Source organism: Melanaphis sacchari, unplaced genomic scaffold (assembly GCF_002803265.2).
Source record: "Melanaphis sacchari strain LSU unplaced genomic scaffold, SCAv2.0 Contig73_pilon_pilon, whole genome shotgun sequence".
NCBI classification, from domain to species: domain Eukaryota; kingdom Metazoa; phylum Arthropoda; class Insecta; order Hemiptera; family Aphididae; genus Melanaphis; species Melanaphis sacchari.
The window spans coordinates 1,104,589-1,392,946 of NW_020271525.1; the positions used below are offsets into that span (position 1 = coordinate 1,104,589).

The following is a 288,358-nucleotide window of genomic DNA, read 5'->3' on the forward strand; positions in this document are numbered from 1 at the left end:
ATACTGATAGTTGACTTAGTGGGGTGATAAACTGACATTGCCTGACCATCACTTAAATTAATTGATTACTGTACAGTGTACAGTATTGTTCTTTTATTGGATGGAGTATGTTTGCTTCTATAATGTTAAGTATCAATAACTGAATAGTACACATTTTCCATTGTTTTATTATTTTCATAATTGTAATACTACTATTTAAAATTTTACCTAAACAGTAACAGACAATATACACTTTTAAAATCTTAATATACTTTAATTAAAAAAAAATTAATTTTCAGCTATTGAAAAAATCTCCTAAGTCAAGACTTGGTTGTCATTATGGTCGTTATGGTGCAAGGGAAGTAAAACAACATGATTTTTTTAAGACCATTAACTGGAAAAGACTTGAAGTTGGTGTTGAAGATCCTCCATTTCTTCCAGATGTATGGTTTATTAAATTATATTTTTACTAACTCAATAACTCCTATTAACAATAATATATGTTCTGTTATAGCCCCATGCTGTATATGCCAAGGATGTATTAGATATAGAGCAGTTTTCCACTGTAAAAGGAGTGAATTTAGATGCCACAGATGATACATTTTATTCAAAATTTAATACAGGCTCAGTGTCTATACCATGGCAAAATGAAGTATGTTTTTGATTATCTAACATCTAAACTTAATATAATTGTTGAAAATGTATTTTATATTTAATCAAATTTCATAATTCTGATACTAAATTAAATTAATTAATTTTACTGCACATTCCAACTCCTATTTTTTTCTTCACTTTTCTCTCTAACAAAAACTATTAATTAAAGTTATTATTATTTTTTTTTTAAAGTTTTCTTGAAAAAAAAAAATATACAACATGTTAGTCAATTGTAATACTAAACTACTAAGTTATGTTTTAAGTATGATTTTGTTATCTTACTTGAATGTTAAATAAAGATTAATGATTTCAAATTCATTTTAGTTACAATAAATATTAGTTACAGTAAATATTAGTTTAAATTTATATTTATTATATTTTTAATCTAATTTATAATTATTTGTATTATATTAGATGATTGAAACTGGTTGCTTTAAAGAACTTAATGTATTTGGGCCAAATAAAACGAGATCGCCCGATTTAATTTTAGATTTAAAGCCAGAGCCCGAAAAGACTGGTTGTTTTCCATTTAGTAGAAGAGTAAGTTTACTATAATTAAATATATTATTATTTACATTTTAGAAATAAAGATTTTTATTCTTTTGATTTTATCAAAAAATAACCATTAAGCATACAATATTTGCATTTATTTTGTTTTAGAAAACACAATCAGCTAGATCAAAGCCAGTTCCTATTAAGGATCAATGTTTTCTTAATAAACAAAATAAAATTGCCGACGAAATCTCAAGTTGATGGAATATCACATCTATAGAGTTTAGAGTCTAGGTGATTTAATACATTACCACTGATCCTATAATCTTTTAATTTTTTTTCATCCCTGAAATCTTTAAATTGACAAAATTTGTTTAAATATATTTGTAATAATTCATTTTTATTTTCTTACAAAAACTTTAAATTAAAAAATAATTTATCAAAGATATATGACAAAAGAAAAGAAAAACAATGAATCATGAATATTTGCAATAATAAACAAGGTTAAAAATTTTTTTGTACCCTTTTAATCTAGTATATTCAATTTTCATTGTTTTTTTTTTCTTTAACGATGTCTACAAAAAAATATCTATTCTAATGTTTTAGTCAGTAAGCAAAATCTCATTGCGATTTGTCATACACAAAATTTTCATGTTGGAATTTGTTTAATGAGTTTTTTTTTTTTACATATCTTATGTTTCATATATATATATATATATTATTTTTTTTTGCGTGGCAATTTGTAATTTTGATGGACTTGCTGACTAGTACATTAATGATAAAATTATTATTTTGAAAATGTATAACATAATTACTTAGGCTGTTGATAAAGTGATATTGTTAATTGATTTTATTTTTAAATTTTTATTAACTATAATTTTAAACATTGTTTAATCAGACTAAAACACGCATAAATATGGCTGTAATGTGGCCACTCATATTTTAACCTACTTAAAATGCTACAAAATGTCGATTTCTTTGTCTTCCCATTTGGTTTTAAATTTTATTATTACTAAATTTTAAACCATAATACTTTTACTGTTAACAATCGATATTTAAAGTACAAATTGGAAGAAAACATTTTTTTAGCTACCATGTATAAAATTTACTTAACATTAAGGTTTTCTTTGAATGGTAAAATAATAAGTTAATGTTCACATATTTCATTATTCTGTATAGTTACTTTTTTTAGTCTTCCATAAATAATTGATTACAACTTAAAAATAAAATTAATTTGTTTTAAATCTAAATTTGAATATTATAACAATTATAAAACTTTTAATTATTATGTGTTTAAGATTAAAAAATCGCGTGTAGCAACAAAAACAATCGCAATAAATATAAAGACGAAATACCTCTAACAGGCAGCTGATTTAGTTAATGTTTTGCTGACTCTTGCCACTTTATATATATATATATATATATATAATATTGAAACAAAAAACTTGCCCAAACATAGGTAATAACTATTACCTAACCTTTTAAATTTACTTAGTTAATTTTTAATATTTAAATAATAGATGTCTAAGTAATATAATATTATAAACATAAATACTAAATAGTATCTATAGATTCTATAGAAATTATATATATATTCTAATAAGGTAGCTTAAAAAATGGTTTGCATTATTTTTTTCGTGCAAATATATTAATTATTATTAAATTATCTATATGTAGGTACACATTATATATATATATATACATATATTTATATACGTCATGTATGTATACAAAAATCAATTTTGAATGACTGAAGTAGTTACTGCTTATATAGTGTTTATATAACATTTTATACAATTTATTTTCTACATAAAAGAAAAAAAAATTTATAAAAATAAAGGTCCTAGTCCTCATAACAATTACTATATAATATTTTTTTTTTCATGACTATAAAGCTGTGATGCAAAAACTATTAATAACAAACTGTATTAGTTTATTATTATTTATTAATTGTATTTATTTGTTGTCTACATAATTTTAATTGTAAAATATATAATATTATTAAAAATAGTACATTGTTTGTTAAAATTATTTTCCAGTTTAAATTCTAGTACTTTATAAAATTCAACAGTATATTCGCTTAAAATTTGTAATTTTTTTTTTCAATATATACATGTATAAAAGAATTAATGTGAGTATTTATTATTAATTTTTTTTAGTATTTGAACAAATATAGTATGACAGTAGAAATATTTAAACTATTATTGAAATATGTTTCTTATAAAATGATTTGAGTAATTTAAAACAACTTAAATTAAATTGATGTATCTATTATATTCAAGTATAAAAACTTGTGAAATTTTCATCAATCATAATATAAGTATTTAATGAGATGAGCTCCAATTGTTTTATTTTTTTCATATGATTGGTCCAGCTTTCATAATAATGATTCACTAATAACTGTCCTTTAGCAAAGTAATTCATATTCTTACATTTCCTGTCATCATAATTTATTGGTAAATTTTCAAAATTATATTTGTACTTACCTATTTGACTAACATTTATACACAGGTATCCTTTTGAACCACTATTTTGAAGTACTGAAATATTAACTCTTGACAACTTAATGACCAATCAAAGGTTTAGGTTCTAAAGTTATAGTTGACCATCATCTCATACCGAATGATAAATTATAATATTGGATTTATAATAAAATATTATTAATTTATATTTTACAGAGACTAGTGAATGTCAGTCTATTTATTCGATACAAAAATACAATTATCAAAAATTCTTACATGTAGTTATAATAATAATACTCAACCTTATAGGTGTGATTTTAGGGCTGAAGCTTATCATCCACTGATTTTGAACTTAAACACCCTTATAATTTATGCTATGTATGATTAACTATTATTCTGCTTTTATATCAATAAATAAATTAATACAACCCATATGTTCAGTAAAAAACCATTATTATAAATGTAAACGATTATTTTTGGAATGCTTTTAATAGAAGGCTTCACTCAACCATTAACATCCCAACATTCCCAACATCTACAAACCTAGCTAATGAGCTTATTGTAAAAAAAAATTTAGGTTGTGTTTTCATTGAAATTGTGTCCCTTTAATAAATATACCAAAAATTAAAATTAAAACCACTGTTCAAATAAACGTCAATAAAAGTGCCTAGGTATTAATAATATTAATAATAACTCCATACAATCATCTATTATTCTGTTGTCATGTATTATTACGGACAATAACTATTATATAAACTGTATTATGTGTTTTTAAATAAGTTTAGCACAGTCGCACAGGTTTATACTTCAAAAAGGAAATAGATCGATGCTTGGGTAAGTATTAGGTAAATGTATAATTTAATAATTTAGATAATAGTAATACGTATATAGATAATAACCTAGAATATATTGACTTTGGTAAAATTTGTACGCACATTAAATCAAAGGTATAAATCGGCAAAAAGTAAAATACACTTAAAAAAAAAATAATAATAATAGTAGGTAATTACAAACAATGGATATTAAAAAAAAGCATGAATGCAGCATTATAGGTACTTCTTATTACTAAAAAATAAAAAAATAAATTATAAAATGTACATAAAACAAAACTTAGATGAAAGAATATAATTTAATAATATCATGTTTTTTCGGTTGTCACTTTTTATATACCCAATATCCAGTGACTAATATTTATATTATAGTGTATTGGTGTATACTGTTTTTATAAATTATTTAGCAAACGATTTGTTGTATCACATATCCGTTTGGTATTATATACAAGTCATACAGTATTAAAGTATGCTTCCATCACCATTTTTCATTTAATAATGAATTTATTCAAATTCTGATTCATAAAATTTTTAAATAAGCTTAACAACCATATTTTAAAATTTTTAGGATTTTGTTTACTAGGTATCTAAGAATGAGGGTCATGTGATATGAACTTCTGTCTTTCGTATTAATTGATAAACCTAATTCAAAATTAAAATGTGCAGTTTTTAGTTATTAAAATATTTATATGAAGAATAATAGCCTTTAAAAATTGTTTTACAAAATAAATATTAAATAGTTGAATCTATAGTGTCAATATACTTAGAACATTTTTCAAATTATAATTGCTAGGTATTTTGCTAATAGAGTTATTATTGTTATTAATCTTGATTACTTGAATTTTAAACTCACCATATGTCTTCATCGCGCATTATTTTAGGCTTATTATCCTTAGTGCATAAACTTAAATATTTCAAAAACTACTCGTCAATGTTTTGATTTTGATATGACGAAATTTTCAAAAAATTGTTCTTTAAATTATTAAAGTATAATAAAAAAATAGAAGTTGGTATCTCCACAAGAAACTTCTTAAATAGTCAAAAATAATTTTAGTATTACGATTTATGAAAATACGAGTATTTATATGGTCTAAATATTTGTTTAAAAATCAGATTTTGAGTAGGTAGGTACCCTACTGCATTATTAAAGAAAAATAGGAGCAAGCATTTTTGGTGAATCATTCTGTATACATAATATACAGTATACATAAACTCATACAAATATGATATTTGTCGGTGTGCGGATAAAAAGAAATAGTATCTTTAAGTATGTTTTGTTTGTTGACAGCTTGTTTTTATTTTTCACTGCGCTAATTACCACACCGCTGTGTTCAAATAAGAAATGTTCGTTCAAAAACCCTGATTTCACGGTGTAACATTACGGACAAATTAAATTGTCTCTAATCGTAATTTTGTTCGTCGCTCTTAAGATATTCTTCATGTGTAAGTTTTTAATTTTTTTTAAAGTTTTTGTACAAAATATAATTATTTTTAAGTTATAAATACAAATAAATTATAATGTTAATAGGTACCTACATAATAATAGGGATATTTTAAAATATTATTCACATTAATAAGTAGTGTATCCAACTCACGCTATTTATAATAAACTATTAATTAAACAATGAAAATAAAATTAGAAGCATCTCAAACATAATATAAAATGCACGAAAATGATGTCTATTATATTTTTTGTTTGAATAGGTATTACGATTTTATCGTTAGAATATATTTTATTTTATCCGTAATGTTACATGGTATAATTGTTGAGAGGAGCATTGCTAGCGTAGCATAATATGATTATCGCGATGAAAAATAAAAATATGCTTTGAACACGAACAAATACATATACTCTTAGCACTATTAAAGAGAATGAGTCAAAAATTGCTATTTTTCAGAAAACGACAAAATGTCTTGTTTCTTGTTTGATATTATTTTAATAGAAAAATGAACTTAGTATTGTTTATGGCTAACTAAATACTAGAAATAATATAAAAAAACATTAGTTAACATTTAGTGATAAGAACTAATGTAATAAATTTTAGGTAGGTAAGTATAAGTAGGTGTCTAAAATAGAATTTTCTACAGTGTAAAAAAATAAAATTGACTTATTCTCACTATAGAAATCTGCACACCGATCACATAATATGGCGTGTACATATAAATATAATAGGTATACATATTATAATAAAATAGGTAATATAAATTATGTTAATTAATTATAACACACACACACAAACACACAAACATACACACAAAGGAACTATAAAAACGTAATGATAATATTACATATTATGTAGTTAGGTTTTGGTATAGGTAAGTACTACAGTCTACAATATATATGGTATTTAGGATGACATTATATTAAAATTATACATGTTTTATATATAGATTAACACGCGTATAGGTACTTAATATTAAAATATTATACAATATTAGCTAGCTATTTTTAAAAAGCACTGGAGGTCACACCTACACACACACACTCACATAAGCACGTGTACGCGATCATTATTATGGGATAATCTTTACAAATATAATGTACCCATGAGGATTTATATTCTGAAGAAAACCTGATGAAACTGAGAGTTTTCCAGGAAATTCGATTGTTTAAAATTTTTTGAAAAATTCCTCCAATTTTCCGTAGCTTTTGAGCTAAGGAAAAAATCGTTTTTAATAATAATGGACGTGATATTTTAATTATATAGGTATTATTTATATATATATTATATAAGTAATGTTGGACAAAAATAGTTGGTGATTAAGTTTTAAAATGATTAAATCTATATTTTAAAAATAATAGATTGCAATAAATAAATGCATTCGAATTTCGAATATCTACCCGGTGAATCCGACAGTGCTGAATGATGAATAAGATGGTACATTGTGTATCAATATATTTATGTTAAGACAAAGTAAAAATACGATTTGACAATAAAAAAAAAAAAATAAATAAATATTTAATGCACTAAATCGATCACTCTACGATTAAAAAAACATTTAATGATTCACGAATTTCTGGCATTGTTGTGGTCGAATTTTTGTTAGTTAATTTTTGGAATTATAGCTACGATGAAAAAAAATATAGGTAACACATCATCTGCAGGCTATTTTGAAAAACACATTCATTTATCAAATTATTCAATCAATAGGTTTTTATACATAGCGTGATGAGTGTTTTAAGAAAAAATAAATTATAATGTTATTTAAATTTTAAACATGATCGTCTTACACCTTGTCCTTATTATTAAATTTTTCATCAGCATAAAATATCCGCGGTCAGATATTCGACGGTCTTTGTAATAATTATATGTCTATAAAAAAAAAAAAAAAAAAATTGTGGAAAATTCATTGCATATTATTGTAAATAATTCTTGTACAATTTAATCACAGAATAGGTAATTGCGTACTCTCGGCGTGCTTTAACCATGTAGTGGTTTCCGGCCAACGGTTAAGGGATAATGATTATATAAACGAACTTATAGTGTGCGCGTGTGTATAAAACATATGTACCAAATACGAGTATATTTTAGGTAGATAATCCGCCGATTAATCGACTTAGATACGTTCAGGCCAAGTGAACTCAGTAAAAAACGCAAACAATTTTTTTTTTTTTTTTATTGTTACTGATATAAACATACAAAATAATCCGTTTAAATATAATTAACCGTCGTAAATAAAAGCGTCCGTACACCGTACAACGATATACTAATGCATTACTGTACATATTATACACAGACTCGAGGAAAATTCAGACTTTTACAAAATATAATATGTATTATATTTCACACCGCACAACAGTTAATTGTTTTTCAAGTTTTTCTAGTGTGAAACTTATTATCTTTGGTTGGTATTAGAACGTTATCTATCACGGTGTACCTATCAACGATTTTTGCGTATTTTTCATTCGTACCAAAATATTCGTATTACAATATATATTTCATCAATCATAGAAATAAAATACGTAGAAAGTCGAAAAAAAATATACAAAAAATTAAACTATTTTTTTATTTTTTTTTTTATGGTTTTTGTGTATAAACTTTGCAAAACGATCATTGGCCACAAAAAAATCGGATCACTTCAAAATTTTTTGAAAAACTGCTTGTGTACGCATAAAAATATTTCGTTTGATAATAATTTATTAAATAGTGTTGGTACTCTCTTTGGACCGTTCGAGTAAATATACATATTAAACACGAATGTTATGGTGGTGTTTGAAAACTATTCGAATGGCATAAGGTAGATATAATATGTGTGTTCCGACCGTTCTGTAGAATCACGAGTAAACACTATAAGTCATTTATAATGTAATGAGTAATAATAAATATCATAAAAAAAGAATCGATTAAAAACTAATCAATCAATGTATACGAAATGCTTCTTATAATATGCATAATATTATATAATTAATATGAAATATCTATGTATAATATTGTGCATTGTGGTGTAAAAAACGGAAACAGAAAATTATTGCCTATATTATGGTCGGGAAATAATCTTTATATCACAATGTTTTATATTACACAGTATAATATCATGTACCTAGATACCAATGTATCATCGATATATCTACATATTATTAATTTATATTTACTGTACATTCGGAAAGGATACACATTATGTTTAATGCATAACACCTCGGACATATTTTGTTCGGTATATTTGTTTATACATACACCCATGTACATTATATCGAGCACGCATGTATATAGAAACAATTAACAAACTTTTGAAAAGACTGTTATTGAGGAAAAAAATTAAGTATTATTATCTTTAATATTTTAATAAACAAAATATTGTAAATGTATTGTTATGACATAATTATAATAGTGTTTGACGTCGGTCATCAAAAAAATCTTAATGGTCTATGTGGATATAATGTATAAATAAAATTTTCTTAAAAAACTTTCCGGGGAGAGAGATCGAATTTCGACCCTCTATGTACGTGTTTCTATTATATACTTATGGCAGTATTATTAAATGTTGTAAGGTTGATAGGTACGCATGACCCGTGTGGACGAAGGTCCGGGGAAGTTCGTGTATTACATTATATTATGTGTTATAAATACACGTGAATTATTTTTATATATTAGGTAATATATATATATAGATGCAAATCGATAAAAATTGATAAAAATCATTAAATGAAAAAATCGACTGGAGATATGTAACTGCGTGATATGTGGCGTAAAATTTGAAGGAAACGATACTCTTAAGGACACGGGTGGGGAGAGCAATAACGAACAATGTGATGGCTTGTGGGGTTTACAGTGTAATAGGTTGATACCTATATTATGTTATATACATATAAATATCTACATTTATGTTATATAATTCAAGTCGTATATATAGGTTTTGTAAGGTTTATGTCAACACATTTGTCGTGTGACCGCGACAGGAGCCGATGTAACTGCGACAACCTTAGTTAAATTGATTATAGGTAATGGTATTGGTTTACGTGCCGACAAATGATCAATGTGTTTTACATTATTAGAGTAGGTAATATTGTTGATATCATATACAACAACGAATAGCAGTTATGCACGGTTTACCTATTATACGTATAATTATTACGTCAATCGCTAATCGCGCATAGATATATACTAAATATATTGTAATGATTTTAAGTAGGTTTATTTCTGGATGAGTACAGTTACTACCTATACAATATCCGTAAGAGAGTCTTTCATATCGAATTCGATTATAATATTCCGTGGACTGTGGTCGTCATAAATCAATTTAAATATAGATGTGAACACGCATAAAACCTGTGAAACGAATTATGGAAACCAACAGACCTATTTTTTGTACCATATTATCGATTAATATTGATCTAACACAAACATTGTAAATTGTAATAATTAAAAATAATTATAATTTATCATTTATAGTTGACCAATCGAATTGTAATTCTATTTAGAATCTATGGTTTAGTACATTATTATTAATTTTGAGATTACCTTATTTTTAACTTGAACTATTCATTTCCTATACTGAATAATAAAGATAGAACTTAAAGCATGGATTTCATATAGAGATGCTAGATCGGCAGTCCAGGAATAGTCGTTTCATATGCTTACACTGAATACCGTTAAAACATTACAAAAAATACGATTTCGATCGATAAGCGGAAATCGTGGTTGGTTAAGTGTTTTAAAACTCTAAAATAATTTCTTGGCCCCCTTAAAAACGATTGCAAAAATAGTTTTGATATTTTAGATTTACGAATCTCTCGTTCATGGACAATGATAGAAAATAAGTAGACTTATAATAAAAATAATAAAAATGTGATTGAGTATTTAAATATTTAAATAATTGTATCAACAGAAAAAATATTTTTCATTTTCTACGAATACTTCGTGGTAGGAAATTGTACCGTTAATCATCAAAAGGGTTGCGATCGTACTATCCTATCAAAGTGTTTGAACTTTAACAACGTAGAAATTGTTTATAGGTAGTTACTTAAAAATAAGTATCTTAGGTATTTACATTAAACGACTTAATGAATTTTCAAGTATAAAATAATTTCCAGTCCTTGTGATTTTAAATGCCCATTAATTAAAATAATAATAATAATAATAATAATAATAAATAATAAAAAAAAAACATAAAACATAAAACAAAAGTAGAAAAATCAAAAACATTTTGTACATCCCCTTTACTCCCATAACAATTTTACCAGACTTCCGCTTATGCTTTGATGGCAACAACGGTATATGACACACACACACACACACACACACACACACTATTTACATATTCATCACAACAGATATTCGACAAACAGTCGGTCTATCTGTTTACGACGACCACTATGCTGGGCTGTGAACTCATCAGACGTAACTCTCGTGCGGCAACGGCTGATGGAGTTTCAGCATGCTCGCCGTGGTGATGTTGTTCAACCGCTTGATGATCCGCCGGCCGCCGGCGCCGGACGTCCGGTCGCTCCGATCGACCGCCGACACGACGGTGACGCCGTTGCGCTTCATCCGGGCGTACATGTTGGCCGTGGCCGCGGCGGTCGCCCGGTCGTTGCCGGCCCCGTCGCTCTTCACGCTCGACGTGGCGGTGGTGGTGGTGGTGGTGGTGCCGCCGGTGGCCGAGCCGCCCGCGTGCGCCGAGGTCGTGGTCACCGTGCCCTTGCGGCCCAGGTGTCGGTTGGCCCACGGGCCGCGGCGCAGGCCGCACAGCCGCCGGAACCCGTCCCGGAACTTGGACGACATGAGGTTGTACAGGATGGGGTTGAGCGCCGAGTTGATGTACAGCATGATGCGGCTGAAGAACAGCAGCAGGTAGAAGTTCTTGACGCCCAGCAGCTCCATGATGTTGTAGTCGGGCGGCGCCAGGATGATCCACAGGATGAGCGCCCGGAACGGCAACAGGCACATGAAGAAGGACACGACCACGGTGCCCAGCATGAGCACCACCTGCCGGCGGTACCGGAGCGCCGCCCGGTTGGTGTTGGGCGCCACCGTTCCCGGGTTGGCCATCAGGTGCCGGGCGATGATCACGTACAGCACGGACAGCACGAACAGCGGCACCACGAAGAACACGGATATGGTGCCGATGAAGAACAGCACCGGCCACACGGTGAACGCCTCGGTGCGGCACACCGGCACCAGTGTACCGTCCACGTACTCTTCCCAGTGATATTCGGGCAGCTTGAGCATCGGGCTGCGGACACAAAGAAGAAACACGCGTGCGCGCGCGCGCGACCGACAAAAGGCACGCGCGCGTGCGCGTCGACGATTAGTACACTGTGTCGTATAAAATAACGGCATAATATAGCTGCACCAGTGCGCGAGATCATAAATATTGTCTCGTCGTAATGTCAAAACGTTTGGTCGTCACCGATCGACACTATAATATTATTATATCGTCCGAAACGTTATTCGGTGCAGCATCAGATGATATAACACATAATTATATTATTATCGTACACCGAGAAACCTCTAAATACCGGACACTCGCGGTCGCCCATATATTTTCCACCAATTGCAAGTTTCCGTCGGCAGACACTTGACTACATTATATTCGAACATTTTCGTAGACAATGTAATACCTATATTTTAAAACTATTTTTTATAAAATGTAAGTCGAACAGTGTGATTGTTTTAACGCACTACACTATTATTTTGGTTAGATTTCAAGTGTTACCAGTCTAAATATTTCAACAAAAAAAAAACCGTTGAATAGGCATTTGAACGTAATAGTGATTGATATAATGGCGTTTCGAACTAGAAATTGTGGGCAAGTCTAAATATACCACCAATTTTATTGAAAACCCGATAAAGGCATTCACTTTCATATTGTTAACTACCCTCGTTAAAGTTAATTTAGTATTTACTGAATTATTAGCCATTGTTTTTACCCCGTAAAACTCAAAAGCAGCCGTATCGGTTCTCGATTACCTCTTGGTTACGCTACAGTAACTGATTGAAAGTAGGTATATAACTTTTTAATTTAATAGAAAACAGGCACTGTGGGAAGTATTTTATATTATTAATATACACTTTCAATATATTATTATGTTACGTTATGTATCAATTTAATTGTCTTAGATTTTATCACAAAAATATAAGTTAGAATATAGTTTGTCGGGAAAACAAGTACCGAAAACAGACCTAAAAAAATAGGTCAATATAACGCTAATTATAATGAAAATTTGAATAATACTCACGATTATTAAACGTTCGTGAGGTATTTGGGAAAGATCTATAAAATCTAAAATTATAAAACTGTGGTTTTTCAAATTTTAATCATATTACTATTCTTGTGTTTTTAAAACTAATTTAAATTTTTAACATTATGAATTTATGTATTTTTTCTATTTTTTATCCTGTGTTATATTACTTTCATGAGATATTTTTTTGGAATTAATTTGACATTTGATTTTTTTTCAGAGATATTTTGACCGATCACCGTACATATGATATAATATAACATATTTCTATGTATAAATATTGAATATATGGAACTAATACTTGGTTTTCGTAAACTTTCTAAGTTTAGAAATGAAGAATATTGTAAATTGCAGTGGCTCTATTCGTTGATCATTTCTCGCATTCACTATACAATGTATAGTATACATATATTCCATTCTAATTTAATATGAAGTAAATTCTAAAGCGAATGCTTGTAAATTGAAAACTATTGATCTATTGGTCAATGTTTATACACACGAGTGGGTTTTTGGAAAAATATTTTGCTCTTTACAGTGTGTTATCATATGTATGGAAAGAGTAAAATTCAGTATTAATTGGTGATTTGGTGAGATTACAGTGTACCCATAAACAATTACATATTATTTAGATTTGAAAATTATAAACAAATATAGCAGATTGAAAAAATTAGAGTTGTAGTGCGTTAAATGAATCATTCGACGTAGTGTATTATGTGTTTCCTTTTAAAATGAACACTAAAAATGTATATTCAATAACATAGAATTTAAGTAAGGTTTTCTGAGGGATATAGAGCAAATAAAGAATACTGGAATATACATTTTTTTTTTCTATTTTAAAATGTTTAGACCTTTCATGTGCCAATGCACAATACAACTTGCATTTATTTTAACAAAAACTGTATTTACGATATAAAATTTGGATAAAGTTTCTTGGGTCTTAAACTAAAATTGACTGAACGACTTAAGGTTGATGAGACTAGGTTAAAAATGTGAAATTTTGAAAAACCAAGAAAAATTGTTGAAAATTTTAATAATTTAATCATATAAATTGAAACTTTTTATCAGTTTTGAATTAAAATTATAGTTGAAACGACAAAACGACTTAAATTATTAATTTATCCAAATATAGTGTTGAAAACACACGCTGACGTTTAAATAAAATGCAAATTATATTACTCATGAATGTAACAAAAAGGCTAAAAATGTGTACTTCAAAAATATTTATTTTTTTTAATAGGAAGCATCTCTTTAATGTATAAAAGTATTTAAGAACGAGAGTATGGACCGGTTGTGTACAATATAATAAATATTTATGTATTATATATCTGGAACTGCAGATAACAATAATACATACCAATCTCGCTAGCGTTAAACCTAATAATATTTGGCGGGGTCAATATTACATATAATATTATAAAGCAACGTATGCGCTGCAAGTTGTGTTTTATCGTCACCATGGGCTCAATTTTGTACAAGCAACAATCTTCACGGTCAGATGATCAGCTCTTGATTTATGTAATTTGAAGCCTGGAGCGATATAAAAACGTATAGGCTTCTCCCTACTTTATATATATAATATTTTGACGGAACTACGAAATATAGAAATATAAATAGTAATAATATATATTATATCAAATTTGTGTCTGAAGTAGAAAATTTTTATCTTTTAAATGCGAAAAAAAATCATAGAAATCAATACATTGATACCATTACTGTGTATTTGTATACACGTTTTTTTTCTTTTGAAATGGTAAGCATTCTATTGAAATGTGTTTAAAGTCCATAAACATACATATGGATTGCGTTAAACACAAAAATAACCTAGTTGCAATTATTGCTTGATAAAGTAAATAGATATATAGAATTATGTAGCATGTTCGGCAGGCATAAGAATGAATAATATTAATATGTGTTTGTACATGTCCATACATGACACCTTTTTAAGTCTCACGAGTTGATCATGTAATCTTTTTTTCGGTGCTTTTATTTGAAACATTACAGGCACATCATGTAATCTTAAGAGAGTTAATTTATTTTTAGAATTTGTTATCTAACGATTAAGGACTACTTTCTTACATATAGGGACTAAGTACCTACACTATTAACGAGCACGACTATTGGTATGTATTATGTTAATTAAAATAATAATATTGTTGCAGAAAATTTATAAGCTCCGAGTGACGGCCGCCGCCGTACGATAATAATTTATTATTTTATATTGTATCTCATATGTTGAAACAAGCTGATTGAGAGATGTCGAAGTATTTGAAGTACCTGCAGCGGCAGTTTCCCGGAGCTTCTTTGTAAAACACAACAAAAATGTATTAATATTATACATGTTTATATATAATATATGGAAATATTAAAATCATATAACAAAAGTAGATTGTTTTAATGATACAATATTATAACGACAACAAGCGATAAGAACCCAAAACCATTTGATCGCATATGAAAGGCAGTTTTAGCAAAATAAGTATACGACAGTTATTCTATTTATATATATATATATTTATAAATATATGACACGGTCATGAACTTACCATAGTTCATACTCAAAGTTTCGACTTTGATATACATAAACTGAGGGCACAGGTTTGGACTGAATCTTTGGGATATCGATAAAATGTTTTGGTGAGCCAATATTTATTGTACATAATCACTAGCCATGAGAGTCATAGAAATAAATTTTAATATGTAATAATAAAATGGTTATTAAAAAAGTTAGAAAAAGGTTTGTTGGTTTGTTTAATCTAATCCAATCTAATGTATGTTAACTAATCATTTCGAAAAGTAAAAACTGCTTAATTTCCTAATTTCCCACTCACACATACAAGTATATACTCTATAAAAATGACACCTGTAGAAACCACTCTCAATTGCATTTAATGTACGTATACATTCAACTACAAAAGGTGTAAATTAAACAGCTTTAAGTTTTAATGAATTTTTGTAACATTATTTTTTTGTATCAGTTCACCCGTGGTAATACCAAATACCACATATCTGATTATTAATCTATTAAGTCAAAATGATAACGCGAGTACAAGACCGTGTCATACATATATATAATTTATATATTATGTACATTCATAAATAGGAATACATATTTTTTATACGTAAAAAGTATTTTTATTTAAAATGGTAATTGTGTCATTATACACATTTTAATTGTGAAACTATTGTCGTATAAACATCTGAAACGATACGGACGTCACGAAAAATGTACAAAAGACGAATACACATCACTAATCACTATATTATACTAAACATGAGCTGCACTTATATTAATGACAGCGTTTTATGCGAAAATGAAAACAATACCGATGTACATAGCGCTCGCAAATTTAGCAATACCTAGATATTTTTCCGCATTTTATACGATATTATCATAATAAAAATTATGTATAAAGATTTATATACTCGTTACGTATAGGTATTTATTATGTATTCGTAATAATACATGGAAAACGCCATCGATTAGATAAATATTATTATTATTATTATCATACTAATGCCGTGAATCATGATGTGTTATATTTTAATATATTGCAAAAATAATTATATCATTTTTTAAAGTCATATTATGATAATAAACGCAAAGCTCGTACTCATAAAAAAATTCGAGAACCGCAACAGCGCAATATGCGATTGCCTCCAAAAACCGATGAGTCGTTTTACGTTTACAAGAAAAAAAAAAAAAATTATAAATAACATTTACAAAAGCATCTATATTCATATACAGGCTACGAAAAAATCATAACGCAATTTAAGCGCTTATTGTAATGATAGTAAATAATTGTTTTAATAATAATAATAATAATAATAATAACAACAATATGATTCTTAATCGTGTAGCTTTTGTAGTATTTCATTCGCTCACAATTATGACGCACTATATAGTAACAATAATAATAATAATAATAATAATAATAATAATAATAATTAAAGCTTGCCCAAGCCGCAATAGTATGATAGTATCAGCTGCCATAAAATATAATAATACATCAACTTATAAACGAACACATGTTATTATAATAAATAGGTATAGCTTTTAATATTATAGACTTGAAATAAGAGATATTTGCAACCTTAAGACGCGGAAGAAAGAAATAGAGAAGAGCGTGTTTCAGTGATGATAGAACACAAAGTATAATAATTGTAAATACAACAGACTGTCAATAGACGAGGCGCGTGCGACTCTCGTACCGATTTTTTCGACCGTAGACTAATGCTATAATTTTACGGGTAGGTAAATTTGTTTCTGCTCGTAACACAACACGACGTAAATTGTACATTTATTTAAACAGCTATTGTCGTTTAAAAATCGATACGGTTCACTCGTGTTGTATTGGATATATGTTATTAAAATGATAGCTGGCGTTAAACGTGTATATTATAATCGGTGATATTAATTAATTCCATTGTGGATATTTTTGTGATATTGAATTTATACGTAATAATAATAATAAAAACGATGACATGCACGTCAAAATATTATTAGTTTGGCGTAACGCATACAATACATTCACGTAGGCTAAGTATAATGATTGTTTGATAGTCAAAATATATGATAAGCTTAGAAAACAGTGACGGATCTATGGAAAGGTTTTGATGGTGGTGGAGGGAGGGGGTATTGTTATACGAGATCTAAAAAAATATTGCGGGCACGTCAAGGAAATTAAACTACTGTAGAACTCCGATTATCCGGACTAATTAATGTCAAGGGTGGTCCGGATAAGCAAATATCCGGATGATTGACGTATGATATATCAAAAGTTATATAATTGTATGAATATATTGTATGTATTTATTGTATTTATTATTAATATATATATAATATAATTTAAAATTCGTAACCATAAACAAATAATTTTATTATATATTTAACTGAAAAAAAATAAGCCTTAATTATAATATGTGACATATTTTAAACGATTATGAGACACGTGTATGAATAACGGCATGTGCCGTTTTTTTTTTCTCGTCCGGTTAATTGGACGTCCGGATGATTGGCGTTCGGATAATCGGAGTTCTACTGTATGTGTTTTGTCAACATTTTTAATAACATATAATATTATATGTTCATAGAAAAATTGTACCTCCTCTTTTGCTCACGAGAAAATCCTAAATCCGCCACTGTTAAAAAATCTATAAATTATGATATGTAATAATATGACAATAACACAGATCGCATGGCTAAAGCGCCGCAGAATATATATATATATAGGTATATAGATATACAAGTTATATTCTAGCCAAAGCAGCTAGTTATTTTATTCGGATAACAAAAAAAGCCTATATGTTATGACAGTGCTAATATAAAAAGTAAAAAAATAATTATTAATAAAAAAAATTAAAAAAAATTAAATACTACCGTTATATATTTATATATATTTTAGATTCCTCCGTCGGCCTTAGACTCTTCGGTGCGTTGAGCTATATAATATTATAATATAATAAAGTGCATGTATTTATTCTCATTTTCTATTCCAGTTTATTATGATATTATATTGCATAAACAAAACAAATTAATATGCTGTGTGTAAAACGTAGGTACGTATGAAATGTGGGTAAATGCGTATTACTACAAAACACTACATATATATGAAGTGCAAAACGATTGTACCTAAATAGTATTAAAAAAATGTTATAAATAGGCGTGCAGGCCTTTAACCGTGGTTCGCATGATCGTGTATCATATCTATAGTATGCGTGTTTAATGGTCTTCGTTAACGAATTGATAATCTCGATGTTGATATGAGTGATGTGCTGTACGGCATGTAAGTTAGGCTATGACCCTCAGTCTTATAGTTTAGAAATTATAAGATGAAGAGAGAAGTATGTAATCTTGGAAAAAAACGTACGCAAAAAAAAGTTTCGGGAGAAATTTTTTATTTTTGAATATCTGCAGTTATTGAAATGTATAGCTTCTTTGTTTTTAATTAACATAATTAAATACTAAGATCCATTAATTACAACTGGTATTTTTTTATTACAATAAAGACAACATGGGTAGAATAAAACATTAAAATCATAGAATTTAATCTATTATACCAACTGTAGATATATATTTATATCTACTATTTGTAATTATTGATAACTGAAAAATAACCAAAAATATCGGTGAAGGGGGTCGTTGAACTTTTTAAACATAAAACATCTTTATGTGTGTCTGACCCACGTATACGTATTTGAGTATACGATCGGCTTCACGATTTACAAAATGATTATACACCATGCGAGACCTCATCCCATTGGTCACGTCGCAGTCGTATCCATTACAAAAAGCAAATAATATAAAATTATTTCTTAATCAAAAATTTAGTTTATCTTATAAACGCTGTAACTGTCTGTCATCGTATTAATATTAAAAAGGTTTCGGTAGAACTCAGGTAGATATTTACATATACAGCACTATCCACATAAGTCACTGAAGTCGTATTAGACGTTTTATAAGTTTTCCTATACATATATAAGTACGTCCTATACATTGAAATCGTTTGCAAATCGATCTATATACATAATATATAAATATCCAATTCTTCCGTCATAAAAAAAAATGTCCGTTAGATTTCGCACACGGACAAAGCATACTCTATTATACTCTATACATGCATATTAAATAACCAGTTTTACCGAATACGAAATATTACGATAACATAATAATACATAATAAATACAAGGTGGATATGCAACGTACCAAATAATAATAATTATTATAAACTGCATATCATTATAATGACCGAAAATCGTTCTTAAAACACAATATAGCCGATTCTAGTAGATTAATTAAACCTCAAACACGATAGATTGAATATAAACAATTTTCCTTCAAATGCTATGACCTTTAATATGGTTGATGGTTAACTACATTTTTTTGTTTTTTCCTCTAACTTCGAGTATCTAATAGTAGTGTAGTAGATTATGTATCATCTTTAATGTGGTATCAGTAACAATTGCGTAATCAAGGTTCATTTTCAGGAAGAGGGTTACTTTAAATCTCAATCCTTCGATATAATTACACCACTGATTATTACCTAGTATGCATTATTTTAATGACGTGTATAGTTATTACCATTTAGTGTAGAAGAAAGTTATGCACTTGTTGATTTGTGATTTAGGCTAATATATAATATATATTACGTATTAATTAATAAACGTGAAAATAAAAGGAAGGTATAATTTTTTTTTTAGATATTTTGTTTGTATATATATATATATAGATCATATGTATAATGATAAAATAATTTTGATTTATTTTAATCTCAGCTTCGGTAAACGTGTGGCACGGATATAGTATAATATAGGCACTTGTATAATATATAGTAATAATAATAATGACGTATAAATAATGTGAACATTCACAATAATATAATAGTAATTTATGATAGAATCAAACACAACTTTTATACTTTTTGTCAATTTGTATATAATAAATTATACGTAATGGTCTAGTATCGTATAAATAATTTAAAACAATAAACCTAATAGTATAATTATTAAATGTAATAAGTACAATATATTATTATGCCATGTTGTGCATACAAATCGTAAAAAAAAAAATAAATAGTCGTTCTTATACAACTAATATATAATATAATAATACAATAAATTTATAATATTAAGTATTTAAAATAATAGTATTTTAACAGTGTGTATAGGTAAACAATAAGAATAAATATTATAGTTATATAAATAATAATTTTATCAGAGTAAACGGTGGGTGACGGCGGTAAATGCACAATAGGTAATCAGTAACATCGAAATGTGTGTATTATTACATACTAAATCATATAATTAAGTAAAGTAAATAATAATAAATAAATACATTTATAAATAATAAAAGACTTGCTTAGTGACTAGTCGAGTTAATATAGCGATTTTCGATGAATCAATAATGTATAATATATTTTAATAACAATAATACCTATTTCATCGATTACGTACGTTTGTATGATGATATTATAAAATAATATTTGATACGATGGTGCGATTGTAGCTTTAAATTAAAATTAAACCAGGAACTACGTGATAGCACAATTTATAATATTTGAAAAACAAAATTCTCAATCTGACTCGGCCGTCGTTGGTTTAAATTGGACTCCACAGTCGATACCAAAGAAATCGAAAAACCCCGCTACTCATCATTGATTCGCTTACAAAACGTATATACTTTGGATTCATCAATCTTCTCGTCTACCACAGCTAAATATCTTCTAAACGCGATTCGTGTTTTTTTTTTTTCATAAAGTATTTATTGAAAATGTCAACTGGTAATTTATTTATTTATTTTTATAACGTCGTACACGATATTATACTGCGAGTTTATTTCTCAAACGTCCTGTATTTCTTAAGCTTACGATTTATAATAATATAATATACCGCGATTTTGGTGTAAATAAACATGTTGGGTTTTATAATTAGATAGTCTCCCTGCTTGTGTTACTCTAGTGAAAAAAAAATTGTGTACTCGTCTCATTTATTTATTGTAAAAAATGAAGTATAGGTAATAAAATATTAAATAATAGATAAAATAAAAAAATTTTTGATTGAAAGACATCGCGAAAAAACAATACCTAATACTTGTTTAAATGGGTGGGTTTATACATACCTACCTATGTAATTTCAACGTCAAAATGTCGTATCGAAAAAAATAAGGCTCAGATTTCTATGTAAAGTGAATTACATTTTATATGTTCTAGGAATATTTATTTTAAGCACAAAATTTGTTTCATCCAATAGATAAAGTGAATTTTTTAATCTGAATTTTTCGATGTTTTTACAATTTAAGAGTACTTTTTTTTTTAAATTATTAATTTATTAATTTTTAGTATATTTATTAAAATATATTTTTTTTTTTTTTTTTATAATTTATGGTTTATTTCTTTTAAGGAATTAATAAACCGTGCCAAGTGTAATCGTTCTTTATATAAATGCGATAACATCTTTATCTATCTCCAGCGATTATCGGATATGGTTTCTTATACAGGCCTAAACAAATTGTAACTTATTAAAATAAACAGTGAAAAAATGTATTTTTAATATAGGTAGTGTTTATTTATTGTGTGTGTCTAGGTTCGGTTGTTTTGTCGTATTTTCGTTAGTTTATTGTACGCTTAAGATTGTTAAAAATGATAAAAATTAAACCGTCGTTTTTGTAGTTTCAGATTTATAAAAAAATATTGGTAATTTTTTGTATATTTTTGATAGTTTTTAGGGAAATTAAATCCAAGTTTTAATAATAATCTTATCGTTGATTTATTGTTATTCCAGGAACCGCACATCGAGAACAAATAAAATAAATATTATAAAATCAACAAACGTACGTCTTATAATCATATAACATGTGTATAGAGGACCAGTCGTCGTGCACTTATTTCATAAATATATTAAATTTACATAATTTATTATTTAGCTGTATAGGAATGTCAAGTGAGCCAACGAAATGTGACCGTCGCATAATATTCCCATTTCGGTGATTGGCAAGAAAACGTTACTGGGTGGCAAAATTACGAACACGATAAAATAATAATTAATCGTGTATTATGATATTACATACTATCTATTGGATAAAAATACATATTTTGTGGCTTAATACATTTAAGGTACACTTTTCAATCGAATATTTGAAAGTTTATGGTGCAGTTTTATATCACGAGTTTAGTTTTATAATATTATAATACTATTTTTTGAGTGTAGTGCATTATGTTTTGCAAACGGGTTGGGCATTTTTTCGACTACTTTTGCGGGTAAGTAAAAACCATGCAATAAGTGAAACAAATAATTAAAAAGCGTGAAAACATAACAGAATCACGTATTGTTTCATTATGATTAAATAGTTTACATGTTTTTGACGCTAGTAAACAACAAATAACAACGCTTATAGTACATTTAGTTTATATACATATTGCTGCTACATAAAATAATATACGAATTTTTAATTAAATTGTAAAAATGTGACTAAAGCTGATGAAACAAAATTATTGTAACCTTTTAAGACGGAAGTCAATCGAGATTAAAGTTCTATACTGACATTAATTTTGTGTTGAGTTAGCAACGGTTGTAACAATAAGCGGATCAATATTCTATCAATATTATTTAGATAGACAGGATGATTCATCTAGGCATGCTCACCCCTTTCACAATTTTCCTCTAATAATGCATTTATATAAATATAGATTTTTGTAATTTTTATGTATTTTTATTTTCCAAAACTCGGTTTTTAATATCATTTAAAGTGTCCATTAACGTTAAAAAAATTTTTTCCAAACGAGAAACATTTTTTCACTGTAATTTTTAAACAGATATTTTTTTTTACATTTTATATGTACCTAAAACAAAACTTAACCGTATAATTTTTTATTTATTAAAATTTGTGTAGGATAATATTTCACAATAGAAGAATTAGATGATGGGAATTTCAGTGAATTGAAAACTACTGTAACTGATCGAAATTTGGTAGTTTTATAATTTAATAACTAAATAAGTACTAAATTAAATATTAAATAGTATGTAGTATATTATAATTTATATTTTATGTAAAAATATTGATAAGAACTGTTGTTTATTTTTTGCAAATTAAGTTTAAGAAGCTAGTTACTACTTACTTAAATTTCAATTAAAACGCATAAAAAAAAAAAAATAAGTAGATAAAATAAATATTTGAGTAACAATTTACGACGAAAAGGAAGGATACATAGTTCTCATTTAGTAAATATGTTTATATCACAACAAGATTTTCTTTAAATTTTGTAAAAAAATTTAAGTAGGCTATTAAAAATCTATAATCTGTAAGTATAATTAATATTAAAAATATTAGAACTTGAATAAATGTATAAAGTATTTAAGTATACAGAAAAGAATGAGTATGCTTAATGAATCACTCTATAATTTATGTATATATGAGTATTACAAAAAAAAGAAAGAGAGTAATTTACAGAACAATTTTTCTGGTTTACTTAAATTTGTCGAAGTCGCATTGTACATTTGAACATTTATGACTCAAATGACATGACAACATTAGTGTATGTTTAAATGGCCAAATCTAACTATATCGTTTTTAGTCGTTATCGAAAACGCAAAAAAGTATAAAATATTGTAGCAACTATCAATGAACGTCGTACGCATTCACAGACCTAATATGGTTAAACAGAATAGTAATTAGAGTAATTATAATACAGTAGATAAGTACCGAAATGATTTGAACGTGTTCTTGTAATAACAATATTATAATTATTAATGTTGTGACGAGAGATGAACGAAAAATAAAAAAATGTAGATAGGTGCCTCTATTATATTTAAACGAAAAAATTTGTTTAAAATTCGATAGAAATATATTTATGCATGCAATACTGTTAAAATAAAATTAAAATCAAACAAGGTGAACAGACCCTTTTCTTAAAGCTACTTGATTTTCGAAAGCACCTACTAAAATATGGTTGTTAGAATATTTTAAGGATTTTAGATTTATTCGAACGATCAAAATAAAAAAAATAAATGAAGATAACTATAATCGATGTAAATATTTTGAAATTAACATTATTAAACTTTCCATTTTCTGTTTAATTTATTCTAGTGGTATAAATATTTAAGTTTTAGGCAGGATCACAACGAGGCGAAACATTTTATCTTGTATCATTGCTGTATGCCGTTTCGATAAGCGAATGAGCACCACAATCGAATCTTTGTACTTTTATTATCTTTTATTATTTTGTCGTCAGATATAAGTTTGAAAGAACGACGAGCACCGCAAATATGCTGTTTTACGTGTTTATTTATGACCTATAATCATAAATTTGCAATGGTTTCGACTATATCGCATATTTGCACACTTGCACGTAACTCATTTTGAAATTTGGAAAAACGATTTAATGTCCACGAAAACGACAAACCACATGCTACAATATATTATGTTGGTATCTGAAGAAATCTGCAACGGTCCATTGAATCTTTTAGGGTCATAAACTTTTTAAAATTAAATTAAAGCAAATGAGTAAAAATCAAAAAGACTCATATTCAATAACAGGTAATAATAATAATAATAAAAAAAAAAAAAAATAATAATTATAATAATAATAATAATAATATTACGATAACGACAATTCGACTAGAGATGCGACTCGATGTCGGAACGAGAGACAATCGTGCGGCTTGGCCAAAACGATAATAACATATTATTATAAGTACGAGTACATACATTCAAAACAAAACAAAATAAATAATTAAAGATAGTTTGGTTACCCATCAACTGATGACGATAACAATTAATGTCCTGCGTACTGAAAAACTTAATTCGTAGCGCTCCGCGTGGATAGAATCTCATAGCGTTTCTCAATCTCTTTAAACACCGCGGTCCAAGTTTACTCGGAAATACTTTAACAACGAATATCTTATCTATTCATAACCGGTATGGTTGTACAAATTAATTTTTCAAAATAAGGTAGGTACCTCTCTACTCATCGACCTACCAGTTTTACAAATCGAAAAACACCTGTTTTTGCGGCCGTCGAATTCGACTGACGGTGTTCACGGCTGTTATCATCACGGGTCGATGGGCCACCACACAATATACTACCGTTAAATCGCGGTACAATCGCTTATCGTCTACTCGCGGTGCACTCACCGCATTTATCGTTTACATTATTATTTTAAAACGCGCGACAGGGTTGAACAACATAGGTATCACACGTATAGGCGTAGGTGTTCTATCTGGACGTAACGTTTTCGAACCGATGCGAATCATTAAATCGTAGTCTGCAGAAAACGATCGGCGGCGGCGGTCATACAAAACTCTCTTTGAGCCGATCGTCGTCGACCTGCAGACGCGTCTTCACGCCGCGACGACGACCGAGCAAGGCGGTGACGACTGCCGCGGCCGCGCCGGTGACGTCCATTGGCCGGCGCTGTGCCGAACCGTTGCCCGTGCCGTTTCTGCATTCGGCGACGGTGCCGTCGGTGGTTCGCGTCTGCGGTCCGCTGCACGACCTCGACAACGTAGTGGTGAGCGTGCCGGTGTGCCGGAGCCGGAACACGTCCCGACGGCGTCTGCGGCGCCTGCGCCTCCGCCCGCCACATCCGATGACGCCGCAACCGTCGCCCGCGCCGGCGTCGTAGCTGTCGTAGCCGTCGTCCACGCCGTCGGCGCCGCCACCGCACTGGGACCGGCAGAGCTTGCAGAAGCCGCGCCGGAACTTCGACGACATCAGGTTGTACAGGATGGGGTTGACGGCCGAGTTCAGGTAGACCATGACCCGGGACGCGTACAGTATGATGTAGTAGTGCTTGAGGCCCAGGTCCAGGAACGTGTGCTCGGGCACCAGTATGATCCACATGGTGAACACGCGGAACGGGAGCAGGCACACGAAGAACGATAGGACGACGGTGGCCAGCATGAGCACCACCTGCCGGCGGGCGCGCTGGTTACAGGCGCTGTCCGTGCAGCTGGTGCCCGGGTCGGCCATCAGGTGCGCCGCGATCACCGTGTACAGGACGACCAGCACGAAAAGCGGTACCACGAAGAACGCGCCGATGATGGCCACGAAGAACGCTATCGGCCAGAACGTGTTGGCCTTGGTCAGGCACACCGGCACCTTGGTACCGTCGATGTAGTCCATTTGCGTGTATTCCGAGATCATCGTGATCGGACTGCGAACAGAAGAACAAAAACAAAAACAAAAAACAAAAATATGCGATTGTGCGTACTTTGATGATCGAACGACCATAGCGTAATAATGAACAAAATATACAAACGCAACAACAACAAAAATAACAAAATATGACATGATGTAAGCGTGTGAGTAGTATTCTTTACATATTATTATCATTATTATTAAATAGGTAATACAATAGTCGCATAAGTATAAATAATAGTATAATATACGGCCGTCGACGTCCCGTACAAAACGGGGCTGTTACGTTTTTAAGAACCCTGACCCTCTGTCGGGATACATTTCAAATGAGGCATTTTCGTCCTTGTTTTTTATAAAAAAAACATCCCATTTCAATCTCGTTATATCCATATTATTAAATCATCTTAGTATGTTCTACGTGCGCGAAAGAAAATCCCTGAACATGAAACAAATACGAATCAATACAGTTTACACTTTTATAATATTGAATTATTGAAACCATAGTTTAGAATTGCAATCCACATTTATTTTCACAACTATCGTCAGATTTCGGCAAATAATAAATTTTGAGCAATAACCACGTGTAAAAATATGAAACGTGTTGTATTGGTGTATTCCATAGCGTAATCTATGAACAAGCACAACTGCAGTGTTGGAAATAGATAATTAATAATTGCATTAACATTTTGCAAATATTCAGTGATATAGATACAAGTATCAGGTAAAAAAATAAATCATTTAAATCATTTTAAAATATAAACATAAAATAAAATAGTTTATTCATTAGAACACATGAAAAGTTATTCTCTGACTTAACTATACTAAAAAGCTTAAATTTGAAAAAATAAAAAAATAAATTTTTGAATAAACTTTATTAGAAGATGACAAGTCAATCTCTGAGTTAATAAAACAAAACAAAAAATAAATAATATTTGAAAAAAAATGATGTTTTTAATTTTAATTTTTCTTTTTTTAGCCCATAACAATAAATTATCTAGGTACTTATAGATAACTAGAATTTTAACTAAATGAAGATTAAAATAAATGAGTTGAAAATTATCTAGATAAGATAATAGATAAATTTATCTAGATCTTTTCTAACACTGTACGACTGTCACCCTTTATCATTCTCTATTCTTTGACATGCAAACACAAACAAAAATTAAATCGTTAAAAATTTAAACGATTTTTGGAGGTGTTTTTTTATAAAGTATAATCAAAATAGTTTGTCTCTAATTTTTTTTTTTTTTATACATAAAATATTATCATCTGAATATAATATTGGTACGCGCAGTCAGTCCCTACTTTTATTAGCATCCTAATATTAAATATTTATTGAATACATCGTGTTTGACCTATAATAATATTACGAGTATAGTAGTAAGGTATGTTATCGTTATTTTTTCTTGAATTTGAAAATATTACGTTGAAAAATTCTAAAATATGGCTGAGAGAAATGTGATTCACGAGCTATTTATTATAATTTTAATGTTATGCTTCAAATGCTTTACAAACTTTTATACAAAACACAAATATTTACAAAATATATTATATTAGTTATTATTAACAGTCAAATCGAAATTTGATTAAACTTGGCATATTCAATTGAGCAGCAATGATGCATTACGTACATACGATCCGCAGAAATAAAACATATAAATACTTATGTTCGAATTTTAAGAGAAGGTTCACCTGTTGAAAAATACAAGCACTTCAAGCGTATATTTGAATAAGACAATGTTATACAAAAAAAAAAAAAAAACTGATGAAATCGTTGACAACAATTTTTGGTTTTACTTTATTTTTTGTGAAATACGTACGAAAGTTGCAAAATACGATATAATTCTATTTGGCGTTTTAAAAACAAAATGTCATACATACACACACACACACACACATATATATATTGCGTATAACAATCGTGATTGTAATAAATAATAGTAAAACTATTTATACTTTATCGAATGACGTCAAATTATTGGCGGTAGTATTTTTATATTATGTTCAACTTTTACAAGTGATATGTCCGGAATATAATGAAAACCGTTGTTTAGTTTTATTTTTTTGTAAAAAATTGACATTAAATTTATTATATTCTAAGTTACAATAATATTTATAATGTATAGATTTATCATATTATAATATAGAAATTTTTGTCATTTAATATATATTTTTATTTCCAAATTTCAATAAATCTCAAAAAATTAATATATACAATAAATGTATATATATTATATATATTTAATTGATGAGATTAAATTATAGTAGGGATTTTTATATTTCCTTAAAATACGTGTATTTATTTATATTTATTTTTAAACGTAATATGAAATACTTTTTTAGGACAATAAATGTAAGTGAGAAAAAAAAGAACAACACTATAAGCATTAAAGAAGAAGCTATATATTAATGATATTTTTTAAAATTGTTTAATTATTGAACGTACCTACAGATTTTTACGAAATCATTATAAAAGATTTCTCTACATATAATTTTTAATATATTTTCAGGCATGTACTTAGTTTATTTAATTTTGAAAATAATGATCCGATAGTTTTAAATTGTATTTGGATTGAAATTATTACAACTAAATCAGGTATTATGCATATTCTAGAGGTATGATTTTGATTTTTTTTTTTTATTAGGTAAATTAAATAGTTATAGAACTTACAGATATATTTTAAATAAACTGTTATTGACGGATTTAGTTATTATCTTTGTTTCAGTTTGATCAATGTTTGGATATGCTAATAGTTATAAACAAATTAAATTAAAATATTGTATGTTTTTGACATCGTTTCAAACTTTTTTTGGTTCAGGCGTTTTATCAATTTAGATATTTATCTCCTTCATTTAATTAATATGTTAATTAAGGTAACACGGCGGCCGGGTTAGGCAATTCAGCTACATCACTTTCAAGTGGTTTCATTTTTTGGTATCCACATGATACTAATTAATTATTGTTGAAGTTTTAATATTTTCATTGCGAATTTTAATATAGGTTTATTTTTAAAGTTATTTATTTATATATTTTTAATTAGGTACCATTCTGGTGAGAATTATTTAAAAATAAAATGTTATCAATCGTGATGGACTCATATCGACAATAAAAATGTGTACTTTAATATTATTTCTATTTTCTCTGTTCGGCATTTACTGCACTTTTGGTTGTCGACCGCTATAATAAATAATAGTACACACAGAATTACGATTTTTCATAGATAATCAAAATATTGTGTTTTCACATATCGTTTTTTATTTTATTACTATATAGTTGTGGTCAGAGAACGAGTCGAGCATTACCAGCCCTACCTAAAGGCCGATAAACATCGCCCAGATCGTATGTGTTTCTTATCTGTACAAACCAGACACATGAAAACCTCGCGATATACTTTCAAAGTAATAATAATAGCTATATTATGTGTAGTATACACGCAGTGTTCCATTAATATGCCAGTCCAACACTCCAACCACGATCGTGCGAAATCCAACTGCAGCTGTATAATAATAATAATAAAAAAAAAAGAAACGGCATTTACCACCACACACACTGTTACTGAGGATATCGAGATTTCATATAAGGAATAAACGTATTGTTATTGGACTGAGTGGTGGCAGAAGAAGACTAAAAATATAATACAAGGCTTCTTCTTTAGAGAAATACGAATCAAAGATAATTGATTTTTCAACGATAATTTTTGTTTTGATTTTTTTATTAAGAATCTACAAATTAATCCATATTTTCCATGACATTAATTGACTATGTATTCTGATTCAAAAAAAAAAAAACACTTCAAAATATCTAAATTTCAATAATTCATGTTTTTTTTTTTTTATTACACTCATATGGTTATTTTTATATCAGCTTACATAATGTAAATAAATTAAAATTATTTGCTTGTATGTATGCAATTGATAAAACATTATTGATTTTAAATATTTATAGGTTTAGCAACTTAAAGTTGCATTGAGAAACCGGTCTACCTTGACTAAAAATTCTAATTTTTAATAGTTTTTATGATAAAAAAAAATTTGAGTGGTTCACTCATAATATATATAAATAAACCATTGATAATTTATATATTACATAATATTATTGAAGTTATTTAAAAAATATCAAAAAATGTTTATAGTTTTACCTACATTAAATAATAATTAAAAATATTATAATATAAATATTAAATGCAATTACGTAAATTATTGTGTATAACTAATTGGCCTTTTTTTTTTTAACAAAGTTGATTTTTAATAATTTTAAAGAAAGCTAGCTAATATAATGTGTTTTATTTACTCCATTGCAGAGAACTGTTATTATGTTTGGAGTAATTTCCTGTCATTTTAACCTAATGCTGACTGCAAATTAATTTAAATCGAAAAATAATGGCGATAACTCTACTGCAGCCGATCAATAGGAATTCTCACACAGTCGATCGAAGCATCATAAAAAATAAATTTATAAAATAATTAATAGGTCAAAAAACAATTAACATGATTTACTACCAATTTATTCTTTATTCAAATATGAAATAATTGAACTTATGGATTTACAAAAAAATTTGTAGGATGAGAAATAAATGTGAAATTAAATAAAAAAAAATAGTTAACTTTATATGTTTTTTTAGTTCTTTGCGATAAATGTAAAGTTTAAAATTTATAATTTTAATTGGTTATTGATACGTTTTCTAAGAAATCTAAACCTATTTTGATTTTTGACAATACGTTGATTGATTTATGAGTCTTTTAATCCTAAACATGATAACATTTTTCTTCTTTATTATTATTTTGTAGATAGATATTGTATATAAACATATATTTTAGTATGTGATAACTCAGTATCGGCGAAGACGGTGCGATGTGTGCACTTTTGGAACGGTTCCTCCGGGAAAAACTGGAGACGCAGAGACCAAACAGTAATTTCCGTCGATTGGTGACGGTGGTGGCGACAAGACGAAGGCTCTGGCCGAAAACCGGGCCCCATCGTAATTATTACGGTCGTGAGAGGTTTGTAAAAACAGCACGATCTTTGCTGCCGCCTGAGGGCTCGGAGCTTATTAAAAATCCCCGCAGGATTTAATTGGAAATATCGCAATAATATACACGTGCATACCGCACCCCGTGTGCAGTGTTTGCCCGCCGCCGGACCGATCGAAATTGTTTTATATCCGTAAGAGCCTATATAGATATACATACATATATTTATATATGCCTATACTTGTTATATATATAGTGTACTATATCGTTGGGGTTGCAAAGAACAACAACTATTATACTGCAACCCTATGTGTTTGGGTACAGGGTGTTTGAGTGTTTTTCGCACACAGCTTTTGAGAACTATCTCGTAATAATGAAGTCAGTATGTAAGTGGAATCGAAATTAAACTATATGTATACTCTATACTCTGTGTGCAGTTAAATGTACGTGTATATATACATAAATACCTTTTAAAAGCGTTGTGTCGGCAAAACGTAAAAGAGATTTTCGATTTTACTTATTTATAAATAAATAATAATATAATACTTGCTGTATTACCCGATTTTTTTTCAAGAAAAAATGAACAACTATAAAATACGTGGCATTTATTATTATACATGTTAGTGTCTACTCTATAGTAGCTTGTATATAGCGCATGTAATTAACAAAAATATTTAAAATAAAAATAATTTTATGCAATGTCACCTTATCCTACATGTGTACTTCATATTATATCGTTACAGCTGTACGATCTAAGCTAATTTGAGTGTGGGATGAATCTGTGTCAAATTGGTCGAAGCACTCAATATATTTTTTAAATTTGTTTGAACTATACATAAACTCTGAGTATACATATGTACAGGTATTTTTTTTTAAATGAATAGATCATATAAATATCTCCTCTCTACCTGGTTGACATTGATTATATAATAACTATTTAATTTTTTGTAATTAATGGTATCCTTATATGTATGTATATAAACAAATATTCGATTTTTGAGAAACCAAAATGATATATGTATGTGGCTACCCTGTGGAAGCTTATAAAGATTGAAAAACGGAACTATGAACACTCCTCGAGTTTAAATGAATATTGTTATCAATTCAGACATTATTGAAAATGACTAGTTAAATAATAATATACTGCCTGTTGGTACGTTAATCAGTAACATATGATATTTATGACTTTGACTTGATAAATCAGATTATGTAATGATTCTCTTATAAATTATTTACATTGACTAGTCGTTTTAGCATTTCTACCATTGTGCTATCTGACTATTACAGTCAATAAGAGTAGCTACTTGTTAATCACAAATATTTATATATTAATTCTTAGTGTTGTGACATTATCTGTTTTATTAACAAACGTTTAATAAAAAACTACTATTCAATCACATCATCAATACGTTCGAAAAACAGTCAAAGTCAAAATAACCACTTTTAATATTTCTTGAATTAACGGAGACAATCTTAAATCTCAAAGCTTTTGATGAAAACGTGGAAGCACCTTGTACAGTTGTACGTATAAACACGATAATATTATTATAACGGTGTGCGTAGATTTTGGTTCACGTGAAATGATTTTTTTTTTTTCTTTTGTCGTACTCTTATAGTAACAGTACCAATCACACACGCTTCTGGGATTGATGTTTTTTTTTGCGTGTTTGTTGGAAATCTTTTTGTTGACAATTTTTATTTTTTTCAAACTCAAAACGTTTAACACGACAATGTTGGGTATCGTATAGTCATACCAAATGTAAGTACAAGTATTACGTGTCGAAACTCTTAAGCAATCTGCAATATATTACTATTATTATATATCGCTTGCGCGTATACATTTACATAATATTAATAAATATATGACTGTATAACACACATAAATGTATAAAATAATAATAATAACCTCAAATCGACGTGCGGTAGTTGACGTGTTTAGGAAGAGTTTGATACTGAAAAAATAAAATATTCTAGAAACTTTTAAAGTTTAGTATCTATTAAAATAATATATAAAATTCAAGAAAATTACAAAATCAATATAAAAATTTTTTTAAAAAATACGGTGAAATGGATTTTTTATAGTTTTTTTTTTTTTTATAATAAATAGAATTTTTATAATATAATATAACTGAATGCTATAACTTTGAATAATATTATAGTACTATTCGCACATCGAAAAAAATGATAACTAATTTGATATAAATTTACTAATGATAATATTTTTGCTTAGATATAGGAAGCATATAAACACTTTTATCACGACAGTAACCAATACTATACAGTAAATATATATTATAGAATGTATTTTTATTTTAAACAGGGAAAACTTTTATATTTATTTCTTCAATAACTTAAGTGCTTATGTTAATAAATAGGAGCTTGTCAAATGGTAATTTAAAATAATATATTTAAGTAATACATTGTTAAAAAAAAATACTTCTAACAAACAAATAATAACGTTTTACTATACATAATATTATATCATTATGATATGATATTCATTAATTTTTCATTCTATTTTATATTAAATGATAATATATTGTACTTTTGTCAGTGCATTATATAATTGAAAATAGCGGACGATGTCATCAATATAAATCGGAGAAAATCCTAAATATATCATTTATATATTAAGAGTTAAGGCTATACAATTGAATGCATCACGCGTATACTAGCTATAAATATTATTGATAAATAATAATGTACTATATATACAATTTGAGTGTTTTCACTGACGTATTATGACTTGACTAAATCTCAAACAAAAATACTTTTTTAACAATATGTTATGTGTATTTAATAGGATATACAAATGTTTCATAAATGTTGATTCAGAAATTCGTGTATTTCTTGTAAGCCTTACACTTTACAATATTTTTGTCCCCGTAATAATAATACAACGCAATTTCGTATAAAAATTCGATTATAATAAAAAAGATAAAAAACGTGTTAGGTTTTTATAATTAATTTATAATTAGGATTTTCCATTTTTTTTTCGAAATCGTAGAAATGTTTATAATAAATTTGAATAAATTTGAAAAAATAAAAACTGTTGATTAATTATAATTTACTTCAAACTTAAAACTTGAATAACTACAAGGAGCTGACAAACAGGAAATTGTTCAGTCAAGTTTAATATGTCTCCCACTTAAAACCCAAGTAAATAATTATCTGTCATTTTTTTAACTATAAAATACTAAAAATTAACTAAAATAATAGTTAATATTTACTACCTACTACTCTTAAAAAGAACTCAGGCTATATCACCTCACTAACTAAGTACAACAAATAACGACAAAAATAGTTATCAAAGATTTTTTACACGAATCAATGTAAATTTTTCATCTTTGATTATGTATTCTTGTACAAATTATGACGTGTAGTGTCCTATTTCAAAAAAACTATTACGTCATTGTTACATATACCGGACATTTTTTCGGAAACACAGTCGGTAAAATGTTTGCGTAAAAACAGTCGTGGTGAAATATTCTGTATCCAAGCAATTTGTCGTAACTTCGAAACGGGATAACGGATTTTTTTCTGAATAAAACATTAAGTTCACTGCGTGAGAGGCTAAGTCAATATTATTAGATTCTACGTGTCGAAAATGTACGAAAACGAGTATTGAGTACAAAATAACAAGAACACATTTTAGTTTTTATGACACAAAATATTTTTTACAACGGATGTACTTTGATTAACGTTTTTACTCTTTTAGGCTATTTTACAACATATAATAGATGAAAATGATCATTAATTATAATCTAATTAGAAAAATATATTACTCTGTAAAAACATCTATAATGTTTATCTCGCAATCGTTAAAAGCTACAAACTGAGTGAATTATCAAAATATAATTGTTATGCAATATATTGATAGATATAACGATTTATCGATAGCAAAAACAAAAATACAATTTAATAACCATCATATTCCTATTATCTGCGGGTGTGCATGTTTTAGCATTTGACATACGCGTACTAAATATTTTAAACGTTTCTCAAAATTTCATATTCCGAAATATAATGTTTAGTTGAAATAAACGTAATATTTTATAAAATATAAAATATTTTATATTTTCATACAAAATGTAGATATTATTTTACTATGTCTTTTCTAATCTCCCAATTCATAATCATGTATTGTTTTTTTTCATTGAATTATACAATTAAAATTCATATAATGTATAATGAAATATGAATGTAAAAAATTATTAACTTTTAAAACACCGCGGATAACCGTAGTAAACTTTTTAAGTTTTTTTTTCCTATTCAGTATGAATATACATTTTTGAAAGACTCATTATATTTCATGTCTCCGTCACTTAATTTAATTGCAAATCCCGGAGACTTTTTAAAGTGTCGTAGGAAATAATAAATTATGAATACTTGTATGTAATATGATCGCTGTCCATTGAAATTACTTCTTGTACAGCTTAATGCACACTATAAATATCAAAAAATATGATATGATAATTTTTATATGTTTAAAAAAAAAAAAACGCCTATGTTTTAAATATTTTTTAGATTTTGTAGATAAAATTATACAAACAAGTTTAATGTAGCCAGTTCTAATGATAAATACCTAGCTCAACCGAGGTCTGAGGTTGCCGATATTTATCATTCTTACTATAATAAAATTGTACGAATTGTTAGAGAACAGTATTATATATTAAATATATAGTATATACATTTAATACACTATATTATTATATTCTATTTTGTATCCAAACAATAGACATTTTTCGAGCAACTAGTTAAACTTATAGTGTATACTGTATACGTGTATTTTGTATTTTCGTTTCTGTTAAAATCGAAATATTATTTAATATTTTTTTAATCATAAGAAAGTTTAATATCCAACGACTTCCTCAGTCTCCCACCGGCTTTGGAGTCGGGGTGATTTCATCGATAGTGATATCTTTTTTAGTTGCCAAAACTGACTTGCAAACATACAATTCGGCCACACGCTATATTGTTAATTTTTTTGATACGAAAACTTAATAAAATCAAATATCAGTATATTATTATATAGAATGTAGGTTATATATAAACTTTGTTATTGTATTTATTTTTTATTGCGATTATATATATATAATATATAATCATCACACACTTCATATTAAAAAAGTTATATTTATTATTCGTGCAGCACATTTTATTAACATCTGGTCAACTTGAAAAAACGTATTATTACGCTGGACAAATAATAATATAATGCAATATATCATCTTTCTGTGATCAAAAAAAAAAAAAAACAAAGCAAAGGAACCAAATAATATTTTAGCAGAATACGTATTGAATTTCGGTCATCATTTTTTTTTTTAGGGTCAAAAATACTAAACTGTGCTAGTAAGCCGTTTTCGGTTTTTAGTTTTCAACCAATTCATCGTGAACGATGCGAAAATGTGCAATAATATAATAATATTCATACCAAACGCTTGTGTCAAAAACTAGGTTTCTAAATATTATTAGTTATTATTTTTATTATTTTATTGTTATTATTATTATCATCGCCGCAATTACGTACGTCGAAATCGTTTGTTTTTACTATACTGATGGAAAAAAAAAATTGGGACAAAGCTGTTTTTACAAAATCAATGGACGCTTATCAAGCGGCCATATATATTATTATGACAGATGTTGGCGATTACGGCAGCTATTCATCAGCGTGGCAACAACAACGATGACAACGACCGAATTCTGTTCGACAGAACACGACAGTTGATATACGCAGTTCGCGGGTTACAAATCGTGTAGTACCAGCTTTAAATAAAGAACGCTATGAACGACAAAACTTAAGAAAATAATAATAATTCAAGTACTAAAAGATAAACAAATCGCCATCATTTTTTCTAGGCGTAATATTTTTCCTTAAGAATTTATGAAAATAAAAATCCCGCTGATCGAAGACACCCACGGTATGGTTGTATTATAACGTCGCCAAAACAATAAATTAAAATATTATGATTGATCTTTAAAATATTTTTCGAGTAATTAAATTATATTATAATACTCTATTTTATTTAAAACTTTACTAAATCAAGATTATTATTATTTTTATTATCGGGAAAATTCTCAAGGTGTTTAATTATATGAAAAAATTCTTCTCTGACCACTACATAGCGCCTGAAGTAAACGTAAAAATAAAGGACAAATGACACGTCACACATACACAGTATATTACATTAACCCGCGATTATTTGCCGACCTAGATACTTTGAATTGTATTATTACAATAAAGTTTTATCCTATCACTCATATATTCGAAAAATGTTGATATTAATCTATAACTTCACATTATTCACTCAACCAATCCAAATTAGTTAAATAAGTATTATGTGTTACAGTAAAGTTCTACTACCAATAAGTTGTAAAACGTATATAATGTAATTTACAAAGCATGTTAACCCCATTTTCTCTCAATAATGTAGTTATTCAAAATATGATTTTAGGAATTAATAAACATACTTAAAGACTATATTATATTAAAATTCTGGAGTTGTTTTATACTACTTAATAAGAAAAATCCTGTAGAGATACAAATTTTTATTTTCTAGATATGAATTTCCTTTTCTTATTAAAAAATATTTAACGGATACATGTTTTGAATCTTTCAATGCATCTAATTCAAAACTGGAACAAAAAGTTTTTAAGTAATTTAACTTTCTATACAAAAAATAATAGGTTTATAATAATGGATTTAAAAGATATAGGGGCTATTTTAAGTTGAACATTTAAGGAATTAATATTTATAATTTATTATAAATATTCAAAGTACAATAAATATTTGATCCAATAATATAAAAATGTTATATTTTGTAAAACCATATTTAAGGATTATTCATCAAGTATAAACATTTTTATGATGGAGAAACTACTCGTTTGAATTTTGATTTAGGTATAAAATGAAATTTTTAGAAAAATTATTAGCTCAATAATTTATAGCAAAACGAGGGGTTCATATTTGAAAAACAGAAGTGTATCTCTGCAGAACATTTTTTGAATAAGTTAAAAAAATCCCTAATATTTGAATACATGGTCTTTAATATAAGTAAAAATTTCAAAATTCAGAATTTGAATTAATTAATTATTTAAGAGAGTTTGTATAATTGGTAGATCAATCCGTAAAATATGTCAGTGTAAACCCAATTGCAGTGATGTTAAATTCGGTCAGAGATCACCGTTTATTTGTCTATCGGTGGGTGTTTAAATTCTTAAAATATAATGCTGTGTGTGCATTATATTATTGTCTATATTTAACATCACTTCAAATGTCGGTGTCGATTTTAAATTAATGTGCCACGTATACATGTGAACTTGATTTATTATATTGTTCCATAGTGTTTTTCTAGTGGAAGTAGTATTATCTATATAAATTATGGTCTAAAAGTCTAATGTATATAAAATTCGATGAAACGTTTGTTATAATAATAACTGCGTCATATGCAATCGTTAATGTTCAATGGACTAATTAAATTTAGAAGAAAGTTGAGTGCATATAAAAATGTTACAAATATGATATCAAAATAAAAATTATTATAATTATTATTTTCACACAAAAATTTATTTTTTATTTTTTTATAAGTTTTCTGTAATGTTTTATTGTTTTCCATATAAAATAAAAGATATATATTGGTAACTTTTTTAAGGTGAAATCTGCAAGCTTTTAATCATAAAATTTTCATAGAAAAAATAAACTTTTTCTAAAATTAATATTTGTCTATATTTTAGTTCTACGAGTCAGAATGCTACATAGTAATTAACGGGAATTAAAAAAAATTATGGAAACCTATAAAGTTAGTTTTATATTTATTTTAGGAAAAACCTTAAATTTAACTCATATCGTTTTTGATTAAAAAAAAAATATAAAAATTATATAATTCATTCTTGTATTAAAAAGTATGCAATTTATATTTTATACATTTATATCCATTAATTGTCTATAATAGAGTTTAGTTTTACAATAGTGTATTATAACTGTAACCGATGAATATAAAATATTGGTAGATAAATCTGTCATAACTGTTTGACAAGAAAGCATGAGTTTTCATTTTTATTTTTTGATAATATCATGAATTTTTAAAGAAAAATAATACATTTTTTCTGTATGAACGCTTTGTCCATAAACAGTAGTTTTACAATACTTTATTGTTATCCACGATAATTAAAAGACATATATTGGTTAAACCAGTTGCCATATAATATATATATATTATATATGCTATCGTACACGCGCGGGAAACGAATGTGAAATATTTATACTGCATATACCATATACAACGCATATACTATGACGTTATGTGTTTATCCGACGGCATCGTAATAAAGTCGTCAGTTTATCGTGGTCGTCGTTATTATACTTGTGTATATCTACGTAGGTTCAATGTAGTGTTCTTTATACACTAACACGCGAATAAGCCGTTTGCAATCCGTTTTTTTTTTTATCGTTATTATTTTACGTCCCGAGAAGTGATTACACGGACCGTTTGAAACTATATATTATAATGCATCACTATCGTCTTGATGTTAACATCGTGCGACTTCCGGACTAAAGCCGTATACCAACATGTCATAGGTACTAGGTATATGATATGACAACTTAACTGTTAATGGGGGAGGGGATACTCCGTATACATTCATGGTAGGTTAGGTTAGTGTTGCAAGTACAATGTAATGAAATATACTTATTACCTATGTATCTATACTATACACAAATCGCGTGGACGAGTGGGTGAAGATAGGTATAAACACTATGCGATTTAATTTATACTCCACGAATATAAATATTTGCCAGAGACCATTCACGTATATTTTACAAATTTCTTTGGGTACACGTACGATAATGATCATTAATGTTAGAGACGAATATAATATAGCAAAAATGTAGCGTTTACATCATATTTATAGTCACAATACGTTATAATACCTACTTAAAAAGTATAATCATTTATGTAACTTTGTAAAATATACTTTAAATACTTCACATAACACACTTCATTACTTCATATTTTAAATCTCTCTTTTTTAGCATACCATCATCGTCTCTATCGTAATAGCTCCTCTCTTTAAAAACCTTTTTCTCGACTCTCCAAACTCAAGCTCTCGATTTAAAACACCTACAATAATTATTGTTTTGATATTCTCCAATACTTAAAAATTTCTTTGAAAAATAAGCCATGAGACACGCTAATTAAAACCTACGGCCATTCTTCCTCTAGATTAATTTTTAAAACACTTTAATATGTTAGATTTAGAAACATTTGGTATAATTATATATTATAAACAAGATGTGTTTAACTTTTTTTTTATTTTTTGTAACATTTTAAAATACTATACAAAGGCCTGTAGCCGAATACATTAAAACGAAGTTAAATACTATTTTAATATATTTTGTATAGTATATTATTAAAGACTTTGTATTAAGTACTAGTTACTTTCCACAGCTTTACTCGCGTAGGCACAATTAGTTTTGTTATGACGGGTGATGATGAATAAGACAAATCAAGAAAAATCTGTATGTCAAATAACTACTCATATTAAGAGAAATTCTAAAAATTAAAAAAAAAAAAAATAGCTTTGCTTAATTAACTTATTATTAGTAACTTAAATAAAATAGTAAAAAATATTCATAGCCAAAATTATAACTGAAAAATAAGACTTCCAAATTTTTTCAACCTCCATTGAAGTTTAATTTTTTAAAAAACGTCAAAATACGTGTTTCACGAATTACGTCAAAGATCATTAATACAAAAAATTTCAAATTTAATCATAAAAATATTATTTCTCGTACAAACTTTGCCACCTTTGTCAAACGCTTAAGGGATTTAACTTCTTAAAAAAATCGTTTTTAGACGGTTCTTATGATATACAATCAACACTCTTTCTAAATGTCTATCCATGTAGTTGACTTTCAATCGAGTAATCAATCAATATAATAATAATTTAAATTTACTTCATAGAGCGTTGATTATTTAAAAAAAAAAAGTTTATTATATCTTTTTTTTTTAAATCCAAGATATCCTTATCAAATTTCGTTAAAATCGATTCAAAAGTTTAAACGTTAAAACGTAACAGGCAGACAGAGTTACTTTTTAGTATTTATAATATTATGTAATATAATATTATACATGGATATGTTAACAATAATAGCGCGCAACGATTCGTGAAATTGGTCCAATATCGTAAAAAACTGTAACTTTTAAAAACTGGCACCTATAAAAAAACTCATTTGTTGGAAAAAGTATTAGTTTCAAAACATGGGTAATAAAATTTAAATTATTATACGTATTCAGTGTAATAACTTAGTGTATAATTATTATTATACTATAATATTATTCACTAAAATATATGATATTAGTATGATCTTTTGATTAAATAAGTACCTAGTGAACAGTGCGGCCAGTCCCCAGGCTAGCAGACAGATGATCATTGCTCTGGTCTTGGTGCACACGTAACCGGCGCGCAGCGGTTCGCAAATAGCGTAATATCGTTCGAAGCTGATGGCCAGTATTGTCAGTACGGAAGCATGGGCTACCGTGAGCTCAACGAAAGGCACTGCCTTACCTGAAATCATAATCAAAATTCACATGTGGTTAAAAAAATAAATAACGTACTTCAAAAATAGCGTGATATTTAATATTATGTATAATATGTATTATTGTCCAGGAATATAATATATAATATAAATCGTATTATGATATACTATTTAATATTTATGTACAATATAATATAATACGAGACGAAGGTGTATATCCGTTATACGAGTCTGGCATATTATGAACGAACATGTCCGAGTTGATTAATTTAAAACGGAGTGTATATTATATCGGCAGTAGGTATTATTGCGTGCTGGAATACTCGTATTTTAACGAAAACCCACAACATTTGACAAATACACATTTCATCTGTACACATAGCTACCGCGTGTCAAACGCAACACAGACGTAAGCACGGAAAGTTTACTAATATACATAAATACAACTACTATAAATATTATTTTGTAAAAAAAAATTTTCAAATGACACATTTTACACTTAAATAACAATAGCTATGCTTTGATTGATGTTGGTCTTGTACCAAATTGTTTTTTTTTTTTTCCTAACTCTTCTATTACAGACTAGTATATATTATAGTCTGTGTATTGTAATATAGTTGCGAACGTTGATCGACGTGATGATATTATTTTTACTATTAAACGTACTGCTTCTGGTGACTCTGAGATAGTATATATTAAAATTTCTTATGGCTACAGTGACTTACAAATGACTTACAGCGATTTCTCAATTTTGTAATTTTATAATGTTAATCATTTGACTATAATTAATTATCAAGTCCTTTTTCTGCTCCGACGGCGTGTATACATACATATAGTCGATCCATTGTGTAAACTAATAAAACATTTTTATAGCTGTTATTATAAACATTGTCTTAGAAAATAAAGTTTTTATACCAAAACCCGTGACGGAATAAAAATTTGACAAATTGAGATAAATTGACGAAAACTCCAATAAATATACGTAATAAAATATAAAATGTCTTATTAAAAAACTAAAAAAATTCTAATAAAAATTTTAAAAACTCATTTAAAAGACACTATAATACTACCGCACTAGTCGGTACGTAATGCATTATAACTGGTAATTTGTATAAAAATAAATACTGAATCAAAATGAATGCGATTATATACATTTTTATAGTACTAAAACTTTTGTCCCAAAGCTCACGCCTTTTCAATTGTAATACAGGGTGCATTATAGTTCAGTTTATTCTTATTTTTATATCAAAAGAAATGTATTCATTTTTCACACAAACCACTTATACGATGTCATTATCACAATCTGATTGTAATCATTAATATATATACATTATACATACGTCATACATGCACCCATATACATATAAAATATATATATTGTAGACCCTGTTTTAAATAATATACATAATGTACTTACGGGGGTATGAACTCTCAATAATATAGTATGTGTATATTTAAATTATGTACAATATTGTGATTAAAAGATAAATAAAACTATTACAGTAGTTAGACAATCCATAACATCCAAATAAGTTTATATTCAATTTTTTTCCTTGAAAACAATCTTGCTGGTTTTTTGTAACACTGTTAAAAACAGTATATTTTCTGATATGGCTAGAGGACTAAAAAGATAAACCCTTCTAAAACCTGAAACTCAATAACATTCGACCATGATAATATTACGACGGCCCGACGGAGACGTTGACTACAAACAATGATGATTAAAAAAAAAAAAAACAAATTTGGCTTGTTACTTTTTGCACAATAATATTATTATAATTTTTTTTGTTCCTGTCGACATATTTTAACGCGCATGTCGTGGTTTAACGTTTTCGTCGAATGCCACGAGCAAAAATAAATTTATAATCACATTACAATACATTATTATTATCATTTGTTTCACCGTCGACGCAGTATTATCACATGGCGCCTACAGCACATCGATCGTGCCAAATAAATGCGTTTCCCATTAAACAAACCAGAAAAAAAACCGCGGATACAGTTGCCAATTCGAACGCCGTGTTCAAATATTTGGTGTCCAGCGGCGGCAGTCACGTCAATTTTATTATCATCGGTCAATATATTATATGCAAAATGGTCGAAATGCGAGTTTTACTACAAGTGGATAAATTCAATTACGATTACCACAAAAATGAGTATTAACTAGTTAAAAAATTACAATTTTTCAAAAAACTTTTTAACCGGTTTTAAATAATCCATTCTTGTAATAACAGCTTTTTCTAGTTAATTTCAACAAAAAAAGTAATACGATAACTTTATACATTTCTATAATTGTAATAAACTATTTAATTTTTTTTTTTATATATATTGCTGTGCATATACACAATGACTTAAAATACTATTAAACAAAGAAATATTCCTTAATTTAATAATTTAATCAACAAAAACATACAATTTGTTGAACTAGTCTATAGCTATGCTACGCAACACACAACACACAAAAATAGTACCTATAATGTATTTTAAGTTTTAAGCAAAGCAATGAATTCATTGATTTACAATCACGTGTGATTTTTTTTTTCATGTTTGCATGTGTACTTGATAAGTATTTGATAAAATAATTCATTTATCGACTTTGAAGGTGGTTTTAAATAGGTAGTAAATTTGACCTAGTTTGTGCTATAAAAAGGTCTAAATATTTTGTAGTTAGTAACTCATAAGATTTTTTTTTTATATCTAAATCTTGAAAATTTAACACGAAATTTATCAGAAGTAATTATTACACTAAAACTATACAATCTAAAAAATATACAAAGACAATTATTTTTATAGATATTTTAAGTTGAAATTCAGACAAAATTACTAATTTAAACTATAAATAATGATATCAATTTATTATTTTAAAATAATTTAAAAGTATTATTCGTGGAAACTAAATGCGTTAACGAATATCATATTATTATGATTTATACTATACTCAATGACATTTTTGATTTATTTTAAAATGTTATCTATTTATAGTATGAATATATTTTAACTGTATTTACAAAAAAATATTACATTTTGAAAAATATAAATTTATGTAAAGTGATTAAAATATATATTATTATTATTATTATTATAAAGCACTAATAATAAAATAGATGCAAAATTTAAAAAAAAATTATATCAACCTACCGTATCATTAAAAATAAAGTAAATTACTATATAATACCTATGTAATACATGGTATGTATATCAAAACAACATATTATGAAATATAGTTTTTAATATAAGCTGACAGGCCTTCTCATCTTCATTTAGAATCGTTTTTCATATGGATACAGTGATTTATCATATAATTCAAATTTAATATACCCATTATTGTTATCCTCTCGATATATAATGAGTAGCAAAGTGGTATTCAAGTGCCTACCTTTTTAGATAATACTTAGTAATTATTTAAAATAATAAAAATGTTTGAATCATTTAATTTAAAAAAATGGTTTAATGTTATATTTTTCTCTGTGTTAACTTTTAGAGTTAAATAAATCGTTTGTTAACTAATAACTTATAACTTAATGTTCTTAACTAATTCAATTTCATACTTGTAATAATTTTCCAAAGTTTTGTATAATTATACTAACTATTTTATTACCCATACAATATTTATTAATTTATATATGACGTGCACTGTAAATAGTATATTTAATAATATTGATGTTCAATAGACCGATATAAAATTATGTAAATGCTTCTAATAAATTATTCAACTAAATGGTTCACGGATAAGATTTAGTGTGCTTTTCTCACGTACTTACGTATCAAGAATATAATATTAATACGATTATAATATTATGGTTTATACTACATGATGTCTTAAATATTGATTATTTTTTTTTTTTTAACTCAAAGCGTATGTACTTATATTCAATTTAAAAAATAACAAATACATTTACAGATAAAACGTAAAAATTATTTAACGTAATGATGTAATTTATTTCCTGTAAAATTACATCGTATTTATTTAAAATAATTCCGCAGAAACTCGAGGTGAAATATGATATCAGCCATCAGGTTTTAGATAATAAATAATATTATACTATATTAAATTGTAAGTACTTGGTTTTTAAATGACGTATAAAATATATTAAGTTTAAACGTAGTTTAATTGCAGTTTTAAAAAACTAAAATCAAATACTGTGAAGCATTAAGAGATTTAAATTTTAAATTATCTGGGTAAAAACGTATTAATCAGAATTTTATATATAACAGTATTATAATATTTAAATTATCTTTTATTTATCACGATTTACCTACTTTTTTGATCAAACATGTATATTATAATTTTTGTAAAAATATTATGCTATTATTTACTGATGATACTAATGTTTTTTAAAAAATTCTGACGATTTTTACATTGAAAAATATAATTTGTCTTGAGGTGATTTTTTTTAACAATTTTAAAAGTTTGATAAATACTATAATTTGTATTACAATTACTATATTCTATATTAGTTTAATAATAATATATCAATTAATATTGATTTCTAAAATCTATATAGTTTAAAATTATTTAAAAAGTATCTATCATAAGGACATTCAAATAATAATAGTATCTTTTAATGAGATGCTTGTAATAAATTTTAATACTGACGTTATATAATACAGTAACAAAAACCCAGAAAAAATGATTTATTGTAAAACGATACAAACAAAGTTATCTAACTTAACCCCAATAGAATATACATACGTATTAAAAATAAAAATAAAATAAAACATTCAGCAAAGTAAACAGTTTAAATGCAGTAAATCGCTCGTGACAAATCTACACAACCTTATCGACACAATACATTCTAGTGAACTGCTGGAAAGTATTTTTATAGATAAAAATGAATAATTTTTCTTTAATGATAATGTATTAAGCGAATCGAGAAAACTAATATCTTAAGTATCAATTTTCTTCGGTAACTTTTTTATATTACTGTTTTATTAATTAAAAAATCATTTTATTGTATCAATATATTAAATCTTAACATTTAACGATAATGGATTTTTAAATTAAGTTTCAAAGAATTAAAAAATAACTAACATTGTAACATTTTAAATTTTATGTTAGGTAGTTTTATTTTAAGTCAGACAGTTGATATGAAATCAGACAGTCACAACAAAACTTAAAATAAACGTACCTAACGAGTAATATTCATAATATATGTATGTCTATTCGCTGTAAATTCAGTTACTATTTTATTTTTTCTGAATAATAAAGTTTTTTTAGGGGGGTGGAGGGGGGATATTGACAAGCTTAAAAAAATTTACATTATAAATTCAATTTTCAATTTTCAATTTATTAATTTATATAACAGCTAAATTAAGTTTATGACCCTAAACAATATAAAAAATATAAGTACATAATATTATACAATTTACAATTCTTCCTTATTCCTTTCCAAATTTAAAAGTATCTTTAAGAAATATATTATAATATAATAAGTGCATTTAGATCTTCATTTTTCAACAGTCTATTACAAATGATATAATTTTATGTACATTGTTAAATATGCGTTTTAATGTCACATATTTTTCACTAGAAATAATAGATAATCATGTTTTTATGTTGTCATGTTTTCTCATTGAAAACAAATAGAAGTACAATAAATATCATAGTTAATGTGACAGTTAGTTTTGCTTTTACAATAATTGACCAAATATGGATTTTTATGTTTTTTATTTTTATTGTTCCCGAAATGTAAGCCATATTGAGGTTATTTTCAGACACCAAACTAAGCGTAGGTTACGTTATTATAAATTTTAATAGTATTTACATTTTTGGTTGTATTACTAGGTTTTGTCTGCACTTATCATTGATTTAAATGAGAAACACAATAATTCAAATAAATACGACTTAACATAGTCGCACTTAAAAAATAACGGCCTATTCCATAAACGCAATTTTGTACTTAGGGAATGACATTATAATATGTAAACGAGAACCACACTAAACATTTTCTTAGTCATTCCATCAATATAATACTTTATTAGAGCTAGCTTATTTTATTTTTTTTTTTAAATAAATATGAGTTAATAAATAATTCTACATTTTTATAAATACAATTAAATGTTTACAGCGATTTTCATGACTAGATAATTGAAAAAATTGAAAAATTCATTTCAAATTTTGATACTTTTATATTTTAATACAAGTTATTTACAGTGCGTATTATATTTAAAAATGGGCAAATCTTACGCAATAAAATATTTAGAAAATAATTCTGGTTCTTGAAATATTAAAAATAGGTGTCCAGCCGTTAAAAAAACAAAGCATATAGTAATATCATTTCATAGTAAATAAATTGCTTTAAATATTAAATATATCATATTAAAAGAAATTAAAAATATGCTATAAATAATATAATACTGAACAACCAAGGAAATATAATACATTATAATATAATATAATATATTATCTATAATGTGGATAGCATAGACATGTTCAAACATTTTTCACAAGTCGTGCACAATTTATAAATACATAGACGTGAAAATTGATAAGACCAGGTGGGGATGAGGAGTATGGCACTCAAATTTTAAAACAATTTATGTTTATTTTCAGTTATACCCTGTCATTTAATAGGTGCTATAATGGATGTATTAAATTTAAATTCAATAATAAATTATTTTACATGATGAAAAACGATTTTGAGTGAGGAAAGTCAAACTTTTTAGTAATTTAAGTTACAAATAATTATATTTGCAATAATATTAAAATATTGACAAAGTTTTATACTTTTTTTTTATGTTGTTTTTAATTGTACTAAAAATTTCTAATTTTTATCTCCCAAAAAGATCTTATTTTCTGCCAAAAACAAAAATTTAATTTGATAATCAGAAAATATTTTTCGATTAGAAAAAGTTTCTTTAGAGTTTAGACATAAAAAAACAAATCATTGTAAAACCTATATATTCATCCCTCCGCTTAGAATTCAAAACAATAAAAATGGAAGAAAAATGTATTAACATTTAAAAGGAACCGCAATTATTATTATTAATGATATCACATTTACACGTAATTCGTTGAGTTAGTGCATGATGGGCACACCACAAACAGCGAATGGTGTAGCGCTTGTTATATACGGTTAAATGGATCACACACAACTCTATGTATATAATACCGGGCAATATAGCTTCTGAATAATTCGTTGCCGAAAAAAAGACATACGTGCTGACAACGATATTGAATTTACACATACAGTATATAGGTTTACATAATAAATGCAGGTATATAGGTATATATTAGGTTATACGTCACAAAAAAAAAAAAATAAAAATAAAAATACGACGAAATATTTAAACTGTAAGGAAATGTCGTCGTCAGCTTCTGCAGTATTTAGACAAAATTAAGAGAGAGAGAAACAATAATGCCAGAGGAGTTTGGAAAAACAGAAGTCCGGTATAGGTATAGAGGACGAATAATACGATACGTTTATCTTCGAGAGAGGAAAAAGTGTCGCGAAGATTTTGAACACTAACTTTGTGCTCTTCTTATAGTCACTACATTGTATAGTGTATACCGAGTGATTCTTTAAGATAAGTGAAGTGGAATGGCACATGGGACCTTTTTGTCTATTACCCAGTTTTCCGCTCATAGATTTTAAATATTTATAATATGCTAATCAATCGGATAATATTCTGCTTAGGAGTATAAAATTAAAAATTTACGTTTTCATTCAAAAAAGTAAAAACAGCAAAAATGATGACAATAGAAATTAATAAAGATATATAAAACATAAAAAAATATAATTAATCAATTAATTTTTAAAGACATCATTTTCAAACAACTTTAATTGCCTTTAAAATAACGAGTGATGTACAATAAAAGAATCGCCCTGTATACGTATTATATTATGTACGTATACGAATACGCACAATCGTTTTTCGTCTCTCCGACAACACACGCGTCCGCGAGGCGCCGCCGCCAGACGGCCCGTTTGATGTGTGCCTTTATTGTACACATACACCGCTGCACCCGTCAAACGGAAAACAATGGCATGCCCGTCAACGAACCTCGTCAAGTTCCTGGATCCCATCCAGCCTCAAAGATGTATATTCATTTACAGATAAACTATAGGTAGGGTTAACCTACAAACGATGTGATTTGCTTGTTTTTAAAGTGATCACGTGTAGGTCAAGTCCGAAAATTCGTTTGTTCTGTTCCCCCAGAAAAAAATAATAATAATATGCCAAAACGTCAAAATTTTGAACTAAAATCAAATATTCATTAGACAACACGTATACAGTAATAATAGCGTCTGTGTGTATAATACCTTTATTGAAGACAATGAAACTTTTAAAATACAAGCTATTATATTTTGTACACCGATGGTTAAATTTATAAGGAACATCGAACAACATTTTTTATTGAATAATGCAATCGAGCGTACTGATATATTATACAAAGAGTTTTTACTTAATTTTGATTTCACAAGTTAACAAAATTGATAATAACTATAATTTTATATTTTATATATCAAAGTAGGACATAAAGTTTTTAGTCAGATAGTTCCTATAAATAGTTCATAACAGTATTTGGTGTACTTTCCCGAAGAAGTTTCCTTGTCTTTTAATTGCAAAAATTCTGCAGCGACATGGTTTTTAGTGTGACATACTCAAACACTGACATACTGTACATTTTATAATATAATATTAACCGCATATTATAAAACAATAGTTATCTTGACTCCCGACGAAAAAAAAGCTGTTACAAAAAGTTAACGTATTATTTAAACTCAAGTATTTAAGATATTATATCCTGTGTTCAAAATGAAATTGATAAAATATAATACGGTGATATCTAATATATATACTAGATATAAATGAGATTTTGATAAAATTGTATCTATTATTACAAGCAACAATATAATAACATATACATAAATATTGAATTTAGTGTTGTGAATAGTAATTTTTTTTTTTTTTATATTAATTTAATAATTATATTCATCAAGTATTTTATACACAAATCAAAGCTTAAAAATGTATTATTTGAAATTTAAAATTTTACTATACTTATTATAACTACAGTATTTGAAAGCAGAAAGATTCGATCAAGACTTATTGGACATTTTTTATGTTCGTGTAACGAATAAATTAATAAAATTAACGCTTAATACATTACTGATTACTTGATTTTAAATATAACGAGTAGTAATTATTTAATTATATTGAATCAAAAACCATGTTTAAATGATTATTTTTGAGTTTAATTACACGTGAATCATAGTAAGTAAACGGTTACACGACTGCCGCGGATATGAGAATTATACGATCAAACTCTCTCCATTTGAAGATGTTCGTATATTACGCATTTATTTATATATAAAATACATGGCATATAAAGATGTATAAAATTATATTTATATTTTTTTATGACAATAAAAATAAAACCTTCTCTTCATTTCAGATTTCTAGACCCACGCCTGTTCACTTCTATAAAAATAAACCGGGGTTTTAATAAAAAACAAATAAAAATAAAATTAACGACAACTGAAATGTATATTATGAACAAAAATGATTTGCTTGACCACCACCCTTGAAGCGGAATTTCGACCGAATTTTTTAAAATGATATGAATAAATACATTATGTATTATTGTTATTGTATACACTCCGTTTTCGTTTATTGTTTGGCGTAACGGAAAAAACGCGTGTTTGTATTAAAATGATGGTTTTTAATAACACGTTGTAGTTTTAAGTATGTACTCTAACTACTTCAATTTGGCCATGTAAAATAAAAAATCTTATTATCACCATTTAATAATAATAAAAAAAAAGGAGTGTTGAAAAAAGTTATTTTGATGTCTATAAAAGTCAAAACGTTACAATAACTACGATTTTGTGGACCGTCTCATTGTTTTCTTGTAATAATTGAGTCCGTGAGTGTTTGTCATATTTAGTGCGTTGTTTTCACAAAACACTAAATTACAATAGTCATCGTATGCTCGCAGGAGTGTAGTTAATTAATTACCTACTTATTATTGCGAACAATACATGAATATGCGACTATTGTAGACCATGTGACGTCGATCTTTGATTTATCCACGAAACCTCTACGAAAAAATGTTAATAGTAGCAGCAGAGACACACGCCGCTATTATACTAATGATGATGGAAAAGCTTAAAATTGAACCGAGGTTATAGTATTATTCCTTTTCGTTTTTCTTTTCTAAATTTATAGTCTCTTTGTTTTATCAAAATGTAATCATAACAATTCTCCAAGATCTAAATATTATGTTAGATACAGGTACATAATAAATTATCATACGTAATCACAATAAATCGTTACACCAATAATAATAATAATAATAATTAATATTATTACACGTCGAGATTGTGGTATTATACTGTTATATACATACGATTTATATGAATAATACGAAATTATTTAAACGAAGAAATCTTAACATAAGTACGTGCAGTGGATATAATATATTATGTACACGATCGATTACACCGAATAATAATTCATCCGATCAATAATTACAATTTTATATTATTATCGTACAGTGAGATATTAAATTAACTGTTTAAATAGAATGATACAAATACAAAGTTTTGATCAAACGACGCGTATATACCATAATATGATATTATAACTATATAATATGTGTACGTCCAATATGTTTATATGATTACCCTGAATACCAAAACATCGCGTGTTTAAGTGTAATACATTTTTGAATTATATGATACTTTAGACAGGTTGTATTTTCGCGATAATGTGTCAAATAAAATTATTAACGATCAGCGGGCGCCGTACCCATGTAATACATATATACACATATAAAGTAATCCACCATTTTTTCCTTCAATAATGAATTTATTCAAATCCTGATTCTTAGAATTTTTAAGTATACTTAAGGACCATATATTCAACTATTTTATATTGTATGAAAAGAATGCCCTATGGTGATACAAATAATTATTATTTATTTCAACTAAAAACTCACTTTTTTACTATATTTATTTTATTGATTTATCGTTGATATTTTACTTATTAATTGTTAATGTTACTAAAAAAATTGTTGTGTACAAATTAAAATTCGAACTAGTAGCTTAAGAGCAATTAAAATATATAACAATTCTTAAAAATTGAAAAATTTGTAATATTTAATTTAATTCTTATTACACTTGAACAATTTTTATAAATCGTAAGATACTTATAGATCAAAATGATTATAAAATATATATCAGGGATGGCCAACATGCATATTTTCGCTAACTATATAGATAAATATAACGATATAAAAAACTTAAATATATTTTATAAATACATTTTATATAATTTGATAAAATTTGGAAATTAATACCAGAATAACTAACATTATTTTCTCCTCTTTTGAACAAAAAATTATTGTGAAGCAGTCTTCCTCGACATTTCCCAGACATTTAGCTGGGTATGGACAGAGGGATTTCTACACAAATTCCGCTTTCTCTCGTCCCCTTTATTACTTACACTAAAATCCTTCCTGACCAGTCGTACTTTTGTGACCCACTGCGTAAATGACATATCATATACCTTGCCGTAGGGTAAGTATTCCCCAAGGTAGCATATTAGCTCCTACACTCTACAACATATTTACCTCAGATGATATTTACATTGCTACCTTTAGCGATGACACTGCTTTTATCTCTTCTCATACTGACTTCGAACAGTCCTTAAAATAACATCAGGACTATCTACTAAAGCTTCAAAGCTGGTTCTGCCTTTGGATAATTAAAATAAACGAAACCGAATCTAGTCATATAACCTTAGCTCTATACTCATTTAATAGCCATTCCCTATTCATAGATTATAACATAATCCCTCAACAAGACAATATCAAATAAAAAACTCTATTGAGCATACCATATAAAAACTAAATGCGAATCTCAAAACTTACGTTTGCATACTTTAAGAAACTTGTTACGCTCTAAACTTTTACTAAGAACTAAAATATTAATATATAAACAAATTATAAGACAACTATGGCTTACGGCATCCAAATGTGAGGTGCCGCTAAAATTCAAACATTATTGACTTCAATCTTTTCAATCTATAAGCTTACGTATGCATGGTTCGTCAGCAATCAGTCTCTACATAACAACCTAAATTCAATCACTTTCCGAACTAGCCGTTCAATATTACAAATTTGTATCCAACCTACAAACTTTATCCAACCCAATAAGTCTAATACGTTGCTTGAAACGTCATTGGCCTAGAGATTTATTAAGTAATTATAATTAACCAATTCGAGGCACAAGAATTGAAGTAATGTCACTGGACACCACCTTCTATCAAGCTTACATATCAATACCTTAGAGTTATAAAATATTTTATTATTGTATTAATAATAATTATACATATTGTAAATATTCTTTTATAAAATAATAGTAAAAAAAAAAAAAAAAAAATGTATATAAAAAAAATAAAATATAATAATAATAATAATAATAAGTACATTTTATAAAAGAAGCGTGAAGCCAAAAATTAGCCATCTCCTAATATTTAGTAATTTGGTACTATAATTATTTTAAGTATGTACTCACGAGTACACAAACATTAATCCAAAAACTATTTGTTTAAACTTCAAATTAGATACATTCACATTTCTGAAACATTCATCTGTTCAATAATTTGCTGAAAAAAAAAAATGATAAAATTGAAAATATTTGAAAATATGGCTTTTACGTAGACTAAAATATTTCTCTAAGTCAGAACTTAAATAAATTTATTTAAAAACATTTGAGTGGATCACTCTGTATATTATATATAAATGAGGAAGGATATATACTATGGTAATAGGTACAAATGAATAAAAATATTTCCTTCCAAATCGATTTGAAATTATATTTACTAATGCGTGTATAGACTGTATAGTGTATATTATCATAATATTCTAATTTTATTGTATTTTTGTTGTAAAAGTATACATAATACATTTAAAACGAAATCATAATTATTTATAACGATATTGTTACGACATAAACGTGTAATCGTAGGCAAAACGAAATAACAACAAACAACGAGTAGTATACCGTATGTTAAGCATTCGGTGAACAAATAATTTATATGTCATAAGAACGATTCACGGGATCAAAAACCACCAAATATCATAAATATACATAATATAATCTATAAGTGCTAAAACAAAAATACTGCTCTAATGTTCAAGATTTTATGCTATTTCACACGCCCATTAACTATAACTACATCGTATTTTTTCAGAATTTTATCTATTGTACAGTTGTATACGATTCATAATCCAAAGTTAACTCCGTTTTTTCATCGTTTGACACATTTTTTTATCAAATTTAATTGAACTTTATTAATATATTAAGGTTCAACTAAATTTTTATAAACCTTAGAAATAATATTGAGCACTTTGGGCTACAACTCATTTGCGCACATTTACCTTTTTTACGACTCATTTGCACAAAATTTGTAAACAATAGAAACCTTTTTTTAAAGAAATTTACCCACGTATAAAGTATACATAATCTGCGTGCATACCTATAAATTTTCGAATTGTTCATAAGCAATTCTGTGCATTTAATACACTAAAAAGTGTTAAATGTATGTATGTATTTATGCACTAAAAATAGGCAAAATATACACTAAAAAATTTTTAAAAAAACATGCAAATGCATTAAATTCACAGCACTGGTCATTAGTGATGGTGGAAAACTATTATACTCTAAAATATTTTGCTTCACCCTTTATAAAATTCAAGACTTACTGTGTAATCATATTCTAGTATTATAGACCAGTGGATTTAAAAATGCTGTTTGAGTTATTTTATTTAGCATAGCTTCCTATTGGTCTATAAACAATCATTATTTACAATTTTGTTGATTAAAAAATAAATAATTTTAATTATAATCATAATAATTTTTTTATAATTAATTTTTTTAAATAATACATATTAAAAATAAGTTTAAAACAATAAATTTTTATTATATATTATACATTGGTTGGCGTTTGCATTAAATATATTAAAATTTCAATTTTTTTAGATTTATAATTAGAGAATATTTTTTCATGTAATTTTGTTTTTTCATATTTCGTTTTTACGGGTATTTTCTTTATTTCTTTTTTTTTTTATTGAATTAATTTTTAAATCAGTATCGACTTGAATTTTAAATAATATTAGAAGTTTTAGATTATAAATAAAGCAATAAAGATTAAAGCTTGGTTCACACGACTCATGTACTTGGTGCACAGTAATCGCGATTATTATAACGTATTATTACTGTTAGATGATAACTGATGAGAAACCACGATTGAAAATAATCGTTATACTTTAAGATACCGTGTACACCCAAAACTGTACCTACAAAAAGGATTCCATTGTTCAAAATTGTGTGCATAAACCAGCTATCGTAAATTTATAAAATCTATTGGTATGTACGCAAACGCATCTTAACCTGCAATTTGATAAAGCAAAACATGCCGTGAATTTTATTTTAATTAAATTTTAGAAACAAAATTTTAAAAGATTAAATCAGACAAAAAAAGCCAACAACTCTGGCTGTTTTTATTATTATTTTTCATTCAATTGCAAAAAATATTTGTTTTTAATCGACTTGTCAAATCACAACAAAACACAATTATTTCTAATTGATTTCCATTTATAGTTAATTTGCAATTTAAATGTCGCTAATATAAAAAAGTAATGGGTTTGTGAAAGAGTACATAAAAATGATGTATTTTATATCATTTTGAATTAAATAACTTATAAGCATTATAAACCAAAATTTTAAAAACATCTAATATACTGTTTTCACTCTTCAGTTCTTTTACACTCAATACTGTATATAAAGATTTAGTGTTGTGTGTCTTATAATATATATAACTGTAAGTCAACAAAAAAAAAAATTGTTAAAATTGATTGTTGTAAACAACTTAATACTTTGTTTTATATAGTTACTTTGTTAAAATTAGGGATCTAATCCTTTTGTCTTCTATGTCTTTTTTAAAATCTATTCTTTCTCCATCCGGGATACGTTCATGGATAAAAACTTCGTTGGAGTATTACGCGATTACACGGATATACTATGGAAGAATAAATGTGTATAATATGTTAAAACATACACTAACCCAATAAAATAGAATCAGATATTATAGGTACGTCTCAATTCATATTATTATTATTTTACCATTAAAACGTAACGGTCAGAAAAAGATTAAAATGAAAATTATGAGAACAACATTTTAGGTTGGTTAGGTTTATAAAAGGTACTATGTTTTCGTAGAATATACGCACTATAATTCCTACCACGTGATTTTCAGTGAGAAAACGATAGATTTTCATAATAACTATAAGCCGTAGTTTGAGACAACATTATTTTTTTTTTTTTTAATTATTTTGAGTTAAATTACTTTAGATATAATTAAATCATAGAACAACCAAATAAACGAATCAATAAATAGTTTTATTTTTAATAAAATATTCGTATTAAAAGATAACTTTTAGAAAACAATAAATACGGATGATTAAAAAACTTAAAAACACTACTTCATATTTGACTGTAAAATTTCTCCTTGTTTTCTGTTGTTTTAAATGAGATATATAAATATATGCATAACCATATAGAGTAGGTACATTAAAAATAAATACATACGCATACCTATTTTTAACATTCAAGTACGTATTTGTGATGTAGTTGTTAGTTATTAGTTATTATTATTTTTTGTTGTGTATCATTAATAGTATTATTAAATAACAAATAGTTTTTCATTTTATTTTTGATAGTTTTAAAAACAAAATTTGAAGGACCGAGTGCAGTATAAATGTTTGTATATTATTAGCTCCATTGATTCACCAAAAATTGAATTTTGTGTGATCTTCAGAAAATCTGAGTTATATGTATACCGATCTCAGAAATATTATGATTACGGTCGGCGTGGGTTGACGTTAAATACTTACCTGCCAACTGCTATTTAGTGGCGGTCGTCGTTCTCAGTTAATGCGAATTGTGTTATTATACTTATGTATTATATTATTATTACCATCGTCGTCATGAAAAACGTAGGTGTCCCTAAATTGTGCGCAAATATTTCGCGGCAACGCACTTTTTCCTGAATCTCGGACACCATACAATATCATACAATATGATATAGCGTTATAATATCATGCGTACGTACACTCGCAGCTTAGCTATAAGTTAATCTAACGGCCGAGTGAGACATCAAACGAGTTCTTCAGAATTCATCCGTAAATCCGTCGAGATTTTTTTTCCAAGTACTCGTTGTGCAGTAAGTGGGACGGGAAGAAGATCGAGTGTGGTTTTCATTTATTTACTTTCTTAATTTTCTTTCGTACGAAAATAACGCGAAATAATAACGTATGATTATTATTATATTTGGGTTCGGTTTCTGCAAGGCTCAGTCTCGTACGCAATTAAATGCGATTAACGATCCGTTAATATTGTAAATTAGTTTTGAGTGCGTCGTTTTGGATTTTATTGCACGTGTGTACAACGTTTATTTCTTCAGTTCGTTTTCGGCTCCGGCGTGTTCGGCACGCCGTCTTCGTACACACATGTCCTTACGGTCGTCGTCATGCAAAAACCCGTTTGAAATATTTTCGTACGCGTTTAAATCATGTATAGGTATTAACATTATAAAGTATTTGAGTATTAATTGAGTACTTATTCAAAAGTAATAAATATATGCAGTTTTATTTATTACCAATCAACAAGTATTTGAAAAATGATGATGTACTTCGCCATAATAACTATTTTATTGCATCAAATACATTTATTTAAAAAATATTTTCTGACTTAAATTTAAAAATATTGTTTAGATAGAATTATTATAAAAATAAACGACCACTTGCATAATATTATCATTTTATAAAAATATAATGTTGAAAATATATCACTGATGTTAATACTTTGTACGTCCAATGTTTTTGATACATAAAAAACATTTAAATATTTGATATCATCGAAGAATAATAATAATTCAATTATATCTTAAATAATAAAAAAATCGTTATAAAAAATTTTATCTAGATAATTATTTTAAATTTGAATAAATACGTATTAATAGTTAATTAATAAATAACAAGGTATAAAAATAAAGAATATGCATTTCGAATTCAATTTTTATAATTTTGCATTTTAAAGTGGAACTCATTTATGAATTTGTTGGCTCAAGAAAAATGAATATTGGTTTGTTTGCACAGGGTTGACATTAGTTGCAATAAATAAAATAGTTATTACAATTTAATATAATTTTAGACTTATATTTTATACTTGATCGAAACCACTAAATTAATTTTTTAAAGTATGTGTAGTTAACATTTAAGTAACGGAGTTTAAGACAAGGTAAATTGCACTGATATTATTTAATTTGTTACGAAAAACACCATGCAAGATTAACTGTATTTAATAAATATATCAAAAATATAAACTAAAACCAATGACTCTTGAAAATTCATAGTTATCAGTGAATTTTAATACGATTTTTGTCAATAGATTCATCAAGTTATTTATTATCATAAACAACTTTTTATTACTTATCATAATTTAATACATACAATTTAAATATAAAAGGTGATTTGTCAGGCATACTCACTACCATTTTCCTTTTATAATGAATTTATTCAAATTCTGTTACTTAAAATTTTTAAATATATTTTAAGACCATATTTTCAAATTTATAAATGTTTTCGTATTACTCAAGAAATGTTGAGTTGAGATAGTAACTTTTGTTTTTTCAATAAAATCCTCTTTTTTACTGTACATTTTTAAGTGGATAATTTTTTTAATTTTGGTGTAAGTAAAAAATAGAAGTTTGTATCTCTAAAAGAAGCTCTTTAAGGACTATTAAAAATTAAGAATATGAAAATATATTATAAATTTTATTAAAAACTCAAAAAAATAAAATTCAAAGCATTAATATTAAAAAAAATGTTTACTTGAGTATGCTTGATCCATTGATCAAGTTTTTAATGAACTACGTTGAGAATGTGACTACCTCTAAGAAAAAAAATAGCGGTAAGTATAATCGAGATATCTCGATTAAGAGTAAAATAACCGAATAGCTCTCTAGATCTCGAAATAGTTGGAATATTTTTAATTATTGACTGTCGGGAAAATATTATTTATTACTAATTTATTTACTATTTAGTAAACAAATTAGTTTATTTTTAATCTGAAGTTATAACACGCATCATAATTTCCAATATTATAGTATGTTATACTTATATTTACTTCAGCCTAAACTATTTATTTTTAGTCATTTCTAGATTATATAAATTTTTTAAATAATTATTTAAATTTGTTTTGAAATATTAGTTTTATTAATAAAATATTAATTATACTTAAAATTACTATGCTTACTATTACGAGTTGTAATAAGTAAGTATATTTTATTAGTTTTTCGTTAATTATTATTACGAGCTGATATAAATAACTTTGTTATTTAACTGTTATCCTTTTTTAATTTGGACGATATTTAAATATTTATAATTTAAATATAATTCTTTTTTAAAATATTTACGTTTTATTTAAAATTTTAAAAAGATACAATATGCACATTTTATTCATAATTCATAACTTAGATCTTAGAGTATTTTAGACGAGTAGATAAGTAAATTTAAATTTGAGACAATAAATATTAATAAAAAATAAAATAAAATAAATAAAAAGTATTGTGTCTTTAATTGAACACACTTATATAATATGTATAATTCAGTATTAAATACTATCAATTATTTTAATTAAATGTATAAAATATTTTAATTTTAAGTGATTCTTCGATAGATTTTCTTAATTTATTCGATTATGCTCATCATTAATAATAATGCGTAACTTTTATTTATAAATCTCAATATCTTATAAATCATGGGATAAAAAAGGAAAATTCAGTCACCAGACGGGACTTAAGCAGGTGGCCGTGAAGTTTTTTACAATATATGGAAATATTTACAATCTATACTAATAATTATACAGTTTTGGGATGAGGATCGTAGCTATAGCAGATCCGCTCAAACAAGCTGCGTCTGTTCTCAGTTTCCGTCCGGGTAGCGTGGCTTAAGCAGGTGCACTCGGGGAACCGATATTGGTTGCCTTAAAAAAAACAATTTTATTCTTCAGCCGATGGACGTACGGAATGTGTCACCGATAATGCGAGTTGGCCTCTTCGTCACACCTTATCCGTCTCACTCGTTGAACGCAACTGGATTGTATTCCCGGCAGAATGAATATAGTCGGCTGGTTTTAAAGCACATTTTTATATTTCTTTGAGTCGAGAAATTCAGAGCTTCGATACTTCGGGGCTTCGGTATATTGATGGCTTGAAGATAAACGATGAAGTGACCTTTATGGTCAGAGTGTACTTGTATATAAACTACTCTGATCGTATAGTTTCTTTGCTGAATGATTTCTGGGTAAATGGTATACCATGCTTAATGCACACTTTACACGGGAACCAGCCGCCTATGATGTGTTGTTTTCCATCCTCATAACGCTCCGTTACATGAATTATGCTATAGCTGACGCATGATAATATATAATTTTTTTTAATTGTTTATTTTTACTATTGGTTATTAAAAATAAAATTATTATTATGATTGGATGTAATTTTAAACTCGTATCTTAAATAATATATAATTTTTGTAAAAATTATGTGCAGCTTACATATTATAGAGCATTCTGACAACTTATTTAAATTTTGATTTCGTCACGCTCGACACGCGCGACTAGATTAGTGTGCAGCATTCATTCACTCCTCGCCGACACCACGTTATTTGTATACGGTTGACGACAATATAATTATAAGAACTTTGTGCCGTATATACGTATAGTATATTAAATTATGATAAATAATTATAGTCATTACTTAACACGCAAGTTTGATCACGTTTATATGAATTTACGCAAAAATTTAAAGTACGTGATTGGATTGTGGGCGTATCACATACATTATATTATGTATAATTGTTATTCCCCCGAGTGGATGATAAAAAGGTTATAAATTTTTAGCGGTTGACCACGCTTGATATTCTACTTCAACATCTCGTTATAAACAAATTCATCCTACAAGTTAGGTATTTATTTATTGATATATATGTATACTTTTTAACTTTGTATAATTGTATATTTATTAATTATTGATTAATATATAAAAGAACCTACACATATAGAATATGGAATTTTTAAGCTCCATTGTACGATTTTTTTTTATAAGATTGAAAATGCATTTTTCAATGTTTTTAGTTTATTAAATTCAAAGCCCTACTTATAATATTACAATATAATTATGTACATCAAGGGTTCTCCACATGCGTACGTGTTCCATTTTAGTGAGATATGGAATACTAGCATATGGTGGTATAGTAGATCAATTTGAATACAAACAAATTAGTAACTATCGTAATATTTTATTGATTTATGTATAAAAAAAGTTTTGTTTTTTTATCACTGATCTACATTCGTACACCATTCATAATAATATGTGATAACTGATAAGAGAAGAAAAGTTTGATGACTTCTAATACATAATAATATAGTGTTATTAATATTATTTTTTGTTTACAAATATAATACATCTACATTATATTACTAGTCATACTATTTTTTTTTTATAGAAAAGATCGCTTTTAAAAAATCCATAACAGCGCATATTTGAAGAATGTTATATATACATTAAATACAAATTATAAACGTTATTCAAATATAAATATTGATAAAGATAGATATATATTATGGTTTATTTGATTGATTTTCGATAGTCATCAGTTCATCACCTATTCTATGACTAGACTCGTAAAAAATTAAACGAGCATTTTTAAATTATTATAAGGAAATAAGTAACCAATATGAATCGCAAAAAAACTGACTTCTATTTATTAAATTTTTGTTTGGGGGGAATTATTATAAGAAAAATATGTAAATTATAATTAAATAATAAAAATAATAATATATATTCTATATATTTTCAACACATTAAGATACATTAACTCCTTTATTTATGCAGATATTTTTCATATTACTTTTAAGTTTTCAAAGCTACAATACATTTCTATTTAACATAATATTTCATACGTTTTTTGCTATTATTTTATAATTCTAAAATAACAAATACCCAACTTTTGAATCTTATTATTAGTACTTTTACACCATTTCTAAAATTAACAAAAGATGTTACTTTATAAATATGTTTAAAACAATACCATAATACATTTTCATTTTGTCAATATCTTACAGTACGTACATTTATGTAAAAAACTATTTTATACGTGATCCATGCGATACAATAGTTAGTTTATAAAATATGTAAAATAAAAAATGTCACAAATATTATGAAAGCGACATAGGTTTTTTTTATCGCTTATGAAAATATAGATAGATAAGAAAATACACTTTTTTATCGGGTTACTTTTGTATTTTTTAAATTTGAAAAAAAGACTGTGAAAAACATAATGATTTAGCCAATTTTTACAATATCTAGACGCCGTGTAAAAAAGAAAAAAAAATTACCACTTAACACTCCAGGGAGGAGATTGTTTCAATAATCATTATGTTGTTTTCTTATGACCCTTAAAAAGAAAATATAATAAAATTTTATGGCATGCATTATAAATAATAGAAATAATAATAATAAATGAAAATAATTTTTTTTTAATTTAAAATATTGATTCATTACTATTATTTAGTATAGATTATACCGGTTTAGAGCTTTATAATAATATAATAACATTCAATGGAAATAAAAGTCTGTACAATTCATGGATTTTTTGAATTTCGTAGTCTACAACATAATTCTCTTACAGATATGGTAACCATAAAATATTATTATACTGTACAGTACGACTAATAATTATGACATGTGAATCGCGTTGTTGTCAAAAAAATTTGAAAAATCTAAATTTCGTTTCTAAACACGAACGATTTTACAAATCTTCTTTGCAAATAGTTAAAGAAAAAACCACTAACTTGGTAATAATATACTATATTATTATGAACTTTGTTTTTACGTGCATTCCTATAATTTCTACGGTTATTCAAAAATTATGAAAATGTCTCTGTGACCCCATTATATTAATATTATGACGTATTAATAACAACAAGAACCGCATAAATCACACGCACGACACGCTGCAGCTACAGCAGCAGACTACCTACATATATGTGCGTTGCATATAACTTATATATATATATAAGGAAGTTCTTTTATATATATATATACATTATCGCTAATGAAATATGGCACCGGTAAATGTATTATAAAGCCATCATCCACTCGTTATTCGAGTGCATAACACTCCGTTACAACTCGTTAATTAAGCCATAACCTTCAGTGCACACCTTGTTTTACTTTTTTCCATTTTTTTTTTTTTTTTTTTTGAAACATCGCCGGTATTTATTTTTATTATTATTTTCCATAATATTACTTTGAAAGTTTACTGCATTTGACAGGGTGTGTGGTTAAAATTAATTCGGCGAGTTAAACGTGACCGTGATTTATGCATCCTGGGAAAAATATTTACGTAGGCAGATAAGCAGTAAGTATATAATAATATTTTATTTATTTTAATATTAAATATAATATATTTATATACATTGAGTCAGTCACCCTTTTCCTGTTCAGCGCTCATAGACATTTCCTTCCTTAGCTCCTCGTTGTATCCAAAAGCTGCACATTCATACGTACACGTCGCTCTTTGATATATAAACGAACATGCTATTATTCATCTACATAACATTATTTACTATCTGTAGTTACTGTCAGAAAGTATTTTATTATGTTATTTAGACAATGATAATTAAGTTGTTTAATTTCTTAAAACTGTTTTTAAAAGACGGTCACTAAATGTGCTCATTTCTCATTATATCTGGAAAGGTTTTAATAAAACTAGTTTGAAATGCATATTAAAAAAATTTAGTAAGTATAAAAATCGCATTAAAATCTACAAACAGCGTATTTCAAAAACTACTGGACCGACTTCAATACAATTTATATCAGTGAATTCCTTGATACTAAAAGGGTGTTTAAGCCGTAAAAGGTTTTTTTTAAACTCATATAGATTGCTATAGAGTGACTCACACAAGAATTTCATTATAGCTCACTAAAATAGAATATTTTTTTTGTGTTTATATACTTAGTTGCTCATGGTAACAAAAAAAGAAAATTTAAAAAAAAATACAAACTTAGTAAGACGACATGCTATTCATTGCTACTGAATATTTTTTTTTAATAACTGAAAATAGTGTTTAATTTGTTGTTTATTATTCAAATATACAGCAAAAGGCAGCAATGGCATGTTGTGTGTAACTTATAGACTCAAAATTACTAAATCGATTTTAATAAAACTTTCAGTTATTGTTCTTAAAGATATCAGTAAAGTTTATAAAATACATATAGTTTGAATCGCGTTCGAAAATATAACAAATATTATATCAAATCTGCAACAGGTAGTTTGCTCATCTCAACTAGATTAGTAGTTCATAAAACGTGGGTACACCGACGCTGATTCGCCCATGAACTGAAATGTACTAAAATCGAGATTCACCGATATAGCAAAATATTTTATGTTTGTTCATTTTTTTCCGAGCGAAATCGGATTTTACAGCTAGTATTGTATAATATTATTACGTAGGTGCATAATATATGAAGGACATTCGTTTATAGAACTTAAACGGGTCAAATTGATCAAAGATGATATTTAAGAGATTTTTTTTAACAGATAGGTACTTAAATGTTATTCACGTATAGTTTTCATAACTCAAGTATTTTGACGGCACGCAACATTATGATAAACCGGCTGACCAGCAACGAAAGATATCATTATATTTATATATTTCCTTGTCACGTCATTTTCGACAACGTTTACTGCCTACTTATATTAAATCACGCTAAGATAAGTTACCTTAGGTAAAAAATTAAAAAATTAATAGTTACCTTACATAACTATTAATTTTTTATTACGGCCAGACATTAATTAGAGGCGTAAACGATTCGCGAAGATTTCTTGTACCGATAAACAAGTTGAACTCATATTTTTATTTTCAAACACCTTACACCGACCATTTAATATGTTCTAATTACAATGATCATTGGGTTTTTCGCAGATTTTCAAACAAATAAGGGCATAAGGAGAAACTCGTTTACGTGATAGATGGAATTTGGTGAAACCTGAATATTATAGTTATTTAGGTATAGCCCAATACAATATAAATACATTATTTTTATTCTAAACGAAAAAAATTGTAAGATTATAAGTCTATTTTGGTGAATTTATCACGAAAATTAGTGATATTGAATGGATGTATATTAAAATAAATAGATATATGACTTTGAATTATTAACTAACACCGATTTTTAAGTCGTCGAATTTCTCAACCAATTGGGTTCAAACAGCTTACACACACATTTTATATACTATTATATATTATCATCAAAGTCAGGCAAATGTATGAATTTGTTCTATTCGTCAAGTTAAACTAATTTAAGAAAAATGTAGTTAAGTTAAAAAATAACTTATATATTAAAAAAACAAAATTGTTAAGTTAAGAATAAATAGATATAAAAATGAACTTAGCGATAATTAACTTAATTATAAAATTTAATTTAACTTTCTAATCGGTAAACAAAATATCATATCCAAAAAATAGATAAACATTTTTAAAATTCAAACAACTAATCGTGGATTAACCCATTATAGTTATACATATTTTGAAACTATTATTAGCATTAACAAAAATGTTCTAAAATAATTAAGAAGCGTACAATGTTTAATAACTATTCTATTGTACTTATCAGTAGAACTATGAAATCGGTACACATATTATTTCAATATAAGATGATACCTCTATGATTTCAATACCCGAGTTAAAATTAAGCTAATCGGTAGGTAAGTACTCGGTATTCGAAATACTAAAAAGGATAGTACTCATCAATACAGGTTTTTATAACTGACTTCATTTTGAAAGCCCTGTACTTGAATTCATTATTTTAGATACAACGTCATGGTTTCTAAAACAATTCAAAATTAATTTTGATAATTATGGAAACAATATAACTTAAAGTAAAAATGCCACATATTGGTATTTAAAAAAAGATAATTCTGAAAAACATAGATTTCTAATGAATTACTTAAATAATATTAATTTAATTAAAAATTTTAATTTATTACCATTGTATATAGTGTAAAGTACGTATCTTTATAACCAACACAATGTGTATAACGCATAATAATAATAATATATAGCATACACCCATAATAATATTTTATTTTAATGACTTCACACGCACACGTACCTGAATAATAATCATCTTATAATCAGTTAACTAAACGCAAACTCGTAATAAAGTTTAGACATTCAACACAGGTTTATACAAATAGTGTTAATTTTCGAATAAATGAGCTCGCGTTTATATAATTTTTAAAACATTCTCGTACTTATAGTTATGTATAATAAAAATGATCACTTTAAAAATTATAAAGTTATGTGTAGACAACCGACGCACATAGCATATACCCTATGCATGTCCACAATCGAGCGCTTGGCTACCGTTTTGTCACTTGTGTTCTGTATACCTGCACAGAACAGCACGCATAATATATATTATATATTTTAAAGGTACATGTTTATGGCACATATTATTCTATTTATGTACAAATACTCGTATGGTCATGTGCCACCTGTGGCACGAATTTTTTATTTTTTTTTTACTTCGCATCGTTTCGAAATGGCGCGGTCACGAACTCGCGTTTTCGACGGGTCGTAGGGGCCGATTGTATATACACATATTATATATTAATAGTAATAGTAATAAGTAATGTGGCGCGCGCGCGAGCACACACAATACCACTATAATTTGGCCGGCGCTTCTTTGAAAATATTAATAACAAATGTACGAGTATATATGTACGTATAAATACCTACCATACAGTTAGGTACCGTATTTTTTTATTATTGTTATTATTATTATTTTTTTTCCTCCTCCGACCTCCACCGATTCAATCGAGTATACACTGCACGCCGACATATATGGGACCGCGTACGGGCCAGCCGATGACCATATTGCGCTCGACGCCCACCAACGATATATATAAGTAGGTAATACGTACGTATTTTTAGAATACAATACTTTATACCGTTGTCCTCAATATATGCGGTTCTTTAAGCTTTATCTATTCGCGACGATCGTTAAAGCACTCCCTCTTAAACCTTCACCCAAATGTCTAAATGGTTTGTGTTTTATTTTACCAGGTACAGCAATTCATATACATACAACCGTCATGACGTGTAATACAATAATATGAGGTACGGAGTTACATGTAAAATGATTATATTCCTTCATCGACGCCAAACTGAACGCGTATAAATTACCGAACGAATTATTTTATTGAAAGGCGGCATAATTACATTGGCATAGCAAGGGGAAGTTGAGTCTCTGCAGACATTTTTAAACAAATTACGTCTTTATTTAATGTATATATACTTTATGTAGACGTTTCATCTTCAAAAGACAGCGTTCACATTATTTAGAATCAATTTGGGATTACTAAGGTAGCTTATAAAAACCTATATAAATGTATAAGCATAGTATAAGTATTATCTATAATTAGCAAAGTATTATTGAAAGATGTATCATAAAGTAATTACTTCATAAATTTGATGATTATTAACTATATTTCAAATTTTAAATAAATCGTTATTGATGCACAATTTTTTTTTTTGCGAAACAGTCATTTTAGGTTATAGTTACCCACAATAAGATTTTTCCAAGTATTCAACATTAAAAATTAAAAATACATTTGTCTTATATTTTTTAATAAATAATCTGTTTTTATAAGTTATTTAAAAGTAAAAAAAAAAATCGTTAACATTTCCAATTTCTAAGTTTTCTATTTAATACAATATGTCACAAATTTTAATGTTCACTCTAAAGTGAGTATTTATTTTATAGCATTAATATTTGATCATAACTTCGCCAGTCATATTATTTCAGAGACGACTTATACTATAGTCCTCAAAGGCTAAAAACGTGTATTATATGTATACTCATATAATACAGACAGACATATTATATAAATTAAGCGTAAATGAAATACATTATATTATACACCTAATACCTTTATTGATATCGATTAAACACTAAACTCATTGAGATAAGATAAACTCATATATTATATAATAATCAATTAACTTTATTTTAGATTCAAATTTTCAGCGATGTCCTTAGCCCCTAACAAAAAGTTTTCTCAGAGCTAAACATTGATCAGCACAAACGTCAATATTATGGTGATGAGTGATGACGTTCACGGTGAAGCTATGTAATAATATAATAAATATCGCTGTAGTATAAATATATACTATAACGATCACGGGCGACGACGAGCCGGCGCGGCGAACGAAGGCGGAAAAAAGCGGCAGCATTTTGATTGATGACTATGCATGGTCGTGGACAACGCACGCAAGTCCATCTATATATACAATAATTCTCAGAGATTTTCATTTTTTCCCTATTATTATTATACAATATATATATATATATATCCGTTTTCAAAGACTGTCAGTGAACGTATTATACACACTTTGTGTGTGGTCGGCCGGTTTGCGTATGGTTTTACATCATATAAACTCATTTAAAACTATAACCATCGATGATCTATCTGCACTATATACTTCAAACAACATCGATCTGCACAAGATGCATTATTGTTATTATTATTATTCCTGCTGTTGCAGAATTAGTTATACGACCACACAATATGACATACGTGGTATCATGATATTGTACCTATCTTGACTTAGTTTACTGCACACACGCGCGCGTGCGCTAACATATAATATCACTTGATATGTCTCATAATATAATTTATTGAAAAATGTTATAATAATTTTATAAATTTCTTGATAAGTAGAGTCTCGTGCAGTCCACAGTCGTAAATCGACAGACTTCCCATTATAACAGAAGTCATCACCGCCACCAACTACCTCCCAGTAAGTATAATAGTAATGACTCCATCCCCTGCAGATTTATAGAATATATATACGACGTCGTCGCGTCGTGTCCGGATAATCTTTTTATTTATCGACGGATTAACGTGTGCGCATATAGTGCAGATAGCTAGCATTACTCTTTATTATCCGCCTGGTTATTTCATTTATTATTACCGACGATGGCGGAGAAACCCCAAAACGCGCACGTCGCGTCCGACCGCCTCGCACAGTGGATTTATATCGTGTCAGATCGAGAAGATCTCCACTACCTCTACCTCCACATCCGCTTCCATTACCCTCCTCTTCCTCAACCTAGACTTAATACTTATTTACTTCATATATATACAAACTATAGATGCAGTTTTATAGCAACCGCAGTGATGCAGTGCGTAGTTTACACCAATTTTATCAAACAATAAGGACCTAAGATTATTTTATTGGAGCCACTATGATTATTATTGTTATTTTACGCGTTTATCAGAAATCAAAATGACAGCAAATTATATGACTATGGTTCCATTTATATTTTTCAATCAAAGTAGTGTCTCCATAAGCGTTCTATATGTTGGAAATTTGCTTCGGTTAGAAGGCCCCACAGAGTACGTGACAACCATGAATTGCAATTTTTTTCATGAGACATGCAATTAATTGTATAGAAATCGCTAAATATTGATACTAAAATGAAAAATGTAGGATCAAGTGTAGTAAGAGCAACAAAAATGTACACACAGTTCTCTGAACGAAAAAAAAATCTGATCAAGTTAATGAATCTTTTTATTATCTAAAATGATTTTAAAATAATATTTATATATTTTTGTTTGTCTTGTATAAATGTTGACATTTTATTTAAACATGTATTTAACTATATGTATATTAATACTTTTAAATAATCTGCCAATAAATAATACGGTAATAATCTTATCCACCTTTAATATATATATATTTATCATATTATATGGTAGTTATTTTTGAGACCTTTATGTTATACTTAGATCATTTAATTTAGAGAGATCATCTAGTTTCACTGATTTATTTAATTTAATTTTTTTAAGTAAATCAAACCACGTCCATTTTTTTTTATAGTAGAACGCATACGAAACCATAGCCGATAGTATAATTTCTTAACTATGCAAAAATAGAGGTCAACACAAACCAAAGATGTATTAATTCCACCCCTAATTGTGGTTACGAGTATATGTAAAAATATGTAATGTTTTCGGACAATACAAGTAGTTAGTCTCGACGAGAGCATCCCATTGAAAATCCTAGATATAAATAACTCTGTGGTATTTTGAATTAGTTTTAAATAATATAAAATCTATTACTCGACAAATTCCTAAATCCATGTAGCTCCACACGTTATTATTATTGTTTTTGTGATAGTGATTAGTGATACAAAATAAAAACTAATATATATTAAACAGTTGATAGAAAACTATTACTGAAATATAATATAATAGGTATCTACTCGAACCTATACTAATAAAAATTGTCGTTTAATACTTGGCGTACATCGATCATATCGTCGTAATATTTTTCTGACACTAATACCCGTAGCCACACGTCCGTCCGCCCGCCTACTATTCCATTTTTGATTTATTCGAATTAGTTCTTAAACACGTATTTTTATCATGTGTTTGACTTTTTTGTGTTTTAGACTTCATTCCTGTTCAGTTTTCCCGTCTTTTAACTGATGTCTGTTTTCGAATTCTACAGCTGGCAGTGTAAAACAATTTCAATTTCATTCAAATAACTGACATTTAATACAATTTAGTTTTTGCGATCCAATTAGATTGAATAATGTGCAAAATAAAATTAACGAGTGTCACGATTAACAACATAAAAATTAAATTAAAGAATTAGTTAATAATATAGATAGTGGTTTTTCTACATAACGAATATAGTAGTAGTATACTATTATTATTCTAAGAGAGTAGGCAAGACTTTAGCTATACTTATATTTTTTATCCCGTCACAAAGTTCGAAAATATTACAATATTACGAGAATTTAATATAAAATAATTATTCATGATATTATGATATGCATTTATATGGTTACAATTATTATTATTGTATTGTATTAATCAGTTAACAATCGAACGCGATTAATATTATAATATAATTATATCATTATTATTATTATTATTTTTTTTGTTGTTATTCATGTTCGGTTTAATGATGACTTCCCTGTACACGTTGTTTAGGTACCGTATTACAGTTTATAAAACGTTACGTTTAAAGTGTTTTTGGTGAATAGAGTGTAGCTTAGAGATAATACCGATAAACGCAAGTCACACGAATCATTAATCAGAGGAATGAAAAAAAAAACACACTAAACATTTTTTTTTTATCGTTTGACCGAATCATTGATAAATCGACCCTTGAATGGGTCTTTGCAAATATCCACAGACGATAACAATACATGTACGTGCTGTACAAACATAATTCAATTTGTAATGTAGTCTTCGGTTTACATACTATACATATACTTACAATATTCAGTTACGAATTTAACCAAAACTAAATACCAAAACGTAGTCTACGACGCAGTCGTATTGGTTTATTTGGTTTTATATAAATGTATAGGCATAGCAGTGAGAACGCGATATCAGAAGAAAACAATGAAATTCATCTGTTAAAAAAAAAAAAATAAATAAAAATGAAAATAAAGTAATGCTCAACGTTTTTTAAATTCTGCAACAATCATAATATAACATTCAAAGATCTAAACATATTATATTTTTCAGATTATTTTTGAAGGTATTGTCTTACTGCCTATCTATTTTAGGTATATATGATTTAATATTGAGCACTAAGACACTTTACTACTTTAATATAATCGTTTTAAACTTCATGTTTGCGAAATTTAACCTAACATAGATACTTATATGACAATACATCTATAAAACGTTTGGATTCTTTCTTTTTTATAAACAAATCGTTTTGTCGTGGTTTAAGTTTTTATTAGAACAAAATATAAATTCAAATCCTTTTCCGATATCTATGATTTTAGTGTAACATTGGCTGTTGTCAAGTATAATTCTCGTACGCTTTACTTTTTTTCTGAAACTTTTCATCGACTACGCACGTTGCAATAAAAAAAAAAATAATAATAATAAAAAAATAACTCCAAACTATAGTCAAATATTATATTTGAATTAATTTCGAAATATATGATAACATTTAATAATTGTGTTAACACTATTACAATTAAAAATAGTGCTGGACGAAATGTTTATAAAACGTCGACTACTATTTTAGACTTCAGTACCAGCTATTTAAATAGTGTTCGTACATTCGTATTATATTTAATATGAAAATAAGTGGTCGACAAATATATATTTAAACAAAATACACTGTAGGAGAGGTTTTAAAAAGCAAATTAATTATTTTGTTCGATCTTCGGTCCGATGGAGTTCAATTCGAGTCAATTGCGTTCACATAATTGAAGCAATCAAAAAATTTTTTAAGTTCCTACTGTTTATTATTTGGTAAAAGGATGATTTTCCTTACGTTCACAATTGAAAAACGCCAAAACTTGGAGTTTTAAACCCGCAAATGTAGGTTAAAACAATTACTAATTTTATATGTATTGTTTAATTTTCTTAAATTTATAAATTATTTAGGGAACTCTTTTCCTAGTGTTAATTAAAAGCTGTAATTGAATAGATCAATTAATGTAGGTATAAGTGTATAACATACCTAAACAATTTTCTCTCTTCTATAAGATATTTAAGTAATAAAAACAAATAATTATAATAATCGTCTTAAAATGTAATATTGATTTAATTTAGTTAAGAAAAATTAATAAATACAATAATTATTCTTTTTCATACAATAAAATTAATATTGTTTATGTTATATACAGATACAATGTACATATTATACTGATGCAAATATTTAATTTTATCTCAGGAAGAAAATAAAAAAAAAATAGGCGTTTACGCGAATACTCCCCACCCCTAAACCAAAAAAAAAACAAACAAAACATTAACGAAATATATGGCGAAGTTGACAAATGTTTATATAATATTACAATAGTAATGAAAACTTTTACGATGTTGTACTGACCCGTTAGCCCATATCGTTATACCGGTTACGAAATTTGAGAAAACACAAACAAACGACTTCTGAGGGATTATTTCTGCTTTACTACATCCGTAAATTTTACAAAAACTAATGAGCCTAATATTAATTGATATAAACTACATTATATAAACACAATGACGACGATCATATTACTTAGTAAAATCTCTTTGTATAATGAATTCACTCAGGAACAACTGATAATATTTCCGTTGTTACATGGAGCAAGGAGACTAAAAATAAATTAAACCATTTGAAACTAAAATGTTGTTATTTTCCGTTATAATGAAATTTCTAGAAAGCTTTTACCAAACATTTTATATGAAAAACGAGATTTTTTTTAAACTTTTATCGGGTACGTAGACTGCAATTATTGTATTCCGCCGTAACGAAACATTGAATCTGTACGCGTAATAAAAACAACCATAAATTACATCCGCGTCATTCGGAAATCCATCCGATATAGTTGAAAACACGACGACAATGAAATTTAAAATAGCAGCGCATGCGTGCTATATATCTCAGTAGATCGAGCACTAAATATACGATTCCATGATTTCTGATTTTTAGATGTTGTGGTGGTGGTGGCGATTATCGTTATCATCGTCGTCACAGTTGGTTTATTTATTCATATTTTCTCAGCAAACATATTTGAAACCTAGTATGATGTCATACAGTTTAACCTTTCATGTATTCTAAACACTTAATGAGTTAACCAGTATAATTTATAACCATATTTTGATTACTGTAACGGCAGGTCAACAAGTTGAATATTTTTCAACTCCATAGTAACTCAAGCACATCTAGTGTGACATAATATATTAAAAAGTTATAACTACAGCGTTTATTTTAGCAATTTATAACAGAATGATTTTATATGACGTGTAAAAGGTACATTCATTGTATTTTGTGTATAAATATATTAAATTACGCATAGACTATCATTATGTTGTACACCACAATAACGAAACCCAGATGCTACGGTAGAAATAAATATAACAATTAATTACTACATTAATAGCTACCTCATTGAGAAATCTATTTAATATAGTTATAATAATTACGACAACGGTGATAATATTTAAAATGGCAGTATGTGCGTATAAATCGATCACTAAACATAAAATTCTAATATTATGTATTTCCAGATGCTGCGGCGTTGTTGGATATCGTCATCGTAGTTGTCACTGCAGGTTACATCCGTGTCTTAAATAATATAACATGTTTTAGGTAACTTTATTAGTTTCAACACTAACATGTTTAATATAATATACTTTCTTATACTATTAATTTTAACAATTATTAAAGGTATACCGTTGAACATTAAGACACGAAATCGTATATGACAGTTGTCAAGTTATACGTATAGGTATAATGTTATTAGTGTTATTACATACATATCACTATACTAACTACACCCTTTGTGAATAGGTTGGTGAATTCAAACTCAACGAGTTTTTAATAAAAAAAAATAAAACTGTTTCACTTTACGTGCGATAAATTTACGACTGTGTAAACGACACCACGGACTACAAACATTTCGGAACACGCATGAGAGAATATAACCGTTGAAATATTTATTAGCTCCGAGATAACCCATTATACGTATATTATACACTTTTTATAATATGCGTTCGTGTAATAGTCGTCGTATTTACTGTAAACAATACAGAGATAATAATGTAGTATTATTACCTCAGTGGCGCACACTCATTTTTTTTAAGGATTGTCAACATTTTTTACAATGTAGAGTATCACCTATTAAATATACCAAAAAAAAAAACCTTTAGTGGATTTCTTTACATTATAAAATCATTTTATTGAAATTATTAGTTGCGTTGCCTACAGCAATACATATAAATATATAATCATACTACCATTCTGTTTATATATATTGTACATTATAGGTTAATCCAAAATCCGTATTATTATTATTATTATTATGTTTATTCGGATGGTTGAAGTGTTTAACGTTTTAAATAATAAAAAGCTCTTTATTTTATACAAACACAACATGGATGTGGATGGAATACAAAAAAAAAACCTGTGTAAACATTTAGTTGATTGCATAATTTTCCAAACAATATTAGAATAATAATAAACGTTTTTTTCGATCGAATTTATTGGCACAAAAATCAGACGGCGGGGCAATTATGCAGTAAACATGCGGTAATTCCTAATATATTATATTATACAAGGTGTTTTTCATTTTGTAATACGTACAGCACTGCTGTTTCGTCTAATAAAAGTAAATACAATATACGAGTATACTTGCAAAATTTAATTTTTTTTTCCATAAGTTTAAGGAAGTAGTTATTTATCATATTTTTACAGCGTTAACGAACTGATAGATTTACGATCGTATAGAGATTTATAGATCGTGTATTATACTTCTTCAGTTCTAAAAGTAACTCACGCTCTCCAATATTTAATGTGAATTGCGAGAAAAAAGTACACGATACAAAATTGTGCAATATTTATTTGTTTCTCAAGAAAACTAAATTTGATAAGTAACTCGTTTTAAAAAATAAACCACCCTGCACATTTGATTCATGGCTGCTGCATTTTTTGAGGTTCGCAAGTGATGACATATGCTACATTAATAGGTATATATATATATAAACAATATTTATATAAACTTATTTACGACTTCCGGCGGCACGGTGTAATCGACTTTCTAAAATCAATTAACACGATGTTTACGCACATTTCCGGGCGTGTTAATACGTATAGATATTATCGTAGAACCGATGGTACTTCAGATGGAATTTCTGCGGAAACGCACTCATCTTATAGATTATTATTTAGTATATATTATATAATTGATACACTCGCGACCAATATAATTGATACATTTTGTGTTTAAATCGATTTTTATTCTAATCTGTAACACTTATAAAATCTGATAATAAAAGAAAATCATTGTTGAATTATATTCAAATAAAACATTCTTTTTCATCCGAATAAACACTTCACATAATTTATAGTGTCTATTTATTTTTCAGATAAAATCCAAAGTTACTTTCCTCAATCTTCATATTTTCTTTTACAGTTTTTTTCTATACAACACTTTGGATTGATTCACAATAATATGTACAAACATTTTCTATGCGAATTTATAGTATACTAATCTAAAGACAAATAGTATCCGACAACATGAAAATGCGTAAATCTTATCGTCTTAGAGTATTTATTGTTTTAAAAAGTAAATTTATATAATATATTATCACAACTACTCAGCTATTAGTGGCAGAGAAATATTTAATTCTTCAATGTCTATCAGAGTAATATATTAGGAAAACAACAACCCTTAAAAAGTAAAAAAAATATAGAACAACCATACACATTGACAATCGATATAATAACATCAGAATATAACATTATTGCAATATTTTATAATGCATTATATTTAATCTACAATCTAATCTTAATACAACGTTTATTATGCTTTATATATACATACATACATACAGTGGCGTATCCAGGATTTTTTTTAGGAGAGGGAGGGGGCGCACACTGTCTAAAATTTTACCATATATACTACCTACTACCAAAAACAAAAAAATAAAATAAACCAAATATTTAATGTTTATAATGCAAATAATTTGTTTATATTTTCAGTCAGTCATTAAGTTAATATATATATACATAATAATAAATAGTAATATTAATTTAATAATAAAAACGGGTTAATTCCAACAAAATTATAAGTGTATGTAATGCTGGTATAAGAGTATTATTGTTGTATGCATTCATTGCGTTCATGCATACGAATAAATTTAAATCTTTAAAACAAAATCTAGTAAATACGGCCAACGAGGGGGGCCATGGCCTCCGTGCCCCTCCTCTGGATACGCCACTGCATACATACATTGATAGTATTATAGTAAGTATATTATTCTGTACTATTGTATAATAATAAATGATACGTTTTATGGATACGTATTATTCGTATTATAATATTGTCAATAATTTAAACTGTTAAGATTTTTAGTATTTGTTAGTATTACAATTTTTATCAGAAATTTTAAAGTTCAAACTAATTGGCAATTAATAATATTAAACATTTTTATTCTTAATATAGCTTAGTAAACACAGCTAATTATAAAAATAATTTTTACATTTTAAGTGACAGATAAATACAATCAAAACTGTTAAACTTTAAAATCATATAATTATAATGCCAACAATATTATATGCATTTTTCAAATACATAATTTGTTAATTTTTTTTATGAAAATATAAATAATTTGAATTATACTATTATTTAGATTATTCTCAGATTGAGAATCTCAGGATATGACGTTATATAAATATACTCAAAAATATTAAGAAACTGAAGAATGTAAGTATTTTATAAGTTAATTATTTACCATTCTAGAATGGTATTATCCTATTTCTGGAAGTGTGGCAATAAAATACCACGATTTTTTTTTTTTTTTTTAACAATAACTAGTAAAAACCCTAAAAAAATTATTCGACTCCTAAGACTATTATTAATTATGTATATCATATAACCGGATATTTGATATCTACGTAAATATATTCAAGTACTGTTATTCCAGATTTATTTTAAATTGTTTCACTTTAATACATTCTTATAACAATTATTGCTCAAGAAAAACCAATTAAAATTATAACAATACATAATATCCCAAATATCAAATATGTGAAACAATTATGATTTTATTTTATTTTACTGATTTATAATGAAAGATTTTTTGGTTTTTTCCATAGATGAAATTATAATATATTTTGTACGTATAAAAATTAAACATTTCCTTGTGTTACAATGTATATACAGTGTAACCCACGATTTCAAATACAATTATCCGTAATCTTAAGTCCACGTGTCGTTTTGTTTACGATTTGTAGTAATAATAATAACAATTTTTTTTATGACATGTGCGCTGCTACTCACCGATACGTCCTCGCTATGACAGACAAACGTCATAACTTAATATATACTGTCCGTCGGCGGCGAGTGGCCGGAGATCGGAGAAAGAGGTAAAAAAAAAATGAAATTTTCTTTTGTTTATTTTTAGAGTAAACCGTTTAAAAAACCTAAGAATTTCGTACACGTGTTGTTTGTTTCCGACTAATTTTAAGTCTTGGCACCTGATCGTGGCAATCATCATTTTTTATTGTACCTCGCCTTGCTACCCGTAACATCTGCATCGCCGACGCTGAATTCCTATATTAAACAGCAGTAAGCACCTCTCTCACCTACCATGCCGATATTTTTATCCGTTCGTTGAGTTAATTAATATAGGTAGGTATACATTATTGTTTATTATAATACATCATTGGTGTATAAATCATATTTCTCCGTGAATATTAAAATATTCTTTTATTTTTTAATATTTTTATATTGCACACAGGGTTATCGTTGTTTTTTATGACCGCTGTCATCGAAAAGTGAGTGTAGGTACTTACGTGTGACTAAAGTCTCGAGCTCGTCATTAAAAACACATTAAAACGAATTTACTGCACGCCACAAAATCGATTCGTCTTAAACTGTACTTATATGTACTCTAAAACCGTGCACGAGTCTTCATCGAAAACATTTCACTGCCCACGTTATCACGTTAATGTACTTGTGTCGTATAAACACGTCACATAGGTAAAAATGTATATTTTACCGAATTAATTATTAGAAATAACTTTATATATCGCGTTCCGGGTTTCAATAACGCATGTGTTATTGACATGCGTTGCATTTTTTAAATTTAGAATAAAATCGGACAAAATAAATTTTCAGCCGTATCAAAATTTAACAACATAAAATAAAATATATTTGTACTTGACTAAGTGCTTACATAGATATCAGGTTATTTGATTCATTTAACAAAAAACATTCATTACTTCAAAAGTTATTAAAGTTTTCAAAAATACATTTTTACATAATTTTATAAACCGTTACGATACAACATGAGAAGAAAAAAACCAAAATTTTCCCATGTGTCACTTAATTTCACTCATCAAAAATTAATTTTTTTTTAGTTTTTTAATTTTATTTTACATAATTTAACGTAGTATCCAATATTTACAATGAAAAATAAAAATATCTACTTCCTTTAAAATTAAAATTAAAATTTTCATCATGCATATTTCTCCTTTAAATAATTAAAAAAATCATATCACTCATATCTGTATTTATTTTTTGTATATATATATAGGCATTAAGTTGTAGTTTTTGAGACATAGGTAATATATGAATTTTATAAAATAAAACAAATCCTTATAAATATTCAATTACTCGTTCGAAATTCAATTATTATTTATCAATAAATACTCTAAAAATATTCTGCTTTAGAATCTAAAATTTAAAAAAGTATATTGTTATTTAACAAAAATAAAATATTTAAAAAATGATAAGAATAAAGAATATATTTTTTTTTCTAAAATATTTTATAATAATATAAAATTATGAAATTACTAATTATTAATTATTAGTTTTTGAAATAATAAGTGTTATTGGATAAAATTATCACTTAGTATTACAGGTACGTTTAAACATTAAACACAGATACACGACGTATATTATGATGTTATATTATATAATTGGTAGTAAAAAGATAAACGATTGTATCAAATATAATCTAATGCATATTAATAACTATAATAAAGGTAATCTTATTCAGCAGCATAACCGAATCACGAGTTAATAATTACAATATAGTAGTACTAGATGAATAGTTCAGAGAAACCGCTTCTAGCAGATAGTATAAAATTTATAACTTAGTATGTTTTCGAACGTGGCTCAAATCACTGTATAATCTTTACTACTATTTCTTGGAACAATATCTGTAACTATCATCGAAATTAATCGAGTAATTTTTAAATTAATGAGTTACAAATATCAGCATTAAAAAAAAATTGAATTTTGTAATATATTTAAATAACAAATAATACATTCAATTTTTATTTTATTTTATTCAAAAATCTCATAGCTAAGCATGGCGAGTTAGCTAGTTTACACAGTTTTATTTTTTTTCTGTAATCAATAACAACTTTAAATATTGTTTAAAATAAAAAATTATTCATAAAACCGTATAGCTACATATAAGGGTTGAACAGGAAGCTCAAAATACCTTCCCGGTCTTAAAAATATCTATTGATATAACTTTTATTGAAATCGGTCCAACAGTTTTCGAGATAAGTCATTAGGAATAAACTCATTTCACACTTTATATAATACATAAATAGATTAAATTATTTATAAAAAAAATATCTTTATACAAACTATATCTTTTGCATAATTATAAATCTGTAATCTGAAAATATTCGATGAGGAAAGCATTTAATACATTTGTATGACATTTCAAAGTTTGACATTTAAAAATTTAGTTGAAAATTTTAAAGACTGCACCCCAGGTGGTAATCTACACATGCATTATTTTTTAAAATAGTCCCTGACTTCTTTTTTTTTTTTTTATGCTGAAAGTGTACATTTATTATATACGACCGACGAATAACCGCCTTCAAAACGACAAATGCGTCAATCTATTATTTATTTATTTTGGTGTAATTTTATTATTTTTTTCATACTGATTTTTAGTATTTATCATTATATGTTTAATTTTTGTACAAAAAGGGCCTGTGTCATATTATATGGCTAAAAACACGTTTAAAAATACGAACACTAATGTGCTCTTATAATATAAATTATAATATAATATTATATTAAAATAGACATTGCTGGAACGGATACAATATTCTTTTCATACAAACGCACAAACAAAAATTAATATAAAATGTTAAAATATGTCAACGAATCAATATTTTCATTTTTTGATTTTTACCTTTTATCATCTGATCATATACACAACACAACTGTATATTAAAAAAATAGGTCAACGGCCGGTAAACATTACCAGTTTTCATCGAAATAGGTCAATTGCCGCAGAGGTGAGTACTGTAGTAAGTATATAAAATCATTTTTATTATTATTATTATTATTATTATTATTATCATCATCAGAATCGTATACAGACTTAAATAATATTATAATGACAACGAACACGCACCGGTGAATCACTGCAGTTTTGTTTACAGATTTAAACGCGACGATAAACGTAATTTCGTATGTAAATCTCGTATAACTGCGTAACGTAACATTATATTTATTGTTATATATTATTATATTATATTATGTGCGACATAAATTCCAAAATGCTAAAAACAACAAATTTCCATGTATAAATCCTAGTTATTGTGCCTAAGAAAGTATAAATAGTACATAATATACAAATATGTACTCCAGTGCAGTCGATTGAAAATTTAATGTACAATGAAGATTATTACAATATTATCGCTTTAACGATGACATATACGACAAGTATACTCCAAACTGAGATTACGATACTTAACTCAATAGATATACGATATAATAAGTTACCTCGGCCAAACGGTCGTAAAACAAAAAACAAAAAAATTGAAAAAATCATTCGTGTTGTGATATTATCAAACGACAGTGTTTATGATATACAATATGTATGACGATATGCAAAAACGGTTCATTATAATAAGTAGTCGTTTTTTTACCTTACCAAGAAATTCACTCGTTGCCACGATGTAGTTCCGTGATAATTTAGATTAAAGCAATCCGAAATCAATGTCTGTAGAATCGGTCGATCAAATCGTAAAATATGTACATAAGTATACAATAAGTAACACCTACTCCAAACACGATATCATTATTTAATTTATTCTATCGAATTCTTATATTTTTTAAATCCTATCTGGAAGCAAATATAAATATTTAATGCAAGCAGGAAAATTATATATTTATAAGTTTAGTATATAACACTACCTAAAATATTTATCGTGAATTTTTCCTAATTTCTAATTTAAAAAGAAAAGGAATTTAGAAATAAATGTGTTAAGAAATAAGCAGCTTTGTTGTCCATTAGTCATTATAAGTTTATACAACTGGTGTGTAGGTTCATTAACAGACACGTATATAGTTAATTAGAATCATCAATAAAATGTAAAGACACGATGACCGATGATGTTAATATAGCTGTTAATAAGTATAAATACCTATATATATTTTGAATTCGTGAGAAAAAATAGCTTTGATAAAAAAAAAAAAAAAACTTTACGACGATTTATTTAATATTCAATACCATGAAAAATATAAATACAAAGAAAAATATTCATAATATTAAAAAAAATAGTAAAAAATATTCACTTAAATATATTATATTTTTCATTGATATCTTTTCATTAATTTAACACTAATAGTATGTAAATAAGAAAACTTTGAAAATCGTTATATATAATATCAAGTTTATGATGTGCAAACATTATTCGTCACTTACTGAAATACCGTAACTGTCTGAAAACTAATAAAAAAAAAAAACTCGAAAATGATAAATTAAATTTGTTTATGAAAATTTACTTGATTAACGATTCAGAATCTTACATGTACAAGTAACATACGTGCATGATGGTTAAGGTTAGCTAAATAAGTGAGGCTTAACACGAAGTTGTGTTTTGAATTGTTATTTCTTTTTGGAAAAATAATTCTTAGTTTTACAAAATATAAAAATGCTCCGGAAATACATCGCACTCTATCGATACGACGTAGAGAATTGCGTGCGAGCACAAAATTTATAAAAATATAATGAGAGTTCTAATGTGTTAAGTAAAAAATCGAAGAAAACCACTAAATGCACGTAAATAAAATCTACTGCATACTCGCGAGACTTTAGGGTTCGATAATTTATGGTTTTCAGGTTTAAAAAGAAAACGCATTCATGGCATTTAAGTCCATAATATATTTATATATATTATATATATATTTGACCTAGGTACCTAATATTATTTTTAGTGACCTATACTATTTTCCAGACGATTCATTGAGGTTCGATTTTTCTTTTTTTCTCACGAACTTTTAACCGCGTTAAGACTTAATACATACGAAATATTATAGTTTCACTTTTTTCAACAATAAAGTTTAGAACGGATTTGAATAAAACAAATTGCTGCGAATATTGTTTTGAATTTAGCTTTACAGACATTTGTAAACTAGATTAAAACTATAAGTTTTATAAACACAGTGAAACATAATATTATAAAGTTTTATCATTGCGTATACAACTTTGTTAAATTATTAATAATATTTTAAACAACAACATTTATAACATATACATAATAACACACACGTACACTTTAAAATCAAAATAAACGATCGTCCAACACTTGGCAAGCTGCGCGCATATCGAATTTTTGAAAACTTTACGACATGTATTTTTAAAACATCAAACAGAACGATATTAATAATATTTTAATGCTTATAACATTTTATTCTCGTGTAAAATCATCAATGAATGATTTCAACCATGGATCAATTGTGCAATTTGTAAATAAAAAACAGGAAAAAAACAAAACAGAAATTGAAAGTCGAAAGTCCACTATTGTATTGTGCAGCCGAACACTTTCTTTAAGAAACGAAACATTTTTTTTTTTTTTATATATATAATATTTTATTAATACTTTCATTTATTTATAGAAATATATTATTATTATTTTTCATGTAAACTAAATTTTAATAGAATAATAACTACTATAGCAGTGCAACGCGGTCTACAATACAATAATATATTATTATATTATTAATCATAATAATGTGCATTAAAGCATAACCAACATTAATTATATATGGTTACCAAAGGCAGCTATAATAGTTTAATATTGTAATCTACTTAACTATTGATTAAATTTGTCAAATTCGATAACATTAACCGTAATTTGATTAATGCTCACGTCGACGTCTTTGGACAATGTGGTCGCAAATTATAAGTTGCAATACTATATACTCTTCCGAGTAATACTCGGCTTGCTGCAACGGTGATCGGACTTTGTACATTAATATTTAATAGTATTGTAATTCAATATTTCTATAACGCTTCTTACAACCGCGGTTGCGGAAGAATATCGATTACGCGTATATATATCGTACTTAAAGACGATGTTTGGTCCGACTAGTTACTGCTCGCAGCTGATAACGTAAATCGTTCGTTTTCATGCTTCGGAGTATAACATTTCAAAGTTCCGAATCATACATTCCATAAGATTCTAATTTGGATGTAGAGAGATTGCCCAACTTCAATCCTTAGCTAAACAAAACTGTTTATATTAAAAAATAGATAATGTCCGCATTGCATTCAGCCCAATTAATATCAATATTACACGAAATAACTATTTTAGAAATAAACGTAAAAAAGTACATATTTGAATAAAATTGTTTATTAATTAAAAAAAAAAAAAAAAAAATATTTTTTTATTATTAATTATAATTTGTAGCTACATTAAGTAATAATAATAATAATTAAAATAATAATAATAACAAAATTAATAATAATAATACACTTTAAAATAAATACTAAAAACACAAATTATTCATTCTCCCATCGACGGATATTCATTCATAAAAATACGTCTTATATAATAATCGGAACAAGCAACATTTAATCTTACTCATAGGCACTTTGTATTAAATTAGTGAGAAAATATTAAGATCCTTCAGTATATTTCAAGAAACTATATGTGTATAGTCACATTTTTCGAAGGCATTAACACTATAATATATGTTTTCAAAGAAAATAACATATAATATATATATTTCTGAAAATTAATTACGAGACACAAAAGTTGATTGACAAAAACTAATTAAGTACAATGTACATGTATCTATTATATTTTAATAGTAGATGAGTATAGAATTGCTTACATTATTAATTGTCAAACAAATTACAATACTTTTTAAATTTATTCAACCATTAAATGGATAATAGTTGTATTTATTATTAAATTAACTCGAGTCTAAAATTCTACTAAAACAAATATACATGACCGTACACATTTTTAATGTTTTCTATAATTTATACAACATACTATTATAGTTGAATGAGATGTGAAATACAAATGCTCTTATGTGTAACAACAATATTGTTAAAATAAAAACAAAATAACGATGCGTAAAATTAATGTTTTATATTTATAATTCAATTATTTAGACGCCATTTAAAAATACTTGATTACGTCATACTCTTAATTTTTTTCATACCATTCATAATAATTCATATCTCATAGCTATTTAATCTGTTTTATTTTATGTCTTACTAGGTCTGATTATAATAAAAAAAAATTTTGTAACAGGTAACTTTTACTTTTTAAACTATATGCTATAAAAATAATGTTATTATAATAATTTAAATTATTAATAAATGTTTACAGTACAATTCATTTGGTAAAAATCAACTTTAGAGTAATATCCGAAATGTGTGAGAAAAACTAATTAAATAATTAAAATTCAAAATTACTATTTTAAGATTTTAACTTTTAATTAATGCAACCTAATAGGTACCGTCACTCAAATTTTATATAATTCAATACTGTAATACTGCATCACTATCAAATGCTTCAATGTTATTTTCAAATATGATTAACAGCTATCTATTAACATGGTTTAGAGAAAAAAACATTAGTTTAATAATTCACTTGAGCATACCCACATTTAAATAATGATTTTTCAATTTAATAATTAATAAAATAAATTTATATTATTTATAACATAAATGTATAGCATACCTGGTATTTAACACGATTTTGAGAATAAATAAAATGTAAACCATTAAAACAATTAAAAGTTAAAATTTAGATGATATAGGTTTTTTTTTTTTAAACTGATTGATTTTTTTTATTCTTTGATACTTTTTGTATTTATTTGAAGTTTTTACGCAAGCAATTGGAAATTTGAAATTTTTATTCTATACAATCCTAGTTATAATAAATTACAATTTTTATAATTTTTTACTACTCTTAAACGTGTAAAAATATAAAAACTCTCACTGCTCTAACCTAATATGTTTACTCAAAGTTTTCGATATAAGGTAAATTAAAGCATATAATAAATTAATAACTTAATTTTTATTCCTTTTATTAAAAATAATATGTTTAACAAAAACGAAATGAGATACTTAAACAGCTACATATATTTTTCATGAAATCCAAAAGCAAAATAATAAATAAATTATGTTAAGGAATTTTGGCCAATCTTAAGACTATATTATAGAACGTCATCAATCAAAAAATATCAATTCACTTCATATTAGTAGATTTTATGAGATATTTTTTACCATGAAACTTTTATTTATAAAATTTATATTTATCATCTATTAAGTTAATCAAAAATTTACTTTTGAATAAGTATCTCAATTTGTATTCCAAAATTTGGTGAAATATTCTATAGAATATTCCTAAATGTGTTTTTGTTATAAAGATCTTATTTACATGAATTAATTTACTAAGTGTATGAATTAATTAATAAAAATATTATTATTTTAAAACAAAGCAATTTGTTGGGTAATTAGTTTTAGTACCATGTTCAAATTACCTAAAAAAAAAAAATAATAATAAAGATTACAACATATATTTATTCTTAATTTTCAGATTGTATTAATTTTAAGTGACACATATTACCTTTTTAAACTAATTTATAAGTACTTTTTTTTAAATTCAATTATAAGTTTTAAAGCTTTTTCATCCTTGAAATTATATATCACAGTTACATTGTATATTTATTAATTTGTAATTTCTTTATTATTATACTTGTTTAAAATATGGTTGTAATAATCTATTTTAAAAATATTAAATTTAACTATATATCAAAACTATTTAGCCAATAATATACCTATATAATATATCAAATATATTCAAAATTGACAGTTTAAATCAATAATAATAAGGATAATACTAATAAATAAAAATTAATGCAAAAACTCTTGATATTAAATGACACATTAAAATCTATTTTTTTGTTTAGTCGTTAACAAATTAAATAAATAGGTTTGGCAAATGTGCGAGTCTTCATGTCTATTATTTTGTTCAGCATTACTGTGTGACTAATTTTACTATAATTTTCTACGTAGGTATTTTCAAAAGTACATTTGGCTTATAAAAAGCATTTGCAGAGGTAGAGTTTTTGTAACTTTTTACGCACCGGATAAATTCTAAGAAACATTGTTTTTTTTTTTTTATTAATCTTGTGAATTTCAAACTAATGTAGAACGTTAAAATTATACGATTATAAAAAGTTTAGTTAGTCATAAATTGTTTAAGCACTGCATACTGATAAACCTCGAAGGGAACTTTGTGATGTACAATTTTGTTAGCACCATTTTGTGTTCAAATTATTATAAAATTTCTAATTAAAAGTTTTAAATTCCTGTATTTACAAAAATATTTATCTATGTAAAAATATCCAAATACCTATTAATGTAAACAAAAAATAATAAATAAATTAAGTTTCTTTTTAATGAAATCTCATGAATAATTAACTATTAACCTTTAGGATATTAAATAAAATTGTAAATTGTATGCACAAACTATCAGAGAGTTAACAATATTTACTAAGTATTGACAGATATTCCGTTACCTATACATCATATTTTAATATTTGATTTAAAAGCTACACATATAAGTAGATATTTTTTTAAATAAAGTACATATTCTTTTTCTAAGATTTGTGTATATCTAGTGCGTATATATTTATAAACCAACAGAAGAAATTATTATAAATATAAATTATTATAATAAATAATAATAATAAATATTATTATATAAATGAATTAATATTTAAGTACGATTTCGTTAAAATAGTGTTATAAAACATATTTTTTTAATAAAAGTAATATGTTTGCAATAAAAAAATTTAATGTATTTTTCAAATTATATATTATTATATTATTGTGCTCGATATAAAATATCTTTTTATTCGTCACTATATTAAATAAGTCCGTTTTTAGCTTTAATATCACTAATATGTTTAAAACCATTTTCTGTGCTGTATGACCCAAAATTTACGATAAATAACCAAGTTCAACTCGGTTAAAATTTAATCATGAACAGTCGAATGGTTTTGACTGATATAACTGTCATTCATTTCGAAATAGTTCACTAATCAGTTTATATACCAACACTCTTTCGTAAAAATAAAATACATTATTTAAAAAGAAAGAATAATAATATTATAATAACAATTATAAAATCTATATATTTTCTAGTTCATTATAATAACTGACAGTTATCATATATACAAACAATATACATATATTATATTTGTGATGGAAGGTATAGTTTCTCACAATATAAGAATAATATATCAAAATTATTATCGTATGGTAACAAAATAAATCTACGTATGTATAATTAAAGTAACTAAAGAATTAAATGAAAAAAAAAAAATAAAAAAATTAACTAGTAACGTTTTTTTAAAGATGCTTCACACTTGATATTCTAATTATAAAATTAAAAAATTTCTAATAAACTACTTTTTTGCGCTTTTTATCTCAACATTTATGATTTTCCTAGAATTAAAAATATGCTTTACACCTTCAATTCAATTTTATGAGTATTTAATTAAATGGATTTATTCAGTATGTATTCAGCAACCTAGCTCTAAAAGTTCGATATCTCGTGATCGGTAAAAGCATTAAAGTTAAGATAAATTTATAAAAGTATAGTATATCTAATGTTTCAAAATTTTGTAGTGGGTATGAGAGTGTGTTGAAAATATGTAGCTAATTAAGATACCTTACTTGCATAAATATGATATATATAATATTATTCTAGTATAAACATATTATTTGTAGTAGATATTGTATGCATTATATTACGTCAAGTCTAACCGGCCTTCTTCTTCGCATATCGATCAGTGTCTTCTTATAAAATAAAAATTTTTTCTTATCCTAGTATCCAATGATCGTTTTTTATTGTATGAAACAGGTTTGAAAAAAAATATATCAATAGCGATTGTCTAAAAAAAATTTCGAAGGTAGGGGAGGGGGTTGATGAGAAAAACTAAATTATTATACAATTTTAACAAATGCAGACAATGTATAAAGAAGAGTAGACAACTATGCCGATTAAATTCAAAGTTGACGACATACTACGTCTTTAGAATTACATAATAACTATTTTAAAAAACATAATTATATCTACTAAAAGTTTTCTACATTTATAGTACATATATATCTATACATGTATATTATTTGACTGATATTAGATTAAAATAGAATGGTGAATGCTTACAGTGCTTCAACAAATATTCTATACAATCGGTGAAACAATTATCAAATGAACACACAGACTGTAAAATATAGGGTTTTGTAGAACGATCAAAGCAAAAAATTTCATGCGATTAAAAAGTATAGCTATAATTTTCGTAGAATAAAATATGGTTTTATACATAATTTTATAATTTTTTTGATGAAAGCGTCTGTAAAGACTTAAACTTTTCGATTTTCAATAATTTCAGTAATTTTAATTTTATCATGATGATGATTGTCAGACTCGAACGCATAAATAAATAGATGACAATCGTGGGAGTGCAAGTGTTCGTGGTAGATATATATAGTATATATGGATAGGCGACCGTAATTTGGTATATGGCATGTTGTAGCATATAAACTAATATTATATAATATTATTATAATTTGTATACAAATGATGAAGTAGTAATTAGTGTTTAAAATACGATATTTACAGGAAATCCTCAAAACAGCCGTTATTTACAATAGCACGTAGCTTGATTTACCAAGTATGCTTACTCCCTTTATTCTCTTCAATAATACAGTTAATCAAAATCTGATGTAGAGATAAAAATTATTAATTTAGCAAATGATAATCTCTCTTTTCTACTGTAAATTGTTAAACGAATAATTTTTCTCAAAATCTTGTCGTGTCAAAGTTAAAATTCGAATAAATAATTTGTGGATTAATTAATATTTTTACTCAAGTAGGAATTAAAATAATAAGTTCTTGATAAAGAATTTAGAAGATATAGTGATTTGAAAATTTAAATTATTCTATAATTCATTCAATAATTTACAGAAAATGGTTGAAGTATTAAAATTCTATAATCGATATTACGTCTATTTTTTTTTTATAAAACCATTTTTAAGGACTTTTATCCTTGACATAGACATTTTAATAATTTAGAAACTAGAAACTATTTATCCAAACAAGGCACACTAGTACATCAACATTATAAAAAATAATGTCCTTTAAATAGTTTATAGAAAAATAGGACAGTTCTCATTATTTGAGTTTGTAACATCACAAGACTCCTTAAATCCTCACTATTTTGAAAATATGGTATTAAAGTAAATTTAAAAATTCCAAAATTTTAATAAAAATGATCATTAAATGAAAAAAATAGCATTAGCATGCATACTGAGTCACATTGTATAATGCATATACGTACAATGTATAAATAATAATACAAAATTATACATGTTAGTACACGTGTCTGCTCGTGGTATATTCAAAATGGATCGTTGAAATAATATAAATATACGTATACGCGTGTGTACATGTACGAATAATTTGCATACGTGCGAGTATTTTTTAAACGGAAATTTCGCATTTGAAATCCGATCACCGAGCGTGCGTAACGGTAAAATATACATTATTATATCACCACGATGAGTATAAACGAAGGAGAAGAGGGAAATGAAAATATGAAAAAAATTCGGAAAATTTGTACGGACGCGACGAGTTTTATGCACGTTAAACTCGTATAATATAGTAATAATATATCCTAATACCGTTTTGTCCTGCAAACAAACGATGCATTATGTACGTTAACATATTCGTGTGTGTACAACATTGCACATATAAAATATGTACGTATTATATGACGGTATATATTTATATGGCAGTAAACGAACTGATATTTTTTTGCAGTTCCTCGTGAAGAAAATAATATGATATGATGGATATGCGCTTTTAACTCGATTGGATGAGTATAATAATAATAATATACTCCAAGCGACCGATAAAATCACGGTTATATTATATTGTGAAGTTTTCGACCGAATCTATCAGTGTATGTATATGCACTCCCATGCTATCAACGAAAATTCTTTCCTCTCCCACGCAATAATAATTCCGATTCGTCTGTGAAACGACAATTTATGGTATTCGTATACACTATACAGGGTGATTAATTAATTATTATCACTCCTTTTTCCTTCAATAATGCAATAGTTAGGTAACATGGTTTTTAGAATTATTAAATATTATACTTAAAAACCACATTTTAAAATTTTAATTTCCTACTAAAAATTATTTATTAAAATTTTTTTTAATATTTGATTTCATCAAAATTAAAATTTTAACGAGTAGTGTTTTTATTTTTCAACTTGTGTAGGTGTTAAAAATAATAAAATCAAAAATAGTGAATTTGGAAGAAATGATGACTATAATGAATTAAAAATGTTAGTAATTTATATTAATCTTTCAACATTTATATTTTGTGACAATTGTCTCAGTATAATAAATACTAGATTTAACATTACATATATTCTATAAATGTTTGTAACATTTTCAAGAACTGTAATCCTTAGTACAAACATTTTAATAACTATAAAAAACCACTCATTTGCATTTTTTATTAAGCACATCTAAATAATAAAATTATCCACTAAATAACTTACTTTAAAAATAGAAGAGCTTAGTTCTCATTTTAAAAACAGAGATTTTTATTACCACAGGACACTTCTTAAATAGTACAAAAAATCTCAATAATTTTCAAAAGATCGATATAATAATATCGTGTATTTGAAAATATTTAAGATCAGGATTTCATTAAATTCATTATCGTAAAGGAAAATATTAGGGTGAGCATGTTTTTTAAAACATTCTGTATATTATATACTGTGACTATACATACGAAAATTCACAGCCATAGGCCAAGCATCGCACTCGCATTGTGTATAGGCTTCGAGAAAACGGTCAGAGTTTCGAATTACGCGTGCATATATACAAGTTGCCGTCACCATAAACTTACGTGACTGGACTTGATTTTCGCTGTGCGTACATCTGTTTACGATGTTTTCGCGCCCCTCTTCCACAGCCATCTCCGTCAGCACCGCCGCCATCACAACCACCACAGCGACAAGTATTATGCCTCAGAAACGAGTTTTAGAAAGTTTTACATTTTTTTACCTTAAAAATTGCTTGTCGTAGTTTTTTTTTTTTGTACGTTCTTTTTTCTTTTTTCTTTTTTTTTTTATTATATTTTTTTTTCTTCAACGGGCAACGTCAAATGAAAGTAAAACCGTTTCGTTTGCTTTTCATTCGTTTTCCTTCTCTTGTGCCTAATTTGAAGAAGGGTATACACGTTATGTGAATACAGCAGCAATAGGTAGGTATACAAAATATAATATAATAAGGACACAATAGACGCACAGCCACTGAACATTGAATATTTTAGAAAAAAATATATTAATTAGACTACCAATATAATTATATTGTACTAATTAAATACGAGACGAGAAAAATTTTAGTAAAAAAAAAAAAACTAACGAAAGAAATACGAGTAATCGATACAAAATAACAACTACCTATACAAAAAAAGATCATTCTAATCAAAATTTAATTTAATTAAATGTATTCGAATGCAACGTGACAAAACGTATAAGTACCGAATTTATGTAGGTAGTATATTTTTCTCTCTTAGTAGCTCCAAATACTTTCATATTTAAATATATAGACTCTCATAGCTGTAGTCGATTGAAAATTTAAGAGCACGTAAGTGATACTATGTATTTAAGCAAGTTTATACATTTATGTATAGTTTACAGTATACAGAGAAAATTACATTGATTACATTGATCCAAACACAGGGTGCACAACATATAATTTTCTATTTCGTGGTTTGGGAAATACACACAAATTGATACCAAAGATGAATCTTCCTAGAAGTCTCTGATCCCTTTAATATTATAAGTACGAATACAGTAATCTTACCTTACTTTTTTAATGATTCAAAGTTTAAATTTGGTTTCGACTTTTAGAGATGACTATAAAAAATGTTTTCAAAGTTCTTAACATCGACTAACTCAATCATATTTTTTAAAATTATTATGATATTGTTTTCCCGGTATAATAAATTATTAGTTATTTTACCGAGTATATAATTTAAATATGATTATACAATCAATACCATAGCTCTGTAGCACTTACATGTATTTTGAACTTTAACACTGAAAATAATATATATATATATATGTTTCCGTTAACATACTTGTGATACCGTATAATATAAAATAGATCAAAATTATTGAGAAATTAGTTAATTATAATGAACTTAAGTAATTTGTTAAGTTTAAAAATATATTTTAAACACATTTTTCTTAGTTACAGCGAAAATATGTATTTTTGATGTGCTCTGATAGAGTCTATGTGTATATAAGTAAATAAATAATCTTTGCAACGTTTTTTTGTGGTTAAGTGGTTGTCATTCAAGTGGAAATGATTATTGAATAATGTTAATAAAAATAGAGGACATTGTACATACGCTACAGGTGTAGTTACCCACACTTTTTCGTAATTTTTTAACTTCACCATTTTCAATCATCAGATGTCTGAATTTTGTTTTTGATTAAATATTTCCATTAGACATGTCTTAAAATCAAAATAGGAACAATATTTCAGACAGCTAAAAAAAAATATGTAATTTTATAATTTGTTTTTTTTTAATAAAAAATATAGTTTTTAATAGTATTTATACAATTACTTAACATTTACATAAACAATGAATACGCATTTAGCAGAGATATCTGATTTGATAATAAAAATATTAAGAATTATTTAACATGATTATTTTAGAGTTAAACAACTGGTAATTATATAGTTTGTCATTAATAATTAAAGTAAATAATAATTAGTTTGAAAAACGTAATAATGAAAACCATCTTCAAACGCAAAATTTGACTTTAAAATGTACCTATTACAATATGAATCATTGTATACATTTTTTTTTTTTTTTTTATCGACAAGAGTATACAACGATGAACTTTTAATTTCAAAACATTTATATATATAGACATTTTAAAGTAGAATAAACTAAAGATTTAAATTAAATTTAAAAATAAAAAAGATAAGTTATTTTACCATAAAAACGTGAATTTCAGAGTTTCGTTTGTTTGTTTTGGATGGACTTCAAATTTATATATAAAAAATAATATTATCAATATAAGCAATGGATGGCCCAAATTATTAAAAATACAGAATTATAAATAAAAAAATGATTATACACTAAATATCATATTATACAGTTGAAATATTAGGTACCTATAATATCCATTACTCTGTGTATATTGTATAGTGTATTACATGATATTATTATTTTAATGACTAGTAATATTATACAGGTAAAAATTACAGCAATTATATTATTTAACGCGTTAACAATAGAGACACGTAATTCGATATGGTTGTACACATATACCCATCTTTAGATATAATTCAAATTCGAATAAAAGAGATATTTTTCAAATTTCACCTCAATGACGTTTGTTATGATAATGTGTGCTATCTTCTCGAGAAAACAATGTAATATATCGCGGCACAATTGCAACTCAGAATTATGACGCCGCTGTATATGCCTGTTTATAATAAAATATCTTGTATTACAACACTCAACCGTTGTAAAAATATTTATGTGTTTTTTACGCGATTTTTGTCCATAACAAAGTAAACCACGACTGAAGCTTTACTTGGAACTATGATGTACATGTTAGATTTGGGGTAAACTATTTAATTGGCCGCGTGGTTGACAGTATATAAGATTCATCTGAGGAATTTATGGACTATAATCTAGAAACTATAACGATCACTATATTATATTAGGTGATATGATATACATATATATATATATATATATTTTGAATTCTCGTTATGATATTATACTATCGTCGAGGTCACATCAAATATAAATTCAAAGTATTCTTTTTTTTTTTTTTTTTTTCATCACAAATGTTACAAAAAAAAAAAAATCAGCAAAAGAATAATGGGCGTCATGGATTTAGTAGTGTGGGAAGAGGGATGTTTGCGATAGTAAGTCAATGTACGCAATTTTGAATTGAAATTATGAAGAAGGCGGTATGTTGAGATAATAATAAAGGCTCGTGTATATAAGACATATACCTATATAATAAAAGCCGAGGCTTTTAGACGTGGGAGCATTATGAAAAGGATACAGGAGCAATGACTATTGGTGAGGGAGTGGTAACGAGGTACGGCGGTGGTAGCCTTTGATAACAACCAAGACATATTCACGAGAAACAACAAGTAATTAAATGAAAAAGACGCGTAATGCCGTCCAATTAGTGGTCATCCAAAGAGTTCCTTTCAAAAAGGTCAACAGTGCCACCGCTTTCGTTGTATGGAATACATTTATATTTATATATATATATATATGTGTGTATGTGTGTATGTGTGTGTTTGTATACGTGACGCTATTCGTATGTATAATGTATATACTATATTATATACTCTGTGTGTATATGTATATAGTTGTGTGTGTAATGTATAATGCCTCGCTGATTGGCAGTCCCTTTGGTTGCTGTCAAATAACATTCGAGGTCGCATCTCATATTATTAAGAGTTTTCTTCCGGCTCCCGAATTTCCGACATTAATTAAAAGGAATTCGCCCGAGACGACGCGCAAATTCTGTAATAACACACTGCATGCTGTAAAATATCTCCTCACACATAATATAATGTATATATATATATATATATATATAATGTATTTACTGGTGTCCAGAGAGCGAGGCGTGTGCGAAAAGATTTTGGTTTTTCTGTATATGATATTTATTTCGACAAACATTATATATTATGTTCATTTCGGTGTGCGATCTTCGGCATATACGTGTATTGGCAGTATATACGGTTGTAATGGTCCGAAATCTTCACCGTACTGTAATTGGACCGTATACGCTATAATACGACTCTACGTGATAAGTGTGTGTGTGTAAAATAGTGTGAAAAGTACCTATAGGTACTGTAAAAATAACCGGGATGACGCGATAAGCGCGTAAAAGCGCAAAAGTACTTTATATAATATATACTATATAATATTATTAAGAAAGATAGAGAAAAAATAACAACGCATTTTCTGAGTAAAAATAATATTTTTCTTACATAAAAAACACTCTGTCGCGTTATATGCTGTCATAATATCGTGGCAGATTGATTGCACTAATACTGCAATATCAAACTAACCAAAGTTATAGAGGACCATAATAAGTCTAGGGTTTATAAGTTAGTACACTAAAAAAAATGGTGCCATATTTAACGAATAAGAATTAAAGAATATTTAATTTTAATGTGGATACATAAATTATTTGGCTAAATATACAATATTATATTGTGCTTGTATAAGTACAACATATTATTAGTATTTATTATTCAATAGTAAATAGTACCAAATATAGAGAGATCAAGGAGTTATAATAGTAGGCCATAAGATAGAAACTTTTCTAGCTTTTTTTAAAATTTAATATATAATTACTATAATAATTTAAATGACCTGGGATCTCAGTTAATTATTAACTTTTATTATATAAAATATTAATTAATATTTTATACATTTTATAAATATCGTTAACTTGAATGTTAAAAACACTTGTTCAAAAAAAAATTTAAAAGGAGAATAATTAAGTAACGCCTAGTTTTACAGAAGATGTCGAATGTTTTTTTTTTCATTCAATGAGCCACTGTTAATTATGTGTTAAATTTAAATTCAGTGATAAATCATTTTATCCTAATCTATGAAGTTAAATTGCTATTATAGTAAATTATTTTAGTATCAGTAATGCTGTAGGTTAAATTTATTTTTGTCATAAATATTGAATTTATTATATAATTATTAATTAAAAATATATTTTTTTATTGTTATAAATCATTATAATTATAATTATTGTGATTAACTTTTGAGTCAATACCAACATACCGTAGAATAATGTAAATAGGTTCTTGATATAAATAGATAACAACATAAAACGAATCCAAGTATTTTTTAAATATAATTCTGTAAAAAAAAAATAATATATAAATAAATAAATGTTTTAATTATCCACGAGTAATATTTTTTAATTGCAATTAAATAACTAAAATCGTTATTTTAATTTCATACAAATTTGAACATCAAATATCTAAAGAAAAATAATGTTTATATATTATTTAGGTTTTTAGATTCAGTACGAACTATTTACGATGAACCTAGTATTCAATTTTTAAATCTTAGGTATGTATTTTAACTACAAAATAGTTTGCAAATTTTTATAATTTTGACAATTCACTCAAAGCCTATACCTAAAAAATAATATGGATCATTTTGACTCATTGTTTTTTTCTACTCTGATAATAATAACTTATGAGGAACTTTGATCTTGTGTATATAACATGTTAACAAAACAATAAATGGCTTCAGTATTAAAACAAGCCCAAAAATATAAACAACTTTTTTTCATACAAATAAAAAGTACATAAAAACCAACATTTGAACTAGTAGTTAATTAGTTGAAATTATTTAAGTTTTTATACACGAATTATTGAACCACTATTATTAGGGGTTCTCCAGCATCATTTTACTCCGCTCATTTAAACTTTTAATATATAAAACTCATAAACTACTCATCAAAATTCAATATGTATACATCGAAGTATTCCAGAAAATCTTTTGCCTTGGAATAAGGAATTGAAATTGCATACTGTCAGCAAAAAATTTAGTAGCTTAAAAAAGGTTAACGATTAAAATTATAATTTATTTTAAAATACTTCATTTGTTACTATTGTTACTACTTAAAATAGTATAAAACGGATATTATCTGTTTTTAAAATAATTAGTATTTTTTAAGACATTAATTATCTGGTAGGATCTACTTACTATATGTACTTGCATCTAGATATCTAGATATATCCAACTAGTCGTAGTTGTAGTTATTTGTACGCACGATGAGTGCGAGCAGTTTTTATTTTTTTGTTTTAAACTGTTCGTAAAATTCATTCAACATAAAAACACGTGTAAATTAATATTTTTCAGTAAAATGAAATACAAAACTGTTATCTACCAAAAGTCGCAACGCGCGTATGTACCTACGTGTATTACTTGTATGCGGGGCGCACGACAAGGCGTAATAAATCACTCAAACACGATAAACCACTGTAAATATATTACAACGAATGTACACCACACACCTCGACGGCTGCACATACAATATATTATAATAGTATTATTATAATAAGTAATAACAAAGTCCGCTGATGACCATTCGATGCACGTCTCGTTGTGATAGAAATCGGCATGGAATAAACAGTACCTACGATAATAAATTTTATATTATAATCGATGCCATATAGTATAATGATGCGATTATTCAAAAATAAATATATATTTAAAAAAAAAAAGTTGTAAAATACATAGCGTACGACAGGTTGATCACACAGACAGAATATTATAATTTATAACGTATAATAAATATAATGCCTAGAGTGAATTCTGCATTTATGTATATTGTTATCGTGCGGGTGGACGTTAGGGTTATTAGATCCCCACTATTACCTTCTATTGGTATGATCTCATAGGTAATAAAAACTATGCTATTTAATATAATAATAATATTACATAAAATAATTTATATAATCGTCTCAGTTATATATCACGTTGATATTTTCATAAAAGTATAAAATTTACAAAAGACAATAAACGCATTTTATATGCAATATGGATATTATAAATTAATGTATAATATTAATAAAATCTTAACTTATACACTCGATTTTTAAGACTTTGGTTTCGATGGTTTTGTCAAAATGTAAAAGCATAATAATAAAATATACTGACTAAAAATAACTTACGAGTGAAGACCAATGTTAATACCATTGCTGGTTGTATGTATAGCGTAATTATTACGAGATTTTAATATTATAAGATAAACGATTTCACGAAAAAAAAGAGCTATTTATAGCTCTATGTTTACTTATTTTCACTGATTTTAATTGAAAAACCAATTTTATACGCGATGAAAATGACTATATTTCTATGTTTTAACTTTTTATTTTTTTCAATATAATTTGTACAAAAAGCTTTTATTGTTTTAAAATCGTTATACTTTTCAAACTTAAACAGTTACCTAACTTTTATGAAAAAAAGAATAATATAATACAGAAAATATTATATTGTGCATTTTTTATAAATTTGGTTTCTCAAATATAATAAACCAGAGTGATTGTTTTTCACGTGAAATGGTTTTTACAAACAATTTATGAGTTAATATGGTGTCTTCTTAACCATATATATATATATATATATATATATATATCCATAGTATACACTTAACACAATATATACTCTCAACTTAAAGTGTTTACTCAAACTTAGTACACCTATATTTCCAAGTTTTAAAGCAGCATGTCCTTTATTATAATAGTTATTTTACATAATTTTCACACACTTAATATTATTTTTATAATATTTTAACCAATATTCATTACTTATCATACGATTTCTTAAAGATGTCTAATGTCTCAAAAATATTCGATAGGCATCGCTTAGTATATTTTCATTGTTGATCTCGGCGATCTAACCCTCCACTTACCCCGAAAAAATCACGTCCACTATACATTATTATTGCATGCGCCATTCGTCCTTGCCCAAGAGTATAAATTGTATTTATATAATATTACGAAATACCATTTACGCCTAGAAAAAAAAAACCAGTGGGGTATCGAATCCGCAATTACTTTTAAGCGTCGACTAGTATTAAAGTTATACAAGAGGACAGACACGACAGTATTATATATAAGTATGATAGTACGTCTATGGTCGGGAACTATCCGGATAAAGGAGAGGGGATGGACCGATGACTTTTTGGGGATCGAAATAAAGATACATACATACATTATTATATGTACGGTGCTACTGGGGGACTTTCTTGAGCAGCAGTGGCGATCGAACAGCTGACCCAGTGAGAAGGGAAAAAAAAGACCGAGTGTGCTTGTGATATATAATAATGTACGTACATACATATACGATGTGCGTGAATTTCATCATTCTCGCGAAAGAGCTGAACTGGGCTCGACTTATTATACATATATACAAGACTGTAAAAATGGTTGCGATAATACGGCGACATAGGACAGTAAAACTTTACGATAAACCCGTCGTTGTCGTCGTTGTCTTCATACCAAAGTTTATACACATAAAGATGTATGCTACTCGGTCGTCAAAAAAACGGTTTTCTTTCCTCTCATATTATACACAGTCCTCTTTCGTCCAACCGGATTTCCGTCATGTAACGCGTCCATATATATACACATACTATACCTGCGCATATAATAGTAATAATAATAACCGTATAAACCAACGATATGGCGGTCGAAAAGAAAAAGGCTGGTTGGGTGGGTTCGACGTTTCCTTATTTTTCTTCAATTTTTATTACGAGTTGGTACATACCACATCAATACTAGTGTATAGTATGACTACCTTTGTGCATTTTTATGAAATGTTTGGTTATTGGTACTTAAATAATTTCTCTAACATTGATTCTATCTATAAACAAGTATTTGAGAATATTTTAAATAGGTACTGTTTTTATATTAAATACTTTTTCCAATTATGAATTTAAAATGTCTGGGTTGTTGTTAAAAAAAATTATCAATATCAAAATTATATCATTTTTCGTGCTTATTTTGCCAATACAAACAAAAATTATACTAATTTTGAACTAATAATTTTCTTCAAAATGTAAAAAAAAATGTATACATGAAATATAATTGAGAATACAATGACACAATATAATAATTCAATTTATCTTAAATAATAAAACTGTTATATAATTATTTATATTTGAAAAAATTAATAATTGGTTAATAAATAAGAGTTAGTAGTTATTATTGTCAATTAATAAATAATTAAGTAAAATAACAAACAAGTTTCAATAAAATATTAAAATTAATAACTATTTTTAACTGTTAATAATTTGAATATAGTTTTCAAGACTCTCTCTAGGGATAGTTTATGCGCCATAAACTTAGAAATAAAGAGAGGAACGATTTTAAAACCATTAATCAATATTAATTATAATAATTTTATTTAAACTATATTTGATATTAACATATATTTTACTATAAAAATAATTTATTGTCAATAATTGTATGTTTATTTTATGGATGCATCAATCAATTTAATATTTATTTATTTATATCATTATTTAAGATTATTAAATGATTAATCTTTGAGTAATTAAGTTAAGTTCTTAGAAAAAATTTCAAGGAGACAATTCGATGGCCCATTTAAATACACTACTGACCTTAAAACTAAAGCTATACTAATATTTAAAATTAAGAAATGTATTGTGTAAAAAAACGGTTTATCAGTTGGTATAATTTATTAATTTATAAAAAAATTAGCATTTACAATTCTATTCACAGTATTACTGTGGTGTATGTATAATATTATATAGATAGTGTTGCAGATTGAGAATAAAAAGAAACGGTTGTTGAGTCCAAAACAGATTGTTGTTAAATATATTAAGTGCCTCCTACGCATGCAATAATAATATTATATAATATTCTAAATTAGTCTTCTAACAAACAGCTCTTGATTAGTCGATTAAAAAATCTCATGTTATATTATTATAAAAATATCGCATAACCACGGCGAGCACGGTGTTTTGCGTGTAAATAATGCAAACACAAATATTATTATATTATATACCTGGTCACCAGAAAAACGTTTCAATGTACATAATTAACTATGTACATTTTAAGCAAGTCAGGTCGTCTAGAAGTTGGTACAAATTAAAAAAAAAAAAAAGATGACACAAGGAAAGACTTGTGTACGAAATCAGAATTTAAAATTATAAGCATAAAAATCGTATTAGATTGCTGTAGAAAAAATATGAGTGATCAGTTTTTATATATTTAGATTTATTAATGTTTTTGTGCTTTTTTTCTATCTATTTAGTATTCAATTCGGAAAATACCCAAAAATATTACATCTGAAACGATACAAAGTCTTCAAATTATAATTATTATATTATAATAATTATTAAAACTAATTTTTAAATTTTAAATTTTTATATAAGTGATGACCGGTTGGCTCCCACTTCAACGGTTACTTACACACATTTTTAATCATGCCTATTTTACTTCTAAGTTCGCAGTTCTAAACCTATAATAACGAGGAAGAAAGCATGGTACACTTGGACATCTTACTACGAAAAATAAAAACTAACTAGGACAGCAATGGTATGTATCATAAATTTGAACAGGGACCGACTCAACACTCAATTCAGCTAAAGTTAGGAAAATTTAAAGTAAACGTATAGTTGCAAATAGAAATAAATTAAAAATCATATTATAATATGGTCCTTTTTACAACCTTTCCCCTCACCCTGAGAGTTATTCGAGCGATACAGCATCCTCTGGATACTGGTACCTCATATATGCATTCAAATCGTAATGATATCGTACAACAGAGACACAGAGTACACGTGAAAATAATAATAGATGCCATCTGTTTATATACATTTATAAGGACATTTTTGATAATTGCATCATCGTTATTAGATTTTATTTTTTTAATATTTTTGTTACGTATATAATACGATTATAAAATACATATAATTCGATTATAATATTTATGCTAATACATCAATAAAGTAGAGGTATACATATTTTATTTAAGTTATAATACATCCGGTGTGTGCGGCGGCAACGTCTATGACAATGTTCCGTAAATCTAAATGTGGCTTAAGAGTGATTTCATATGACCCACGTCCCACCCATGTTACGAATGATTTTTTTTTTTAATACAAGTTTATTTATAAATATAACGTAATCGGAAAGTGTTCCTCCGTTTGTTTTATATAATGAAAACTCAGCCAGTAAATATCGCACACAGTCTTCTAACCTTAGTACGAAATTCAACAGAAAAAAAATATTACTATGAAACGCGTATAAATACGAAACGATAAATTACTCGGAAAAGAACAAATATAAAGTTCACTGGTAAATCAACGCAATCGTAATGGAATGCATTCGTATTGCGTGTTAAGTGTGTTTTAAACTATTTTTTTCTAAAACCTATTTTCATTAAATATATTGCACTTTAGTGAGATGATTTTCAACTACAGTATAAGTCGTACGTTTTAAAAAAATCATTGAATATTACTAAATTTAGTTAGTTGATCTCGATCGTATAATACTATAATATAATACTTATATGCATGCACAGCTATTGATTTTTGACGAAATAAATAATAACCTATTAAAATATGAAATATGTATTACATTAGATATTATGATGAAAATAAGCTGTAAAATAAAAAAAAATATAACTATACAACATCAATAAGTAAGGCTAGATAATTTTAGCATATTTTTACATGGGCTATTACTAAATAAGTTGAAAATAAGTTTCAAGACTTAAAAATATATGTTAACAGTTTATAATGTATATTTTTGCATATTTTATGATTTTTCAATCTTAAGAATATATTTTTTTTATTTTACACCTTTTTAAAGTATATTTGTTAATATATTAATTACTATAAAATTTAAAAGTCCGTAATTAAAATTTATTCTGAGTGATTCTTTAATCAAGCCATACTCGTTATTTCAAAATGTATTAACGTTATCGAAAAATATTTCCTTTTTTTTTTAAAAAAATTAATTTTTTATTGTAATAACTTTTTTTTAAAGTGACAATATGCGTTTTTAATTTTATATTCTAAAACAGAATATTTTTTGTTATATTTCAATACATAAAATTGGAATTTAGGCATATAGCTTATGAATTAAATATATTTAAAGTTTATATAAGTTGAGTTGTAGACCAATATTTGCTGAGTATCTCTGTACCACACCACAATACTAAACTAAACTTTAAATACTTATAAATCATAAACTACTCGTCCAAATTTTGATTTGTATGTATCGAAATACTACAAAAAAATATTTTACTTCAGAATAAAAAACTTAAAAAAATATAAAACTATAAATATTTTTATTTATTTATTAATAATATTTTATATCGATTAGAAGTTATGAAATAAAAATATTTTCAAAGATATTTATATACTTTGAATTATTGAATGTTATTAGATAAAAACAAAATTATCTGTTTATATTCATAGAAGATTTCAGTTTTTACTATACGGCTTAATCCTGTTTTTCAAATTCGTAATTATTAGTACAAAAAAAAACACTACAATATTATAATCTTTATTCTGATTAGATACTTAGAATAGCATTGAATTGAGTTCTTGAAAAATAAAAATTTGTTTACAAATTATCGGTAATCATGTAATTTTTAAACATAGTGGTACATTAAAACAATTTTGCAGTACAAAATTTAACTTAACGGAATTTAATCTCAATTTGTAAATTTTTTATTTGCTTTGTGTAAATAAAATTCAATGAAAAATTACTCCAAAATTAATAGCATTAATCAGATAGTTTTTCTCATATCGATTATTTATGTTTGATGACTTTAAGCCTCAGTTTTATTTTCCAACTGTTGTAGTTGTTGGGCATGGCCCGTTTACACCAAAAAACCGGTTTCCTGATTAACGCATAGTCCTATTCCACCAAAAAAAAAAAAAAAAGATACGATTCCCGTTTCTGACAAAAAACGTTTTTGCCAATAAAACTTTGGAAACCAATAGTTTTAATTTTTAAGCAATATATATTGTGATATGTATAAAATATCGAAATATATGTTATGCAATTCTATAATATTATTTAAAAACTCTAATTTAATTATGCCTATATTCAACTAATGTATTATTATCATCTACTTGTATTATAATTTGAAATACCAAAATATTTAAATACAATTGATACGTGAGATGACATTGTATTATATTTAAAAAATCTAATTTAACTGTGCCTATATTCGAATAATGAATTATTATAACCTACTTGTATTACAATTTATAATGATAAAAATATTTTTATGTGATAACAATATGAAACATTTGTACAAATAATAATTGACGAAACGTCTTTTCTTAAAAATACATTTTGGCGAAAATGGGAAACTCCCGTATTCGATACCTGCTAAACAAAATTACCACTACGGTTACAATTTGACACTCAAGTGTTGTTTCTGTTTTTCAAATAGAATTTAATAAATATATAAAAATTAATATAATTTTCACCAATATTAATATAACCGATGTATTATTTATTAAAAAAAAAAAAAAATTAAAACTATAAATAAAATAATATTTAGTACAAAACATAATATTTAATCGTAATAACCTATACTATATTATTAAATCCTATTATATTCGAATTATTTTTCATCAAATGTATATTTTATAGTTTACTAGAATGTAACTAAGAACAAACAAATAAAAAATAAATGATTGAATACTAAAACTCTAATCCTCTATCGTAATCAGATAGATTATGATTATAATTTAAGAATTTGGGTTTAACTCTAAAAATTGACTTTCCTGAATGCAACCATGCAAGGTATAGCACTAGAGCATAAGCTCGTGGTTAATACACGAGCTGTAAAACATAAAATCGGCGACCTCTATAAGCAACCATGATATATACATTTTTAAGACAGCCGTCTTCGAAAAAGTGGCTGTCGGAAACAAGAGCTCTCTTCTTCCATTTTAATCTTCCACTCTTCTTTTCATAGATCATCCGGCAGTTATGCGTATAGAGCCGTATAGACATGACTCATTGATTCTATTATTATCAATTACAAGAGTACTAAACTTATACATATTTCTTATTTTTCTAAAAGTCTCACAACTTTTCAAGTATTCACAAAATTCCACCCTTTACCAACTACAATCACTAGTTTTGTCTGCATCGTGGTCTCACAACAAAAAAAGGTTAGCGTAGGTACTACGTGGGATATACATTTGATCGGAAAACAAAAGCGTCGGGCATATTATATTATACCTCAATATCTAGACACAGTAATCCGTAACTTGTCAGTAAACTTAATTCGTGAGAATAATGGCACAGCTAGGGATTTTTTTTTTTAGAGGGTCTAATAACTATTTGTACAAAGTAAGTAAACTTAGATCCTCATGAGTCACAAATAATAAAATAAATAATAGATACAGAGTATTCACGCACTAAAATTTTATAAAGAGCTATTAATGTTTAAATTATATTGTTTTCATGACATTGAAATAGTTGAAATCCATAAATTATCTAGGAACTATTTGTTAATATAAAAGAACTAAACGGAAAATTCCAAAACAGCAGTTGTTACTAGTTGCGATGTCATACCAAGCAAATATATGTTATATTTGAACGAGTTAGTTGGGAATTCGAACACTGTCTCAATATCTATGATGGTCTTGGTTTGGCACCCAAAATTTGAACAATTTTAATTTTTATATAATTAGAAAGCTTAATTTTTATATACAAATGTTAGTTCTTCTACTCCACTGAAAACTTAATCAAATTGCCCACTATGAGTTTGAAGGGGAGGGATATAGAACATTTTTGAGGGTATACCTTGTCACATGAAAAGCTATATTAGTTTTTATTGTAACTTTTTCCAAAAAAATTGTATAAAAATGTATTCAGTTATTCTCTGTGAAATGGTATTATATAATATATTAATAGCTATTTTAATAAATTATGTATAATACTATAAAATTGTACGAGTAAAAGTATTTGCGACTTCGGCCGCCTTCGCGTCGCTGGTGGCGCAATGAGATTAGGCTTAATTAAATTTTTTTTTGGACTTTCATAAATTTATCAGCCCGTTATATTTTCAACGAAATTGGCACCGATCCTGATAAGTTGGCCCGCTGCATTGTCGTGCGTGTCCGTCACTATGTATAGGCATACGAATTTATCGTACCTATTATACATAATATTTATATTTTATTACGTGTGCTACAGTATTCAGCACCCGCGTCGATGATACAATAATAGTACAATAGTATTATAAAATATAAATAACTATTATTATGTCACGTACGGTGCGGATTATCATCTAAATTGACACAAGCCTTTTGAAGTGGATTAAAAATAATAATAATAACAAAATTACCGACAGACGGCGATAGGACGTTTATTATGTACATAGCGGCGTCAATATAACGATTATATTATTTATTATGTGCACATATTGTCATCGTCTCACGGTCATTTAAAAACGCGTCGACCGGACGTCGAAAAGGATATCTCACCGTGCGCGAATCGAACGTCATTATCGCGGTGACCGGGCGAATATAAAATCATAATAATATAATAATAATAATAATCGATGGGTCGGACACAGCAACAATAGAAAAACATTAATATTATTGTATTTTATTTAATAAAATATTATTATGTTTGATATGAATCACCGCATTGTAACTATTATGATTCGGATGAATACTTTTTTATAATAAATTTTTTTTTATTTTTTTGTTTTTTTTCCGGCGCTAAGAATTTGGGAATGTGCACGCGAGGTCGTGGCGGACAACGAGCACGCGACTGATAAAAATAATGTCTTGACTTTGATGGTGGTCCGACGTCTTATTGTAGCAATTCTCGTAATATTATTTTCAAAGGACGCACCGACGCCACATCTCTATGATATATTCGACTGAATTAACGCTCATCATTATTTAAAAAATTATTGTTGTTGTATCGTCGTACAGAGGTATACGTTATAGGTTCGATATAGTTTATTTTAGTATTTTACCAAGTATTTCTTTTAACTACGTAAAACACTCATTATTTTAAAAACAACAAAGTTTTCGAAAATATTTTTTTTTTACATTACTTTAAATAATTACACTTGTTACAGAACAAAATCATTGAAAAATTTTACGTTTTTCAATTTTTATCGCTATCAGTTTTTAAGGATTTTACTTGTTTTTATGACAACATTAGATTTTTAATTTCATATTCCAAAACAGAATATTAGATATTTGAGTAGTTTGGTAGATAAAAACCTAATTGTAGATACAAATTGTTAATTATAGTTAAATTACGATATCTAAAATTAAAATAACTAAAATAGAAAATCAAAATCGATATGTTCATATAAACTCTAAGTAGGTACTTAACTTACACAGTCATAACTCATAAGCTAGATATTTGTCTAAAATTAAATGTTTATTTTGATATCAAAGAAAAAAATCTTAAAAGAATAACAACGATACAAAATAAATAGTAAAAAACGTTGTTTTGTAACGACTTAAAATTTTAATAGATAAATATTTATTTTTTTTTAGATTCTAAGCGTTTTTTGAAAATAGAATCATTCAAGTATATACGAATATAGTTATAATGCGTGTACCTGCAAACTATCGTACCTACCTATGATTTATATCGAGATATAATCACTCACAAACTGGTTTAAAATATAATTTAAAATATTTTAATAACATAAAAAAATGAATAATTTATATTATAATGTCCACGTTCATGAACACCATAATAGTTGGACACCAAGTTAAGTAATTATTAGGTATAATAAACTATCGTATAATCCTTTACAGTCACGCTTCGTGCATCATTAGTATACAGCTTATTGTATTTAAATACACAATCGGTAAATTTATAAGCTATTTATGTATTATTCGCAAAATATTTATAACATAATATGTATTAGTGGAATCTTTAGAAATTTTTCTTCGATTCCGATTACACGCGATTCATTGAAACAGTCGCTCCAGTCGATGACAGTTTTATCGCACACGACATTTTTTTTTTCTACACCATTTATAATAATCTTAAATGTTTGCACCAACAGCAAATAACACCTACAAACGGATAGCGTACTATTTGCAAACCAGACACCTTGTGATCAAATACATATTTTTTTCTGACAGGTTTTCAATGTTTTCACATCAGTTATACCGTACATCGAATTATACAACTTTTCCTTATCATTTTTTCGAAGCAATTTCACTGACTCTGTCATAAGTTGTAAGAATTTTGAATTAATGTTGTTATTAATTATTATTTAACTATAGTTAACATATTTTCATAATATACCCTAAAATAAATATCCCTATAAGGCAGTTATAAAAATATAAAGGTATAAAATAGCGGATGTTATTCAATAGAACTAGATGATATACCTAAGTACCAGAATCGTTTATTATAACTTAAAAGAGTTGATATTATGTACCTACCACATGCAGTTTCCTTTTTTCCGCCACAAGTAATATATATATTTGTATTAAAACAAGTTCCTCCCATAACGCACGTGCCATTTGTAAAGTTAAATTTCAGCGGTTTACAGTAAAAAAGTTACAAACAAATTTATCTACATCTTAATGGATATACATATGATAATAAAAATTACAAATGTGGGATATTTGTCTAACAAAAGTTCATCTTTATAAATAGTACATCTCGAATCAAATATATAGCAATACAACTACATTATTTGTATACTAGTATGCTTAGAAAAAAGTCAAATTTATATAGGCGTTCTTAGATAATTTTGAAGCTGTAAATCAACTAAATATATCCAGCAATCAATGCTTAAAACATTAAATAAATGTATTTAATTTTTACGCAGACAACCGACATATAAATATATAATCTTAATAAATTTATAAAGTGGGTTTAGGAGCATTTTTTTTAAATTTTTTATTAGAGAAGTTTGTGTTCATAAATAATTTTTGAAAATGTACAAAAACATTTAACACATTCTTAAAAAAAAAAAAAAAAAAAATGAAATCTTTAAAGTGGTAGAGATTTTTACTACTTGTACTGTCTATTCTCAATGAAATTTATTTTATTTTAATATTTATTCTACGGTTATATCTATCGTATATTTTTGCAATATTGTAATAATATTCATGTACTTATAATATTATACTAATATAGATGATTTATGAAAATTGTTTTTGTTTCACATTTCGAAAGTGGAGTAACGTGCGCTAATTAATTGCGTTGTTATTATTCCGGAGACATTATGCGTGGAATGTAATGTATCGCATTGCGGCCAAATCTTGATTTATCGCGTCCTCATAACATCTCGAAATAATATGAACGAAATCGTTTCTCTCCGACATTTTTTGTCCCTAAACCCTGGCACCACTCCATTGCCGGTAAATGCTAAACAAGGTGCTGAAATAATGGAGAAAAATCGCAACATACGTTAAAAATAAAACAATTTATTAATCGTCTAGAGCATCATATCTTTATATTATTGTAGTTTTTTGTATGGCAACGGTTCATTATAATAGTGTATGTATATCAATCAAATGTTTATATGACCCTTTGCTACAGCTGTACTCCACACTAAGAACTTTACAACTAGGGTATAATCATAATAACAACAACAATCAGGGCTTTGAACTGTATGTACTAAAAACAATGAAATAGGTGCAAACATATGCAATAAAAAAATTATATGCGGTCATATAAATGTATTTTTTTTTTTAATTTAATAAACATTTAAATAAGAGTTAACTTAAAATATAATAATACAAGTATTCAAAAATATGCGCATTATTTTTTTCCTATCATCTTCAAAATATTTTATTTTTGAGTTATCTACATTTGAAATATTAATTTTAAATTTAATATACATATTATGATCTATGTATCTATTTAAATCACTTAAATTTGATAAAATATGTGATTATATGAAGCATACATTTTTGGATTCAAGTTGGATGTAATACAAAACGAATTTGTATCAAATGCAATTTTGGATATGCCGTTTCTAAAATATACCAAAATTTGCGAAGTTCCGAGTTCTGGTAATAATATATTGAACAACAACGTCATTAATGATATATCGTGGAGTGTATTTGTTTAAGACGTTATGATATAATAATCATAATATATTTAGTTGACACGTTTTTATATACGCTTAGTACCTACATACATTATTATATTGCTGTTGAGTACGAAAATAAATAAAAAAACAAATTATATGGTTGGAATGCTCTACGGCACTTACCTGGAACAGCATTTTGTTTTTGAGCCAACAACGAGAGACGTTTAATAACACGTATCCTTCACTTCGCACCGACCACCACCACCGGATTGAGCGATACGCGCGTTGTTTGTATATATAAAAAAAAAAAATGTAAAAAAAAAATTCAAACAATTTTAAATAGACTGTGCGACATTCGCATAAAAACTCAATCGCCCATCTCTCTGTATATATGCTATCGAAATTTGAAAGCCTACACACGAGTCAAACCTATATAGACGAGGCGTGTGTGTAGATACGTATAATAAGTACGTATGTGCCATCTATAATAGTTATATAATATAAAATATATTTTAATTTGATTTCATGCATCAAAAGTATCTAGGAACATAACATTGTTTGCTTTAATGTTAATCGCTGATAATCAACAGAATTTCAAGTACACTCACATTTTCAATTATTCGAAGAGTTTCGTATAATTTAAAAAATATTCCTTGGTAATACAATAACTTGTTTAAATTAGAACCATCCTTTTTTTTATTAGAACTGTTAAGCACAATAAATATAGTTTTTCAATAAATTTCAATAATTGTAATCAAAATGCAAGTAAATTTAAATAGTTACTAACTTAAAATGTATACGCTAAGAAAAATAGTCCTTAAAAACAATTTAAAAAAATAAATGAAATGTAATTTTAATAAATTCGGTAATAAATTAAAAAATAAGAACCATTATGATTGGTGAATCTTACAAAAGATTTAACGAGAGAAAATTTGTCGATATTAGTGATTAACATTTAAACAAGTAAGAAATAACACAATTTGTATATATTTTTACGATGCATCAAATAATATTAATTTTATTATCTTATTTATTATAGGTAGTATATTATACACATTGTACATGCACTCATATCTTGTATGTACGTGTCTAACTTGTGTGTAAGCTTTAGACTTTCAATAGAATGTACATCAAAACGGATGATTACGTTTTTAAGTGAATATTGCACAATTTATTTAAAATTATATTTAAATTGTTTTATCATTAATAGGGTTTTTTTTTTTTTTTTAACACAAACAACGTATGCATTACTTAATAGATGTAATACGGCAATAGCCAATGGAAAATTAAATTTTTTAAATTATACAAATCATTTTAGTATTTTTAAAATATGGCCTATAGATAGGTATACTTACAAATTCCAAAACAAAGTTTTTGAATAATTTTATTATTAAATACGGAAATCAAGTTGAGTTAACTCGGGAACTTAACCTATAGACTTACGTAAGAAAGTATAATATAATATCATAAATGTTTATGTGCAAAAATACGTAACATGCAGAAAGAAAATGATTTTTTTTCGTATTTTAAAATATTATTATAAATTTATAGTTCTATATATATTATAACTGTTTATGCTTTCTATGCTTGCAGTTAGAGTCTTCTGTATCGATGTGAATACTTTTTACCAAATTTATTTGTTATCTTTATAGAACTGAGTAAAACAATACGAACGTGATCTACTATCCATGTGATAATAATCCGTTGTACAATTTAATAACGACAAAATGATTTTAGATATAACAGGCTTTATCATACATAATATTATTTTCAATAAACATCACTTTTAATATCAAAATCAAATTTATTGATGAATATACAATTTACGACATGTGATTTATATGCGTGTTTTCTCAGCAGCATAGAAAAAATGCTATTTGTTTTTTTTATTCTTAACTAAATTACATTATATTCCACAGCTAATATTTGATCGGTTTTTTAATTAATTATTGACTGTTGAACAGAATAAATAAGTCGCTTTGTGCAGTCACAGTTTAATAGTGATTAATACAGTTAATTAGTTCATGGCCCTATTCCAAAATTCTTGTACTTACGTAATTGTATACTTTATATTTTAATCAAAATTAAAAAAGTTAATTTATCGATATTTTTTTTTATATGATTATGAAAGCATTTGGAACACTACGATGTTGGCTATTCTTCAGTTACAAGTTAAGTTTATAATGTACTTGGAAAATATCATAGAATTACATTGAATAAAATACTGTGTTTAACAACTGCATTTATATTACTTATATTATACTTAAGTGAAATTTAATTATAATAATCATCAATGTTTTTGACAAGTTGCACTATAGGTGCAAAATTTTAAGTATGAAAATTCAGTTTTTAACAGGATATGATAAATCATGCTATTTTATACGGTTCGCATTAATGTAAAAGTGTATATATATAATATGTATATTTATATATTTAATATTTAAAACTACGTTCAATAACATGGTCAAAAGAGACAGCTTTGAGTTTTTAACGGGTTGTGGATAATAATTTAAAATAAAATAATAAAAAAGTTAAAAATATGATAGTTAATGCTTTATTCGGGTTCTTTGTTGTGTGGAATATTAGACTAGCTTAGAAACAATTTTAAGTTCACCATATCACTACATATACTCATACACACATGCACGTATACAACCGACTACTAATAATATTTCTGTAAGTACCTACAAGAGCCTTCGTGTTATTATCATTCTGTAATATTGCGTAAAATACGATTCTCTAAAAAAAAAAAAATGTACATAATATGACGTACCTCCGCGTGTCATTTTAGACATTGTTATGAAAAAAATATCTACCCTAGGCCACGAGAATTCTCTCAACAATAGCATTTGACGGCATGTTTTAATAAAAATACTTGTAGGCACACAACACAATACCATTTCGATGTATAAATATATAATATATATTATCAGTATATGACTTGTCTTTCGATCATGGAAATTTGGCGATTGTATAATATTATATTATACTACGTCCAAAGAAAACTTGCGTAACGACTAACGATACATATATCAGATTTCTGTGCGTACTGCGTAATAGGACTACAAATTGAACGTTTTCTTTAGTGGTAGGGAAGAGAGGAAAGAGAAGAAAAAGTAATTCCACGAAGGTAGTCGTGCGCTTAACTTTTCACGCGACTAGTCCAACACAATAAATATATATATAATATAATAAGCTAGGTACGTACAAAATTAAATGATACGAAAATAAAAGAACCGAGCTCGCAACTATCGTTTATACACACGATCGTTCTAACAATACATCATCAGGGTATATTGATTTTAATATAAATATTAAAATATTTTATTAATACAAAGAATGTAAGCACGAACCTCTTCGCACTTCGTACATTGTATCAGCTATACCACTCTGCGTGTTTTTTGTGAACGTAAATTTCTCTTTTTACACTAAGAATTTGTTTAAATCTTTGCAAAAATCATAATTAACACCATCATAATCCTATTTATTTTGATGATGTTAAATAAATTTAGCAATACGAAAAATTAAATAAACGATAACTTCACAATATCACGGTTGAACACCGGATCAGATTAAATTTTATCCCCAGACACGTCTCTCATATTTAACAATGTATAGCAGCAGTGATATGATCAAGACGGATCAAGGAACGCCCTCTAATCAGAGTACCCGAGTTTGGAAGCCAAAAAGCCCAAAAATGTTGTTATTTTTAGTAATGTACATACTTTATGTTCGAATTTTTATTTTATCGTTCCAAGATACTCTTGAATTTAATTTTAACTGTACGAACATGAACCTGTAGTTTGTAAAAAAGTGAATAATATATGTTTCACAAACACCATATTCATGTGTATAATAACTTATAATTACTGAAAATATATAGTTTTTAATAGAAACTTTTAAGTATTTAAACATGTTGTACGAAATAGTATTAAAAGGTAAACATATTTAAAAACGTGAGTTCTGTAATGGTTTAACTCAAAATATTATGTATATAAAATAATGTCAACAAACTAATGATTTTTTCGATATTTGTCTAAATTAGTGAAAAACTGTAGAAAATTTCATTCTCCATTTTAAATTTTAAATTTACACCACAGCAAAGTAAGTTTATTAAACTCCACGTATATACTCGTATATGATGAGTAATACGAGTATATATAATATAAATATTACAGAATAATTTATACATAAATGGTTAAAATATTATGATTATTATAATTTTATTTGTTACAGAAAGCTTGTTTCCAAGACACAGGGTTCGCCTAACTTTGTATTTTGAAATTTCATATTGATATATTAAATTATTTGAAAAACAAAATATACTTATAGGTACTTTTATTATAATTATTAGTACTTAACTTTATCAAGTTTTTAAAATGTTTTCTTTTACAATATCGTTTTCAAAGTAAGTACTTACTAAGTACCTACTTTTAACGTAGCTATTTATCAGGTAACTCTAGATTTTCTCTTTATGCAAATAACATTAAATTCTATAAACTTTATAGTATCATAGCCCCCAAACCGTATTTATATATATAAAATATATATCTTAAGATATTTTTATCTATCGGCTATTTTTTTAAATTTTTTTTTTTTAATTGATTTTGAATAGAAATTAATTGAACAAACTCGTTATTTTAATATTGATAAAACTAAAAACAACAAAATATTTCCAAAACTTTAAATACAATGAAATCTATATTACACATTAGTTTAGTAGGTATGTTATATATATATATATATTTTTTTTTTTTAATAATAATATTTAATATATAATTATCATGCTTCAAGTCATTTATATAGTGTTATACGATATAAATGAACAACAGCTGTATGAAAATAATACGTATTGAGTTATTATAGATCAAGTGTGAAAATAACAAACTTTTATTCATTTCCTTAAACATTAAAAACACTGGTTCCTACCTCTAATCGAAAAAAGTTCAGATTTTCACAATTCATTCTTTGATATGCTAGATCTCTTGAATTAATTAAGCCATAATCGCAATGAATAAAGTTTTTGAAACAAACAAAATATGAAAAATACATTAAATAATGAAAGATTTATGCTTACATTAAAAATAAAGCATCGCGCTCACTCACTTAAAATACTGTACAGTGTATACTCGGAGACACAGTGCGAATAACATAAAATTACATTTCACTATTATTATATCTATTTACAACAATAACAATAATAATCACAACAAACGCACAATCTTTTAAGTTATCCATTATCATATACAAAAACACATAAATCGCGAATTAATTACAAAATGTCAACTATGCGTAACATGGTGGCAAAATAATTTCAAGTTAAGTTTATACGCCCTTAAAATCATATTATCAAAACGAATAAAAATCATTAATTACGTCAGTAAACTTACTATACACTCCGATAATGTCATTAACCCCATATTATGTATTTTATTATAACACATAGGATGATTTACCAAACGTCCACCTACAAATTCTTTTTTAATAATGAATTTATTTGAATTAAAATTTTCTAAATAACTTAATATACTTAAAGACCATATTTTGAAATTCTTAATATGTTTTTTTACTGCTTAAAATTTTCTAAGTGATGATACAAACTTCTATTTTTCAAACAAGAACTCTCTTTTCTACTATAAATTATCTGTAACTTCTAATGTAGTTAATTCAAATATAGAAGAAATATTTTTTGAGTTATTTAACTCTGTGTACTAAGAATATTTACTCTGTAATAATGGGTTTGGAAGATAACATTTGATCTTTAGTAATTTATAGAACTTATTTATTTATACTAATCTATCAATATTTATAACTAATAAAAATGATACAAATATAATTCGATATTGGTATTATATCTATTTTATTTTTTTGTAAAATAATTTTTAAGAACTATTATTCTTTTAACATTTCAATAACTGAGAAATTACTTTTTCAAATTTTAAATTAAGTAAATTAAATGCATCAATATTTTTAAAAAAACTATTCAATAAATTACTTACATTAAAAAAGGAGTTCCTTACTTAAAAAAAAAACAGAAATATTTATTACCATATGTATACAAATAATCTCAAGAATTTTATAATATTGTTTTTACTCATACATTCATAATTATTTAATATTGTAGTCTAACTAATTATTGTCATCCATTTTGATCATATCATAGTGAAGAGAATTCACTTATTAAAGTTTTCAATGTTTTCATCGATGCATCATCCGAAGTCAATCCCTTTAAATCTCTACTCATCTTATTTATATCCATTTTCATTTCACCCATAATCTTTTTCAAACGTTGATATTTACTATATTTTTGTACAATCTCGTTTTAACGTTTTATCTTAATGTACAACTAAAGAATTTTGGTTTGCTCTTACATTTTCATTGTTCTTGATCTTGATGCGTCGTTCGAAACTTCAATACAATACTTTCGTTATATATTATGCACCTAATAATTTCGATTAACTTTTTGTACATAACAATTTTATTTTTTGATTTAATATTTTTCTTATCTTATTTTTTCAAACTTATTTGAACGTTTATAACTAGTTAGTTTATAAAGCATTTAAACGTATCAATAAAGTAAGTAAATAGTAATCCTTACCCAGAAACAAAAATAAACTTACAAAAATCATACGAAGAGAAATCATCAAATCTTAATTCCTATAGAGCTTCAATAAAATTTAGTTTAAATTAATTTGAAAAAAAAAAACGACATTATAATGTCAATAGAATGATGTACACTATTTTTACAAACTTTAAAATTTGTGTAAAAACGTGTATCAATAAATTTCAAATTTTTAAGATTCAATTTTTTTTTTTTTTTTTTGAAGCAAAAATATTGACATTTTATTTTGAAGTTTATTTAATTTCTATATTCAATATTTTTTTCAATCTTAGCTACATGCCCGCTGTATAACCACAATAATATTGGTTTTTGGCAGAAAAAGGAAGAGGGCCTTCATAATATTGAACGTATAAACAATAATTACAGACGACAGACTGCAAAGAGTGGGTAAGAGAATAAAAGCAAGCATTCGGACATTCGCGGTAAAAGGTCTGAAGCGGTTTACGGTAATATAACAATAATTGTGACCGAGGTGAGGAGAGATCGACTAAACGGACTTCGTGTAATTTAAGAGCGTGAAGAAGGAAACCCACTTCTAGCCGACGGATGACGCGGAAATAGAAATCGTCGTTGAGGCTGTAATAATATAGTACACTGTAACTTCGTCGAACATTTTAGTGGATCGTCTGACAGAACATTTAAAAAGTCTTGATTGTGCAGCGGCATAGTGCACACTCTTACGCCGTCACATTATAAACGTGCAGCCAGAGTCCTCGCGGTGAGCGCTTTTAAATGTTTCGGACCCATTAGGAGCAGAGTGGCCTCGCCACGGGGGGTGTCGCGAGGCCACGGGTAATACAATTTTATGTATCATATTGTACACGCGTACTCTTTCTGCCGTTACGTTATTACTGTACCGAGACTGTGATATACATAGTACGACGACAGGAGGGAAATTGAACGCAACGAAGCCGGGTCCATCATCGATCCCACACACCCCGCGGTCGCGGACGCATGTGTGGGTCGTCGAGTCGTCGAAAATAAGGACGCGGAATTTTATCCTCGACCGAATTCCTTGATGCAGCGACCGTTCCAGTATTAATTGCGCCCACTGACAAGGGCTGCAAACTGTTGTAATAACGATAATCGTGATTACGATAATAATAATACCGATTTGCCGCCGCGATCTCCTGTTATTGCAGGGATAAGGAAGATGTTTTTTCTTTAGATCGACTACCGCCATATTATACTAGGATAAGTCTTATACTCTTGGCTGAAGTTTCCAGTCGGAGATATTATGTTTTCGTAATAGTAACAAAAATAAGAGTAATCGAAGTTACGTGTGCACCTCGAATAGCATAACCGCGACTTATGTAGATCGTATAATATATTTAAGATTCTTCAAACATTGGAAGTCAACCGCCATAATATTACATTCAACGTTAGTGGCTCCGTTTAAATTAGCTCCGTTGCTGGTTGCGTTTTAATTTCCATCATAAATCATAATCCACGTTAACATCTGCACCAGCTGTATCCTAAATGACTATAACAAATATGTCATTAGTCATTACTCATTACTATTAGCGAGATCAGAGGCATACTCAAGAGAGTGGGAGTTTATAGAATTTAACCCTCTTCTGTACTTATTGATCGGTAACTGATGTATGATGTTCAGTATTCACAATGAGATTATTTTTTTTTTTCAATTGTTTATTATGAAATGAAATATAAAATTTAAAATTTATTAGCATTGTCAACCTATCATTGATTAGTTCAGAAGTAATTATTGTTATTACTGTAATCGCTTTTTGGCTTTTGCGGCCAAATAATGAATTTATCACATGCACGATTGTAAACATTTCCGTGCAGAAGTAAATAACAAATATTTGGCTTGAAATAAAATATGTGCTGTTGCTGTTAATGTAGCGATTATATATCCAATACTCTTGTGATGTCTTAACATTTATTCAATAAATACAATAGGTACACTTTATTGTATTTTATAATTTGATGGTTTTAATTTTAATTATATTTATTTTTTTTTTTAGTTAAATGAGCTTATCAAAACTTTTGCCTCCTCTTTTAAAAACTGAAATGACACCACTGTATTACCTACTCAGTACATAACAAAATATTTAATTAGTCCGAGGAATAAGAAAGCGCTATTGAATATTCTTGAGTACATATTTGAGCTAGATTATGCACTTAGTATTATATATCTACAACAATATATAATATTATACGACACTGGCTGTATCTAAAAACCATAATATATATTGTATACATGCTTAAAGTATAACGTGACGGATAAAGATATTCTTAGAAAAATTAATTAAAATACTCTCTGGATAAAATGAGACATTGAGTCTCTTCTACTTACGATAAACATTTTTTTGTTCTCACTTTATCAGTCTTTAGTGAGTGTCGAGGGCAGGGAATGTTTTTATATTATATTAATTTCCATTTTGTACATATTTTTTACAAAACGTGACGCATATACCAACTAAGTAGTCTCTAAATACTACATCAACGATTACACCTACTTGAGCAGCATCAGTCTCGTCGTGTGTACAATATATATTATATAAAGGTATACAATACGAAATTATACGGAACATAAAATATATTTCCTGCAGGATGTCGATTTGGCCGGACACCAATATTTATACTCGTACATCACTTGCAATTGCAGAATCGTTGCGGTTGAGTCCCTCCAAATTGTTGTCTACAATGAATAATATACTTACCTCTACTTAGACGAAGAAATCGCAAAGAAAAAAAAAGAGATGATATATTATTATATTATTAAATTTATGTAGACAACAATCGATAACGACGAGGATACAAAATGCACGCAGTTAATCGCACATCGTTATTTAAATATAATACCGTTAATAATAATACACAGGTAAACAATAATAATATGACTGTAACTGCAAATTAAGGTATTGCCAATAAAGCAGTTTACAATAAATATGCAATTATTTAAGTTATAGAGAATATTATTGAAAATTGGTATAATGTAGTGGATGTTTTTAAAAAACATTAGTAAAACTAGATATTTTATGATGCTAAAATGAATTATACTAACTCACTTCTTTTGGTCAATTTATCTTAGTTTGAAATTTTACAGCTCTGTATAAATCAAAGTTTAAAAACTAAAAAACTTTAGCAAATTTAATAAAAACTAGTCATTACTCAGTATAGACTAAGATTTCATATTATATTATATTATACGTTAATTGCCTTTATATATCTGTAGACACAATTATAAATACGTTAACGCTATTATCACAAGTTGTCTCTAATTTAAATTTATATATCGATTGATAATTGTACATATATATTAAATATATTTTATTTACCTAGCTCTTACGCACAACAATATAGCTTATTTTGATAGCTAAAACAACTTTTCAGGATATATTTTACCTACTCATAGTGTGAATATTAGTAATTTGTATTTATCTTTGATTTAATTAAAAATATAATAATTTCATATAATACAATTATGCGGGTTTGGTGCTAAAAACTTAATATTTATTAACTATACTTTTGAAATTAATTTCATGTGTTTGATTTTTTTTTTTTTAATAACATACTATTACTTATAAACTACGTTTGTAATATTATATGAGAAATCAATGGTAGGTTTAACGAAGTTAAAACGAAACGGAAACCGGATATGCATATTTAAAAGTAATAATTTAATTTCGACGTCGTTTAACCACACGTCGCTGTCATTGACAGAATGATGAATAGGCGTTACGTTTATATAAATGTATACATTTGTCCAGCTCAATTATCACGTTGTTTTATTATTATTATTATTATTATTTAAGTATTATTCTTTTTTTAAGTATTTGTGGGAAAATAACTCGTACTCGAACATAACGGAATTTATAAGTACACCTATCTCTCGTTCATATCGTTCGTATGCCTCACCCGCCGTAGAATAACAAATTATCTAACGAATAAGTACGACCTTAAGGTTAAGACGCGCGCGCGTATAATATACTGAGATATAATTTACATGCACGTACGTGTAAATATAGCTACCGTCATATTTTTAATAAGCCAACAAACAACGGTGCGTAGATAAATTATGCCTTGCAATAATAATAATATTCCTCTCGTCTAACAAATTGCGATTAACCGCGCGATCCTTTAAACGATAATTCCTTATATTACAATAATGTTCTTCTGCATATTTTAGATACCTAATTATTTTACCACAGCAGAATTATCTATTATATAACCCAATATTACACCTAAATGGGACCATTTTTCTCCAAAAAAAAAAAAAAAAAAAATGGAAAGGTACTTTTCTTTATTAACTATACAATTTTTGAACTAGAATTGTGTTCACATATTTTCCTCTAAATATTAAAACTATGTATTCATATTTAAAATATTAAAAACTTTATTTTATTCAGTTTATCTAATTAAATCATATAATAAGTATAAATTGAACTTTAAAACAATTATAAAATTTGTAGTTACTACACTATTTTCATGATTTCTATATTCAGCACGATAAAAATCATGCGTATTTTATATTTAAATAATAAATAAATAACTCTAAGACTGGAGTCTATTCAAAACATTTTGTTATAAAACCGAGCGAAATTAAATTAAAATTTTTATTAATTGAAAGGCACGAAAAATAGTACATTTCTATATTCAGTATGATGTATAATACTATAAAAAAAAAAAAACTTAAAGATAAAAAATCAAGTAAATTCTATGTTGAACATTAACGCTGCAAGTAACCAACATAAGACAGTAAAGGGCGCAAATACCACCCGATAATGAGATGTATTTTAAATCTAAGAGTTACCACACAAAACAAAATGTACTTCATAGATTTTTATTTATGTTCAATATGTGTTAAAAGTAAACAACAAATATAAGTACGTATTTTTTAAAGACGAAATTCTAGACCATTAATTTTTCGAACGTATCCGATTTCGATTGTAATATAACACGACTATATATTATTTTTATAGTATATTATAATATATATATAATAGTCGACTGTAATAAAATGTTATTACCGCTACTGCTGTTATTATTTACGACGACGATTTCAGCTTGTATATAAAATACACTATGTACAACTACAGGTGTATAAAATATAACAGATTGAATTGATCGCGTCCCAATAGTCATATATTTAATTTATAAATGAGATTGGTGAATTTTACTGCACATCACACTACCATTAGCTTGAGATCATAACCACGGCATCCTTTTGCCCGTTCTACCCACTAATATTATTATTTAATAACCGCCTAGGTTATATTGTTTATCTGAAAAAATTGTAAATAATAAAACTTTTCTCTCTTAACAACAGCCATTAATAAACTCCTTACTAAATCTTATGACATCTATCTTGAACAATATGACTTATCCAAAACTATTAAATCTCAAAACGTGTTGAATTCTGAAATTTTAAGTGATGTTATCGGACATTCCCTTCTATTAGGTAACGTGTTCTATACAACGCACTACTAAAAGTTCTACTCAAAGAATTTATGTACATAAACAGTTTGTAAATATTTCTTTAAAAATATATAAAAAATAATATGTATAAATATATTATAATAAAATATGTTAAAAAATAGCACAGCAATAATAATATCTATGATGTTTTTACAAATATTTTGTTTATTTATGAAATATAAGGTATAACTTCAAAAATAGTCAGTTTTATTGTCAATATATAATCAAAATATACTATTTCTCTAAAGCAAGATAGGACAGCTAGCAAATTATAATAATATGATATAGTATAAAATATAAATCAAACAAAAAACAATCATTGTTTTATAAAATAAACGAAATTCGTCTAAAATTGTCAAATATATGTAATATGTTTTAAATCGGTGTTTATTTCTTTTTCATTTCAAGAGGGGACAATGCCCGCGGTAAGGGAGAATGCCCGTCTTCCGTATAAAACATATTTTGATTCATGTGCAAAGGTAATATTATATTGTTGAAGTACTACTACCTATTTACAATTTGTAATTCGAACCAAACACACGGTTGATTTTATTTAAATAAATAAATATAATATTTTGTCTCCAAGTCAGTTGTTTTTTCAATTTTCATGTTAGTAGTATATTATTATAAAGTGCACATTATTATATAATGTAATAATATACAATGTTACTAACGATGACACCATAAATTACTGTAATGTCATATTGTTGTTATTTCCGATTAGATATATTTTATGTTTCTGATATTATATTTGGTATAATAACGCAATCTACAACACTATTATATTATGTACAATAAAGATTTATTTAGCGTTTAACAAGAAAACTTTATTTTCGAAATTTTAAGACAAAAACAACGAAATCATACATACATGGAACCCTGCAAAACATAGTTTCTAAAAAATCCGTTGAGGAATCAAGTCAAGGATTATCGGTAAACATTTTCAAGTCTCCAAACGATTATTTTCTGAAAATCACAAACATTTTATGATACTAAAATACTTAATGTTTACAGTATTATAGTATTGTTATAGTCCGTTCATAATACAATTATTATGATAATATTACGCATATTATTATTATACCGTCTTCCACGAGATCGAAACAAAGTTGACAACGTCGACAAAAACCACCGCAGTCGGACACGTGCCGAGACATTTCTAAAGAGGGTGCTGGGTGACCTAAATATCGTATTAAAAACAACAGTGAGTAGTAAAAGAATGATCGCGGGCGGGCAAAGGGTCTAACCAAATACGACAAGACATGCTCCACTAGCCCCGACGCGCGCCGCGATAACAGCAGCGGCTGTATAACAATAATAATAATAATAATAATAATATACCAGAAGTAGCGGCAATACCCTTCTACTCCAGAACGGAGCATAGTTCTTTTATTATTTTTCTCCCGCTCATCCACCTCCCCTAAATCGTGATTCCTTCGCATATTAGGCTTTATTATTGTTTTATTGTGCATTTAGTTTTCCATTTCGTTACTCTCCTTCCGGCTTTATTTATCATTCCTTCCACCCCCGAACCGTTCTCCAATCCTGTAAACCATATGTGTATATTATACATACATGCACGCGACTATAAACTGTTTCACGACTATCTCAACGAACGTTCATTCGAGTATATTATATTACAGTTTTCTAAAGCAAACATTCTTCTTACAGTCCAAATAGTCATAATTGGACACAATTGTTTCGATATAGAACCTATATAGGTAGGTACTCGTCAGTGGCGAGGTGGCCCGCTCCGGGCTGGAAACGACGGCCGGTTTGTCGCACACAGCCACTTCGTCTCGACGATTTCCTACCCACGAAGAATTACCGATTTCTGCGATCCGACATACAGCGCATCACGCCGACCGAACATAATAATATTATAGACGTAAAATAATATGTATTTAGGCGAAACTGTTGCAAACGAGATTCCATCGGAGGCGAATAATCATCGTATTATACTACACCATGATGCACGATTTAAACACGCTCATATCATGTAAATATGCACGAACTGACGTTTAAATTTCAATGCTATATTAAATTAAAAGGATGCTCTTTGATTTTGCGTGAACTCGTCGTTAGAAATCTTAATATTATAATATAACAATATGCATATCACGTTATAAAAAAACACCCATGGACACGTTCTGCGAAAATCCGATTTCGAATAATGTGACAAATAAAATTCATAAATAAACAGCAGTAATATTAATAAACAATAACTATATTAACATGTTAAGCGATTTTTAAGCTAAGATTGTGAATAGTAATAAAAATAATATTTTAACCGAAATACGCGATAGTAGGTATAACGTTTAGGAATATCGGTCGTTGTATTAAATGTGATGTTAATAATATACAATAAACTTAAAATATTTACAAGCTTCATAATATTATATTAAATTCTTTGGACTACGGTTTGAAATTTGAATATTTCGTGTATATTATATTATGTACAGGTGGGTATGTGATATGGGTACGGATTAATCAAACGGACCGCGAGACTTGAAAACTACTTTTTATGTTTTGAAAGCACCGCCATAGTAGATACTATGGCCATATATTGCAGTGCATTTGATCGACTCGTCTGCTACAAGTCTACAAATAGTATCTGAACCTATTCGAGAGAAACGAGATAAAATCCGCCACCGTACAATTTCTAAACGTCCATAGTTTGATGTATATTGTTAGAAAATGTAGTGTAATTCACCATACATACTCTTTCCAGTAGTTTCCTTTAATAACCGTTTTATTCAAATTCTGATTTTTAGTATTTTTAAGCATGCTTATGTACCATATTTTAAAATTCTTGAGATTTTTTTATAATATTAGATCTAGTATTCATTATATTTGAACAATTTTTACAGATTACAAATGTTGATAGATTAATAATTTAAGTTTTAAAATTATCATATCATTTAATTATTCTTAGTATTTATAAAAGTATACTTACGTATAAGCTACTTGTTCAAATTTTTATTTTAAAACGGCAACATTTAAAAAAAAAATTACATGCTAAAAAATTTACAAAAAAAATAAATAGGATTCTTAATTAGAAAAAAAAAACAGTAGCTTAAACTTCCACAGAATACTTCTTAAGTAATACTTAAAAAAAATCTCAAGGATTTAAAAGTATAAACTTTAAATATTTTTAAAAATTCCAAATATCATATTTTGAATAATCACAGAATTTAAGGGGGAAAAGGGATTGCACGTGATCGTTAAATCACTCTGTATAATAAATTATAATATTATCAGCCTTATTATATTATACACGTTATATATTATTATTATAACGTATATACGTTTTACGGATACACTTATTATTATTGGTATTTGGTTTGACCGTAAAAGTCTATTACTTACGTATGAAGACTTGTAGACTTGTGCGGGAAATCAGTTTTAGATGTTATTTCAGTAACACGCTTAAACTCGTTTCAGTGACGTGTTGGATATTTTTTTTTTATAAACCTATTATATACACACCACCACAATCACAACCACTAACATTACCACCACTTGTCATTATAAACGCGTACGTACGTGTCATATTATAACAGAACGCTGTCTTATTAGTATTATTATATTTTATAGAATAATATTATAACCATTATATCGTGTATAATTTGCGAAACCCGCTATGTCAAATAAAATACAATTCGGTTGCGTGAGTCAGTTAACGATTCTTCGTGACATGTTGAACAATAAATCAAACTATCGCATACCGCACGGCATTCATTCTACCTATATGAATCCAGCCCATAGACGATATCGCGAAAAAATTTCAGACGCGTCTATTTTTGTTTATTTCCGATGATGACAACCCTCCTATAATACGTGATGTATTATTTTGCGACCACTGTTGTGCATATAAGTATTGAGTAGAGATCACTAATTAATATTTTTTGAGGGTCATAAAAATTCATCGACAGGCTGCCATTTGATAACCCCTTGCATACATTTTTTAGGGTGACCCACGAAAAATAGACAATTTTTAAATTAATAGTATTCATCGATTATTTACATATTTTGTTGGCTAACTAAATACACTTTTTAAAGAATACCCCATTTCTAATTCATTAGAGATAAGAGATTAGATAAACTACAATAATGCAAAGCTAGTGTGACTCAGCTATACTATGGTAGTTACAAAAAATAAGTAGGTCAAACAAATTAAATATACTGATAAAACATTTAAAAAAAAAAAAAAAAATGTTTATTATTTGTGTACAATTTATGATTTTAATTAAATTTAACTTAATAAGTATATCAGTAAATGTATACTATTAAAATATATTTGCATATTATATATTATTTTAGCTTATTATAGTCAATTTTAAAAAATTTTTGTTTATATTCGTATCATTGATTTGGAATCCCTTTCCTCTTGCACAACCTTTCGGCTTTTGAAAAGATCTTTCATTTATAAGTCGTCTTTTGTTTCAAAATATTATTTACAATTTTAATATTTTATAGAATAAATAAATATTATTATTATTATTATTACTTTTTTTACGTAAAAAATTACTATACTATAATGTATTCAGATTAGTGAATTGTATCAATATTAAACTCATGTTTATTACTAATTTTCTAAGACTGACTAATACTGAAAATTGTATATTATATTGTGTAATGATATATACATAAATAAATAAATAACTTTAAACAAATGTGGTCATTATGTAATTGGGTTACTTTAATATATAGGTTCTTAACCGAGGGTCCGTGGACCCCTTGGGGGTCCATAGATGGTTACTCGAGGGTCCGCCCAGAAATTAATTTGTTTCGATAGCGTTTTTAAGATAACAATAATAATGTCTTGCTCGCATTTATTTGATTATATATATATATATATTTCTTTTTTTTTTTGGTGAGGGGTCCGTGATTATATTTTGTACTTTAAAAGGGTCCATGGACCAGAAAAGGTTGAGAATCTATACTGAGTTTAATATATTTGTGACGCAATATGGCTACTCAAATTCGAGCCGCAATCGAGCAACTCTGCCATTGGAAATATTCATATGGTGAACATGACACACTCTTGATGAGCTCCGATTAATTAACTTGGTTGCATACTCAAAAGCATTCACCTCGACTTTATTTTTTATCCATAAGGACAGACTCATATCGTATTATAGACTGGGTGTTATATAGAACTAACGTAATTTAAAAAAAAAAATTGCACGAAACAAAATGATTTTTATTTAAAAAATAACCGAGTGCAATTGCCTTTTACTCAAAAATCGTCCTATTTCCGCGGTAGCCATCCTATATTTTACATAATATATATTATAATTTGCGTGGGTCGTTTCTGTCGGCTCGATGTAATATATGCAAGGACGAATTGGGGGGCCTATGTTACACTGTGTATATACTATATATTATACGTTGTCTACAATGTGTGTAGTCAGCCGGTCTTTATAATCTATAATATGGTAGGTATCAAAAAAAAAGGTATACCGGTAAAGGAAATTTACGCACGTGCATCAATTACAATTAGGCGGACGTAACATTTCACACGTGTCCCAGTGTATATATAGGTGCTTTCGTGTGTTGATTATTACTACCAGCTACAGTTACGATTGATTGTGTCGATTATAATATTATTTGTTTTCTATTCGAACGTCACTATGTACACCAGCGATTAAAAATAGTGGTAACATTCGTTATAAAAATTATAACTTATTTTCGTTTTTGGAGCCATTGAAACGTACATTACACTCTTTTTTTATTTAAATATTCATGTCCAACGATCAACTCAAACTGTGTATAATATATTATTCCGTTAAACGTTTTACAAAATTTGTACCTAATCAGATTGCAATATTATATACAAGGTACGAATCACGAGAAATCGTCATCCGGGATTTTAGACGTAATTCGAATTTTTTCTAGGCGTTTATATAATACAATAAATTTAAACTCACTATATTATAATAAGCATAGTGTACGTGACCCCGCGTGTACGTACACGATGCTTTCCCGCGGGGTTTTCTGTATTTGAATAAAATAAACTATGATATAATAATACTAAACTATAATATAATAATACTAAATTATAATAATACAGCCTACATAAATAAATTTTTCGTGTTTACATATTTTATTTATCATTGTTTATATCTGTGTATACTTTATATTTATTTACCCCAGTGGGAGTTAAAGTTTTTCTAACAAAAAAAGAAATGATACCTAAATTGTAAATGTATTTTTTTTTTTTATTGCAATTAAAGTGTGTACCTATATTCTATTGTTGTGTATATGTAATGTTGATATAATGGTACTGATATAACATTATACAATCTGTATAATAATATTTTATAAAAAAATATAAAAAAAAAATCATACAAATGTTTCACTGTATATTAATATCGAAATGCAGTTATAATAACTATGATGTTTAAGAGATTATGTAAATACGTGATATTGCAAAAAAAAACGATTTTTCGTGCCAAATACAATTATAATAAATATTACTTACAGAATATCACGCTAATACGATTTGAATTTTCTGTGTAGGAGTATTACAGAAAATTCAACATATATCACATACATTTGTGTGCAACTAACTTCAAATTTGAATAATAACATAACAAATTACACATTGGAAAATAATTAAATGGGAAAAACATACAATTTTTACGGGCATTTAAGAAGAGAAATGGCGTGGTAAATAAAAAACATTTTAATCTACGAAATTAAAACACATTAAACAATTCATTCAGTAGATTCTAAATCTTTGATTCCGTGTTTCAGTGATCCCATTTAATTTTATTTGCATTCTTCTTTAATTAAAAAGCAACCCGGAAGTCTGTAGATTATTTACTATATATTTTGCTGTCTGCAAATCGTACCTAATAGTTGAGTGACCTACATTTGTATATAATTATATGTTAAGTTTTTTTGATACTTCTTTCTATAATAGAATTATGTGCAAAATAATGAAAATTCGTCCGTTACGCGATTTTGTGTTTTTCAATTTAAAGTTTAATAAATGACAAATTACGCTTATGAATTCGAATGTTTGGTTATTTACGGTGATTAAGCTGACATTGTCTGGAAGTCACTGCAGATTGCAGTTATGAATTAAGTTTTGAGCAATTGTTTATTTCCTGCTAATATAATTTTACTTAAGCTTGACTATGCAATATATCTATGTATATATAATAAACGATTTGGATTGAGCGAACAAAATATGTTCTTCTTCTGGAATACAATGCCAAACAAAACAGTTTGTATAGAATTCTTGCACGCAGCTATATATAATACAAAATAATGTATGGATCGGAAAAGTCATAATACAAAAGTATCATATATTTTATATTATTTTCATTGCATTGTCGTACAATTTGTAAATGTTACACGATTATAACATAATATATAATATTATATAGAATGTTTCAAGTATTTAGAATGATCTCGAATAATCTCCGTGCTTTCTTTTCATAATGAATTTATTCAAATTTCATTTTCGGAATTCTCAAGTATATCATTGCTTAAGATCCATGTTTTAATCATTTAGATTTGTATTGTAAAGATAAAAACTTCTTTCTATTTCAACAAAAACTAACTTTTTTTCCAGTAAATTGTTAATTTTTTTGAAAATATTGATGTATCGAAATTTAAACTTGTAGTTACTGAGATATTAAAATATATGAGCTAAAAATATTAGAGTGTATTAAGAGACTAAGAACATATTATCCTTAGTATTCAAAGCTAAATAAATCTAAAGCTACTCGAATTTTGACTTAGATAAATCAACATTTTCAAAACATTTATTTAATTAACTATTCACTGTGAATGAAAGAGGAGTTCGCATTTGAAAAAAATAAGTATGTTTCGTCACAAGACACTTTTTAAATGGTTTAACAAATCTAAGTATTAAAAATATTATCTTTAACTTTATACAAGTTCCAAAAATAAAAATCGGCATAAATTCATTATATATGTAAAAAATGAGGGCGAACATATTTGTTGAATTACTCTGTGTTGTGTATTCGCTGAACGGATCCACTTTAAACCGTAAAATATTAAATTTATAATTTATATTATGAGAAACATTTTAATATTATAAAATAATTAACGTTTTACGTTTCAAAGTATTAAAACATAATATAACGATTAACATTTCTGGTGGGTTGTAAATTAGGTACCCATTTATTTATATGAATACTAAAATGTCATTATCCTTCGATTTTTATATTTTTTATCGACATAACATGATTTTTCTCAAGAATGCCATCATTGGATAATATCTTCACGATTTGTTTAGATAAAAAATGTTTTATTTAAAATGTATTTTTATATAGTTGAAATTGTAAAATGGTTGGATTTTTGTTTTTACCGCATTGCCGATTTATGTATGTGTGTAGATTTTTTTACAGATTTTTTGGCAGAAAACTCTCCAAGTGGAATAATACTATTCAAAAAGTTTCATTTTGAGGATCAACTACATCAACTACATATGTAACTTTTAAATCGAACACTGGTTATTGAATAATATGTATATATATATATATATATATATAAATTACTTTCAACCAGTAATTTACAAAAAATCACTTATACAAATTACGAAGAAATTTAAATTTAATAATTAAAATAATTTTGATTAAGCAGAGTTTCGTTTAAAATCGATTTTCTAATGCATTCGTAAAATTATTCAATGTTAGAATAATGTCATAACCATAATACAGCCAGTACCTATACATATTTTATATGTAAATATTCTGGAATTATTTGTAGAGCGATTTCAACCAATCAACTGCTGCAGACAATGATAATATAATTATGGTGATATGTATTTATATTATAACCTGCTGGTTGACTAAGTTTATCAATTATATGCCCATATCGCATGCGCATATTATTAAAAACAAGTGGATAATGAGTATTATAATGTATATTTAGGCATTCGATATATTATGCAGATACATAAACATAAAACTATACCAATGGACTATTGTACCACATAGTTTTATGTGTTAACAGTAATATTATGCAGTTAAACTGAATTGATTGTACCGCCATAAATAAATATGAAACACATAGATACATAGAGTTAACAAAATAAATTTTATTATAGACAAATTAACCTATAACAAGACCACCATAACTTAAAATGTATAAATTAAGAGGTATAATTATACTCAAATTTTAAATAGTTTACAAAACATTCTTTCGCAAAAATGATGTGTTGTATGTGAAAATATAGATATATGTATCGATCTATATGTCAAATTTTTACTAATATTTAAAGCAAAACAGCCATATTTACTTTATATTGTTACATTTTTAATTCATTCAAGTAACCATAGAAATTAAAATTCATGATTCAAGACTGTCATATTTCGATTTGTGGCATTCACAAGTTGAATAAAAACTAATCTGTATAATGCGTATTATATGTAAAACAGTAAAATTAAGAGTAATGTTCGTATTGTGTCTCAGAATGTATAAATATTGCAGTCAATATTGAATTTAGTACTATGATATTTAAATTTATTATTTAAAAAGACAATATTTGTAAACGATTCAACATCTTAAAATAAAGCAATCTTACATTCACTTAAAAATCAAAGTCACAAAATTAGTTTGAATGTTTAGAATTTAGAAAGAATTGCCAAATATTTTAAAATGTAATATTTCAAAACATGATTGTAAATATTTAAGTTTTTATTTCATATACGTAAGAAAAAAACTCTTTATGATAATTCTCAAAACTGTACATTTTAGATATGTGATTATTTTATAATGGGTATAGTACGATATTTATTAACAGTCGGTATTTCATTCCACAATTTAGTTGCAGTAAGAGTTTTGGGAAATCGAGATTTTCTTCTCAAAATGACCCTTATAATGTCCTATCTACCAAATTCCTTCAAACTAGTATCATCCGAGAGCATTCCGAAAAAAAATCGTGTTTTTTACGTAGCCTAAATGCATTCCAGTTTATTTAAGTTACCCTAGAAATTCAAGAATTGCATGGGATGGTTATTATTATTTATTTCATAATTTTTATTTAAAACCATTCTTACACATTTTAAGTTTAAGCCAATGTACCTACAACTTAATTATAATATTTTTTTTATTATTGTCTATAATTTAATTATACATTTAAGTATAAAATTGTATATTAAGTGCCATTATATTGTCTGAGTCGATCATCAGCTCTGTCTTCTAAATTTTTTTATAAAAATCTCAAATCTTTATGAATTTAATCTTAAATTATACTTAAAAATTAAAATTAGAATAAATTCGTTATTAAAGTAAAAATAGTGGTGCTGTTACTTAATGGATTACTCTGTATACTATATATTTAACGCGTTACGTCAATTCAAATTTATATACCAACGTCTCGTATGTACTCGTACAATTCGATATAACCGTCAATTTTTATTTTCAAGCGTTCGAGAAAAACGAAAAATTTCAGTGTCACCATCACCGTCACGGTTTATCGAGCATAAACTTATATATATAAATATATATAGATAGATAGATAAGCTAAATATCACGCGTCGACCAGGAAAAAGAATGTTAACCGAGAGAGCCAATATAAAAATTGTCACGAAGGTATGTGGAGGGGGGAAGGAGGATTTAATATATACACTTTACTCGACGTAAACGATTGCGGGGGCGGTCGGTCAGACGAGCGATTTATCGTTATTATAGTACCCGTCTAATTATAAAATGCGTCTGAAACAGTGAAACGAAAAGAGAAGATAATATTGTAATCGAAATCACTTGCATATAATAACGCACGCTGTCATTGTTGCCATGAATCGCAGAGAGACAGACAGAGAAACAGTGAGGGAGAGAAAAAAAGAAAAGGGATTTAAGTAAATATTATACATCATATACAGAGTGAACCGACGCATTTAACCGTCTACTATATTATGTCTGTATTATACAATATTATTAGAGGGTTTGCTGTAGAAACCAAAGTAGTCTACTTTTTGAAATTGTTCAGAATGATCAAAAAACACACTTATGGTTTGAAAATATTTTTGAAAATTATACTTATGCTTATAATTTCTAATTCTATGAAATATACTGGACACTGTTGGTTCGCCTCTGTACTATTTGAATTTTACAAAAATGGAATGAACTTTACCCTACATTTGGTTTTTTCACCACAATTTTTATTTTTTCCCCCATGAAAAATTAGTTACTCTCATTTTTTTAAACAAAACAAAACTATATTTAACATCAAACAAATTGTATAGAATGTATATATACTACTTATATATATATTTTTTTTTTTTGTTATGTTGAAATGCGGCTCCAATATTTTCAACAAAAAATATGGTAAATTCGGACATAAATTATTTTTTCAGTACCTAAAAACATAATCAGATAAATTATTTTACTATAAAAATTATATATATATATATATATATATATAATATTATAACAGATTAATTTTATTGCTACACGCAATTGTAAGAAATTTTTTCTTAATCGCATTCCATACAAAAGTGCATCTTTGAAAATAGTGTACTTGCTTTGGTTTTTATAGCAACCCATTCGATCGGTTTTAATTGGATAGCAAATTTGACTTTGCAGTAATCCTTTAATCTGCACTCTATATAATCTACATCAAGTGGGTGAAGGTGAAATTACAGGAGCCAAGAATGTCGTTATTGAAAAGAGGCGGTAATAGCGTCTTTACTCAGATGCTATTTTCGCCGCACGGAAGTCTTCACGAATTTGCTGTGCCCATTAATCCGAATCTTTACATTATATTATTAAACACACAACATTCGATTAATCCACTAATAGTAATTTTATTTTTTTGTTATACATCGTCTATTATTTGTTGTTTTGGTACACGCCTACCTATTATAGTATTACTATACCACAGTAAAACAGGAAATAAATATAAAAATATCTACAGGTAACGACATTCGATAATATGAACTATATGAACTCCAAAATAGACGCAATGAATAGGTAATTTAAAGGATGCTAGTTGTAATTTATTCATGTACCGTTTTTAGTATAATTTAAAGTATTAATATAGCCGTTGCAAAGTATAATAAATATTGTAATCGTGAATATGATAAAATACTGAGAACAGTAAAATTTTATTTGTGTAACAATATATATATTATAACTGCTTAATCCTTCTAAAATTGGAATCAACACGTGCATTTTTTTTCTGATTCAGATCTAATACCTATTACACTCGTCCACCCACTTAAACCATTAAAGGCATTTACCATGATATTTTTATCTACCTATTGTAATTAATATAAAAATGTTAGTTAATACTAAATTATTAACTCGCCCAACCGCCCATTCTCCATCTCTTTAATAATTTAGAAGTTACAGCCTCTTCATCACGTCACTGAGCAATATATATAGTATATCGACCGCCTCAAGTTTTCTCGCACGACTTCTTTTGACTTTTTTTGACTGATTTTACGGCGATCACATTGAGACTTCACATCATATCATATTATTATCATACACAACGCGTGTATAGTTTCCGGTATAATATTGTATACTTGGTTTAACGAGAAGAATCGGGGAAATGTGAAATTTAGGTCATGTGGAGCAGCTCAATGTATTAAAGAAGGGGTGTGTGTTGTGTTTTGATTTTTCATCGTAATTTACGATAAAATATAATAGGGTAACTCGATACGATTAAACAATCGACGTTTTGTTTTGTTTTAGGCTGACTGCTCCAGCACCATATATAAAGATAGATAATACAATATATATACAATATACTGCACCTAATAAGATAATCGAGAGCGTATAAAATATAGACTCGTGATCATAATATGTAGAAGTAGTACTAATCATCCTGTCCAAGAGATTAGAAAAAATTGTTAAATATTACACTCTCTCCCTCTTTATAGCCAAAAAATCAAATGAAATAACTTTTTTAACGCAACTTATCGTAATTATATTGTTTAATACACGTATAACTTCAATAAATCACATAGAAGTTAAAATCAGACTAGCTGTTAATAAATACGAGTACCTACCACAGTTTCTGTAGAACAAAAAAAAAATAATAATTTGATATATTAAACCTAAGATTCTTATGTCCTATTTCTAGTAAAAAAATAAATAAAAGTCATACATTTTTTTATGTTTGTACGTTCAAGGGGTGTAATTACACATGCTATTCTCCATGATTTTCTCAGCACATTTTGCAGCATCCGTAACAGTATATATTTTTTACAGTATAATATGATGTAATATATAATAACACTCGTCATATTTCAACTTATCGCGTAAAAAATATTATTCTATACAGTGACATCATGTCATTGACAATACAAAATCAAATTTATAGTTTATACTATAACTATAGTATTAAACCTTCACCATAATATCATGTAAATTATCAATACATTATTAATTTGTACATAAAACGTTTTTTTTAATCCGAATAAAACCCATGTGCTTGTCTTAAAAATACACTTAAGTTATTACACGTAAGTAGACTTAAATAAAATTTAAATAAACCATACATTACGTGGTTTTGTCATAATAAATCAATATAAGATTTATAACACAAAATCCTTCCGTCATCACTGGTAAATAATACGAAATGTTCCTACTGTTCTCGAATGACAAAAATGATAAATATGATGATTGCGTTTGATCGCCCCATACAAACATGCAGAAAACATTTTTAAAAAATAAAATCAACAGAGCCAATCTTAAAAAACTCAAGTTTGCGTTATAGATCAATAATAGATTAACAAATTCGTATTTTTAAAACGCTTGAGACCGTGTTATTAGTTTTGAGATTAGAACGTTATGTTCACTGTGAAAAATCAAAATGAAATAGTGGCTTATCTAAAGCGCAAATATTACACCATCAAGGCCGATCACGTGAATCTTTATTGAAAATTCATTTTTGATAAAAAAAAAAAAAAAAAAAGTAATAAAATAAAAACATATTATAGCCTTTATAAAGAGCAAATATTACACTATCGAGGCCACTCACACGAATTTTTAGTAAAAATAACTTCTCAAAAAGACACAACGGCGTGGTACTAACACACAATAGGTTAAATTTAACCTTCTCTGTGATACTAAAAAACTTCCGAAATTCGTGACGATGAAATAGTTTTTTGTTCCTCTCGAAAATTCGACAAAACTGAAATCGGCCTTAATGGTTCTTAACTGTTCGGAGGAACCGTCGATGACACGTCGGAACACGTGCCAAAAGCCATTGGTTAAGATAAAAAAAAAAATAAAAAAAACAGTAATAACGAATTTTCTAATTTACTCACATAGCTCCTCGCCGAGCACCCACGTTTCTGGTCTGGAGTTTACCTCCACGAATACGGTGGGCGTGCATATGAGCAGCACCATGAGGTCGGCGATGCTCAGGTTCATCAGAAATATGTTGGTCGAGTTGCGCATGTCCTTGGACTTGAGTATGACGATCGGCACCATCATGTTGCCGACCACGCCGACGCCCAGTATGATGACGCACACCACCATGCACGTGGTGCGTATGTAACCGGGGAACGACAGGTCGTCGTCGAGGAACTGAATGACGCCGTTGGCGGCCGTGTCGTTGGGCGAGGGCGCGGCGCCGCCCGCCGTATCATTGCCGGCGACCGTCAGCGGCGAGCTGTCGTTGCCGAACGCGATCACGTCCAGGGCGGAAATCATGCGTATGGCCGCGGCGCAGCGGTGGCGTTGGCGGTGGCGGTGGTGATGCGTTGGTGATGGCGTTTGCGGTGGCGGTGACGGTGGTCTGGGTGGCGGTACGGGCGGGGTGTCGCCGTGTCGGCCTCCGTGCCTAGGTGATGCTAGACCGCAACCGGTGGTGGCGGACCGTGGCCGAACGCGCGCCGCTGCTGTCGCTGCAGCCGCTCCTCCCACTCCTCCTCCTGCTCATGCACCGCGGACAGGTCATCGGTTCACCCGCATACGGGCGACGGCTCGGCCACATCCGGACACCGCGGGGACGTCAGCGCGACGACGGCCGCGGCCGTCGGTCGCCCGTCACCGGCGCAGGACGGTCCGATGGCCGACAGGAGCACTGCGCCCTGAAAAACCGGCACGTTAGTATTCCGTTTCCAGGCCTACTGCTGGTGTAAAAAGGCTGACAACATACACTTTTTAATTTCATATTCCAAAGCATAACACTGTACGGAGTATTTCGACGTGTTAAGACGACGTTTTTGGACGAATAGTTGACGGACGAGTTATATAGGTACTTATTTAGAGTTCAGACGAATGAAGTAGTAGACCGTCATATTTTACAGAATTTGCACAATAGGTACAAAACTTATTTTACTCCACCGATTTAAACTCTAAATGCAATACTCTATGATACAACATTATATTGTGCTTTAAAATATGAAATTAAACGTGTATGGATTATTTTACAAAAAAAAATAATAAAAATAAAAACTTTAAAAAATTATAACGATGATAAATAATAAAAAATATATTTTTTTTTTGTTTTTACAATTATTTAAAAAAAAAAAAAGAAAATATAATAAAATTCTTTAGATTACGAGTATGATGATCGATAAATTTGGTTTATATAAATTTGCATTTTTTTCCAATTTATCTCTATTATATTATAGGTATACGATATATCTTGTATAATAATCGTTTCATTAAATTACAGAGATTACAAATTTGGCAACTATTATATTTTTCTAATTTTATAGCAATTTCTAGTTTCTGTGTAGTTTCAAACAATTTTAATGACGTACATTTATATAGGACGCAATTAAAATGCTAAAATTACATCATAAACAAATAGGTACTAATGTTTAAAATGGAAATTTTGATTAATAATTACTGATAATTTATAGCGCATAATTTTTTTTCTTGAGTATTTTTTTTAGATATTTACTGTTTTATTTATATTTTGTTATTTTCAAAATATTTCTTTATTTCTTTTTAAATAATACCATCAAATTGGAACGCTGATAATATTGTTGTGCACCTCATCTTAAAAATACTCTCGATTGATTGCATGAATAACTGATAGTGTTAATCAGTTTTACAATTCATTAATTTCATTGACAAAATTAATATATTATTTGATAATGATAATAATGATAAAATTCAAGGCTTCTTAACTTTCAGTGACATGCGTAGTATCAGATCACATTATTGTCTGTGCAAGTGTTGTAATTTGTTTAAATAAACATTGTTTTTAATTAAACTTCATTATTATTAAATGTTTTGTCTATTGTGCAATAAATTACAAAATATATTATTTATTTATTTTTTATTATTATCCTATTATTGAATTATATTAATTGTTGCATACAAGTTAATTAATTTTTAATTTTTATCTACTATACAATTAAAAACATTTAAAAAATGATATTTTGACATTTTTTTTAATCGTATAATAATAATGACTAGGATAACTCAAGTGAGTGTGTAGTATTCACAAAATAATTAGTATTGTTTGATCAAAAATAGACTGCAGAAAATAATTAAATCACGCGCGTTATCAAAGGTTGAGAAAATGTTTAAGTTAAAAAACAGATTTCACTCAACAAATAAATTATTATAAAAACCAAATATTAATAAACTAATAATATACATAAATACATACGTATTAATATATCATTTGATTTAATGAATCTTGAAAGTTATTCAACGGATTTCACTGCGTATACTAATTTATTGTTATAATATGGAAATTCGTGACTGTATTATATAGATACTATCGATATAATTTATAACAACCTAACACCGTTTTTAGTTTGAATTTCAAACACTTTATTATATATTATACCCAGATAGGTATTGTATGTTGTAAATCTAAGAAATTGTTGCGTGTTATAATATGAATCGCATGCGATATCGGTTAATAGATTAATATACATATCATTGAAACGATTAATATCATGAATTAATAATGGAGTATAGTTGTAATGGAATATTTGAACTAAAGAGCAACAAGGAGATTTGCCAACCCAGTCACCTTCTTCCGATATCTTTGCTTTTACACCTTTGAGCACAGTATTTAAAAATGCATGAGTGCTATTATAAATTTAAAGTCAATGAATAACGTTTAAAAAACATACACCTATAACACGCTAATTTGTTATAGTTTGCTGTGAAAACAAAAAATATCAATTTTAAACAATAACAATACTGCAGTTAAAGGTAAAATTAAAGCTTATAAATATAATTTACTGCAACGGTACACATAGAACTTATTAATATTTATCTTATTAGTAGATAATATATTAATATGTGTTGTACAACGTTGTTAAGATTTAAAACTTAATTCTCATCGTGTTGTAATACCAGTAGACAGGCTCAAACAACCAGTAAGTAAGCACCTATATGGGCTATATACTATTATAAAGTGTACATGTGCGATCAAACTCTCGTTCTTCAATCACATAATGTTATTATAACGACATTACACAGTCAACATCCGTCAAATCCTCAACGATTTCTAGGTTAGGTCAATTGTTTTGTGAAATATCTGGTGTGCAGTATAGGTATACAGAATACGCGAACAAATATAGAAGATTGTATATTATATGAGTGTATGCTAACGCAACGCAAAATAAATATAAAGAACATACATAAGAGCGTAGTTAAATGACGCCTGCCTGTATTATGAATACGACGGTGTCACGCAGCGACATAAACGTAATTTGGGAATGAGAGTGGTGTTTATCATCACTAGGATAACCATGAGCAAGATACTCAAAAATCAGTATCGCGATACTATAGATACTAAATACTTAGATAGTATCGAAATACTAGATACTCGATACTACATATAATTGTATCAAGATACTAGATACTCGATACAATTGTATCTAAAATACGTATCTTAGATACTGCCCAACCCTGAACATGACCGTCATAATTTATGCCATTTATACTTAACTAGTTCTTATTTTATTTTAATTAATTGATATTATATGCTGTTATATAAGGTTAATCGACCCAAATGTAGTATTTTTAGGTAGATGGTTAATGTCTATAAAAAGTTTAGATGAAAGAGTTAAATAGGTTTTTATAAAACAAAAAAATAAAATCACATACAATATACATAAACAATAATTATTATTAATGAACTCTAATTTTTAAAACACATTGGTATAGTATTTGAATATAGCAATGTCAAGTCAAAAAATAATAAAATAAAATAACATGCACATCAAAGTGCAATTAATCCTTTAGGTACATAGTTAAAAATAATTTCACTCACCCAAACGATCACCAATTGTTGTACAAATACTAAATAGTTATCATTAAATATAAAATTATATTTAAAAATAACACTCATAAATTTTTTTTCAAAACTTCGACTCTGAGCTTAGTCTGTGACACTTTTCCCGATAACCCTGCGTATGAATATACATATGATACTAGTACATAATAAAAATGCATAAAAATAACCGCTGGTCTGGAGTAAATTAATAAATATACCTTAAAATGACTAATATTTTGTTCACTATGAAATCGCTGAAGTGATTAAAAACAAGCATATACTAGTTGTTATAGAAAACCCAGTGCAAAATCGAATAGCAAAAATACTGTCATCTAATTCAAATGTTCGTTTTGACTGTAACTTAAAACAAAGGCACATTGCAACAGCAATGGGGTCAAAATATTTTTCACCATCAGAAAAATTATGACTCGTGCAGTGGTAAAAATACGAAGCTTCGGTAATTTATTAAACGAGCGCTAATAGTTTAATTCAAAATCCGAAGAGAGCTACTTGCTAAAAAGTTTTTTCGTTGTCCGATTTTCAAGCACTAATTTAATTACAGACGTTTTTCTGGGTTTAATTGAAAATCCTTTAATAGATACTGATATAATAATATTATTTTACTATTTTTCGACTAGGTATAAAACATATTTCACACTATGTGCTGTATAAAACCAAAAACAGTCCATCACCACATTTTTAAGACAACTAATTATACAATTTCTACCCACAGGATCATACTACGTAATTATCGCGTAACAGTATCAAATATAGTTCGGTATCTTCGACTCTTACAGAATTATATAATTAACATCTTGCGTACGTCTAAACCAACAACCATGAGTAATTAACGTTAAGTCGGTCGCCTAAGGTGAAATTTATTGGGAAAAATTATGGACATGTTTTTAAAAAGAACATGACGTTTATTGTAAGTATACAAAAATAATCAATGAATAAAACCAGCAAACAAATATCGCAAATAACGAATATACGCACGACTATTGGTAATATAACATAATTATTACGAGTATTGCTAGAGACCTACTAAAGTGTTATATAAAAACCTAAAGGACACCCACGATGTGCAATAAAACTGTTCAAAAAAATTCCATTTAGATATATTGTTACGTTCAATAAGTATCCATAATAATTGATTAACGTTATCGTACCATCAACGGTACACATGTTGATGGTAATATTTTAAACTGAAAAATACTATTTTTTTTAACTATTAAACTACTTAAAATCCATAAATTATATTAAATTATTTAAAACATAAAAAATATTCTTATCCATTAAACTATTTAATATTATTGTCTATTGACATTTAACATAATATAGTATTGTAATCATAGTCAGAATCATATACCGAGTGATTCACAAAATATACTCATTCCCGTTGTTTCTTCAACAACGCAGTTACTGAAAAAAATTGAACAATTGAACAAAAATTTCAGTTTTCAAATAAAAAACCAAAAAACCCCCTTGTTTTTACTGTAAATTATTTATCAGATACTTTTCTGAATATTTTGACGCTTCAAAATCAAAACTCGAATTAGTAGTTTTTGAGTTGTTTATAATTTTGTGAACTGTGTAATAAGTCCGTGATAATAGATTTAGAGCTATGGTGATTTTAGCAATTAATACTAATTTATCAACATTTATAATTTTTTTAAATAGTCCAAGTATAATAAATACATGTTCCGATATTAAATCTACTTTAAACTTTTGTAAAACTATGTGTTTGAGCTGTTATTTTTAGTATAAACATTTTAATAACTGAGAAACTAATCATTTAAAATTTTAAATTACGAACATCAAAATTTTCCAAAAAAATATTTATTAAATAATTTATAGTAAAAATGGTGGATTTTATTTGAAAAACAAAAGTTTGTGTCGCCACTGGGACACTTTCTAAGTGATACGAAAAATACCAAAAAATTATAATTTGACTTTTAGTAGGTACATTAAAAAAAATTCATTTTTCGTTATTGAAGGAAAAAAGGAAGTGAACATACTTAGCGGAATCACTCTGTATATAATAAAAGACGAAGCGATTGAAACGCTACAACTGATCAATTTAACAATAGTACAAACTCATTTTTAATTCGTGCAAGATATTTTACTGTAGCAGCTAGTCTGACAAGTATAGAATGTAGGTACCGTGAAGTTGTCCGTCTATAAAATACTCCCATACATTACCCTATACCTGAGTATAAGTTAGACCAGCCTACCATAAATATTACACGAGACATCTCGTAGACGGGTCGTAGGCAGTTACACAATATAATAATAATATTATTAAAAGCATAATAATAATAATATAGTCGTTTTGTTTGTGTTTGCGCCGACTTCGTCGAATAGGTACTCACAATTAAATCTATTATATAGTATAAAGGTATATATATATATACACACATTATATATAAGATTGAGTTTATTTTAAAAAAAAATTCTGTTTTGCGCGGTCGTATCGACGACATATGGGTACGCATATTACATAGGTACACCACGCCGCATTTGTATGCGAATGTGCAAGCAAATATTATTATAACGTCGCGATGCCGCCCACCAGTTTCTCATATTATATTATTGCAGTTAGTGTCATACAAAACAAACCGCTCCTAATTTAATACACGCGCACATACATACACACACACGACGTTATTAACAAGTGTATAATACTTCTGTTCTCCTTCTAAATAATAAAAAAAAAAAAAAAAAAACGGTAAAACGCAAATTGTAGGTGATAAAGGTATAATAGGTAGATTACCACGACCGACCAAACGGGTAAATACGGTTTTTAACGCGCCCGTGTATGTGCAATTTAAACAGGTAGGTGGTACTGCACTACTACTATGTTATATTATATTGTTATTATACTTTGGGTACACGTTTAAATGACGACGTATATAATTATTATTTACATTTTACGCTGTTCATAGTGTAGTGCACACATATATCTGCCGCATATCCATTATGCTATACAACTGTACGTCCGAGACAGCTGAGTTGAAAATTATTCATTATTTTTTTCTTTTTTTCTTTTTTATTATTATTATTATTATTAAAGCGTAAATACGTTCCATTTTCTTACGTATAACTGCAACATACACATGAATGACCAATGACTACGACAAATGGGTAGTTGTCACCCCAGTCCTAATTATATTAACGGAAATATTGAATATGCCTTTTCCAAATAATATTAAGTTTTACCAATAAACATAAAGGTAGCTATACCATAACACATCTTATATTATAGTTATAAGATAACTCCTGGAACTTGGTTTCCACACGAGTTCCAACTCAGTAAAGCCCAGTAATCTTTTCTGATACTAAACAAAATAAAAAATAAAAATAATATAAACCTAGTAACGGGATCTTGATAAATGTATGTACATTTTACCAATATTTGTTTAAATCATTATTTTTTTTTTTTTTTACTTTTCATCCAATTGAGTGACCACTTATTTCAATCGTTATATTGTGTACAATAACATTCTTTTAATAATATTTTGTTCATAAGTACAGATAGACGTGTAACATGATTTTATTATTGAGATAAACTAAGATAATAGTAGTATAGCGTAATATATATATAGCGCTAAAATATTTATAATAGTAATGTAATATTATTAGTATCCATATAATTATTACAAAAAATATTATCAGGTTCATAATAAATGTATCAAACAAAAATATTACACATTTAATATTTATAAAAAAAAAAATATACATAAGTTTACATAAAAAGTTCTAGTAAAATTACCAAACATTTTTTCACAGTTAAACTCCCATCACTAATTATAACTATTACCTACTTGTATGTAATTATATACGTTTGTATTGATTGTAAAATAATTAAAATTTAATTTTATAAACGAGAGCAATGTATTTCATATATCATTTAAATATTTAATAACAACATAAGAACCTATAGAAAGATTTTTCTTTTCTATCTGGTAATTAATTTTAAAGTGAGTGTTTATTCAAATACTTAGCAATTGTAAAATAAAATATTTTCTCATGACTATTATTATAATATTATGATAATTATATTGAAGTATATATATAATCATATACTCGTATTAATAACAATAACCAAGTAGCGTCAGGAGAGCAGGGCATGGATACCTTAGCCGCCTATGTATTATTTGAAAATATTAACGCCCAACAGTGTGATGCATCGGTATATAAAAGCTATATCAGATATTATATTTTATCGGTCAGGTTAAGAGCACGCCAGAACTAAATCTAAAAACAGACATTAAATCGTACATTTTATCTTATAGTAATAATTTATTGAATAATAGTTATACAATGATATTATTATTATTATTATTATTATTATTATTATTATTACGCGTGTTCCACTGCGTTTTCGCCATTTATTTTTTATTTTTATGATCATCTGATTCAATAGATTTATTACAATTGTCAAATAAGCGTTAACTCGTTTAATTTATTTTACTTAACCGAGTTAAATATAAATATAAATAAACAAATACAACCCTATATTTTAAATCACCATTTGCTTACCTACAAACATAAAGTATCAAAAGTCGTAAGTACATTTTTTTTTCACTAGACAGCGCATCATAAATAAAAAATATTAAGTACCTATGCCCACGTAATCCTCCCGGTATTTGTGTGTAATTCGGCAAGCACAGACTCTCTCTGCAGTGTTGTTTCTGATGGCCGCGCGCCGTAGTTTTTATAACTATTTCGCACAATTAACCTATACAATTAGTTACAGCAATAATTCACCTTGTAAACCTATACGGGCTGCAGAGGATCTCACATGCAAATTAACCTTCATATTATATACGTATTTAAAGAATGAATCACTGAAATAAATGTAAGCATTTATTTTAATCGTTTAATTTTATTTATTTATTTCATACCCAAGTGCATACCTAGATAATTTAGTTATCATTTTATATGTTTTTAGTGATTTACCGCGAATTGTGTGAACGAAATAATAACCGTCTAAATAAAAAAATCCTTTTATTTTTATTATAGATCGAGTCGTGTGTATTCATCTTATAGATGAATATACCTCTGCGTTTTCGTGTTTTTAACCATTCGTTTAAAATACTAATTGTATTCCTAGTATTATTATTATTATTGTTGTTCACCGTGTATTATTGCCGCGATATACCACGATGGCGTTGCATTAATTAACCATGTGAAAGTAGCTTATTAAATAACATTTAGAAGATTACTAATATAATATATGAGCAATAAATAACAAAATATATTATAATGTCTGTATCGAGTCAAATACGAATACTTAATGTAGTCATAATAATAATGTGTAACGTAGTAACTCATAAGTGATCAAACATTTGATTTGATTTTTTACACTACATTTAATAATTTAATTTTGCAATATATCATCTTAAACATGAGCAATACTGTCAAGAGAACAAAATTATGTGAATATATACCACTATAAATACAAGTCAAGTACTTGAGGTATACTGCAGTATTTGTTTCTCTGTGGTATACAAGAATAGTGTAATAGCATTATAGTGATTTAAAAGAGCTACTAATATTATTCTTTTCATTTTTTCTTATTATTTTAAAAATCTAGAGTATAATAAATATTATGAGTACAGTATTTCAAATATAATAATTTAAAATAATGCAATTTTGCAAGTACTAAAAATGACGGAAAATTTTATAATACGCGCCTGGAGGTAATATTATAATTTATAATATATTTTATTTTTATTGAAATATCAGTCGAGGACTAATATATTTCGACAAGATCATAATTAAAACATCTTAATATAATTAAATATTAAATATATCTTTAAATTTCTGTAAAATTGTTTTAAATTATATTTACCTAATGTTAATATTATATAACGCATTCGTAACTATAAATAATAAGCAATATTAAAATAAAATACTAATAGAAATATTTCTTTAAATCAATTTTTGATTAAAATAATTTATATTATACATAATTTATGTGTATACTATACGTTTTAATAATTATTATTCGTTTGGTTGAATTTCTCATTAAAAAATTCGGTTATATTAAGTCTTTAGGTTTTCTAACAGCAAAAGCCTTATCAGTATGTATTACGTACATAATGTTATAATTAACACTTCAATTCGATTATTGATTAGATTTGAGGTCATACTAAGTTTAACAGATAAAATGAAACAGACAATTTTTTTTTTTTTTTGACAAGTACCCAATAAAGTATATTAAAATTAAACTTTGTTTATTTTAACATCAGCTGTATTCTATAACACTAAAATGTATGTATAATTTTACGAAATAAACTTATCAAATTTGTTTAAAAAAATCACTCGTATTTTATGTTTATAAATAATTTAATACTCTAAACTCACTTATTTAATATAAAGTGCAATAAAACATTAATTTTGATAACTGTTTTTTAGCCACAATTTATAATATACAGTTATTGTTTACACATATCACTTGTTAGATGTTAAATATAATATCAAATCGATATTATACTTTTATATTCTAAACTGTAATATCATTATAAATTATAATTAATACTATTATTATTTATAATAAAACTACGTTTTACACATTTAATTTTACTGTTTAAAATAATTAAGATTATTTATTAAAAACACATTTATATATTTCATACAATTTTTCATCTAGATGCTTTAACGTATTTAATGAAAATCTGGCTTAAGTAAAATGATTTAAGATTAAGTTCACCTATTTTTTCGCCTGAGGATAAAACAAACAGTAATGAAACCATTAAGTATAATAGCCTGCGCCATATAAGTAGTACAACTAAAGTGTTAAAGCGAAGACCACGAGAAGGGCAATCAATTTTACTAGAAGATTACGATGACGGGCATTGTAAATAATACCGATAGAGACATATTAGTCTAAAAAAAATAACACCGTAATATGATAAAAAAAAAAGTGAATTATAACTCTGGTAATTTGTTTTGAAATTATCATCTAATGTTTTTCGTTAGTTACTCTTATAGTTTAACAGTGTCAATACATCGCTAACAATTGCAGAACCTAGTAAAACACTAGAATAATTTTTTTATTATTATTATTGTTACAGGAATATGATTATAAGATGTATTGATAGTTTTTGTTGTGTTAGTAAATATTAGTAATTCATTTTTTATTATAAAAAATATAAATTCATTTCAATGACGAGTAATATTAATAAAAATTTTATAAACTAATGTACATTTTTGTTTATGGTTTTTGGCATTTTGAATACTATTGACTAAATAAATTATAAAGAATATGTGTAATTTACATCAATTTTCCCCAACATAAAAATATGTTACTTGCACATCTTAAGTAGTAAAAAATAAAATAAAGTGAATTTTCACCAAAATTAAAAATATCAATACTATGTATGAGATATTGATTAATGAGAAACTTATAACACAATATATATAATATTTAATTTTATAGAGTACCTAGTTATTACACTATAGTCTATAACTTAATTATATTAGCATTGACTTTAAAATTACTTTTTAACAATAATGTATGAAAATCATAAATAATAATAATTAATATAAGAAATGCATTATTTTTTCAAAAATTAATAAATATCATACTGTGTAATAATGCGATAACGATTCGGGCGTCAAACTTTTTAATGCTTACCAGATATAGCAGCGAGTAGTTATAGAAATCCTGAAAAATCATTATTATCATTTAAATCCGTCGATTATCGACATCAACGAGAGTACCAACAAAATAATCAAATACATAGATACTCATTTTGATACAAATTACAAAAATTACTATTTTCGATTATTTGCAGCGGTGCAAATTACAAAATCTCATCTATTATTAAAATTTAAAATTATTTAATTATTAATTATTTAAAAAATAAATATTTTGTTAAAAGCATATTTGACTATTTGCATATTTGATATTATTAACATTAATCAATGTAAATAAATAAATTATGATTAACAATAAAAATATTAAATAATAATAAAAAAAATGAAATTGTTATAGAACTTAGTGTATGTTAACAAATAAATAACATTTCAACAAAAATATGATTATTATTATTTTTTTAATATTATTACCATTATTTTGCGTGTATGGTTCGTTTTTACTATAAACCAAAAACAATTATTTTCACATTGATCAGTTTTGTGATATTGTCTTCTGTGCATAACGTTTAATCTGATTTTCAAGTAAGGGCTAAATCAAACAACAAACCTTTAATTAACAGTATTTTATTTTATAAATGACATTTTAACATCTTCAGGCACATATAAATAATACGTATATAGGAATTGTGTATTTAAAACCTATTTGACCGATGAAATAAAAACAAATACATAAAAATCGGCAATAATATAAACAACCCAATAACAACGAACAAAAATAACAACGTTATATTATAAAACGATCGTAAAAAAAATCAGTAAATAAATGATAACAATAAAATCACTCAATTTTATTTTTTTCGTTACTGTGAAGTACTGTGATTTTTTTATTAAAAAAAAACATAAGACAATACGTTACTAAGAATGATTTTTGTAAATTATATCTAAAAAATCAACTAAAATTGTAAAGGTTATAAGAAAACATAATTAAAAAATATTATTACGAGAACTAGTTAGCATAAAGCATATGGGTTGGTAGGTAATATGTAAACATTCTAGAACTTTTTTTATTTGATTTATGTGCAATACATGTACACGTGAAATGGATTCTCAAACTATAAATAAGTATAATAATAGATAATAATTAAATATTATTTATAAAAAAAATATATAATATGATGTATTTAGATATTTTATAAAAATATTTTTAAACTAATGGCCTCAGTTGCTAAAATTTTCTCAATAAGAAAACATAAACAAAAATATATATAATAATATATATATAATATATATTATATTATATATATAATATTGTTATATATATATAACAATATTATATGTCATGCCTAAAAACGATAATTTTAATATCAGTCTAAAATTTAAACTCAATCAATCGTTCACATTTTATTTTTAATATAACAAATTAAAATATAAAGTTTTAATGAATTTCCATATCTTATAAAGACTATCAATAATTAAGTTAATTATTTTAGAATTAACAACTTAAAATCACGATTTTTTTGATATCCTACGTATCTATAATAAAGTGCATATAAATATAAAATATGCATATATAATGCACATTCTATAATACATTCATCTATTCTGTGGTAATTTTATACGTTTAAAAGAAATTAAATGAAAATAATTTACTTTGATTCATGTTAGTAATATTATGTATAATTAATAATTAACACACGCTGAATGTATACTCCATTGTCATTCTTTTAATTTAATTATTTATTATTATTCTACAGTTTAGATAAATGATGTCAATAATCTCGTAACCCATTTTAAAATTTCAATCTGTCATTTTTTTTTTTCAATTTATATTTTGTCTACAAACTTTTGATTATATTATAAATATATCAGAGATCATATTCAAAAATTACATAGCTGTACTTATGGACAATATATTGGTTATCAGAAGATATATTTCATTAAATATTTCTACATTTTGATTATTTAGTAATACGTAGCTTCTTTAATTTAAACAGCAAACACATAAACATAAATTATAGCATATTTACTAAAAACACTATAATTTGTATTGTCACTTAAATACGTGAGTACTCGATTTTTATTCTAGTGATATTTCATATAATATTTTATTTATCTACCTATAAATAAAATATCATTAAAAATGTGTTATAGATCAGCTAGATACCTAATTAAATATTGTTATATAACGATTTAAAGTACCTAGATAATATTCAAAAAAAATTTTAAAGTTACACACTAAATGATTTATGCGTTCTTGTTTCTATAAACATAAACGCGTCAAACTTTAGCAATTTGTACGCGCGAACTTATCTCAATTATTCAACAAACAAGAACATCAAAATAGTATTAAAATTAAATTAGTGTTCTCGTCTTAACATTTAACGTATAGACGTCTGCTGTTACATGGATACGTGAATACATCAAGCTAAACATTTTGGATGATATTGAAGTAGCCTGTGTAAGCTACTATGCATTAACGAAGACAAAAAAATTAAATAAAAAATAAAAACCTAAAAAATAGAAACTTATTCAGGAAATAACAATTCTTTGAAGTTTATCAATTAAATTTCAGTTTTCTATCTTTGGCAAATTCATAATATATTGGAATAATGCCTAAATCATATTTTAATTGTAGCAGTGGCTAAATATCATTCGAGTGATGATATGAAAATTACCTATTTGACACCAAAATAAAAAAAGGTGAATGGTAATATATTTTTGAATTCAAACTTTGCTATACTTGAGTAAAATATAGTTTAGGTGCCACTGATATATTATATACCCAAAATAGCTATTTGAACTGAACAGCTCATTTTCAATATCATATCAAATTCTAAAAACGTAATCATTGTTAATGAAAAAACAAAATCTCTTTAAAAATAATCAATAGCCAATAAGCGTAGTATACGTAGTAAAATTATTTATATGGTTTACATTATTTTTTTAGTCGTAAACATCTTTAATAAAAAAAATTTCATTATTCACCAGTATAAATAAAAGGGTGACCTTATGCCCTATATCAACGACAAGAGGACCGGAATGTCACAACCGGTTCACTCGCAGTCATGGCGAAATAAAATTAACAATAAAATTATTACATTAACTTTGAATTATAATTAAAAACACCTATTGTCGGATGACAGTGCTTAACCGGAACAATCATTTGATTGTTGCTGGGTTTTTTTATCTTAAAAGAAATTTAAGAAATCGTTTTAAATTGAGTACCTAATACCTATAATACTAGAATACAGCTAGTATATCAGTATAAGTACTCTGTTGTAGATATTTTATAATTTAATTTTAAAACTCAGCACTTGCGCGTCTACGTTGTTATCAAAACATATATATATATATAGGTTACCTATATAAAATTAAATAGCATAATTATTAATATTGTAACATTTATAATTTTTTTAAATTGTTAAAAATTAAAATAACACAAATAACGGTGTACTTACTGTAAAGCTAATTACCTATTTAATTGAGGATTTCACTTAATAATATTTATTATATGAAGCTATGATCAGTATATACATAATATATATTTGTTGTCACCTTTTACGAATATTTAAGTCGGGATTTAATTTTCCACGGACCAGAAATTAATATTTTTCTCGAAATACAGCATAAAAGTTCATGCTCGGCCCATTTTTCATTAAATAATGTATTATTTTTTAAATTTAATTTTTGAAACATAGTTAAAAGTTTAAAACTCACATTTTAAAATGTTTAAAGTTTCTTGTACTACTTAAAAAGTGTCTTAGTGTGGTCCAAATTTATTTTTCAAATGAACTCCCCTCCCATTTTATACTGTTAATTAATTTTTTCTTCTATTATAATATGTACCTAATTCTAAATAATTTAAAGAGTAGTTTCAGTTATACAAATGATTATCCTTATACACACAGTTATTTAACTCAATTACAACTCGTTCCAATTTTTATTTTTATATGTCAAAAGTATGTCAGTATTTTCAATACTAAATACAAAAAGGGAGTAAGCATGGATGGTAAATCACTTTGTATATTATATATAGTATGCGAAATAATTCAAAAATGTATAAAGTTTATATTATAAACTAAAACAATACATAATTCACATTTGGAGATCAGTTACGCGAATGGTCAAGTTACTGTTAATGTATCGTATGTGAAAGAACGGTCGCACCTTGTAAAATGGTTGTAATACTTTACATCGATACATTTAATGACACAGACAAAAGAATGAATTAACTTTTATAACCCATCATTTTTTCTTTTTTTTTTTTTATGTCCACCGCTATTGCTTTTCTCGAATAATGTTTCTTCGGTTTCATTTTGGTAACAGCACAGGTCTTATATGTTATATATATTTATTATTTTTTTTTAGTAAACCTATTTTAAGCCCCGTCTTACAACGTACGTATTTGTTAGTGTTAAGACCTTTTCTACGTTATAAAAGGCGTATATTTTAGACATAGGTATTAATATCATTATTATACTATATATATTTTATATAGGTACAGCTAACATCCATATCGTGGTAGTACAGGCCACAAGTCTTGATACGCCGTCGGCTGTATAATACAAATCGTTATATCATAGAATTGTTTTTTTTTTTTTTTTAAGACATACTAAAAATATTTAAAAAAAATTAACAAGGATTTTTGTCATAGTTAACGCGAAAAGTGCATCATGGTGATTAAAAAAAATATTAGTACCAAATCGATAAAAAAAAATATCTACACAGAGCTTGTACTCAAAAAGACGTCCATATATTAAAGGCAAATGCATATTATTTATTTTTTTTTTTTTTGAACTTATATAATATAATTACATAGGTAATAAGTAGTAACTTTATCGTCGTATTTTATTTATTTAACTATATAAATATTTTAAAGCTAAGAATTTTTATATTTTGATAATGATCTTTAATGGACATATAATAATACTGTAACCATCAAACTTAATATGAAATTAACAATCATTGACCAAAATATTATATTTTTTTCTGGAAAAATTAACAATAAATCGATATAGATGCAGTATATAACCAAGTTTTTTTACGATTTGATCTCCAATTAATCAATAATCACATCCCATCTCCTTTGAATACCAACGCACATTCTGTAATACCTAAATTATAACAACAATAATAATATAATATAAAGAGTGATTCACCAAAAATGCATACCCCCTTTTTTTTTAGTAATGAATTTTTTCAAATCTTTATTTTCGGAATTTTTAAATACACTAAAAGACAATATTTTTAAATTCTTGAGATATTGTATAGTCTTAAGTAGTTGCCATAACTATTAGTTACCCATAAGTACAAAATATGATCCAAACGTAACCCAACAGCGCGAAAAAAATAAATACCTTTTTAACAAACCATAAGCGCAAATAAATTTTACAAAAATAAAGTGTATTTTATAAATTAGATATAAGTTTATACTATATATATTGTAAATGTATCTCAAATTATTATAATCAATCTTCACTGTAATTCGTTACGATAAAATACAATACGATAATACTAAACCTCAACTGATCACTCTTGATGTTTTTTAATTATAAAAATACTATGTATATTTAATTAAAATTATTAATTTAATTTAATAATTAATAATTTTAAAATGAAACTTATAGTGTAACGGGTACAATATTTATTTTTGTGCTTTTATCAAAATGAATTTGCTCTTTTTGGTCTCTCAAAAAAAAATCGATGATTTGCGCTTTTGAGTTTCACTGGTTTTGAGGAAATGTAAACTTTTGTTCTCCAATTGAAAATCCCTTACATTTTTTTGCTATAAACTATTTAGTGGATAATATTTCAGAAAATTTTAACGTACCTATCTATTTATGTCAAAATTCGAGCGAGTAGTTTTTAAATTACTGAACTTTGTGTACCTAGAATAATATGTCAACTCACGTGATCACTACAATAGCTGTTATGATAATTTTACGTTTCAATAATCCCTAAATAATATAATGCAGGTACAAAATATACCATAATATAGCAATCGATTTTAAATAAATAAAATAGTACATTTATAAAATCAATAATATAATAACGAAAATGAAATGTATGCTCCAAACGCTGTCCGCGTGATTTATCTATACGAAGATCACTCAATCACTGCTGCAGCAGCCTTAACCGTAGCATTAGTTCGCACGAAGACGTCTCCGGCGCCGGACGAGATTGATACGAAACCCGCGACCTGCGCCTATTGTAATAGTCTTAGTTAAACGGCGATGATATAGTCAGTAGTCACTATATATAATATATACACATATAAATATATATATGAGAACATACGATATACACGATTTATGCTGTCGATCTCGAGTCGTGTACAACATAATATAGGACATCGATACAATAATAATAATGTAAGCTAGGTATTATGTATGAATTTATTTAAGCACACTTGTTGTATGTGTGCGTATATCTTTAACACTCGTGTATTGTGCATACATGTAATGTTTGTGTGCGTGTGTGTTATGTAAATTTAATATATACATTATATAAACGCAGCGATTGGGATTGTGTCATGTTAATAATTACATTATAAATATATATATATTACTTACATATAAGTACTAAGTATGTATATGAGAAATAACATGAACCGGGCGTTAGCAACAACAGGTTGTCGTAGTCGTGTATCTTTTTTTTTTTTGAATGAATGAATATATAACTGAGTAATATCTAAAGCAAGACTTTTATTATTTCAAAAACCAATGTTTTTAAAAATATTTTTTATATAATTTCAAGTTGTTAATAAACAAATTTTTTTGAAAAAAAAATAAATTTTTACTGTTGTTTATCATAATTATATTTTTTATAATACATATATTCCAAAGCAGAATATTTTTGGAGTATTTCGATCTAAAAATATTTCAGATAAGAATTGTATCAGTAATAAATATTTAAAATTCATTTGAGAGGAGTACTTAGTTAATTAAGAGTTTGCGGGGTACTATTTTACAACGTTTAACAAAACTTTAAATGTCTTTAACACTTAAACTACTATTTCAAAATTCAATGTTTATACTTCGAAGTAAAACAAAAAATGGTATTATTAATATTCTGCTTTGAAATAAGGAATTAAAATTGCATATTAATAAATAATATATATACATATATTTTTTTAAACATTAATAGTTTTTGAAATAATTAATGCTATGTTAAATGGATCACTCGGTATATGTATATAACTTAATGTCGGAATTAACACAATTTTTAACATGAACCGGTCGTTAGGCTCAACAGGTCATCATTGCCATCACCGTCATGTACCGATTTGTTAGAATGAATAAAATATACACATAATAAAAATCATAAGATATGTGATTAATATAACTGTATAATACGCATAATATTATAACATTTATAACATATATAATAAGAAATATATATAAGTAAAATACTCAAGAACGTGTTTCCAATGAATATGTTAATTATTATTTGAACATTTTTTTTTTTTAATCGATCAAATGACAACCCCTATTACGTCGCAAATAGCTGCACGACAATAACGTTGATGCGATCGAATTTTGAACGACTGGACTACATAAATAGTAATTAAAATTATTTCCTCTTCTCATAGCTTGATAAAAATTTTTGTTTAAATTGTCATTGGGCGATATAAAATAATATACGCATGTATTCTACAAAAATTCGTCATGGTACATTAAACGATTCGACTAACATGAGTCTATACGTTGGAACGGTATACAAATAAGTACTGCGGTTATGCAAAACTAAATATACCTAATCAACTATTCGAACAAATTTTAAAATGCAAATAGTTAGCGAAAAGTACCAAATATGCAGGTTTATGTGAAGGTAAGTGTAAAACTCACCAACTACAGATACACGATAAAATCACGCCGACGGTAATAATGAATATGCCAATCCATCTGAAGATATTTTGTTTGTTATACTCGAGTTATATTATATCAGCATGTAAACTAAAATAAGTATAATCGGTACAAATGAAACATAATATCACACATCGTATGCGTCAAATACACTCCATTACCATTTGGTTCAACTTTCCACGTCATATAATAAGGTAATATTAGTAAAACTAGACAATATTTTGAACGAGCGAACAATAATAAAAATATATGTATAATCAACACACGTGTTCGATATCTACAACAAAAGTTGTCACGGTTTAAAGTATTTTAAATGCAATTTACAAAATGACATATGGTCTTTATACACACCGATTTTTAAACAAACTTTATGGTTAGGCAACTATAATTATTTTATTCTTTAAAACTTAATATATTTTGTTATACTATACTCGTACATAACATGTTGTAACATAAATAAAACATGTAGGTACTTCAGTTTTCATATTTTATTTTTTTTTAACATACCTAATCAATTTAATTATTTTAATTATTGAATTTAAGTACAGTTTATTAAATATCATTATAGCAAGTTAATTTATCTATAAATACTTTTTTACTTGTATGCATCATAGACTTGTTCTACACATTTTATTTAAAAAAAAAAAATTATTTATAATCTTTATTAAATGATTTGTAATATTAAAGAATACCATCCAATTCACATACATTATAATTACATGAATTAAAACACCTAATTCTACTGTTTGATGTTTAATTTAAAGTATTTAGTTATTTATTTATAATAATAATTTATGTATTGTGGTAAGTAAATCTTTTAGCATATCTCTCAGCTTTATTTTTTCAATATTTTCTGATTTTTGCATACTTATAAAAACTTTTAAAAAAATAAAGAATTAAATATTAATATATTATAATCTAATAACATATATTTTACAAATTGTTTTTCCGAGTAAATTTAACAAATAAAAATTGGACTTTCAATATAGATGCTTCACATGTTAAGTATATTCAGTTTATTGATTTCTGAACACAAACATAATAAAATATTTAATAATTTATCATATAAACAAATGATTTTACTATTAGTTTCTATGAATAGAAATTATTTATTTAAAATTTTACATTTTAACATCAAAAACTAAAGTTTTGATTTATTATAGGTAATCAAGTTAATCAATGTTGTTTTAAAACAACTAAAAAGATATGAAATAAAATTAAAATGCTTTTGGTTAGAACATTTTTAACAGGTAGATTTATGAATAAAATATTCAAATATTTGAAAAATAATATGGGCGTATTTTTATCAAAAACTTAATACATTATTAAGTATTGACGTATAATACCTTCTATACGATGACGGCGTCACAAAATGAACTATGTTTCAGTAACACCCAAAAATTGCGACCTTGAAAGTCACGTTTTGTAACTTAATAATATTTTTTAATAAAGAACATTCTTCAAATGTCTTCATTAATATATATATATATATAGTATATACGTATATAAAAACCTAAAGAATTATGCCTTAAGCACACATTACACATATAGGTATAGGATATTTTAATATAATATATATATAATATATATATATGGCATATGCATTAAAACAATCGGATGTTATGCCTTCTAAAATTACATTTTGCTTTTTAAAACATTATACATAAACATAACCATCACCGTTGTAAATCATACGTTAATATTATACTATTAAATTATGATGTGTTAAATATTGTATAGGCTAGTTTTGAAATATTCAAGTATATGCGTGTAATGTGTATGTATTAAAAGTTAAAATCTTCAAATCATTTTCACAATTTTTTTCACCTAAATAATTTTTCAAATACTTCTTCTGAACTTATAAGTATTGCCTTTAAATAAAAACACATAAAGAATAAAAATTATCAATGTAACTTTGTAAAAGAAATTAAAAAAAAAAAATTTTAAACGAAATTCGTCTGCGCCTTCTGTAACTGATCTGAATTTTCGGGTTTAGTTAACTACACATACATTTTCGATATAAGAAGATATTTTGTTTCATAATCGATAGATTTATACTCCAAATATAGTTCCAACTTAAGTACAAATTGAATACGATACAATACTATTCAATACGATATTATAAATCAAGTATAAAGCTAACGAAATTTGGCTGTAATTTTTAGTATATTTTATCAAATGCCATTGTATCACTGCAATGCATGAGTCCTTAATTTCACAGTTTGTTTTGTAAACATCATTTTCCAAACTTTTTCAATTCGATTTTTCCTATAATTCTCAGAAAATTTTCAAAAAAGATGATGATGAAAAAAAATTAATTCACACAATATAACAGTTTGATTTGTTTAATTTCTTCGCGTTTTAAAATATAGGATGCTTAACTTGACGATGGTTTAGTCGTTTAAAATAACTTTGCTATATTTTTTACTCGTCTCAAAGTTTTAACACGTTTCAAATGTGGTTCTTCTAAAATTTCCTTGATTTTCAAAAACTGTCAACACCATGACACAAACAAAGGTCCCAATAAAAAATATGTGCGCAAATAATATTAAATTTATATCAAACTATACGGACGAAAAAAATCACTGGAAATAGTTTATTTTTTGGAAAAATATATTGCGTTTCACTATTTTTATTTCTCAATAGTTCAGCAAAACATACACACATAAAATAATGTCATATTGTATGATATACATATATGTATTACATAAAGTACATACAGATGTATAGTTATTAGTTACATATGTTACAGTTTATATGTAACAAAAAAATATTTATCACGAATGATTTCTTTAAATAATTTCTTGTGTCTTAAATTTCAAAAAAATATAGTGACAACAAATAAATTCGAAAATATCCCTAAAAATGTGTATTTATAAATACCAATACAATTTTCTATTTAAATAACCTTTCCGAAAGCTCCTTTCATATTCTATAAGGTCATCAGTTTCGCGATATCGTCCACCGAATATTTAATAACAATTATTACATAGGTAATTTAAGTATTCAAATGTGTGTCGGTTATGATAAATATCCCAAATTCATTAATGCTAACCGTCATATTGTAATTATACCTACCTATATCATAAATTTTTTTAAATGTTATAATATAATTAGAAATTTACACATTGACATAACACATACTACAATGTACTTTATCGATACAAATTAATATCAAATACACGTTCTACGCGTCATGGAAAACGTTTATAATTCGCATTAAGTTTGCAGCTTTTTTTAATTGCTCTGATTTGAGCTAATATACTCAAATTTTGTTGAATAATAAAATAAATCGCGTGTTACTAGCTAAAAAAAGAGAAAATTATGTGGAATATATTTTCCTATTAAACAACTTAAAAAAAAACTTGCACATTTTTAAAAACCTTTAAATTATAATAGTACGTGCAGATATTCAAAGATTCAGCAATAGTGTTTTTTCTACATAGTTTTGAGTATTGGCAGAATAGAGAAATCGGCTAGGTTGATTTACACAAGAAAAAATTATGGAAACAAATTACATTTTTATCTTCGACAATTTACATAATAAATAGTGAATCGTGCGTGGTGTATGTTTAAATTCTAAGTCTAATGGTTTTTTTTTTTTTTAATTTAATCGTTATATACTGCTTTATGTACTTGTTTATTTTTTCTTACGACGATATCGACATTACACTTTTATATGAAAACCACTTTAAAATATATTTAAATATGCTAAATAGAGTTTTTATTTTTACAAAAACAATACGACTTGTTTATATTATTATTATTTTATTATAATTCTTATATTCAGTAAAGCATTACACTATCACACTTATTTATTCTTCTCCAGTGACCGGCAATAAACGCAGATTAATTTTTCCCAGTTCTCAACTTATTGATGGCAATACATTTAATAGTATAATATACTCGTACAATATTATTACAATAATTATGTCTCGACAGCTTTTATAGTTATGATAATATATAATATTCATGTGTTTAAAAAAAAAAAAAATGCAAAGCGAAACCCAATATAACAAGTAGGTACAAGTAATGTATAAGAATCAAATTATATACATAACTTATAATTTAATATTGAAATGCAATCTAAAAACTCTTAACTTCATAAAAGATCCTCATTCCAAGTCACGACGTATTAATGGAGAGTACAATAAATAGTTTGTAAAAAAAAAGAACAGAAAGGAAAATCGGTTTTAGTTTGGTGATCTAACATTAACATAGTAAAGCAATGTAGAAGAATTAACCTCGTCTCCTCGAAATTTTCTCAAAAAGTTTAAATTAGCAGCTTGTCTTTGATTCAAAATAGAAGATGTATTTATAAAGGTTCTTAAACAAAAATAGTCTTAAGAAGAATGATCAATTTTGTGTCTTTTTTGAACATTCGAGAGTCATTATTAATGTATAGATTCTAAATAACAGAATCGAATATGATTAGAAAGTGAACTAATGAATGAAAAATAATTTATTTTAATTTTAATAATGCATAATATTATACACGCAGGTTTCTAGTTTTCGTTTAATATTAATTATTTCAAACTCAACGGCAGCTATATTATCTTCTTAACAATAATATGTATATATTTTATTAGTGCTGTGTGCTGTTTATGTCATCGTTGAAATTTCCATAAAGGTGTGTACCATCAATTTAGTAATAAAAATATTACCATGGGTGGGTACCTATATGTATTAGCGAAATCTTTTATTGACGTTTGCAAACTATACTAACACTTATTATATCATCACAGTATACGGTATATTCATGTATGTATTAATTATTTGTTTAGAACTTAATATATTAATATAATATATGACACCGCGTGTTTAAACGATTCCACGGTGATGGCTGTTGAATCGTCCTGTATGATGCGTGTAAGTATGATACGTGAAGTACCTATTATATTATATTAACTTTGCATAATGTCATGTTTATATATTAATCGTAGTTTGTAGTACTATAATAATAGTAGGTATGCAAATACACGTACTGCTAATCTACGATCGTCTATAGGAATTGCGGGCGTATTTACATCAATGTGCGTTATCGGACACAAATTTATTGTATTTTAGAAAGCACCACCGGTGTCGATTATCGTACGGGTATAAAAACTAACCAAGTAACTAACAGGCGTCGTCACGGTCTACCGTTTCTCGGTGTTTCCAGGACGACTTATCAGTCGAGGGTACCTATAGTATACACTATATGTATATTATAGTGTATATAGTATATTCGGTATCTATATCATTTATATACGATGACAGAGCACATAATTATTATAGAATATACAGACTACAGAGTGTTTCAACGTGATATTTGCCCTACAATATAACATTATAACCAGTCAGTGGTCGCCTATTAAAATATAAATTCCATTTCTCTACATACTTCCCTTAAAATTAGTTATATAAGCAACTATACACAATAAAAATCAATTACAACGACGTTAAAGGGACCAGGAAAGTCGATCATAATACTGATAGTCATTGCAAACAAATAAAAAAAAAAAAAATTATTACAAAACCGTATATATTACACGTGATGATATATAAATCATAAATTGTTAAATCTAATTAGATATGTCTATAATTGAAAAATAAAGTGTATTTTCATTATGTAAGTACCTATATCTTAATAATTTAAAATAAATTAAAAATAATTAAAAGTTATTTTTGTTTGTAATATGTTTTTTTAGTAAAAATAAATGTTTTACTTATTTTTATTTCTGTTTTTTCAAAGTTTCTTTTTAATATGATTAATATAACTATAATTAGGATTTGTTTAATCATAATTTATATTTTATAACTATATAGGTATAGGTATATTATGTGACAACTATGTACGAGTATAGATACTGGGACAAACACGTTAAAAAAACCTCTGTATGCGTATAAAAATTGACACATCTAATATATATGTAGGTTTTATTTTCAAAGAGCTATATCGAAACAACGCAAATATCCAGGCATTAGCAAGTCGGGTAATACGAAAATAATATAATAAAAAAATAAATAGCTACTCATTTTTCTCGTTGTCGGGTTTTTTTTTTTATTCTCATTTCCTTCGTACTCCACCGACAATCCCATGTACGGCTAACAAAAACAATTCATTCGATAATACACTTCGGGTAAACCGCTCGTCGTCTGTGAGCGGAATCACTAAATCCAACGTCACTGCTGCCGATCGCCATATACACCAACCGAGTCGACACGCGATTATAACTCTGAGCCGAGGCATGCCTATAACGTAGTTTTGCCGTTTCTTCGTTCGCAATGTACAATGATATAAAAGTCTAGGCTGTCGAACCGTGTGTAACAGGTATTACAATATATTATTATAGGTACACGCGGTGGTGACGACACGGAATATTGTGCACGTTCGACTGTTCAAGTCTATTAACATTGACAACACGCGGAAAACGGCAGGCGGCCGTCGCACGTAAATCCACGGCAATATTACGAACGCTGTTTTCACTCTTTTCTTTTAATAATAATTGTCATTAATTACACCTAAACATTATTTTATGGCATTATGTTTAGTAGACAATAAAATTTACTAGCCGATTTAAAGAGACGAGAGCGCTCGATAAATTAACGGAAATTTTACCGATATACCTTTTTTCTTGGTACTCTTTTTTTCACATAAATGAAATTAAATAACCCCTCATTTCAATTATTTTCATGTTCAAAATAAAATTATCTTAAAAATATTTGGTTCACAAGTTGATGCTGACAGATGTATAAAATAATAATATAATTAAGATAGACATTAAATAAAGTAATACTATAATAATAAGAGTGTTTATACATTTTATAATAGCAATAATATAGTATTAATGTCCACTGATTATTAAGTTATGTAATTGTTCATAAAAAAATTATTAGGCTCGTAATAAATTGAATAAACAAAAATGTTACACACTAATACTTACCAATAAAAAAATTTACCGAGCATTTTTATACAGTGAAACTCCCTTCACTATGACTCATCAATTATGGTTTGTCTATAGTATGTATCTTGGATAAACAGATGTATTTTTTTAACGTCAAAAACCTCTAGTAAGTAGTAACTAAACCCCTGATAATTAAAACATAAAATAATACGTACAATAATATCGTACATAATTAAAAAATTACGTTGTCCAGAAAAAAATATAACCTAATCTAACCATTTGATAAATAATAAATAAATAATATTAACTGTAATGTTCTCAGAAACTGTCTTATTTATACGCGTTCCACTGCAAAAAAGATTGTCATCTTCACTTTATAGTTTACAGCGAAAAAAATAACGATAACTCAACGAAGAAAATTATGTTCAAAAAAAACTTTCAACATTATATATTTGATATATTATCTAATATCTATATATTATTTAAATAACCGCATATTATAAGATACTTAAAACTCAAACGTTGAATATCCCACACGTGTATGAGTAGGTATATGCCTGCTACAACGTACAATAAAATGCTTAACTGAATCATTTTCAAAATATTTCAATAACTATCATTCAATAATTTTATATACACAACAAGCACTATTATTAAACGGCGTCCTCGATCCGTTATCGCTGACGAATGGAATAGCAAATTCACGATTCACGAATAATTACAACATGATTATGATATTTTCTATTCATCGAAAACCATATTTTTTTTTTAATAAATGCATTATAATATTATATAATATACACAACATTTAACGTTTGGTTTTTAGATATGTACATACGATTTCAGATGATAATATTTTATTTTATTTCTCTAATACGTTTTTAAACATAACTAACGATATTATGTAGTGACGAATAAGAATCTTAAATTCTAGAGGTCTAAATCATTTTTGTTCAAAATTATTTTTATACAGTTTTGCATACTAGTCCATTCTGGGTAAAAACAACTATTTCTCCTTATAAGGGTATATCAACATACCATAAAAATGAAATATATTATGTTATGCGTTTTTCACAGCAATATGACCAGGTTGTCTTTCAACCAATAACAAGCTGTTAAAATATCTTCGTGTGTAGATAAAAAAAAAATTTTAAAAAAATAAAGAGCCTTTAACGTGAATAAACGAATGCATATTGCGTTGTAAAAACTAAAATGTATACGGTATACGTACTGTTGAATTACAAAAACAATAATAATATAATCTTTAAATACTTCATGGCCGTTCACGAACTTTGTATAAATTTATAATATTTTTGTATTGTTTTAAAATCGTAATGTTTTTTTTTTTTTTAACAAGACAATGAAATCATTTTTAAGAAAACAAAAAAGACGATATTTATAAATATTTTTTTCACCATCTTTTGCATCGTGGTCCGTATAGTCTGACCATGGACTACTACGATGCTATAAGGTATTTATATTTTATGAACATTTACGTAATATTTCAAAGCTACACATTTCTGTATATTATGATATAGCATAATATACAAATACATTGCAGAATTAATTTCTTTGTCTATATATATCGATCATGTCATATATCTGTATTACATCAACAAACAAATATAATTTTCGTATTTTAATTTAATACATTTATATCTTATTCTGTGAAATATGGCATCTCTAATTCATTTTCAATCTATCGACTAGCTGAAATTCGCGTACGACCGAAAATCTTTAAGAGTATTGAATATTTGCAGGAAAATTATAACCATTTTTCAGCGTATTATCCGAAAAATTATTAATTTATTCTTGACAATAACCTCGGATTGGAGCCAAATTTGTGACGGTCAAACATGCATTAAATAGCTTCAACGCGATGCACTTTTAATTGTATAAACAAATTATCTACCACGAAGTTGACAAAAATATCTCTGACATCTGTCGTCTATTACTGGAATGCTTCCAGATCATCGATGAAACAAAAAATTACTGTAGAACAAGTTAGTTCTACCTATTTAAAATTTTAACAAAGATACTATTCCTAATTTACGTTTAATAAATCGTCCTACCTATTAAAAAAAAACAAGTTTATAATTCTTATAAAAGTTGTACAATTTGGATTTCCTAAAAACTATTCAAATAATCCAGGGACACCAACAAGAAAACGTTAATAGGAGTTATGTTTCTGAATGATGCCAAATATATTATGTGTTCAGTCGTACATCCGGAAAGATTACAACCCACGAGTATTATTACCACTTTTAAAATTATATATTTTTTTTTTACTATTTTATATAACTAATACAAAAAATAGCAAATATCAATATCAATTGTATAAAATTGAATGAATGTATTTTTTAAATATAATTAATGTAGCTTTACTCGTGTCTTTGTTTGTATAAGTCAGGAGTGACCAAAAGATCAATTGCGACTCTTTCGTCTTTTTTTGAATTTTTTTTTAATAATAAGTTAAAAGTAATAACTTGTAATCATATATATATTAAAATACGTGTTATGTTAAATTTTAAAATTAAACGTTATCATTACTTATTAATATTCTAAATAAAAAAAAAATGTAACACGCATTTATATGAAATATATTTTATTTTTTTTTTTAGTCGATCACGACAACCTAGAAAAACTCAAAGGTCGATCACAAGTCTATTAAAGTTGACCACCACAGGTAAAGGTAACTGAATTAACGTTCACGATTTGTACGCAAATATTAAAGCACAAAATATATATTACTATAGAGAAAGAGTTATAAAAATAAAAATATTTTAAATCCAAACGATGGGTATATCAACAGTATTATTATTTTAAAGCAAATTGAATAGTTTGAAAATGTATATACCTGCCATAAATAAATATAAAACCCGACTCGTTGACTTGGTCCACGTGATATTTATAAGCTAATTAAAAAAATAATATCAAAACATATCATACAAAAGGTAAGTACATAAGATATATTAAGTGTATACATTTAAATGATAAAAAGACGTCAGATATTAAGCAAAACCATTATACTTTCATGACTATAATTTTATAGCGACAGGTAAAGGGAGGAAACTCGAAATGTCAATGTCTCTTATACGCCGAATGAACCGGTTATTATAAGATACATATGGAATAATATTAGTAATAACAGCAAAATTTACACGCATAGTAAATTTTTTTTATCAATCACTAATGAATATTTATTTTTTTTTTTTAATGGTAACAAAACCAGTAAAAAACGATACCTATTAACAATTAACAGTGGAATTTTAGACCACAAGGAAACCATTCGATTACTCATCATATCTTGTGATAATAATCCAAGTTAGACGTAAAATTATATAATATGCGCATTTTTATTATTTATATCTAAATTCCTATTAATACATAAACACTTTTCGAAAACTTTCAAAGAATCCATGTTTGACATTAAAAACTATAAATTCCTAAAATATTAATATATAATTGTTTAGGGTTAAGACTTCTAAAACATTCATATGTTTACCAAATCATTATTATAAAACACTTCTCACTTACATGTTGAATTCGTAAAGTTGTAAAAACGAATCATTTCTTAAAACGCATTAATAAATACTTTATACATATAGCTATGCTTATATTTTTGCGCAAACGATAATTAAATTATACAATAAGATACACGTCTAACAATGAATAATAAAAATCGTGTCTCGTTCACGCTATTTTCCAATTCAAATTAATAAATCCGATAAAACTGCGAGGGGCATTTATATATTATACAGTACATCATATTATGTATTTGGTATCTATTCTCTATAAATAAAATAAAGAATAGTAATACGGTTTTATTTTATTACTCGATTCAATAGGAATTTTTTTTTTTTCGTTACGGAATTCACTCAACCGTTCAAAAACTTGGACCAACGTTGTCGGAAAAAACTTTTTCTCTCTCGTACATGTCAACTATATTCCAATGTCTCGCACTAATCGATGTTACTTACAACCCGTAAGATCCTCTTCACACATGCGATATAATATATTGGTTTGTATAAATGTTTTTTATAACTCGTTTTTTCCCTCCACAAACTGCATTCCAGAATACTTCAGCCCATTTCTTCACTATCCATACAGTATTCATGCTGCACTCTGTGGCACTGTGATGACGATGAACACTGGACACAAATCCATGAAATTACGACGTTCTTAAGCACATATGAATCGTGTAATTTAAAATCCAGTAATAAGACTCTTCTCTTGTAATGTTTATCGGCATCTTAGAAAAGTAGACTAACGGTCGATACGTGTTTCGCAAACACAACTATACACTTTAATACTATTATTATATTTAGTCAATTCTATTATATAATAAGTATTAGTATGATATTTTTAAGAAGAGTAAAAATTCGATGGCCAATGATTAAATACTTTGTCGTAAGATTGGTTAATACAAGCGACGTGAAAGCTTTAGACGACTACAGTCAAAGCTATTTGTCTCAAAATTACCAAATAAATCCGGTGACCTAAGTGCAGTGGACCATAAAAAGAGAAAAATTAGAGGAACTCGAGGTGCCCGGATGAAATATTATGGAGACTCAATAGACCAAGGAAAGTGATTAACGTGGACAATTGATTGGAAAAATGAATTATTTTCTACATTCTGTTTTAGAATTTTACTGCGAAGTCAGTGAGATATATTTCAGAATAATAAAGAATACTACTATAGATTATATTTAATTTTAATCCAAACCACACCATTATCTTCTTCATGATGTGTATGCGTTTAAAATATTTAAATTAAGTATTGACTTTCATGAATCAGATTGCTTAACCCATAATGTTAAAAAACAAATCATCACATGTGATTAAAAATTAATAAAAAAAAAAAAAAAACCGTAGTATTCACTTATATACCTCGACAATATTATACAAGAACTTAACAAATATTCAATAATAATAATGTCTTTTCATAAAACTGAATCGTGATAAAAATAATAATAATAATAATAAACATGTTAAAAACAAACTTAACCAGAGTCCAGAGTATATTATTACTATTAAATGCATTTTGTGGAACTTAGGTAGATTGAATTATTAGAACAAAAACTGGTCATCATCGAACAGTCAATGAGTTATTTGCAACCTCTTTAAACAAAAAAATACAATTAAATTGAAATATCAAATATTACTATTTATGTTCATGATGAAAATTCAATTTCAAAATATATAATATATTACAATATAAATTTATCAGTTTTAATAAAATAAGAAAACTATTGAAATAATAATTTAGAAATATAAAATGATGATATTTTACTATAATACTAAAAAATATAGGATACCACACTATTTTTCAGAGTAAAAATAAATGTTAAGTACATATAAGTGCTTACAACAATGATAATATTATTAAAATTATATTATGTAATAAAATAATTTTTCGCGATTCCAAGAATTTATTTTAAAAAACTTATTTTAATGTTCGTAAAATATCTGTAATAAGAAAAATGTAGAAAAAATATTTTAATTATGTTATACCTGTCCTATATTTGTGTTAAAAGCTTAATAAATAAAAAAAATGTTAATCAGTGATTGTGTAGCGTCTAATACAAAGAATTTTTAGATAAAACAATAATTCAATATTACAATTCTAAAACGATTGATTTTTGTTTGTACCATAATTCCACAGGTGAACAAGGTTTGAATAAGCTCAATTCATTTTATACTTGAAAATGTAAGCATAAAAAATAATATAGGTAAACTATATTTATTTATCTTTGATTTCTTCATACGTATATATAATGGTTTATAGTTTACAAATAAAATTTAAAATTATTTTTTAATCAAATAAGTAATTTTTTATTACTAATAAGTACAATCATTTTATATTTTATTGCCAACTTGTCAATAATAATAATTGTATAAATTGCTAAGTATTGTTGTAAATATATAAATTTCATTATAATGAAATAATAAAAAGTACTAACAGATTTTTGAAATGAATGTTCTCTTTTAAGTTCGCTTTTCTTGTTATTTTTTTTTTTTTTTAGTAGCATTTTATAAATTATCTTCCTATATTATCGAAAAGCCTATGTTTTAAAAATAAATGCATAATATTCATACTTTACTTCAGATGAATTGTAAAATATCAAAATTAAGTAGGTACTTTTTTTTTTTAATAATTAAAAAAATTAGTATATTATATTATAAATAACTATTATTAGTTATACCTACTATTAATTACATTATAAAAAAATTATATTTATATGTATTTCCTATAACATTTAATGGAATAACTTTTAATATCTGTACGATATCATTATTTAGGCTCTACGCAGTATTTTTTTTTTAATTTTTTTTTTTTTTTTTTGAACATACTTCTTTATTCAGCAATCTGTTACAAAAAAATGAATAGAAAGATTTTTAAATTAAATTATAAATTCTACTTTTTAAATATTGATATTATTTATTGCAGAGTGTATGAATCTAGACAATTTAAACTACAAAATTAACTTTAAACATTTATATTTCCGTTAAAATGTGAAGTCTATTTAAATACAAGATATCTTGACCCCATAATAATATGGTTCATTAATTAGATTATATAATACTAAATCTATGTTTTACCTAGTAACTATAAAATCAAATAAAACGAACAAAAATTTAGCTTTAAACTGTGATATTATTCAAAACTAATTAACATATTATATTAGTATGTGATATACAAACTAATTTTGATCTACAGTTAGATTAAATGAAAATTCTGTAAAATATTTTTTATAACGTTATAATATTAAATTTGTATTATTTACTGTATATACAATAACATTAGACAACTTGTTTTCCCTACTTAAAAAAAATTCTTATACTCGTTTAATTGCCATTTGTAATGAATGTTTACAATTTTTATAAATCGTCAGATCATTAGTTCGATGACACCTAGAAACAAATACTTTTTGATAAATTGTATAAGATTTGAGTACGAAATATTCTCCCGTCTTTGTCTAATTATTTTACCATGATCAATTATTGGCAACAACTTTCACAATCTAAATATCTAATAGAAACGATTATTAGTTGTTATAAAGTCGATTGGTTTTATAAAAAACGAGATGTACGAGTTTCGGCAAGTCTTTAGTAATTTTTTTTTTTTATATAGATGGGTTTACGATATCCTTGGCTGTCATAATTGGTTATACGCGATTTTTTTTTTTTTTTTTTAACTACGTTAAATTTGCAACAATATAATAACGCGTTTGGTCAAGATAAACTATTTAATTTTATGAATGCCCTTAAGGACTTTCGGAAGTTTACAAGAGTGTCACAATTAAATGTTAACCATACAAAATATTAACACAGATTTCTATCAATTCTAATATAATTAATTATTAATCTCGGTTCTTTTTACTTGATATTTATGTACATTTTATTTTTTATTTTTTTATAATATTATTGAGTAACAATTTTATATCAGTTTAACAATAACACTAATTATTTTAAACGTATTTTTTGTGACTATCAGACATTTTTCAGAATAACGTCGTAAATAAATATTTAAAATAAAATATAATTTTTTTAAATAGTGTAATTAATAATTTTAAAAAAAAAATGATAGCTTTTTATATTTTAATATAATATATTATGTCCGAAAATAAATTCAAAAGAATTTTTTAACTGCTATAATGAGTCATTTTAAAAAGGTCACAACTATAAAATATATATTTACTCTTCATAAATATTTCTAGTGGTACGCATTACAACAATTTGCTAATTAGCAGCAGTGATTTTGTTTTTGTCGTTAATAAATTCTGGAAAACGTATTTTTCAGTATAATATCTCTTATCACCAAATTAAAGCTGAAAATTATTATTATTTCTTTTACATTAACGCCGTTCTAACAACTATAAACACGTGTTCACGGTTGTCTATATTAACTTAAAGGCAAAACATCAGAACATTATGCTAACACGTCTGCTAACGCTTGATCGAAATCACGACGCGTCTTCGTAATTACATAGCATTAATAAGTTACATGTACGTCTTATAAACTATATTATGTTCGTGAGGGTTTTTCACTTATCAAAGAAAAAAATTGTTTTTTCGCTTACTAGATTCAATGTATCGACGCAGCCAGTGCCACGAAAACTGTTGTCGAATTATTACTATGGACCGATAAAATATTATACGCTTACGACGTCATCATCACTGTGGCATTGCGATACAATATTACGGTCAGCCAGTACCTATAATCTATACATATAATGTATAAAATATATATATCACAGCACATCAGTATTCTGTCGTAATCGTCGTCGTCGGAAAAACGCATTACACGTCGGGAGAATTTATCCGCGAGAGACGAGCGAATATCGTCGTTGTCTGGACAGAGGCTCCAGATATAATATAATATAATATATCATTATCAAAGTTTACTTTATTTTATCCTTCGAAAGTTTTTCTGCCCGTTACGCAACCGATCCCGTTGTCGAACACGATGACATAATAATAAGTAACACCATAACATAAAATATGAATATTGTCTTATGTGTCATGTGAATATGTGTATACCTACGTAATAACGACGAAGACGAAAGGTTATCAAAGTCTGCCTATAAAACGTATTATTATTGATTATTGTGTTATTTGTCCGTGACTCCAAAACGTTTCTGTTGTCGACTTCTTTGAAGATATATTGTATATTATTATTAGATATTCAGAGGTGCATAAATAAGTTAGTTATCTTTATATGACACGATCAAAGAAACCTGTCGTCTTGTCCGCCTATATATAATATTATACTTACGTCAAATTCTGATAGAGACGATCTAGGACTACAGGGGGTCTTTAACATTTTTAGGCAACAAGCCACTTATTATTTTATTTTATTTTTTTTTTTTTTTTTTTTTGTTTTTAAATCTTATGGGCTAAATTCGTAATAAAAAAGTGTATCAAATGATAAAATAAATATATTAAAAATATACATAATACTACACTTAAAATATATTCGCGGGTCTCAAGTAACGAAAAAAACAGCCCATGGATTGAATACCCCGGATCTAGTGCCGATAAAATATAGGTAATAACCGTTGGTCCTACAATAGTACAATATTATATAAAATTACAATTATGTCGTGTGTTTACCTCATTCGGTGGGCACGTGTTTATATATATTGTAATATTTATATATATATATATATGTAAATATATATACTTCGATATCCTCGACCCAGCCAAACGGTGAAAAATAACGACAAAATAAACGAACGAAACAAACCGGCGATATCGACGCGTATATTATTTTAATACTCAGTGCAGATTGCGAAAACAGTGTACAGATGATAATAATATTTCGACAAAAAACGGCCGACGCGAACGTCCTACAACGCGAAAAAAAAACAGATTTTGTTTTTGTTTAAAAATTGCGTGTTGCGAAGAAACCGGGACGATTGATACACATTTTTATTTTAGAAACGAACAATTGAAATACACTTTTCGCGCCGATGAGAATTTTACTTTGGCGGCGAAAGCGACAGCGACGGAGAAACGTCTGTTCTAGCGCACACCACGTGCGTCGTACTGACAATAAAGCGCCACGGCCGGAATCCTATACGAACGACCATCGTCTTCGTGTACTGACTCCACGCGGCGGCGGCAACTGTGGGTCCGCCTTTTTTCCGTTTTCGCGACCATCACGTCGACATCGACATCCCCTCCGACGCTTCCACAGCGGTTATTATTCGTTTTCCTTCAAAATAAATACATAATAATAAATAACGATACAATTATTATTATTATTATTAATAATAATAATATGTTATGTTTTTAGTTATGTATGAATTGTAAAAAAAATATGTCTAGCGCATATACTTACTCGTCGTATTATTAAACCCACATATAGATACCTCCTACGTGTACGGGAGATACCCAAGATTTGCGCTTTCATACCCTGTGGACTGTGAAAAATACTTTTTTTTTAAAAAATTATATAAACAAAGTCCTAAAACAGCATTTTTTAGAAAGAAAAAATAACAAAATTTACAAAATTTACGAATACATTATATTTCCACGGCTTAATTGTATAACAAGAATAATATAATTTTATATTTTTAAATTTACAACGTCTTTATAAAAAATTATTTCATATTTCAACATGAAAAAAAAGTATTGAAAAACCCATTATTTTCTTGGCAATAAAAAACACTGGTAATAAAAAAATGATTATTATAAATATTTTTAAGACAATAATATGACTAATACATTAAAGGCATTATTTAAATTTTTGAGGAGACCATTTTATCGGCCGCATACCCTGCGACCTAAGCATTAATACGTTTATGATTATATTGTCATATTATATTCGTAAAAGTATTAAATACCTATTTTAATACATTTACAAAAATGAGTTCAAATTCGTAAAATAACCGTGTTTTGGTTTTCAAACTCATTATTCACCGCGCGTAATCGTAAAACACTCGTTAATGTAAATAGTGTAAATAATTCTACAAGCACATCGCCACTCGGATTTCGATATTATTTTTGGTTCTGTATGTTATATTGTAATATATAGTAAAGTCTATTATGGCTATAATATACCTACATAAATAACATAATACGCTACTCACATTGCAGTCATACTTATCAATTTTTTTAAATTATTTTCTACGCCAAAATTTGGATAGACATCATTTAAGTGTTTGAATTAAATTTTAAAAATATGAATATTTTTATTTTTATTGTTAATTCAATACATTTTTAACTATTATCAACACATGTTAAAAAAAATAGCAATCGTTAATCCTATGAGCTACAAGATAAAACAATACATAGTTTAATACTATAATATTTTTTAGAATTATTAACTTTTACCTATTACTTGAGAAAAACTTTAAAGTTTTAAATATATATTATTAAAATATTTTCTTTAAATTACATATCATATACTTCTACGAGAATGAAAAATATATACTATATAAATCTAAAATATGATTTTCAATGTCAACTTATTAGTATTTTATTATAAAACAGATAATGCATTTTTAACTTAAAGTTTGTTAAATTTGATACAAATTAATGAGTAGATAGGTATACTTGTTAAAAATTTGTTTACTGTTTGATAAATTATGATAAATTAAATTATAAATAAACTAATAATTAAACATATTAGTTCTTTTAAATATATATATATATATTATAACCTATAATAAGACTATACCTATAGCTACACACGTTATAAATAAGTAACATAATAAAACAAGCATACTGCATAATTAGTTATAAATTATAATATGTATAATATAATAAAATATTAAAAACTAAAATCGCCTAGGTATAGCCAGGACTTATAGTATATAAATGTATAATATATATTAAATACTACAAAATGAGTTTTAAAATATCTGAAGTGTTTAATTAAATTCTTTTGATTGTATTAAAATTAAGTTGCATACATAATTATCTATAAAAAATATAAAAATTTACTTTATTAATAATGAATACTAAATATAGTTATTAGTAAAATCAATTATTAATAAAGCTAATATAAAATATTGATAAAATTATTTAAATATAATTTGATACTTATCTGCGGCATACACGTATTATAGCCGGTATTTAAATAAATTACAACGAAAAAATTAAAACTATATACAACAGATAATCATCGATGAAATATAATCAATAATTATAATAAGTGTAATATTATTTTATTTTTACTTCTTATATAGGTAGTTATCTATTTATAAATTGTGATATTCCGTTCCATATTTGAAAGATTATTATTGCAATTTTTTTTCTTATGCAACGCATTATATGCACACACAAATTTAATAATTAAGTACACGTATAAACAACAAACTTACAAACGTGTTTATAAAACCAATACTGTATCGTGGTTTTAGTAGTTGATGCTGTAAATAATTATTTTCACATGCCCACGCGCTTAGTATATACACATCAATAAATTATTAAATTTACCCGCATAATTTATTTATTAAAAAAAATAAATAAAAAATAAAAATAGGCACAAATTTACCATGCAAATTTAACTTTTCAATTCTTATGTTACGATATTATATTCGAGTTTAACGTACATACGCTTGGGCGTGTCATTTAGCTGTCAAACTTGACTGATAAAAATCTACTTATAATTTTCTATAATTTCAAACGAGAATGCATTCTAACAGAATCAATACAAATAATAAACAAAATATTATTAATTATTTTTATAACTTTATTAAATAGTAGTTATGGCACACAGTATACCTATATACAAAATACCTACGTCAAAATCCTTGCATAGTATACTGATATAAGGATTTTATAACAAGTGCACGCTTTTCAAAAGATATTCTCTATTAGTTGCTTAATTATTTTGTTTAGTAACATTATTTTCTTTTTGATAAAACGATTAAATCGTAATTTCATATAGATATACCTATTTATTTATTTTTAAGTCAAAATAGACATAATAAGTATTTATGAATTTATGATATAAAAAAGATAACATGAGTATACGCTAAAAAGAAAAACATGAGTAAAGAAGCCACTCAATGATGACACTTTATTGTTGATTTTTAAGAAGATATAAAAAGAATTTATTTATTTACCTATATGTCGTTTTTTTTTTTAAATTTAAATTTAAAATTGTAAAAGGTTTCTACACCATTTGCGTTTTAAGCGTCTAGGACAACTGCCTGGGATTGTGATATAGGAAAGGTTTTTAATTAAAGAGTTTGAGTGAAAGGAAAGACAATTGTGGAATCTCTTATTAAAGTGTTTGGCTTCTTCATGGATTGTTTTTAATTTTAAGTCTGTGTGCAGGGTATGATTTGATATGGATGGGGGAGCATTTATTAATTTTCTTAGCACAATGTTTTGGAACAATTGAATTTTATTTAAGTTTGTTTTCTTTGCGTTTCCCCATAGTTGGATACCGTATGTCCAGATTGATTTTAGACTTTCAGTAATGTTTTGTTAGTGAGGAGTTTGATACTAGGGTCTAAGGGAGGTGCGTGTTTATTAGAGATTTTTCAAGGTTATCTTTACCTCTCACCCTTATGATATCGCAGAATAATCGGCTATCTTGTCGTATGCGTTCTACCGTAGATCGCGGTCTACCTGCAATTACGGCACGCTTGTCGTATGCGCTCTACTACCCAATTTAACTTTACTATCGTGACTTAATGCTAATTAAGATTATCACTCTCTTTTACTGCATGATATAATTTTTGATCGTGTATTTAGTCATTGGCCGACAGTTCTTGGGTTTACACGGTTTTTATTTTCACTTTTCAATATGCTTGCAAAAGAATTTTATACCATACTTCAAAACGAAGAATCAGCTACTAATTTTTAATTTCTAAAAATCGTTTAGTAAATGTAGAAAATATATTGTACGATAAATGTATCTATATATAATCTATAAATTGTAATCGTAATCCGTGCCGGCCCAGATAATATTATTGTCTTCAAAATTATCTAAACTGCGATGTTTGTCGGAATAAAATAAATTTAAACATACAGTTTCCAAATATTCCTATAGTTCGACTTATTAAAATTAATGCTTGTACCTATCACCTGTGTATGTATATATGGTGTAATAAAAATAATTAATTATATTACTTACAATTAGAGTGGTAAAAACGGTAGAGCGTATACTGCAGTCGTAATGTCGCCGGTAGAGCGCATACAACAAAATAGCCGAATAATCTTAACCCCCAGTAAAAATATCCTAAGTAATTTATAAGTGTCTACCTAAATTTCTTAGGATTATATGAGTCTAGGTAAAAATTTCTCATGAATATTATATTGTAAGAGGTTATGATTTGACTACAGTCGTTTTAACGAAAAGTAGCCCTCGACGGTACGCCGGAAGTTCTACGAAACAATAAGTGGTCGCAAACAAAATCATTACTGCATTATTTAGTTCTATACCTACACAAAATATTTTATACATCCATAGTTTTTTTCCTTCTAAAAAATGAATTATAGATACACCAATGAGTAATTAATTTTAATTTGTCACGCTTTGTTTGACACGTGTTTTAGAGTCCCTGCGTCAAAACGTCCACTAGGCACGCTACAATCGAGAATCCTTCCCCGGTACAATATTCCTCGGATTGTATTAGGCTTAAAATTGAAAACACTGTAAACTCAATTTTTATTATTTTTTAACATTCAAGATATTGGTGTAAAAATTGATTTATACAAATCATTACTTTTTTAGTAAATCGCATAAACTTTAAAAACTGAAAAATATTAATGAACGCTTTCTTAAATCCCAATACTCGATAATCCATTGTTAATTTTTTTTTTACTCACCCAGTTATATCTATTTAAATAGATTTTTTATGCAATATTGGATTTGAAGAGCACAATGTTGCTATTCTGACTTCTTTTTAAATGTTTTATCGTAATATTATATTTAAATTACATTCTAAGTAAGATTTGAAAAAACGATAATGGTAGCCATTGCGCCATCCAGTTCTCAGTAATTTTCATTCAACCCTTATTTGCTTTAACGTTTTTAAGAGCGTACAGTGTAATACAATGCAACAAAATTCCGGTAAAACGAACATTTTAAAATTAAAACCGATCGTAGACAAGAATACTTATTTACTTTTAAACGATCAAGAGTACAAAAAATTATATATAAATATAGTATATACATACCAATATAAAATAGTATACTATATTTTTACACTGTTGCGTCATTATAAGCAAGCGAGTAAAAATATAATAAGACGACTACCTATGTATAGTTTCAAACTGCACCTCAACAAAATGCATTGTATGGAAAAACGTCTGCAAACTGCTAATAGTAAGTACAGAACCAGCGGCCAGGGGTTGGTAGAGGCCAGCAGAGCTCTTGTCCTGGGCCTCGTACTTTTGTACGACAACGACACTTTAGGTCTCACATTAAAAAAAATGATATTAAATATAGAGGCCTCATTTAAAAAAAAATGATCAGGCCTCGCTATACCTAAAACCGGCTCTGAATAAGTAAATAATAATTTTCTTTGATATACTTTGCACAAACACACAAATCTCGTTACCTATATAATATATGTTTATCTGTATTGTATAAATAGTACCTTGGTACCTATGTTTAAAGATATTGTCGGTTTTACATGTTTATATGTGATTATAACGATTTTTAAATACTTTTTTACCTATTTGAGTTTTATTTTAACGCGATTGAATACCTTAGTAGGTACATATAACATTAATAATAATATCATTAACTATAAATTATAAATAAACTATAGTAAGTAGTATATTAATAATAATCAGTGATAGCATGTATGCGTAAATCGTCTACATAATTATATAGGTTCTTATTTTTAAAGTTTTATTCTTATTATTTTATATTTTTACCTATATAAATTACTTAGTACTTTAGTAGGTACACAGTATATCAAAATAAATGTTATTTCTTTTTGGTGTATAGGTACCTGAAATCATAAAAAGTCTTCATTTTTTTTCTTTCTGGTATTTTCGAGAAAATTTACCCATATTTTAATTTCTAGGATATCTCGTCTTCAATGTTTGAAATAGGTAATATCTTAAATACGCGGAATATGAGTACTCAAATTGTTTTATCAATTCATCATTATTCATCAACCATTATAATTTATAATATTATTTGTGACGTATTTTTAAAGGAGATTCAAATACTTCAGGAGATAATTCAAGATACGCCGATGTTTCAGACAGGTTAGTCGGTGAGTTTATACATTTATTAATATTGTTAAATGCGTGTACTTACGAATAATGAATTATAATATTGTATAGATCGTAATTATCTATAACGACGACAACCGGTAGGTACCTAAATTTCAATGATTTCAAACATTTTCTATTATGCCCTCGAGTGTGTTACAAAATACTTTATACTTAGTTGGTATATAGTACCTATATATCACTTTATACAATGCATTATTTAAAAATTAAAACAAAACAAAAATGTAGTGTATAATAAGTAGATATTAATTATATTATATTATTATGATATAGCAAATACGCGCCTTAAACGCATTAGCTAAATACCTGATGCTTATGTATTATACATAATAATACAGAATACTAAAAGCAATAGATCAACGAATATAAAATAATATATATAGGTAGGTACCTATATAATATGTATAAGTTTTTTTTTTTTTTTGATTAATGGATATCGATAAAATCAACTGTCATTTATCTCAAGCCGGTTTCAGTCGACAAGCTTTGTCGGTTTCGTATGTACCTAGTACCTACAATAAAAATTATTTTATTTTGTAAATATTTAGTATTTCCTATGTAGACAATATAAAACATCGTTTAAAATTAAGTTGATTACACGCGTCTACAACACCACGGAACAAATTAATATATTTAGACGAAATAATATTTACCAAAAAGTGAATAACTATCGATAATCGATAGGTAAAATACATAAATTATAACTGCGACAACTAAGTAGGTACATTACGTACCTATAAAAGACTTTATTAAAAATATATACATTGAGTTAATAGTACATAATGATTAATGCCCAGTTAAAAATATTCGCGGGTATACATATTTCTACGCAAGTGGTTATCAATTATTGATTATAGAATAGAATAGAAATAGTCTATTCTATAGACTAAAATCAATTGCATCAATGGTAAAAAACCTCATCATTAAGTCAAAAAAAAAAAATGTGTTTTGCTTTATTCAAAATCATTATTTCCTTAAAAATCTTATTACGATTATCAAATAAGCATAAATGCTAAATTCTACTGTAGATATCAATTTTAATACTTTTCCAAACAAAAATCATAAAAATTCAATGAAAAACTTGAAAGGAAAAAAAATACACATTAGTGATACTTAACATTTTTGAAAATTTAAATTAAAAAAAAATAATATAAAAATTGTTATAGGAAGAGTTCGAATTGGGTCTGTATAAAATTGTTTTGCATTTGGAACGCAATTTTTAAACTGTTGAATTGAACTCCTCTATACTTAACTTTCCCCAGTTCAATCACTAGATATAAATCACATTAAGTAAAATACCTAGCAATATACCCATAAACGATATGAACTTAAAGGTAGGTAGGTCATCAAAATACTCTTTAATAATTACACAATATCTAATGAAGACCATTTAAGAATTGAAAATTATAAATAATAATAGAATATTCTATTTTCATCATTAAAAGTTCTAATAAGTGCACATTCACATAATATATCTGTATACACTATACACGCTAAATGGAATATACCATCTTACGCTAGAAGAACATACTAAAAAAATAAAAACTAGAAGTGAATACACTCTATGTACCCTCTCCTCCCATTAACTTAACTATTGCTAAATGAACAAATTAAATTTAAATTCAATGATACCTAAATCAAAAACTTAATATTTCTTTCATGATGAATCATTCTAAGCGAAGATTGTTGAATGGCAGCCTATATTTCTAAAGATATTGTATTATACCTGAATTGTTATTAGTTACTTTTTATTTTTCTATTTGTAACGAAAAAATTGAACTATTTTATATCAACAAAAAAAAAAAACCTAAGCCATGTATAAAAATTAGTTCAATCTACCATATTTAAAAAAAATAATATTAATTAACAAGTATTTATAATTATTCAATTATTACCATTAGTTCCAAGATAATATAGTAAATCATTCGATTATTTTAGCTCGATTATTCACATTACTAATTTTTCTACTTACTTGCATGTTATATATTATGTAGATTGTAGATAAATGGAATATTAAATTCTTAGATATATATTAGAGTATTATAACGTTTTGACTTTTGATTTTTATACATTTGTTTACTAAATCATACAATTTTTTTTTTTTTTTGGAACTACTATTTCTGAAAGAAAACCATACTCTCACAACTATAATAATCATCATTAGATTGGATTAAATACATGTAGTATTTTTTTATCACTCAATGTAATACTCTAGACACATAGATTTTAATGGTTGTATTCATAGACATAGTTATTGATCACTAAATATTGTTTTTATATAGTGCTATAGTCTATAGCTCCAAACGAATTTGGTACATTTTACAAATATATTAAATAAGATTATACAATGTAGAAGTATATAGATAGACTAATGCCCTGAACCAGATAGAAAATAATTTCTCACCATAGACCATGATTGAGGATGTGAACAGACTATATATTATTTATCTATATACTAATCAATTTGATAATTATTTAACTAAGTTCACCAAAAATATATTTGATATGAAATAAAAATTATATTGTTTATCAAAAAAGAAAAAAATTATCAAATTAGTAAAAAACTATCAAAAATTAAAAATTTTATTTTATTAACAAATATGTTAGTAAAAAAAAATTAATTTATAAGATTTATTTTTGTTTATGTTTTTTATACAATAATAATAATATTAAAAGTGTTATAGCACAACTAATTATGAAAATATGTTTTAAAATTAAAGTATAAACAAAATCATTTGTTAAAATTTGTTATTATAGATAGAACAATTTTAATGTATTTCAAAATTTCACAGTATAATTCAATTTTTAAGTTTAATTTTAACAATATCCTTAAAATATTAAAACAAACTAATAAATATTTTTAATTACTTCGCTATTTCTATTATTTAATAAATAGGAACCCTCGTATATTTGTTGTGAAACTATCAAAATTATTTTTAAAACGACATTTCATAGCATGTTGACCATTGAAATCAATTCCAGTTGTTAACAAGGTAAAAGCATTATGCAATCTATCCCTGACCGTTGCATCAGTTTGTTCATTGATCAATTGCATTGATATTTGTTGAAATTCCTCCTAGAAATGAAGAATAAAAATAATGATACACTAAAAACTCTAATTTTAATTATTAAATGATTATTATGATTATTATTTCAATAATTTATTCTTGGTAGACAAATTATTTTGTTAACGTTACAACAAAATTAACTAAAAAAATATTTACAATAACTAGAATAAAAATGAGTAAATGATAGGTTTAAGTAAACAAGTGATATACTTAGGATGAAAATTTATAATCAAATAAAAGATTTTACATTACATTTAGTTATGTTTAGAGAAATAAGTATAAAAATCATTAAAAATATTTAACTCATTCTTGAATCTGATGATACATTAAATTTATTTATAGACAAATAACAAAAATTTTACTTGTGTAAGTTAATGGGAGATTATGGAAGTTTACAAAAAGAGAAAATAGCAAAGAACTAAGATATAACCTAAAGATATACTTGAGATAGTGAGATCACTTAAAAATATTCAAAAGAACCAGAAATTTTATTTTAAAGAATGTTAATAAAAATTAAAATACTTTTGAATACAATAATAAAATATTACCTACATACTTCAGAATTAAATAATAATAATTATTATTATTATAATTCTATAAATAAACAAGAATAATTGAGAACTTAATTCACTGTATTCCACTTTGTGGGTCATCTTGAGAGATGTCATATCCGCATGTTTAGACTCTGTCTAACTAATGCATACAATTCTAAAAAATATGTTTTAAAGTTTCAATTTTGTGTATTTAACTTAAAGATTAGGATTAAAATATAACCTATTATCAAACTTAAAGATAATAGCATTATCTCTGTTCTCTCGTTATATTTTTATGGTATTTTAATTATTAAACAAGTTATGATTATGTAAAATAATAAAAATATTAACATTTAGAAATACTCATCATTTAATTAAAAATTAAAGAATTGTAAAAACCAATAAGAGAAAATAGATGTTCTTAAATTTAAGTTTGATAGGTCAATTCTTATAAATATTTAAATTAAACACACAAAACTGAAACTGCTGGGCATACATGTTGATATATTATGCATTAGTTGCATTAGTAAGACAGAAACAATTCTTTCAGGTATGACATCTCCTTAATAAGTATACTAATCAATGAGTAATGTTGATGTAAACTATAAAATAATCAGTATTCTTACCGGATAACAACATATTAATGTATAAAGTGCGTGACCAGTACTTGAGAGTGCATCCGAATTTATTTGACAAGATAATATAAGTTTCATCAAAAACTATAAAATAAATCATTAATAAAACATAATAAAATAAATGTTATAAACAGATGACAATATATCTTACATTTAAAAATGGCTTTAGCAAATTATATGCTTCATGCACAGTACAGTTTTCATGTCTATACATAAACGAAGCAGCTGATTGTAAAAAATCTGTGCACATTGGAGTAATTTCATGGCCAAACATAGTCAAACCTAATTCAATTGTAGTCAAAACTCCTTTAAAAATATCAACATTTTCAATGCATAATTTCAATGGAACCATTTCACACATATATCCAGCATACTAAAAAATAATTATATAGGTAATGGTTACTATTTATTAATCTATTGACCATTATTACATACAATTAATCAAACGGTTATACATAATACTATATATAAATAATAGCAGAAAACAAAATTGAATGAAATATAAGCATGCGCATTAACTTTATTGTTTATGTTTTAAAATTCTAATTTAATATATTGAGTTATATTTTAAATAACTATGGAGTTTAAATAAAAACATGATTTATTTCAGTTAGATTTCATAATACAATTACTAACTTAAACCAGTTGAAATTATGTTTATTTTATGAATAATAATGAACCATAAGTTGGAGAACAGTAAAAATTTATAAGCTAAATACATAAAATTAAATTATTCAGTAAAAAAATTGTATTTAATTAACATGAAATAAAAATCAAACCAAACCTAACATTTGAGCTATTCAAAAATACCTATTTTTTCAATATTAATAAAATTGAAATTATATATTAAATCAATTACAATATCTTTAACAATGACTTGAAAAAAATAAGTATACTATAAGCCTTAATGCATAAATAAAAAACAAAAAAGCAAATAATATGGAATTATTTTAAACTAAAAAAAATACCTAATCTTTTGTTAACTGCATTTAAAAATAATTACATAATCACATATTTAAAAAAAAAAAAAATGAAGCACATACAATATTTTTAAGCTGGGTAGAATATGTGTTTAACATAATTCAGTGTAATTTTTACATTGTTTAAAACATTAAACATTTTTAAAAAGAATTGCTTACTTTATAGTATTGAAAGCAAAGTGCAGGAAATTTTAAGAGATCTATGGTCATCAACGGTAAAATTACTTGAAGCCCGTATACACAAACATCCCCAGCTGTCTTTCCGGTAGTAGTTTTTCCTATTTTTACAATCAAGTATGATTATGAATAAGTTAAAATATTAAATTAACATAATTAAATAATATTTTTAAAATTCATTACCATCAGAGCTAAGATCTAAAACCTCTTTTGACATAACATGGGTTAGAAGTTCTAAAAATACATAAAGATCTTGATAACATTGATCTTCAGCATCAGAATCTAAAGAAATACGATTAATATTGTAGCGAGCATACATATCCACCATTTGATAACAAGACATGTAAAACTTATCACTTTCTTCCTATAAAAAAATATATATATATTATTATAATAATAATAATATTAAAATATGCACACAGCATGCTATTTAAAATATTGACATATATATATCTTATGACTGGGGGTTATTCTGTTAATTTTTGCGACACTGAGAATGTTATCATGACGTCATGAGTGTTTTATGTAATGTGTGTAGGTTGACTGGTGAGGACGGTCACTGGAAATTAGCGATTATATAAAACGTTATCAGAATCACGGTGACATGTGATCTAGTAATAACATTAGGTATAGCCTGTTGTATAATCATGTTGACGATAAAAATAACTTTTTCATTCTTATGTCAACTGTATTCAATAGAAACAAGACATATACATGTACCTATGTATCTACATGTAGTTTAGATACTTTGTTTTTTTTTAAATTAATTAATTCTGAACAATTATTTTTAAAAATCAAAAATAATTATACCTGAGCAGATTATAGTTATTAAGCTTTGGTTCATAAATAACCACTTTTCAGTTTAATTTGCACAAATAGATCTATTTATAATTTTAAAACCATTATTTATATGTATGCTAAGGTTGCTCTTATAGTATTAAATACAATTGTTAACATTTTATTCTTACCACTCTAAGAAAACACAACATTTTCTTGGCAAATTCAACAAAAAGTTGAATGATTAGGTGAACAATAACTTGATAGTTATGATATAGTCCAATTAAAGATGAAAACTCATTTAGCATTGGATGTAAAACAGCAAAAATAGTTGGTGTGGTATTAATAACTGCTCCACTGGCCATACCAATACAATTGTTCAGTATATCCATAATTTCTAATCTTACAACATCATTATCATAAATTTTTCTAAAATTGTCATTACTTAATAGCTTCTTGAATTTATCTAGTGTTGGAGTTATCACCTAGTTAAAAAAACACATTATTATTGTATTATTTAATATTAATATCAAAGTAATCTAAAAAACAAATGACATAATACCAAGGATAAGCATTTACAACCCACCCATTCCTTTGCTTCCTACAAATAATGTCCATTTAAAAATGTCCTAAACAAAATATCTCAAATTAAGTTGCATAATGTACACAAAATATAGTCCAATCATAACTGAAAAAAGTTTAACCTACAAAAATATCCAGTACCTTTCATAAAAGTCTGATGAACAAAATTAATTAAATTTATAAGTTTTTAATTGTAAAGAAAATTATATAATTTTTAATGTTTACTTATTATAATTTATACTTAATAATAAATTGATATGTTATACAACTCTCTATAAATAAACAGTGTTTAAAACTACATATGTAATTTTTGAGTCGGCAATTTTTCTTTAGCATAAAATAAAATCTACTTACACGATTACAATAATCTTTTTGTTTATCATTTGCAATAAAGGCATCTGCAGCTAAAGAAAATGCTTTATACAATCCTTCTTTTACTTCTGGAGCTAATTGGTCTTCTTGCTTTTGAAGTTCAAATAATTTCCAAAACCCTTCACAATTGATTACAATTTCAGCTCTAAAAAAGAATGTTTTATTTAATTTTTTTTAATTGAAATAAAATTAATATAAGTCACCAATTTATTAAATGTTACTGAAAATATTGATTCTATAGTAAATTTAAAATATTTAAAATGTACAACTATTATCTCATCTGCTGAATACAACAGCCAAATAAATAATATATTTATGTAAAAGTCACTATCACAAATTAATTTTATTAAGTGTTCAGTTATTACTTCATACAGTAAGTGATACTATGTAATTTCACTACTCACACTTTATTTAATATTAACAATTATTTATCTAATATATTAATAAATATATGTATTAACTGATGTTGTATAATATATTAATTTATAACAATTATTATTAAGATTATGAATAATTCAATATTTTATCGTTAACTAAAATATCATTCATATTAACCATAACCAAACAAATTAAAGCAACTACAAATTATGAGACATACTTGTGTCTAATATCTACCATAGATATTAATAATCCAATTGTATCTCCAATAAGACTCACATCAGCATACAGAGGTGATTTGATATTATGTTCAACTTTATTTAGCAAGTAATTTAAAACCCAATTAGCAGCTTCTGTATGTTGACCAAATGCTTGCAATAATGTCATACTAAGCTAAAATTTATATTTTATTATTAATATAAAACAAGATATAAAAGATATTAATGAAACATATTTAATAATTCATTAAAGTTACATCATTGTAATAAGTCTCATTTGGCATCAAGTATGCTTGAGAAAATTCACGCAAAAACCATACTATAGTACCACTTAACAATGGGCTACAAAGACTTTCCATTTTAGCTTCTATTAACTTTTTTTCTAATTCACATAGATGAAATGCAATAGATACCAGTCTAAAAAAAAACATACATTAGCATAAATTTTTTAATTTTTTTTTATTATTAAATAAATAAACAAATTGTTTTAATTAAATTACTTGATAACATCATCTACAGCTTCTGCTGAGCCAGGTACATCCATAACTAACATTTGATTAGTAAGAAACTTCAATGTTAAATTTATATTAACATTTTTACTCTGTTCTATACTATGATGCATTATTTCTGAAGGAATCATACTAGGTTCACCCTCACTATCCACTGTGAGTATATGTCCTGAAAGGTCATTTAAAATAATTTATGATTTGATTACATTAATCAAACTTAATAATAAATTACCTGCTATGAGAAACAACCAATGAATATCTTCATTAACAGCATCAATTTTTTGCTGAAAAGACTCTGGCCACTGACAACTTCCTCTACTGTGCACATGTTCAATTATTGTTCTCATTTCTTTAATTTGACCTTCTATTAAAGTTACTAGTAGAGGTAAAGAATGTTCTGGAATCTAAAATAAAATATATAGAATATATTTAAATTACAATCACATTTACATTAATCTATAAACATATTAATAAGTATATAATAGTATATTAATTTTTTTTTATTATTATAAAGACATTTACAATCTGTATTCACACAACAATACAATGAATAAATAAGATGACATATGTATTAGACACACAGCAAGTGTAAGGGAAGTATGCATCCATCGACATTACTTTCAATTTATGAACATGGGCGGGGGGAGTTGTTATGAATACTAAATAGTGTAAGTACTAAATATTATTTAGTAAATCATATGGTCATTTACATTTGAAACAACGGAGGGGGTTGTCAGGTATTAAATAAGTAGAGTGTTTAAATATGGGAGGTTAGTGTGGTTAAAGGTATTTTTAGGAGATTTGTTATAGTGTAGATATTGTTGGTAAATTGAAGTCATGATATAGTGTGTGAGACTTAGCCCTAGCAGTGTAAGACATAACCTTCCAAACAGTCTAATGTAAACTTATCAGATTACTTCAAGAATTAACTAATTATTACATAAAAAAACCAACTAAGACCCAATCCAGATAATACACAGTTATGCAGTTTCTATCTTCAAAACCACGAGGCAAAAAGAGAACTAAAAGTTGAATGGCTTGGAAAACTATTGGGAAATACAGAAAATCTAGTTTACCCAGGGGTTACACTGGACAGAACTCTCTCATATTTAAAGAGCAGTGTAAGAAAACTAAAATGCAAGTTGAAGCAAGAAACAACCTAATACGGAAACTAGCAGGTAGCAAGCGAGATGCCACTCAAAACACAATCCATACTACTGAACTACCACTTTACTTCTATGCTGGTGAATATGCTAGCCCAGTATAGAATCAATCTAACCATACAAAACATGTTGACATGGCTCTTAATAAAGAGACCTGTAAGGTGATAACTGGATATCTTAAACCAACAGCATTTAAATATATATTAGCAAGGATAGCTCCACTAAGAATACGAAAATATATGGCCAGTGAGTCTGACTCAGTTAGGAGGGCTTAAGGGGCTTAGCCCCCAAAAAATTTGATCACCTGACGCTTATGATGGCCACAAACATAGAACCAAACAAGTAATGGACCAAAGACACCCCATGCGTGGTTACTCAGGACCCCAAAAGAGACTTAAATCTCTAAGAAGCTTTATTAAAAATTCAACCACTATTCAAAATCCATTGGAACAACAGAGAATATGAAAATGGAGAAAAGAGCTACAATGTGAAAAATTTGTTTCGCTTGCTAAGCATTTACCACGTGGAGGAAATCATCCATGGATTATATGGAAGACATTAAATAGGTTAAGAGCAGGAGTAGCTAAAATAAAAACGAACATGATGAAATGGGGATATTAGAAAGAACCGACATCATATATGAATAGGGCATAGACCAATCAGATGACCACTTATTACAGTGCGCTTTAGCCCAGGATGCATGACCGACAAACTAACAAAAAGGCAATATCAATGGCTAAAACAAAATGTCAAAACACATATTCTGTATTCTATATTTTAACCTACTTTATTTTTAGATTACTTTATGTATTTATTAATTTAATAGCATATGCCATGTAGCCTTAACAATGGACACAATAAGAAAAAGATATTTTTCAAGTATCATATTTTAATAATAATTTATTATTATGAATTTTCTTTTGTCACAATTACCCCCAAAAAACATTATCAATGATATTATTTTATGTTGTTTAATAAGCCAATATACTGAACTGAAGTTTTACCAGATTTGACTAAAAAAATGAATTTGTTGAATACTTCTAAAATACTGCATACTTACAAGTCTTCCAAATATTCCTATATATTGGAGTTGTTCTTTGTTGACAACTCGATCATCCTCTTCATTTTCATTAAATTCATTATCAAAAGTTTTTGTACCATTTGGTGGTGAAATGTGACATTTTATGTACGTATTTAAAATTTGTATGGATGCGTTCTTACATAATTGTTCTGGAAAAGATTGATTGCTATTTGCAATAATAGATACCCAGGGTCGTAAAATATTATTGAATGCTTCAAAAAACATTTGATCATCTTGAGATAACTAGATAATAATAATCATAATAATAATAATTAATTGGTTTATCAATATAGTATTATAAAAATTACATTTTCTTCAGTAGCAGCGCCTTCAGCAAACTGGCATGTAAGATGAGTTGTATTTTCCAAAAATTTTTTTACAAGATCTGGAGGAAATTGAAGAAATCCTAAAGGAGAATATCCATTTATTATTCTTTTTATAATGGTAGAAATTCCTATTGATTCACGATCTAAAATTTTTACCCTAGAATTAAAGTAATACATCAAAATAATGTAAGAAAAAAAAAAAGAATAAGATCATATAAATTTTTACTTACGTAGATACTAGTTTAATAAAATTTTCTAAATAATTTTCCATATATTTCATTCGTACACTTGTATCAGTCCATATATTACCATTAATTGAAGATAATTGTACAAGACAATTCAAAGAATGATGTGAAAATTGAGGATTATCTCTTACCATCCAATAAATCTAATATTTTAAATGATAAATAGATAGAAAAAAGTTATAAAATACTTGTAAATAGGTATACATAATAAAAATAGCATAATAGAAAAAAGTGACAAATGTAATTAATCAAGTAATTATATAAGTAATAACTTATGAATTTTGTTGATAATTTTAATTTTAATTTAGATATTGTACATAGATTCTTAATTATGTACAAAAATATTAATAGAAACAAATGTTATTACATAGTTAGTTACATTTATCAGCTACTTTTGTTACACCTATAAATAATTAATATCTATGTTACTTACATGAAAATATAAATCAACAGTACTAGGATTTGTTATGATATCTTTCCAGTCTGATCCGAGCTTTAAAATAGGGCTATTTTCAGAATTATATATTCCCTCGAACATTCCAATCAAATATTTGGGCAGTATTTATTAATTAAGGAAAATTATAAATATTTGTGTTGATAACCAAAGTATACTTTAAATTTAGAAAAATTATGAATATTTAAAATGTTTTTCAAATTTTACTTTACAATACCAAATTGTAAACTGTACATACTACATACTATACCTATAAAATTAAAATAAACAATTATTCTTTAACAAACACTTACCAAGAAGAAGATTTAGAATAGATTTTATCATTATTCTAAACAATTTTTTTTTTTAAAGAATGACAGATTATAAACATTTTTTGTGACTTTGAATAATTTAACTTTAACTTACTTTACCCCGACAAATAAATTTAGTGTTCAAATAATTTTAAGAAATCTAAATCAAATTAAGATTTTACTTTCAAGAGTGGAAATTGAAAAAATAATTTTTGTATAATTAAAAACTAAAATACTTAAGCTATGTAATAGACTAATTTATAAAAGGATATTATTAGAAGAAATAAATCCCCAAACTAAAATGGATTCACATATATTCAATAAGTGTTTAAGAACGGTCAAAATATCAGGTGATAATGGTTGAGGAAGATTTTGTATTTCATGTAATGCACGAGTACTGAATATAAAAATACGTCTTAAATCTCTGGCCTAAAACATAAATATGAATTAATAAAGCAATGTAATAAGTTCAACTAATAGTTTAAATAAATAATCAATTTAATAAGTCATTAGCTTTTACCTCAAATTCTTTTTTTGCAGAATAATGAGATTCCCAAGTTAGCCCCACATCAGTAGATTTAACTGTAGTAGAGTATTCTTGCATTAATGCCAAAATTATAGAGCAACCCAAAATTTGCTATAAATGGAATATAAATAAATACATACATAAACATGAATACAATGTGTTCAAAAATAAAGATAATACAAAATACATCAAATATGTGATATTCAATTTAAATTATTTTTTTAAAGCATAAAAGACTTAATATTAAACTAATTTTCTATCTTTTATTGCGGTATGCACAGTAAAACAAAATATTTTTAATATACATGTCTCTTTTAACTATGAATTTGAATTATACATTTTTTTTTTTTAATTAATTGAATGAGTTAAAGTTTTAATATAAGCACATATTTAACACATTTTTAAAATCTTTAATAATTTTACAAATATCCATGTTATTTCACACTAATTATTAAAATTTCAATCAGTCAATTTTTAAGAACAAAATAAAAAAACATTATGAATCAAAGTTCTGTAAAAAAATATTTCAGTTTAATATTAAGTTATTTATTTAATAAAAAAACAAGAATCATATTTAAACGCCATATGTTCAAAATATTTTACCTTTATCCTTTTTAGAATTATGTATTAACAATATACATAATATTATGTTAATATATTAATATATAAAAGAGACAAAATATTATTTAACTAATTAATTTTGTTTATATAATAAAATTATACAAATGATTCATTTTCTTTGGTTTTTTTTCTTTTATATATATATAATTATTTAGCTCAAAACATTTTTTAAATTACTGTAATCAGAAGTCAAAAAAAAGTAAAAATAAGATAATATATTATAATATTATTATGTATTAACATAATTACTATAATACATTCTTTTTTTTAAAGATATATTTATATATAATAGATAGATAATAGATTTAAAAAACTTTAAATTATACCTTCTTTAGATCACCATTGAAAATTAACTTTTCAACTTCATCTAAAATATTACTTCTTTCTTCACCACCATCTTCAACACTTCCTCTTTTAATCATAATTGCAATGACCTATTACATGTAAAAAAAAATTCTTAAATATAAAACCTGGTAAACATTAACTATAGTACAATCGAGTACTTACATATGTTCCTCAAATTTTAATTTTATGTCAAATACATACTAATACTAAGAGGATAGAATGTAGAACTATTTACATTTAACAAATGTACAATATTTTTACTAAGTATTTATTTTTATTAAAACAAATTTTGAATTTTATATTAGTTTCAATATTTAAGTAATTTAATATACTATCAAACTTAAATGTAATAACATTATCTCTGTAATTGAGCTAGTTTCTTACAATGTTTAAATTTTTTACAAGTTATGAATATATAAAATATTGCCATTTAAAAATGCTCATAACACGTTTAAAAAATTTTTAAAAAATGAATGTAAAATACAAATAATATAAACCTTTAGGTTTGATAATAAGTTCATTAAAATCACTCCAATATTGAAATTAACAAAACAAAATGTTCTATGTTACACGTTTGTAAGGAAATAATACAAGCAGCTATGACACTCTTTTTATACATTTACTGCATACCAATTTTTTTTTTTTTTTTTTTAATTTTATATTATGGTGACTGACTTAGGTTTTAGTTTTTTAGCAACAATAACTTTATAAAATATACAAGAACTTACATATAAAAATTACTTTAATTTGAATTAACAAGACAGAGGCATGCAGTGGATTTTAGAGATTTAAATTGATATGATACGCACAAACACTTAAAATATGTAATTCAAGCATTACATTTTAAATAAAATACATAGTTATAATATTTTTAAATTAAAATTTAATACTTATCCTAAATTTGAGAAGGAAGCCATTCACTAACACCTCAAAATTTTAACTTAAATTGTTTGTTTTTTTTTTTTTTTAATTTTAACTAAAGTAGTTCTCTTCGCCAGTTACGTCTTAGACATCATTGAAAATTACCAGGAAGAAAAAAGGAAACCATACTTTTGAAAAGGGGGTTGAGATTGTTCAATAATTTAGCATGAAATCTTTTATAATAAACTTTGGCAAGTCCCAAGACAGTGGGAATTAGGATGTCTTTATGAAGAGATTTGTTTGTAATAAACCAGGGGCTCCTATTAGAATTTAAAAGCAAATAAATTGAAAAACTTGAAGTAGGTGTATGTTAGAAGGTTTGGTAGAATCCCAAATTTTAATGACATAAGACGAGATTGGTCTAATCGTGGCTTTACAAATTAGTTTTATACTTGAGACACATTTTGAATTTGAGGAGTGTTTTTAGGAGATAAAGATGAGAATTTTTCTGTTTATGTTTAAATTTAGTATGATGAGCCCAAGTGAGACGTTTGTAAAATATTAATTATACATACAATATTACATTTTAACCTAAATTCAAATGTTATACCAATGTTTTACTCCCCAAACAGTTAATACATTTTCAAATTGATATTTTTCAACATTAAATGTGATAAGTAAAGTATAAAAAAGTAAAAATCAATGTAGATTATAAAAGCAAATGGTATAATAATTATATTACTTTATATTACATTTATTACCTGTAAAATTCGTTCTCTAACGAATGGAGCAATGTTACCATCACGCATAATAAATTGAAATAAATATTGTCTAAGTTCATTCTTTTGATCTTGTGATAACAAAATCCAATCTCGTATAAGTGCATCTCTTAATGTCCCCGCAGTCTCAAATAAAACAAAATCTACTTTACTGCAATCTACAAAATATATACATATATTATACATAAATAAATAACTAATACATTAAAACATTAAAATTTAGTAAGTATAAAAAGTCTAAAAAATGTTTTTCTCATGAAACATTTTAATCCAATTAAATTTTAAGTCAAACAATCTATTTATAAGGCACTGCATGGTTTAAATTATATTATAGTACTAACTGGTAATATAAGGTATTAATAATTACACTTATTTTAAAAATATTTATTAAACAAGATAATATATCCATGGAAAAAATCATAGACATATTATTAATGAATTTAAACATAACTTTACCAAGAATATATCGACAGATTGAATAAGGCATGTTGGTCTTGCGAAAATTCATAAATACTGCTTCAGCAGCACTACGCTGGTCATTAGTCACGAGTGAAGGTGACGCCTGTAAACACAGTAATATCAATATATTTTTTTAACTGACTTTAAACAAACTAAGTAATTTATTATAAGAAGCATAGCTCACAAGCATTATACTGCCAGCCATTTCAAGTTCTTGCAATATCTGTTGTACTTGCTCCATTTTCGTTTTTATTCCAACTATCAGAAAATTAACATGTGTCCCATTAATTCTTTACGATTAATCCTAGATTACAGAATACAATAACGAGTAAAATAATCGTTGCTCGGCGAAATTTACTTCACACTCTTCACAGTAATAAATATTAATTTTACTTTTTCAAATAAATAACTGTTATCACCTTATCATAACAACAGAATTGTCAACTTTATAGCGTATACCAACATTAGAAAAACAAAAATTCGAGAGCTATTTATGGTAATCGGCAAAATAGTCATCACGGTTTAAGATATACTTATATATATGTATATCTTAAATTATTGTGATAGTCATAGTAATCTATATTTCGTGAGCAATATTTGTTTTTTTCAATGTATTTTCGCAACATCTTGTACATCTTTAAGTTCAAAATCCATAAATAATGATATTAATTATTAGGGAACGGAACCTAATGCATTTGTATCTTTTTTCTAATGCGTTTAAACGAGGCTTATTTTTACTGAAATGTGACTTATGTTATGTAAAATTCAATGAAACCATTTTTATTTTGCATTTTTTGCATTTTTACATTTTTCTTTTATATTATTTTAACAAAGCTTATTATTTGAAAAACTTATGTATCATAGGTGCAGCCCAATCCTTTAATTATTTTTCTAATCATCAAATAATTGCAAATCCTGTTTCCCTAATTGCAATTATTTGGTGGTATTTTGAAATCAATCGAACAAAGGGAGGGGGCTAATTTCATGTACATGCCATATGATCTGTAAAAAAAATATATTTAATGTATAAAAATATTAACATTGTTCGACTTCAAATAAATAAAATAATAAATAAATTATTTTAAATATTAATCTAAAAACGATGATTTTTTGATGATTTATTACCTATTAAAAACGTAATTTTTGAAAATGTTATGTTATTTTATGGTATTTTTAAGTCATGTTTTGATGTTTATAACTAGGGACCGGATTTATATGCAAATGTATATTTGTATTGGGATAAGCTTTTTGAAATCTGATGAAAATTGTCCCCCATTTAGATCACTCTTATTGAAATAACACTAATTTTATTTTGCATATTTCAACGTTTTTACCTATTAAATGCATATTGAATGCATATTTGTAGTTTTAAAGTGTATATTATTATTTATAACACATATATTCGTTTTTCGTCGTATTTTCACGTTCACAGCCACATAATATCAATAAAATTGACACCGGTCGTTATTTCCAAAAAGTCTATGTGAAAACCGCGAAAATAAAACAGTGAAAACACTAATAGCGAAAAGTAAGAAAACCTATACGTATATACTTACAGATAGGAGGAATTTAACGTTTGAACACATTAAGGAACTTCTGATCATCCAATGCAATAAGGTAAAATATGAAATCAATTTTTGTTTCAGTTTTTATTAATGTGAGTTAATACTTTATAGATTGAAGATGCAGAATGTTAAATGGCAACGAAGACGACAAAATACTTTATAAGCTTTTTTTATACTTTTTTAATACCATATTAATTAATAAATATTGTTACATAATTTTACATAATACATATCTTTACATAGGTTTAAACAAAACTTTAAATGCATATTTAAGTACATATTTAAAAATAAATACATATTTCATAACATATTACAGCATTATTAGAAGCATATTTTGAGGATTTTTTGTGTATATAAATCCGGTCCCTATTTATAACTTATAAGTTATTTTAATACTTTTTTGGGTGTATTTTTATAAAGATTTTTAGATCATCAAGTTCCGAGTCCTATATACTTATTATTATTTTTTAATTTATTCTACACGTGCTAATAAAGATTTATTAAAAAAATAAATTTTATTTTGGAATCGACAAGTTAAAAATTTAATTTAAACTTAACTGTTTTAGAGTAGTTAAATGCAAACGTAGCAAAAATTACGCGTGCACACAATAGGTAGAACAGCGAACAGGTACTAAGTAAGTTATTTGTTATTGTTATTATTTACAATTAATATTATTCACGTATTCGAGGAACATAAGACTTGTACTTTTATTATGTTATCAATTATCATGAATTTTACCATATATAAAGATATTTTTAATTTATTTTAAGATAAGATAATACAATGAATCTATTTTTACTGTTATAAAGTATTCATAAAGAGATATGTTATTAAATTATGAGCTATATAAATTAATATAATAATATGAAATAGTATAAAATATAAATAAATATTTATTAAAAATTAAATATTAGTAATATTATTCATGCAATATTTTCAGAAAAAAAATATTAACCTACCGACTACTGTAGTACTAAAAATAAAATAAATGTAGTAACTATATCAAAAAATTTTATGAAATATACTTGGGGTATAACGTATAACTAGTATAACTGGTATAAGGCGTATAGACTGATACACCATTTTCGTTTAGAATCGATTTTCGTATAAAATTATGCATACATCAATACATCATTAAATTGAAATTTAACATACCCAATACCCTTAGTGACCCATTCAATAACTAAGGTACAGCAGTGGTACCCACTTGTCCACCTTTTTTAATTTTTCATTATTGGGTTATTTTTGATTTATTTTTATTTTCTACATTTTTTTTTTTTTTTTTTGCTAATCTAGTTTTTAGGGCTATGAAATGCTTTGATTTATAATTTTAATGACAAGTTCAGAATTCTGGTAGTAAATTGAATCTAATCGGTACTTTTGGAAGTAGACCAAAAAGCAGAAATTTCTAGTCCTTTTAAAATAACTGGGAAAGACAGAAAAAAGGAAATTTTCAAACCCAGTAATCGGCAATATCAATTTTGTTTTTCTGGTATTACTCAAAAACCAACAACCGTAGATACATGAAAATTTCATAAAATGTTTTTATAATTTCCTATGCAATATACATAGTATAATTGTCTTATTATTTTATTTTTTTCTATAAATGTTAATAATATTTATTTTTATGTTTTGTAAATTCAAAAAACTTCAAAATTTAATTAAGCATTTAAAATTCAAAATTTGACAAAATTCATCAAAATCACAATTTGTGAGTTATTTTGTGACCAAAAATATACAAAACATTTAATTATTACAACTAAAAAATTTAAAATTTATTACATATTTTCTAAAAAATAGTATTTACTGTAAAAATATAACCAAAGAGTTTTAAAAATGTATGAACAACGCAAGTTTTTTTTTTAGATATTTTGTAATTATGACCTATTGTTCATGCAAAATTAATCACTGAATTTATAGTATGGTATGAGTATGTTAGTAATCCCTATCTTAATCCAAATTCTAAGTAAAAATATCAATTATTAACCACGAATTAATAAAAACTCTTATTTCATTTTGATAGGTATGTTTTAGTTAAAAAATATAGCGTTAAGTAATAATTCCTTAATTTGATGTACTCGAATTTTCATGTAAACTATAAACGAAACATTGGATAAATAATCATTATACTTGTAAGATGATAACTCTATTACAATTTATGGTATATCTTTACCGTTTGGAAATTAAGTGGTTTTTCAAGTCCGTCAAAATAACGAAAACTTAATACCTATACAATTATACATACCTACTATAACTATAGTCGTCATTGTCTAAACAAATATTTAACTTTAATTGCACGTAGTTTATACGTTTGGTGAAAATAGGATTATATTATTAAATGTTTTAAAATTTATTTAAATAGGCATACCCAAAGGGTCATAAGTCTGTATTCTATACAAAAAGACTACATGCGACATATAAGGACGAATTGTGTATTATCACTCGATACTCAACGGACAAAACGATATGAAAATTAGGCCATATATTGGACATTCAACATTTAGAACGGTTGGTTTCATATTCTTTCACAGGTCAAGTATATTATTTATCCATCTATTCTTCTTTATCTAATCATAAAAATTTTAATAAATTAGACATATAATACCATCGTTTTAAATAGGGAAGTACATAGAAAGGTAGAATTGGGGTAATTAAAAAAAATCAAATTTAACAAAAAATGTTTTTATTTTATTTTTAATAGCTGTATTGCCCTTATTATCTTATACATTTTATATTAGTCAATACATGTTTAATATCAATCAGATACATAACTCTCATTTAAATTTACAGAAGAATTCCATTTAACAAAGCTATTGAAGGTAAACACATTCTATTCAAACTTAAAACTACAACATAAAGATAAAATTATTTTGACTGGATATGTTATGTGGCAAATGCTGAATAGTGATACAGTGATAGTTGATGTGATTATCAATGCTGTATAACAAAATTATTTAATTTTTTTAAGAGGATGAGGAGGAGGAAGAGGAGGAAATTAAAATTACAAGATTGTATAATTTTTATCAATTTGTTTAATAAATTCACAGACCCATAAAAATACATAAGGTTAAATTATATTTTCAATAATATTTTGAACTACTAAACTGTGTATGTGAATAAGAAAATACAGACAGGATAAACCAGACTTCAAAATGTTCCCATACATTATATTTGATTTTTATAATAATTTTTTCTCAATCTTTTATTATGTCAAAATAAATAATTAATTTATATTTATTATTTGAAACATTACATTTTGCAAACGGAATATATTTGATAAAATGAATTGTTATCAATTTATGCCAGAAAATGTAAAGGGAAAAAAAAATTAAATATTATTTCTATTCTATTTCCTACTAATGTCAACACCAAATAATAGTAATATTGAATCCTAAAAAACTAGTTTATCCTGTGCAGTAATAAGAAAATGATCTTAATGATAACATTTTATCTGCTACTTACTGATACTTGTGCCTATAAAAAAAATTAATAATAACAACACAAATAAATTGAATAAAAAAACATACTTTAAAAATTATTTCTGAAAAATAAAAATAAATGTAATGATTATCGTTGAAATATTACGATATTAGAAAAGCAGAAATAATTTAGTCTATTAAAAATTAAAAATACATTTATTTCAATGGTGGTCGCCGATTGGGTTCAGTAGCAGTAGGTGGTGGGGGTGGACCACGTTTTTCTAATTCTTCGATATAGGAAACTATTAATTCTGAACGCTCATCAGCTATACTATCCAAAAATAAATAACGTTTATCTTTGCTTAATATATCTTCAACCTCTTTAAAATAAGTTTCATAGTTTTCTTGTAGTTTTGCATTAGATAAATGAGTAATCAATTTAGTTTCCTGAAACCGAATAGATATTGAATAAAAATAAGACTCAGAAAAAGATTCTTAATAACTTACCATTAAAAGATTCTTGAATTCATTTTTAGCAGTAATCATTCTATCCTTTAAATATTCTCTAAACTCTTTTTCACATTTCTAGAAAAAAAATTTTAAATTAATATTTAGAAATTGTTATTATATATAATTTTAAATTTACTTACCCTATCACTGGATGAAAATCTTAAGTATCTTACGTCTTCTTTAATCGATTTTCTAATCTCTTTCCAAGAACTATCTAACGTTAAGTCACTTATCTCATTTAACATTTCCCTAAATTTTTCCTTCTTTCGCTTAGATAACTCTTCTACATGAACCTTGTACAATTTTTCTTTTTCTTCAGAATCTAACGAATCTACTAATTCATACCTGCTATCTTTTCTCAATTGTCTTTTAGCTTCTTTCCAAGACATATCATTACTTCTAACCTAAAACAATAAAAAAAGGTTGAAATACAAAGCATTTATAACTAAAATGTATAATTATATTAATTAAAGACAAACCAAGTCTGCCAAAAGAGCATTAAAATGAACAACTGCTTCATCATGTTTATGTTGTTCACGCTCATTCTCTCTGTGTTTCAAATGTACAGCTAAAGTACGTTGAACTTCTTTTTCTCGCTCTTTCAAGCTAGCTTCAATACGAGCTTCTTTAGAATCTTTTAAATCCTTGGAATCTTTTAATTCATCTTTTTGTTTGTCAGGTGACTTATCATCATGCTATAAATTTATTTTTATAAATGATTACTAAAATAAAATGTAAATTGAAGTTAGTACTTACTTTTGAGTCAACTTTAGTAGATGATTCTTTTTCTTCCTTATCACGTTTATCTCGCTTATGACTATGTTTGTCTTTTTCTTTATGTTCTCGTTCCTTTTCTTTTTTCCTTTCATCCTTTAACATTCTTATATAATCAATAAAAAAATCTTCACGTAACGTACTGGAATCAACTGCTTTATATCTAGAGTCATGATCTAATTTCTTTTTTATCTCAGGCCAACGAGTATGCCGATCAATTTCAGTGTGCTCCTTTAATAATTCTATAAACTGCTTTCGAGCCTATAAAATGTATTTACAGTAAACTGATTAGATTAAACATAAGAAACAAATTTGTTACAATAAATTGCTTGGAATATAAAATTATCATAAAGACAAAACATTCCAAATCAAATAACAAATAATCATTCATTTAGTAATCACAACATATTATAAGCAGTCATTAAAAAATTATAATACATAATAATAATAATAAACATAATTATTTATAACAATGTATTTTATGACAAGAATACATAAACACCATAAAATAAACATAATTATTAATATGAGAAATCAAAATGAAATACTTACATATTTAATCAATTAAATTATATTAAATTATACATTTATTAATTTAAAATTTTTAAATATTTATTAAAATTACAATTTTGATTTCTCACGCATAAAATGCTGAAAATAATATCATTAAACCTGAAAATAAAATTAGTTATGTCAAATGTATTTAAAAATTAAAAAGTAAACGTACAAAAACATTATAAGTTGTACATTGTTACATATACCACTGAACTATGTATAATTTTCTAAAAATTGTATTTTATTAAAACATTTACATACATTTAATTCTTGAAATAAACTGAAGTATTATATTATATTTAATTAATATGTTGGCCAATCCTATCAAACATTATAGTTTTAGAAAATAATAATGAAATCATTTGTATTACTATCACTAAATGTAAACAATTTATTTTTGCTTAATACCTTAAAAATATTTTAATTTTCAATAAAACCAATATGTGCTTATACAGTACAAATGTAATTAAAAGTACAAACCTGTAAATAAAATTCTAAATGTATGTAATCCATTAAAACTGTATTGGTTAACATTTATTTATTATAAAAGATACTGTAGACAGTCTAAATATGGAAAATTAATAATTTTTAAGTCTTATATAATACTAATATAGTAATCATTTATTTAAATAACTACATACAATTTAATCTTTTATTTTTCTATGTCAATCATACAGTCAAATGTTCTAAAATATTCATACCAAAAACAACAGAAATACCTAAACTTCATATAAAATTTGTTTTCGTTTTTACAACAATGACAGAATATTAATCTCTATAATAATAATACTAAGGTATTTGTATCATTTAAAATACTACGTCTGAAGCGATTAATAAAGAAATCAAAATATACAAAATGTTATTACTTAGCAGCCAGCTTGATTAACCAGTTCAATTTTTAAGTTTAAAAGTTAGATTTGATTTTGTCTTTTTTAAAGCATGAATAACAATACTTCGATTTTCTGCAGTCCATTCTTCTTGCTCTGTTTGGAATACCACTTCAAAATCAATAAAACAAAAGATCCAAAATTCCTTAATGGCAAGTAATGCTTAGTACAGAGTAAACATGATTTTTCTGTTTGTTTCCAAGTAAAAAAAAAACCATAAGGTATTACCTCGATTTTGGTGTTTGAATAGTTTGACTGGGTTTGCTTAGTGCCGCCAGGGTTGCATTTAACTATCCATCCTCAAGGTATTATGTTACAAGATGATCCAGTTATTGGTAGTGATGGTTGAAGAATTGTCATATAAACTTAAGATTTATACAAATATAAACATTCATTCATGACATTCATTCATGTTTTTAAATTTAACAGACCAAAAGTCACCATTCAAATTCCATTCATTAAAACATACTAACACTTAATCTCATTTTTAAAAAAAAACTTTTGTTTATGGTTTTATGATAAAAAGTTCTAGTGAGATACAGATAAAATTATCCAAATACAAGTATAATATTGTTTTTGTAATAAATAAATTACATAACATAATAATTAACACACAAGCCCATTTTTTTTTTTTTAAGAGAAATGTTTAGTATTAAAATAAAATAATAAACTAAGAAGCAATAAAGAGTTCAAACTCTTATTATATTAAATATTTGTAAAAAATAATATAAAATTTAAAATCACACATAATCTTACTACAACATTAATATTTATTGTATATATATATATATAATCTAGGTTGTGGATATATTAGATACCTGATTCTGGTCGTGGATGTATTAGATAAATAGAAGACCAATAAAATTAAATTAGAATAAATTAAGTCATAACATATTAAATAATATGCATCAACAAAACTAAATTTAACAAAATTCCAATTTTAATTGTGAATGTATTAGATTTAAATACAATTATGCATATTGAAGAAAATATACATAGTATATTTGAAACATGTGCTGCTTCATTGCACAAATTTGGACATGGGTTTCAATAGTCTAATATTTATCCAATATATCCACAGCCAAGATTGAGTATCTATTAGATCTACAATCTAGGTCGTAGATATATACATTGTTATTTTTAAACTGAGAAAATAAAATATGCTTAGTCACACCTAATTCAAATTTTCAAGATATAAACAATACAAAGAAATAATATTTAAATTTCAAACTATGGTGAATTTATTTTATATTTTAAACAACTATTTTTTTTTTTTAAGTTAGTTTAATAATAATTTTGATTATAAGCTATTAATAAAAGATTAAAGTTGAAAATTTACATTAAAAATTGATTTTATCTTGATTAATATTTTTAAGAGGAATCGGTTAATTATGGTATAGTCACATAAAAATGTTAAATTTAGTTTTATTAAATAAAAATAAAAATATAAATTTGTAAGTATTAACTATTTTATTACTTTTAACTTTAATATAAGTTTATTCATATTCATTAATTAATAGTTATTACCATGAACTAATTTGTAGTTAGTATGATAGTTTTATTTAATAAATATAAATACATTTGAATACTAAAAATTATTTTGATTTAACATCAAATAACAAATAAAGTTTACCCATGAAAAAATCAAGTAAGCTTTTTTAGTAAACCTATTATATTAATATATAATTAATATTTAAATGTTAAACTAAACAAAATATCTATTCATTGCATAATGCAATAAGTAAACGATAACTTAAAATTAATTGGACTTTTTCATCATCAAGTAAAACCTAAAATATTCAATAAATTTTACATTAATTTTATGTCATAATATTAATAGTTCAATACCTAAAAAAATATTTATATTACATTAATAATAATTATATAAAAAAAATGGGCTTTAATAAAAATAAACCTGAAATATATTTGAATAATACATAACACATATAAAATTTTAAAATATTGACAAAATATTAATAATCAATAAAATTAGTTAATTGATTTTAAATAACTATAATTATAAGAAGAAAATTTAAATAGTCACAACATGAATATGTAATCATTAAAATTTTGTCAATATTTAATTCCTGCAAATTTAAAGCATCTGAAAAAATTAGTTTAAATTTATTTATTTTAATTATATTAATATAAATTATACTTAATTAAATTGTTTAATAAATATATTTAGTAAACATTAACTAAATTATATTACATAGTTTGTGTTTGTACAATAATATACTATTTATTCTTTTCTTAATATTTCAAATTGAAAAGCTAATTATTATTTACTATACTATATTCAAAATAAGAGTATACAAAACAGCGCCAGAGTGAATAAAAATACATGTTATGAATACATTTATATCTACTGCCAACTACCGACCACATAGACTCTATTCATCCATCTGTACACTCACAGATATACACTTATTCTGAATAAAAGTACATTTAAAGAATAAATTGAAATATTAATATGTTTATTTTAATGAAAATAGTACAAATACAAAAAATAATAATTTTAAATTTTAAATGATTTACAGTTAATAAAATTAAATGGCTCACTGACCTGTTCACGACGCAACGCTTTTTCTTCCTTTTCCTGCTTCCTTAATTCTACCATGTATTCATTAAATAATCCTTCTCTTTCACGTGATTTTTCAATATTTTTATACCTTTCATCTTTAGAATTTTTGGAACTAAAATCACTATATGATGTCCTATAACAAATAACAATAGAATGTTTTATTATTATTATTATTATTGTTATAATATATTATTATTTTACTTTGTTGTGAGGTTAGCTTCTTCCATCAACTGTCTAAAAGCTTCACGTCTCATTTTCATTTTATTACGTTTTTCTTGTCTCTCTTCATCAGCACGTTCTTTTACATATTTTTCAAATACTTGCTTTCTTTCTTTTGATGTTAATAACAAATAGCGAGGATCAAATACTATCTTGTGTAATTCTTTTTCCCAAGTACTAAATGCAGAAACCTAAAATCATTAAAAAATTTTAATATTTATTTTATAAAATTAATACTAATCAATATTATCTCTAGTACCTCTTTCTCAGATAACATTTCTCTAAATTGTGTTATTCGAGTCTCTAACGGTACTACTGCTCTTTCTTTAGCTGCTCTCAATTCTGCTTCCATAGCTGAATCCTTCATTAAATTTACCTTAGATTCTACATCATTTTTAGTATTATTAGTATTTTCTTGTGAACTTTTATCTATAATAAGTTATCAACACAATTTAATAATATTTTTAATTTATTATATATTTAATAAATTTACCACCATCAGGCTTTGTTTTTTTAGTTGGTGATTGTCCTTCAGCACTTTTTAAAGCTTGAACTACTTCTGGTGGATTTGATACCATTTTGTCAACATCAGATCTTCCTTTAAGATCATCTGGTTTTTCCCAAACTGATGTTCTAGTTGAAGGTTTAAAGAAAAACACACGACCATCTCCTGTCCATACTACACACCTATAAATGTAAAATCAAAAACTTTAAGAATTTTATATTAAATTCATAATGCAATTTAAACAAAAAAAATATCTACTTATCATTTGACAAACATAAAAAAGGTTGTTTTTATTTGGAACAAAGTATACCTCTTTATTCATCACATATCTAACCAAATTTTTGTATAAAACTAATATATTTATAACTTCCCTTCTTTAAAAATCTAGCTAATTAAAAATAACTTAGTAAAAAATAATTGCAATTTATTTTACCAGCTATTTACTTAATTTATTTCATTAGATCTTAAAGAGTATGTTTTTATACTCCATGGTCATTCATTCGTCTAATCAATGATAATTTTAAAGATATATTTTTTCTTCATAAATTGCATCAATATATTTTTTCTTTTATTAAAGTAATCTATACATCTATAGTTTTAACAAAAACTTAAGATAAATCATTAATACAAAAGGATAATTGCATATGATAAAAAAAACGTACCACGGAGTTCCTTCAACAGGTGTACTAGATACAGGTCTAGTTTTGTCTTGAACTTTTAATTTTTCTAATACTTTGGGTTTTTCATCAATTTTAGTTTTTTTATTAGGCTCTTGAACTTCTTCATCTTTTCTTTTAAATGAACCAACATCTGAATTTGAACCATTTATTAATTTAAGTGGGAAACCCATGTCCATCTGAGAATCTGATTTCTGTTCCATTTTTTGTTCAGCTTCTTTTCTTAATTTTGCAGCAGCAACTTCTCTAGCCACTGAAATAAAAATGAATTAAAAATTAAAAATATGATAAAACCTTACATAAAAAAGAAACATTTAATAATATAATTTACTCACTATCAAGATTTCTAAGAGCTTCAGGTTTTTCCCAAACTGATTCAGATGTTTTCATACTATAATAATACATTCTTCCATCAGGTGAACGATGTTCTGACCATTCAGCAGCATTAGCTAAAATTACTGGATCTATCTAATAAATGAAGTTGAATATATTAATAACTTAATCATATTTAATTATAAACAATCATACAATCATCATACTTTACTATTAAGTTCCATTCCAGGCATCATCATAGGCGGAGGTGCAAATCCTGGAGGCATCATACCCCATGGAGCTGCTTGTGGAAATCCTGGAGGTGGCATACCAAATGGTGGTGGTCCACCAAAGGGTGGAAAATTTGGTGGAGGCATCATGGTATTGGGAGGCATCATTCCAGGAGGAGGGCCCATCATTGGAGGCATCATTTGGCCAGGAACTCCACCTAACGGAGGTACTCCAACATTTGGTGGATGCATCAAAGGGGCTTGTTCATTACCTAAATCAAATAAAATATCCTCTAAAATAACATCTGACTAAATTTTTTATACAATTAAGTATGTAAAAAAATATTTTTTACTATGTGATTTGTCTTCAATATTTTTCATTTCAACATCATTAGGAGTTTGTTCACCTTCATTAGGTTTAGCAAAGTTATTGGTATTAGGATTACCAAGATGTTCAACCTGATAAATTATTAAGTTATAAGTAAATTCTTATTTCGTATTATACTACTTTAAATTAAGATACCTGTTCTTGAGAAATGACAGTAATATTAGGTCCGGATGGTTTATCCCAAGTAGTTTCACGTGTTCTAGCATTATAATAATATGATTTTCCATCACCAGCTTTAGTTTCAATCCAAACTTCACCAGATATTATTGGCGGTGGGCCTTGTGATACTCCACTATTTGGAGGCATTACAGGTGGCATCTATAGAATTTCAACAGAAGTACAAGTAATTAATTTAAAAATTTAAAAAGTCTATACTTAATGAAAAAATAATGAAACAAATAATCATTATTATACAATTATCATATATTTAAAGAATCTCATACTTGTAATAATGAAGGCAACTGATTTGTAGGTGGACCTCCAGCCTGTCCATTTCTATCTTGTTCATTAAATGGTGGTACTTGACTTTCTCCAAACTGAGGACCTCCTTGAGATATTGGAGGTGGTCCATTCATCATATTAGGAGATGATTCTTGAGGAACACCATTCCAGTTTTCATCTGTATTTTCTGAAGACCATCTACTTCTTTGAGGTTTAAAACTTCCATTTGTAGGACTATTAAAGCCGTATGAACCACCTCGATAATTAGAAGACCCTTTAGGGTTATTGTTACCAAATCCTCCAAATCTTCCAGCTTCATTATTTCCTTTACCATTATTCCAATTAGGCTCACCTCTATATTCAGAAGATCCATAATTATTATCAAATTGACCATTACCATCTCCAAATTCCCTATTGAAATATAAGTTGTAAGAATATAAGATTATTGAATATATAAAATAAAGGTTACAAATACCTGAAAGAACCTCTCCCATTATCATCAAACGATTGTTCATTTTCAGGATTTGAATGTCCATTTTCTTGGTCATATGAATTATTCATTGGTTCATGATTGTTAGAATTCATATTATCTTGTCGATTTGAGTTCATATTACTATCTTGATCATTAGAATCTACATTATCATTTTCAAATGAAGTCATACTATTTTGAGGGTCATTAAATTCTTGCTGTGTTGAATCCACTATAGGATCCATCAAATTAGAATCAGCCATTTAACTATGGAATAATTTAAAATTCAAATTTGATATTATAACAATAGATATAGAAATATATATAAATAAATGTTTAAAAATTTGGTTTAGAATTATACCTATCTGCGACAAATTTGATAAAACAATTGTAAAAATATTATTTTTATGTTAGGTAAATATTAATTCTAATTAATAACAATGTTGGTTTAATAATAATAATAAAGCAATTTCGACTCACAAAACGTTTCTACAATTATTAATCACTAATACATTGTTAATGTATTAATTAATTACAACACATTACCTCCAGATGAAAACAGACAATTGAATGGTGATGATTTTTTTATTTCTATGCAAATTCAGAAATCAACATTAATATGAAGTACACGTATTAATAAACACTTGTTTAAGATCCCGAGTTAATATAATTGTTATAAGCGCTTTAGCGAACTACGAAACAAAAATAAATATTAAAAATAAAAAGCAATAGGTAAACACCAAGAAATTAACATCGAAACCGTCGATACCTCAAAACTGACAGAAAAACAAAACGGAAGTACGGAAGTACTCAGTACAGTGTACACAAACCCTCGGACACAAGACACAGTATAGACACTTAAATAGTATGAGTTGAGAGTGTTTGAACTGGCTCTTGGGAGTATAAAAAACAAGATGTATTGTTTAGACGATGGAATCATGCAAAGAAGCGGATAAATTGTGAAAACAGTGAGGCAAATACATTAATATTAAAAGTTAATACCGTATACAATACTATTTTATACAATTATCAATGTCACGCATTCTATGTTATCATCAATTTTTATTTCAGGTTATGTTATTCTTATAAACATAAAATAATCTTATGTTTTATTGTTCTACATAATTTGATTTCTATAGTTCAAAATAAAATTTAAAATTATTGCAATATAATTTTCACGTTATGTAGATAAAGTTCCGTGACAGTGAACCTTATAACATTATGTATGATAACTTATATCGCTTAATACAGCGATGCAAACAGTCAAATGTATATCGTAATTATTCTTGAATAATCATTTCTATGATTGTTAATAAATAGTTTTGTTTATCTATGCATTCAAATGAATCAAATGTACTCGCATAATCAAATCTATTGATGTGTATTTAGATTTTAAAATTAATTATTTTTGTCATTTTTTAAGTGCGATATTGTTAATATTAATTTTAATTTAAAGTTTAAGCATAAATGCTCATTTTTTCGCAAGATAGAATAATTTTGTATATTAACAATGTATGATTCTGTTAAAAAATTTGTTTCACGACACAAACGTAAATTAATAATCAGCGGTGCATTATTTTGTAGTACTGCGTATGTAGTTTACACCATCAAAAAGAAATTGGTTGAAAAAAAAGATAAAGAAAATCGAGAATACCTGGAACGAAGTAGACGTCAACAGCACTACGAAGCCACAGAAAACACTTCAAATCGTATGATAACTGAATTTGTTAAACAACTTCATGTTAAATATTTTTCAAAAAATTTACGCATTGAAAATATTATTGATAAATTGAAGATACAAAATGATATAGCACTTTGGGAAGAAATGAGAATATGTGTTTTTACTAGAGCATGCTTACTTGTTTATGCAGAAACTATGTTGGTAATAACATTAAAAATTCAACTAAATTTGCTTGGAGGTCTTGTATACAAAAGTCTATCACAAGATTCACCACCAGTTTGTTCAAAAACCCAAGAAGAATACTTGTTACATTTTAGTTATTTCATCGAGGATGGTATTAAACGTTTAGAAGAATATTTACATAGTAAAGTTATTAAGTATGTACAGCAAGTTCCTATCCAAGAACAATACAATCTACAGGACTTGGAAAAACTATTTTTTCTCATTCAAACTGAAATCGCAAGTGATACAGATGGTCCTTTTCGATGTATAGATACATACATGTTACATCAAATGCCAAAAGTGCGAGAAGCACTATTACAAGATATGATTAATGAAACACGAGAACTATTAAAAAATGACGAGATAATTTCAGTAGCTCGTTATTGCTCAAGTCATAGTTTTAATAAATTAATGGATGCTATAACAATTAATACACCTAATCGATCAGTAAATCTACCTACTACTGTCAAAATGCCATTTGCCAAGTGGTTACCAATTGTTGATAGATCAACTAAAGTAACGGAAAATGGAGACTGCAGCTTAAAACAAAATGTCCACTTGGATGGAAAAGTTAAAGTGCTCAGTGCAAATGTGTATGAGGCATTTTGTTCTGCATAAATTTTATTTGAAGGTTTTGTTTTTCTTATTAATATTATATTATGAACTTGTTTTGTAACTCGTATAAATGGGTACCTATGTATTTATTTTTAAACTTACAAATGTTAAATTAATTCAACCATTAATATTTATTTTTGGGAAATTTGGGAACTATTATATTGTAATAACAATAATTTTAAAAAAAAAGTATTTTGAAATTTTACCATGTCTTATAAAATTGAACTAAGATCTATTTACCTGTTATGCATTATATTATATTGTAATAAAAACATATTGAGTTTCACTCAGTGCTCTTAGAAATTTACTTATTTTTTATAATAACTATAAATATTTACAAGATATATTTCATTATTCAAAAAAATATATTGTAATAATAAATTTATAACAATATTAATTTCAATAAACTGCTAAAACACTAAATTATTGATAGAACAATTTTTTAGATTTTCAGCGATGGAATTTCTATATACAACTATAAGTTTAGGTAAATTAAATAATTAGTATCTGGTAATAATCAAAAATAAATGTTTATAAAATATATAAACATACCTATTACCTAATTTTAAATCTAGTTTTCAGTTTCTTCATATTTTATATTATCATAATAACATTGATTATTTTAATAATATAATAAATAAATTGTTGATAGGCTTGGTGACAATGATACATTTTATTATTACTCCCACAAAGTACAAAATATTTCTTTTATAAATTATTGTAGATTATCTGCTATGACCAGGACTGTGAATTTAATGCATTTGCATATTTTTATTGCTACACTTTATAAAAAAATGGATTCGGCCAACATTTGTTTTGACTTATTTGTAGTTCAAATACCAAATTTTATTTTGCATATTTCATGGGTATATAAATGCATGTTTTAATGCATTTATATAAAATATTAAATATAATTGTTTTAAAATGCTTTTTTTTCGTAATATTTACATTTTTTCGGTCAATCTATAGTATAAACTATAACTTTTATAGTTTTATCGAAATTATTCTATTTTTACTCGGGTAGGTTCACGTAACTTGTACTTCTCATTGATTGCATAGAATTGCCGAACAAATCCGCATTCAATTTCCAAAAGTCGATAAACTGGTCGCAAATGTCAAACGAGTATTTAAAAAAACGCCTTATCGTATTCAGAAATTTCATACTAATGCACCACATATACCATTACCTCCCGAACCTATTTTGACACGTTGGGGCACGTAGATTTCTGTCGCAATATATTATAGCAAAAACTTCGAAACTGTAAGACAAATTGTCGAATGTTTTGATGAAAATGATGCACTTTCTATCAAAAATGTTCAAAACAATTTTAAAGCTAATCAAATGAAAGTAAATTTGGCTTACATACATTCAAATTTCTTATGTCTTCCTATAGCTATAACGCGTCTACAAAAACAAGGTATTCTCTTATCTGAAGCTATTGAAATTGTACAAGATATTTCGACAAAGTTTAGTCAATTAACAGGTACAGATGGAACTGCTATTAATAAAAAATTACAAACAGTACTCAACAAAAACAAAGGGTTTCAAATTATGTGTAATATTTCAAAAATATTAACTGGCGAAAAAAATGTCGTAGATTTAGATGTACCAGAAGATTTAACCAGTAGCGACATGACGTATTTCAAGTTTGCCCTAATAACTTCGTCAGACGTAGAACGCTCCTTTTCTTTATATAAAACTTTGTTGGCACCAAACAGGAGGTCTTTCAAGTTCGAAAACCTGAAGAAATCATTGGTTGTTCAATGCAATAACTACTTTAAAGGTAAAATATATAATTTTAATTATATTTAATCATATTACTTATATAATTTATAATTCTTTTATAGATCTTGTATACGACGAAGACCAAGACTAGTTAAGATCAATAACTCATATACATATATCAAGAAGTAAAAATACTAATATTTAAACTAAAATTAATAAAAAAATTAAACTAATGAAAAAAATAAAAATAAAAGTTTAATTTTTGTAGTTATTTTTTGCATATTTTAAGAATTTTTAAAGCATATTTTGTCAGATTTTAGTGCATATATGCATGCATATTTAATAGTTTTTAAGTGCATTAAATTCACAGCCCTGACTATGACTATAAATTTTAATTCACAACACATACTATATTTTATATGTAATAGACTATATAGTTATTTTATGTTACCTTTCTTTCGAAAATAAAAATAATATCCACAAATGTGTACAAAAAGTAAAAATACACTAATTAGTAATTTATATTATATTATTTTGTAAGTATCATATACACATTAAACACTTAATATCATAGGTAGGTTTATATTTATATTTTATAAATTCTGAATTAGGTACTTGTACATATATTTTACATGCACTCATTGTTGATATTGTTTAAAACTCAACCATGCAGCAAGTTAACTTCATTGAACTGAAACCACTATTGGAAATGTCCACACAATTTATATATCATACTGAACACACCCATTGCCTACGCGCCTATTCAATTCATATTTCATTGGACATAGTTCATAGAGGTAGGTACCTATTCAAAAATTCAAGTATTCAGCGAGAGTTTGGTTTATTATTAATTTTCTATTGAAGTTTCTAATTTTAATTGTAGAACATATATTGTGTAATATTAGGTTATAGTATAAATGATATTTTTTATCGAAATATACTTTTTTAGTACCTACACTTAGATAGTCTGCAGATAACTAATTGAACTTATGTTTTGATTTTTTTTTTTTTCTTAAAAGTGCATACTATTAGTGTTATTACTGAAAAGTGTCGTTGCTATAGTTAAATAACTCATTATTTTAGATTTGTTTCAATGTATTTTAAACCATGACTTATTATGTCAATAAATTTACCTATAGTTATATTCACGTTACTAACGTCAAACATGACGTTAGTTATTTACTTATATCAAGAGTTTAATCCGCTATAATTTCAAATTTTAGTAACCAATTTCTTATTTTTCAGTATTTACTTTTATATTTTGAAATACATGCACAAATACAATCTCCTTGATATTATTCAGTGTGAGCGATAAAACAATATTTTTTTGTCCCTATCAAAATGTAAGCGTGTTAAAAAAATTTGATATTTATTATTTATTATTTTGGGATAATATTATTATCTTTATCAGAAGCCAGAGTTCATTGTTCTCTCTCAAGTTTAACTCATCAATATTTTTTTATTAGATTAGATTGGAAAAGTCACTAGATTTGATTATTGAACCTTGGAGTTTAAGAAATGGAAAATTCAATTTCAATATAATACAGCGTTATCCCGGCCCACAGCACTCGAAATGATTACGGTATGTTTGACCCTGATTTCTAAATCTACACAATTAATTAATATTATTCTCTAGGTCAATGCCATGAAAGTTGTTTTGATTCTGAAATAAGTGTATCTTATATCATTTTGTTATCCCATGCCTTACTGATACAAGCATTCGTTTATTTTTTTGTTAATTATGTTTAATATGTGTCTTTTGTCTTGATTTCTTGAATCACATTTATTGTGTTTAGCAATCATGAGTGGAGAATTATACAATGAAAATTTTTTAACAATATTTACAATTTTCTAAAACTGATATCATGGAACTCAAAGTTTGGGTTGAAGGAATTCAACGGGTTGTTTGTGGTGTTAATGAATCAACAACTTGTCAAGTAAGTTGTCAGTAGTTAGTACGACTTGATGAAATGTTTTTGTATCACATATTTTTGTCTCAGGATGTTGTATATGCATTAGCTCATGCTACTGGAAAAACTGGCCGATTTACTCTAATTGAGCGATGGCGCAACAATGAACGTCTACTTGCCCCTCAAGATCATCCAGTAACTGTAAGTGTATTACTTTTTTTTTAAAAATATAATATTCTACAAATTATTACCTAATGTGTTAAATTCATTGTTAGGTTCTTATGAAATGGGGAGAATATGCCAATGATGTGCAGTTTATATTACAACGTTCAGGCAATGTCTCTTCAAATAGTACATCCAACAATCCAAAGTATAATGAGGCTGATAGTGTTCCTTACTTTGCTCAGGAAAGGAATAAAGATACTCGAAAATCATTAATATTTAATAGTATGGATTTTATTTACGATTAATAAACAATAATGCTATTCATGAAATCTGGAAGATTTCTTTTATATACTTTGCTTCAAGTTCATATTTTTTTTCTAAAATTGATGTGAATATGATATCATTTTCTAACTTATAATATATATTCTGTGAGAGTTCCTGCTCATAATACCAAAGCTAAGTTTATTACACATTGAGTAATTTAAAAACAATGATAAAATTGAATAATACATTTTTATTTCAACCTGTTTTATTATACATTTTATTGTTGTTATGGCAAATATTAATTTTTGCTAAAATTTGTCTTAAAAACATTTAAAATTTAAAATCAGTTGATTTCCAAATAATTTAATTTGAGTTATCCTCACTAATTATAAATAAAATTTGTTCTATATTTTTACCAATATAATAAGTAATCATACATTTTAAAATGTTAATTAACTAAAGCAATTTTGATTCTTGAACTTATGGTAAAAATTATATTTTTAAGGTAATCGTTTACCCGATAATGTAGGTGTAGTACGCGGAATTCCTCAACAGAGACCCAATGTTCTTCCCACTATACCTGGAAGTGGTGCAGCACCGTTAACAGTAGTTTCATCTACTCCACCTGGTATTCCCTCATCAACTTCACCTACAAACACTTCTAGTCATTTAAACAAAGTAATTGTATTACTTTACTTTCATATTTTAATGGCTAAAATAAATTATTATTTAAGGATCAGAATTCAACATCAACAAATGGACCATTGCAAAACTCAACAAGTCCAAATAAAAAGGTTGATAATATTAGTTATCGACCTCCTGTTACTAGGGCATTACCACCATATCGAGAGCCTCCTCCACCTTCTGTTAGTCCAGCAAGAATATCTCCTACAACTGTGGGTAGTGATCGCTTAAAACAGACAATTTTCAAGGTAATTCACAGTGTAATCAATTTTTGTATTTTACTATATGTTTATATTTCTTTGTAGGAGTATCAGAATGAAAATAATAGCAATAGTTCTAATGTCATGTATAATCCTCAGTACAAAGATCTCGTAAGGCTTATAAATTATCAAAGAGATAAATTATCCATTCAACAAGCAGAACTAACAAAGTATGATGCAGAAATAATGTATTGGGAAGGTAAAACTAGAGAGCAACAACATCAGATGGATTTTATGACTCAGGAAGCTGCTAAAATTGAAGCCACTGGTAGACATACAGAAGAACAGGTATAGTTTTAATTATATTAAAACTGAATTATTAGAAAACTTTAATTATTTATTTATTATCCAATGTATTAGTTGAAACTTTTAGGCCAAGTAGAAGAAGAAAATGATATTGTGCGTCAGCAAGAAAAAACATTGAAATCAGAAATGACATTATTACGATCTAAATTAGCTAACTGTGAAACTGAATTACTTGTGTGCAAGAATAAAATACGTCTTTTAATGGAAGAAGTAGAACTAGAACAAAAAATGTTATCAAGAGATCTAGATGAGAAGCGTAGAGCAGAAAGAGGTATTTTGAAGGAAGTTGACCGGCTACAAAGTGAAGTAGAAAGAGCCAAACAAGAAACAGAAATGGCTGCACAAGTTGGAGATAGTCTGCGAAAAGAGGTGATTTTAACATTTAATGTGTATATTGAATGATTACATAATTAAAGTATTATTCATTTAAGGTTGCTATGTTAGAAACAACTATAACTGAAAAAAAAAGGCAAGTAGATAAACTAGTGGCTGACATGAAAGAAGCAAATTTACAATCTTTAGCTATTTCACCGCCAGATGAATTAAAATTTATTCTTGAAGGTCAGTACTTAAACTCAATAGTACTCATTTAGTATTTATATTAGAGGTTGCGATTACACGTGTAGTGAACTACACGGGTACCCATGTTTTACCTATGACAGAGTTAAAACCCGTGTAATAAAAATACCTGTCTATGTATGCATATTATTATACTTATAGTTTATACCTATTTAATATTATATGATTAACAAATACAATTTACTAATTTTTAAGCAACTAATAACTATTCATCATAACTCTAAATAATAAAAGATAAACAATTAATAATTATTATAAAATACATAACATAATATTCTTTTAAATATTTGTATTTAATGAATACATGAATTCTGAATCAGTACTATATACTTGGTTATGCACAGGTATTAAATACACGAATATACACAATCGTTAATATATTTTTCACCCTCACTCTGTGTACCCAAGTATTTTAATACATGTTCACAACCATGGTCCCTAATTTATATCAATAAAAATTATGTTTACAAAGTTTTTTAAAATTATTTTCATGTTTAGGAGCTCAAAGACCTGGAAGTACTCGTAAAATGATTGGTTCACCTAGACAACTAGAAAATGCAGCTCCTACTAGTAAGAACCCTCATGGTGTTTGGGTTTAACTTTTTTGTTTCTTAATCAAAATTGTTTGCTCTAAAATATATTTTAATTATTGTTTTATATTTTGTGTGCATTTAGAACAATGTTTAAATTTTAAATTATACATTTTAATAACCAGTTAGGTTTATAAATAGTAATAATTGCACATCACACAATTTTTGTTTTCTTTTTTCTTTTACCAAACCAAAAATGTAATTCTTAAAATTATAAGTTAATTTCTTTTAAATTTGATCTCCTTATAGTATATTACATTTTAATTTTAAGTCAATGCTACAATTTTTTTTTTTTTTCATTATTCAGCTCAAATAAATTTAGGAAATCATCTCTTTATTTAAGTTATTATTTATTTCATATTATTTTATATACTATGAATTAATATATGTCAAGTATTGTCAATATTTAAGATCATTAGCATCATTGTCTTCATTACATTTATCGATAATTTCAAATTAATAAGTCAATAATAATTTGTTGGATATTAATTTTTTACTTTACTTATTATTAATGTTATTATTGTTTTATTTTCTCGATTTTAAAAACCAAGCAAATATTTTTGTTAATGCTTATATCTTTGGAAAGAAAATATTTATATTCCTTTAAAGTTTCTTTTCTCAACTTAAAATTATTTTATAAATTTGTTAAATTTTTTTCATTTATAAAATACATTGTATTGTCATACATTTAGTGCCACTAAAAATGTATCTTTCATATTTTAAGTAAGTATAATTAATTTATGAATACAGTTTGCGTTGTTATTTTATTAGTGTTTAGTATTATTAAATGTAATATAGAAATGTATGCAAAAACTATTCATTATATTTAATGGCTGTTTTAATGTTTATTTTTAATTTTATTGAACAGTTTAATTTTTATATTATTATGAAATTATAAAAGTATGTAATTTGATTATTTAGTTAAGTTATTAAATATTGTGTTCAGAAAATATTTTGAAAATAGTCTTCGTTATCATTATTATTTTTTTATAATTTATTAGTCAATTTTTTTATTATTATTGAATGAACATATTTTTAATTTATTGCATTTTGTAGCCATTGTTGAGTAATAAAATTGCTTTACAGAATAAATTTATTGAGTTTCATTACTATAAAATGTGAATAAGATTAGTGATATTCCAAGATATATTAATATAAATATTAATTGAAAATGTTAGGATTTTAAATTTTGAGTGAAGTTCATGAATGTATTGAATTTACAACAATGAGTTTGATATATTTTTTGTGAGTACATTTACACGATAGGTAGTTGAAATTTGTGTATATATATAAGTATGATAGTTCACAAATTTGCATATAATAACGTAATATTTTACAATATTTTTATAATTAAGTTTTATTGATTAAAACATCATAAAATTTAGAATAGTTAATTAAAATGATAATTTAAAAGTAATATAAAAACAGCGGGCAATTTCTTTAGTACAGTAAAACATTAAAATTAGAATTACCTTATTTTGATTAATCAATTTAAATATTGTATCTTATTAACACAATTTTTCCAAAAACTATACCACATAGAATACACCAGTTCTCGTCTAATCAATAAAGTTAAAAAATGTCAGGCATAATTATATAGTACTAGGATGGGAGGCCGTTTGGAAACACCACGTGCTGTTGGCCACAATTTATTAATTATTATTATTTATTTATTAGCTATTTTTTACCTCTTTTATCAATAGCATTGATTTTATAAAATATTAATATGTTATAAAATCAATGCCAATAGAAAAAATTATTTATTTACAATTTTAAACTTAAAATGTAGACAAGTCAGTTATTGAGTGAAGTATTATAAATTTGTTAAATTTGAATTCAGTGATATATTTTGTATATGAGAAATGTAATTTTTAGCAGAGACTCATCTATGATTTCTAAGGGTATTTTGCAATATATGTATTTCATATTAAAATAAATAATTTATTATTATAATAGATTGATTTAACATTTGCTGAATTATAATATACTTTCTTAAATTTAAATGTTGTCTAATTAAATATAATAAAATAAAGTATAATTAATATAATATCAAGTATAAATGTTATCTAATAACTATATACAATTACATTTAAGCTATGATAATATATTATACTACATCATTACAAATGATAGATACTAAGTTAGAAGACACCTCTAGGCTCTGGTATTGAATAAAATAAAGTAAAATAAGTCATAGGAGTGTATAAAATTAAGTCTCAACTTGCAAGATATGCTGTAGATATAAGTATAATTTAATTGTCTCTTTAAAATTAAAAATACCTATACCATTACCATTACCTTATATTTATTTATGATTATTACGCACTACTATTTTAAGTATTGCTTCTTATTAAAAATAATATAGTTTCATAATATTTGTTGCACGATTAATTTATAAATATTGTACTTACGCATTTATTATTTTTTATTCTTTGAAAAAGTGTAATTTTGAGATTTTGTTTGAAATTATACAATGTAAAATTGTTTGTCCTGGAACTTCACTCACTATGCATACCCTTGCCCCTTATTATTCACACTTATGCTGTGACTGTACTCCCAATAAGGTCTTCATTTTGAGAGTGTCTCATGTATATATTATACTCTTAAATTTTATGTTTATTAAATGTTATAGCCAATGGGGATGGCATGGTGAAGAAATAATCGTATGGCTACCTTTGAGGTTTTTCATGGTAAAAGGTGGTAAAATGTAACAGCTAAGGGATAATAATTAAGTACTTATTACTATAGGCAGGTACTTAGTAAATTCCTTTATTAGGTTTTGGATGAAATATGCCCCCCCCACATACCACCTTTGAGTTTTTTTTTTAATTTTATTCTAAAAAATTAAACATATATTTACCAAACCAATATTATAAACACTAATAAATATTATAAATAAATAAATAATAATATTTTAACTAAAATCTCTTATATTTAATTAATAATAATACATGCTTAGCCTTCAACTGATATAACCTTATTTTGCCTAATTTATCTATTATGTGTCAACAAAAATAATCATAAATTTGTTACAAGAGTATAAAAATATAATTCATACAAATTATTAGTAATAACTAATGATAATATATTCATAACACCTATCCAAATATTAAAAAGAAAATGTGTAATAATTAAACTCATTAACATTTTTTTTAAATTTTATATTGGTTTTACATGCAAGATTCTCTTACAATTTCTGTTTTTTTTTTTCTAAAATTTTTGTTTTGAATACCATAAACTTTATATCAATATTTATTACCTATTATGATTTTAAGACTTTCTATTGATTTATATAATTTTATGATAAATTTAATATTTAAAGCTGAATCAGCTCTAATTTAGAGTACATTTTCTTCATTAATAAAAAACAAGTGGTTATTAGTTATAACTTATAAACTATTAGTTTATAAATCTACCAGTATACTGAATGGTCACATACTTCATATTTTGAATTCAAGTAATTCTATTGAAGAGGTTCTTAAGTTTTTGTAGATCACAGACCCCTATTCAAAGATTTTTAGAAATCATGGATTTCTTACCAATTTTTTGTTTTTGAACACTTTTCTTTTACAATACGTCTTATATTAATGGCCACAGACCACCAACATAAGTATCACAAATCTTCAAGGGGCTGCGGACCACAGGTTAAGAACCGTTGAGTTAAAATAAAACTTATATTTCATATTCTGAGTATACTATTATTATAATAACTGGGTTGTTTTTCAAATTCTAAAAATACAGCAATAAGCTTTTTAAGAAATTTAGTTTTAAAAATTATAAAAATAATAACAAAATTAGAGAAAGTACAAAATAACAACTTATTGAATCCAGACAGCTTTTGGTATAATAATGATGTTAGTATTGATTTATTTTAAAATGTAGGTATCAACGCAAAAATATAATAGAAATTTGTACATTATTATAAAATAAAGTAAATCATAATAGTAATAAAACTTGCATAGTCCATAAAATATAAATAGACTACCTAAACCAAAGATCAAGATTAACTAAAAGAAATAATTAAAAACAGTAACAAAAAGTTCTGGCAAAAATATTTCAAAGAAAATAATAACAACTTGGAAATAATGTTAATACACAAAGTATTTATATCATATAATCACTAAATACAGTAATTAAAAGAGTAAAATAAATATTGTATCCTATATTTATAATATATAGATAGATACAATAAACTAAATATTTATTTATGTTATTTATAGTAACATTATCATTATTGGAAGTGTAGTATATATTTTAATGAAAGCATTTTCAACATAAAATAATAGTTATTATTTTAAGGAATAGGTTCCTTATGTTTAAATCATAATTTTATTCTAGAAAAATGTTATGAATGTAACACAAACAAAATATATAATTCATATAAACAAAACAAAGATTGACTAGTTTGATTTTGGTAAAGTGGAAAAAAGATAAATTATTATAACTTATTTTACAAAAAAAAAAATCCCACATTAAAGTTACACAAAAAATAAATACATATATATATATATAAATATATATATATAAAGAACATAAATTATACATTTGGAAACAACTCATATTATACATGGATAAACTTATTAATTGTAAAAAATAAATGGTAATTTAAATTTTTATTTTAAATTTAACTATTAATGGAATCTTAAAAATGGAATGTTTTTGTTAATACTGGTCAGATAACATATGAAAGGAATCAAACATTTGGTAACGTTCGTCCTGCATCCATGAGAAATTTGTGCTTTAGCATGCCGATACGTATACGGTTACCAGATACAGATTTGGATCTCTCTGTCATGTCACTGCACCTAAAAATATATAATACTGTGAATTTTTAATCAAGAGATAAATTTTTAAGGTACTTAATAGATTTATTTTTTTTCAATAAAAATATTATTAAAACAATCAAAAATTCCTTGTTTGTTTTTTACATAATAACAACAACAATTAATCACAATTTTTATATTTTATTCTTTTACTTCAAAAAGTAATTTCAATGGTTTGAAATATTTAATTTTAATTTTTAATAAGTATATTTTCAACATTTTTTGACAGAAATGAGTTTTCTTCTATTATGTAATGATTATTAATATGTACATTATAAAATTTATTTGAAATTAATAACAAGTATGAAACTTTATTTCAATAAAGAGCATTTAACACCTAAATAGTTGTAATGATTTTTATTTTAAATTATTAAGATTAGTTATTAATTATTCGTAAACTTAAAAATATTCTAACTTATTTTTTGTGTTAAAATAATAGACTCTTAGGTATTATTGAAAAACTAAATTTTTTTCTCTACAATTCATAGCAATAAATTAATTTTTATTTAATTACTAGGAAAGATAAAGTAAATACAAATTGAGTCTACAATGTGAAATTTTACACTTGTGTTCTAATTACTTGATTTTGATTTTTATTGTTTTGTTTAACTATAATACATTCATTTTAACTTATTGTTTTTAGAGATACATATGATTGTAACATTTATTATTTTATAATAAAATGAAAAACTTTAAAAAAAATAAACTATTTCATGTAAAGAATGATAATTTGTTTTATTTTATTATTTAACACTACAGTTGTTATTTGAATTATGTTAATTTAAATATAAATATTTTTAGGGCAATACCCCAAACCATTATCAATAACATTAATCGTATGAAATGATAACATTACTAGAAGTTTTAGTTAATTAATAAACAAAAATACATGATAATAATTAAAATGAATATATCACTTAAATAGTGCATACTAGTATAATTTACCATTAAATAAATTCAAAATGTATCTTGTCTTTAAAAAATATGAAATAGATTACCATGCAATATGGGAAATAAATAATAGGTAGTTTGAATAATTACCATCGTGCACAAGGGATATATTAAAATTTAAAATATACATGAACAATATGTAAATTAACTATATAAAAATAAAAACCTACAAATTAAATTAATTATAAAAGTTAATATAAAATTAAAGAAACATAAATTCAAAACATTAAATGAAGAAAAGTAGTAAATGATAGTATATTATCATGTATAATATAATATTTAAATCATTCATAATTTATTCCATTCATATTCTATTTAACTTTTTAATTCATTAATATTAAAAAAAAAAGAACCATAAAAACCTATACTTAAACTACCTTCATGCACATGTAAGAGTGATTGCCAGATGGTCAAAGCATTATTATAGAAAAGCAGAAATAATCCAATGCGCATATTGCGAATAAACACAACACCATGTCTAGTTTATCTACCTTTCCCAACGTGAAGCTAATGTTGACAGATATCGCGTCATTGTTTGCATAAACAAAACATATTATCCATGTGTAGATAGTTATATTTAAATATAATGTATAGGTATATACATTGATTATAAAATAATTAATTAGTTACCTTATTACAGGATGACCATTTGCCTGTCCCTCTCTATCGAATGTGCATAATGTTGGAGCTGTGATCGATCGACACTAAAAAAAAAAATTAAAACAAATACATAAGTAAGAAATACAAATAGGTTGATTTAACCTCATTTTTCTTTTAATATTGAATTTATACAAAATTTGAGTTTTGGAATTTTTAAATATACTTTAACATAATATAAAATAATTATTAACACTAGTTAAGGAGTGTCCTAAGGCAAAACAAACTTCTGTTTTTTAAATTAAATTAAAAAGATAATTTTATTAAAACTTTTGATTAAGTTATTCGATTAAAATTTAAACAAGTATTTAATATAATGCTTTTTTACATCGGATAATAGTCTCTAAAAATGGTTTTATATTTCTACAAATTAAAAATTTTAATAGATTAATATTAATTATTAATATGTTTTAATCGATTTATCTTTAATCTTCCAAAATGATCATCCTCATAACACAAACTTAAATAACTCAAAAACTACTCATTCAAATTATGATTTTGATACTTTGAAATTTTCAGGAAAATTATCTACTAGTTTTCATTTGAAAAACAGAAGTTTGTATCTCTACATGACACTCCTCAAGTATTACAAGTCTCAATAATTTAAATTAAGTTTAAGTAACTCAACTTAAAAATTTCAAGATCAGATTTTTAATAACTATATTATTGAAAATAAGAGCGAGTATGTTAGTGAATCAAGCATAATTATAATGTATAATAATTCCTATATTCACATACTCTGTCTGTTTGAGTGGCAGCATTTCTCATTTCTATTGTTGTTGTTGATGGCCGTGGTCGTTGAGCTATCTGTTCGTTGAGCATTTGAATAGTACGGTCCTTCTGTTCCATTTGTTGTGCCATATAAGCTATCTGAAACGGATGATCCGCAACTCAGCTCCTGATCAAGGAAAATGCATACTTGTCTCCGAAACGTAGTGGGATATTTATAAATACATATTTCCCTCAAATTTAAATTGCTTAGCATTAAAATAATCATGCAAATCATGCTTCTAAGTATTTTCTATTCAATGAGGTACTTTCAAATGAATAACAAGACACATTTTGAATTTATTAAATCAAGTTTAAAATGGTAACTAATTAGTTTTAAAATAAATGGAGACATGTATCTAATATGTATTTGAAATAATTTAACTAACCTGTTGTTTCAAATCCAAGATTTGATTCTCGTAACAGCAATGAATTTCCTGTTCTTCTGGGTATGTTATATCTTGTTTGTCCTAGAATTACACATAAATCACCTTTTATAAGAACATGAGATAAAAATAATATTGATGAATGTCAAATGATGATCCTTAAATAATTCAGTTAGAGGACATATTGTGATTAATCGATTTTTAACCTTGAAAAATTGTTAAAAATAATAATCTTAAAATAGGCCTTGGATTTTGGAATGGTCAGTGTCTCAGTGATGTCTTTATTGTTTCTTTTAAATAGACGTAATCTATTTTTAAAATTGTTTTTATTTAAACAAGTAGGTATTTACAGAGATCTATTATATGGAAAATGTTTATTATTTTATCTAGTCATTATCAAATATTAAAAACTAATAATTTTTAAACATTAACATGATAATATCTTTAATATTTTTATGTTTATAAATAATAAAAATATTAAAATTACCTCTATTAGGGCACGGTTTAGTTCGAATAGCATGTTCTTGATACTCGCTATGTCGTCCGTTACTTCTCGAAATCGATCGAAACTCATTAACACATCCCCATTGCTGCCCTAATAACCACTTCAAAATTACTCAAAATTGTCAATACCGCCCAAGAATTGAAATAAATTTCCTACTTACTTTGGAATCTGTATCATCTTTGACTGGAACTACATCGTCTTTGAGTGAGCTACTACTGTTTCTAAAAAGTTAAATACATAAAAATATGATAAATGTATGTTTACAGGTAACTAGTAATAGACATAATAAATTTAAATATTATATTATACTATTTTCTTTACATATTTCACTTAAATTGTGCTAGCTATAGTCTAATTTTACCTTTTAAACACTCGTTTTGACTTGTTAAATGCTTTTATCATTTCGAAATGTTAACACATTTAATATATTTTGTACATAGAGTACAGTTTTATAATCTTATTTGATGGGTTTTGAAAAATGGCTAAAAAAAACCCACGTAAGGAGAAAGGTTTGTAGTATGTTATTAAAAAATGAGGAAAAAATAAGTGACGGTAAAATAGACTACACGGTGTATGGCTAACCGGTTTAATGACTCAATGCAAGCAGTTGTGGAACTCAACACTGATGTACTATGTAGGTACGTTACACGACCAAGGACCAAGGTCATTAACATTGCCTCTCTTTATTCATATACAACAATGAAATTTTTTCTCCCACCAAATATTTATTTTTTACTCATTTGTCCGCGTATAATGTGTATACGTCGACACAGTACAGTAAACCATACACGGCCATAGTGTAATTAAATAATATTACATGCATGTAAACCATGTAAATACTAAATACATAATAATTAATCAATAACCCACCTCGGAGATGTCAAAGATTTCCATTCATTAAATGCGTTTTGTTTGGTTTTCTCCAGTGTTTTCAATAGGTCTTCATTATCAGGATTGACCAGTTTATCATCCACTTGATCATAGTCAACATCAAGCATCAGGTCATCAGAGTTGAGGCTCTCACTTAAGGACCCATCAACACTTAGTGATCTTCTCAAAGATTTGGATATAATTGGGAAAAAATGTATAAGCATTTTAAAACTATCATTGAACTGATTATGTTATATTTTTAATTTAAATTTCAAATTTTTTAAGTTAAATAAATGTATAAATTATTACATTTTTTGTTACAACTGGAATGGTTTCCATGTTGAAACATAACATCATCAATATCTTCTGCATTACAAGACTCTGATGGAGGCCCACTAAACATAAGTGCAGGTTGATCAGCTATTTCATCGTCAAAAAAATCTCTAGTGTCTGATGAAAAAGAACCAGATTTGGAGATACTGCATCGCAAAATTGGAGACATAGTGTCACATTTATCATTATTTGTAGATTCTATAAAGGCAAATAGAATTTTACTATTTTTATGTGCATTAACACAATACATATGTAAAATAGATTTAATATAACTATGCCTAGAACACATTTACACACAAAAAAAATAAAAATTTTGTAATCTATACATAAATACCTAACTATTTTTAACAATACAATTTTAAAATTCTATAAAAAAAACAAGGGACGATTAATTTTTTGACATTGAAATTTGAGATGTAATAAAATATTAAGGTTAATTTAATTTTTTTCTACTTAATATGACCCTTCCTCTCTTCTGCTTTGTTATCTGTTAAAATGCTTGACAGCAAATAAAATGCAGTATCAAGTGGAAATAGAATAAAAATGTTATTCCTACACTTTTTAGAGACATCAGATTTACCATACCAACTAATTATTTTAATTTCTATTTTAACAATGCTGGAAATCATAAATATTACTTTAATATAATATTAGTTGTACTATCGACATTTTTGATATAACATTAATGATAAGAAAAATATAAAATTTTAATTGAAAATTAAAAAATATTCAATTCTTTGTTGACACTCAAATTGTTAATAACTTACATATATAATTTGTCTCAAAATTTATTTTCACTAGAATTTAATATACCTGTCTTACTATGTGGAAATTCAGCAGATTCTGATTCAGTGGGACTTAAACATTCATCATCTGGTGATGTTTCATCTTCAATTCTTATTGTAGAAGACATAGCTGCTAATGTAGCAAATGTTGTATCTTCAATATTTAATAAGACATCACGTAGTGATACAGACATATCAACATTGGCTATAAAACAAAAATCATTAAAGTCTATATTAGGACTTTGTTTATTTAATTATATACTATTTTAAACAAATACCAAATTTATTATCAATGACATTTATTTTATCTTTCATTTCTGTGAACTCTTCTACTGCTAATGCTTCACCAGGCCCATATTCTTCATCACTACATGTATCTTTTCTATCAAATTGTTCAGTCTTTTCTTTTACAAACTCTTCTCTGTTAAAATGTAATAAAAATTAACTGTATTTAGTAGCATAATAAGCATTTATAAACTAAAATGTATAACATATGTTTCAACCCAGTTCCTCATCCAAAATATTTATCAAAGAAAATGATTTTAATTGATCAATGCATTAAAATATAATATTACATTAGTAATCACACAATCAATAATAATTAAAAAATATATTTAAATTAATTAAAAATAACAAAAAAATGGTATCAGATGTAATTTTTTTCTTATTATTTGTTTAGGTACATAACTACAAACAGTAGTTATAAATTAACTGTGTTTTATCTATAGAATAAAACTATCAAAGTCTCCATTTTTTAGAACAAATAACACAGTATTACCAAACACATACAAATTATAACTAAGTTATCGCTGGCTATTGAATCTTATTGTTAATAATAATTAATAATAATACTACTATAATGATTAGGAAAATAAATACTTGTCGTGTTTCTCTTCATAACTGCTTAAATCTGAATCATCATCAGACGATGTCAAATGTTTTGAAGATGAACTTGATACTTGTCTATTTAAAATTAGTTTTCAATGAAACATAAAAATGTAATTATTATATTATAAATATATTAACTACTAACCTTAAATACTTGTTAGCCCGTTCTCTAATTAAAGAACCTTTAGCATTTGAATTTATTGTAAGCCTTGACGGTCTATTAAAAGCAATTACTTCAGTAAATTCAACAGAGTCTGTTAACTTTCGAATGGTCACTCCTTGCTGCATTTGTTTAATTGCTTCATTCTTTAATCTCATGTTAGTAGCCGTTTTAGCACTTTTATTGGGACTTTTGGACACTTGATACCTGATTGGTATTTGAGGTCTAGGTAAATGACTAGAGGTAACTCTGGATACAGCAATTTTTGTACCACTTGATAAAAGCTTAGGAATTTCCCTTTTTTGTGGTTCTGATTGACTTCTTCTTTCCACTTCTACTTTTTTTGTTGTTACTAATGTTGTGGGTTGAACAAGTTTTGTTGCTGGTTTACAGAATCCAAACCTATAATAACAAAAGAAAATGGTTACTGTGAAAAAGTAATTCAATAATAATAATAACAATTTTTGTAATGTAACAAACCTGTTGGGAGAAGGTGTATTACTTTTAGCTATACTTCTTGAACACTTTTCTGTAGGTGTTGACATTGGTTTGGGTAACATTTTAGATTCAAAATTGTTTGGCTTTTCAACAGATTGTATAGGAGCAGATATTGGTCTAATTTTATTGGTTTGGGCTGTTTTTTTGAACCCAAAAGATGATGCTAATCCTTTAGTTGCTGGTATCTGTTTTTTGGGGTAATGATTAGCCTAAAATAAAATGTATTAAGTATAAATTCAACTGTATAACATTGAGAATAAAGAATTAAACAAGTGTGAGAAATATTGTGTAATATACTGGAACACCATATGGTCATAAATGTATTTAGTATAGGCATGAGTTATTGTAAACATGAGGTCATTACCGTTCCTATTCCATATGAAAAAATTAAATTAGCAAGTCACTCTGTCAATGACCTGAATTATGTTATAATAATTTTAATATGGGTATATTAAATATATTTATCATTTATTAACTACTAATTATTAAGCTTGAAAAGATATATCCATTACACAATATTTGTATATAAAAGGCAATTATAACTAGATTATCTTGATTACATCAAACCATTCTTTTTACTTAAGCTATATTTTTAAAATCAATATAAAATAGTAATAATTAAAAGAATCAAGGACAAAGATATAAGCACACAATTTATTATTTTTTAACTATTTTTATAGTTTGAAAAAAATTATAAGGAAATCATAATCCGTATTGTTTAACAAATACATGTACCTATATTTATTAATGCCTTTACCTAAAATACTAAAATATTGGCATGTATAATTAATAGCTATCATTGATTTTAGTATTTTACTAAATAACTAACTATTTTAGAAAATATTTTTTTCTTTATTGGACATTCTGTACCTATAACCTGAATAAGCAGCAAAAACCTATAGGCTATAATATAATTTTAAAAGTTAATGTAACAAATAAAATCAAGTTAATCAAAAAGTTGTAAATTTTTTTATCATTTTGAAAAATGTTAATATTACATTTAAAAAACGTATTAAATTTAAATATATAAAAAAGGTTGTCAATTAATTTATGTATTTGACCATACATATTTTTTAAGTATTACCTATGCCAAATAGGAAAATTTTTATTTATTTAATATTTATATTATGTATATTATGTGCTTTTATATGCACTTGTAAAATAATATAAACACTTACCATTAAGTTAATATAAATTTCATCATTTTTTATAAATAGATCATATTAGTTATTATACATATTTTAACTTAGTATGCATTTAAATTTATAACTTATTCCTAACTACTCCTATATTATGTACGAAGAATATTAGTTATGAATGTATGCTCGATAAACTTCGTTCTTTTAAAAACCAGAAGAATAAAGTATATTTTAACCAATAATTAAATACAGTTAAAAAAAGAGACAGATAATTAATTTCACGTTTAAATCAATATTATACATTTATACCACTAAAATATTTTTCTCAAAATGAATTTTCATTGTTCAATACCGGAAATGGAAATCACTGTTCCGACCGAACATTACAATATACATTTATAAGCCTAAGCACCTTTAACACACTGGAAAACAAATACTACCAAGAATAAGTAATAGGTAACAGAAAAAACCTGATTATAAATAATATTATAATAACAAATTGACGAAAACATTTTAATACGTTTTTTTTATTTACTCGTATTCCAGTAAATTTATTTCAAATTATTAATCAAATAACTCCTCTTACAGACATTCTAAGATGATGTTAATTATTAATCAAATTAACGTCCAATGACTATAGATTTAAAAATATTATATTATATTATATTACAAATCACAATATTAAACTTTGTAATACAATAGTATTTTAAATGATAAAATATTATTGTTTCAATATTCGTAAATTATTGTTTGTACTCCTCAATTTGTAAATTAAAAAATAGTTTTCTGCTATGATCTATACTTGGAAATTGAAAAACGAACATTAGATGAATTTTGAAGAAAATATTATTTTTGATTTTTCGTATTATTATAAAGTAATAACTTGTAATTAATGTTTCACTAAACAAGAATGTACATTAACATTTTTAATGTAACAACTATCAATTATTAAATACCTAACTTAAATAGTTTTTAATCAGATACTACGATAAATTTATTTTAATTAACAATTTTTTTCTAATTATTATTTTTGAAAAATATCACTCAATACAATGTAAAATTCAACATATATATTAAGTACATTACATTATAATGTTTGATTTCGAATTATTTTAGAATCTTATATAGTGATGATTAAAAAAATCAAATTATTACATCATTATAATTGATTAGACTTTATTAAATATACTATACTTAAAATGATGCCTCATTTGTACATATATCGGTCTTAGGAACGTATATAATATCATACTAAATTTGTAGTTGGCAATTTCAATTTATACGTGGTAAATTTAATAACAGAGTGAATCGACACAATAAATTGTTAGATTGATATAATCAAACTTAAAGGTATGAAGTAAGAACTCGGATCTGCACTTTCTTGTGGGTTATTTTTCGATATTTTAATTCTTAAGCAAGTTATCGAGTATTTTTAATTGTAATATTTTACATACTTGCTTGCTTAATAATTAAAAAACTGTAAAAAATCCATGAGAAAGCATAGATAATGTTTTTAATATCCTTTGAGTTTGACAATAAGTCAATTTTCTCAAATATAGCAGAAAATCGGGACTTAATACAAATTTGAATTTTGATGTATCATACGCTCATAATTGAATGACCGAGACACTATGCCGGTATGACATTCTATAAAGCACATTTTAGCGCACCATTAGTTTTATTTCATACCTATTACCTACGTTCAAATTAGCATCCAATAGAACCAATATTATTTTTTGATTTAATATAAAATGAATTAATCAATCACCAAAAAAAAAGTTAAAAAAATATCTATGTTTGTACTAGACATTTTTACGATATTTCACTTTGTATGCAAGTTATAAGTATGTAAAACATTAAAATTCAAAAAAGCCAATAACATGCAAAATACAAATAAAGATAATTTTCTTAATTTAAAGTTAAATAATAGATCAATTAATTTTAATAATAAAACTTACTACACATGATTAGCTATACTGAATGCAAATTCATCACAGATCAGAAGAAAAAAAACAAAAAAAGTTTAAGCACCACAATTTTACGTCAATTTTTTAGAATTTTACCATAAATATATTTAAGTTTCCCTAAATTTATAATTTAAAAATTTTTTTGGAATACACAGTCTATGTATCTTATATTACTATGTATATCACTAAATTACTATACAATATTAATTTATTGTTAGAACTAAGTATCCTCCCTAGAATTTTTGATCTAATTACACTAATGTACATCTTATACATCTTATATTATGATAAACAGAAATTTATGAAAAAAAACACGATATGATACTATTGATGTATTCTACTTACCAATAAATTATTAGTTATTAAACATTTCTAGAAAATAGATTTAATAATATTACCATTATTTTGTAGGTATTTTCTCGAAGTTTCTTGTCTACTGCAATTCTGATAAGTACATAATATTATGCAACATAGTTTAATAATATCAGTCAAACTGCAGTCAGCAATGCTTTATTGAATTTTAACACAATAATATACGAAAAACTCAATGTCAAAGCTACCAACAAATATTGATTTATTATTTGACGAGTTATATTTTAAACTATTAAATAAACTATCACGTATGACTCATTTTTAATATTTTAACATGTGATTTTATAATGAGCACGTTTATAAAATACTGCAGCACGCTCTATTAAATACTATCAACCGAAATATTATATTAAAAAGTCCTTAAATTTATTTTACTTAGAATATTTTGATTAGGTGCAATCATTTGAATTTTAAACATGAAGTAATTTGTCAATCAATAATACATGCATAATGCACATTAGAAAGAAAATATAGAAACAACACGAAAATATTCAACCACTGCAATGGGATACGAATAGGCACATATTATGAAAGCCCGGGGGGTTGGTAAGATGCTATATGCATGCACCTACTGGACATGCTCAGTAGATTGGATCAATACCGAGTACATAAACCAAGTTGAGGCGGGTAGAAATGATCTCAAAATAAAGATGATTTGTCATCGTTATTTATTTTTATTTTTCTATTTCCCCAAAAACAAAATGAAGATATTTTATTACTAATAAAAATGATTATACAAATAACTTCTCAATTTTTATAAATAATATTAATAACTATGGAATGTTAGTATAAATAGCCGATTAGCATATTAGATAATGCCATAACGGATTAATTGCAATATTTATTTGATTTGGTAATGTACCTGTAATTTAACTTATTTGGCTTTATTGCTTTGATAAACATTTGAAAATATGAAAGTCCCCAAGGAAATTTTTTTATAGAAAAGAATAAACTCTTCTATTATATTATTACGCTGTTTTCTTCACTTTCTATTGTTTAACAAGTTGACACATGTCTCCATAAAAAAAACCTTGAAATGTAATCTGTGAAATGTTAGTTAAAAAAATAATACTGAATATACAAGTATTTCAATGATTCATTCACAAAGGATAATGAAATCCATACCAACTAATATTATATTAGTATGCTTAAATGGGTAGGTATATTGTTTTATATTCATATAATCATGCTTTATAACAATGGTTATAAATTATAATAATTCGAACGATTACAAAATGTATAATGTCGTAACTCGTAATTATGATAAAATTATATGAACAGGAAATTATTTTATAAAACCATTGAATATGAAATTGGAAAAAACAAATAAATTTAAAATGTACCTAATGAAATCTATTTTATACTTTGTATGACAGAAAAATAAAAATTGTTTACTTATAATTCTACAAAAATCGTAATGTAGATTAAATGAGTAACTCAAGTTAGCAATTATGGCAATTTGAGGTATATGATTGCGCTATACTTACATTATATTACATTTTTATGTACCTATTAATATATTTTATTACACAGAACATATTATCAGTTTTCGTATAAAAATCATAAAGTACATTTTAAAACTTAACTACAATATAAGTTTTTAGATTATTATTCGTCTCTTTTGTGAACAACTCTAGAGACGTTAAAACGAAAAATAGTATTATTACTCTTACATTGCTGGACGGCTGGTGGAAGCTCATGATGGGTAGTATTTTTTTTTTGTGTACAGTTTTAGACGTACTTTTGCTTGAATTACATCCCATAAATATCCAAAGATTTGCTTAAACTACAAACAAAAATTATTTTAAAAAAATTATTACATATACAAAAATTATAAAAAGAACCTATGCATGACGTAAAGATTGTAATATTAATTTTAAGTACTGAAATAAAATGAATAAGCTCAAATATTGAATAGATGTATATAGTTGCAGAATACTACATAATATAACAAAATTTACGTGTAAAATACTCTAGTATCAAGTACATTTTTTTCTTTATATACTACGAAATATTATAATTATCATTTATTACCTATATTATGTATGGCACGACCGAGTAAATTTGTAGTTTTTATTTGTGATGGGTTTAATCGAATTATTTGTACAATGATAACAATAATACGCACACAACCGTTTCAAGGTCTAACCGCGGTTTAATTTCGCTGTATTTGGTACATTTCAGATCATCCGTCACATAATATAATAATCGATCACACACGTCTATTTTCAGTACTTATCCCGAATATTGAGAGTTGGGATATAAGTATATAACACACAAAACTTGAAGCCCGCGACACCAAACCACTGGGCTCGACGGTTACTACCGTACTAAACAGTAAACGTAAACTCTATACGTCTAAATGTTATTATTAAATTACTACCATATAGTACTATATAGCCATAACGCCCATAACCAAATAATTAATGAATAGTAAAATATAGTAAATACAGAACGGCGCAGACAGAAGAAGACGACGAGTGGTATAGCGGTGGGGTGACGATTACGCAAAGGTGGGAGTGTACTGCCGTCACCGCACACACCACGATCGGAATCGCGTTGCCCCGCCGTTTTTCCGACAAGTAGAGTTAGGAGCGCGGTGTATCTCCTTATCACTTATCAATGTTTAAAATATATCTCAACATTTTCAACAACGAAAAATAATTATTTTTTTATAATATACTCGTAAATCGTAATAAATATTTTATATTATAATTTATAAAAATAACTCCAAAATAAAATTAAAATCACACACTGTAACGACGTAAAATCTAAAAGCAATATCAACACACTTGATTGTATATTATACGTTTAAAACTACCATCTACTGCTACAGGTTACATATTATTACATTATTATTATTTACGATTACGTAAATCAAATTAATGTTTTTATGCTCCTAAATTTGAAAAAAACTATATTTAAGATTCTGACACACTTATGAAAGTATTATGAAAATTGTTTATTTCATAGACAGGATTTCAAAATGGACATGTTACGGAAAGCGTTGAGTGGTCAAGATCGAGATAATGATAGTTCTACTGGAATTTTGCCTGTAAGTAAATTTTACATTCATTACAAACAATATTATATTGTGTTGTTGATTGCAGTCTAAATAATATTACCATTGTTAATATATTTAATACCTTATATCTTCACTATTCACTTAATATTTTTGATAGTGATTATAGTATTTTCCAAATTTAGTTAGAAGAGAAGGAAGGGATATTGAACTAAAATATTATTATGTAAACATCTTTATGTTTAAGAGGTACTGAAACTAGTTTTAAAAAATTAACTTACTAAGTGCTAACTTTCATGAGGACAATATTTATAAAATCAAGTTACTTTGTCTATAATAAAATCTTATGATTATGATATGGGAATTTAGTATAAGCAATACAGCCACTTAGACATATAATAATTTATTATTAGGGTTACCAACCAAATTTTGAATTCTTCAAATTTGAAATGATATTAAATGACCTTTTTTTGTGTTAAATGGTGTCTAACTAATCCAAAATTGTACACAGGATGTTTATTAAATTGTTACTTATAAATATTATAAAAATTACCCTTTATAGTATTACTCTTGAATGTTGATTTTATAATTCTAAATATTTGGAAAAATGTTAATATTGAATCTGTAAATAAATATTAATTATTATTCTTATTATCTATTAGTATCAATTTATTAAAAATAATATAATTTGATAAAGAGTATAACTTTATTAATCTAGATTTATATACCCAAATAATGCAGACCCTTAAATTTCATTTTCATCCATCTATATATACTTTCAATTTAATAAATACAATTATGTTGTAATTAAATACTTATTTAAATGTTAATCAAAACTAAAAATTAGTAACATTTTTATTAATTTATTTTTATTTAACAATTATTATTCCTAATTTATGATACATTTTTAAATAATTAACTTGAATTATAATTTTATTTGCTTGCAGAATGTTAATCAAATGTCATCATTAGAATGGTCTACTCGTTTAAAAGGATTTATTGCTTGCTTTATAATTGGAATTTTTTTTTCACTTTTGGGTGCCACAGCATTAATTTTACCTCTACATAGAAGAATAGCAGTATTTGGTATTTTTTATACACTCGGAAATATTACATCACTTCTTAGGTAAAATACAATAAAGTATTAATATATTAATTTATATTATAATATTATATGCATGTTTTCTATTAATTTTCAGTACTTGTTTTTTAATGGGACCAGTAAAACAAATAAAAAAGATGTTTTCATCTTCTAGAATTATTGCAACAATTATTGCTCTTGCAATGATTGTCTTAACATTAGTTGCTGCAATTGGTGTAAGTTATAATCAACATTTTTCATTGAAATAATAGTTATAATAATTATGTGTTTTAATAATTTCAGATGAAAAACACCCCTTTAACTTTTCTTTGCATTATTTTTCAATTTCTTGCATTGACATGGTACTCTTTGTCATACATACCTTACGCTAGAGATGCCATTAAAAGCTCAATGTCTACAATCATAGCATAATTCTTTATTCATTTGTTTAGAAGTTAATAAATCGATTATATGAAAATTAATGGTTAACTAAAATTATCATCACAGATGATAGAATATGAAAATAGACACTGATATCTATCAACTTGTTATGCAGATTGTATTCCAGTATGTCGTTTTGGTAAAATTTATACTTAATTATTTAGTGTTAAAAGTGAATCCAGTTGTCCGCTAAGTCATAATTTATACACTATTGTTATTTATACTATATGAGTATTTATTTAATACAAGCATTTGTTGAAAATATCATATTTACATACACTTAACTAATTAAATATATTAATAATTTGACTAAGCAATACATAATGAGATAAAAAATGTTATATGATACTGTTAATTATAATTATTGTCTTCCTAAAGAATCTGATTTTGTTATTGTTTAAGACAAATATTTCTATTTTTTTTATAGCTGATTGTAATTTGAATCTATTAATGTACAAAAGTTCACTAACTTAACTATGTCAATTATTATATTGTATTATGTCAATTAACTATGATACTATGTCAAATTAATTTGGAAATGTTATAAAGTTTAATTGTTAGCAATAATGATCTTATGTGTTAAATTATATTTTCTAGTTATTTTGTTAATAAATATAAAATTAAAATTCCATTTTTACTATTATGTTAAATATAATGTTAAAGATTAATCAATAAATAAAAACTATATACTTATTAAGTAAGAATAAATAAAAAAGTAATTAAATTTTAAATTTATTTTTTGTGTTTAATCATATTTATAAAACTATAATTCAATATACTAGGTATGTATTGACAAAAACAAAAATATGACAAATGATTCTCAGTAGAGATAGCCTATGAGCCTATATTACTTTGTGTATATTAATGGTATAATAATATTACTTTTTCAGTAATTTATTTTACTAGATATTTTAAAATTAGGAATGCATCAATTAAAATTAATTTTTGCTAATAAAATTAGATTTAAAATTGTCATTGAGTCTTTAAAATATAATTATATGAAAAAACTAACTTGATACAAACTATATTATAGATATCATTGTATCAAAGAATATTTTTAAATTACTAAATGTGTCATTCTTTGTTTAATTACTTAATTTTATTCAATTTTTAATTTTAAATGCTTAAAAAAAAATGTGTCTAACAAGTATCTTTAATATTTTTGAATATTATAATGAAAAACCTTGTATTAAATTAAAGCTTCGTTATAAAAATTAAAAACTTCATAAATTATTAACAATAAATAAAATGGAAATCTCAGTGAATTTGATGATTCTTTTAAAATTATATGGCTTTGTATCTTTAATATTTCTAAATAGCCATAAACACTTATTATAACCTTTAAACAAAAAATAAAAACTGAAAATAATTACAAATTTCAAATGTTTACCAATATAAAGCTCAAAAAGAGTAAATATTCACATACTTCAAAAACACAGTCACACATACATAAATGTTAGTGTTATTGAATATAGAATAGACACACAGAGGCATTGGTATAGGAATTTTTTATTATTATTATTATTATTATTGATATAGCTTAATATTGCTATAAAATAAAAATTATATTTTCAGAATAACTTACAGTAAATTCCACCAACAGGCAATAACGAAACAAAAATAGTTACACCAACTATATACATAAATCCAATAGAATAAAGACGACTCGGTGAATTGTTTAGGACTACATGTTGATTACGTATAAACAAAATAATAACCCTAGTATAAACAAGATTGAAAATCCTGTACCCAATGCCTATAGCTTAACCCTACAGATGAAATGCTCCCTACTACTATTAGTACTATTACAGATTAAATTATTTATTTAATCAGTGCTACTATGCATGGAAATAATAATACTACATTACCATTATAATAATTTATAATTAATAATTATAGTCGGAAGAATGAAAATTGGCCACTGTCAATAATACCTATATAGTATATAGTATGCATGCCTAGTCGAGCTCTGGCCTCTGAGCAGCCGCTTGTAAAGCAAAAATTACTAACTTCAAAACAAATTTTTAAGAATAACATTCTTTGGTTCATTAAAAATAAACAATTATAGAATAACAGAAATACCCTACCTGTCAACATGGTTAATAAACCAATTCAAAAAATTCCATGAGACTCCAAATACTCAACGAAACTTGAAAGGAGTATTTCGTTTTTAAATCAGCTATATTATCATAAGACAAATCATCAATTCAAGACTATAAACACCACGCCTACCATAAGACAGCTTTATATAACCTATTTTTTATGTTACACAGTACACTATTTATCAGAATTATTTACTATTATATATTTATGAATCATAAAATTTTAAAATTCGTTTAATAAAAAAAAGTAAAATATGTTAAACAAACAAAATTGAATAAATAAAAAAATTTAAAAAAAAAAATCGATTACTGTTACTAATTTCTTATTTTATTAGAGTTCATACATCATATTGTATTATGCGTACAATGATATTTTTAAATGCAATTTTTTTGGTAAAAACTAATTCAACCTATTTTACAAATAAGCAATAAATAAATTGCTGTACCTACTTAATATAATAGCAATATCCAAAACATTTAACATGGCATATTTACTTGATGGTATTAGTCTAATGTCTCCGCTCAGAATCGTTTTTCGCAATAATAAAATATCATTTAATTCAATATTAATAGAATATATTTTAATCTGAAACAATATCTATAGACTATAGTAATAAATTATTAAGAGGACATCGCACCCGCATGTGTTTTCTCTATCTTACACACGTACGACATGGTAAATTTTTGTTCACCAATTTCAATAGTGTGTACTGTGTTTTTAATTTTGATATTAGAGTGAATTGACATATTATCAAACTTTTAGTTAAGAACATTATCTGTGTTAACTCGTTGGTTTTTTACGATATTTTAATTTTTAAGTGAGTTATAAGTATGAAAAATATAAATACTTGAAAATGTTCATAACTCACTTTAAAATTAAAATATCGTAAAAAATTAACGAGTTAACACAGATAATGTTCTTAACTAAAAGTTTGATAATATGTCAAATGTTAATTCATTTTAATAAGTCTAATATCAAAATTAAAAACACTATTGAAATTGCTGAATGAAAATTCGTGATGTCATACGTGTGTTAGAGGGAAACAATACAATATGTAGGTGCGACGTCCTCTTGACTATCCAACCATATCTAGCTGTATTATTGTTCTGTGGCTGTATCAATTGTATCATATGAGCCAATAGGCTTTTTGTTAATTATTAAACTCGTAAAACTATAATATTATTAAGAAATTAAGAAATAAAAATTTGTAACTAACAATTTATAAATAGATTGGATTGTCCAATTGTCTACCAACACTAACTGACCGGCGATCAGCGTAGTAAAATATGTATTTTGTACCAAGTGGTCTAATGTCTATTATGGTTATGATAAATCATTGTATTTTTCGTTCTCAATAACTATAACAATTGGGAATTTTCGGTCATTAATAAAATAATGAACACATTATATAATAATATTTTATTATTGTCTGATAATGGTATTACTCGCACTGGGTACTGACTATTGACTTCTTTTTCCGTGATATTATTATTCCATAATCCTTATTTCGAGATTTCGACTAACAAGCAACAAAACTTTTAAATTTCTACAGTTAATTTAATTCGATCTCTTGTCTATTCTCTATGTAATTTATTTATCGCTTTAGGTAATTTTGAATACTACTGATTTTGTTACTGTAGTTTTATGTACTTTTTAAATTTCTAATAACTCCGTTTTTAAAGTTATTCCTATAAATCCTATAAATAACCATTAGAATACCACGAAACGAATTTTAGAATCACATTGAGTAAGTAATTAGTCCAATTTACCTCTACATTTCGTGTGTTTAAACTTTAATTCAAAATGTTTTCTCTACTGTTAATAATTAATACTGGTACATTCAGTGTCAGATTTAGAACAGATGCCGCCCTAGGCCCTTTTAAATATGCCGCCCCAACCTCAAGAAAAATTAAATGTAGTATTTATTTCTTAAATTCATAGATTTACTTTTATGTTTTTAAATATCTGTATTAACTATTATATCATATTAATTTACGCAGTTACATAAATGCATGAAATATTTAGGTAAATGGTTTTTTTTTTCATTTCTTACAAAATTTGCCGCCCTAGGCCTGGGCCTAGGCGGAAGCTTGGCCCTAATTACATTATTAGTATTAATTGGTATTTGGTAAGCATAAGCATATACTTAATTTTAACTTAATTAGTTTCTGTATAACAATTAAAGTAATACAATGTATCATGTTGATGAATACTTATGTTAAAAAATAATTTTAACTTTTAAATACTATTAACTTACTTCCATTAAGAAGTCTTTATAGATGCTATCAGATACTACCAACAGTTAGTGACTATTTTTTTCATTTTTAGGAATATTTAACTATTATAAGTACGTACCTGCGTGGTATTTATAATATTGATTGTAAAAACAAAACTAGAATTATTATAATTTTAAATTCATTTACTGTAAATCAAATGTTTTCTTATAGTTTTAAGAGTAAATTTATATTTTTAATACAATTAGTAGAAATAATAAATTATACTTATAATGATGAATAATATTAAATAATATTAAATAGGTATTTATTAGTATTTAACATATTTTTGTATTGTATAATGTATTGTAGGTATTTTAAATTCTGAGCAGAGTAATTAATTTATTAATATCACAATGTCTGGTTAGATTTCTGGAGACGCCTAACAGTAGAATAAATGCTTTGATTTCTAAATTTGAAGTTGGTTTCTGGCACTTTTTGATAGCCAAATTCAAATTGAATTAATGTAGTTAGCGTTTTGAATTTTCAAAAGTTGAAATTCCTAGAACTTATTTGCAAAATAAAACATAAATTTTTAATGTTTAAATTATATTTAAGTATCACTATTATTATCTATAATATGAAAATTATTTTCCAAATTATTAGATTAGATAGAAATTAAAGTAAAAAAAAAAGTTTGTAAAATATTAAAATCACTAGGTAGATAAATTAGTTTGAATGATTAGTTTTGACTTAAAAAAGAAATGGAATGAGAATTTTTAACATTTTTGCTAATTACTATTAATATAACACAGAATTTCAAGTATATGTATATTTTATTTATTTATTAGAATTCGGAACTTATAAACCTAGAATGCTGTAGTGTTTTCCTGTATTATAAATAAAAGCCTGTTGTATAATTAAAATTTAGTTGAATGTAAATAATTGCTAACATTTTTCTAAAAAGAAAACATTATAACATTTTTAACTTACATTTTATAAACTATTTAGAATTTACCAATTTAAACTTAGACGATTTAAATTTGATAGACGCTGTAGCTGTATTATTTGTTATTACTTCATATATTACAATTAATAATTTTCAAGAATTTTTAATATTAATTAATTAATTTTTTTATTGTATTTTTTATTTTAAATAATATTATATATTCATGTATTACTTGCCTTTTTTTAAATTTAAATTTAATGTATTTTTTTTTTCTATAGGTTCAAAATCTGGAAATCTTCAAAATTAAAAATGCCTGTAAAAAAATCCATTCATAATAGTCGTAGTTTTGATGTATACCAAGATAGAAATAAGTATTATGAGGTAAAAGTCTTATATATTATTATTACATTATAATATTGTTATTTAAGTTTATAAGTTAAATCAAATTTGACTATCATAGTTGAAAAAGATGTCTTAAAATTTATCTATATTTGTTTATATTTTAATAGTCTTCATTAAAATATTTATTTTTTATATTTAATTTGATTTAAATTAAACTATTGTTAATACAATTTATATTTATATTTCATAAATTGAAGTACTATAATTTTATTGTTTATAATTTATCTACCTTACTAGGATTTACGTCGTAAACGCAATGATGTAACTATTGAGTTGCGAAAAACTTTACGTGATGAACAATTGAAAAAGCATAGAAATATAGTTTTAGATGCTAATAATGATGAATTTGAATTAAAACCTGAACCTGAAGTTGAATTGACAATTGATGATATCAAAGAAGGTGAATTAAATTCCTTATTTTCAATTTCTTAATATTAACTATTTTTTTTTTTTCTAATAATTTAAATTTATTATAAAAATATTATGTCAAGGTTTAAAAAATCATACATCATCAGTTAAAAAATTAAATTGCTTAAAATATGCTCGTAAGATGTTAAGTTCAAGGAAATGTGCTCCAATTGATGACTTTATTAAAGCTGGTATTTTACCAATGTTGATGAATTTCTTAACACCCAAATATAACAATGAGTATGATTGTTAATAGACATCCATAAACTTTTAATGTTTTTAAAAATACAAATTTCTTACAGCACTGATTTCCAATATGAATGTTCATGGATATTGACAAACGTAGCATCAGGATCATCTGCAAATACCATTTCTATAGTTAATGAGGGTGCAGTTCCTTTACTTATTAATTTGCTTAAATCGCCAGATATGCGTGTGATGGAACAAGCTGTTTGGGCTTTAGGAAACATTGCGGGTGATGGACCCCAACTTAGAGATATTGTATTATCTAATGGTATTGTACCAATTTTAAACAGTTTATTAGAAACAACTGAACAAGTCACTGCACAACAAAACATAGTATGGACATTATCAAATCTTTGTCGCAGTAAAAATCCTCCTCCAAATTTCAATTATTTACTTCCATCTATTCCATTGTTGGTTGGAATGTTGAGTCATACCGATTCTCAAGTTATTTGTAAGTAAATACTGAAATAGTAATATTGATATAATATCTATTTTTATGATCTAGCTAATGCTTGCTGGGCTTTATCATACTTGACTGATGGAAGCAATGAAAAGATTCAAGTAATTATTGAGGCAGGTGCATTGAAAGCAATTTTAAGATATTTAGAATTTGATGACACTACTATTCTTATACCTGCACTACGAGTTGTTGGAAATATTGTTTCCGGTAATGATGTACAAGTAAGTTATTGTTTTATTTAATAAACATTTTTATTTTAAATTATTTAATCTATGAAATTTATGTAGACAAAACATGCATTGGATCATGGTATACTTAAATACCTTCATAATCTATTAAACCATAGACGTATTCCTGTTGTGAAGGATGCTGCTTGGTTGTTGTCAAATGTGATGGCTGGAAGTGTTGAACAAATTCAAGCAGCCATTGATCATAACCTATTGCCAGTTTTGATTAAAACCTTACAACGTGTAAATTTATCATTAAGAATGTTAATTGAATTGGTTTAAAAAAATATTAATGTTATGTAGGGAGATGTAAAAGTACAAAAAGAAGCTGCTTGGGCCATAAACAATCTATTTAGTGGTGGTTCAGATACTCAAAAATCTCATCTGATTGATATTGGAATATTGGAACCTTATTGTGCATTATTAATCTCTCCAGATGACAGAATGGTAGAGATTATACTGGAAGGTCTTAATCAACTATTGGAAGTAAAATAAAATTGTTATTTTACATTTTGTCATATGTTCTAACAAAAGTTTTTTATACATTAAAGAAATCTGACTTCACCCGAGGCAAAATTTGTATGTTAATTGAAGAAGCAAATGGATTAGATCATTTAGAAGCATTGCAAAATCATTCTTCTCAAAAGATTTATGAGATGTCATTCAATATAGTAGAAAAATATTTTCAAGGAGAGGTTTGTTTAACATTACTAACTGATTATTTTTTCATCTGTTAATCAATAAAATTCATGTTTTTTTATTTATTTTTTAGGATGAAATTCAGGAATTTGACTTGGGAATAATTCCACAAGATATTAGTTCAGGAAATTTTTTCAGTATTGATCATTGACAAGAGAAAATATCTCAAAAATTTAGTATAACTGATATAAAATTAACCAGTTCTTATTTTTTATTCAAATTATTTTTTGTAGAAAAGTCATCATATTTATTTTTATATTATCGAATTATTCATGTTTATATTTTCAACTAGTTATTTTTTTTATGCAAATTTATTTATTACTTATAATGTTCTTTTATGATTTAAAAAAAAATTGTATATAATTTAAAAAATATTCTTTTTAGAAACAGTTGTATTTGACATGTTGTAAAATGTCATACATTTGCAGTTGTATTAGGTATATTTTAAAAAACGTAACAACTGTAAAATATTTTATTTCAACTGCTACCATTTATTTTACTTAAACTATATCTTTGTGTTTATCAAATTATTAAATTTATAAAATTGGTTCTTTAATTACAAAATAGTGATCAATAATTGTTATCATCATAAATTTCTATATGTAAAAAAAATAAATATTTTTCATGTTTTAACTTTAAAATAATTATTTGGTGACATATTTTTGGGGGTTTACACCCCTCCCCTCCCAGAAATATGCAATAAAGCATGTATAATACAGGAATGATTTCTGAAAAAATCATGGGTTGGTGTGACTAAAATTATTTTATCTGATGACTTTTGCTGACTAAGTGTTTGCCTCTCGAAAAATTCCTGGATCCGTCCACATCACTATTATGACACCCTCTTCCCCTTTTAAAAAATCAGTGTAAATATGCCTCTGTAATTATTTAACACTTAATTTTCAATTTTATAGGAATAATTTCTAAATTATATTGCTTTAATATTTAGCTAGTTATTAAATTTTTTTTAGCTAGTTCATATTATGTGGGGTAGTTTAGATCATAAGATGAGCTTTAAAATTTGATTTCTTCTACTGTGATATAAGAGTTTTAGTTATGAAACTATAAGTAAAAACAATTAATGTGTCAAACCTATATAAACACTAAAATTAAATACGAATAGGTTAAAATCACAGTAAATTGAATACTTATTATTTATTATAATAGGAACAAAAAATAATAAGCTTAATAAATTTCATGAGAAAAAAATATTAGTTAAAGTATTATATAAATTAAATATTTTTTATTGGTATATTTTAATAAATGCTTTGGTCACTGCAGATTGCTAATGAAGCGGGGCTACATATTATTATAGTACATTGGTGATTTATACAATATCAATTGTATTTGTATTATTTTTTTATAATAAAATTGTTGCATACAAATAATTCCCAAAAGGGGATTTAAACAAAGTAAAAATCATAGAAGAATCTTTGAACATATATTTTTAAGTTTTTCTTTTTATTACATTGTACTAGTTTTTGCTAATAAATCGTATTGATTTTATAGTTATTTTAATATTAGTTTCATCATGTTCATGTACCTTTCTATGGTAAATACTAATATCTGGCTAGTCACTATTTATTTTAAATTTCTACAGTTAACATTTTTAAAATTAATTATTTAAAAATATTAAGAACAACTTTTGTGGGATCTTGTGACTTTTATTTAATTGTTCAAGCTTTTTAAATTGTTGTTGAAATTAAATTATTCAAGTAGAACCATCAAACATGGCAATAAAAATGTACATATCTAAAAAAAAGAGGATTATACATAGTACTATTTATAATATACATATATATATGGTTAACACAAATTATATTATCATTGATAAATGATAATAGATTACGGTAAATGAATTTTTTTTACTTTTAATTTTCTATATCAAACAAATAGATACATTCGTTAAAATTAAACTTTAAAGGTTTCTCTAATCATAATATATTTCTATTTTTTACTTTGCCACTATGAACATTATATCAAATTAATGGAAAGTTGTTGTAAATTGACTTATTTAAAATGTCGACCGTACGTAAATCATCTTTGACAAGATTTCTCCATTGGGGACCAATTTTATCAATCAGTAAGTTTTTAAAAATTTGTCTGAGTATGGATTAAATTTTTAATTTTGGATGTATTTCAGTAATTTACAAATTCGTAACATTAACAACGTTATATTTTACGGAAATGTGGTGGCCATGTTTTGGTTCATTGGGTGGATTTCTCAATAATGCACTTTTACTAACGTTATTCGTTATTAGCTTTTCATGTTATTTAAAATGTGTTATTATTGGTCCAGGATTTCTTCCACTCAAATGGAAACCGGTACTATACAATTAAAATATTTAATTTTACACAAATAACTGAAATGACTGAATTTGATTCTTGTTTAATAGGAGTTTGAAAAAGACCAACAGTATTTGCAGTTTTGCACAATATGTGATGGATATAAGGCACCCCGCGTTCATCATTGTCATAAGTGTATTAATCCAAAACTTTTGTAACTATCATATGTATCTGTTTAATGTGTTTTAAAATCGTTAATTTAGGTAACCGCTGTGTGTTAAAAATGGATCATCATTGTCCATGGTTAAACACTTGTGTAGGCCATGCAAATCATCCATCTTTTGTGATATTTATTTTTGTATCCATAGTAGCATCTATTCAATCATCCATATTATTACTCAAGACCCTTCTGCTTGTACTCGCGTAAGTAAGTTTAGTTTTTGAAATTAATAATTGACTAAATTAAAATTCATTTTATGTATTTTATTTTGTATTGCATACTTAAACAGCCAGTATGGACACCGAGTATTGATTTATTTTCCATTAAAGTTAACTCTTTTATGGCTTACAGCATTTGGATTAGCTATATGTTTAATCCTCACTCTCAGTTTACTGTTTTTTATACAAGTTAGTGCATAAGTTATTATTTAAATAAATATTTATTTACTTAAATTAACTTGTTTAAACTGACAATGTGTAAAATTTTGTATATTCATGTAAAATTTTAGTTAACTGTTATAATTACATAAATAATATATTTATTTAATAGATGAAGTATGTGTTAAAAAATTGTACAAATATTGAAGACTGGATTGTAGGAAAAGCAATATCAAGACGTGAACAAGATCGAAATTTGCCACCTTTTATATATCCATACAATTTAGGGAAATTAAATAATATTAAAGCTGTAAGTATATATTTTATGAAAATATAATTATACTCTTTGCAATTAATTAATTTTGGATAACTATTATTTTTATAATGAAATCTTAACTTTCTCGTTTTAGTTTAAATATACAATGAAACCTTTGTATAATGAACAGTCATAAGGCCATCAAATATGTCTGTTATAGACAAGTATCTATTTTTGATAAGTGTTAGTATTTTTCTAGTCAAACTCACATTTGTATCCATTTAATGAAAATATTGTTTTTTATAAAAAAAAAAAAAAGCTGATAATGAATATTAATAAATAATACACATAGTGCCATAATTAATTAATTATACATACACAATTATTATTGTCAGCAATATTGGAGGTTATTGTAATTGGGTATAATTTGATAAGTAATTATGTGCTACATTGTCATAACTGGTGACATTGTTGCATAGTATGTGCGCAAACATGTAATTTTGAACTGTAATTTGTATCCATTATTAACAGGTATTGAGAAGAAATATAACTGTCTGCGTCTGTTATAGATAGGTCACAATATATTGGAATACCTATATTTTTCTAAGCTTTAATCATTTTGTCTATAAGAGAGGTATCCATTTTATAAATGTGTTAGTTAAATTAGGTTTTATTGTATGCAAAAGAGTGCTGTTCATTTCTTTAATTTTTGTTTTCTTTAGTTTTTTTCTAAAGATGATGGTATTCATTGGGCAGTACGAGATGAGTGTGGTGAATATGATTTAACTGTAAGTTTTTTTTTTTTTTTTTTTAATTAAGTAAAAGAGATAATTTGCTATGAGTCCCTAAAATTCATTTTCTAAATTTTGAGCAAAGAAAAATATTAATTCTATTTTAATTTAAAATTTTTAAATACTATGTATTTGTTTATTGTATATTTCTTAGAATACTTGACTGAATACTAAAAATATTAACTTAATATACATTTTTATTAGATCATAAAAACATTTTCATTTAGTTATTTTTTAATAAAATTAATTTTAATTTATAAAATATTATATTTATTATGTATTTGATAGTTATTTAGCCTATTACTTTTTGTGTGCTAATCATATAAATATAAAATAAATAGCAAAATATTTTGAGTTTATCTTATATTGTGTTGTAAAATGTAATTTTTATGTGCCATAGCTCCCACATATTATTAGGTTTTCATTTATTTTGTATTTTTGCAAATATTTTTTCTATAATGAATAAAAAAAATTACTACCTCTTTGCTATGTTATGTTATAATAAATTTAAAGGTAACATTCATTGCATTTTCTTGAATTGAATAGCATATTAACTTAATAATATTTTATTAAATTATGTCATTTTTAAAGATTGAACAATTAGAACAAAAATTGATTAAAGAGTCATGGAAACAACCTATGGTAGTAATTAAAGAATATAATGGCAGATGGTTTCCATTAATGTTTGGTGTATGTGTTTGTTGTCAAATACCATGGACTGACGAATCACGGATGCCATTAAATGTTGGTGAGGTTGTTCAAGTCACCAGATTTCGAAAGTAAGTTATTTTGTTCATATTTTTAACTTAATTTAATAGTTGACGTTTTTTATGTTAGATATTGGATGTATGGTCATAAAAATGTTTCCAATGGTACTCGACTACGAGGATGGTTTCCAAAACCTTGTGTGTCTTCAATACTTAGCACGACAAAGAAAGAAAAATAAGCTTCTGACAATTTTATTTTACTATTTATGTTGGTATGTATTCTATTCCAAATTGTTAAAATTACTTGAAGTATTTTAAGTCTGTAAAAAAATGATTTGTAATATTTTTATTAAAATTAAAACATTTAATAATAACATTGGTTTTACTTAATTTTAATATTTTTAAATACATATACTCCTTAACAAATGTGTTGAAGTTCTTTTAACCTAAATGTTTAGATTCATATGGTATTATTAAAATTGTTATTATATTTATTATGATCTAATTTCAAATAACTTCCAACAAAGTAACAGTTATTTTAAATTGGGAAAATTCTTTAAAAAATTGTGTGGAACTATATTTTAGTTTTAACTTTTATAATTTTAATAATCCTTAACAGTGTTCAGTGTTTGTATTGGCTAATACTATTATATAGTATATTATACTACTATTATATCTCCTTAAATAAAAAAAAAAAAAATCTTTTAAAAAATATATTCTCAATAATTTAATATTTTTCTTAATCATAGTAAAAAACATATTAATTTGTATTTTTAATAATACAGTAATGATTGTTTTTGAAAATATTAAATTAATTTATTATAATTTGTAGACATATCTTGTTTTATAAATATTTAATCATACAACAAATACAAGCAAGAGGTATAGAATAATAACACTTATTACCTTGCTAAATTAATTCAATATAACAGACATAGTGTGGCTGGAGGAATAACAAATAATGTTCAATTCAAAAACTATAAGATGATCCAGATAAACAAATATTTTTATTTTATATAAATAATTAAATAATAAAGGCATGACATATGGTTTGTTATTTTTAAGCATATAAATGTACTAATAATCACATTGTATGCTTATAATAGGTATTCCAATATAAACCAGACATTTATTGTTTGTGTATTTATCGTATAAAAATATTAAATTATAATTATATTAATACTATTATATGAAAGCTATTTATTGATCAGATGACATTTTAAATAGGCAACTAAATGTTAAAACTTTTTTTTTGTGAGCACCATCTAACTACCTGTAATTTTAAATTATTAGTTGTTAAATGAAAAAACAAACAAAAACTAGACAAATTATAAAGAAAATTGATTGTAATTTTTTTTTTTTTTAATAAATGGTTTTTGAATCAATCAACAAATATAAATAATAAATAGACTGTTTAAGAATGAGTAAATTTTGATTAAAAATTGTTTAGATAAATTCTATAATTTTGTAAGGTAATTGAAAAATTTTGAAATACATTAATTTTTATTTTTCATATTTTCTGTTAACCTCTATTTTTGAAATAATACGCATATAATCTTTTCCTGATGGTAATTCAATAACTGTTGTGATAGGAAATTTTTTTTTCAATTTCATCTTTAGGTGTTTTTGGCGATATCAAGCAATCCATGACAGGCTATAAAAATAATAAAATAATAGGTTTACAGTTGTGATTTACAAATAATAGTTAAACAGTCAACACCAACACTGTAAAACTAAATTAAGCACTCAATTTTTTAAAGTAAAATAATGTTCATATGTTATTACAATCAAATATGACTTGTACATGACAATAATTATTTGAGTTATAGGTAAATGTCATAAATTTAAGAATTAAGGTTTTTTATCTTAATGTGGATAATTATTGTACTTGCTTAATACCTAAAATGAGTTTATTATAAATTAAGCATCAGAAATACTTTTAGCTTATAAATTATGTCATGTCATTTTTACATACTGGTTATGTTTGAAATAGGTTATTTTATGTAATACCTTTCTAAAAAAAAATTACCAATATACATGTTTTAAGCCTTTCAACAGTTTACATTTTTTACTATGATAATAATATAAAAAATAAATAAGTTTAATTAAATATCATAATGTTGTGCAAATAAGTAAGTAGGTACTTACTATAGGAGTGTTAAGAAATAGGCCATAGACAAGTATTCTATTTCTATTAATGGAATTACAAATTAAATCAATTAGTTTCATAGATTACAAATTAAAATAAAATATATTTACTAAAAAAAATATAAAATATAACCTAAAAAATTATAAATATTTATAATGTGGGTATATTGGGCATGAATATTTAATTTTAATTTGTCCCAATTTGCTAACTTCGTACATTTTCAAGCCCTAAGTATGAATATTAAACATTTATGAATTTTTTAAATCATAATAATTTACACTTTCACGATTTTTACAAAATTCTAATTTCAAAACGCTCATCAATTTCTTTTATGAATTTACATTTAACTATTTTTGTTTAATTCTAAAAATAACAACTTGAAAATAAATAATTGTTAAGTGTAGTTTGTTATTTATTTTCAAAAAATTTTGTGGACATCTTTTTCAAATAATATCTATAGTCTATACAGTGCAGTGTGTTATTTAAATTTGTCACTAGTCAAATGATAGTTTTTAAGAAATTAAAGAAATACATGGAACATTTTTTATTTTTGTGACATAAAGTAACTGATATTTTCTGACTGAAAGAATGAAAAGTTTAATGTAACTGAATTACATTCAAAATTTACTTTCCCAACATTGGTATAGTAGCATCACGTGCCAATTGATGTAATAATACAACACATCTTATTTTTTTAAACTGATTTTGATTATCAAAAACAACGAAAGATAAAAAGTAAAAGGTGTGGGTAGTACTTTAAGATTAAAGATATAAATAACAAAATTAAATATTTTTATCACTTACTTATGAAATAATAAAATATATGTAGGTATATAATGTATAATAAATATGTACAAACTTTCCACCCGCATGGAGTATATAAGTCATTGCTGAATTTGAAAGACAGCTGTAAGGCATCAATAGTTCTAAAGATTTCACTAAATAAGAATAAATAATTATTATCAATTATGTTTCAAACAATCATAAAAATACAAGTGCTTCAAAAAGATAGATACTCAAAGTTACGTCCAATGTTTTGAGGATAAAAATGTATGAGTTGTATGGTCATGTCAGGTGCCAAAACAAATGCTGCTCTACAAGAAAGAGGAATACCGTCTTCATCCGTGCATTTTGCATCTAATACGTTGAGGTACAAAGACATCATACGATTACAATCTGACACAATTGGAAATGGAAATTCTTCTTCATATTTTAATCCACTTATTTTCTTTACATCCTTAATATAGGTAGAAAAATTGTTAAAAGTACCTACAATAACTGATAATATTCAAATGCATTTAATTACTGTTTAAACTCTTAATTAATTGTATAAATTTATAGGTAACACACCGAGTCCACTTCTAACACATGCCAGTCCTATTTGGAGCAAATGTGCTCAATCTCTCTTAATACAATTTCAAACATTCCAAAACAAAGCACTAAGAACATAACAAACTTCATGGTTTGTAAACAGGAGCGGTGCTACACGGGGGCTAGGTGGACAAGTGTCCCTTCAATATTCGATTTCCCCCCCTCCCCCGTATAGTTTAATATTGCCTAAAGTTATATAAGCTTATGACAAGTTTACATAAAACATATAAGTACTTAAAGTACTTACATCTACTTTGGATTACGTTATGTCAAAAATATTTATCTAAGTAAATAAAGAAACTTTAAATCATTATTTGCATATAAAATAGTATTATAATTACCTACTTTAAAAAGTTTTTAGATTTAAATTATATAATATTATTATATTAAGTAATAAGTTTGAATGTTATATTCTATTAAATATGTTTTTTTTTTATACATTTATAAATAAAAATACTCAATAAAGTTAATACTTACTGCACTAAATGCACACTTTCTAAAATCTCATACATTAAAAAATAAAAAGTTATTTATTGTTACATACTTACATACAAATAAAAAACAAAACGGAGGAAATTTGAAGTTTTACTGTACCTAGTACATTTATGTTAATAATATAGCACCTAGGTTTATATTTTTATTATTTATTTAGGAATGTAAATTATTAACCCAAAATATTTTTAGCAATACTTTCCTGAAAATATGGTATAAACGAATTAATAGGTGATCGAATAGCTATACATAAATGTCGGACCAGAAAAAAATTTGGTCCGATATCACCTCCTCAATAAAAAAAAAATATCTGACGCCGCTACTGTTTGTAAAAACCTAAATAAACACAAAGACCTCCAAATTCCAAATCTTCAAGACCACGTTAAAAATTCGACAGAAAATATCTTCAAGTCCATTCACTCTATTCACAAATCAACATGCTAAATTCACTACTCTACCATTTCAACTCCGTCTTCAGCGTAGACGCCCCTATGACTTAATTTCTTGAGAATTATTCTAGACTTTAGTTTTTAGATTAAGCCTCTAACCTTAATCAGTAATCATTATTTCATAATTATAAATATTATTTATTAATCGCGTTTAGAAAGCTCAGATTTATATTTTATTATTATTATCTCTAGAGTCTAGATATAGTTAGCTAGGCCCTAGGTATATCTTACTGTAAATATATACATATATATTATAATTTATATGAAAAAAATATATTGTATAATATATACCATTGTCCATTGTATAGCAATAGCTTAATAGTTTATAAAAAGATTGAAAAGTTAATTTATTATTGTTAATTTGGAGTGTATAAAATAGGTAAGGTATATGTAATTATTATTCATTATAACATATTATAAACTACTATAGATATATATTGTCATTTTTTTTTTCAAATTAATGATTTTTAATATTATTACCTCTATCCATTTAGTATGAGAATTAATAGAATCACAAGACATAGCTAATATTTTTATACCTCGAGATTCAAATTCATGAAAGTTTTTCACCAACTGACTCAGCTCATCGGTACATACAGCAGAAAAATCAGCTACATAACATACTAACAAACCCCAGCTACAAAATAAAATATAGAATTACTAATAATTACATAACAGTTATACTATTTTTGAGTATGAGTAGAAATGTATAACATATTATAAGTCTTATTTTAACTAGGTATGTAAAATATTAATGTTTAAAAATGCTTATTGTACACTTAAAAATATAAGTGCCGTAAAAACCAACAATAGATAACTCAGATAGTATTTTTGACTTAAAAGTTTTTATAATGGGTCAATTTACACTATAAAATTTAAACTAATAACATAAAATTAGAATTGCTGGACATAAAATTGTCTATACTATGTTCTTCTCACCTGTCTCTGAAGTACTCGTGTACGCTAAATTCGCCAACGGTCGTCTTTACGCTAACATCCGCTATTGTCTGTCCTATTCTTAACATTTTATTTTGAATTATATGTAATATTTATCGGATGCACTGTATCCTATATTGAAGTAGACAATTTTTTTAATCTACGTATACTTTAATAAAACAGAAAAATATGTCAACAAAATAAACAATAAGCGACGCGATTGTGATGTATATAATGTTAAAAAACCATGTTATAGAGCTAGAATGTTAAATGGCATCTACGAGTTCGCAAAACAATTATTTAACCCTAATACGTATGTATCTATTGTACGTAAGTACCAACTATAGTCTACAATTATATTTCCATATACCAATGGTATATTACAACATTGCAAATTCATCCACAGATTTTCGATTTTTTACTCACCACTACCATAGATATAATTATAATATAATATTATAAACATTATAATTAAACAATCAACAATCAACAATCAATTACTGTCAATATTTGTTGTAAAAACAAAAAAATAGAAAGATTGATTTAACCCATAAAATATTATAATAAATTTTTTTCTGTTGTAAAATATTTTTACTATACAATCTATAAAATAGTTTACAGTAAGCATAAGTGATGTAATTTTTTCTATTATATGGTCATTGAAGATGTCTGAAGTGAAGAGGTCCACATTAGCGTGGTATTTCGAAATAAAAAAAAATTGCGTGTACCTATTATGAATAAAATAAGTTTATTTATGTATTTTCGTTTAAATAATTTCTTTCTAATAAAATATTATTTTAAACTTGTCTACCCTAATCCTAAACCCAAGCTTTGTCGTTGCTCATTAATGAATGAAAGCCACAAGTAATAGGTGGAATATTGGCTTTCAGATCTGAAAAATATGCGGCAGCTTTAACATAATCCTGCATCTATTTTCTTCTAAACATATAAATAAACGATAAATGATAAATATTTTCTAATACATAGATTCTATTTCTATAGTGAATAAAACACCCATCTCTATAGCTAATAATTAATATCATCTTATTAAATATTTGAGTAAAATTTAATACAAGTTCTACATTTTATTAATAGTTACAATACCTATACCTATTAGATACAAGTTTAATATTATATTAATATTAAATAAAATAATTTTAACTTATCTCAGTTATAAAATTACAAATTTATAATTACTTATAATAAAATTTCAATTTTTTCATAATAAATACACCTTTAAATACTCAATATAATTTTCAAAGTATTTATATGAATTAAAAAATTATTTACAATTAATTCTGTCAGTTTATATGTGCATAGGTACCTAATATAAATCAACATTATATTTTTTTTACGCATGTTCTTCATTCTCGTTTTCCGAGGCACATTATAGTAACATTTTGAAAAAAAAAAATAGTTACCACGAAAGAAGTATAGCCAGTAAAAATCAAAGATGTTTAAACAATAATAGGTAAGTGGTATATTACAAAATGTATGAATGAAATAAATAGTATTTGTGATCAAAATTGTACAACTAATACCAGTGGCAGATCTAGGATTTTTTTATGGTGGGTGCTAATGTGCTATTTTGTTAATAATAATAGTCCTAAATTACTTATTATACATATACAATTTGTGCGTGGTCGCCGACCGGTATTTGTACTCCACGGTGCGGGGCGCACGTTCTGGTAGCCCGTACTAAAAATTTGCCACTCTGCGAATTATTGGTAATTTTTAATAAAAATACGCGGAACGGTGGGTGCTTCAGCTCCCAAGCACCCCCCCCCTAAATCCGCCACTAACTAATACTGTCTAATACTGTATTACTGTATAGTACCATAAATGAAAAGGTGGACTATAGTTAATGAAAATAATAAACTGAAGTCAAATTAAGTTAAAAGAACACAAGATCGATAAGTTAGAAATTAACCGTTTTTGAGAAGTAAATTAAACAAATATATTCAAATTTGAGTTGACAATTAATCATATTACTTTTGCAATATCAATAGACTGGAGTAGATAATTGGGATTATCTATAGGTAGGTACAACACGGCAATAAAAAAAAAGCTTAAAATATACAAAAATGCAAAATTAAAATTGCACATTCTAAATTGTTATATTATAACAAAACAAATTTGGTTTTTGGTTAGAAATGTATAGCATTTAAAGAAAAAAATGCAAAATTTATCAAAATTCTAGCTGTAGTAATAACATATAAACTTTAAGAGTATATTAGTAATAATATGGTCTAAAGTATAATTGTGTTTTTAAAAATATTTCTTCCCATACCTATATATTATGATATATAATATAATAATTATAAGCATATTAGGTATATTACATAGGCTATAGGTATTTTAGGTTTTTGTATGTGAATAGAATCAGTGGCACTGTAGTTACTAGTTATTATTGACTTATGAAGATTGATTTTATTCTGGTCCTTGCATCTTATAACAAATAGTACCTATACACGCTATTATTATATATGATCACAATACCTGAATAAAGAGATTGGAATTACGTTAGTAGAATATCTGAATATTATAAGTATAAAGTAGGGCTAGGATTTTTATGGTAAAGTATGTATTTTTCTTCAAATTTTGATTATTGCTTTTGTTAGTTACCTATGTCCACAAATCATCTCATAATGATATAAAGAATGGTGTTTTTATACTGCATATTCTTGAATATGTAATGATGTGCTCTAAGCAATCATAGTTAAATATTTATATAATAAAATTATGACCTTTAACTATAAGTATTTTATCAATATGACAAATATCAAATATTTAATAACCTTTAGCTATAAGTCATCTATTAAGATAATAATGTAAAACAATAAAATGACCTATAGTCAGACAAAACACACACACAAGACACACGATATAAGAGGGCCGGTCACCAACGGTCAAGGCGGAGTGCTCTTCCGGTCTTTTTGTATAAATGATCATAAGCGAGTGTAAAAGACTACGCAGATCAGATATACAAAAATACGTGTTAGTGTTAAAATACATTTTATATTTATGTTAAAGTTAAATTTATTAAATAGTGTTAAAGAAAAACTATAATAAAGATAATAAGTATATTTAAGTGAAAAAAGTCTTACATTTATTCAACGTGCACTGGTCACCTTATTCCACATTCAGAAAGAAGCCATTGCCAAGAGAAGAAAGGTAATGTAATGATTTATGATTGATCTAAAGGTGTATAATCAATAACCTCTGATAAATATTACCCCTTCGTTTACAATCTCCTTTTTAAATCATTACAAATAGGTATGCGAAAAATACATGGTTTATAGTAGGGTATATTTTGTTAGACGTTTTTAATGTGTGACAGATGACAGTATGCATTGCATTGACACTGTTCAAAAATATCTATAAGAACATATTAAGGTGTAATATACGATCGTCATCATATTATAATTGTTTTGTGTAAGTGTAAGTGTAATACATTTGAACAGTGTGAATAGTTAATAATATTATTTTATTAACTTTAAAATTAAAACGTAATTTTTTTTTTTTAGTGTATGTTTCATATTTTTTGGCGTTTATAATATTAATTTGCATATTACTTTTGTAAATTTTTAATTAACCAAATGCATATTTTATAATTTTTTATTGCATATAAATCTTAGCCTTAATCATAATATGATTAATATTATATTAAATGATTTTATAAAATCAATTTGATTTCAACGTTTTTTATTAATTTTCAGAAAGTATAGATAGGGCTCACACCTTATTTTGTTCTTAAAACCACCCCATTTCAACGAAAAACTCGATTTAGGTTACTACACATCAATTACCTAACATGAATAGGTACATAATTATAATTTTAATAAGTTTAAAATGCAATAAAAAATCTATAATCAACGTACTATTAAAAATATTAGAGTTATAAATATATTTTCAAAATTGGGAAGGGGTCCGAACTTCTAAGTTTGGTCTGGTGGCGAAACGATCGGCAGCGAAATGTCCGGATTCGACTCTGGCATATTGTGTACTATATCTATTTGTTTATTTCATAAACACCTATTGATCTTTCAATTTCTTAAAAAATATTAATTTTATGCACAGCGTTTCGTTGAAAAAATTAATGTCTATAGTTTATAGCTTTAAGTCTCACCGTTCCGTGTAAAACAACTCGTTAGTAAGTTTTCAAAATTTAGAAATTTTTCATTTTCATTTGCGTTTTGTTGATCACCCAAAGGTGTTACGATTACGAACATTCATGTCTGCGGGCGTTCTAAAGTGGAATCAGTTTTTTAAATGTTGATTTTGATTTCTTAATAATTTTTTAAATATTAAAATAAATAATTGTTGTAAAATACATTAACTCAATTTTAATTTTTAGAAAATTTGGTGTTTGGAAATTGGTGCAGTTGGTTGATAAAGGTTTTTATTTTTGGGGCTGGTACAGTGTTTTCTTCCATGATTTCAGGAATAGTGCCCTATATCTTATCACACTGTTAAAGATACTCGACTGCAGCCGTTGTCATATGCGTTGATAATATTTCCCGCGCATTCTATACTTCTTTGTTGTTATGTTTGATTTTAGGTCATTGTTATTGTTATTCACTTAAAAATTTTATATTACTTTTTATCTTTTTAGGTTCGTACTGCTCGTAGGTCTGTTCATTTTTTTTTTTACTGATAGATGTGAATTGTGTAGACGTGTTATAATCTGAGCCCTGAGGTATTATTGTAGTAGTGTAATAAGCAAAATATTAGACCATTTAATAAATATTAATTATTATTTAGAAGGTAAATATCAACTATTATATTATATTAGATAAATTGATGTTGATTTTTTTTTCATTATTATTCCTAGTAAAAAAATTCCTTTGTATTTTAACAAAATAAAATTCTTAATTATTTTGTTAAATTCAATTAAATATTAACTATTATTAAAACAAATATTTTTTTGATTTTTAGATGGTTAACTCACCATCAGAAAAAAATACAACTCCATATACTCGACTGAGGTTGAAAAATGAACCATCTTCTTTTAGAAGGTCATTAAGATACAAAAGTGCTGATGAAATATCAAATGAATGTGTCTCACATAATCATTCTTCTAAAAAAAAAACTCCACAATCAGTAAATATAAAAATTATATAATATATATTTGATGAGGTATTAAAGTACCTAATACAGTAAATAGTGCGAGTTTAGTAAATACTAGTCTATTAAAGGGATGGAGTGGCTGATTAGAGTAAGACAGTAGTACTGATACTGAATGTAATTACTTCAAAATCATAATTCTGTAAAGGAATTAAATGTAATAGATATCTTTTGCTTTTAGAAAGGAAGGCACAAATGTCCCTTTTGCTCTATTATTTGTACTTGCACATTAGACTAAGACAGCGGTTGCCAAACTTTTAAATCTCATGGACTACTAAATTGTTTAAATCTTAATTCTACAGATCACTTATACTTAATACTAAAAAGTTTATATATTAATAGTATTATTAATATTATAAATTACAAGTGCTTATCAAAAGATTTTAATCCAATTTTTTTTTTTTTTATAACTATATTAAAAAATAAAAAATATATTTATAATATAATAGTATAAATTTTTTTTATTTAAAATAATTTTTTTTTTTTTTTGAGTTGTTTTAATTATTACAAAACATCAATTTATGATGATTTCATTGCTATATTGTTTGCCATTTACCAAACTGAACTTACCCATAGCAATAAAATACAATACTTTTGTATACAATGGTTATACTACATATACCTGCTGGAAGGTTAATAAAATAAAATTGCAAATAATCTTCACATTTTTTGTGAGCCAAAATTTTCTTGTGAATCATCGATTGATAAACTACTGATCAAGGGAACACATTTGACCATTTGGCCATTTGATCTTTTTAAATTTGTTATATAAGGTCTAATATTAAAATTAAGACTTTATTTTTGTATCATGATGTTAGTTTAAAATAATAATTATTTAATTGATAGACCTAGCATAAAATTTTAATAATATAATAATAAATTGCTGGAACAAATTTTATTCATGTTTAAAATTACATTATCTAAAGATTGAATATAAATGTTATGTTGAATTTTAGACTAAAAAATAAAAAAATAACTGATTAAACTCCAAGCCTTTTTGATAAATTTTTCAATTTGTAAATCATACCTCAATCTAATAGCTTAGTTAAATTTATTCCATTAATATTTTATTTTTTTTTATAGGGTGACTTAAAATTGAAAATAAAGCGTATAGATAAATCTAATCACGTATCAATACCTTCTCCTGGCATATTAAAAGTATGTTGTTTTTGTAATTGTTTAAAATATAGTATTGAACTTGATTTCTTATTTTTTAGATGAAAAATGAAAATATTCAAGATAATGAGCTAAACAAGTTTTCATGTCTTCCAACTACGCCCAAAGTATGTCATATTTTAAAAAGTTATACCTATAACCCACAATTATTACTAAGTATTTGGCAAATATCAAGATATATATATTTGGTTGTAATAGAGAAGATAACCCCTAACTCTTATTACTGTAAAATATTATATTCTCTCTGCCATAACATAACAAATTTACATTCAGTAAAACATTTTATTTTATTAACTTTAATATTAGTATAAATTGACCTTTTATAAAATTTACTGTAATATTAAAATCATAAATATTTTAACTTTAAAATTTAATGATAGGCCAATCTTCACTAATAATAAAATTGGTTATATCATTAATTATAGAATAGACTATGATTATATTGAACACAAATGTTTTATGTTTTAAGTTTGTTAGATAAATATAACATAATATGTGAGTATGCATCCCTTTCTCCATTTTCTTAAAACTAATTTAAATGGTGTATATTTAATAAAAGTTAAAATATAATCTATTCAATTTTACAATTATTTTGGATATTATAGAAGAATTCAAGAAAATCACTGTGCCAGAGGGAAGATGAAATAAATAATTTTTTAAATTCAGTTAATAAAGCTCTGTTTGAAAGTGACATTACTGATACTGAAGATGAATTACTAAACATGCCAAAAGTAATAGTTCTTTAAATAATACTAGACTTGGAACATAAATTAAGTATGACATGACACTTTGTTATGATATTTAGATACCCAGAGTTTTTAATAACTATACTATTTGCCACAATAGAATGCATATGCCTCTTGCATCTAAATGATATACAACGCTTTCAATTCTCTTGTTGTGTAACTAATGTTTTGTTGAGAAGATGAATTTTTTTATGCATTCTTTCAAATATGCAATTTATGTTCTAATTTTGGTATTCAATAAGTCAAAAATGATAAATTATTAATACTAGAATTGAATTTTATGAAAACCATTTTTTGTTTTTATTAACTTATTGTAATTGTATAGACACGGTCACGAATAGTTTCTTCATCATCTAGAAAATCAAATGGCATTACTAATACACCATTTGTATACTAAATAATATGAAAAACAAAAAAAACAAAAATTGTATCTAATTTAAAATAATGTACTAACTAGTAACTATATTAATGGTAAGATAAATACACATATGATTCAAAAAGACAAATTGATATAAACTGATTGTATTTGATTTATTCCTTATCGACTGATTTTGTTTTTTTCACAAAACATAACTATGTTTGGAATGATAATTTAAAAACATGCTAACTCCTATAAATTCCTATCCCTATTAATAAATCAATTATGGTGAATAATTTGGATTCCAAGCCTAAAATTAAACAAAAGAAGTTTTTGTATTAATTTACTGTAATTTTATAGAGACGTTCACGGAGAATTTCTTCATTATCTCCTAGTAAATCAAATGACATGATTAATACATCAATCTCTGTATGTAAAAAAAATAATATATATATATATATATATGTGTGTATAAAACATATAATTATAATATTAAACATTTGTAGAAACGGCTGAGAAAACCTGTGGATCGATTTGGTGATGTGGTAGATTTAAATGAAGTTGTAACACCAGATTCTCCTCCAGAAAGAGTAATTAATAAGAAATGATATAAATAATTTCATATTAAAACTTAACTATTATTACTGCTTTTAATTTTGGCTTAAAATATTTTATTTTATTGTTAAATACAACTAAACTAAGTATACTTCAGTATGTTTAAAGATAATTATTTTTTTGACTTGTGATTGTAATATTATAGAAATGCATGAGACAACCTGTTGATGAAAAAATTAATACTCCTAAACACGTAAATATTAATATAACTTTTCAACTTATATATTATGAAAAACAATATTTTGTTAATACATATATTTTTCTGGTCATAGAATAAAAAAGGTAGAAAAATATCAATAACTGATGAAGATGAAAGTGCAGATATTGAAACTTGGAGAACTCCAAAGAATGTAAGAATATTTAAATGAAATATATATATTATGTTAATATTCTATTAAGTGTGTTTTATATAGCTTATAAATTGAATATAAAAATCATGGATTGGTATTACTTAAATTCATTAAACCAAATTAGAATAATCATCCAATATCAGTATTTAATGATTTAAATTTATAATCTCATAAATTATTAATATATTGACTATCATTACTTGCTCAATTATACATTTTTCAATAATGTTATGAACATCTGAATTAGTCAACAAATGTAATCATCCACCTTTAATTGTCATTTTTTAAGAAACATGACATAAGTAATTTATCCTATTTTTGTAATATATATTTAATAAACAATAATTAAGAATTAAATAAAATCAATTATAATTAATATTAATTAAGTTATTTTTCTAAAAATTTCAGAAACATTTAAGACAATCTGTCACTCCTTGTTCTGGCTCAAAAATACGCCGAAGTATGTTACAAGGTATACCAGAAAATAAAGAAATTGAGATTTCGACACCAAAAACACCAAAAACACCTAGAAAAACTCCAAAAGTAAACAATATTTTGATACTTGTTTGCTATTTACCTTAGAAAAATATTGTGATATATTATTTTCAGACCAATAACCTATTGATGCTGATACTAAAAAAATATATTTAAATTTAAATCTATACCTCTATGTATGAATCTATACTTCATCATGTATGATAACTATAAAGTATAAATTTTATGGTCAAATTCTATAGCTGATAACTTAGCATTAGAAAATATTTTTTATTTCTCCACACTTATATTTTCTAAGTGGACAGAGTTTAATAAAACTTTTTACTTCAATTGTAATGTTATCTAAATTCAATAGATTTAATGTTGAAAATCAAAATATAAGTGGTATACTAAATTACTGAATGTTGTATGGATACTAAATTAGTACCAAATATTTTTATAATAATTTATTGATATTTCTTTTGAAAAAAACTTTCTTGATAAAAAGTTTTAATATTATGTTTTATTAGATACACGTCAAAAACTTAACAGCTTCGGTGAGTAAAAGATTGGATAGTGGAACAAGAATTCCGTGTAGTCCTTTAGAAAAAGCAAGAGCAAATTTACATTTACATGCTGCTCCTAAACATTTACCATGTCGTGAACTTGAATATAAATCTATACATTCTTTTTTAGTTAGAAAAATTAATGATGAGTTAACAGGGTAAATTGATGAAATAAATATTACATTGTTTACTATATATTTTTTAGTTATTAATCATTTGTTTACATTACATTTATACAGAAGTATGTATATTAGCGGTGTTCCTGGTACTGGAAAAACAGCAACAGTCAAAAGAGTAATAGATTCACTAAATGCTGATTTATTGATGAAACACAGTTTTAAAGTAATTTTAAATTTAATAAACAGATTTTAATGATAATTTTTGCTATGTGATTTGTAATCAATTATAAATTAATGTTTTATTTAGTTTGTTGAAATAAATGGTTTAAGGCTTGCTAATCCACACCAAGCATTTTCAGTCATATGGAAAGAGTTAACCGGAGAAACAGTGTCATCTTCTCGAGCTCAAACACTTCTTAATGACTATTTTTCTAACAAAAAAGTTAAAGAGTTGTCTACAATTTTATTAGTTGATGAAGTAATTTATTATATTTAAGTACTCAATAAATTATTTTTAGTTATTGAACTTTAATTTGTTAGGTGGACCATATTTGTAATCGTAAACAAGACGTTGTGTATAATATACTCGATTGGCCTAGTCAAACTGGTTCAAAAGTAGTTGTAATAACAATTGCTAATACAATGGATTTGCCTGAACGAGTATTACGAGGATGTGTGACTAGTAGAATGGTAAAAAATACATTATTTAGTAAATTGTTACATAATTGATTATTATTAAAGATTTTATTTTATTTTGTTCTTAGGGATTGACCAGATTAGTATTTAAACCATACACATTCCAGCAGTTACAAGAAATAATTATGAATAGGTTGTTAGGAAATTCTACTTTTGATCCAGATGCTGTGCAATTGGTAGCAAGGTAATAAAGTTTTTAATAATTTGAATATTTAATTAAAAATATGTTGATATCTATATTAGAAAAGTAGCAGCAGTATCAGGTGATGCAAGACGAGCTCTGGACATATGTCGTCGAGCTATTGATTTAATTAAGTCTGAAGATGAGTCACAATTAATAACCATTAACCATGTAACTCAGGTGTTAAGTTCAATACTTTCTGGTGTTCGTGTAACTGCTATCAGGTATAATAGTTTTACATTTTTTGTAATATTATTGTTATTAAATTTAATACTTCTATAATTCATATTAAGGAATGGTAATAGCTATTACTTAACTTTATTAAATTTAACCAATATGATACTATAATACTATAGTTCTGAAACTTACATACATAGTACATACTTGTTATCACTCATTTTGTTAGTATTAATTTCATGACTTAAATAAAATATTTTACAGTCATTTTTCAAAATGAACACTACTTGGGCAATTTTATAGTGATGTTAGAATGATATTAAATCCATAAATATTCACTTTATTAATGATGGTTAGAGTTATTTTATTTAACAGAAAAAATTTAATTATCTTTATACATTTTTGTATTTGAGTTTTGGTGTATTCAATAGTTTTTTAGAAAAAGTAGAGTATCATCTATTAACAACCTTGTTATTTTAATCCAAGCTAATATAGATATTTTAGATATACATTTCTTATTTTATGTTTTCACCAACCAGTAGTAGATAATTGAAGAAGTTCACTTAATTTAAGAATTTAACCTTAAAAAACAATGGTTCAATAATAGGATTGAATAGTTTATTTGAATTGAACAATAGAAATGATCTAAAATTGTAATTCTGTAATTGATGAATAGAGTATTAAAAAATTAAACTTTAAGACAATGTGTATTAACTTTCAATAGATTTAATATATTAAATACTTATAATATTAGTGTTATTATAAAAATATTATGTTATTTTTTTTCAGATACTGTTGTCTCTTTGAACAATTTTTTCTTAGAGCACTTAGAGATGAAACATCTAGTACAGGTATTGAACATAGTACTATTGACTCTGTTTATACACAAATGAAAAATATTTGCTTGCTTGAAGGTATTTTTTTATTGTAATACTTTAAATAAAGTAAATGTCTAAAATATAATTACTTTTTTTTTTATCAAAATATATATCAGGTGAAGAGTTACCAAATGAGCAGCAAGTAATTATGATGGCGTATCGATTAAGAGATAGCGGTCTTATTTTTTTGGAAAAAAAGAGATGGGACATATTCCGTAAAGTCTCACTCAATGTCAGCCCGGAGGATATTAGTTATGCTTTAGATAAATATAACAATTAAGTTAATTTTGTAATAATATAATTGTATTTCACTATTTATTTTTCCTTATTGTGACTTATATACTTGGTATATCCGTTTTGAATTTTTATTTTATTCATATGAATATATTGTTCACTTTTTTTTTTTTTGAAATTATCAAAATGAGTCTTTTTTAATGTTTTAATAATCCGTTAGTATTTTATTTAACACTAAATTTTTAATTTGAATTTTATTATAAAGAACTATATTTAAGTCTCATTTTATTATTTACCAATTTTTGTAATTTTCAAGATTTAAAAAAAATAGCCAACTCTTTTTTAAATAATAGCAATTATAATGAAAAAATTGTTTTCACCCCCACAAATCTATTCAAGTTAACTTTCATTATATTATTTTATTATTTATTTATTATGCTTATTTGTACAGATTTTATATCAGTCATTTCTCAAAAAAAAATACATTGTTTTTTTAAAAATTGATATTATTTTTTAATTTTTTAAAGAACTGGACTGATATCTTAGTTCAGAATGAAACAGTAATAAAAAAAAAATCAAGTTTTAGTTTCTGAATTCTTCACTTGCTTATTTTAAATAAATTTAAATTCTTATAAAATAATTAAATACCTATAGTTACTATTAAACTCATCTATCATTAAATGTTAATGTTAAGCTATTTTTGGACAAATGTTAAAAAATAAAATAGAAAATATATATTAATATGTATCTATCAACTCATATAATACTACTTAAAACATTTTATTAATTTAAAAACAATTATAGGTAATTGTTTTTGTATTTCACCAATTATTACCATACGTCTTATAATTAAGCCTGCGTTTAAAGAATAATCAATTAAAAATTAGTTAATATTTAAGCATAAAACTTAAATTAAGGTTATGTAATAAAGCTTATCAAGAAAAATCCAAGAAATTATTCAAAAAACCATTATTTGTATTCTAAAAAAAACTATTAAAATACAAAATTAGTGGCATTGCTGTGTCTACCTTAATATAGATTAGGTTAAAAAATATATTAAACTCCTATTCCCTACTCTCCAAAAACTAAATATTTCAACCTTACTTGGGATCATAGATAAACATTGAGTTATCACATTATAACTAAAAGATTTTAGCATGCTCAAACTCTTATTATACAATAATAAATATACTTTCATTGAAACTAAACTATTCATGAAAAAAACACTATTGAAACCAATTTGGACTTACGGGCTTCAACTTTGGCACAATGCAAAAAAAAACTAATATCAAAAAAAATTTAATTGTTTCAAAACTTAGATCTCAAATTATATAATACATACTGATTTAAAACTTAAATCTATAAATGATAAAGCAAAGATATTTTGTAAATGATTCCATAACAAATTAAATTAATCATCCAAATCCACTAAATACAAATTTGGCCACTTCCACAATATTTAGCAATCCTTTAGAACGCCTTAAACATAAATGGTGTTGCGATTTACTAAATTCAGTTTAATTATTAACAACAGAAATTACTATCAATAGGTAACTTCTTATTATAAAATTTTCATGACTAGGTAGTAGTAACTTTTATTGCGTCTATTGATACAGATTATGTATAACTTGTAAAATTAAAAAAATGAATTAGTTAAATTAAAAATTATTATATTTTTACTTATATACATTCACAATTTTTTTTCATTTTTTATTCAATGGGTGGAATAAATGCCAAATTACGTTTAGCTTCTCTTTTAATTTTAGCTTCCTTCTGTTTGTCTTCTTTGAGTTTCTTTTTCCTTTTTTGTTTCTCGTCTTCTTTCAGGAAGTACTCCCCTGATTCTAATAATTTATCTATCTTACTCTCAGTTGGAGCAGGTGGGAATGGAGTGTATGGTTTCTTCACTTTCTTTGTAGATTTCTTCTTTGGCACATTCTTGGGTTTGAAATTTGGCAGAAACCTATCCCAGTTTTCATTTTTTAATTTGGGATTTCTTTCCAGTTCACGTTTAATCATTAATGCTTTTATATTGTAAATGGGATGAATATTTTTCATTGTATCTGTCACAATACGGCGTACCTGAAATACCATAGAATAAAATAATTTTACCACCAACAACCTGTCAGTTAATTGAATCAATTTTTACACACCTGTTGTAGCCCTTTAAAGGGTCCTAGAGCAGCTACAGTTTGCCCTTGCACAAGCACGTAACAGTTGGTCAACAATTCAACAGATTTCAGGGTGCATCCTCCTGGACCAATAAGTCTTTGTCTTCGTTTTACAAATTTATCACGATTTCTCACCATTGAGCCGATCTTGATTATGTCAGCAGCCATATCGTCTTCCATAACGCGTACAGCATGTTCATATGGAACACTCCTTGACAACAGTTTGATCAAATCTCGCGCCTTTAATATTGATGCTGGGTCCCAGGTTTTTCGCGTGGTGCGCACACTCATACTGCCTTCTAGCAAGTCCAGATCAGCCTTGATATGAAATTTAGACAATGAGTTTTGGACTAACGGCCAACATTCTTTCAGATACGTTTCTCGGTACTTAGGAAATAATGTAGCGAATGAACTTTCCTCCAGCAGTCCGTGTGGATTGTCTTCTGGCCTGAATTCTGGAATTTCTGTTTTCCAAGCGTTTTCCATTGTAAACGATTCACTAATGTCTTAAAAACTTTTAAAACCTCTAAACTTTTCAAATAACATACTCAATATATGCTAATTATTCTGCAGTATGCACTCGGGTTATCACGTGTTATCTGTATACATATTGCTTGCAATACCGTCGTATCGTTGGGTGATATCACCACATTTCGACGGGAAAATCTTTTTAACATAACCTTTAAAAAACCATTTTGGGAGACACTGCGTTCCATTTCGATTTGTTCGTTCCTATCGTCCATCGTGTATTACACGATATTCGTATAATTATCATTACTCAGTTCACTTTGGCTGCCGACTATTAAGAAATTCACTTTTGCACCACACGTGTTAGTTTTTTGTTCTTTTCAATAATTTTATCGACTTATTATACCAAAAATGGGTTTCGCCAATGTATGGTACTCGCATCCAAGACGCTACGGCCAAGGATCCCGTTACTGGTAAGTCAAACACGTTTCATAATTATTTCGTGTACTCCACAAACGGCATAATTGACATGTCATTTGTTAGTGTGTATATTGTATATGGCGGTGCATATTAGAGGTTGCGACACTGAGGTACGATGGGTGATTAACAATTTGAATCATGTGCAGTGTGTATGAGATCATCGTAAGTTCTGTCTAGACTCAAGAATCGAATCAATGTGTATTTTATTTTTAAAATAGGTTTTTTACCTGTTATATTCTTAATGTTATAATGATAACTACTTGTTCTATATACATTATTAAATAGGATTTTCCTGTATTATTCGTTAATTTACACTATATTTCAGCCGGGCGTGCACAAACAGACACGGTCTCATCAGGAAATATGGCATTAACTTGTGCCGTCAGTGTTTCCGTGAATACGCCAATGACATTGGTTTCAAGAAGGTAAGTTTTTATCGATAGATTAGAATCTGTCATATAGTTCACTCTAACTTGTTTTCTTTGTTTCAGATGGACTAAACATTATTTTTTCTATGATCTTGACTGTATGCTGATCACTTAACATTCACTATTCAACAATACGGTCATGTAATTTTTGTCTATACTATTTAAGTCAATAAATGAACTTGAGTTAAAACACAATAAATGGAGTTATTTTTTCAATACAAATTGGTCTATTTGTCTGGGATATATTTATATATTATATTAGTTTTATTTCTTTCTTTAGTAATAATTATAATTGTTATTGCAAATGTTGATTTGGTAATAACTAGTAAGTATTATAATAAAATGTGTAACGTAAAATTGGTGTTCAAATAATACTTTGTGACCTATCCTTACAACACCGTTATACCAAAGAATAGTTTAGTTATGACACTGATTGAATTCTTGTTTACCTGTTAACTAGATTCTGATCCTTCTGTAAACATAATGATCCTGCACACTAACCTTAGGTTATGTGTTGGTTAACTTGAGTTACAGAAATATCATAAACACATTGTTGCGTTTACCTGAGTAGTCTAAACATTCAGTAATCCTAATTATACCAATACTAGTTAGTTTTAGTCCTAATAAAATACACTTTTTTTTGAAAAACAATCTACTTATCTATTATTAAATATAATTATGTATTAATATAATACTTAGGTATTATAAGGTACTTTTATTTCAGTATGTAATAATTAGTAATATGAACATTTTAGTAACTTATTTATGGTTATTATAATTTTGTTATCCAAGGTTAGATTGGGAGTAAATTTTTTTTTTTTTAACTAAATGTGTCAATATTCTTAACCATTTTATTTTCAGTTGACTGGTTTTACCTGCTAGGTTGAGACTCAAGAGAAAATACATATTATATGAGAGGATTTGAAATAATTTGAATGATGCAGTTTTTCATGGAATCAATTGTATAGTTTGAACGATTGATCAGGGATGATCAATGTGTTAAGGTGATAAAAAAGTTTTATTTATTAGCACACGAGTATTGTTTGGAAAGATTTAAGGTATAATTTTAAATTCTAAACGGAACAATTTATTGGTTTCATAATGATATGTGGTTTTATCTTGGTCATCTCATGTGGCAGTAAATATGTTTCGATTTTCAACCTTGGGGATAGTTTCTGGTTACTAATTAGAACTAGTTATCTATGGACTAGGAATATAGAATAGTAGGTACTTAATTTGGGGAGTCAAAAGTAAAAATTGTCCAGTTCTTTTCTTTAAAACAAAAAAGTAGGAATTTTTTCTCTAAAGGGTGTAGGTTAACTTAAACCAATACCTACCTATTTGACACAATAATTTAAATCTTTACTTTGTTACAATTCGAAAATTAATAAATCTAACCTAACTGTAAATTCTATGGTGTAGAAACTTGAATTTTCACAAAATTATTATTTTCTATTTAGGTAAAATTTTCAAATTTTTTTCGACTCTTTTTGAGTTATTTATAAAAGTGAGACATTTTAGATTTTTTTTTTTTTATAAATATTAATAATAAAATTATCCATAGAGTCAACATTTTTCCCAAATAAATTATTCTTGAACTAGTAAAAATATATTTTAAATACACAGACAGAATTTTTTAAATAGGTAATATGTAATTTCATTGATTATAAATATTAAATACTACGACTAATATTTATAAATTTATAATCAATGGTAAATTTATAAGCGCAACTAGGGGGGGACTGGTGTGGCCTAGCCCTTCTAAATATACTAGTAGTCTCCTCAAAAAAAATAATGCTTTATTTGCGTTACCTACTTTACCTACTTTAGGTATAATATTAAGGTGGAAATGTAGCCTCCCTAAGATATTGTGTTAGTTACGCCCAGTAGTTGAAGGGGGACTAAAGTTACCAAAAGTTGAGGAGCGTTCCGAGTTTTTCCTAAGTCTATGTCTAACGAATTTCTTTTAAGAAGCCTATTAGGTATAAACCTAATGTTAATAGTATGTAAAATCAAATTTTCTCCTAAGAAAAATGATTTTAAACAAAATGCCTGCTAAGTAAAAAAAAAATTACAATCATTGCTTGAAATTAAAAAAAAAATAAATATATTTACATTTTAGTTTTAAACATTTCATTAAAAAAAAATAAATCATGATAAATAGGTGTCACTATTCATATTCTTTCAGTATAATAATTTATTTAAATTTTAATTATTATATCGCATATCATAAGCTATATAAATATTATAAAATCATACAAGAATACATTTATTTAAATTATAAAGGTCCTCATGGCTCAATAAAATATTATAACTTATCAACTTTTAAATTCGATTAATCAATGTGTGTGTTTGCATAAGCCATTTATTAAATTATTAAAAATTAACATACAACTTAAATTTACTATACATTTTTTTTAAGCGTCCCGTCGGACTTAGGAGACTTAAATTAAAGGAGACGCATAATCTTACCGTAAATAAGAAGGAGTACTCCGTCCCCCTCCACTTTAACCACTGGTTACGCCACTGATGGTACCTAAGTAATAAGTATTTGAACTATGAAGTTCAAATTTTCAAAAAATTACAAAATTACAAGTAACAAGTATTTTGTAGGAACAAATTTTAAAGTTAAGGTTTGAAAATTGAATACAATAATCTTCATAAGTAGGTAGTTTATACTGGAACTAATTAATCTAAAATTTATACAAACATTACAAACTCTATTACTTTTTATAGACATTTGAAGAAGTTCAAATTTGTACGAAACTGTATTTTAACGATGAACTATAATTTAATTATTTTGTTATAAATCAAAAACATTGTCAATGAGGATTTAAAACTTTACGTTTATTATGAGTTTTTCTATACACACTGATATTTTCAAAATATGTTGATACATTTTAAGATGATATCTATTTGTACTATGGTCTATGAAACTATTCACTAATATTGCATTTATTGTATAGATAATAAGCATTTAATTATTTTGATTACCTATTACAATAATACTTATTTATATAGGTACTATATATTATATTAATTCAAAAATCAATGTTTAATATTTAAGTACGTAATTTCGTATAAATTTGGACTTACAATGTCTGTAAAAATAATTGACTTAATTTATCATATTAGATTTTTTAGTTCTAGTCGTATAAACTACTTATGAAAAATATTTTATTAAATATTCAAAACTCAGATATATAAAGAAAATTTTTATGAATTTCTAACTATTTAATTGTTTAAAATTGTTTTCAATTTTGAATTGTGCCTATATACTTTTAATATTTTTTTTTATTTTACAGATATAAGAAAAACTTTTGTGGAATCTTGAATTAAATTTTAATAATTTTCAACTAGAAACAAATATTTTTTATTGATATTTGTAAAAAAATAAAAATCGAAAATTTCTCATGTTTATAAAAAGCTCAAAAGAGTCAAAATAGGTATTTGAAAGCAATGCCAAAAATTTAAAATGATAATAGGTACCTATAAATATTTTGTGAAAATTTCAAGTACTTATCTACAGTTATTTGTTTTTGAATTACAACAAAAAATAAAAATTGCTCGGGAAGAAATATTTATTAAACGGGCGAATAAATCTTTACCATTTTATAATACAAAATAATAAATGATTTTCCGATAAAATTTGCCAAAACGAAAAATGAGATAACTACCTAATTAAAAAACGTATAGTATTTTGTTTCATTGTTATATTACGTGTATTATAGCTGCTAGCTAATAGTATTTTGTTAGGTAATTTTTAATTAATGTCAAGGCGATTTTCTTATAAGTAGGTACCTAATAATATATATCATGAAGATAATTTTTAATTTATCAGTTAATTTTCAAATTCTGCAATAGACGGACCAAAGAGTTATTTATTATTAGTTTTTTCGTCTTTTCCAAACGTAGATATATAAACCGTAATAGAAAACATACCAGCGAACACGTCAATTGATCAAAGCTTGGTCGATTGTGTATCCTTAACTGAAATGTGCCCCGGAACATCAAGAGTTACAACCATCGGATAGCCTAGAGGAACAAAAGTTGACGCCGGCGCTTTCCACGCAGTTGATAACGACGGAAGTCATCGACAGTGTGATGATCGATTCCTGTGCGTCAGCCGAAACTCCGATGGTATCTAAATATCATAGCCGACCGAGGTGATTCAAAAACGATGGCACACTCGAGCAAGTGCACTAGACTTTAGACTATAGAGTAGGACAGCAGCTTAAGGATCGGAAGGATACGAGACAGAGCTCAGGGACACGTCACCCAAGTACGTTCTTCGGCTATCTACGGCACGACGGGATTCGAGAGTTACCGATTGCTTTGGTCGCACGTAGCGATGATGGCGACGACGACGCGGTAGTTAGCGGTACCGGGCGACTATTGGCACGGGCAACGAATAAGGTGGTATCTACGTAGCTACACCATTTACCATTGACGACGATTTATTACTGTGACTGCGGACACTTATTAAAAATAAATTATCTTAATCCTGGCTTGATTATTTTTTTCGCACCGAGGCAATCCATAGCCAACCAGATCGCGTCTTTGGTGGTCGCCAATTCCACAGCGTCAAAATCTTCGCCTTGTTCCGTGTTGTTTTGGTCACTGCTCGCTGATCAGAGAGTCTCCATATTGCATCCACACACCTCTTTTATTATGTCGTCCTGCATCCGATGTACATTTTAATTCTTGTTTATTCCAAAGCCATATTTGTTTCATTTATTAATACGTTATTATTATGTTTTTTTTTTTTAATTGTTCGCCTGTAGATTATTAAATTTTGTTATTGATATATATTTTTTCTTTTTCATTTCCAATAAGTTCAAGCATATATTGTTTGAGCCCTTGGATCAAGCTTTTATCTTTCTAAAGGTCGGTTATTTCATTTATACCTTGTTTAGTTTTTTTTCTTCATGTAGTCGAGTTTATAAATTAATTGTTACAAAATTAATGATTTTTAAAATCGTTGAGATATTTTTAAAAACTGCAAAGTGCAAGAGAGATTAAAAATAATTTGCAGTTACGCTATCAAAGAAAACACTAGTGGTTCGAACTTCGAGGTTATTGGGAAAACCGATGTGAAAAATATGCAACCAGATATATCATGGAGTAATAGCAATAAAAGAAGATGCATAGAGGAATGAAATTGGCAAAATGGTTTCAATTAGAGAGCCTAGATAATATTATTTAGGCTCTCTAGTTTCAATGATTAAAAACCTAAAAAATAAAGTTTACCTTTAATATATTTCAACATTTGCATATTGCATTGAAATAAATTATTATTTAATTAGACAAAATCTCTAACAAACGGAAAACCCGTGAAATGATAATATTAACTTCATTCTATTTGATTCATAAGTAGCCAGTATAGTTATAGATATTATGTACTTATATCATATCATTGATTATAATAAATATATAGTGAACGGCCGCCGTTTAAATTTGTGTTTCGTTATAATTTGGACTTTGGCCTACGATATTTTATATTAATTCTAATGAATTGTAGTTTATACACCACGAATAAATTAGTTTTAGTTGGATCAGTATACACAATTTGGATATTTAAGGCACTATTGCCATCACGTTATTTAAATCGAAAACTTCACGTCCATCTTCAATTAATATCTAACACACACTGTACAACACTTACATTGATAAACTTATTATAAAGATTGTTTTATAGACTATGTAGATACCTACCTATATAAAACATATTTAAGTATAAAAAAATGTATTAAGACTTGTAAAAAAAATAAATTATATTCAGAACATGATTCCACTTTCTTTGGGACAACGTATGCAACATTGCAACACATTCTATTGGAGAATTTGTCTTACATAATATATAATAAAACTTTTCAAATAGAAGATTTATAAGTGTTTCAAGTTCAAGCAGTTTAAAGTTTAAATCGTTGTTAGTTGTTCTTGTTATTTTCAAGTATATATTGCATATACAACGATAATTGGAATATACCAATAACTTGGTTAAAAGTAACCTTAAAATAATTTGATAAACCATTTTAGGTTATGAAGCAAGCTGATACGGTCAAAAATTTTAATTTTCGTAGTTCAAGTTTTTATTATTATTTAAAGAAGTCTGATCGTTCAAAAATGCCTTAATGTTCTGTACTAAATTATCTTACGTACTGTTCATTGATATCTTCTAATATTATTGTATTTTATTTTATAATTAAAATAATTATTTAATTCAACAAAAAAAAAATTTAAAAATACTAATCCAAACTACCATTATTCTTTAGAGTTCTAAGTATATTTTCGTGATTACCTACAGTGGTAAAATGGAAATGAACAGAAATGAAGTTATATCATTGGTTATACGTATGACTTTGTTGTCAACGTGTGCCTATTTTGGTACGAAGTGGTTGATCGGACAGATTGATCCAACGAATCAGCAAAAAAAAAGATCTAAGGAGACTGTGAGTAAACCTTGTTTTAATGTTTAATATAGACATGTGATTATTTTTGTGTATTTTAGGCACTTAGCAAACTCAGAAGTCTGGGTCTTCATAAGATGAAAAATGTAAGTTTAAGTCATTGAATAATGTATATAGTTATTCTTTTAAATTATGTTTGATTACAGTTAACTGACCATGAATTGATGATTGCCAGTCACTTGGTTAATCCGTATGATATCACTGTTTCCTGGAATAACATAGCTGGACTTGGTCAAGTAATAGATGAAATCAAAGAAACCGTGATATTTCCAGTTCAAAGAAAAGAATTGCTTAGAAATTCTGTTTTAACTAAACCGCCAAAAGGTATATTTTTTATTGAATATTTATTATTTCAATTTTTAATTTTTATCATACTTATATTTAGGAGTTTTACTTCATGGACCTCCTGGTTGTGGAAAGACAATGATTGCTAAAGCAACCGCCAGAGAAGCGGGAATGAATTTTTTATACTTGGATGTGTCATTACTCACTGATAAATGGTATGGAGAAAGTCAAAAGTTAGCTGGAGCTGTGTTTAGCTTGGCTCAAAAACTTCAGCCTTGCATAATATTTATTGATGAAATTGGTAATTACTTATTCAATTATATTTTAAATAATTTATTATTAGTTTTTGAGAAGCATCTTCAACATTTTTTAAACATTATTACTAAGTGTTTCATTACAATTATAATTAATAAGTAGGGCTCGGAAGTTGTAGGAATTGCATATTGTTTTGTTTTCTCTCAATTTATAGCAGACTAAGTTAGAAATCTGAACTGTACAATGAAAAGTTAAATAATTGAAAACTAAAAATGCTTATTTTGTATATTTTGTAAATTTTAGCTAAAAAAAGTGCATATTTCATTGATTTTATATACAATACACATATTATGTATATTTCATATTTAAAAAAAAAAATTGATTTTTTGCTTTCTTAACTTGTATATTTCAATTAATATTGAATATAAAATTAAAAATTTCAACAAAGGTATTTATCGTAATTTCAAAAATATTTTTTTTGTTAAGTGCTCAGTCAGTTTTAACAGTCAGTTAAATGGATGACGGTGTGTCTATAGCATAAATTTATTGGTGTAACTAATGTTTGGTTAAAACATTTAAATTGTACCCTTAACATTTTTAGCTTTTATTTACTTTGAGTAGTATGTCTTTTTAAGGGCATTCAGATGGCTAATACTATTATGAGATAAATATTCTGTTAGCAGTTGATTTTATTTTATTAATTTTTAAATCTATTTTAAAGGTTGTGTTATTTTTATAGTATATTTCTATTACATATATTTTTCAGATTCTTTTTTGAGATCTAGAACACAGCATGATCATGAAGCAACAGCTATGATGAAAGCTCAGTTTATGATGTTATGGGATGGTTTATCAACTGATCCAGAAAATACTGTGATTGTAATGGGTGCCACGAATAGACCTAAAGACTTAGATCCTGCTATACTGAGAAGGATGCCAGCCACTTTTGAAATATCATTACCGGTAAATATTGTTGCGTGCCAATATCAGATCCAGACTCAGGGTGTTATTTAAATGAAATTTACAACTCTTAAGAACAATAATGTGTTTATTACGTATAAATGAAGTACATGTAACTTATACAAAAAGTGGCTGAGTGTTGTGAAGGTGCTCAGGTCTTCGTGGCTCTGGTACATCTGCTGTTGCTGGTCTCTGGGCTCCCTTATATATGAAAAAGCTTCTTGTTATTGTAGTCCATAGTCTTGATTTCCATATATATCCTTGGAGTTGTTTTGATACTTGTTTTTGGAAAAACAATATCCAGTATGCAATCTGCTCCTAATTGCCAACACGTGCCAATGCAATGTGTTGTTGCATATGAGTAACCTTAATAATGTACTTTACTCGACCTCGGCACGCGTAATGCACTATTGCGATGTTATGATGTTGTTGAGAAGTAGATAATTACATCCGAAAATGCATTATGATCCTTATCTTATTATGAGATTCATAATAATATGTATCTACTATCTTGTGTTATAATCTGTAAGAATATATTTACTCCCCAACACGTGTCATGGTCATGCTAATACTTATATTAGCAATATTATATATTATATTATATATACTTATATTTAACAATACATCTTGTAGCCCATAACAGTATGTATACTTTTTAAAATTTTCAAAGTTAAACAAAAATTATATTTCCTTCACAAATATAATTTAAATATATTAGTATAAGAAAGGAATACAATAATTATTAAAATAAAATTTGGTAATACACATTTCATTTACAGTTAGGTATTTGATTATTTGATTTATTAATCAATTTTTGATTGAACTAGTTAAAAGTTGTATATTTTAATAATTTATTTATATAGAATCTAAGAATATATTGCTATGAATCAATGTATTCATATAATGGAATTCAAATTATTTTTAATTTATAATATATTAAAAATTAGCTTAAAAAAACATTTATTATTAATAATAAATAACTATTACCTTATATTATTTGTATTTGGTTATTATCCTTTGATGAAAGTATAGTTAAAAAAAGTAGTAGTCTGTAAAATGTTTAAAAAAATGTGTACTAATTAGAGAATGGATTATATCCCCCCTGGAAAGAGGAAGTATTAGGTATTTTACCTTATAAATTATTTTATGATAAAAATAAAAAAAAATAATAATTCTATAATAATAATCTATAATTTTTAGGATGAACAACAAAGAAAAGAAATATTGACTTTAGTTTTGAATACTGAACAATGTGCTGATAATGTAGATTTACATCAGTTAGCCATAACAACAAGCGGGTTTTCTGGCTCTGACCTTCAAGAATTGTGTCGAATTGCATCGTTATTCCGAATAAAAGACTTGATCAAGGAAGAAGAACTTCAAAAATGGTAGTTAAAAATGTTTTAGTCAATTTCTGTTTGATTAGTAAGTTTTTAATACATTCTTAAAATGCTTTTTTTTTAGTACTTTAAACTCCAATTCAATCAATGCAGCCAATATTAATATGTTGAGGCCTATCAGCATGGATGATTTGCTTGCATCTGTTACAAAGATGAAAACATCTAAAGTAGTTAGTACCACCCAACCTCGGTTTTAATGAGTATTATGATGTGAAATTTGGTAGTCTGGTTGAATGATCAATTTTAATGTTTTGTCATACGTAAAGTAATAGTATTCGCACAAATACTATTATACTAACGGGCATTTTTATTCTTAGTCCAAGTTCAATGTAAGCATAAAGAGTATTTTTTTCTCTTCTGGAGAATGTACTTAGCTATTGGACAGTTTTGTTATTTATATTAATTACTTATAGATTATTTATATTGCTCATAAATAATTATTAATTAAATTTGTTAATTAATGACATGTTAAAAAATGATGACTTTGTATTTGCTTAGCAACATTTGGAGAAAATTACTATGGATATTTATGTAAATAATTTTATTATTTTCATTTGTATTTTAGTAAATTACTATTAAAATTTCTTCAATTATTTCATTGTTAATTTAATTGTACAGCTTTGATAGTCAAAACTTCTAGATAAATATTTAATATATACATATTGCTATTTACCTAATTAATCTAGATTTGTAAATATTTTGTTTTTGAGCTTATTCAGAGGTCTTATAATAAGACTCAACTGTTATTATTAAGTTACTATTGTTGATTAGAAATTATAACAATTTACTTATTAGGTTTTTCAAAATGTATAACTATTAACATAAACTAGAGAATAAATATCTGATAATTATAATTTATGCTTTATTATTTTTTTGGATTGGCAAAAGGCACACCAAGACTCTAATTATACAAATGCCTAATTGTTTTTATAATAGTCTTTGTTGAAAATAATAGTACATGAATCCATTGTAAATAAATTATAAAGAACAATATTTGTGATTATTTTTAAAATTTTCATTCTCTCTTTACAATGTAAATTAAACGAAAAAATTAAATTAGCATTATAAATTTAAAAGATCAAAAATAGCGTTCTTCACGTAAATCTTTAAATTAGTCTTCATTATATTGTTATGTTTTGCTATTCGTGAAAGGTCATATTTTGCAAGTGTAGAATAGAAAAATGGCTGTGTAATTTAATGGTGCAAAATTTACGGACTATTGGTTATTTATTAGAAATAAAAGCAAATAAAATACAAGAAAATTGGTGAAAAAATAGTGCTGGATCACGTTATGCATTTTGGTGGTTGCCGACTAACAGAAGCCGATCGGTAATTGAACCGCAACACTCAAAATAAAATAGATTCAAATATGAAACGCGTTATCAGGGTCGACTAGACCGATTTGCGGAACCGATTAAAAAACGTCTGGAGGCAATCGAAACGTGTTGCGACCCAACTGTCCGGATGCGTTTCGGGATGTAAAGCACAACACATGCAATTCAGTTTGTCCGATCATACTTGCGCGGATTATCGGTTACCGGAATTGGAAATTTTATGAATAATTAATAATCATTTTTAAATTTAAATAATTAAAAACTTGAAATATGTTTGTAATATACATTTATATATTATTATATTTTATTTATATTATAGATGAATATTATTACTTATCAGCATAATTAGTTGATACACGTTTAAAATAAAAACAAATAATTCTAATTAACACGACCTTTTTGTTAATTTTTTACTTATAATATTAAATACATTTCGTTAAAATAAAAAATCAGTTAAAAATTAAAATTTCAAATAAAAAATTATTTCCGGGCTTTTTAATCTCATTAGTATGGATTCGAATACCGATAAAACGCACAGTATGATCGATCGTCTCGATTGCGGTTGATCAAGATAGTATTTTTCGGTTGCCGACAAAATGCTTAGTGTGATCCGACCCATATTAAAATAATTCATTACAAAAGATCATTAACTATGAAGTGACATATACGTCAAATATTGATTAGCTTAAATTCATAATATATTTTTTATTTTATATAATATATTAATATAGCTGCTCGTGAACCTTGTTTTCAGTGAGTAGTGAGTTCCCTTGGTCGGAGATATGTCTCGCCACTTGGTTTTTTTAGAGAAACTCGAGTAAATAGTTTAGTAATCGCAAGTTTAGTTTTGTGATGAGGTTGGTGATAACAATGTTTGCGACGTTGGTACTACTAATTTGGTGTCTCGATGTTTCGGTGGTATTATTTTGAATGCTTAAAAATTTCTGAAAGCCGAGTTTGAGTGTCTAAGCTGCAGTCGGTCATCAATTGTTGTAAATTGAAAATTTCAAACGCGTATCAGTTGCATATTGGCTATATGTATGTACCTACTTGTATCGTCGATGATAATAAAATATTTTAAAAATTAAAGACAATTTTCAACAAAAACGGAAAGCAGTATATAACCAAGTTTTTATCTTATCAATAATTACTATCAATACAAATATTTCGCTTAAAATAAAATTTTATGATCACAATTTTGACTGTAAATCTTATAAACAAGAGTGTTATTAATTTTTATGGTTAATTGTTATGTAACTTCAAAATATTTGTAAAAAACTGAAGACGCGCTAAACCTGAGTAATTGTTTTATTGGTCTCTTTGTAGTGTTATTGTTAGCAGATTGAGCTTTCTTAAAATGTCGTAACGTATAATTTGAGAGCATAATACGGAAAACAATTTAATACATCGCTCGTCGTTGGTCTCGAACGCGTACCCTATTATAGTGTCGACGGTAGTCTTCACCTCTTTAACTTCCCGTACAGCTTCCGGACGCGCCCAGCAGAGTACAGTTTCCAACACGATGGACGGACCGTTGGCTGTTGGCCTTCAAGATCGTAGATCACCTAGTGGCGCATTTGCGGTCTGCAACCGTCCGGGACAAGTCGTTCGTGCGGCTATCGCGTGCTAAAGTCCAGCCGCGTGCGTGACTCGCCCCGCACGTAATGATCGCGTAATGGCCACATAGTGGCCGGAACCATGGCACGCGCTCGTGACCAACAACGAGCGCGCGATGGTCGTCGAGTTACGCGTTATCCTGTCAGTAGGATGAAATCTAACTTAACCTAACCTAGAGACCGCAGCAATTGCCATGGGTGGGCCTCTCGGTCAGATACCGGACTAATAATTATTTATTAGAACCCAACCAAAGACCGAACTAAACGCCGAAGGTTGATCTACCGACATTTTTCGACCGTCCATTAGTGACGCGTATACATCGCCGTCTAATTATACGAGTATATCGACTAGTGATGTAATATCCATTGACGGGTCGGTCAGTGTGAGATCTTTAATGTGCGAATATAACGTTGTTCGGGGCAGGTCATTCGTTATGGTGGGCAACACCTACGCGTGTACTGAAAGTGTAGGTTCGGACACAAACCGTGGTTGCACGCTACACTCAATGCGGCTTTGGACATTTGCCACGGGAACCCTGGATAAATCGCTTATCGGGGCTGTCCAACGGGAGCGCTTGAGGCCTAAATGGTCGGCACACGCGCTCGTAACAGCGCTTATCTGCAACACGCAGTCTATTAATGAGCACATTTGCCACGATAAGGACCAATCGCGCACTTGTACTAGCTAGTCTAATGATGAAATAGCTATTGTCGACGAGTGACGTTGCGACCAAACACGTGGTTATTACCAATTCGTAATTGTCCACCGTCACCGGAATGCCTCGGACAGTATCGGCCGCGGCACTTTTTAAACAACATATAAAATAGTAGGTACATCTTGTCGATGTTTGATAAATTATGCCCCGTGTCAACAAGTGCGGAAAATCTGTCACGAAAATCGCCCTCATACGCGGGTAGTGGTATATCACGTAAATGAGAGAGTTCGACTTGACCGGGTCCTCGCGACTTGCGTGGTGAGCGCTAGATATCTTATCTCGAATATACGGCGACAGATCGACGGCGTCGGCATATCGGTCGGGATAAACCGTTGACCGATATTTTTAGTCGCATTAATTAACTGGTGTACCTCTGTTTTCAAGTCAGGTGGATAGTCTCCGAGCTATCTATTATGGAATCGTTATCCGTGCTGAACTGAAACCATACTGCATTCGCCGCGTTTAGCGCAAACTCGGGAGCTCCGGCTCCAATTGTACACGTAACTCCAAAGTGTGTGTAGCTCGAATCTGAGATAAAATAAGTGTGCGCTTCATTTTAACACGCGCGAGTAGGCATTGAAGTACGCTCGATTTTTTTCTCGTCAGCCATTACGAGCGACATGTTATATAAGAAAAGCACAACAAATAATAGTCTATACAGCCTATAAGCACTGTATGAATACTATGTAGATAGTTGATATCAACTACAAAATCAACACTACGCTATCTAACCCAACACTGAGGTCGGAAAATCATGCTCTGATACCAAAAATGTTGCGACGTGACCGCTTCTACGAATGTGGCGGTTGTCGGTCACGACTCATAGGACGTTAGGACGTACCTAAGATAACTGGCATTGAGTCCAGTTTAAAAAATTTAAACTAAAAACAAATTTTTTTCAACAAATTTTTTCTATTGAGCAATACAACATGACAACCTTCTTTTTTCTTCGACTCTAGAACGAGCATATTTTCTTTTCGACATATTATGTTTGATAAGGTGGTAAACTTATTTTCCAGAAAAATTTGTTTCCTAACCTTTTGTGGCGCATCTAATATGACTGACAGTATATCCTGAGAATATACGTCTTAAAAAATCTTCATATATGTTCATATAGCGCAGTAGTGTAATTATATGAATCACAATATTAAACTCATCTTCCGAATTGAAAACCAAATTTAAAAACTTGCGATCGGCGAAGTCGAGTATAAAATTACTGTAGTCAATGAGCTCTGTAGGCGGTGTTGGTGATACATATTATTAAGTAAAATTCTTATTTTTGTAAATTGTTTTAATGTTAGCGATTGAACTGATCATATTTAAAAGTAAATGAGAAATAATGTTTTAAGATATTTAAAAAAAAAAGTAAATGTTGAAAATTTATTAAGACTGAAAATCACGGAGCGAGGGTGAGACGTACGTGTAGAAGAGTATAAATAGCCACATTCCCTCGACTAGTATACTTTTCAAGTACGCCAATAATTGAGCATTTGTACAAATAGTCAAGTACACTGTTTCCATGACTGGTGTATTTGCCAAATACATCAATAATTGAGCACTTAATCCAAGTAACCAAGTACACTATTTCTACAGTTGGTTGTTTATGGTGGAGGCCAGTGGCGTAATTCAGAATGTCTTGTGGGGGGAGGGAAATTAAAAAATACTTCAAGGCAGACCTGTGAGGGATTTGCCACCACACGATCCTTTATAATACATTGATAACTCATCACTAGGGCTCGAATTTTAATATACTAAAATTTATTGAAAATTCTCTAAAAATGATAAAATTGTTGTAAAATTGATTTTACCGGAAATATGCACTTAAAAAAAAAAAGAAAAAAATGACTGAAAAATACTAAAATATGTTCTAAAAATGAAAAAATATTGAAATATGCAAAAAAAATGCAAAAAATTTCACCTTGAAGTCTCCGTTACATAAATTAAATTATTAATTTGGAAAGCATTGTCTAAGATTAATTAAAAAAAGATGCATTTTGCATTGAAATTCGGGCTCTACTCATCACATAATACATATTAACATAATATTTTATTTTATTTTACATGATAATTTACAATAGATGATCGCTACAAAACAATAGAAAATATATTATTATTTAAAAAATCACTTATATTGAAAACTTACTAATGAAGTTTAAAATTGTTATCGTTTTATTTTTAGTTCATAATAAAATATAAATGTATATTTAAACTTAAAATTAAGATAAGAAACGACAAAATATAAATAAATAAATATAGCATATCGAGGGATCTATCCCCCGTAATTACGCCCCTGGTGGAGGCTACATTTTAATAATAATTTAATATTTTCACTTTGATTTTGTTTGTTTTGTTAAAAAAAAATTATAACAATGTACATTAAAAAAATTATTACATTTTATATACATATAATACATAATTATTATATTTAATATTAGTACTCATTAACTTTGGGTCATTGAATTTGGACCAAAGTTAGCATGCCACTGTTTTTTCTAGTCTACATAAACCAGTCGTGGGATCAGTAATACAAGTGTATTGGCCGTACCTTTGACTTGCGTCACATTCATCGACATCCTCGAGAACGGCACCAGTGACAAATAATTGTACAAGTATGCCGATCCGACGGCATAGTAAGTAACCACCAGAACTAAATATTGGCTAAGTACACCAGTCATGGGATCGTGGCTTTAAGACTGGAAACTGGTAATGGGCATAATCGAGATATTCAGATAATGAAGAAAATAATCGAAAAATCGAATAATTTCAATTATGAGTAAAGTAATCGAATTTTGAAATATTTTGAATTATTATCTGGTAATTGATTCAGTATATTTTAAATCTGAAAAATGGTATACAAATAGATATAGGCTATCCCCAAAAAATTTAGATTTTAAATTATTTTTAAGTAGTAATTTGAATTTGTTTTTTTATTTTTATATTTTTATATTTTGTCTAGTTTTGTTCATTAAATATTAATTATTCATATACTTACTATTACGAGCTGTTATAAAGTTAATTTATTAGTTTATTATAATTTAATATTTTTAATTTGGAGGATATTTAATAATTTTATTTGAAACTTAAAATGCATTGTCAACATTTGCTAGATTTGGCAGCTATACACATTTGTAATCTATAATGTTTCATTTCAAATGTATAAAAAAGTATAATAGAGTTTTTTCATAACCAAGAATTTACAGTATCTTAAGACTTAGACCAACAGATTAATTTAAAATTTAGATAATAATTATTAATTAAAAAAATTAAACCTTGTTTTTTATTTAAAGCCCCTATTAATAACATATTATTAATATATCATAGTTATTATTATTCTTGAATTATAGTTTAATTTTTAATTAAAATTATATCAAAAAATAAAAAAAAGCAAAATTTAACTAATAATTATTTTTAATCATATTTCGAGTAATTTTTCGATTTTCTCGATAAGTAATAATAGTCGATTATTCTATCACACGATTTTAATTTCGTGTGATTTTTTAAGAGATTCTTTCGATGACTAATCATTCGATTATGCCCATCACTATTGGAAATAGACTGCCGAGCAGTATAGAGAAATAACACATTTTTAGGTGTGGGAATGTTGTCTATTGTTAAAGGGTTGTCCGGTTTTGCATGTCGATACAGGTCCATACATTCACGATAGTTAGGTTTTATGGAGACATGACTGTCCAGACATGTATAATATATATATTGCTGGAGAATGTGATTTCTTGAATGTGCAAATACATAGCCGGTATAGCACACGGTCAAGACATTAAATTGTTAAACATTTTAAAACGTTATTATTAATGTATAGAATTTTTCAGTGCTATTTTAAAAGATTGTGCTGGCATAGGTTTTGGAATAATTTAAGAAAATACAATTTCCCTAAGTATAACAGTTTTTGTACATGCGTACAAGTATTTGAATAACGGGGTGTGGTCGACGGAGAATAATATTTAAAATAATAAAAATATACGATAACACTGATAACTGATAACAACGTGATAACTGATAAAACAGTAGATTTAAAAAATTTAATATTATACCTAATTTACTTTCGTGATAAACAATATATTTTGTGATGCGCAGGGAGTGGGAATAGGACTGGGTTTTTGAATCGGCTATTTCACCCTACTCCTGTCGTTGATAGCCCGATCCTGACACGATCGGTGGCCGGCCGCGGCCTTTGCAAGCACTGTCCGGTTCGGATTCACGATCTCGCGAAGCCGATTATTCTCCGCGTCCAGCGGTGGCCGCCATCACGTTATGCGTCATCCGGTCGTTGACAGCCCGGTCTTGCCGCAATCGATCGCCGGCCACTTTGCTAGCGGCCGTGGCCTTTTCAAGCGCTGCGCGCCTCAGGCTTATGATCCCGCGAAGGCGCTCGCACTCCGCGTCCAACGCGGCCGCCACGACCTCGCCGCCGTCGTAGCCGGCCCGCCGCAATTCATCGGCGAAACGCTCGAGCTCGGTCGCCGCTCTGTTCGACGCGGCCTCCGCGAGCTCGTTGTTGGCCACGAGCGCGAGCCGCGTCTCGGCCACAGCGTTCCGCGACGTCAGGTCCACCGCGTCGG

At 26.3% G+C, this 288,358-nt stretch overlaps 17 protein-coding genes across 24 annotated transcripts in view; 10 read left to right on the forward strand and 7 right to left on the reverse strand.

The window, feature by feature from the left end:
• LOC112600964 (G protein-coupled receptor kinase 2) overlaps positions 1-1,513 on the forward strand; it is a 9,239-nt gene extending 7,726 nt beyond the window's left edge. Inside the window, exons 11-14 of the mRNA XM_025348329.1 lie at positions 279-422; positions 494-631; positions 1,048-1,173; positions 1,294-1,513. Of these exons, the coding sequence (XP_025204114.1) occupies positions 279-422; positions 494-631; positions 1,048-1,173; positions 1,294-1,386 (501 nt within the window). The 3' untranslated portion in view covers positions 1,387-1,513. The remainder of the gene's footprint in view (positions 1-278; positions 423-493; positions 632-1,047; positions 1,174-1,293) is intronic.
• A 9,737-nt stretch (positions 1,514-11,250) lies between these two features.
• Positions 11,251-138,947, reverse strand: LOC112600893. Its single transcript, XM_025348221.1, has 4 exons — positions 138,189-138,947; positions 42,088-42,268; positions 25,889-26,747; positions 11,251-12,078 (listed from the first exon to the last, which is right to left on the reverse strand). Exons 1-4 carry the CDS (start codon positions 138,574-138,576, stop codon positions 11,251-11,253), a joined length of 2,256 nt encoding a protein of 751 aa, XP_025204006.1. The 5' UTR covers positions 138,577-138,947.
• A 44,080-nt stretch (positions 138,948-183,027) lies between these two features.
• On the reverse strand, positions 183,028-195,817 carry LOC112600953 (exportin-4-like). The gene is made up of 21 exons (XM_025348312.1): positions 195,761-195,817; positions 195,574-195,679; positions 195,100-195,275; positions 193,459-193,566; positions 192,506-192,622; positions 192,258-192,414; positions 191,675-191,799; positions 191,227-191,384; positions 190,979-191,153; positions 190,650-190,913; positions 188,659-188,830; positions 188,418-188,595; positions 188,175-188,334; positions 187,920-188,092; positions 187,304-187,466; positions 186,559-186,852; positions 185,774-185,954; positions 185,573-185,691; positions 184,585-184,806; positions 184,425-184,517; positions 183,028-183,273 (listed from the first exon to the last, which is right to left on the reverse strand). Exons 1-21 carry the CDS (start codon positions 195,815-195,817, stop codon positions 183,079-183,081), a joined length of 3,393 nt encoding a protein of 1,130 aa, XP_025204097.1. The 3' UTR covers positions 183,028-183,078.
• A 4,594-nt stretch (positions 195,818-200,411) lies between these two features.
• LOC112600882 (transcription elongation regulator 1-like) lies at positions 200,412-210,062 on the reverse strand. Of its 4 annotated transcripts, XM_025348202.1 has the most exons (18): positions 209,882-210,061; positions 209,659-209,804; positions 209,119-209,379; positions 208,646-209,054; positions 208,338-208,520; positions 208,168-208,273; positions 207,812-208,086; positions 207,608-207,740; positions 207,258-207,525; positions 206,584-206,777; positions 206,350-206,519; positions 206,073-206,281; positions 205,854-206,004; positions 201,828-202,106; positions 201,551-201,766; positions 201,212-201,475; positions 201,069-201,146; positions 200,778-201,008 (listed from the first exon to the last, which is right to left on the reverse strand). In XM_025348202.1, the coding sequence occupies exons 3-18, from the start codon at positions 209,373-209,375 to the stop codon at positions 200,778-200,780; spliced, it is 3,423 nt and encodes a 1,140-aa protein (XP_025203987.1). In that variant the 5' UTR covers positions 209,376-209,379; positions 209,659-209,804; positions 209,882-210,061. The 4 variants fall into 4 exon arrangements, with proteins under 4 accessions (XP_025203988.1, XP_025203987.1, XP_025203989.1 ...); XM_025348204.1 differs by having other exon boundaries at positions 206,587-206,777; positions 209,659-210,062; XM_025348201.1 differs by having other exon boundaries at positions 209,659-210,061.
• Positions 210,063-210,214: 152 nt separating this feature from the next.
• On the forward strand, positions 210,215-211,876 carry LOC112600934 (peroxisomal biogenesis factor 3). Its single transcript, XM_025348291.1, has one exon. It carries the CDS (start codon positions 210,623-210,625, stop codon positions 211,631-211,633), a length of 1,011 nt encoding a protein of 336 aa, XP_025204076.1. The 5' UTR covers positions 210,215-210,622; the 3' UTR covers positions 211,634-211,876.
• Positions 211,877-212,584: 708 nt separating this feature from the next.
• Positions 212,585-213,573, forward strand: LOC112600965. The gene is made up of 2 exons (XM_025348330.1): positions 212,585-213,414; positions 213,479-213,573. Exons 1-2 carry the CDS (start codon positions 212,973-212,975, stop codon positions 213,505-213,507), a joined length of 471 nt encoding a protein of 156 aa, XP_025204115.1. The 5' UTR covers positions 212,585-212,972; the 3' UTR covers positions 213,508-213,573.
• A 1,191-nt stretch (positions 213,574-214,764) lies between these two features.
• LOC112600919 (ras association domain-containing protein 8) lies at positions 214,765-218,196 on the forward strand. 2 transcript variants are annotated; one of them, XM_025348270.1, is made up of 10 exons: positions 214,765-214,938; positions 215,153-215,293; positions 215,357-215,467; positions 215,542-215,713; positions 216,201-216,373; positions 216,430-216,627; positions 216,685-216,927; positions 217,000-217,314; positions 217,377-217,506; positions 218,023-218,196. In XM_025348270.1, the coding sequence occupies exons 2-10, from the start codon at positions 215,222-215,224 to the stop codon at positions 218,121-218,123; spliced, it is 1,515 nt and encodes a 504-aa protein (XP_025204055.1). In that variant the 5' UTR covers positions 214,765-214,938; positions 215,153-215,221; the 3' UTR covers positions 218,124-218,196. The 2 variants fall into 2 exon arrangements, with proteins under 2 accessions (XP_025204055.1, XP_025204056.1); XM_025348271.1 differs by having other exon boundaries at positions 216,225-216,373.
• Positions 218,197-222,706: 4,510 nt separating this feature from the next.
• Positions 222,707-235,665, reverse strand: LOC112600908. Its single transcript, XM_025348255.1, has 15 exons — positions 235,251-235,665; positions 234,890-235,002; positions 229,721-229,947; positions 229,226-229,642; positions 229,072-229,155; positions 228,471-228,613; positions 228,221-228,397; positions 227,386-227,605; positions 227,075-227,272; positions 226,365-226,425; positions 226,187-226,294; positions 225,703-225,783; positions 225,284-225,415; positions 224,519-224,592; positions 222,707-222,919 (listed from the first exon to the last, which is right to left on the reverse strand). Exons 2-15 carry the CDS (start codon positions 234,977-234,979, stop codon positions 222,808-222,810), a joined length of 2,124 nt encoding a protein of 707 aa, XP_025204040.1. The 5' UTR covers positions 234,980-235,002; positions 235,251-235,665; the 3' UTR covers positions 222,707-222,807.
• A 254-nt stretch (positions 235,666-235,919) lies between these two features.
• Positions 235,920-238,029, forward strand: LOC112600907 (vesicle transport protein SFT2A). Of its 2 annotated transcripts, none has more exons than XM_025348253.1 (5): positions 235,920-236,052; positions 236,190-236,271; positions 237,186-237,364; positions 237,438-237,555; positions 237,623-238,029. In XM_025348253.1, the coding sequence occupies exons 2-5, from the start codon at positions 236,203-236,205 to the stop codon at positions 237,749-237,751; spliced, it is 495 nt and encodes a 164-aa protein (XP_025204038.1). In that variant the 5' UTR covers positions 235,920-236,052; positions 236,190-236,202; the 3' UTR covers positions 237,752-238,029. The 2 variants fall into 2 exon arrangements, with proteins under 2 accessions (XP_025204038.1, XP_025204039.1); XM_025348254.1 differs by having other exon boundaries at positions 236,194-236,271.
• A 3,302-nt stretch (positions 238,030-241,331) lies between these two features.
• Positions 241,332-245,623, forward strand: LOC112600940 (importin subunit alpha-1-like). Its single transcript, XM_025348298.1, has 10 exons — positions 241,332-241,610; positions 243,304-243,406; positions 243,665-243,827; positions 243,919-244,075; positions 244,138-244,532; positions 244,587-244,762; positions 244,829-245,011; positions 245,072-245,254; positions 245,320-245,463; positions 245,541-245,623. The coding sequence occupies exons 2-10, from the start codon at positions 243,335-243,337 to the stop codon at positions 245,616-245,618; spliced, it is 1,551 nt and encodes a 516-aa protein (XP_025204083.1). The 5' UTR covers positions 241,332-241,610; positions 243,304-243,334; the 3' UTR covers positions 245,619-245,623.
• A 1,755-nt stretch (positions 245,624-247,378) lies between these two features.
• Positions 247,379-250,397, forward strand: LOC112600943 (palmitoyltransferase ZDHHC6-like). The gene is made up of 9 exons (XM_025348301.1): positions 247,379-247,550; positions 247,611-247,792; positions 247,864-247,948; positions 248,017-248,176; positions 248,263-248,380; positions 248,523-248,660; positions 249,329-249,394; positions 249,989-250,176; positions 250,235-250,397. Exons 1-9 carry the CDS (start codon positions 247,487-247,489, stop codon positions 250,341-250,343), a joined length of 1,110 nt encoding a protein of 369 aa, XP_025204086.1. The 5' UTR covers positions 247,379-247,486; the 3' UTR covers positions 250,344-250,397.
• Positions 250,398-251,677: 1,280 nt separating this feature from the next.
• On the reverse strand, positions 251,678-255,590 carry LOC112600996 (peroxiredoxin-6-like). The gene is made up of 5 exons (XM_025348382.1): positions 255,505-255,590; positions 255,046-255,202; positions 253,270-253,490; positions 253,113-253,191; positions 251,678-251,758 (listed from the first exon to the last, which is right to left on the reverse strand). Exons 1-5 carry the CDS (start codon positions 255,588-255,590, stop codon positions 251,678-251,680), a joined length of 624 nt encoding a protein of 207 aa, XP_025204167.1.
• Positions 255,591-258,320: 2,730 nt separating this feature from the next.
• LOC112600979 (origin recognition complex subunit 1) lies at positions 258,321-267,388 on the forward strand. Of its 3 annotated transcripts, none has more exons than XM_025348351.1 (18): positions 258,321-258,675; positions 260,440-260,604; positions 261,712-261,786; positions 261,846-261,911; positions 262,410-262,535; positions 263,269-263,337; positions 263,415-263,498; positions 263,669-263,716; positions 263,796-263,873; positions 264,282-264,416; positions 264,878-265,071; positions 265,153-265,255; positions 265,340-265,510; positions 265,573-265,722; positions 265,797-265,912; positions 265,972-266,133; positions 266,876-267,000; positions 267,081-267,388. In XM_025348351.1, exons 2-18 carry the CDS (start codon positions 260,440-260,442, stop codon positions 267,242-267,244), a joined length of 2,031 nt encoding a protein of 676 aa, XP_025204136.1. In that variant the 5' UTR covers positions 258,321-258,675; the 3' UTR covers positions 267,245-267,388. The 3 variants fall into 3 exon arrangements, with proteins under 3 accessions (XP_025204136.1, XP_025204135.1, XP_025204138.1); XM_025348350.1 differs by lacking the exon at positions 258,321-258,675 and adding an exon at positions 260,066-260,268; XM_025348353.1 differs by lacking the exons at positions 258,321-258,675; positions 262,410-262,535 and adding an exon at positions 260,066-260,268.
• Positions 267,389-268,847: 1,459 nt separating this feature from the next.
• Positions 268,848-269,982, reverse strand: LOC112600913 (KRR1 small subunit processome component homolog). Its single transcript, XM_025348263.1, has 2 exons — positions 269,352-269,982; positions 268,848-269,280 (listed from the first exon to the last, which is right to left on the reverse strand). Exons 1-2 carry the CDS (start codon positions 269,853-269,855, stop codon positions 268,909-268,911), a joined length of 876 nt encoding a protein of 291 aa, XP_025204048.1. The 5' UTR covers positions 269,856-269,982; the 3' UTR covers positions 268,848-268,908.
• Positions 269,983-270,138: 156 nt separating this feature from the next.
• LOC112600980 (40S ribosomal protein S29) lies at positions 270,139-270,944 on the forward strand. The gene is made up of 3 exons (XM_025348354.1): positions 270,139-270,310; positions 270,643-270,742; positions 270,809-270,944. The coding sequence occupies exons 1-3, from the start codon at positions 270,249-270,251 to the stop codon at positions 270,815-270,817; spliced, it is 171 nt and encodes a 56-aa protein (XP_025204139.1). The 5' UTR covers positions 270,139-270,248; the 3' UTR covers positions 270,818-270,944.
• A 5,920-nt stretch (positions 270,945-276,864) lies between these two features.
• LOC112600917 (ATPase family AAA domain-containing protein 1) lies at positions 276,865-280,976 on the forward strand. Its single transcript, XM_025348268.1, has 8 exons — positions 276,865-276,903; positions 277,021-277,197; positions 277,257-277,301; positions 277,362-277,539; positions 277,601-277,801; positions 278,522-278,718; positions 279,916-280,103; positions 280,180-280,976. The coding sequence occupies exons 1-8, from the start codon at positions 276,880-276,882 to the stop codon at positions 280,310-280,312; spliced, it is 1,143 nt and encodes a 380-aa protein (XP_025204053.1). The 5' UTR covers positions 276,865-276,879; the 3' UTR covers positions 280,313-280,976.
• A 6,844-nt stretch (positions 280,977-287,820) lies between these two features.
• Positions 287,821-288,358, reverse strand: part of LOC112600894 — a 683-nt gene continuing 145 nt past the window's right edge. The window contains exon 1 of the mRNA XM_025348222.1: positions 287,821-288,358. This exon is cut by the window's right edge and continues 145 nt beyond it. Within this exon, the coding sequence (XP_025204007.1) occupies positions 288,015-288,358 (344 nt within the window). The 3' untranslated portion in view covers positions 287,821-288,014.

What these genes read in the sequence shown, in the direction of transcription:
- LOC112600919 (XM_025348270.1), top strand. Translation starts at nt 215,222, where the DNA reads ATGGAACTCAAAGTTTGGGTTGAAGGAATTCAACGGGTTGTTTGTGGT. An exon ending in ATGAATCAACAACTTGTCAA is followed by an intron (nt 215,294 to 215,356) that starts GTAAGTTGTCAG and finishes TTTTTGTCTCAG; the next exon opens with GATGTTGTATATGCATTAGC. An exon ending in TAAAACAGACAATTTTCAAG is followed by an intron (nt 216,628 to 216,684) that starts GTAATTCACAGT and finishes ATTTCTTTGTAG; the next exon opens with GAGTATCAGAATGAAAATAA.
- LOC112600934 (XM_025348291.1), top strand. Translation starts at nt 210,623, where the DNA reads ATGTATGATTCTGTTAAAAAATTTGTTTCACGACACAAACGTAAATTA.
- LOC112600979 (XM_025348351.1), top strand. Translation starts at nt 260,440, where the DNA reads ATGGTTAACTCACCATCAGAAAAAAATACAACTCCATATACTCGACTG. An exon ending in GATGTGTGACTAGTAGAATG is followed by an intron (nt 265,723 to 265,796) that starts GTAAAAAATACA and finishes TTTTGTTCTTAG; the next exon opens with GGATTGACCAGATTAGTATT. An exon ending in AAATATTTGCTTGCTTGAAG is followed by an intron (nt 267,001 to 267,080) that starts GTATTTTTTTAT and finishes AATATATATCAG; the next exon opens with GTGAAGAGTTACCAAATGAG.
- LOC112600908 (XM_025348255.1), bottom strand. Translation starts at nt 234,979, where the DNA reads ATGGGATGTAATTCAAGCAAAAGTACGTCTAAAACTGTACACAAAAAA. An exon ending in AAGATGATACAGATTCCAAA is followed by an intron (nt 226,295 to 226,364) that starts GTAAGTAGGAAA and finishes AGTGGTTATTAG; the next exon opens with GGCAGCAATGGGGATGTGTT. An exon ending in CTGCCACTCAAACAGACAGA is followed by an intron (nt 224,593 to 225,283) that starts GTATGTGAATAT and finishes TTTTTTTTTTAG; the next exon opens with TGTCGATCGATCACAGCTCC.
- LOC112600913 (XM_025348263.1), bottom strand. Translation starts at nt 269,855, where the DNA reads ATGGAAAACGCTTGGAAAACAGAAATTCCAGAATTCAGGCCAGAAGAC. An exon ending in CCTTTAAAGGGCTACAACAG is followed by an intron (nt 269,281 to 269,351) that starts GTGTGTAAAAAT and finishes ATGGTATTTCAG; the next exon opens with GTACGCCGTATTGTGACAGA.
- LOC112600965 (XM_025348330.1), top strand. Translation starts at nt 212,973, where the DNA reads ATGAAAGTAAATTTGGCTTACATACATTCAAATTTCTTATGTCTTCCT. An exon ending in ATGCAATAACTACTTTAAAG is followed by an intron (nt 213,415 to 213,478) that starts GTAAAATATATA and finishes ATTCTTTTATAG; the next exon opens with ATCTTGTATACGACGAAGAC.
- LOC112600980 (XM_025348354.1), top strand. Translation starts at nt 270,249, where the DNA reads ATGGGTTTCGCCAATGTATGGTACTCGCATCCAAGACGCTACGGCCAA. An exon ending in GGCCAAGGATCCCGTTACTG is followed by an intron (nt 270,311 to 270,642) that starts GTAAGTCAAACA and finishes ACTATATTTCAG; the next exon opens with CCGGGCGTGCACAAACAGAC.
- LOC112600943 (XM_025348301.1), top strand. Translation starts at nt 247,487, where the DNA reads ATGTCGACCGTACGTAAATCATCTTTGACAAGATTTCTCCATTGGGGA. An exon ending in ACCCTTCTGCTTGTACTCGC is followed by an intron (nt 248,177 to 248,262) that starts GTAAGTAAGTTT and finishes ATACTTAAACAG; the next exon opens with CCAGTATGGACACCGAGTAT. An exon ending in CAAGTCACCAGATTTCGAAA is followed by an intron (nt 250,177 to 250,234) that starts GTAAGTTATTTT and finishes TTTTTATGTTAG; the next exon opens with ATATTGGATGTATGGTCATA.
- LOC112600996 (XM_025348382.1), bottom strand. Translation starts at nt 255,590, where the DNA reads ATGTTAAGAATAGGACAGACAATAGCGGATGTTAGCGTAAAGACGACC. An exon ending in CACGAGTACTTCAGAGACAG is followed by an intron (nt 255,203 to 255,504) that starts GTGAGAAGAACA and finishes TTTATTTTGTAG; the next exon opens with CTGGGGTTTGTTAGTATGTT. An exon ending in ATACTCCATGCGGGTGGAAA is followed by an intron (nt 251,759 to 253,112) that starts GTTTGTACATAT and finishes TTATTTTTATAG; the next exon opens with CCTGTCATGGATTGCTTGAT.
- LOC112600893 (XM_025348221.1), bottom strand. Translation starts at nt 138,576, where the DNA reads ATGATTTCCGCCCTGGACGTGATCGCGTTCGGCAACGACAGCTCGCCG. An exon ending in GGTGCTCGGCGAGGAGCTAT is followed by an intron (nt 42,269 to 138,188) that starts GTGAGTAAATTA and finishes TTATGATTTCAG; the next exon opens with GTAAGGCAGTGCCTTTCGTT. An exon ending in CTGGCCGCACTGTTCACTAG is followed by an intron (nt 26,748 to 42,087) that starts GTACTTATTTAA and finishes TTCTGTTCGCAG; the next exon opens with TCCGATCACGATGATCTCGG.
- LOC112600907 (XM_025348253.1), top strand. Translation starts at nt 236,203, where the DNA reads ATGGACATGTTACGGAAAGCGTTGAGTGGTCAAGATCGAGATAATGAT. An exon ending in GTTCTACTGGAATTTTGCCT is followed by an intron (nt 236,272 to 237,185) that starts GTAAGTAAATTT and finishes ATTTGCTTGCAG; the next exon opens with AATGTTAATCAAATGTCATC. An exon ending in CATTAGTTGCTGCAATTGGT is followed by an intron (nt 237,556 to 237,622) that starts GTAAGTTATAAT and finishes TAATAATTTCAG; the next exon opens with ATGAAAAACACCCCTTTAAC.
- LOC112600917 (XM_025348268.1), top strand. Translation starts at nt 276,880, where the DNA reads ATGTTCTGTACTAAATTATCTTAC. An exon ending in AATATTTATTGATGAAATTG is followed by an intron (nt 277,802 to 278,521) that starts GTAATTACTTAT and finishes TATATTTTTCAG; the next exon opens with ATTCTTTTTTGAGATCTAGA. An exon ending in CTTTTGAAATATCATTACCG is followed by an intron (nt 278,719 to 279,915) that starts GTAAATATTGTT and finishes TATAATTTTTAG; the next exon opens with GATGAACAACAAAGAAAAGA.
- LOC112600940 (XM_025348298.1), top strand. Translation starts at nt 243,335, where the DNA reads ATGCCTGTAAAAAAATCCATTCATAATAGTCGTAGTTTTGATGTATAC. An exon ending in AATTGATGATATCAAAGAAG is followed by an intron (nt 243,828 to 243,918) that starts GTGAATTAAATT and finishes TATTATGTCAAG; the next exon opens with GTTTAAAAAATCATACATCA. An exon ending in AAAAATATTTTCAAGGAGAG is followed by an intron (nt 245,464 to 245,540) that starts GTTTGTTTAACA and finishes TTTATTTTTTAG; the next exon opens with GATGAAATTCAGGAATTTGA.
- LOC112600953 (XM_025348312.1), bottom strand. Translation starts at nt 195,817, where the DNA reads ATGGAGCAAGTACAACAGATATTGCAAGAACTTGAAATGGCTGGCAGT. An exon ending in CTGTTGATTTATATTTTCAT is followed by an intron (nt 191,385 to 191,674) that starts GTAAGTAACATA and finishes TTAAAATATTAG; the next exon opens with ATTTATTGGATGGTAAGAGA. An exon ending in GCGCTGCTACTGAAGAAAAT is followed by an intron (nt 190,914 to 190,978) that starts GTAATTTTTATA and finishes ATTATTATCTAG; the next exon opens with TTATCTCAAGATGATCAAAT.
- LOC112600882 (XM_025348203.1), bottom strand. Translation starts at nt 209,375, where the DNA reads ATGGCTGATTCTAATTTGATGGATCCTATAGTGGATTCAACACAGCAA. An exon ending in GAATGGAACTTAATAGTAAA is followed by an intron (nt 207,741 to 207,811) that starts GTATGATGATTG and finishes TTCATTTATTAG; the next exon opens with ATAGATCCAGTAATTTTAGC. An exon ending in GATTTTCATCCAGTGATAGG is followed by an intron (nt 201,147 to 201,211) that starts GTAAGTAAATTT and finishes TTTTTTTTCTAG; the next exon opens with AAATGTGAAAAAGAGTTTAG.